At 41.7% G+C, this 252,538-nt stretch overlaps 8 protein-coding genes and 1 long non-coding RNA gene across 28 annotated transcripts; 3 read left to right on the top strand and 6 right to left on the bottom strand.

Annotated features, from left to right (window-relative positions):
* The first annotated feature begins 9,819 nt into the window (after positions 1 to 9,819).
* On the top strand, positions 9,820 to 10,844 carry il19l (interleukin 19 like). The gene is made up of 5 exons (XM_061832263.1): positions 9,820 to 9,981; positions 10,077 to 10,139; positions 10,246 to 10,398; positions 10,480 to 10,542; positions 10,740 to 10,844. Exons 1-5 carry the CDS (start codon positions 9,820 to 9,822, stop codon positions 10,842 to 10,844), a joined length of 546 nt encoding a protein of 181 aa, XP_061688247.1.
* Positions 10,845 to 24,380: 13,536 nt separating this feature from the next.
* Positions 24,381 to 26,652, top strand: il10 (interleukin 10). Its single transcript, XM_061832480.1, has 5 exons — positions 24,381 to 24,548; positions 24,655 to 24,714; positions 24,828 to 24,992; positions 26,401 to 26,463; positions 26,542 to 26,652. Exons 1-5 carry the CDS (start codon positions 24,381 to 24,383, stop codon positions 26,650 to 26,652), a joined length of 567 nt encoding a protein of 188 aa, XP_061688464.1.
* A 16,807-nt stretch (positions 26,653 to 43,459) lies between these two features.
* On the bottom strand, positions 43,460 to 66,600 carry mapkapk2a (MAPK activated protein kinase 2a). Its single transcript, XM_061833326.1, has 10 exons — positions 65,748 to 66,600; positions 51,868 to 52,007; positions 48,527 to 48,591; positions 46,661 to 46,740; positions 46,456 to 46,582; positions 46,269 to 46,344; positions 46,076 to 46,200; positions 44,494 to 44,579; positions 44,323 to 44,403; positions 43,460 to 44,243 (listed from the first exon to the last, which is right to left on the bottom strand). Exons 1-10 carry the CDS (start codon positions 65,988 to 65,990, stop codon positions 44,094 to 44,096), a joined length of 1,173 nt encoding a protein of 390 aa, XP_061689310.1. The 5' UTR covers positions 65,991 to 66,600; the 3' UTR covers positions 43,460 to 44,093.
* Positions 66,601 to 85,963: 19,363 nt separating this feature from the next.
* dyrk3 (dual specificity tyrosine phosphorylation regulated kinase 3) lies at positions 85,964 to 105,851 on the bottom strand. 2 transcript variants are annotated; one of them, XM_061833063.1, is made up of 6 exons: positions 105,683 to 105,851; positions 100,251 to 100,360; positions 91,249 to 91,457; positions 90,851 to 91,154; positions 89,903 to 90,319; positions 85,964 to 89,826 (listed from the first exon to the last, which is right to left on the bottom strand). In XM_061833063.1, exons 2-6 carry the CDS (start codon positions 100,326 to 100,328, stop codon positions 89,089 to 89,091), a joined length of 1,746 nt encoding a protein of 581 aa, XP_061689047.1. In that variant the 5' UTR covers positions 100,329 to 100,360; positions 105,683 to 105,851; the 3' UTR covers positions 85,964 to 89,088. The 2 variants fall into 2 exon arrangements, with proteins under 2 accessions (XP_061689047.1, XP_061689046.1); XM_061833062.1 differs by lacking the exon at positions 105,683 to 105,851 and adding an exon at positions 102,991 to 103,882.
* Positions 105,852 to 108,112: 2,261 nt separating this feature from the next.
* rassf5 (Ras association domain family member 5) lies at positions 108,113 to 141,816 on the bottom strand. 4 transcript variants are annotated; one of them, XM_061831666.1, is made up of 6 exons: positions 134,016 to 134,589; positions 121,318 to 121,439; positions 113,512 to 113,625; positions 112,060 to 112,360; positions 111,866 to 111,981; positions 108,113 to 110,706 (listed from the first exon to the last, which is right to left on the bottom strand). In XM_061831666.1, the coding sequence occupies exons 1-6, from the start codon at positions 134,338 to 134,340 to the stop codon at positions 110,563 to 110,565; spliced, it is 1,122 nt and encodes a 373-aa protein (XP_061687650.1). In that variant the 5' UTR covers positions 134,341 to 134,589; the 3' UTR covers positions 108,113 to 110,562. The 4 variants fall into 4 exon arrangements, with proteins under 4 accessions (XP_061687650.1, XP_061687648.1, XP_061687651.1 ...); XM_061831664.1 differs by lacking the exon at positions 134,016 to 134,589 and adding an exon at positions 140,772 to 141,746 and having other exon boundaries at positions 108,115 to 110,706; XM_061831667.1 differs by lacking the exons at positions 121,318 to 121,439; positions 134,016 to 134,589 and adding exons at positions 118,818 to 119,023; positions 119,113 to 119,435 and having other exon boundaries at positions 108,116 to 110,706.
* A 1,640-nt stretch (positions 141,817 to 143,456) lies between these two features.
* Positions 143,457 to 152,032, bottom strand: ikbke (inhibitor of nuclear factor kappa B kinase subunit epsilon). Of its 11 annotated transcripts, none has more exons than XM_061831657.1 (21): positions 151,831 to 152,032; positions 151,344 to 151,435; positions 151,064 to 151,201; positions 150,772 to 150,901; positions 150,239 to 150,420; positions 149,613 to 149,773; positions 149,424 to 149,534; positions 148,447 to 148,626; positions 148,125 to 148,321; positions 147,886 to 147,944; positions 147,695 to 147,786; positions 147,101 to 147,202; positions 146,950 to 147,007; positions 146,547 to 146,659; positions 146,392 to 146,468; positions 146,281 to 146,320; positions 146,095 to 146,196; positions 144,896 to 144,992; positions 144,415 to 144,617; positions 144,270 to 144,341; positions 143,457 to 144,174 (listed from the first exon to the last, which is right to left on the bottom strand). In XM_061831657.1, the coding sequence occupies exons 2-21, from the start codon at positions 151,431 to 151,433 to the stop codon at positions 144,111 to 144,113; spliced, it is 2,268 nt and encodes a 755-aa protein (XP_061687641.1). In that variant the 5' UTR covers positions 151,434 to 151,435; positions 151,831 to 152,032; the 3' UTR covers positions 143,457 to 144,110. The 11 variants fall into 11 exon arrangements, 8 of the variants coding, with proteins under 8 accessions (XP_061687641.1, XP_061687640.1, XP_061687639.1 ...); XM_061831656.1 differs by having other exon boundaries at positions 143,457 to 144,177; positions 151,344 to 151,439; positions 151,831 to 152,031; XM_061831655.1 differs by having other exon boundaries at positions 143,457 to 144,177; positions 151,831 to 152,031.
* A 216-nt stretch (positions 152,033 to 152,248) lies between these two features.
* On the bottom strand, positions 152,249 to 158,441 carry LOC133507074 (uncharacterized). 4 transcript variants are annotated; one of them, XR_009796739.1, is made up of 5 exons: positions 158,305 to 158,441; positions 157,920 to 157,996; positions 157,114 to 157,848; positions 156,642 to 156,919; positions 152,249 to 154,616 (listed from the first exon to the last, which is right to left on the bottom strand). It is a non-coding gene; the product is annotated as an uncharacterized LOC133507074 (long non-coding RNA). The 4 variants fall into 4 exon arrangements; XR_009796737.1 differs by having other exon boundaries at positions 157,114 to 157,829; XR_009796740.1 differs by having other exon boundaries at positions 156,642 to 156,915; positions 157,114 to 157,829.
* Positions 158,442 to 161,725: 3,284 nt separating this feature from the next.
* On the bottom strand, positions 161,726 to 230,101 carry srgap2 (SLIT-ROBO Rho GTPase activating protein 2). 2 transcript variants are annotated; one of them, XM_061831913.1, is made up of 23 exons: positions 229,961 to 230,101; positions 194,362 to 194,554; positions 182,368 to 182,530; positions 178,109 to 178,171; positions 176,492 to 176,707; positions 176,188 to 176,316; positions 174,785 to 175,006; positions 174,365 to 174,466; positions 174,063 to 174,260; positions 173,874 to 173,958; positions 173,573 to 173,600; positions 173,118 to 173,148; positions 172,069 to 172,129; positions 171,791 to 171,868; positions 171,565 to 171,699; positions 171,360 to 171,465; positions 169,333 to 169,557; positions 167,781 to 167,860; positions 167,279 to 167,477; positions 166,535 to 166,672; positions 165,432 to 165,645; positions 165,240 to 165,350; positions 161,726 to 164,407 (listed from the first exon to the last, which is right to left on the bottom strand). In XM_061831913.1, the coding sequence occupies exons 1-23, from the start codon at positions 230,025 to 230,027 to the stop codon at positions 163,847 to 163,849; spliced, it is 3,405 nt and encodes a 1,134-aa protein (XP_061687897.1). In that variant the 5' UTR covers positions 230,028 to 230,101; the 3' UTR covers positions 161,726 to 163,846. The 2 variants fall into 2 exon arrangements, with proteins under 2 accessions (XP_061687897.1, XP_061687898.1); XM_061831914.1 differs by having other exon boundaries at positions 167,279 to 167,459.
* A 336-nt stretch (positions 230,102 to 230,437) lies between these two features.
* On the top strand, positions 230,438 to 236,674 carry fam72a (family with sequence similarity 72 member A). Of its 2 annotated transcripts, none has more exons than XM_061831915.1 (5): positions 230,438 to 230,549; positions 231,603 to 231,792; positions 232,014 to 232,091; positions 232,708 to 232,832; positions 234,301 to 236,674. In XM_061831915.1, exons 2-5 carry the CDS (start codon positions 231,641 to 231,643, stop codon positions 234,393 to 234,395), a joined length of 450 nt encoding a protein of 149 aa, XP_061687899.1. In that variant the 5' UTR covers positions 230,438 to 230,549; positions 231,603 to 231,640; the 3' UTR covers positions 234,396 to 236,674. The 2 variants fall into 2 exon arrangements, with proteins under 2 accessions (XP_061687899.1, XP_061687900.1); XM_061831916.1 differs by lacking the exon at positions 230,438 to 230,549 and adding an exon at positions 231,270 to 231,311.
* The last annotated feature ends 15,864 nt before the right edge of the window (positions 236,675 to 252,538 follow it).

Below are 252,538 nucleotides of genomic sequence, written 5' to 3'. Positions count from 1 at the left end.
TTTTTTTTTGGGGGGGGTGATGGGCAGGAAAAAAAATCCTTATCAGAAAATTGCAAAGGACAAAAATAGCGATCTGAATGCCTACACATGGTTGGTTCGGAGAGCATGGACCATCATTTTTGACTATCTTTCACGATATTAATGATGCCATTTTATCAGCTTTGCTGTCATGGTCTGAGCCCTGCAGTTCCTCTTTTGGAGCTTGGTTGGCTCTTTGCGCCGTCCCTTTCTCCCTCCGCTGCAATTGGCATCACATTGGCTGAGAAGCTGTCTCATTGCTGGCATATAAACCTGCCAGATCGAAGATTCCACCAGCAGAATTGTGTGCTATTTCAGTGCCCCCCACCTCGCTATCCTCTCCAGCTCCAGCAATCTCAGCCACCTGCTCAGGGTACCCGCTTCCTGCACATTCTTGTCCCGAGAGTCCACCATCGAGCCTTGCAGACACCTACCCTGAACTGGATTATTAATAAACCATTCTCCATGGCTTTCTTCACCTCCATCTGCTTCTATGTCTTGTCAACATTGATACGAGCATATTGTGAGATTTGCTAGATAAATTGTGTTGGAAATACCCAGAATGTCCTTTTTCAAGCTATTGTAGTTGTTATTTTACATCTGGCAGTTGAAGCAGGCGGCTTTCTCATGAATATCCCACCTATAAAAAAAATCTGTTCTGACTGATCTCCACAAATTTAATTATCGGGGGGAAAAAATATTTTTATTGGTGAATATCACGGCATCCAGTATCGTCCAGAAACATTAGGCCGCCAAGGATTCATAGCGACCTTGCGACCGTCAATGTCTTAGTGTCACTGTGGGGGCCCATCATGGACTCCGTCATCCCCAGGCAACTGTTACCTTGGATTGGCCATGTCGTGTGTGTACGTGTGTGCATGCATGTGTGTGTGTGAGTGTGACTTCTCATTGAGGGATTCTCATATTCAAAGCCTAATTCCAAGGCTTCTCTCACCTGGCCTTCATGAGGCTCAACTTCAACCATCTGAGTGACAAAGGCGTCCCCAGGGATGTGTTCAACATCTCCAGCTTGCTGGACCTGCAGCTGGCCCACAATCAGCTGTCCCCCATTCCTCTCTTCAGTTCTCACCTGGAGCACCTGCACCTCAATCACAACACCATCGAGAGGAAGTCGAAGTCAGCTCACTGGAAAGTGCAGTGCATGTTTAGTCTTCAACTTTTACCTTTTTTCAAATATGCTACAATGCTTTCTGCCACATCAGACAAGACAAGGCCTGTGTAATCAGGAAAGTACCGTAGGAAATACTTGCCATGGATTGAAGACAGCTTTATTGAGTTCAGTATCAACTTACAACATGGAGATCACGACATAGTGAAGTATTGCTATATAATCAAAACAAAAACATATTTCAACATTTCAAGCGTGACTATTTTCCTTTTCACATTATGGCAGTTTTATAATCACACTTGTTATGTAATCCAAACATCCATCAATTTTCAACACCCTTTACCCTGGCTAGGGTTACAGAGCACTGGAGACTAACCCAGCTGACTTCGGGCGGAAGCCAGACTACACACTGAACTGGTTGCCGGTAAGTCGCAGGGCACATATATAACACGGAAAGCAAAGACACCGCACTTCGACGTTAAGATGTCAAGAAGTCTCGTTTATGTTGCTGCAGGTATCTGCGTTTGGATGGAAATCAACTCAGTCCCCCAACCCCGCTGGATGTCATCACGTGCTTCCGACATCTCCACTCCATTGTTATTTATGGAAACTCTGCCTTGGAGCAAGGAGGTGTGCGCTCACACACCCACGCCCTCACACCGTGTGCTCAGCGAGGCCACAGGCGGTCGGTCTCCTGTGCACTCGGAAAAACTCTCCCTGGGCGATACTAAGCTTCCGAAGTTTCACTAATTTCACAGGTAGCACAATTACGTCTATTTGAGGAGTGGCAAAATGATCATGTAATACATTTTACTGTGTATAGAAATGTATCAGTAAATGGGCTGTCGTTGTTGTTTACTGGAATTTCAGACGAAGAATGCTTGAAAAACCTGAAAACACGGGCATGTTGGCAGACACACAACACATATATGTAGTTAGTATGTACACAAGTAGAATGGAAGAATTTTAACTACTACGATGCTTTGAACAAATAATAATTAAGTGAATAAACAATGTCTTGTCCTGTCTTTTTCTCAAATTTTTAGATTTATTGATAGATGCATTTCAACCTGCAGCTTGCTAGTGTGGGGCCAGGGGGAGCATTTAAGGAAGTGTTTTGGTAACTCTCACAACATTGGCGCTAAAAGAGGAACTCATGAAAAGTACAAGCACAGTTTATATTTTCTTCAAATAAGAAGGTTGAAATATGATGTACATGGTGGGAGAAAAGTGAACAGATAGCGAGAGTGGACAACTTCAAATTCTTGGGGTCAACAATACAGAGCAATGGTGAGTGTGGTAAGGAAGTGAAGAAACGGGTCCAAGCCGGGTGGAACAGTTGGCGGAAGGTGTCTGGTGAGCTGTGTGACAGAAGAGTATCCGCTAGGATGAAGGGCAAAGTTTATAAAACAGTGGTGAGGCCGCCCATGATGTACGGACTAGAGACGGTGGCACTGAAGAAACAACAGGGAGCTGAACTTGAGGTAGGAGAAATGAAGATGTTGAGGTTCTCGCTCGGAGTGAGCAGGTTGGATAGGATTAGAAATGAGCTCATAAGAGGGACAGCCAAAGTTGGATGTTTTGGAGACAAGGTTAGAGAGACCGGACTTTGATGGCTTGGACATGTCCATAGGGAGGGAGGACATGAAGACTCTAGGTGTTAGAGAGGAAGATGCACGAGTTGGGCTTAGATGGAAAAAGATGACACGCTGTGGCGACCCATAATCAGGACAAGCCGAAAGGAAAAGATGAAAAGAAGAAAAATCAATTACACGACAGACTGCCTTTTATTCTTTGTGCCAGTGAAAGTGAGTTTTTGCAAAACAGGTATGACAGGGCAGAAAGTGCAGCGTGGGAAATGATCACTTTACTTGCGGCACAACAAAAGCGGCTACAATTACGGATAATGGCTAATAACAATAATTTAACACCATTGTTTACGTGAGCAAAAAAAAAAAAAAAGCAATTGTTGGGTAATTTGAATGATGGTGTCGTCTTAATAAAGGCTTATTTTTAAATAATCCTTCACCCCTGAAACTGTAATGGTTCCTTGGAAATGTTCGTTTTCGAGATGCTAATGCTCACTTGCAGACCTCAGACTTGTCGTGGTCAACAAGCTAGGCGTCACCCACACAAGTCAAATAGAACCAAATACATCTGTCAATCTTACCAGCAATTACGTGAGCACATTGTCAAGGAATTTTGGAGGAACTTGATAATTGCATGGAGCCAAATAAAAATCAAGTAGAATTTTATAAAGATGAAATATATATCAATATATTTTTCAATAACCTACAAAAAAAAACAAGGTGACAAAATTCATCACATTTGAATGAAATGTAAACATTTTACATGCAAAGCATCCGCCCATCCATTTTCTGTGCAGCTTGTGCTGTTTCAGGTAGTTTCACTTCACATTGACCAAGAAAAAATATTTCTACATAAAAAGCAGTGTTTTGCTGTTTTGTGATAACATTACAGTGATTTAATCTTTCATCAGACATACAAAAATCAATAACTTGGATACTTCAACATAGAACACACATCCCTTGAGCTTTGGTCGAAGTGACAGATACACTTTTAAATATTGGGCTGACAATATCTAGAAAAGCTTTCCTATTTTTTTTTATATTTTTTATTCTGAGAAGACTTATTGTAAAGGTTAATCCTGCCTTTTTTGCTTTTCCTTACCAGTGGAGGGATGAGTCACTGCGGTTAAACTTTCGATCAAAGTAGCCACTCTCCAAAATTAAACCCATTGTTTGTTTCACTGTATGACTACATAAACATCTCATGTTATTGGAAGAGATTTGTAACTAATAACAATAATCTATTTATAAATGAAGGGTGGTGATACATAATTACACGCCAAATTAGTTCAAACGTGCCATGTTCTATTTTTGGACTGAAGCATTTGCACTTGGTTTAAACATCCAAGAAACTATTGATCAAATTATATAGTTACATAATAATAGAAATCAAAAGTATTTTGCCTGGAGCACCACAACAAGATACCTCCCTTTAGGATCAGCGTATTTTCAGCAAATTTCCTCTGACTCACGCACCACATGAATGCCAAGGAAAGACCTTTTTTAGGCACATAACACCCACACTGTTTTCCACCGTAAGTTCTTTTCCCGTCGTTGCAAAAAGATGCAGAAAAACAAGTCCATGTCACATTGAAGATCGATTAGTGGAACTCTCCAGCCGGTCCACAATGCTGCTGCACGTGTCCTGACTGGAACAGGGAAGTGATATTTCTGACAAGGAAGACTATTCAATTGAGGACCTGGATACAATAAATGATAACTGTTCGTAATCGTCCATAAACAGGATGTTGCATGCTAAATAATAAGCAGTTGGTAAAAAGGACACAAATATGAAGTGATGTGACTATTTTCATTTTAGTCAAGAGTTCAACCATGGTGGGAGTCTGTGCTGAGACACTGACGTCAGTTGTGGTCATTATCTATCTGTCCAACTAATGGTGGCCTCAGATTTTAGCACAGAGGTCACATGTGTTCAAGACATTAGTAAGTTTCAAGTCGTACCGGTAACTTTCAATTTTCAAGCAACGGCAAAAACCAAGGTGGTTCGCCAGGACACTCTGCGGAGGAAACTCGTTTCGGCTGTTTGCATCTGGGATTTTGTTCTTTCGATCATGATCCACAGCTCGTGACCCAAAAAAAAAAGCAAGGGTAGGAACATAGATTGACTGGTAAATAGAGAGCTTCATCTTTTGGCTTAGCTCCTTCTTTATCACATAAGACCAATACAAAGTCCACATTACTGGAGACGCTACACCGATTCGCCTGTCGATCTCTCGTTCCATTCTTCCCTCATTCATGAACAAGAACACAAGATATTTGAATTCCTCCACTTGGGGAAGGAGCTCATCCCTGACTCCACCCTTTTCAACCCCGGACTAGGGTCTCAGATTTAGAGGTGCTGATTCTCACCCCAGCCGCTTCACACTCGGCTGTGAACTGCTCCAGTTAGAATTGGAGGTCATGGCTTGTTGAAGCCAAGAGAACGACTTAATCTACAAAGAGCAGAGATGCAACACTGACGTCGTCAAACCAGACTCCCTCTATGCCTCGGTTGCATCTAGAAATTGTCTATATACGTTATGAACAGAAGCGGTGTCAAAGCCTGCTTTACACTGAGTCCAACCCTGACCAGAAAAGAGGGCAACTTACTGCCAGTGATGCGGACCAAACACTGACACCTGTTGTACAGGGACCGAAGAGCCCCTATGTAGGGGTTCGACATCCCCATACAACCGAAGGACGCCCCAAAGGACTCCCCACGGTCGAACACCTTCTCCAAATCCACAAAACACATGTAAACTAGCTGGGTGAACTCCCATGCACCCGGGGAGGATACTGCTGAGGATGAAGAGCTGGTTCACTGTTCCACAGCCAGGGCAAAAATCACATTGCTCCTGCAGATTCGACGTTGCGACAGACACTCCACTCCAGCACCCATGAAAAGACTATACCAGGGAGGCTGAGGAGTGTGACCCGTCACCCCCCTGTAGTTGGAACACACCCTCCACTCCCCCTTCTGAAAAAAGGGGGATCATCACCCCAGTGTGCCAATCCATAGGCAATGTTCCTGATGTCCAGGTGATGTTGTAGAGGCGTGTCAACCAGGACAGCCCTACAACACCCTGACCTTTCGAATATCCAAGAGAATCTCATCCTCCCGGAGTCCCGAGTCGAAGTCGGCAACACCCCGTCCCACCATACACAGTGTTGATGGTGCGCTGCTTCCCCCTTCTGAAATGCTGGATTGCAGACCAGGATTTCCTTGAAGCCACCTAGAAGTCATTCTCTATGGCCTCACTGAACTCCTCTCGCACCGACTACCTTACGGCCACAGCTCTGGTAGGCCACCGCGGCAATAGAGGCACAGAACATGGTCCACTCAGATTCCCCGCACCCTTCAGAATATGGGTGAACTTCTGCCGGAAGGTGGGAGTTGAAACTCGTTCTGAGAGGGAATTCTGCCAGACATTCACTAGCAGGCCCTCACAATATGTTGAAGCCTTTGAGGTCAGACCGGCATCTTCCCCACCATCGGAGCCAACTCACCACCAGCTGGTGATCAGTAGACAGCTCTGCTCCTCTCTTCACCCGAGTGTCCAAGACATGCGGCCGCAAGTCCGATGACACAATAACAAAGTCAATCATCGAACGACGACCCAGGGTGTCCTGGTGCCAAGTGTGACACCCTTATGCTTGAAAATGGTGTTTGCTATGGACAACCTATGATGAGCACAGAAATCCAAGAACAGAATATCACTCGGGTTGTGATTCGATAGGCCGTTACTCACAATGAGGACCTTCCAAGTCTCACTGGCATTGCCCACGTGAACATTGAAGTCCCCCAGCAGAATGATGGAGTCCCCAGCAGGACCATTCTCCAGGACCCCCTCCAAGGACTCCAAAAATTGTGGGTACTACTGTTTGGTGCATAGGCACAAACAACAGTCAAGACCCATCCCTCCACCCAAAGGCAGAGGGAGGCTACCCTTTAGTCCATTGGGATGAACCCCAGCGTACAGGTGCCAGACCGGGGGACAATAAGTATACCCACACCTGCCCAACACCTCTCACCATGGGCACCTTCAGGATGGAAAAATGTCCAACCCCTCTCAAGAGGACTGGTACCGGACCCCAAGCCATGTGTGGAGTTGAGCCCAACTATATCTAGTTAGAACTTCCCGACCTCACACACCAGCTCAGGCTCCTTCCCTGCCAGAGAGGTCACATTCCAGGTCCCTTGAGCCAGTTTCTCTACCCAAGGAACGGACCACCAAGGTCCCCACCTTCGGGCACCACCCAGCTCACACTGCCCTTGACTCCTACTGTCCCTCCCACAGGTGGTGAGCACATGGCAAGTGCTGAATTTAAAAAAATAAAAGACAAAAATAAATGTGTTTGTACAAATATAATACCAATAGATGAACCTTTTTATTGTTTTCTGTTCCTCCATCAATAAAAGAACTGTTTAATATTAATTCATTTCATTCATTATCCAAGCCACTTATCCCTACAAGTGTTGCAAAAGCGCTGGAGCCTATCCCAGCTATCTTCAGACCGGAGGCGGGGTACACCCTGATTCAGTTGCCAGACAATCACAGGGCACATAGACACAAACGACCGTTTGCCCTCACAATGACACTCACAGGCAATTTTTCAATAGTTCAAGTATCCAGTGAATGCATGTTTTGGGAATGTGGGAGGAAACCGGAGTGCCCGGAGAAAACCCACGCAGGCTGTTGAGTTCACTTGAATGTCTCGGTGTTTGTTGCAGTGTGACTGGTTCCTTGACTGGACTTCCCACTGTACTTTCATTTTTAAATCTTATTTTTCACTTGAAGTACTTTAAACTGTAAACTGCCACAAAGCATAGTAATTGGTAACGAACTTTGTTTAGAACTTTTGAAATACTGATGAAATAGAATTCTCAACAAGAACAAATCTGCTTCAATCTGAAGGTGCTTCACAAAAATATGGACATTATCTTCTCGGAATTATACTCATTGCATGAAGAGCGGTGTGGGCTTGACCTCATTTTCCAGGGGCTCAAAAGGAGATGGTTTTAATAAATGATCATACTAAATTCTACCAACCAGATCAATTTAAATGTTTTGGGGAAACCAGGTGCCTTGTCTACAAACGGCTACGTGGAATATCTAATTTTGTCTCTTCTTTTCTCTCTTCTTCTGCCTACATGTGGCGTCCCCCTCTGCTGGACACGAGAAATAATGCAGCTTTTTTTAGACTCTTCATTTAGCTGTGGCTTCACTTTCCAAAACAGAATGCTACATCCATATCACTTCTATGAGGACATGAATTACAATAAATATGTGAAGCCCTTGTTGTGTTGTGTAATAACATTGTCTGGCATGAGTCAGGAATTCCAGACATTAGGAAGTACACTTGAGCATAATTGCAGCCTCTTTCTTGGTCACAATGCGTCATGATGCAAACAATTTGTTGTGGTTTGCTGAATTGATTAGATGCAGAGAAAGAAAACTATGAAGCTGGCAAAGGACAGCAACTATTAGGGTTCTACCTGGCATCAGCGTCACAGATCCTTTGTGTAATTCAAATGTGACAAAAATCCTCAACGGCATTTTACTTCTGGCCCGAGCTGTCAACAGCTGTCGGTTCAATAGCTGCATTTTTTGTTCTCCCTGCCTGGTGGATTGGTAGCATTGCATGACGTGGAATTTTCTCATTCTCAGAAATAGCAAACACACTTGAATAACGATCCAATGCCAGCTGAGCAAAAGAGGAGGAACAACAAATCGAGACAGGTGAAAAATGAAACCCGGTACTGTAGGCTCAGTCCCCGTTCCATCCGGCTTGTCTTGTGTGGGTTGCAGGGAGCCAGACCGTATCGGAGCTTAATTTGGCCGAGACACGTGGGGCTTGTCTAGGTCAGCATGACAAAAATACAATGAGTTTGCTCGTGTGACTCCTTCCTGCACGAGTGAATTTTTGAAAATTTCATCCTGTGGAATTAGCAGCTAAGCAAGTTGACTGGGTGTTTCCAATCCAAACTTGCCTGACTACAGTAAAGTCCCCAGGCTGCTCATCCTCGAAAGAAAAATACTGAATTTACAATGAATCCCACACCTATTACAAAATAGTGAGGGGGGGGTGTACCGTGGCCATCTTGAGGTATACGTATATATATATATATATATATATATATATATATATATATATATATATATATAGAAGGAATTCTATTTAAGAATTGTTATCCTCGAATCAATACAAGACAGTGTTATCTAATATACTGGATGCGCTATGTTGCCGAACCAGAACCGGGGTGATTGGCGCAGAAGAATGATGTCACTGCTATGAATGAGTCATTAAATAATTGTGTAGGATATTGTGATATCAGCCCGAGGCAGGAGGAAAACTTGAATTAATTTTGCTTTTACCTGTTTCAACACTTCCTCCTATTCTGACTTTTTGGACTCTTTGGAAACCACAAGTGTTGCTAAAATCCCCCTGGCTGCACTATAAGAGGAGACAGCATGGAGGCACACAGACACAGCCAGCCTTGGATCCTTCTCCAGAATACAGGTGAGTGAATACACCATGATGGGGGTGGGTCACTGCTGAGCATGACTAACATCAGGATGATGAAGAGAAACCTTCCTTCTGCGCTGAAAAAGAGATTTGTCTTTTTGGAAGTCTTATGAGAGCAAGGGTATGATGTATGATATTGCTCCCACCCAATGATCAACAGGTCACTTGATCGATGCATGCTACAAACCGGCGACGGGAAAAAAATAATATTTCACGTCGCGAGAAATATATAAATCAGTTTAGCGGTCAAACATTTGCGGATTGCTTCTGCACTACATCTGGTGCCTGCAGATGTCCAACAATGAAGTTGTATTCCTCATGAGCAGAGAAAATCAGCAAACAATGAACAAAGCTAACCCATCAGTTCAAAGTCAAAGTGAATAATCGGAACAAATAAATACATCTCATTGCATCAACGAGAAAATCGTTGAAAGTATATTGAAAAAAAGAAGAACGTCAACAAATAATAAAATGGATGTAAAAATGATTCACTGGACATTCAAAATCAATGGCTAACCTGTGATAACCAATCAGTTGGTGGTGTCTCTTCTCCAGATGACAACAATGATGACGAGTTTGCTCTGCTTGTCGCTCTGCCTCCTGCTCGGCCTCGTGACCAAGCCTGCACTCACCTTGATGCTACAGGTCAACAGCTGCAGCATCAGCGTCCACTTGCCAGAATTGCGTGGACATTATTCCGTAATACGACCAAAAGCGGTGAGTTGGCCATGAGTGCTCCCGGCAAAAGCTGCTGACGACCCCTTGTCCTGGGTGTAGACATTTCACCTCCTGCCGTTTTGGTTTTATGCCAGGTTAAAGACGACACCGAGATTGGCGTGAGGATTCTGAGCCAAACAGCAATGATAAATGTTCAGGTGAGTTTAGTTCTAGATCCGATTGTCGCTTAAAAGTGAGCTCCGAAAGTAATACACAAGGCTGTTGTACGAGTGTGCAGTGATGTAACCACTTGGACTTTCGTAGGATGATCAGGCATGCTGTTTCCTGCGCCTGCTCCTGCGCTTCTATGTGGAGAGAGTGTTCCGCAACTTCGCCTCCGATCAGCCACAGGAGCAACGTAGCTCCAGCGCCTTGGCCAATGCTTTCGTCACCATGAGACGGAATATAAACGGATGCGTAAGTCTATCGCCAAAACACGGACGGTTTGCCAGGGATGTCCCCTCACCAGGAAGTAATGGCGTCATTTTCTCCCCTCAGCACTGTCTCTGCAACGAGGACACACACAAAACGCTCGACTTTCTACAGATGGAATTTGACAAGGTACAACTCCTTTCACATGGTTGATAACTGAATGATCCCTGATCCTCACTACCGAGTCTGTCTAAAGAGAAATATTTGTTAATTGCCTCATTTCAATACACAATCGTCATATCGCAATATATCATGCTTTACTGGTCTAAATGTGACTGTAGTTAATTGATGTCCTTTCTCCCCGCCTTTGTGGGTACCCGACACAGCTGTCTACTGACAAGGCAGCAACGAAGGCTGTCGCGGAGTTGGATGTGCTCCTGAATTGGATGGATGAAGTGAACCAGGGATCAGCAATGGAAACGCCCCTATGATCATGACTGCAAAGACCAACACAACTGTGGCATTGGACATTTCTTACCTCACTACTTGAATTATCTTCATTTTTGTACTTTTTTTAAAAAAAAAAAAAACTTTATTTGATAAATTCATAGGTAACATATATATTTACTTCAAGGCCTTGATGCATTCTTATGCTTCACACACTCATGCATCAACTCCATCCGCACAGCAGAGGGTGCTACTGAAAAAAATGCTTTTGAAAGTATTTAGAATATTGGATTATCAGAGGCAGTGTTGCTAAAGTTAATTTTCTATGCAAACTAGTTCAAAATTTTGTTTTACGCTCCATAAATTCAAAAGTGGAGTACATAGTGTGTAATTCCAAATTGTGAACTAATTTCACCAATCCAAAAAATAACTAGTTCATAGTTCTATTTTCATCCATCCATTTCCTGATCCGGTTATCCTCACAAGGGTCGCAGAAGTGCCGGAGCCTATCCCAGCTGTCAACGGGCATGAGGCGGGGTACACCCTGAACTCGTTGCCAGCCATTCGCAGGGCAAATGGGAGGCGGACAACAGTCGCACTCACAATCACACCGAGGGGCAATTTAGAGTCTCCAATTAATGTTGCCTGTTTTTGGGACGTGGGAGGAAACCAGAGTGCCCGGAGAAAACCCACAGAGGCACGGGCGAACATGAAAACTCCACACAGCCGGGGCTGTGATTTGAACCCCAGTCCTCAGAACTGTGAGGCCAACAATTTACAGCCGTGCCTCCAAGTTCTATTTTGATTTAGTTTTTTTCCAATATGTTGTTGACCGGGCGGCACAGTAGCTGATTGGTTAGCTGCCTCACAGTTCTGAGGACCCAAGCCTGGCCTCGCCTGTTGTCGAATTTGAAAGTTTTTTCATGAACTTTCATTCATTGAACTCGTTCAGGTGCAAGACTGCTCAGAGGTTAATATTTCAATGATGTTCATTATTGTGGTTGAAGTTTGCAGCTGTGAAGAATTGCATTGCATCATACCAGCAACAAGCCAGATGTCCCTTTTTTTCTTCAACTGCAGATCCCACTGCTCCAATCTGCTCTCTGTCCATTTTCTAGACCACTAATCCTCATTAGAATCATGGATAAATTCAGCCTATGTCCCAGTGAACCTCTGGCGAGTGGTCGGGTACACGTTGTGGGGTGCAAAGGTGGAGACAACCAATGATTCACACTCATATTCACACATTTTGACAATTTAGATTCTTCACTTTGCCTAAAATGCATTCCTTTGGACTGTGGGAACAAACCCACACAAAGTCAGAAGATGTGTTCGGGGGGGGGGGGGGTTATCTCAGTGGCAGCTCAAACCTAATGAAACTGATTACAGCCACGTGCTCTTAAAACCTCGAACAGACAACAGGATTTTTGCCACGATATTGGCCCAATTTGCTATTGCGGCGAAATTCCCAGATAGGATCTGACATACAGTACATATTTTAGCAAGAACCAGAAAAATTTCCTCTTGTGTGACAGAATACACGACCAGAGATTTGGGCCAATGATTGTCCTACGACGCCAAATTAAAAAAACCTCCCATTTGTTTTCTTGGATATCTTCCATGTACTGTAACAATGCACCTTGACATGGACCAAAAGCATTGCGTATCATGACCGGCACTTCACCTCTTGGGCTTTTCATTGTCAACATTTATTCACATGCACAAACCAATGTTTACCAAGGCTTCAGAGCATGATTTGACAGAACACCCGCATGTTTGAATCCCAACACTAGAGCTAGCACTAGCTTGCTCGCCCTAACATAGTTTTGTTCCCTGATTGTGAGCTGTATCATATTACAAATAAGGAAACATATCTCAAGCTATCCTTGAATGGACAGTCCAAACAACTTGGTACTTTTTCTTCCCCTCGTTTTGTTCTTTCTGGCCCAGCAGTGTCGTGGCAGTTCAATCTTTGACAAAAACCTGTTGTTGTCATGGTAATGGTTGTGTCCTGTTGCGGTGAAAGGTGACACATATTCTGGTCGGGCCTCCCCGATAGTGTTTAAAAGATATAGCCCACTGATCCAAAAGGGGACATACACTGGTATCTTAGACAACGCAGTGCTTTTATTTGGGAGTGCTGGCCTGCAAAGTGAGCTCTCACGCTGGAAGGATGGCTGAGTGCCTTTGTAGAATGGGCTCAAAAACCTTGAGCCCCCATGTTTTAGCCATGATCCACGAGGGACATCTGGGTGCTATGAGGATGTAACAGTGCTGCAGAGACCTGGGCTTTTGGCCCCGCATCATCAGAGATATGGAACCCAATGTCAAAGACTGTACAGCTTGCACCTCCAGTGGCAAAACCGCCAAACAACCACCTACTCCTCTACACCCGCCATCGTATTCAATCACCTCCCTGCATTCTCCTTTAGGTGGACATGATATCTTCTTCAGCTGGCCTGAGGTGCTGCTAGGCTTAGTTTGCCATGGTGTACTTGATATACCTCAGTTCTTCTTGGCTGACATTGGGACATTTGTCAAGTATAGGGGGATTTTAGAAATTCAAACCTGTCTTTCATCACCAACAAGCCAACTGTAGAGGAGGGAACGATTCGACCAAACTCCATTTCGGCTCTTAGTACACCTGGAAGACAGCCGTCCCGTCTCTGCTGATCACCACTGTCACAACAGGTACCTCTACAGTTATGTTGGGTAAAATAGCCTTCAGTCACAGTGTCAGATTGGTTTGTATTTGACAACCAACCCATGTACATAAACTGAACTCTTGGAAGACTCCAATGCAGGTTATCAGCCAACTAGTACCAGCCAGTTTTGGTCCTGGTGACGGATGATGTTGTCATGGCAGCCTCCGAAGGAAACTAACGTTACCACCTCTCTCGGAAAGAAGGGCTGCAGACTGGGGCCTAAGATTTTCCTGATCTTGGGGATCTGCAAGAAACATTTCATTGCTGGGTAAAATGTCTCATGTCCACGGCTTCACGCAGAAATCTCAGCAATCAATACAAAACATAAAAGACCTAATACTGAAAAATAGGTGTTAGAGGAGCTGACAGGCTCACTCAGTTATTGCATCATCTCCTCTAGAAGTGGCTTACGCCAAAATCATTATTTTTTAAATAAAAACAGAAAGTTACTGATTGGAGTACTGATTGCATTTCTTGAATCTACTAAAACCTTGCAATAAAGTGAACGTATTATGTTTTCATAATTGTAAGAATGTGTCCTCCCTCATTGGTAAAGCCAAGCTCAGCGACTTCTTGTTGCACTGTTAAACTGAACTATTTCCTTGGGTGAAGTTCCCAGGGTAGCTCCTGTATTTCTTTGGTTACTAAAATTATTCCAAACCAATTGTATGTGCACGTGCTGCCACACTGGTCTGATCTGCAACTACAGGAAACGTTTATTTGAGCTTACCGTTGCCAAAGGAGGCTCAACCAGTTATTAAATGTTATTGTTCTTATGCACGCTTTTTCCTTCCGGCACTCTCACGTTTTCATCTCGTGTTCAGTAAAATCACAGAAACATAATAGCTTGTGTGGTATGTGATAAAGAAAATGTGTTTTGCCTACTTTTGTCACTTCAATTAGTATCCAATCACATTTTTATGACCAATTTATGCAGAAATCTAGAAAATTCCAAGGGTTTTTTTGGGGGGGGAGAACTGTAAATATTTTTTTCATTTGAATTTTCAAACAATAGATAAAAGATAGTTAAAGACTCATTTAAGGTTGTATAGTTAGTTGTTGCTACACCCACTCAACAATAAATCTGAATTATGACAGATAGAGGATTTTCATTTTCTTGTGCACAGATTATGTGGGGGGGGGGGACACAGAACCTCATCACTCCTCTTTATTGAATTAATTGGCCAGCTTTTCATATCATGCTGTTTAAGTCTTTATCCTTATGTACTTTTGCCTTTCCCGTTATGCAACAAGTGTAACCACCACTCTGTCAAAGGGTTCTGTCACCAAAGTTGTGTCAGAATTGAAGTCGCAATAAAATTGACGGAGAACTGACACATTCCAAAGGATAGGTGTTGTTCTACCAATGAATTTGGAGTTTGCATAGCTAAGGTACACAATTATGAAGTTACATAGTTACGTACAGTAATTATACTCCATAGACTACACATGTATATACATACACATCTACATGCTTTCTGAGCTGCTTATCCTCACAGGGGTCACAGGAGAGCCGGAGCCGATTTCAGCTGTCATTGGACGAGAGGCAAGTTACACCCTGAACTGGTTGCCAGCCAATCACAGGGCACATGGAGACAGACAACAGTCGCACTCACAATCACACCTAGTGGCAATTTATACATTGCAATGAATGCATGTTTTTGGAATGTGGGAGGAAACCGGACTGCCTGGAGAAAACACACGCAGGCACAGGGAGAACATGCAACCTCCACACAGGCAGGGCTGGGAATTGAACCCTGGTCCTTAGAACTGTGAGGCCAACGTTCTAACCAGTGTTTCCACATTCACACACACATGCGCACACACACATTTATATATACATCCATCCATTTTCTGAGCCACTTATCCTCACAATGGTTGGGGGAGTGCGGGAGCATATCCCAGCTGTCAACGGGCAGGAGGCAGGGTACACCCTGAATTGGTTGCCACCCAATCACAGACAACAGTCGCACTCACAATCACACCTAGGGGCAATTTAGAGTATCTAATTAATGTTGCATGTTTTTGGGATGTGGGAGGAAACTGGAGTGCCCGGCAGGCCGGTCCAGGGTTCAACCTGGGACCTCAATGCCGCCATATATATATATATAATATATATATATATATATATATGGAGAGAGAGAGAGAGAGAGAGAGAGAGAGAGAGAGAGAGAGAGAGAGGGGAGTGCCCCAAAAAATAGTATGTTTACATCATATGCAAAAGCAAAACAAACTGTCGAGGATTTTATCTTGAGTTTCCTGACTTGCATATACCATGACTCACTTTTTATTGCTGCAGTATTTTATCAGAATGCATTCCTGACAATGACAGCATGATCACAACACGGACATCCTTTGAAATCGAAAAAAAACTGTTTCCAAACTGCCCCTGACGCATTGTTGGACCTCATAACGTAGAGCGTCAATGTTCCTAAAATTGCTATTTGTAGAACGTGTACATATGATGTAATTTGTGACTCATTTTCTCAGTATTCATGACAAAAGTCGAGGATTTTTTTTAAACATGAGAACTCATGACAATGTGAAAAAAATGAATCATAACTGTTGATACAGCGACATTCAACACAAATTAGCAAATAAATATGGTAAACACCAATAACAGAGGAAATGGAGATAATGGAATCGAAAAGGAAAGAGTAGACAAAAAATGAAAAAAGAAAAGCAAAGAAACGGAAAGAGAAAAAGAATGACATAATGCGCCATCTGTCACAATTCTGAATTTTGAACAGATAAAACCTTCTTTTCCGAGAAGGATAGCAGCTCAGAAGGCAGAACTCCTCTGCGTTTCAAGTTTTAAAATTCACTTGCTCAATTTTGCTTGCTTTCTGAGGAAGTCTCACTTATGAACTTTTTATTTTCTGATCATGTATTTAAGCATTACTTTGTATATTTAATTATCCTCTTCCTGCATCTGTTTCTTCATTGAAAGTGAAACCAGGCAGGGGCCCCTGAGAGGTGCCATAAATTGCAGTACAGGGGTCATTTTGATATAATTTGATGGATAACAGTAAAGACATGGGCCACTGCCTTTGTTTTTGAAAATCATTGAATTTTACCGATATGACGGTACTATTTGTCTGAGCCATTAGGTGTCTGAAATGAAGTCTCATTATTCGCACCATGCTTTTTGTTGATGCTAATTACATTTTTGGATTCGAGGGAATTTCTCTCCTATTGCTTATTATGCTATGATTGGCTAACACAAATGCATCATAATGTCTCCAGATTTCTTTGTATTTGATTTTGTTTTTTTACAAACAGCCCTTCTTTGCCACTCAGGCTGTCATTCCCCTTGATGCGTGCCTCATTATTTCGCTGCACTACACCTTCGGGATGTGTGATGTGAAGTCCAAGGACGACACAAACATTATACATTCACACAACAGCAGGTAACAAAGTGTTATTTTTGAGATGATGATTTTGTGAAAGTGTCTTTACCACCGTTTGCTCTGTCAATGAGGAGTGCCTTGAGGATGAATGCCTAAAATTCTAAATCATCAATAGCGAAGCATGGCTGTTGCAACACAAGAGACGTTTACCGATATAAAACCAAGCCGCCATATAAAAAAAAAAAAACTCCTTAACAAGAAATTTATCTTATGAATGGCTTTTCCGTTATTGATCAAAAGAAAATGAAAATAGCCTGTAGAAGAAACAGACATTCTTCTCTATGACACAAAATGAAATAAAAATGTAATCAAAGAAACGTTCTTCATCCTCTGTCTTTTTTTATTTCAATTGTTTTAAATAACAGTCTGCTGATGTAGATGGTGACTGACGAGGCTTTACTGTAATTGATTCATGATTCAAGTAAAGATGGCTGCTTCTTTGCTAGTGCTCAGCCAATGGTGGTCACGGAACCTGAGCTCTGAGTGCATAGTACACAAAGAGGGAAACAGCAGCGCCGAGTCAATTTTTCTTTTTTAACTGTTGTTTCACACGTTTGTTGTCCGCACACTGTGCAGAGACTCGTAAAGGCAGTAAATATGACGCATGATGTGGTGGGAACCATGCAAAGCAAATCCTTGCAAAAAGTCACGCGTGAAACACTTGCGAGATGAAAGCCCGTGACCGCAATCTTTGAAACGTGTGGTGACGCATTGAAAACTGTTCAAATTCATTTGCTGCTTTACATGCACGTGACTTACAGATTCTCAGCAGGTTCAGCGGGATGGCAAGTAGGCGCTGTACTGCATCAGATTGCCACTAATTATTTTTATTTCAATAAATAAATGCCCCAGTAATTGCACAGGTCTGTCAAGACCTACATTTCCAATATTTAAGTGAACATTTAAGTGAGAAGTGAGAAGTGAAAGCAAGTTAGACCGAATGTAAATTATCATTCATGTATTTGATAGATGTAATTTTATTTCATATTCATACAGATATTTCTTAAAGCATTCTTTTTTATTTACTTAATTTTATCATTTTTATAAATATGAAGAATTCCGGCGGCACTGTGTCACAACTGGTTACAGCGTTGGCCTCAAAGTTCTGAGGTCTGGGGTTCAATCCCGGACCCGCCTAAGTTTGCACGTTCTCTCTGTGCCTGAGTGGGTTTTCTCCGGGCACTTCGGTTTCCTCCCACATCCCAAAAACATGCAACATTAATTGGACACTAAATTGCCCCTAGGTGTGATTATGAGTGCGACCGTTGTCTCTCTCCATGTGCCCTGCGATTGGCTGGCAACAACTTCAGGCTGTACCCCTTTCTTTTGCCCACCTGCGATAGGTTCCAGCAATCCCGCAACCCTTGTAAGGATAAGCGGCTAGGAAAGTGGATGGATGGATGGATAAAGAATTCAAGCAGCAACAGTGCATAGCGCCGCTTACTGTACAGCTTTATATTTCCTCCCTTTGTACCAGGATAGCAGCTTCCTGCAGCGCATAAGGACCAGCACTGTGATTTCTTTCCTCTTCTGTCCACAACGAAGCCTAATTTATTCACGTTGTATTCTGTGTTACGGTTTAAATGGAGGATTTTCACAAAGTGGTTCGTATTGCCGTGACTCCTTACCTTTTCTCTCAAAAAACGTCACAAACAGCGTCTTGACCGTTTGGAGCTGACACAGTTCCACACATGACTCCTTCCAACGCTCAGCCTCGTGCCATTATCCAGTCAGACTGAAACTGAGTGGCTGACTGAGCAGTGTGGTGTGCCTCTGCGCTTAGACATCAAGGGATTAACCAAGGAGACAAAACCTCGGTGGTTCAGTTACCTGCCACTGCGTTTGCATTAATCATATTCTTCACATTACCACTCTGATGATTGAAATATGAAAAGTATTGACATTTCAATTTGAGAGACTATTTTAGAGCATGAAACTCGAGGTAGCAAGGGAGGTATCGATATGTAGTGGGTATAGATCTGCACATCACGATTACCGGTAAACATCTCAGCTTCATCTCATGTTCTGCATGCCTTTCTTTGGACAGATGAAAGACCAAAAACCGAGATCAACTTGCATGGCCATATAAGTGAAATTTTGCTCGAAGTTGAATCTTCAATCGCATTTATATTCCACAAGCCATCCATTTTGATACAAACTGTCCAATTTAGGTTCACGGTGAGGTGGAGACCATCCAAGATAACTTTGGGTAAGAGGTGGGCTAGACCATGGACTGGTCTCCAGTCACTTGCAGGGCAAATATAGGCAAACAATATTCACAGTCACCTTTACACCTATGGACAATTTACAGTCTTCTCTAAGCCCAAGAAGACGTTTTGGGGAATTTCAGAGGAAGCTGGAGTAAACCCAGGCTACCATGGGATAAGAACGAGCAAAGTCCACACAGGTCCACATTGGACCCTCCAAACTCTGACCTGGCCTAACCCCATCTCGATTGTTTCATTTCAAATTCACTGTGGCGCTTCAAAAAGGCAAGACCATTAAAAAAAAAAAAACTCTTTCAATATGTTAATACCTCTGGAGCAAATGTTTTGTAGTAGAACAGTCCTTGAACAATGCCTTAAAAACAACGAATGCAGATCATTTGGATATTTAAAATCAAAGTGTAACTAAAGTGAAAATAAGTCTTTGACATGCCATGGAGAAGAGTATTGTTAATAAGCATGGCAAATTTTAATAAATGGAAAAAAAGGAGTTTTGTAAAATGAGGCTCCAAAATGGTGAAAAATAGAGGTGTTCTGATGCTAGCTGTTGGACCGTGAGGGCCTGTCCACTGAATCCACACAAAACACGCCCTGCTTGATTTTCAGCTGTCACTCAAATACATTTACATATCTAGCATATGCCTTCACATCCCGGACGCACATATTTGAATCACGAAACACGGGTGTCAAACACATTTTTGTCACGGGCCACGCTGTAGTTATGGACTCCCTTAACGGGCCGTTTTGGCTGTGGAACTATAAATATAAACTGTAACCTTCATCCAAAATCCTCTTTTCTTTTTTGGTTCAGGGAGTCAAAATTTGGAATCAGTTCCCAATTGGAATCAAAAGTAATATCAAAGTGCAAGCTCAATTGACAAATCAAGAACCGGTCATTGGAAATTACCAATAGCTACAAGTGCTGTACATTAGAATTTTGTTCATTAAATGGGGATGCTCTTGCATCTGTCCCTATAAAAATGAACCCGAAACGACAAAAAGGAAATGAAAGGGTTCACACTCAGTGTCGGGAATGGGTATGTGCAAAGTGTGCTGTGGCGCAGGGTGGCGTGGCTGGGAGGGTATCAATGTGCCCACTGCCCACAATGAAATGAAATATCGCATACCTGGAAAATATGTTTGGAACTGAGAAACATTCTAGGAATAGGAACAAAAGGGAAATTCAAAAATGCATAAAGAGTGCAACCACAACATGCAAGTGTCGGCAACAACCGCAAAGGGGCCCCTCTCGCTAGCGGCGCTGTTTGGTGGACCCCACCAGCACATAATTAACCTACCATAAACCATAAGAATGCACAAGTGCAATCAAGGATTTCCACACAAAAAGCATCAAAATAATTTTAAGAGGTTTCATTTTTAAGTTTAGGGTATTGTTGAAAGTATTTACAGATGCTCTATCTGTGATACCCAAAATGACGCTTCAGTTATTTGAAGAATACTTTCACTGTACAAAAAAAAGAGAAAAAAAATAACAACAGCAACGAAAATGGTAAGGCAACATACCAATTGATCTTGAAGAGGACAGCACCCGATTGTTGCCCGTGTGGTCCGAAAGCAAAAGGTTGGCGGTCTGAGTCAAGCATTCACACTTCACCCCACAGTGGTTTGCTTCTTCAGCATTTTGAGCAACCCCTGCATTGTTTGACAATGACAAAACATGAATTGTATCAGTCTGTGATATTATGATGGTTGCTATATGCCAGAAATTGATGTGTGTGTGTTTTTTTAATCATTATTGTACTTCTAGAATAGTGTAGTCAATCAAAAGTTATATAGTCAGTGTCAAACTGGGGGGTGCAGTGCTGGAATGTGAAAAAAAACGTCAGTGACTGCTCATGTGACACTGGTGGGCCTTCATTAAGAATTAAAAAAAGGGACTTTTTGATTGAAGGAGCTTCATTAAGATCGATGGATTGAACAGTTATGATTATACAAATGACAACATACAGCAATATCTTAATACATTAAAATGGTCTTGAAAACTCAATTTAATTCAGTACTTTAACATTACACAGATTCATTTAACATTTGGAAAAATACTTGCCTGAGGATAATTTCGATATTAAAAAAAAAATTTTGACTTACACAATATCCTTATTTCTAGGGATGGTGAATTTTGGTTTAGTTTATTTTAAGAACCATCCATTCATTTTCTGAGCCACTTATCCTCACGAGGGTTGCAAGAGTGCTTGAGCCAATCCAAGCTGTCATCAAGCAGGAAGCAGAGTAACCCCCTGAACTGGTTGCCAGCCAACCGCAGGGAGCATGGAGACATACAACAGTCACTCTCACAGTCACACCTAGGGCCAATTTAGAGTGTCCAATTAATGTTGCATGTTTTTGGGATGTGAGAGGAAACCAGAGTGCCCCGGAGAAAGCCTACATAGGCAAGGGGAGAACATCTGAACTCCACATCGGTAGGGCCGGGATTTGAACCTCCATTGTCAAAAACGTGAGGCCAACACACGGTGGATCAGCTGGGATAGGCTCCAGCACTCCCGCGACCCTCGTGAGGATAAGCGACTAAGAAAATGGATGGGTGGATTTATTGTATATAATTTAAAATGCATGAACTTCCCTCTGACTGTGTGGAGAGCTTCCCTTTAATATGAATTTCAAATTTTTAAATGGAGCTACCTAAATAGTGTGCCAGATGTACCTGTAAATGCAACACCAACGACAATAATTGTGTTCATATAAAACTTCTGAAGGTTCATTTCACCAAAATGTAAGGTAACCATAACCAAAACTGTTGCTATTGTTACACTACAAGGGAAAATTGAAAGCCGAACACTATTGAGTTAGCTACCTGCTGCAACCACGAACTGTCTGCATGCTTACATTACTCAGTTATACCTTGCTAGGAAGAGCAATTATTAATTTTGTAGGTGCCATTTAATGTACGTACACATGCACCAGGTGAATCTTTGACCCCGCATGTTCAAATGACAAATATGGTGAGTAAAGGAAATCAAGGACTGAAATGTAACTATCTACCCACTGCACGTGGCTGTCAGCATAAATGGAGTTGGACCTTCTGTCTTATTCATTGTACAAAAGCATCAATATTTGTTAGTTGATGGACTAAAAGCCTCACATTTTCTCCAGAGTCCATGGCTCTACGTAGCATGCGTGCCCAGGTAGGTAGTGATCGAAGGTCGTCTAGTTAGTCTTAATCGATGACGTGATTCTGGTAAAACTGGAATTAAGCATAGCTCGGTTAAGAATTGAGACCGAGGAGAAAATAAAACTGAGAGAGAGCAGAAATCAGAATCGAGAGCAAAGAGAACAAAAGTGAGTGTGGAAATCAGAAAGTGAGAGGTGCTTTTGCAAAAGCGAGCGAGCATTTCAATCGTGTGCGCCCCCTGTTTTTTTTTTTAATCAAATATGCCCATGAAAACCAATCAATCATTTTATTGATAGTGACCTGATGAGACCCTCTCTGAGTTCACGTGCACCAGGAAATGGACCAGTCCTATGAGACCAAACCCTCTTGGAAGAGCTGTGTGGGTATCCCAAAAAAAAAGATGGTGATATTAATACTGTAGAAATATTTAGCCCAAGTATTTAAAAAGTTATAGCATTGACTGCACCGTTTCACTCTCCTCTTCAAGTGCGCCAAATTCTTCGCTCGTCTTTGAAGAGGCACTGGTCCCGCAGGACTGCTCTCTGATCCCCCTAGTGGCATTTCTATCATCCAGTTGTTTCTGACTTTGTGTGTTTTCAAATGTTTGCGGCATTTTTCTCTTTCAGTGTTTTTGTGTTGCATTTGTCGTGCGTTTCCGTGTTTGCATCATTGCTGCGTTTTCAGTGTTTGGTTGTTTGCACCGGTCACCTACTGTACTTTTGGCATTAGTGTTGCAAAACGAGGCGGCACTGTGCCTCAGCTGGAAAGCGTTGGTCTCACAGTTCTGACGTCCGGGGTTCAATCCCAGCCCCGCCTCTGTGGAGTTTGCATGTTCTCCCTGTGCCTGCGTGGGTTTTCTCCAGGCACTCCAGTTTCCTCCCACATCCCAAAAACATGCAACATTAATTGGACACTCTAAATAGCCCTGAGGTGTGACTGTGAGTACAACTGTTTGCCTCTATGTGCCCTGCGATTGGCTGGCAACCAATTCAGGGTGTACCCCGCCTCCTGCCTGATGACAGCTGGGACAGGCTCCAGCACTCCCATGACCCTTGTGAGGATAAATGGCTAAGAAAATGGATGGATGGATGTTGCAAACCGGGCCACATTAGTCCATGACAAAAAGCCACTGAGTTTATGATGGGTTGCTAAACCGACGTCTTGTGGGGCACTGGGGAACAAGAGATGTAAAAAAATATGAGATAGAAGGAAGCAAAGGGGAAGAAAACGCAGTATTGGTATGCATGTGGGCTTGGGTAGATACTTTCTAGGGAGTGTTAAACCCCCCCCTCCCCCCCCCCCCCACACACACACACAACTTTATAAGTACAGAAAACCGTCATTTCACTCTTGGCTAACAGTCGCAAATGGAAGTTACTTAGTCATAAAATCTTGACCCATTTCGTGCAGTTAGTATAGTTCAAGTGTTACGGCACATGCAGTGTATGAAGGACAAGCAGGTCATTCACAGCATATTTCGCAGACACACCCACATAACCCCACAGCTGGAAGGTAGGCTTTATTTTATATTTTTGGGTGACTGGGTTATTTATTCAAATTTAGAAAACTTGATCACAATAATGCTCTCTTTGCCGTGTCAAATTTACGAGAAAGCCAAACATTAAATTTGGAAATCCACAGCTTCCTCAAATTTTGCCCATATTGAATTCAGAATTGCTTCTGCCAAGTGGACAGTAACGCAAATATTAAATAGTGTAATTTACTGAAAACTCCATGGTTATCACCGAGGTCAAATCTGTTTAAAATATTTGTACAAAGAAACAACTTTTCTAACCCCAAAAAAAAAACTTGCAATGTTGAAATGTAGGGACACCCCAGATTTCCCCCCATGACATATAAAGAGCCAATCTATGTAATGGGAGGAGTAGCCATGTGTCACTATCACATATGACTGGAAAAAAAAGAAAGAAAGCAAAAAAACTTTCCCATATGTATTAAGGATGTTTAACATTTTTTCCCCCCACTCAGCCTAAATTCACCTATATAACAAGACTAGAGATTGCTCCAGAAATAAGCAGTCGCTTGTCTCTTGAGCCAGTGAGAAGCCGACAAGAAGAACCCACCAAACGTCATGAGCACCAAATGCCTCGCCGTCCTGCTCTTCCTGGTCGTCCAGTCTATCCTGAGCAAGGTGTGCTGCAGTACGATGTGCAACAACCCATGTTGTCGCTTCGTGGAAACTTTCCCCGGCAGGCTCAGGAGGCTGCGACAAGATTACGTGCAGATCAGGGACTTTTACGTGAGTACGAAGCCTGCGTGCACGTACACTGTACGTGAAGACATCATTGTGCCGACTTACCTCTTGACTCTCACGCGTCTTTTTTTTTTTTTTTAAACTCATTTAGGAAGCAAATGATGACCTGGACACTGCGCTACTTGACCAAACTGTAGAGGACTCTTTCAGAGTGAGTAACTTTTCTACTGCATGCATGCTTACGAATATACTGCAGAATTTTTTTAAACAGCAATACAAAAAAAAAAAAAAAAAAATGCCCATCATTTTCTGTTTCCCAATCAGACGCCGTTCGCCTGCCACGCCATGAACAGCATATTGGAGTTTTACCTGGGGATGGTTCTGCCCGCTGCGCTCAGCGAGATGTCAGAGGAAACGCGGGAGTTGAAACCATACGTGGAGTCCATCCAGCTGATATTCGACGAGCTGAAGAGAAATGTCGCCAAATGTGTGAGTACAGCAGTTCGCACCCACAGATGGAAATGGGCGTCCAGCGTGCACTATTTCTGGTGGTGGTCAGAGGTGGCAAAAATGTTAACAAGTACAAATATTGGTGTCCCTGATAAAAGGAGATCTGTTGATTAGATGGCACCACTAAAAGTAAATAAGTACAGACTCTGAAATGTACTTAAGTAGCCTGCCAAAATAATAATAATAATTAAAAAAAAACATACCTTACCTGGTGTTACCTTTTCAGATTCTCAGATTTTTTTAGGCACAAGATGAAATGCATGTGAAGGAATCTGAACTGAGGCATCCAAAATGCTCTTTTAAAAAAAAAAAATGGAGGCATGGATGGGGAATAGCTTGCTTTCCCCAATCGGTTGTCTCATTACTGTCCCTGCTTTTTTTTTTTCTTTTCATCTGATAATATCCCAAGATCTCATTCACAAATACTCTATCTCAAGCGCAGTTGACTTTACCCAAGTAGTTACATCCTTTTTTATGACGTGTATTTCATTATCTGCAAAGGCTGAAAAAAAACTAAGCCTATTTGGTTTTTTTTTTCAAATGCATGAAATAAAAGTAAGAAGTCAAAAATAAATACTCTACTCATGTAAAGTACAAATAGATTGGACTTCATGACTTCTGATCACTGCTCTTGATTGTCCAACATGGAAAATAAAAAAGATAAATCCCATTTATAGCTGAATCAGGGGATAGATGGATAGATAATATTGGTTGCCCATATGTATTATCTATAATATTTATTGCATTCATAGGGATGGTGAGTTAGTTTAAAATCTGTTTATCAAAATGTATAGTTCACCGTGGGAGTTTTAGAGTATTTTAGACTAAAAAAACACTTGAAATGGAGTTATTGATAAATGATAGAAGGTAATAATGATGTTCCACTTGTATACATAGGCGGAGTCGGATCAAGACAATCAGGCACGCCTGGGAAAAATTGTCTGTTGTAAATGACTCCCATATCATGTACATTTCAATTGAATTATGTTTTTATGGCCATTTGTTGTCCTGTGAAGACCCCACCATGTGCACGTATATGTCCTGATCCCACTGACACAAAGTTTGTGTTTGCAAAGTTCTATTCCATAAAAATGTTTTTGGCTGACTCTCTCAAGCATAGTATTAAAACTCCCCTCCTGGTTCTAGGATAAATCCCCAACGTTCCCTAAAATGGGGCACATGTGCGAGCATGACGGGGGGGAAAAAAGGAAGAGGTCACTCATGTGGCTCGCTAGAAGAGTTGTGACGCATTGAAAAAAAAATGCAGCGTATTATGTGCATCATCCCAAGCTTACGAAAGAGGAAGTGGAGGACACGTTGTGCAGTCTGCAGCCTTGAGCTCTGGTTGAACTCATGTTGAATAACAATTTCTGTGTTGTACATGTAGAGGAAATACTTCGCCTGCCAGAAGCAGTTTGACATCATGAAATTGAATACGACGTATAACCAAGTGAGTTTTCATGCAATGCTGGAATTGCTTGCATGAAGTTGTCATTTTTCTAAAGCCAGTCTGCTTATTTGTCCACAGTTGGAGAACAAAGGTGTGTACAAGGCTATGGGCGAGCTGGACGTACTCTTTAACTACATCGAGATATACCTGGCTTCTAAACGCCATAGGAACCACGCCGTGTCCTTGTAAAACCCTCCCTGACCTTCATCAATGTGAATTTGCTCATCTTGGGAAGAATGAATAGTTGTGTACATTTAAATGTTTTTTTTTTTCTTACCACCTGTGTGAGGATTAAGACGCTGCTGGACTGCTGGACAGCACTGTATGTGCCTCTTGAAAGTCTGCTCTGGAATCATATTGAGTCCAATGTATCAGGTGGAATATTTATTGTTTTAATGTACTTTTCTATTTATATCCCTTGTGTACTGAATAAAAGATTTCTTAGCTTTTCTAGCTTGACTTGATATTTTGTGTCTGTATTGGGTTTGTGTGATTAAGTACATCACACCCTGCAGTAGTCTGTACATTAAGTGTAAGCACAATGTGATGACTAACCTCAAACGTGACCTATATCTTCCTCTTACCAGCAGCACCACCGACACCTTTATCTAATTTTACCGTAACTGGAACTATATCAAACTTGAATATGCAATACCACTGACACAGGGTTAAAAAAAAAAAAAAAAAAAAAGCAGAACACAATTTGCCCTGCCGAATGGCGTGATGACTGAACTCAAAGTGGCATACAAGGTTTTAAGGGTTGAAGGTAACCAAAATGTCAAACTATGATGCCACTGCAAATCACACCTATAATAATGAAAATATTGTTCGTGGAATTCAAGTATTATGACTGCCATTGATTGATGCATTAAACCAGACCGTTTTGACCCAAATCCTGCTTATATTTAAGTACTGTTTGAAGTGTTTCCTCCAACTGACCACTTGACTCAGGCGTGTTACATCACCCCTTACCACGTTATGATGTGGGCTATGGAGTGGCAGTATGCTTGTCAGACTATGTTACAATGAAAAAGATTTACAGTATATTGCTCCAAGAGTTAACTGTTAAATGACGGAAATTCCACTTTTTGGTGTAACTGTCTATCTTCTCGATTGGCAACCATTGGCACCTACTACCTCATTCTTGTTAGAGCTCACACTGCTGATTGGAGAAACTGCTACTTGCCACATTATGGTCATGCATGCGAGGACAAATAGGAAGCTCCATCCATTTGAATGAACTGCGGCTATGAATTAACATACAAGCTTTCCACTCAAGTCTCTGTAAAGTTCCTGGTCTGACTCAGAGCTGTGCAGTGAAACCATTTCGGTGCATTTCTTCAGACATGCAAGTCATAATACGCCCAGCCGCGTTGTACAGTACTAGCCGTGAGAGCACATCCAGTACCTTCAGTAAAGATGTCATTCAAAACAAATGTGCAGTAAAGAACGGGTGCTTCGTTAATTAGGATCACTAGCATCCAAATGCCCCAAGACATAACATGCTGCCGCAGTTTAAGCTCATGTCCACAGTTGTGCAATGCTCAGATTCTTTAGTTGCTGTTGTGGGTAGGCAGGCGGAGATAATATTCTCCTAGTCATAGTAATATTAGTGTGACTTTCTAACAAACCTGAAACGGTGAGCGCCATGAATGGAGGGCTCTCTGTGGCTCTGTAGTGTGCCTTTTGCCTGCAGTCAGTTGGAATAAGCGCCAGCTTCACGGGACACTGAACAAGTAAAGCAGTACAGAAAATGGATGAATGGATAAACTGAAAACCACAAAATGGATTTGGATCAGTCCTTTTGTGTCACATTCACTGCAGGTGGTGCTATGTACAGGCTTCTTGTTTCTATTTTCTTTACTCAAAGAACCTTGTAAGTTCTTCTGTAAGCCGCCAGCAGAAGTGCACAACCTCGTATCAGAATGATTATTTTGTCATCTGGTACCAAAATGAATCACGAAGAACGGTTTCAAACTCAAGCTTCTGATGAAATCCAGTCACATTAACACTCATAACACGTCATATCAGTTATAAACTAACTAAGTACATGTCTCACATCCAATACATGGAATTAGTTTGAATATTAAAAGGCTACACAGCGCTTATCAAATCCAGGTGGTGTGACATAAAAGAGACTGAGATCATTTCAAAAAATTTTGTGCCAATAATGTGACCAGTACAACACAATTGTATTACCGGAATATATATACATATACACATATTTTTTTTATCTTTTTGAGGCGGTAAGTTAAAACAAACAACTGAAATTATGTGGTTGTAGAAATGTGCACACTCTTTTGTAAATGGGAGACAGTTCTGTTCAGAATCAAGCAATCATACTGAAACTTTTTTTTTTTTTTTGATACTTGCAAATGTCCCCTTTTACAAAAACATGCCACAGTGTGGTCTCACCTGACTGACAATGGTTAAAGTATTGGTTAAAGTTGTCATCATGAATTGGCAAGCCAAGTCTTTCTCGTGCGCTGGAGTTTGACAGTCAGCTTAGTTTGTGTTGAATACGGGTGTGACTACCAGAGTGAAGCCATGTATGTGTCAAGCAGACCAGGAGAACCTCATCCATGCTTTTATCTCAAGTACACTTGACTATCGTAGAGGTTTTGTGACCGGGCTCCCCAAAAAGAGCTTTGAACAGCTTCAGCTCGGGTTGTGACCAGAACAAAGCAGTCAAAGCATGGAACATCAATTCTAATCACTTTACACCAGTTTCCAGTCAGTTCTAGAAACAATTTTAAAGTTCTGCCACTGTTCTTTAAATCAGTAAATGGTTTTGGTCCTGAATAGATGAAAGAAATGCGAAAGGAATACAAACACAGTACGGCTCTGGGATCAACTGACTCAGGTCTAATACCTGGAATGGAGTGCAGAATCCAAAGCAAACATGGTGAAGGAGGATTTAGTTAGCTTTTCCCTGCAAAAAAACAGGAATGCTTCCAACAGAGCTAGCATCAGCTCCAAGTGTGTGTTTCAAAATCCAGATGAAAAACGTGTTGGAATGTTTTTTGCACATTGAGTTACCGTGTGTATGAAATGCACTTCAAATACATTTGTTCGGCTTTTAAGCTGTGAAAGTGGTTTCTGAGATGAGACTGAGTGCAGCAGTTGATGGATGCATGACAAAACTTCCCTGTGCGGTTTCTTGAGAAATGATTTGCCACTTGCCTTTCCTGGTTGTGCTCAAGCACAAACGGATGATGCACATGCCATTCCCGTTTTGCATTGTAAACGTTGTTCAAACATGAAGTGGCCACTCTAGAGAGTGAACTGCAAAAAAAAAAAAAAAAAAAAGGGAACTATGGAAAAAATATGGAACTATGTGTTTGTCTTTGTATGTTTCCGCAAACAGCAGCATGCGCTCTGGGAAGACTGACAGTATTGTAGGTGCTCCATTTTTGCAGACTGCGGAGCGCAAATGATGATTGCAAGCACAAGGCTCACTCCACGTGTTCCGAATTTGGCAGACTGGTCTGCGCCAAAATGGCCGTATCGACACAATGAGGGTGTGTCCTTTAACATCTGCCAGGCACGTGTGACAATTTGATGACTGAAAGTCAGTCAAAACACCTGGCTCAGACTATGTCTAACCAGTGGTGCTGCTCGTTAAACGAGTTCGGTGAATTTGATCGAGGTGCAGGGAGACAAATAGTTGAGCTCTACGTGTGGCGGATCAGACATTTAACAGTGAACATCAGACCCTCTGAATCATTGGAGAAAGTCATAAATTGAAACCCATATTTACTATGGTCAATTGTTATCTTTATTTTTTAAAATATTACCACTGGCGAGCACACAGCTATTAGGATGCAGAAATGAAACAATCGTTAGAGGCCACATGAGGTGTCAGGACTTGTGTTTAAGTGTGTGTTTAAGTCATAATCGTAATAACTGCTAAACTGTAATGCTCCAGTCACGCATGGATTGACGAGTCCTTTTTTGCATATACTGTAGATAAGTCTCCACGCAAGACTACTATGCCACTTTTGAAGGGAATAAAAGAAGATGTTCTGATTGAAGTCTGTGGTAGAAACTCCCATACCGGAACAGACTAGCGGTGTCCACTTTAGTCACATGATTTGTATTTTAGTTTGATCTGACTCGGGAATTTGATGACATGATACTCGACTTGACAAAATATGAGTCATGACTCCCCTCGGACTTTAGACCATAGACTTGAAACGTCAAATGTTTTTTTCATAATGATAATACACAGAAATCCACATACACCTGCCACTATTTCAATTTCACATTCACTGGGCCCAACAGAAACATTATTTGCATTACATAGTGAAATGACTTCATGAAGAAGCTCTTTTCTGACCAGACTTGATGCCAGTGTGAGACACAGAGAGAGAGAGAGAGAGAGAGAGAGAGAGAGAGAGAGAGAGAGAGAGAGAGAAAGAGAGAGAGAGAGAGAGAGAGTGGTGGACAAGAAGAGTAGGTGAGAGAACTACCGCAGACAATCTAGATCAGGGGTCTCAAAATCAATTTACCTCGGGGCCAATGGATACCCATTCTGGCTGAGGCCGCAGCCTCGTCGCACGAGCGCATGTGTGCATTTTCCATCCATCTTCTATCGCTTTTCCAGTTCGGATCACGGGGGCAGTAGCTCCAGCAAGGATGCCCAGGCTTCCCTTTCGCCAGCTACTTCATCCATCTCTTCCAAGGGGGAAGTGTCACAAAAATAGAGCCCTAGATGGCTGACCCAAATTGGGAAGCCACACACACAATCCCAAACAGGCAAGTCACAGTCTTATCATTAAAACACAACATATCTTAAACAATATGTCTGATGACATACCCTCTGGTGCACACAGGATGACAATATGAATGAGCTCTTCCACCCATTCCTGTTTAATGTTACATACAGTACTTTGTGAAAATATTCGGCCCCCTTGAACTTTTCAACCTTTTGCCACATTTCAGGCTTCAAACATATATATATATATATATATATATATATATAATATATTGTCAAGAATCAACAACAAGTGGGACACAATCGTGAAGTGGAACGAAATTTATTGGCTATTTTATACTTTTTTAACAAATAAAAACGTGAAAAGTGGGGCGTGCAATATTATTCGGCCACTTTACTTTCAGTGCACCAAACTCACTCCAGAAGTTCAGTGAGGATGTCTGAATGATCCCATGTTGACTGATGATGATAAATAGAATCAACCTGTGTGTAGTCAAGTCTCCATATAAATGCACCTGCTCTGTGATAGGCTCAGGGTTCTGTTTAAAGATGAAGACCAAGGAACACACCCGGCAGGTCCGAGATATTGTTGTGGAGAAGTTTAAAGCCGGATTTGGATACAAAAAGATTTCCCAAGCTTTAAACATCGCAAGGAGCACTGTGCAAGCAATCATATTGAAATGGAAGGAGTATCAGACCACTGCAAATCTACCAAGACCCGGCGGTCCCTCTAAATTTTCACCTGGGACAAGGAGAAGACTGATCAGAGATGCAGCCAAGAGGCCGATGATCAATCTAGATAAACTGCAGAGATCTACAGCTGAGGTGGGAGAGTCTGTCCATAGGACAACAATCAGTCATACACTGCACAAATCTGGCCTTTATGGAAGACTGGCAAGAAGAAAGCCACTTCTCAAAGATGTCCATAAAAAGTCTCGTTTAAAGATTGCCCCAAGCCACCTGGGAGACACACCAAACATGTGAAAGAAGGTGCTCTGGTCAGATGAAACCAAAATCCAACTTTTTGGCCACAATGCAAAATGGTATGTTTGTCAAACATGGTGGTGGCAGCCTCATGGTTTGGACCTGCTTTTCTTCAGCAGGGACAAGGAAGATGGTTCAAATTGATGGGAAGATGAATGGAGCCAAATACAGGACCATTCTGGAAGAAAACTTGTTGGAGTCTGCAAAAGACCTGAGACAGGGATGGAGATTTATCTTCCATCAGGACAATGATCCAAAACACAAAGCCAAATCTACAATGGAATGATTCATAAATAAACATATCCAGGTGTTAGAATGGCCAAGTCAAAGTCCAGACCTGAATCCAATCGAGAATCTGTAGGCACAGCTGAAGAGTGCTGTTCACAAAAGCTCTCCATCCAACATGTGCGAAACTGATAGAGACATACCCCAAGCGCAACAAAGTATTAATCCAACGGAGCCGAATAATATTGCACTCCCCACTTTTCAGGTTTTTATTGGTTAAAAAAATGTAAAATATCCAATAAAATTTGTTTCACTTCACGATTGTGTCCTATTTGTTGTTGATTGTTGACCAAAAAAAAATATTTTTTTATTCTTATGTTTGAAACCTGAAATGTGGCAAAAGGTTGAAAAGTTCAAGGGGGGCCGAATACTTTCACGAGGCACTGTAATTCTTCTAATTGCCGACTATTGAAATGCAAAAATAAAATAACAAATCAATAAACACACAACAACAGCAATCAGGATAATACATTTCAACCCTTGGTGGAGGTAAAGAATAGATGACATCTAATACATCTGCACAGGAAAAATGACCAAGCCACGAAGAATCTTAATTTTTCAGTGTAATAATAATGACCCCATGACTCACGTTTGTTTGCGAACTCATCATTGTCTGACTAACCAGAGGCTCCATGACTTAAAGGGCCACTGTCATGAAATGCATGATTTTTAGTATGTTATTCATGAAAAAACAGCAGCTGACATGGACCCATGTGATTTTTCGCCACAAAACATGATTTTGATGGATACAGCTTTTTATAACTCCCGCCATGAAAATCCTCTCGAGGGATTTGTTTTCGAGAAGAAGCAGGAAGTGACGTACATGGCAGGACCGCACTCAAGTGGACTCATTTGTTTCTATTAGATTTACGTCTGGGAAGGAAGCTCATTGTTCCTTCGTGTTATTCAAAATGCCGGCTCGTTGCATTGCTGGAAGTTGCTTGAACACTCGGGAGGATGGATTTACCTTTCATAAGTTTGGAAGAGACCCGGTTCGTCATGAAAAATGGATTGCGCGGGTGCAAAGGACGAGAGCTTCGTAGGTTCCAAATAACAGGTAGGTGTGTATACAGCTACTAAAAAAATAATAGTTTGGGGGCGGACCATGTAATCCGTCTCTCATAATGTAACAAAAGATCCATGTACGTATGACAGGAGTGCTAAATGTGTCGATGTGCGCATCGGATGGCTTCCGCGTCGGGCTCGCACGCGAAGGCTGCCGTGTCGGCTCGCCCGCGAAGGCTCATCTTCGCGCCAGAAGTGGGGGAGGCGGTTTGACCATGATCGCATATCATCTGAATATGGCTCGAAACAATAGGATAATATTGCCCCGGTCTCTTCATTCAGTTGTGTGATGCTCTCTTCTTTGAAAAGAGCTTCCATGTCAGAAGGCGCGTGTTCGTCTCCCATAGTAGGTTCCACCGCGTGTTTTCAATGGCGAATGTCCGAGGTGACGTCACGGACAGGGGATAGAGCCAATATGGCGACCACTTGGATGTCGTTGAATGACACTTCCGCAACTTTGCACATGGATGACGTGCTCTCTGCTCATATTTATTTTTTCGTATAGACATTGAAGTGAATAATGTTATATGTATTGTTCATTTCACTATCTATTTTAGAATGTTGTAGGATTGACACTTGACCTTTAAGTTATAAAATTAAAATAAAGTGCGTTAAAGGTTGTTGCTTTCTTTAATTTTACAAGTAAAAGTGTTAAAGTGTCTGATACTTGCTGTTGTAGTTAGAGACGTGCTTGTTTGCAAAAGTTTGAGGATCAGGCGACACTGACGTCTGTTGGTCTCAAGCAGCCTGAGTGACAGGAAAAAAAAGAGGCACCTTATCTTACCTTACCTTACCTTACCTGTCTCAATTTGAAACCCTCCTCCTACCCATATATGTCACATCAATACATTTAGGACTATTTTTCCATTTTGTGATCTGCCCTTCAGTTTTTTTGTTTGTTTGTTTGTTTTTTTGTAGTGTTAACACGCGATCACAAGATTACCGGAAATGTTTCAGAGTAAAAATATATATTCATTTAATTGAAGGAATTCAGCGGTGAAATAAAATTGAAAGTTGCCCAAAAAATAAATAGTGCAGAAATTTCAAGTTGCAGTGCTCTACAGTATGAAAGTATTTGTACTCTGTGTACGCACGCGTTGCTGAGTATAACGTTCAAATTTGACTCAAGGCCTTGTTTCATAAAATTGGTCAGGGTTAGCAAAAAGATGTGTCACTACTTGGCCTACTTTGTCAGACGTGGGTCACACTACTTCCTGCATGAGTAGATGTTAATCAGCGGATGAGAAGTGGGATGGGACACCACTTCAAACAACAAGGTGTGAAACACTACCTCACTGGCCACATGAAACGGTTAGCGTTTTCATGGGGATCATCCAAACACTCCTTTTAGAGCCTGACATAAGTCATGACAATGGGTTTAAGAAGAGGCATTTTTAACATCATCCTTTGAAAATGGTCATTTATGAAAACAGAAGGGATGCATGTTAACCATTCATGTGGGTGTTTCAGATCGTGTTCCTTGATTTTTCTTTTTTTTTTCATTATTATTATTTTCACTGCTATCCAAGTGTATGCGTTTATTGAAACATGTTAAAATCCAGACCTCAATCTGTCCATTCTGCTCTACTGAGTGCCTTGCTCGTTGCACTGCAAGAAATAGCAGCTTTTATAAACACTTACATATGCCGATTAAGTTTAAGTTGTGCAGGCAAAGAAGAAACTTCTCAGCGGTAAGTGGGTTTCAGTTTAACCTTCATAATTAATTATTATAATTACGAATGTGATCATTACAGTGCAGATTAACGTGTATGGAGTATTAGATCTAGGTGTGTAAGAGGCTTCTATCACTGCTAATATATTTCAGTATCGCAGGCATATATCGCAAGCTGATCACAATTCTTGAATATCACAGTCACTGATATGTATTTCAGAATCACAGTTTATCACTATTATTATGTATCGCAGGTTGTACACTGTTGAATATAAATATTACAAACGTGTCTCCATATGTGTATAAATGAAAGGAAGTGTACACTAAAGGTTACATTTCAAATTCATAGAGAATAATCTCTATTAAAGTGTATCAACGGAATATGTGTTGTTGCGAGTGTTGTGACGGCGGGCTCGGTGCAGGTGGGCGTGTGTATGGTGGAGGTGAGACAGACTACGCATGCGTGTTGTGTGCTAAGAGTCAATAAAGCGACTATAAGAGTGAATCGATGCTCCGTGTTATTACTACTCCTGCTATTGTGCTTTGGAGGTGCGACGCGAGAAGGGAATTAACCCCGAGGAGGACAACCTCGGCCCAGGAGAAGACATCTCTCGGACCACGGTCAGGCGACCGGAGCAGGAACAGTTAAACAGCATGTATATGAAAAGTTCAGACACAAAAGCAGATATATCCATTTTTGTTGTTTCTATTATATAAATCTAATAATCTACAGAAACAACAAAAATGGATATATCTCCTTTTGCGTCGGAACTCTTTATATGTGTGTGGAATTTATTGATAATGTTTCCAAGATTGTTCATCCTCTTGAACAAAAAGTGTCCGAAAAATTACTTGTAATTTGTGGAATATATCAATTGAAATTTTTTTTTTTTTTTTTTTTACAGTCCTGATTTTAAAAACTTAATGTCAGGTAAATGTACCCTTCCTTGAACTCCTCTACTCGAAAGAGCAAACGGTCAGTTGACAGGAGGACAAATATAGGGATGAAATTAGCAAAGGGCTACTTGTCTTGAGGGGATTTCACTTGAAGCCTAATGACGGATGCGATGTATTTGAACATTGAACGGAACAGGGAAGCCAATGTCCCAACTGACTCACTTCAGTCACATTTGCATTATGACACAAATGTGTATATTCCTTGAGAGACTCATGTATAAAGACACATTTGTCACGAGTTGAATCGAAGTGTCGCATGTCACAGCCCAAAAAATTCCAAAGCACAAAATTGATGACATCATATACCGAGTCACATGTTTAATTTTTTTTTTGCCCTTTACTCTTTTAAGACAATGTTACCCAACGTATATGGAGCACCCATTTAATATGAGAGAAATTTCTCGGCAAGCCCCCCCCCAAAAAAAAAAAAAATTCACAGGAAGCCATGACTTATTTTGTTGCATGAATGACAATATTTGGATACGCAGCTTTATCGTATTTGCTGGAATCAAATGAAAGAGCATCTAATTTCAATGGCCTTTCCGTATATGTCAGTGGCATATTGATTTCTTGGGGTTTTGAGGCTACCTCACGATCTGTAACGTAATGCCGTGTTGTTTACTGGGTGACTGCATGCTTCAGTTGAGTTGCCCATGCAGCACAAAAACAATGCTTATAAAGGCCAAGATCATGTTAATATTTTCCCAATTTCTAATTGCGACAGTGGTGTTGAAGACCAAATGAATGTTAACATAATGTATAATTCACCAATTATTAAAAAAAAAAAATACATGAATCCTGCCTTGTATAGGTGAGTTCAAGGTCCTCAGTGTAACATAAGCTATTAATTGTAAAGCAAAACTTGTCACAAAATAAGAATGTTCATTTATTTTCAATGCTGAATGTATGATTTGCTAATACAATTTACAGTGCCACAAGAAAGTGTTCACAGCTTCAGAGTAAAAGAAAAAAAAAGTAAAATTTATGTAAAATGTAAATATTAGCTGCATAAGTATTCGCACCCTTTGCTTAATATTTTGTTAACGCATTCTCAGCCTGAAGTCTTCTCGGGTATTTCTCTACAAGCTTGGCAAACATGTTTTGGGGCATTTTCTCCCATTCTTCTCTGCAGATCTGGACTCTGCAGCATGTTCTCATAGAACTTTTCAAAATTTGCCAGTTGTCATCTGGACTAGTCGCCCAATTCCTGCAGCGGAAAAACACCCCCACAGCATGATGCTGTAACCACCATGTTTCATATTCGGGATTGCGTTAGCCAGATGATGAGCAGTGCCTCTTCCTCTCTAGATGTGACACTTGCAACTCAAGCCAAAATGTTGTACTTTGGTTTCATCAGACCAAAGAATTTTATATATGCAGGTCTGAGAATTCTTTAAGGTACCTTTTGTCAAACTTGAAGTAGGCTGCTATGTATCTTTTAGTGAGAAGTTGGTTTCGTCCGTCGGAGGCTTGATTGGTGGAGTGTATTAGCAATAGTTGACCTTCTAGAATCTAGAAGGTTCTCTTAAGTTCGAGAGAATACTGGCGCTCCACCTTAGGGACCATCGGGTTTTTGTTCACCTTTCTGACCAAGGCACTTCTTCCCCGGTTAGTCACGTCAGCTCAGTAGGACTGCAAGATCCAAATAATCAAGACCACGGTGTTTTTCCAGGACATTCAATGCTGCAGAAATTCTTTTGTATCCATCCCAAGATTTGTGCCTTAACAAAATTTGGTCTAGGAGGTATGCAGACAATTCCTTTGACTTGATTGCTAGGTTTCTCTTCTGAAATACACCACCAATTATGAAACCTTATGCAGAAATGTGTCTGTCATTCCAAATGACGGTCAATCTACTGTATTGATCACAATTGATAACACATTCAAGTTGCAGTAGCATCACAAGCATGGACAGTGGTGGATGGTCAGGACGGATGATCACATTGAGTGGTTTTATATTTTTTTATAAATTTACATGTCTGAAAATCTGTTTTTACTTTGTCAATATTAGGAATTTAGTTGATTTTTTTTTTAAGACAAAACAACTTAAATTCGCTTTAGAATAAGTCTGTCAGATACCAAAATGTGGAAAATGTGGTGTGAATCCTTTCTGGTGGCCCTGTAATTATATCTATGCATTAAGAAACATTTATATACTGTCCTATATGAAAAACATGAAGTAATGAAAAAAAAATACTAATAATTGACTCTCTGGCAAAACGCTTGTAGCAGATATATATGCACCAATATGTGCATCACAAGGTAAATACATATTGCTTGATGATTTAAGTGTAATACCCAATCATAATGTAATTAAACCAGAATTTTATAAAAACCATCAACATTTCTGAGTGTGAATATGCGCCAACCTTTGTAATTAACTTGTGGTGTATTAAAATTTATGTAATTTCCCTCCAACTTGCAACATGAGTGAATATAATCTTAGAAGCCAAATTAAGAAAGTCATTTCCTGATGGTAATAATGTGACAATAACAATAAACAATCACATGCAGACGTGGACAGATCAGAGGAGTTTGGCAATCAAAGCAGTTTAGTGTCTTAATGTGACTGTATTTCATTTAAATGTTTTGATATTTCTCATGACCGACCTATTTACACAAATAGACAAAATATCCTGGATGAATTCATATTTTATTTACTTTAGTGCATACTGTACATTCATATTTACTTTTGAGTTTCTTTTTCTTCTTTAGGTAGTACAATTGGGAGTTCAGAAAAAAAAAAAGCTTTAAATGTCAAATGTGTGTGAGATGTCATGAAATCTTGTCAGGCTTCAGCTGTGTGAGAAAACTAGGTTTGAAAGGCTCTCCTGTTATGTGTCTGACATGCCAAATTAATTGAGCGGCTACCGTAAGAGTCGACTCAGAATAAACGCTAACTGATTATCAGCAGTACATAAAATTCTATACAATCGTTGTTGCATGGATTAGCTGGTCTCTCTGATTGCGGCAGGAAGAAGCCAAAAACTGAGCCTGCATTGACATGCAAGGCAATTTAAACTAACAGTTCCTCTTCTCTTGCCGATGGCCACGTTCCAGGAGGCAAAGACGCTGTCAATCTAAGCACGGCATTGATGAATGCTTAAATGTACGTTCTCTTTAAACACATTCCTCACACATTACTTCCTGTCCATGTTTAATGTGTTGGTGTGAGAAGGAGGAGACATTTTTCCCCCCTTTAGCGTGACACCAAACCAATGTTAATATTTGGTACAGTAGCCTTTGTTTGCAATTACAGAGGTCAAACATTTCCTGTTGTTGTTCACCAGGTTTGCACACACTGCAGGAGGGACTTTGACCCACTCCTCCACACAGATCTTCTCTCGATCAGACAGGTTTCTGGGCTGTCACTGAGAAATACAGAGATAAGCTCCCTCCAAAGATTTTCTATTGGGTTTAGATCTGAAGACTGGCTAGGCCAAAGCAGAACCTTGATATGCTTCTTACGGAGCCACTCCTTGGGTTTCCTGGGTAGGTGCTTCGGGTCATTGTCATGTTGAAAGACCCAGCCACGACCAATCTTCAATGCACTGACTGAGGGAAAGAGGTTGTTCCCCAAAATCTCACAATACATGGCCGCAGTCATCCTCTCCTTAATACAGTGCAGTCGTCCTGTCCATTTGTGCAGAAAAACACCCCTAAAGCATGATGCTACCACCCCCATGCTTCACAGTAGGGATGGTGATCTTGGGATGGAACTCATTATTCATCTTCCTCCAAACACTGCTAGTGGAATTACGAAAAAAAAGTTAAATTTTGGCCTCACCTGACCACAAACCTCTCTCCCATGACTCCTCTGTGTCATTCAAATGGTCATTGGCAAACTTAAGACGGGCCTTGACATGTGCTGGTTTAACCAGGGGAACCTTCCGTGCCATGCATGATTTCAAACCATGACATCTTAGTGTATTACCAACAGTCACCTTGGAAACGGTGGTCCCAGCTCTTTTCAGGTCATTGACCAAGTCCTGTCGTGTAGTCCTGGGCTGATTCCTCACCTTTCTAAGGCTCATTGAGAATCCACGAGGTGAAATCTTACATGGGGCTCCACTCCAATTGAGATTGACCGTCATGTTTAGCTTCTTCCATTTTCTAATGATTGCTCCCACCGTGGACCTTTTTCAACCAAGCTGCTTGGCAATTTCTCCATAGGCCTTTCCAGCTGTGTGGAGTTGTAGAATTTTGTCTCTGGTGTCTTTGGACAGCTCTTTGTTCTTGGCCATGTTACGAGTTTGTGTCTTACTGATTGTGTGGGGTGGACAGGTGTCTTTATACAGCTAACGACCTCACACAGGTGCATCTTATTCAAGATAATACCTGGAGTGGAGGTGGAGTTTTAAAGGTGGACTCACGGGTCTTTGAGGGTCAGAATTCTAGCGGATAGACGGATGTTCAAAAACATATTTGCAGCTGTATCACACAAATAAGTCATAAAAAAAAATCATACATTGTGAATTCTGGATTTTTCTTTTTCGATTATCTCTCTCACAGTGGAGATGCACCTACGATAGAAATTTCAGACCCCTCCATGATTTCTAAGTGGGAGAACTTGCAATATAGCAGGGTGTTCAAATACTTATTTTCTTCACTGAAGCTTTATAGTCAGAAAAAAAACATTTCACAACTTGGAATAAAATGCCAATCTTTAAAGAAGTACCTTAATGAATCATTGTGATATTAACAAAGATAGACCTTGACAAAGAGCATCAAAAGGAGGAAAACATTTTTTGCTTCTGAAAATAATTTATTCTTGAAGGATTACAAAATTAGTTGTAAATAGATCCTTTGCATACCCAGAAAAGATAGTGTTAAATGTTAGTTTTTGTATATGCTGTGGACCATTAAAAATGGTAGCCAATCCACAAATGGATCTTGGTCCATAGTTTGGTCTGGTCTAAACTGTTTTCACAGCTTTTGACTACGCCAGTTGAGAATGTGACATTCAAGTTAACTGTCAAAAAAGATCCTGTTATCCAAATTGGTACTCATCGGGACGATGTGTCCACAAGAAATGTATTCAGAAATATAAATTCGTATTATGAATCAACATGACATGAGGGCATAACCTGGATGTTTGGATCCTTAATTTAGGCTGACTCGATGACGTCAGTGGGCTTTTTCATCAAATAAGTTGCCATTTGATTCATTTTGTTGTCAAATTGTGGAAGGCTGCCAAAGAAGAAGTGCCATCTATGCCAAAAGGCACGTTTTGTGACAATTACTGCAGTAAAAGGGGAAAGGACAGTGCAGGAATTCAACTTATGAATACCAAAAGTACCGGTAGGTGCTGTTTTCAAAGCCAGAGGAACAACATTTCTGTGTTTCCCACACGGACTGACAGTTCATGACCCTTTAATCACTACCTGTCTGCTGCCAGGTCAGATGTGGGATTTGCAAATTAGGCCTTTTCCGGTACAAGAGCTGGTTCTGTTCAATATGTTCACAGCAGATTGTCGAACACAGAGTTGGGGTATTCCGGGAAGCATGTTACGTGAAAATGAAGTTAACACCGAGATAAGGACAGGACTGAACATAAACATCATGGCCAGGGTAACCAACCTTTGAAACTTCGAGCTACCCTTTGGGTACTGATTAATGGGAAGAGCCACCAGTTTGATACACACTTCAGAAAATGTGTGTGCTCAATTACCTTCAATTGTATGTTTTAATCAAGGAAGCGGTTCAAATGCCCAAGGCGAAGTAAATTAAAAGGACCTGCGGCCAGACATGCATTTCACAGTTCACACTTTTCCATCCATTGTGGCCCATCTTAATCCATTTTGCAAAGAAAAAATAAATAAAATCAGAGTTGAGGCATGAGTAGCAGGTTGAGACGTGCCCATAAAGGCTTGTAGCTGTAACTGCAGTGAATTGTGCCACAATACATTGACTCTGGGTGTCTGAACACAAATATATTTAAAATTATAATTTTGAAAAGTATCATTTCCATTACAATTATGTTACTTCATGTTGGTCAGTCACATAACGTCATAAAAACATTGTTTTTGGTTGCAAGGGGGCAAAATGTGAACTGCTCAAGGAGTATGAATACCGTTTGAAGACTGTACATTATTACAAACACCAATACGTGTCGCATTCAATTTACCAGTCTGACTAAATTGGGTCGATTAAATGTTTATTTTGTATTAATTTTTCTCTGTAATTAGCGGGTACCAAAATTAAAACTAAGCACATTTTAATAATCGGTTATAGGGATGGGTGAAAATATCAATTCATCAAAGCACTCTAATTCATTTTGCATTTGTTTGTTGGGTGTTGAGCCATAACACGGGGAAAAAAACAGAAGGGTTTCAGAAGAAAAAAAATATAATACTGCTCTTGAGTCCCCCAAAGTCCTGACCTCAAAAACATTTGATATGCTGTGGCATTATCTCAAGTACTACTCACAGCAGACATCTAAGGAATCTTGAACTGCAACAGATGGCAAACGGACCAAACTTTATCATGTGGTACTGCCGGTAGTTTAAACAGACTATTTATTCATGTAATTCAGGCAATCATGCTCCATTTTATGACCAATTTATCCAGAAATTGAACAAATTTCAATGTGTGCACATATTTGATAAAAATAAATCTGGGACTGGTTCATATGTTGTTTTTTTAATTAAAAGCAGGCAGAACAAAATATGACAGTTGCAGCTGACTGAACAAAAAAAATACAGACTGCCTGCTACTAAAATTTGGAGGAGACAAAAAAAAAAAAAGAAAAAAACGGATTAACATTTTTACAGTGCTATATTATTTGTTGGTGTCACAGACTGTTGGTGTACTTTCAACAAGGAACAAATAACACACCCAAGTGAGCTGGGCCTGGGTCCTGAATGAAGAGAACACTGAAGAGAAACCATCAATTATACCTTGCGATTTTGACAATAGCTTGCTGGTGGTGCGTCACATGGCGCTCTTTGAAGAGGAGACGCTCTCTTGTACTTTTTGGCAGGAAGTTTATAGGTGCAGTTGTTAAATGAAATTGAAGGATCAGTAGCTGGTAACCACATGTTCTGTTACAAAAAGCTTCCACATGAGGGTTTTCCCGCCTACAGGAAAATGCACTCCCCACTTTTCAAATACACGAAGCAAACAAAACCCAACACCGACAAAAGGTCCAAGCAGTGCTTTAAGATGACACACTATCTGCATAGCATTAACCTGAAATCTTGAAATCTGGCAACTGAACATGACGTTGCTAAATACCACAAACAAAATAATCAGTTAAGCATGTGCTTAAAATGTCTGTAGAAATCTGTGAAAAAATACTTTTTTTTTCCCCCCTCTTTTTTTTTTTTTTATTTTTTATTTTAAAGCTACGTGCAGGTGACTTTACCTTCTCTGCCCAGAGACTGGACCTGTAAAAGTCTTAAGGCAGGTGAGGAAAAAAGGGTTGGGGGAGGCTACAGGTCATAATGGCACAGAACAGTCCTGGTGAAAGAGAACATTCACAAAGATGAAAAAAAAACCCTGCTCATTCCAATCAGGATAATCCTTACAATCCACTAGTCAGTTCAAGACATTTTACATTGTGTATGAGTAAAGGGAATCCTTTCTTGACTTGTTTTGGGGATTTAGCTATTTCATTTAACATTCAATATTTTGGACCGGACAGTGCTAACAGTGTTACTTCACGTACTTGAGTTCTGAGCACAAAAGTTAATTGTTTGAGGCAGGAGAGAAATACCATAGTGCTTCTCCTCACCTTTTATAATTCATAATCTCTTCCCTGATGTAAAACCACAGATCAAGAACCTCTCTGCAACAGTGGAGGGGGGGGGGGTGATTATAATGCTTAAAATAAAAAAATAGCACTCTCCAAAACGGGCTTGATATTGAAATTAAAACACAGAAAATTCATGCAATGCGACTCACGTCGACAACTTATTGCTTCCTTTTTACAATAGGTTTGTGCATAATTCAGTGGGCAGCAGACTGAGTGTCCGCCATGGCATTACTGGCTTTCTTCCTCCGCTTCGTTAGCAGTGGATTGGTTGAGTCCTCAATGGTCTTTATCTTTATTTGCTCGTAGTCAACCCTCATGGTTGCCAAGGCACTGGTCATTTCCTCCTGAAAGGTGAGCACAGGAAGCACATTAGTACAAATCAGCAGGAGCATGGACAAAAAAACAGGCAAACAAGTGGCAAACCTTGACATCCTCCCATGCGTCCTTCTCTTCCTTTAACACCCGGCTAGTGTGCAATGGCGTCTGAGGAACCTCCATCGATTGCTGCAGAGATATGGGCAACAATCTGGCATCCATGGACAATTTCAGCAAGAATTGAACTGATATATAGCAAAGAAGTGGGTTTGTGTTTACATTAATCCAGGGGTGATTCATAAACTCTGTGATGGTCATCCTTTGGGTGGGCTCCGTCTTAAGGAGGGTCCTAATGAGTTGTTTAGCTGCAATGGATTTTAAAGTTGGTAAACTGTTTTTAACACTGTACCTGCATGAGAGGCATGTGAAATAAAGCAAATCGTGCTGTGATTGTACGTTCCACTCAACTTTATTCAAAATAATGAACTGATTTTTAGATCTTGCCAGCATTTATTTATGATACTACAGTGGAACCTCCAAAGTCAAATAAGACAAAAGTTGTACAATTTAGTTACCCAAAATTTTCTAGAAACACCCTAAAGTTCAACCCATCATATGTTCTTACAATCTTTTAAGAGACTAGCTCAGTGAGCATCTAGATAATGGCCACGATGTTTACTTTTTATTTAAAACTTTTTTCTGAGAGAGTTGGAGACCGAAAGTGCGGGCAAGAGAACACTAACTGACAGTCAATTCTCAAATGTTTGATTGTTCAAAGATTTTATAGCTTCTGCATTTTTATTTTGACCACCATTTAACTCCCTCAGGTTTACATACTAGTAATCCCAGTTTAACCTCTGAGGTAAACAAATCGCTCAAAGGCAAACCGTAAGAGTCCTGATTTTTAGAACCATCAATAGATTTTTTTTTCACCCAGCCCACAGCGCACATTTTTATCTGTCTATGATAAATATGAGCTCTCTGTTAAAGGGTGATCCCACTTTTTTTTTAAACAAGTATTCCAAAGTGTGTGCCCTGTAACACATGGATCACTCTCTCCTTTCATGCAAGATTGCCATTGCACTGCACTCAAAGGAAATGAAACAATTAAACGTTTTGATTGGTGGTGAAGAAAGCAATGTATCCACCCACAGGTGCAGACAGCCCCGTTCAGTAGGTTAAAAACACTGCTGCAATTGTCTATGAAAAGACTACAACCACGTCCAACCCATCCCCTCACTAGATTTGCACCAATCACGAATTCAATAAACTTATTACACGATGTCAAATCTAAATTGCCAATAGGTGTTAATGTGTGTGCAAAAGGTGGTTTGTTTCTGTGTTCCTTGCGATTGGCTGGCGACCAGTTCAGGGTGTATCCCACCTCTCGCATGAATATAGGTGGGATAAGCTCCAGCACATCCACAGCCCAGTCACTGCTTTAAGTACAATGTTGCACTTAAACAGTATGAAAAATCTTATACAATTTTTCAAAATGGCCATGCAAACCCTGTTGTAACGAGTACAAATCAGAATTCAATCAGTATCAGTGAATGGAGGGCGAATGGATTGTGTTCAACTTGGAAGGTTCCACTGCATGTAACAAGTTTTTCTTCCCTTCAAAAGCCACCGAGTGAAAGTTACAAAATTAACAACTTCATTGCTTAATTTGAGATTAACTAATGAGGTGAAATCATACAAATCACAACACGGTTTTTCTCAGGATATTTTAAAACTGTCCGTGTTTGACGTGTAGTATTGAACTTATTGACTTGTAGAGTAAAACGGTCTAATTTCACTCATGTTTTGTGTTGGCAAGCAAAGCAAAAATTGTCATGCATAGTTTTGCTATTATCATCACCTTCCTCTGATACGTCAGACCACTCAGGATTGGGAAACTCATACTGTCCCATCCTAATCCTCTTCTTCATCCCGGGAGAAATGGCAAGACCGTGGTTCGAATAAAAAGGCGGGTACCCACACAACCTGGAGAAGAAAGCTACGTTGGACCAACCAAATAATCCCATGTGATGCAACATTAAAAATTTACTTACAGAATATACATAATGACACCCAAAGACCACATGTCACAAGATTTGTCATATTTCTCTGGGCCAAGAACCTCTGGAGCTGTAGAGAGTGAAGGGAATAGATGAGGTTCTAAAACTTCCGGACTGTGGGTTAATGAACAGATCGTGAAAAAAATTGATACAACTAGGAGATACAGAAAAAAATTCTTACCAACATAGTAAGGTGTGTAACAGGGAGTAGCAAGAGAATTGTGAGAGGTGGTTTCCTTGGCAAAGCCAAAATCAGTGAGTTTGAGCAACGCGTTGGGCCTCTTGGTTGTGTAAAGTAAATTCTCCGGCTGCAGGGAGTTTCACATTAATTATTCTCAGTTAGACTGTACCAAACAGACATGGGGATAGAAAAAGGTGAGACCAACCTTAACATCTCGATGAGCAATGTTAACAGCATGGAGGTACTGGATCGCCTCACCTATACTTTTCATGATGTCAGATGCCTCTGGCATAAAGAAAAAACAGGTATGATCAAGTATAAAGCCCAACTAGGAGATGAGATGACCACTGTCTGAATATGTGACCGTTGTTACATTACAGTGGGTATGGAAAGTTTTTACACACCCTTAAATTTTTCAGTTCAGGTCTCTTAAGAGCTGCTCAATTGGGTTTAACTGAGGGCTCTGGCTGGGGCATTCAAGACCAGTCAGAGGGTTGTTCATTCTGTTATTTTAGCTGTGCGTGTCTGGTCATTACCTCGTTGGAAGGTGAACCTTTGGGTCAGTCTTAAGTCCTGAGCCTTCTGGAGAAGGTTTTTGTCTAGGATACCCTTGTATTTGGCCGTATTCATCTTTCCTTTGACTGTAACCAGTCGTCCTGTCCCTGCAGCTGAAAAACACCCCAACAGCATTTTGCTGCCACCACCATGCTTCATTCACTGTTGAGACTGTATTGGACGGGTCTGTCTCTTTCTTCCACTTATCTGCGATCACATCGCAGGGGTGGTAGCTTCAGCAGTGAAGCCTAGACTTATACTGTATCTCCCCAGCCACTCCGTACGGCTCTTCCGGGGGAATCCCAAGGCATTCCCAGGCCAGCCGGCAGATGTCTCTCCAGCGTGACCAGGTTTGTACCAAGGTCTGCTCCCAATGGGACATATACAGAACACAGGCATCCAGGAAAAATCCTACTCAGACACCTGAGGGATGTGTGGAGCAAATCAGCACCAGACCGCTTAAAATTAAAATTGCATTTTATGTTCAATTGGGTTTTTTTCTCTTACTATGGAGCTCTGTGTGTACATTAATGAGGAAAAAATGAACTTACGGTCAATGGTTTTAACAAATGGCTGCAATATGACAATTTAAAATGCCACTGTCATGAAATGGATAATTTATAGTATATATATAGTACGTGTTAGCCAAAATGCCGACTCGTTGCATTGCTGGACATTGCTCGAACACTCGGGAGGATGGATTTACCCTTCATAAGTTTCCGAGAGACCCGGTTTGTCGTGAAAAATTGATTGCACAAGTGAAAAGGACAAGAGCTTTGTGTGTTCCAATTGACAGGTAGGTGTGCATAGAGAGACTTAAAAAAAAAAAAAAAAAAAAAAAAAACAATATTTAGGGGGAAGGACGTAATCCTTTCAGAACGTAAAAAAAGATTTGCGTCCATAAAATCAGAGGTGCTAAATGTGTTGATGTGCCCGTCGGCGCCGTGTCCGCCGATCAGAGCTTAGTAGTAGGTGGGCAGACGAGCCGTCGCCGAAGCCGTCCCTCGCGGGCAAGCAAGTCTTCGGCCGGGCTGGCTCATATATACAGTCTGGGAGTCTGTTGTTATTTAGAAATGATCTGCATATCATTTAAATATGGCTCGAAACGATACAGTAATATTGGCCTGGTCACCTCACTCGGTAGTGAGATGTTCTCTTCTTCAAAAAGAGCTTCCGTGTCAGTAGGGGCGTGTTCATCTCCCATAGTTGGGGCGACAGCGTGTTTTCAATGCCGAATGTCCGGGGTGACATCACGGGCAGTAAACGCAGCCAATATGACGGCCACTTGGATGTCGAATGACACTTCCGCAACTTTGCGCGTGGATGACGCGCTCTACGCTCGTATTTATTTTTTCCATATACATTGAAGTGAATAATGTTATATGTATTTTTCATTTCAATATCTATTTTAGAATGTTTATAGGGATGACACTTGGGCTTTAAGGGCGTCTAAATACTTTCCATACACACTGTATATTGCAGGAGTAGTTTAGGAAACAGTTTTTTTTTTTAATACCTCTCTCTGTAAAGGCTTGGTCTCCTCTGTCCTGAATTCGACTGAAGAGTTCACCGCCATCCATGCTACAAGAACAAATGCATTCATTTTAAATGAACATTACAATTTCATCAGGAATTACAATATACAATTATATGAGTGTCCATGGTATTCTCAAATTTTATTTCACAAGAATGGACAGTTTTTTATGATCATTATACAAATACTATTGTATTTATTGAACACACGACTTTGCTGTCACACTGATACATTTTAGCCACAGACATTTCTCCGGCAGCTGTGAACATTAGTGAGCGGTAAAACGTAATGATACAGTGCGTGAGAATATGCAAATTAGTTGGATTCCTCTGAGTCATTTAATCTTTGTGTTCTTTATGACTAAGTTTCAGATGCAATATCCATGTCCTTATTTGGGGTTTGTGTGTGTGGCCAAAGATGCATTGTGAACAAATTATCGCATCAATATGCATGAAAAGGTGTGGACAGTTTTTGAGTGAGAGAGAGTCAAACCACAACAGACTTCAAGTTTCTCGAAACCTGTCACTATTTGTTTGCTGAGAAACGCAAGTTCGGTAATCACCGTATGAGAAATGTATATTACAGCTTGCATTTTTGGCTTTTTGATAAACAGTATTACCAGAGGTTAAGGCACTCCTCTTCATGTCCATTTTCTTCAAATGGTACAGCAGTCTTTCAAACATTCACTCATTCATTTTCTGTGCTGCTTACCCCCACTAAGGTTGTTTAAGACATACACAGTACATTTATTTTTTGTGAGCCACCACAAATTAATTTTGGACAGCACTAGATTTTGTCTTTAGCTGCACGTAGATTGAGCTGCTCTGGTCCTTGCATGCATCTGCTAATCGATACCACTACTTTCCTTCTTGGTACGATACTGCAAATACAGTACCTCAAATAACTGAAGTATCAAAACCATTACAGATCAGGCTTCGACCCTGAAAAAAATCCATATAAAAAAATGCCTCGGTGTTTGACCAAATTCTCGTAGTCTGAACACTCAAGCAAAGCTGAATCCTTTGATTGATTCCACAGTGGATTTAAGGACAGAGATAATCGCAAAATATGAAAATGGGGTACGTGCTTGATACGGCTCTTGCTAACTAGCATCATATGGTTAACTATTTTGACTATCCTAAACAATAAAATTCAATAAATGGCAGCTAGTTTTGCCAAAAGAGTGACTAGCATTACAAAGCCAAGGCCACAGGTAATAGAAGAAATGGAGAAGCTACTGGACAAATTACCCAAGTCAACTCATGGAGGGTGACTTTGGCATAACACTTCCCTCTCACCACACCATGACCAAAAATGTCAATGATACAGCATTTCAGTTGCTTTAAATGTATGCATTTTTTATTTTATTTTTTAAATACAAAGGGTGTTTTTACATAAATGGGAATTTACTATTTGGAGGTTGGGAAGAGATGAAACTCATTTACATTATTTCCTATGAAAAAAATTTTTGAAGTTGAACAAATCTGACTTTGAACACTTCAAAAGAAGTTCAAACTTTGAGGTTCCACTGTATTTAAATTTAAGAATCGGTCTTCTGAGATCACAAGCATCCAGATTTCAGATAGTGTTGCTCCCAACCCAACTCCAGCATGCATAATAGCCATTTTGTCTGAAAAACTGGGTGGTCTTTTTTTGTGTGTGTGTGTATTTTATGCTTTAGTAATTATTTTGATGTTTTTTTGTAACGGAAAATCACTGAACGCTGACTTTTTACGGCTGTGAGACCCAATTCTTTCAGATCTTGGGTAGAAAAAAAAAAAAGGGCCAATCAGCCGACATTACCGGTGTGACGGTCTGAGCGCTCGCTCGTGCTGAAAAGTCTCCTTGTGATTAATGCGCATGAGTTACTAACAGCGGAACTCTGGGTACATAGGACACACTTACTGGGAAACCGCCTGGTCTCATAGTTCCCCTTCTTCTACATAGAGGGAGCTAAAATACGTTATAACCTAACCCTAACACCAAAGTTAATAAAAAGATATACACATATATGTACGCATGTAGCAAACATGAAAACTCGGCGACAAGTTGTCGAATGGCCCATGTTGAAGCATGAATGGGGATGTTTCAGACTAGCCGGAAGTTTACGAAATATACACACACGCGCATTAATCATAAGGAAACTTTTCAGCACCAGGAATGCTCAGACCGTCACACCTACTACGGCTATGTCTGGCTACCGTGACAAAAAGGGAGGGAAAAAAAAAGGCTTCTTGGGGGTACAATCATATACTACTACATTTCATACATAGCTACTGTAAGCCAATTACATAACATCACATCATGCGTGGTCATAATATACCCTGCTGCCCCCCAAAAAACAAAGGTGAGGAAAAAAAAAATTAGGGCGATCAACAGAGTTCGTACTACCAGTGAATAAGTTAGTGTTGCACTTTTAAGTGTTTTGCTTTTGCTGGGAATGCAAAGGCGTGATGACTTATCAGAGATGAGAATGGTTCCACAAAATGCACATATCTGACACCATCTCGCCATTAACGTTTCTGTACTGCTTTTGTATTTTACATTTTCGGTTTTCATTTACATTTTTTCAACGAGCAGAATGAAGAGTCCGCATCAAAATGGAAAGGAACAATTATGAGAGGATGCAGTCAGACAATTTAGAATAAGTCTGTTTTAGTCATAGGTGTTGAGTTGTACATACAAATTAGAGATTCAGTAAGCTTTAGTGCGTATGTTCATAAAGTTTTAAAATAAGTCTTTTTTTTTTTTTTTTTTAATTACATGAGGTGGCATCTGTGGTCTTTCCATAATTGTATCATATGAGCTGCATACCGTGAGAATATCCATCCATCCGTTTTCTTAGCCGCTTATTCTCATAAGGGTCGCGGGAGTGCTGTAGCCTATCCCAGCAGTCAACGGGCAGGAGGCAAGGTACACCCTGAACTGGTTGCCAGCCAATCGCAGGGCACATGGAGACAAACTTACGCACTCACAATCACACCGAGGGGCAATTTAGAGTGTCCAATTAATTATTAATAAATTTACATGCAAAAAACACTTCTACTTATGAAGAATTCACATTATGAAACAAATGAATTTCATGAGTAGAGGTAGATTAGGTGTCCAAGGTGAACCCCACCTCAACCTCAAAGTCAGCTGCTATTGGCTCTACCTCACCTGCCACCCTAATTAGGATAAAGAAAATGGTAATGGATGAACAGACGGACGGACACAAATTTAAGATGGATAAAACAGGCAGAAAACCAGCAAACATGCAGAGCACACTCGAAGAAAGGTGTTTTTCCCGTTGTTTGTGAGCGCGTGCAAAATTGTCAACTTACCACTCCATGACAATGAGCAGGCATTTCCTGCTTTGATACAGGTTTTCATAGACATCAATAATCCGTACTATGTTGGCACAAGGTGACGCCCTCCAGTGTAGCTCCACTTCTCTACGTGCTTTTGAGCAATCCTGAAGCATCTAAACAGGGAAAAAATAAAAACTGTTGAGAAGACAATGATTGTGCTAAAGTCAATCACATCAGTTTGGCGGAGGAAACCAGATTTAAAAAAAAACATCCCAGTGCTGCCATTATCTAGTTAAATACTGACCATATATTTGCAGAGCTGTCTTATGCACTTATGGCGCCCTCTTTCGGTAGAACTTTGTCAATGCATATTTTAAGACTAATTTTTGTGTTGTCACTTTTTTAGTCTCAACTAAGTTTAAATCCATGAACTTGAAAAAATCCCTCCCATTTGTTTTTTAAAAAAAATTCTTATGTCTGACTGAAATTTCCACTGAATATAAAGAACCACAGTGGTAGCTTAAAAAATTATTGAAGTGAAGGTCGATTTCTTTGACGAATGTATGTATACTGAAGACATCTGGGTTTTAGACCAAAAGATGAATATGACAAAAGTTCAGAATTCCAGATTTATTTCATGGTACTTGGATTGACATGTGTTGAACAACTCAGAAAAGAGCACCTTTTGTTTGAAACCAGCCATCTTTCAAGTGAGCAAAAGTATTGGAACTTGTGAGTGATGGGCGTTTTCTAGTTGCTCAGGTGTTGGCTTTTAAATTGACTGCTTTAATAGCTTGTGCATGTTTTTGGGCTTTTGGTTTCACCTGTAAAAACTGCATTCTATGCTAAGGAAACGAAAACCAGAGACTGTCTATGGGAGAAAACAAACCATTTTGAAGCTGAGGGAAGAGGGAAAATCGATGACAGCAATTGCAAAAACATTGGGCACAGCCAGTACAACAAAATTGAATGTCCTGAAAAAGAAAAACTATCGGTGTACTGAGCAACAGACATCGAACAAGTAGGCCAAAGATATCAACAACAGAGCTGTGAAGAAACACCCAAAGGCTTCGTGACATCACTGCCAACCTTCACCTATTACAATCCACTATTTGAAGAAGGCAGAAAAGAAATAGCCAGGCCATAGCACAAGATGCAAACCACTCATCACCAAAAAGAATCGGAAGGCCACATTTTATTTAATTAAGTAGTATGGGAATGAGACACAAAAGTTCAGGAAGACGGTTTTATGGACTGATGAGAACAAGATGAGTCTCGACCAAGGTGATGGTAAGGCAACAGCCTAGAGAAAGCAGTATTTCAATTTCTTACCAGTCATTGTAAGCGCAGCTAAATCAAAACAGTGTTGAGTGGATGAATCAATATTTTTAGGTCATAAGTATAGCAACTTGGCAGTCTGGTGTTATCTTAGATAAAATTAACTGATTTTGTGGAGAATCACTGAACCAAATCGTGACTTACAACCACACTAATTAACAGAGTTGTACTGTATTATACTTTACCTATGCCAACTAGAAATGTAAGTGTAATAAATAAGAACCTGGCATCAGTTATACTGGCTTGAGAAAAACAAAAACGTGTTATGAGCAGCTGTTGATCCTTAGTCTCTTGGCATGGTTTTATATCATATCGACATCAACAATGTTCAAGGAACACAAGAACTTTTTCTTCCAGACCAAACTTATCATTGCTCATTTGTGGATGACATACACTGTGATTGATTAACTCCCTTTAATATCTGCATTTGCTTATTGTTAAGTGATACTGATAATTACAATGACATCCACTGGAGAGAGGGAAGTTCTAAACCAATGTATTGTAAATAATCTAACTAAAACTTATTCACTCAGCCTCCCTCCCCCAATTTCAATTCCCTTGAACAGTTTCCATTGAATAAGATTAGCTAGTAAATGCAGCATTGCATATTGAGTGTAGCCAAAATACCAAATAATTGCAAGTGGAAGAAAAAAAAATAAGGCAGACATAGCATTGGACATGATTTGATTAATAATAGAAATGAAAGTGGACTTTTGTGAAAATTCCTGAAAATATGAATGAAATTTTGGAAAAAAATGGATGGCTGTGGTAGATTCAAAATTCAGACAAAAATTGAAAGTAAAATTTCTAAATCCTAACCAAAAAAAAAAGTGGCCAGAAGTTCGCCAAGGGCCAAGCCCAGATTTTTTTTGCCCCCCATCCCTCTATCACTGGATAGCACAAAATCACATTTGTCATCAAACTATGCTTAAAATATGCCATCTTATCGCAAGACAAATGAATTAAGTGAATTATTTGGTAAAAAGACATCTAAAATTGTCCTTTTCCCCACATTGTACATATTATAGTATAGATATAGAATATACACGAAAATATATCCTAGAATTTCTACACTGTACAGCAAAACATGTTAAAGAAGTTGATCTGTAGTAATTACTATTAACGTTTAAGTCTCAAATTTATGTTGGCGTTGTACTGATACTCTCGACCACATTGCTCACTATCTTAGATCTATATATATATATATATATATATATATATATATATATATATATATATACACACACACACACACCACACACACACATACATACACACACACACACACACAGTCACTCACATTTGAAAAATGTACAGGTGTAGTCAGTCATGGTTGCAGATAAAGTTGCAGGTGTGATTCGGGATGGCCTTAAAATAACTTACTGGATTAATATAACAACTGTAAATTAAAAATAAAAAAACAAATACAAATAGAAAACTAAAATGTAAAACTCAGAAATGATCATTTCCAATTTCAACTGATATTAATAGCACAGGATATAAAATGGTATTTCAAACTTTTCATCAATAAAAATTCTTGATCTGACAAACTATCTGAAGAAAAGTTAAATGTACTGGCCTGTCAAGGAATAAACACGAACGGTCTATACTCGTAATGTTTTGAAAATGCTGAAAGTTTAGTACAACATAATCGGCGTTCGTGGCAACAAGCTAGCAATACATTCAAACATTCCTGTTGGCAATCGTGACGTAATGTTGGGGGGGGGGCACGTACCACGGGGCTGTTGTAAATTGGAGGTCGGCTTGCTAGAACGTGCCTTGATGTGCACGCGCTCGACGTATTGGCCACACTTGAATCAAGCGACGAGGTTGATGAAACTTAACTTCCATTTCCTGTTTCCTGGCGAAAAACGATTGTTTTGGAGCAGGCTTGTTTAGTTAACAACATTTATAAAATAAACACGTAAATTAATGTCAAGACCACACAAAACAAGCGACGTCTTGAGAGAATGCGAGGGGAGGGGCGTTACTATTACTAGTGTTAGTGCCTCAACAAGGCTACGCCCGTGAAAGCCAAACAACAAACTCAAAGGCATGTTCGTTCAATGTTGTAAACTAATATCCGGATTAATTTTAGGCAATTTTTCCTCAATTTTCCGGAGCAATTTTCATGAAAATTTAAAAATCTGGAATTCTGGGAAAATCAGGAGGACTTTCATCACCGTTAATAATTTCAATGGATTAGTATAAAAAAAAAAGTTAGCTTTCACATTTCATCGTTGATTGCAATCAGAATCAGTAAACCAAGAAATATGACAAAACCTTCGTCTAGTCTACTAATTTATTGGAACGCTGAAGGTCAATTCCTGATGATTGTATGTATATTGAAGATATTTGGGTTTTAGACAAAAAGATGAATATGACACATGTGATACATAATTGCAGTGTCTTGACGTAACAGAGGCATAATGTATGACAGTTAGCTTCAACCATACCAGTTTACCAAGTAACCTAATGAAGTCATGCTGATTACAAAAACAAAAGATGCATGGAGGGATGACTTCAACCTGCAGGGGATGCCATCAATTGAAGCCTTAACAGGTTATGACGTTTTAAAAAGGACAAATTTGGTACTGGTTCAGTTTTGAGGCTCCGTCTGTGTCAACTTCCATTCCACTGAACTTCCACCTAACTGGGAATTCAGCTATTTGCGTTTTTGAAAGCGATTTTAAAAACGCTGCGCAAATTGTGTTAATTTTGTTGTGTAGATATTTATTATTTAATGACTTTTGAATAACAAGGAAAGCAGTTTCTAAATAAGAGGATGGAAGGGAGTTTTTGCAGTAGTTCTAAGAGGCACTGACAGCAGCTGCCGAGAACAAGCCCACGGAGAAAGCCATCAATATTTGGCTCCTCCCAGGCCGCCTGAGGATGAAGAGATGTTTCTCTGCTTTGTTTGTTGTCAGACTGTACATCTAATCCAAGCACATCTTGATCATTATTAAAATTTCTCCCAATTACAGGAGTTAAAAAAACACTTGTCATGTGCTTACATTGTATTGAATGTACTTGACTGTAAGCCACTTAAATTTGTAAAGTGTAAAGTGTAGCAATGTTGTGGGACATTTGTAAAAATGATATTCACGTCTTTTGTGATCATAGTTTGTGGTCAAATTACGGTTTTAAAAAATAGGTAAAAAACCGTCCTGGAGGGTTATCAATTATTCATGGATTTATTTGTTATTTGCAGTAACGGTTGGTGAAAGTTTCATCAATTGGGGATGTGTTGTGAAAAAAATGCTCAGATTTTTTTTTTTCTTTGGAAATTATGGTAACTCCAGTGTAATTTATTTATTGATTTATTTATACATACCATCTATAATTTATTTTTTTTAGCTCAGTTGATGAATTTTAAATGGAGGCACATCTTAACCCATATCAAATAATTTCCAATATGTCAAAAGCTTGTAAGTGGAGAAGACAGGGCTATGAACTAAAACAGCAAAAGCTAACAAATGCCCACGACCCACCCAAAAACCCACTGATTTTTTTCATTATATTACACACACGCACACACAGACCCTCCTTACACTTACACTGTTTGGTCAATAACTGCTCACCCCCACTCCCACCCTCCCCTAAAATCTGTTCTGGCCCTCTTGAGACTTAACCCTGATGCCTGCTGAGAAGGCGGGCGCAGATGGGCAAACAATACACTTCCTAAAGCAAACACAAAGGCTCCGGAGGTCGTGGCAGGACACTGCAGGGTGGGGTGAGGGGGAAAATGCAGCAATCTCCACCTGCCACCTGAGCCACAGCCAGGACAGATCGAGAAAAATCACACTGAAGGGATGATAATGCAGTGAATTTGGTTGGAGAGGAGACATCACACTGACCTAGACAAACTTGAATCAGCCATAAAATCCTTTTGGGCTTAAACAACAATTTACAAGTGGATACCTTTCGGTACATGTTTGACAGCAAACGTTTATGTTTCAACAGAACAATCTGATTACAGATATCTTAAATTTTATATGCTTGATATACTAGATAACATTTGTGCTGTATGAACATCCACTTGTAGTCTTTATCTCGGTGGGCTGTAAATGCTTTAATGCCTTTTACTTGGAAATAAGGAGTTTATACATTTGGTTAAAAATTCTAAATACACGTGAATACATGATTTTTCTGAAATGCTTTTTTTCCCAAACAGAATACTGCAGGGAAGGAACATAAGGAAAAATAAAGGGGGGATATGAAGGCAAAAAATAATGATGTATAAACGGGATAAATTTCCATTCTATTCGGCCAGTAATGCCAACACATTACTCAGCTCGATGGCTATGATGGCAGCTAGCAATGACATAATGAATTAATGCATTAGTGTCCTGCCACGTTAGTGTCGTGGCAGAACACATTCATAAAACAGAAAGCCAGACCCTGCGGAGGAAGTGAAAGTAAAAAAGAAAAAAAACAAAATTAACTGTACACAAAAAACATTGCCACTTCCACTAAATGACCAGAACACAGTGATTTGTAGATAGCCTAAATTATATAAATCAAGCACCTAAACAAAATACTTTTCAGTTCAATTAAAGATAACCAGAAATATTTTGAATCTATGTATCAATCCTCAGTTTTAATTCCCACCAAAAGGTTGAGCCCACCCGGGAAAGGAGGTCGGAGGGAGGGAGCAAAATGTCTTTTTATAGTATATAGTATATAGACTCAAAAATACTGGTACAACTGAGGATAATCAATAAGCATTTTGTCAAGTTTCTGGAACCACGTGAAAATAGATCATTTTGACATTGTCACCGCCGCAAGAGCACACCTATTTTACTATCAGTAAACCGTATAAAATGTTTCAAAAAAAAAAAATAATCAAGGTTGTGCTATTACAAGACAAGTTTATTTCTATCATAAAATTAATAAATATATTCGTGTGCCTTGAGACAGGTTTTGCCTGCACTTATTGATTATGTCATAAACGGTACATTATTGAATATTAACTTACCCTAAGATTCTCACTTAGATTTTAGCAGCAAAGATTTTATTATTGTAAAAAAATAAGTGTAAAAGCTAGGCATGTGAAAGAGAGCACCAATAAAGACTCTCTTCCTTCCTTATGGCCTCCCTCCTATTCCTTCCTCTCTTTACATGTCATTGCAGGAAAATCGCTGAGCACTTCCTCTATAACTGTATTAACCTTTAATTACACTGGAACTTTGGATCCTGAACTCAGCTGAGACAGATTTTTTTTGCCCCTCGAAAGAGCTTGTTATTCCAAGTCTGGATACTTCTGAACACTGTTCTCAAAGTCGACATTGTTAAAAGGTGCCACAAAAAGTGGCCAACACCAGTCGTTAACCAACATTCACAGGTGAGCTTGCAGCAACTCCCGGTAGGCCTCTCACCAATTCAAATAGATGGCACCCAGTCACTCCAATTTTAGCATCACTTCATTAGCTTCCAGTCTATTAGAATTGATCTTAAGATTGTACTGATCATTTTAAAAACACAGATGGCCAAACTTCCGAGCTACATAACTGAACTTATAAATATGAATGGGACATCCCACAGCCTCAGATCATCAGGTGAGGGCTTTCTGGTTGTTTCAAAGTTGAAGCTGCAAAGTAAAGATGACTGAGCATTTTCCATTAGGCTTCCTAGACTTTGGAACGACCAACCAAAGATGACAGAAAATCTATCTTATTTTTTAAATCACTTCATAAACTCACATTTTTCGATATGGAATCCTCTTCTCAGTTTATATTTCCATCCATCCATTCATTCATCCATCCATCTTCCACCATTTTTCTGGGTAAGGTGGCAGGGACAGTAGGTTTACCAGGGATGTCCAGACTTCCCTGTCCCCACCGACTTCATCCAGCTCCTACGGAGGAATCCTGAAGCGTTCCCAGGACAGCCATGAGTCGTAATCTCTCTAGCGTGTCCTGGGTCGTCCTCGGGGTCTCTTTCCGGTAGGATGTGCCCGGAACACCTCACCAGGGAGGCATCCAGATGGCATCCTGATCAGATGCCCCAGCCACCTCATCTGGCTTCTGTCACTGTGGAGAAGCAGCGGCTTGACACTGAGCCCCTCCCGGATGACCGAGCTTGTCACCCTATCTCTAAAAGGAGAGGGGGGACACCGTGCAAAGGAAACTCATTTTGGTCGCTTGCATCCAGGATCTTGTTCTTTTGGTCACGACCCACAGATTGTGACCATAGGTGAGGGTAGGAATGTAGATTGGTAAATTGGGAGGTTTGCCTTTCGACTTAGCTCCCTCTTTACCACAAAGGACCGATACAAAGTCAGCATCACTGCAGAGGCAACCACCTGTCGATCTCTCCCTCCATTCTTCCCTCACTCGTGAACAAGACTCAAAGATACTTGAACTCCTCCACTTGGGGCAGGATGTCATCCCTGCCCTGGAAAGGCCGCCCGACCCTTTCCCGAATGAGGACTATGGTCTCAGATTTGGAGGTGCTAATTCTCATCCCAGCCACTTCACATGCAAACCTCTGAAGTGAGCGTTGGAGATCACGGCTTGATGAAGCCAACAGAACCACATCATCTGCAAATAGCAGAGATCTATTGCTAAGCGCACCAAACCAGAACCAGTCTACACATTTTCTGGGTTCCTGCATTGCTTAGGGGTCCTTTGTGGTTGTTGTTGTCACAGTTGTTTTTAAGCAATTAAATCACTGGTATTTTACAGTTTCTTTTTTTTTTATCTCAGTATCAAAGCACTGTGTGTAAAGCTCCCAAACAATTTATTATTATTATTACTACATGTCCAGGAAACCCAGCTTTAACACCTTGGCACCTAGTTGGGGTTTTTTATTAGTCAACTAGCCTCACTGTTGCACTACTAGTACCACTAGCACTAGGGATTTTTATGAACGCCGACAGCGCCGTAAAGGGCAGTCAAATTGCAATCCATTGTGTGTGTGTGTGTGGGGGGGGGGGATTCATCCAGGAATTTTCAAGCAATTTATTTTTCAAGCCCCACATAATGTGTACTATGAAAATCTAAACACCAAAACCACCAAAAGAAAGCAGACACTCTTCTTTTATCAGAAAAACAGGTTTGTCTTTAGCTTCTTAAGTTCTCAGCAGTAAAATATACTACTGTCAGCCAAATACAATTCGCTGTCTGGAATTCAAATTGCTACAATTCACTGTCTGAAATTCAACCAGCTACAATTCGCTGTCTGAAATTCATCGTCTGTGCCACCAGGCAGGGTTACTTCAAGTCAGAACTGAACACCCAGCCAATTGCAGTGGCTAAGAAAGTGTTACTGCAATTGGCTGGGTGTTTGGTTCTGACCTGACGTAACCCTGCCTGGTGGTACAGATGGAGAATTTCAGACAGCGTATTGTAGCCAGTTGAATTGTTGACATTGAAAAGTTACACTGAAATACAACTATTGAAAATGTGATCACAAAACATTTCAAATTCAAATCCTGTTTTCTGTGGCATTTCAAATTCATATCCTGGTGGCATACATTTACTTCCATATTTCTGGAGCAAAAAAAAAAAAAAAAAAAATCACTAAGAATATAGCACTTTTGCAAAAGCAGAGATTAAGCAGAACAATGACTTTGACATCAATATGGTTTCCCTTTTTTGAAAATTTCAAACATCCGAATGTAAAGCAACACTCAGTATATTTTACATTAAAATAATTTATTTACAAGGATAACTATGTACGGAATTTACATTGGACAAAAATACATGAACAAACAATTTTTTTCCCTCCAAATTTTTCTCTGCTGTTTGCTAAATCATCCAGGGTTTTATAACCTTGCACATAAAATCTAGTAAAGTTTTATCCACATCTGGATTTTATTCTTGGATAGCAGTGCATGGGATCTTATGTGGTTCTCATTGTCCTTGAAACCAGTCCCTATTTCTTCTCAAAGCACAACCTGTGCAGTTTAGACACAAAACTATAAATAAAAAATACATTGTTGAAATTGCTGTGATTAAATATTGAGAGTGGAAAAAAAGCTTCCAGTTACGTGTGTGCAGTCTGTACCCGAATGGAAAATGAATGTTTGGTGGATGTATAAACTGTAATTAAAAAAAAAATACATCCTATTAATCGAGAATACTTTTTATTGATGACATGTTTTGGAAGGGATTTAAGAAAAAAAAAAAAAACTACTTCATCTCAATCTTAAAAGATGTCCCATTCGTGGGTGTTGCATTCCTGCAAGATGGACAAAATGGAAAATTCACATCAGTACTGCCAACAGATGTTACATTGTACTGTGAACTACTGGGACAAAATTGTGTTTTTATGTAACAAGGATTGAAAGCGAGTGCTCACTTAATGCGGCGAGAGCTAGCTGAAAACAAGTTACCTTTGTTTCCATTAGCATCTCGAGGATCTCAGCTGGCGATCCAGTCAGAGTTCACGATCTGATGATTCCAGATCCCATTTACTCAAATCCTGGTCGGCAGACAATCAATTGACAAGCGGCCCAGAGCATGTCGCCATATGTATGGCCCAGCATTTTGGGCAAAACCTTTGCACTAAAGTGATCAGCTTTAAGAGTCATCCTTTATTCTAGACTTTATAACGACCTGACTAGGATTATTGGTATCGGACGATATTTAGGATTTTATGCTGATCGGTTTTAACATCATAATCCGCCAAGCAAATCAACGCAGAACATCGATCAGCTCCCAAAAAATATTTTGGCGGTATCACCATCTTGCACAGTATATTTGAATCCAAAAGCTGTTTTACTATTAGCCTTGTCACGTGTCTTTTGCCTACATGCAAACCATTTTGACCTCAAAATATGACATTTTCATGGATTGTACAGACCCGATGAGTTTGTCTGAAAAGAGTGAGGGAGAGGACCATCACCATAGACTGTTTTGTACTCCCTCAGAGCCGGTAGCTAGATCATTTCGAAACATCGACATACAGATGTATTTGTGAATATTACTCCGTGGCAGACTAATATGTTGCCACATCGCTTTCGTCTATGTGCTCAGGACCAATTTTGGATAAATCATAAGAGTTGATGAGACCAGAAAAAAAAACATCCGCTGCTTCAGCAAAAAAAAGTAGAACCCAAAAGAATAGCACTTTTGACTGTACAGAATATTTGAATCAGCGATCTAAAAACGATTTAATCATCAGATTCGTTCACCAAATCGTTCAGTTTTTTTTCACAAAATCATTTAATGATAATGTTAATCCATCCCTGAAGTTCATATTCACTGAGCACATTCACTGAAGGATTATGAGTTATGTAAACTAGAAAAGACAGTAAATGTGTTAAAAATAACAACCAGCTAAATTATCTCCTACCTCTCCTCACGCTCTCAGTAAGCTCTCGAGCATTCAGCTTCATTTACGACTTGTGCCGGCAAGGCAAAAAATAAAACTAGTTTTTGGTTTCAAATACACTCTGCAAAATGTTTTTTGCAGAGCCGATCATCATTGAACCTGTTATAGCAGTTATATCGGCGAATTGTGACAAAGCTGATCAGCCAATTAGCATAAAATGCAAGATATTAACCAATACCAATCAGCCTGATCAAATCGGTGTAAAGACTATAATTTACGTTTGTTTTAAATATGTGTGCTCGTTTTCATGTGTTTGACTGGCTCAACATTAACTGTTAGCTTGAAGAAACAGCTGCTAGTGAAAGGTATTCCCCCGAAGACATCAGGACATCTGATTAAAATCACACGAATACGTTCACTGCGTAGTACGTTGTTCCTTGTGCAACCGAATCACTCATCGAGGTCGTACACCGTTCCTCAACGGGTAAACAAATTCAATGATTCCTGGATTGTGACTTACAAGTTCAACAAACGAATGATTCTACAGTTCATCGTTTCATGTGAACACCAGTTCACTGAACAAATCACTCTTCAGTACACCAGTTAACTTCCCCTAAACGAATCACTCTTCAATTCTTCGGTACAGCAGTTCACTGAACAAGTCACTCTTCAGTACAATACAGTGCCCTCCGTAGTTATTGGCACCCCTGGTTAAGATGTGTTATTTTTCTAAATAATATGGGACCTCAACATAAAAAAAGAAAAATCCAACCTTCAATACAAGTGCATTTATTCAGTGGGGAAAAAAAAATCCCACATAAAAAAATAATTTGACATCAAATAATGTGTGTCACAATTATTAGCACCCCTGGTGTTAATACTTTGTACAACCCCCTTTTGCCAACAAAACAGCACCTAATCTTCTATAATGTTTCACAACATGGGAAAAGACAGAAAGAGGGATCTTCAGCCATTCCTCTTTGCAGAATCTCTCTAAATCATCCAGAGACCTGAGTCCTCTCCTCTTCAGCTCACCCCACAGGTTTTCAATGGGGTTGAGTTCTGGGGACTGAGATGGCCATGGGAGGAGCTTGATTTTGTGTTTGGTGAACCATTTCTGTATAGATTTGGCCATATGTTTAGGGTCATTGTCTTGCTGAAAGACCAAGTGACGACCTATCTTCAGCTTTCGGGCAGAGGGCAACAGATTTTGATTTAAAATGTCCTGGTATTTCAAAGCATTCATGATGCCTTGCACCCTAACAAGGTTCCCAGGGCCTTTGGAAGCGAAACAGCCCCACAGCATCACTGACCCACCCCCATAGTTCACAGTGGGTATGAGGTGCTTTTCAGCATGCGCATCTTTCGTGGCTCGCCAGACCCACTTAAGAGTGTCTGTTGCCAAAAAGCTCAATATTGGTCTCATATGACCAAAGCACACGGTCCCAGTTGAAGCCCCAATACCGCTCGGCGAACTCCAGACGTTTGCGTTTATGATTGTGAGTGAGGAAAGGTTTTCTCCGTGCATGCCTCCCAAACAGCTTGTTGGCGTGTAGACAGCGCCTGATGGTTGATTTTAAGACTTTGTGACTCCAGGATGCTACCATTTGTTGTAATTCTGTAACCGTGAGCTTTGGAGATCTTTTGATTTCTCTTACCATCCTCCTCACTGTGCATGGTAGCAAAAGAAAAAATTGGGTCCTCGTCCAGGCTTGTTTACCACTGTTCCACTTGTTTTGAATTTCTTAATTATTCCTCTCACAGTGGATATGGGCAGCTGGAGTTGAGTTCTTGTAGACTCTGCCTGACCTGTGAAGGTCGACGCACATCTGCCTCTCTTGTATGCTGTGTTCCTTTGTCTTTCCCATGTTTAAGAGTGGATATGAGAAATGGCCTCTGTGTCATATTATATCTATACCCCAGGGAAACAGGAAGTGATGAATTACTAATTAAATGTTCCTACATACTCTGGTAAACTTTGTAAACCACAGTAGAAATGACAGAAATGCTTCAATTATATTTATTTCCTGGGAATTGTTAAGGGTGCCAATAATTGTGGAACAGGTGAGTTAATGAAAAATTATTTTTTAGTCAGGGATTTTTTTTATTTTCTTACAATTCATTGGAGTTGAAGGTAACATTTTCCTAAATTTTTCAGTGTGACAGTATTCTTCTGCAATAAACACTGAATTTATTTAAGGCTTTTAACACATCTTAACCGGGGGTGCTAATAATTATGGAGGGCACTGTACATAGGTTCATCCATCCATTTTGTTAGCCGCTCATCCTCAGGGGGGTCGGGGGAAGTGCTGGAGCCAATCCCAACTGTCAACGTGCAGGAGGCAGGGCACACCCTGAACTGGTTGCCAGCCAATCGCACTTCCTCAAAAAGAATGACTCTTCAGTTCTTCAGTACACATAAATTACTCAGTTCACTTGAATTTGTCCCCCACCTGCAGAGTGCTGCCTGGCACTGGCTGCTGATTGGTTATATGCAATGCCAATGCCTTAGAATTTCCATTTCCACTCTGAGGCCACTCGTGGCAGGCAAGCTAAAGCAACAAACCATTTCATAAACTGATTCAGTTCAGTTTGTTTGCTAAAAAGATTTGTTCTTTTGAACAAAACTTTTGTGAGCACTATTTAAGACCATCTTGAGATGAAATAGTCGACAGACAATACCTTAAACCTTGACAGTGACAGAATGTATCAATCATTGACAAACCACAGCATGAGTTCCTGAAAATGAAGTGTCACATAAATGGGATGATAGATTATAGGGAACAACCCCACCTGTCAAATATTGCACCATCAGAACACTTCACAATTATTTTATCATGTATTATTAATTATAGCAGTGACAGGTTGCTGTGAAAATACGCCTCAGAGAATAGAAAAACATCAATTTTTTTTCCGAAACCAAGATCAGGACTAAACAAAATAAAGCCACCTAGGTCAACTATAACTTCTTTATATTTGTAAACAAGTATTTTCCTCCCTACGTTAATCATCAAATAGTTATTTAAAAAAATACTAAGGAGTGAAAAACACAAAAATAGTACTTAACTTGAGAGTCTTAATCAGTGAAAGGCAAAGAACTTGGTGCGTAATGCATATTATTCCAAAGTGGAATTTATATTGAACTGTGGCTGTCATAAATAACATTTTGATTTTCTTTTGGCAATTTGTGACAATTCAAACAGGAGGGGGAAAAGTAAACTTTTTTTCACGTTAGTTCAACGGGATCCGCTTCGATTGAGTGCACACATCCGTTGTGTCATTGAAGTAACTCTTACCTTGAGTGCATATTTTTCCCCGGTTTTCCTCTGGAAGATTTCGAGCACCTTGCCATTGATACCAAGCCCCAGCACCTGACTGGTCACTTTATAATCGTCTGTAATGGCGTTCTTCTTTATTTGTAAGGTGGGTCTGCTTAGGAAGGGGAGAAACTGGCCTGTGGGGTTCTGCTGCTGCCCGGCGGGATTCTGTTGCCCGGTCGGGTTGGGAAAGAGCGGCTGGTTCTGTGCGTTGGACAGCATTGTTTGTCTGGGGGTAGAGCAACAACCTCCCAACAATAATGCTCCGGCCTGTTTTAAGAGCCCTTCCGAGGCAGGGGCTTCTTCCTGGATTGGTTTCCTTTTGACAAACTATTCGCGGTGTCGCAACCAGGCCCGAGGAAGCGAGCAGCAGCCAGTTTACGTTGCTCGTTGAGGGCTAACAAAGTCACTCGGTTAGCCGACAGATTGCTAAACTAGCTCGCCGTTAGCATGCCCACTCTCTTCTATTCTTGACCTTTGACTTTTCGGCTAACTAGTCAGCAATCGGTTAGCTTATCCATCATTGGCACTGGCCGCCACACACCGGTTCCACCAAAGAACACTCAATGAACTTTTCTCCCCGCATAAAACATCTCCGGAAAGGGTTTTTCGGAGCCGTGTCGCGAAGGTTGCCGTCGTCAAACAAAAAGAAGAAGACGACTCCAAGAAAGGAGAACCAAATAGTTAGGACACTTAGGTTAGCAATAAGTAGCAAGGCAAACAGTTGACTTTTCTGAGGGCCGAGTCGGGCACTCAGACACCCAGCCAGAGCAGGTTTTACAGCTGACGTCATAGTCTCCTTTTCGCCGCTTAAAGGACCAGCAGACACGTTCAATGGCGCTCAGAAATGATGGAGGACAAGGTGGCGTTTCCCATAAACCTTCGCAGTATTTCCACGGAAAGTGTTTTCTTTGTCTCCGTTTCAATAGGCGCACATGGCACGTGTCGATGTGGTGGTGGTTTTTTTTTTTTTTTTTTAACACCATAACAAGGCGGCTCAAAAGAAAGTGAACCCACGGCAGAGTTTCAGTCCAGAGCCACTTGTACTGTTTTGAGAGTAAAAGCTGGAAAGATAAAAATAGAGCTGGTAATCTCGACAACCAGCCAGCCACACGTCCACCTCAAGGTCGCAAAGTTGGAAATGTGAATGGCAGTGTAGTTGCCCCGACTTCCAAATGCATCATGGAATTGACTTTTTTTTTTCATATTTATTATTTAAAGTGTCAATTTTGATAAAGGGAAAGCCATTCAAGCATGTATTTGATATCCTTGATATCCGGGTTAAGGTCCATATACTAGTATGTTTGTAACGTACATTTGTTACATAAAACAACTCGGGCCCTCTAGTGAAATGACTCTTTACTACTGTATGTTGTGTTTTTACTAGTTCTACACTTGACGTGTCCATCTATTTTCTGAGCCGCTTATCCTCACAAGGGTTGCAGGTGTGCTGGAGCCTATCCCAGCTGTCAAGGGGTAGGAGGCGGGGTACACCCTGAACTGGTTGCCAGCCAATCGCAGAGCACAAAGAGACAAACAGCCGCACTCACAATCACACCTGGGAGAAATTTAGAGTCTCCAATGAATGCATGTTTTTGGGATGTGGGAGGAAACCGGAGTGCCCGGCGAAAACCCATGCAGGCACAGGGAGAACATGCAAACTCCAAACAGGAGGGGCCCGGATCGAACCCGAGTCCTCAGAACTGTGAGGCCAACGCTCTATAGATGCGCCACCGTGCCACCCGTTGACCTACTAAAATGCAATTAAACCTTACAATTAAACTACTTGCACCACGGTAAATTGATTGGTTAGCACGTCTATCTCACTGTTGTGCAGTGGAGGGCTCAAATCTCAGCTTTGTTTGTGGAGGTAGTCCACATTCTGAAGACACTCACAATCACACCAACCTAGGGGTCATTTAGAGTGTCCAATTCATGCTGCATGTTTTTGGGATGTGGCTAGGAAACCGGAGTGACTGGAGAAAACCCACGCAGGCACGCGGAGAACATGCAAAGTCCACACAATGGGGGCCGGGATCAAACCCGGGATCTCAGAACTGTGAGACCAACACTTTACACCTGCCTCACCGTGCAACTGCAATGGTTCCATTAAGTGGTTGTTTCATCGAAGCAAAGACTGTTTAAAATGTAAGGAAGCGTATTGCTGTCACACACATAAAAAAAATGTTTTTCTGTTCCGTAAAAAGTGTGTAAAGCACTGCTACAGTATAAAAGGCTTCATTCGGTGAGGTTTTTAACACGATCTGATGAAATCTCGTTCAAGTTGGCGGTTGATCCGGCCGCCGGCACAACTGCAGTTGTCCCGATCGCCGCTAGATGTCAGACCTGACATAACATTGGATTTAAGCTACAAGCATGACGCAGGGATGACGTTCAACTCGTAATAAGAAACAATGCGTAGACTTTTTAAAGGTTCTGCGGCGTATTTTCAAACTCTAGAGCAAACCAACATCATTGCATACATGAAAAGATATCTTCATCTTAAACGCTGCTGTTTAAACTGTCCGCAGTTTTCATTAATACAGATCCAACTCCATCATACCCGCAACCCTAGTGAGGATAAGCAGTGTAGAGAATGGAAGGAATGTATTGACTTCCTAACTGTGGGATGTGTCCCTGGTAGTGTTGTTGTTTGCACACCATCATAGTAATGATATGGCTCAGTTTAAGGTTGTTATTTATTGTTATGTAAGAAACACGTCTCATGTCCCCTTGCCCCTGGTCACGGATGCCATACACACCTTTTAAACACTCTCACACATGACTATTGTGAGAGATATATGAAATCTGAGCGGGTTGGCTCTGCTCCCACCGCATTGTGCTGATGGATTAACACCAGCCTTGGAGCTGTGATGAGACTGAGATAGCCTCAGGTGGACTCATTGGTCAGGACACCTTGTTGATCAAAATGTTTCTCCCCTCAGGCAAATCCAGTATTTATTCAACCAAACCAGACAACTTACAAAATCACTCCTGTGCTTTGCTGCTGGACTGTTTGTCCTCTGAAGGATCAGGAATGTGCGGCCTGTGCACAGAGCTGCAGGATTTTGGAATGCTGACAGTTTCGGGTTTTTTTTCCTTGCCTGAGTCGTCCCCGGGCCCGTTCAGAGGGCGGGAGAAGAGCATACGCTGATCCATCATCTCTCTATACCTTCCACTCTTCATTAGCTGAAGCCAATTTAGAGCAGTTATTCCAGGCGATTTCTCAGAATAATCCTCCATCACCGCATGGGTTGAAACCCAACCCAGCTCTTGATATAGACCCATGGTCAGCGTTGGCTCGGCCGGAGGATTCTAGCACCTGAACACTTGCAAGCCCCCTGGCCAACATGGGACCCTATGAACCGCCTCACCCCTCTGATGCACGTAGGCACACATATCCCCTCATGATCCCCCAGCTATGATTTCGCGTTCCCTCTTTGTCCCGCCATCGCTCTCTAATTGCTATGTAGAACACCAAAAATCTATATTTACATGTGTGCTCATTTAAAGCTGTCTTCGTCTTCAGCCTTCAGCCGCTGAAATGTATTTGTATACACAACACGACCTTAGACAGAAGTAGAATAAACTGTCAGTCGGCATGGCTGTTTATGTGTTGGTTTATTTACGTCCTTTTTGGGCACTTAGTTCACCTCAGTAGCTTCCAGCGGTTCTTCAAGACAGCCGCTAACGAAACTCCACCTCTAATCTCTTTTCTCGCCCGAGTTCTCATTTTACACACCTACTCAAGGTTAAAGCACTTTCAACGCAATGTTTCCACAAGAATTTTGTAGGAAATGCAGCCCTATGGGGGCACAAGCCAATGCAATCTCTAGGCCAGTCCCAAGCCCGAATAAATGCAGAGGGTTGCGTCAGGAAGGGCATCCGACGTAAAACTGTGCCAAACAAATAACAAACAAAAAAGCGTTCATTTAAAAGTACCACAGATGCATTATTTGCCTTGAGGATGCTAGTGGAGAAGTACAGAGGAGGCCAGAAGGAGCTACATTGTGTCTTTGTGGATCTAGAGAAAGCCTATGACAGGGTACCAAGAGAGGAACTGTGGTACTGCGTGCGTAAGTCTGGTGTGTTGGAGAAATATGTTAGAATAATAGAGGACGTATGATGGCATCAGAGCAGTGGTGGGGTGTGCCGTAGGCGTAACAGAAGAATTCATGGTGGAGGTGGGACTGCATCAGGGATCATCTCTGAGCACCTTCCTGTTTGCAGTGGTAATGGAAAGGCTGACAGATGAGGTTAGAATGGAATCCCCTTGGACCATGATGTTCACAGATGATATTGTGATATGCAGTAAAAACAGGGAGCAGGCGGAGGAACAAAGATGGAGGCATGCAGTGGAAAGGAGATAAATGAGCATTAGCCAAAGTAAAACAGAATATGTGTGTGTGAATGAAAGGGGTGGATGGTGGAGAGTGAGGCTCCAGGGAGAAGAGATAGCGAGGGTGGATGACTTCAAATTCTTGCGGTCAACGATACAGAGCAATGGTGAGTGTGGTAAGGAAGTGAAGAAACGGCTCCAAGCGGGTTGGAACAGCTGGCGGAAGGTGTCTGGTGTTCTATGTGACAGAAGAGTCTCTGCTAGTATCAAAGGTAAAGTTTATAAAGCTGGTGAGGCCGACCATGATGTACGGATAAGAGACGGTGGCGCTGAAGAAATAACAGGAAGCAGAACTGGAGGTAGCAGAAAGGAAGATGCTGAGGTTCTCGCTTGGAGTGAACAGGTTGGATAGGATTTGAAATGAGCTAACAGCCAAAGTTGGATGCTTTGGAGACAAGGTTCGCGAGAGCAGACTTCGATGGTTTGGACATGTCCAGAGGGGAAAGAGTGAGTACATTGGAGGAAGGTTGATGGATGTTGTGAGGGAAGACACGAGTGCAGGTGGTTTTAGAGAGGAAGATGCAGGAGATAGGAAAAGAAGAAGAAGGTACAAAAAGTTAACTACAATTTTCCAACAACGTTAGCTGCTGCGCGGTCTGCGTTGTGGCTATTCTTCCCATTATCAGGAAGTTTGCAAAGTTAGCACGCAGAGGTTCCCACAACTGCAGTGACATTCACCCCCCCCCTCCCCAAAAGAAAATGTGACTCCTCCCATAAAATACTCCACAAACACACACAGTAATTCCAGTCAAACCACATCGAAAATACTTTATTCTGTCCAAGTTTCAAAGTAGTCATTTGGTGTTAGGCCATATTATTTTCGGAATATGAATTAATTGGGTGGAATGTTGGAAGTGAGTTAGAACATCTGTCTCACATTTCTGAGGACCCAGGTTCAAATCTGGCCTTGCTTATGTGGAGTTTCCATGTTCTCCTCATGCCTTCGTGGGTTTTTATCCGGGAACTCTGGTTTCCTCTCACATCCCCAAAACATGGACGGTAGGTTAATCGAAACCTCTAAATAGCCTCGAGGTGTGAATATGAGCGCAGAAGGTTGCTTGTTTACATCTGCCCTCTGATTGGCTGTTGGCTAATTCAGGGTGTATCCCACCTCTCGCCCTGGGGTCAGTTGGGGTAGGATCCCCCCCCCCCCCCGTGACGCTAGTGAGAATAAGCGGCGTGGAAAATGTGTAGCTGAATTAATTGAAGCACATTACTAAATGAAACGTTGCCTACTCCACTTGTATTGCACTTTTCACCAACAATGATCACAAAACTGCTTTTTAAAACTTTCTAACAGTTGAAATCAAAATGCTTACAAGGTAAGCAGCACAAAAGGAAATAAAAGACCTAAAACTTAGACTTAATACACTGCTCAGAAAGTTGAGTAGGACTGCATTAAGTACCGTAATTTCTCGAAAATAATGCACAAATTTTTCCATTAATATTTTCAAAAACTTCATCGAGCACATTATATTTAGGTATGGATGAAAACTAAAAAATATAATCACATTGTATAGTTGTATACAGGTACATAGAGTGGTAAAAAATGTATACATATACATTTCGATATAATATTCGATGTCTTATCTTACACATTAATAAGTAATGTGCACCCCCAACCTGAGCTCTCAGACCTCCTTTGGGAGCTTGTATTTTACAATCGTTAGGATAGCATGTTTGTTGCTCCTGCACCAAAGATCAGAAACGACTCCCCGTGAGTTTGCTTTAATTTAAACTAATTTTTAAAAATGTCGACTACAGCTGCTTTTAAAAGAAATGTGTCATCACTTGTGCCGATGACGCCGCCAAGCCGGAAGTAGCACGGTTGTCTGAAACAATGATAGGTCAATGACTTCAGGTGGGCATCGAAACAATGTGAGGTCAAACTACGTAGTACTAGCATCGTGCGCACGTAAAAAAAAAAAAAAAAAAAAACGGGAGAACACACACAATTAAAATGCTTGTTTTTTTTTTTTTTTTTTTGTTAAATGTGCCCACGACGCTCGTTTCTACGTAGTTTGAGCTCACGTTGTTTTGAAACGTGACAGCGACTGCTCACACATATGCTAACAAAGTGTTGCCCCACTGACCTGAAAACAAATATCGCTGGGATGAGGGAAAACGATGGTCAACTTTTAGAGACGTTGAAAGATGCTACGGATTGAAGGGGGAGAGGGTGTGCTGCTCAACCAAAACTCTTGGGATTCAAAACATATTTCCTCATAAACGCCATGGATGGCACAGAGGATGACATGCTGTGGGAGCAAGATGGGATGTTCATGAGGCATTGCGAGAGGCACCGGAACTGGACCAAGTCAATCCACAGCGATGCACCAAAGGTAGCTACAATGGATCTTTTTCAGATTGGAGATGAGTCAAAGGCTTCTTGATGTCCTGTCCAAGGATGTGCAATGCAGTGGATGAACTCCACTATGCACAAATGTTTTATGCACAAATATTTAATTAAGTTGAACAGTGTTGAATAGTTTATATTTTTAAGACTGTAATATGTTATCAACAGTATTAATAAAATGTTATGCCATCATTGATCATTTATTTTAGTTGGGTGAGGGATTCTGTTCTGACAATTACAGGGACCAGGACAAGCGTGTCCTGTGGCCTGTCCCGAGATTATATTACCACTACATCAGCAGCAAATTGGTGCGCGTTGTGCATTGGTAGAAGGGTTTTCCTGATTTTTTTTTGGTCAACTTTGTGTTTGCGCATGATACTTCAGAACGGATTATACTCGAGAAAATACGGTATCTTTCTTCAACGTCCAAATGGGAAAACAAATGGATCAAAGACTTAGAACTGCTATAAAACTTCGTCCAAATAATTTACCATGTGACTTTATAGTGGGGTTAGCCTCCGGGTGTCTGTATCCATTCTCTGCGGCACCTGGGCATGCTCCAGATGAGTTGATAGACAGGCAAGTCAATTTGAAAGGCTCTGGCCTCCTGTTGCTCCATAAAGAGCAGAAAAGACTCCTGGTGCTCACACATACATTGACACCATCCCAGAACTGAACTTCTGAATTGTGGGGTGGATATGCAAAAACAGATTCTGGATCTCGTCTAAAAGCCATGGGGAGTGAGGAAAAGCATTTTATCTCTCTCACAAAGACGCAAGTACCTGCACAAGCCAAACAAACAAGGCCAGCACAGTTCACCTTTGACAGAAATAGTGCACAATGCAACGAACTCAGCACGTGTGCACACAAAGTACACCATGTAAGGCTTGCCATGAACAGAGCGCCCTGCCATATAGCCACGCGACAAGAATGTGACTGCCACCAAAGTCCCTCATTCATCTACGAACGGGGGCTGACACACGCATCTGTGCACAGACATGGGGGCCGGTGACGCCTAATGTCAAGTGTCACCTACAAAAATTGCAGCGTGACGACAAAAACACGACACAGAAGTTTCTAAAAGTTGACCATCGTTTTCCCTCATCCCAGCGATATTTGTTTTCAGGTCAGTGGGGCAACACTTTGTTAGCATATGTGTGAGCAACCGCTGTCACGTTTTAGTCACATGGGCATTCCTGTAGGCCCGATTGCCCTCAACGACACAAGAGGGCTTTTGATAACAAGAGACAATTATTTAGCCTACTTCTGTTGCCAGCCATCTTTTGTTCCACTCAGCTGACAAGAATGCCCTCATTTCATGCTGTTAGCAAACACTGTAAACACACCGATGGTCCACGCCTATTCCACTTCTCATTCACTTGTAGCCTCGTTTTCTCACATTTCAGCACACATAACATACTTTGGATTTTGCTGACCATGCTCCAATTGTCCTGCACAGAGGGAGTTCTCTGTAGTTATCGTTATTTTGGCTCACGACGACTTTTGTCACAGACGCAACAAGAGGCCTTTTTTTTCTCGGTTGATTCAATGTGGGCCACCGACCTACTAATCTTAGGGAGAGGGCACACGCTCATAAACTGACAGATTCAAGTGTGTGTTTATCCCTTCGGACAGCTGACACAAACACAAAAGCTCTCAGGCCGCAGGCCTCGGTGATGGCCAATGACCAACATTGACACTTGGACTGAGCGTGGATTTATACTATGTATATAACAGCAGCTGTTTTTCCTCAGGTCACGCTGAATGCTGAGTTGATTTTTCATACGGTCCTGACAATCAATAACACCATTCAGCTTCATCCTTGATGGGGTTTTCAATCATATTAGCGCCCAGAGGGGAAAAAAATATGCAAGCATGAACTGAACACTTTATGTACCTAATGAGATCCAACACTACTGTGCTGTAAAAAAAAAACAGTCAGACGTTTGGAATCACCCCACGACTACTACAAGGGAGACAAGTTATTACAGGCCACTCTCAGCATGATTGCACACCACAAAACAAAAACAAAAAATAGTTTTTCTCACTTGCTAAAAGACATTTCTTCAAATCAGCACCCATTTTCTCAGTATCTTAAACACAAATGCAACAATTCAAGCTTAAAGTCACAAAACCCCTGAACACTTCCAGCAAAACCAAACTATTGCCTCTGAACAGACCTTTCAAAAATGAAAAACCTCACAGAACCGTTTTTACCCGCAGCATAGAAAAACAAAAACAATTCCTATTTTTTCAAAATAGCAAACATACCAAAAATACATATCTATTCATTTTTTGTAGTGGTTTATCCTCACTACGGTCACGGGTGCGCTTGAGCCTTTCTCAGGTGACTCTGGGCGAAAGCCGGGGCACACCCTGAACTGGTCATCAGCCAATCACACTGCACATGAACAAACAACCATTTACATTCACGCATAAATGCATGAATACTTATAATTTAGAATCTTCAATCAACCTAGATCGCACACAGACAACAGGAGAACACATACAGCATATATACAATAAGTGACATAAATCAATCAACAGATAGCTTAGATATAAATAATTTGAATTATTTCAACTGCATATATTCTATCCTGTTAAAACTGATTCTGGCTGCACGGTGGATCAGCTGGTAAAGCGTTGGCCTCACAGTTCTGAGGACCCGGGTTCAATCCCGGGCCCTCCTGTGTGGAGTTTGCATGTTCTCCCCGTGCCTGCGTGGGTTTCTTCCGGGCACTCCGGTTTCCTCCCACATTCCAAAAACATGCAACATTAATTGGACACTCTAAATTGCCCCTAGGTGTGATTGTGAGTGCGGCTGTTTGTCTCCATGTGCCCTGCGATTGGCCGGAAACCAGTTCAGGGTGTACCCTGCGTCCTGCCTGTTGACAGCTGGGATAGGCTCCAGCACTCCCCGCGACCCTCGTGAGGACAAGCGGCAAAGAAAATGGATGGATGGCTAAAACTGATTCTTCCTGTAATCTTGTGAGTTTAGGTTTCAGATCTTCTTTTCTTGTCTGTCTCTATCTCTCTCCCCTGGGGAGAACCTTGTAATCCAATAATCCATCTTAATCCAAACAGAAGAGAAAGAGCCACTTTGTACATGAGATTATCCTCCAGTTTAAATCACTCTTACAGTTTGTCAGTATTGCACGTGCATGTATTTTGTTGCTAGTATTTGCTGTGAGTTGTTTTTTTTTTTATAGCTATATTTTATTTGGGGGGGGGGGCACATTGCACTGACTCGTCTTACTGAGCAGCTGTTCTGCTCTGAGCAGCCTCCCCTTGGTTCTTCATCCCTTCTCTCTGCTGTGTGCATTAGTCTAGGCCAGTCGTGCGCTCTTTAATCCCAAGAGTCTGATCCCCATCACGTTTCACCTTCCACAGTCAACCTACTGCCCCACTGCCCCGGCGTGCCAAGCCGGCATCCTCCCCGCAGTATGTTTCATTTACTGGCCGAGTGACACCTGGAAGACGGCCCTCCCTGTCATATCTGTGACGCTGTAAAACGGCAGACTTCTTGCAAAATCCCATCAAAGCTCAGACGCTGTGAGGCAACTGTGTTTAATCATCCTCCTCCGTAGGCTCGTCACTCATCACTTGGCCCAGTGAAATCCGCGCTGTTCTTGGATTCCCGTGCAGTTGCAATCCCGTACTCTGCACTATTTTTAAGATTTCCAACTGGCACTACCACCGCCCCCGCCACTGCCACAGTTGCACACACCCTCACAGACATGTGTGAAGGGTTGGTATGAAGGCTCTCTGCCTTGACTATGTCCTTGTACGGACATGTGACCCACACACCAGCAGGCCCCTCTGGTGTGGCTTTCCATTCCCGGAGGCTGGTCCACATACTGTATTGCCCTCAAGTCAAGATCATGACCTGCTGCACGTTAAGATCACTAGTTGTTATTGTATGTAAATATAAATTTGGCATGCATACGGTCTGTATACAGTTTGTGCGTATAGCACATGTGCTAATGCAAAAGGCATGATCATTTTCATGAAAGACATAAATAGACGTAATTTTCAGTCCTTAGTGTATACTGCTCTTAGTGTATGTGCACTTGAATAGAATACACTGCACGCATCACGTTTCCAGTGTGCTTTTCACTACAGACAGAATTAGCGTTGAACTCTCGAACCCGAGTCTCGGTGTAGTCAGAAAATATACTGAATATATTCTATTACTGATCAGTCAAAGAGTGAATTTCGCGCTCTCTTTCTATCAAGAAGCAACACCCTAAATGTGCAACAAATGTATGCAATAGATTTTTTTTTTTTTTTTAAATCGAGCCCATTGAATGAATGAATTAGATTACGCATTTGTATTTTATGTATTTTGTTTGTTTTCTGCAAGAGCTAAAGCAAATGGAATGGAACCTTAAATAATGTACTTACAAATGCCCAACATCCTGTGATTTATTGTTCGACCAAGTAAAAACATTTATGGAAATGTTATTAAAACAACAAGACTAGTGTAGACTTTTGCATGCCATTATATTTTTATGACCTTACTTGGCTTCACCAGAGGCCTTTGCTCATTGGTGCAAATGTTGTGTCTGTCTAAATTAAGTCTTGACTGTGCGCCATCAGCTAAATTGCAGCTTTGGGCAAAACATGTGCCTACCAATTCTCAAAGTAAAAAAAAAAAAAAAAAAAATCACAACAACACATTTGCTATTATTTGCGTAAAGTTATCGCAAGTAAATCTCTGAGGTCTTTTTGTGGGGTACCACAAAGGATCTTATTATGCCCTAACACCATTAATGTACTCCGAATAGCACTGATGTTCTATGTTCATGCAGCAGTAAAACACAAGCATGAACACAGAGCAGAATGACTGAAATATTGATGCCGCGTTGATGGCCTGTATTCAAACGTCCCCCCCTCGGTGTGCCGCGTGGGTGTGTGCTCTTCCGGGAGGGTCGCGATGTAAAATACAACGTTCGTTTTGGCTCTCTCCTGAGTAGGTCAGCGTGTTTCCTGTCACGTGCAGATGGAAAGTGGCCCTCTAAAGTCTGACATGGAAAAAGCTCTCAGCACAACAATTCACCCACCAGCTGCTCCAAAGGAGACAGGGGTGAGAGAACCAAAACGAGACACCGGCTAGAACGAGGCCAATGAGACATGCAAATATACTCTCTCTGTCTGGACAAAGCATTAAGTGCACCAGTACAGTCTAATGAACGGCAATCGGAACGCTGCTTTTACAAATACCAGTGACAATCCATATTAATAAATATAGGTTTATGAAGGATAATATGGAATGACGCATGTAGCCGTAGATACCAATCTTTCAAATGATGGAGATTGTTTCGGAATGGAAAAAGAAGACCAAATGAAGTTATTGACACAAAATTACTTGTAAAGAGAAAATTCATTTAGATCCCTTATGCTCTTTATCTGCTGCTCGTCATTTAGAGCCGATTACTTTGGGAACCTACGAGTGCATAGTTTCCAAAAGGAAGGTATTTCACAAGCAAGTTTTCTTCCACCAAGAAATTTAACTTTTGAAAAACAGGCATTTGCAATAGTGAGAATTGCTTTTGGAGCGATTGGTAAAGAACTAATTGCTCTGGGAAGAGGGAACCAGGTCTTGATGTGACATCATTGGCAAAACTGGTGACCGCTTGGCTGTATAAGGAATATACTGTACAATGAAGTAGCAGTATTTACTCAGTATTGAACAGATGAAGAAAGGGAGGTTCAAGAGGGCGTGGAAAGCCAAGACAACAGCTAAAGTCTATCAATAATAAAACAACAATTTAGCCCCTTGTCCGTGCAAATAAATATCAGCTCGTTCAGTCCTAAATGCCTACAAAAAGGTCTCATTTGCAAGGTGAGGCAACACTTATCTCATAACGGATAAGAGCAAAGAGCTGTCTCAAGACCATTGCAAACTAATTGTTGCAAAACGTAGTCTAAGTTTCAGAATGTTCCAGTAACCGTAGTTGGGGCCATAATACCTGAGTGGAAAGCCAATCAATTTGCTTCAATCAGATAGTCTTTGCAAGATTTCTGACAGTGGAGTCAAAAGAATAAACAGAGACCTGGAATTAGCAGAAACTGCTGTCACAAGGAAAACAGTAAGTAATGTACTCCGCCGCTATGGCCGGTGTGCACCTTCACCACGCAAGACCCCATTGCTGCAACAAAAAGTATATTCAAGTGACGTGAAAGTATGCTGAACAACGTTTGGATGAGCCAGTTAAATATTGGGAAAATACAGGTTGGTCAGATGAGAGGAAACTTGATCTTTTTGGATGACATAATGCACACCATGTTTGGAGGAGAAATGGTCGTGCACATCAACCTAAAAACGTCATACCAACAGTGAAGTTCAGAGGTGGAAATGTGATAGTGTGGGGCTGCTTTTCAACAAATGGTACTGGTGAACATCACGTTACTGAAGGAAGGATGAATGGGCAAATGTATAGAAACATTCTTGACAAAAATCTGCTGCACTCTTTGAGGATGATAAATGAGACGTCATTTGAGCAGGATAATGATCCAAAACATACTGCCAATGAAACTCTGAACTGGTTTCAAAGAAAAAAATTAAGCTGCAAGAATGGCCCAGGAAATCACCTATATAGAGAACTGAAACTCGAGGTCCATAAGAGAATCCCACAGAACCTTCAAGAGTTTCAGATTGCTTGTGTGGAGGAGTGGGCCAGAATAACACCAGACCAATGAATGTGACTAGTTTCTCCATACAGGAGGCATTTGACGCAAACAAAGGATTTTGTACAAAGTACTGAAATAAATACCAGTTGGCATGTTTAATACTTTTTCTCAATGTCATTTTACAATATTACACACCACTTGTTTCCTGATCTCATTTGTTCCACTTTCTTTGCTTGTAAGATCTATTTTGGATGTTCTTTACATCTGGTGAAATTTTCATGTCAATAGCATCCATCCATCCATCCATCCATCAATCCATCCATCCGTCCATCTTCTTAGCCGCTTATCCTCACAAGGGTCGCGGGGAGTGCTGGAGCCTATCCCAGCTGTCAACGGGCAAGTGGCGGGGTACACCCTGAACTGGTTTCCGGCCAATAGCAGGGCACATGGAGACAAACAGCCGCACTCACAATCACACCTCGGGGCAATTTAGAGTGTCCAATTAATGTTGCATGTATTTGGGGATGTGGGAGGAAACCGGAGTGCCCGGAAGAAACCCACGCAGGCACGGGGAGAACATACAAACTCCACACAGGAGGGCCCGGGATTGAACCCGGGTCCTCAGAACTGTGAGGCCAACGCTTCACCAGCCTCCTATATCAATAGCAGTTTTGGAAATATGTTTAATTAAAAAAATAGCAGAGTGTTAAATACTGATTTCAGCCACATATGAGTCTGTTTTTGGATTTTTGCAGACTTCTAGAACTCTGGAGTAAGTGCCAACGTTCACTGTATGACTTTTGTCAACATTTTTTTTTTTTGTAATAATTGAAAAAAATGGTATCTCTCTAGGCGGTACGGTGAATCAGCTGGTAAAGCATTGGCCTCACAGTACTGAGGACAGAGGTTCAAATCCCATGCCCCCCACTTGTGTGGAGTTTGCATGTTCTTCCTATGGGTTTTCTCCAGGCACTCTGGTTTCCTCCCATATCCCGAAAACATGCAACATTAATTGGACACTCTAAATTTCCCCTAGGTGTGATTGTGAATGCGACTGCTTGTGTCGATGTTCCCTGTGATTGGCTGGCAACCAGTTCAAGGTGTACCCTGCCTGTTGACAGGTGAGATAGGCTCCAGCATTCCCCGCAACCCTTGTGAGGATAAGCGTCAAAGAAAATGGATGGATGGATGGTATCTCTCTTGTATTATTATATTTAGCCATTGAGTTTCTCTGGAAAATAGTGTTCATAAACCACTGGTGCCTCCCAGTCCCCAGTAAAACAATAGTGACCAGTTATTACCATATTAAATGGTGTTCAATGTGTTGGGCTGCATTTCAATGGAGCATCTGTCTTTTATGAGAAGCCTAGCAATGCCACTGTATCTCTTCAAATGAAATATACTTTAGCCAGCTTTAAGGTTCTAAAAAGTGCAAGTCTAGCGCAACGGTACTGTTGCGAAGTGTGCAAAATGAGCCGAGCCGATAACAGGGATGACCGACACCGGGACGACATTCAATTTTACGGAATTCCTAGTTTGTGTTGACATAATAGTGACTTCAACTGAAGTAGTTAGAAGAAAATACAGCGAAAACAACATGTCACGGAAATCCTCGTCTGTTGCGAGAACACACACAGGACAAGAGTTGTTTTGAAAACATAGAGGGGGGGGTTCTCTGAACTAGTGACGAACAGAGACGTTCATAGTGATAGCTTGGGGGGGGGGATCATGGAAAAAAACAGCACCAAAAATATATTTCCTGTTCTTGAAGCCATGGCGCACCATTACATGACATTTTCATTGTCTTCCCCCAACTGCGAGAAAACAGAAAAATGGCAATGAAAACTCTTTGGTGTTGGTACTAAAACCAATAAACAATCTGGATCACAATAAAGACGTTTGTTAAGTTTGAGAAATGATGTCGCAACATGATATTCGTTAGACTGTGTTCCCATGGCGACATTCCATCTCGGGTCTATAAGAAGGATTGATAACACACATATACTTTATATTGAGTTATATCGAAATAGACGTATACTGTATATTGAGTTATATATAGTAAAGCAGGCAGACGGTCGGATTCATCCGTGAAGATGGAGGATGAGTCACCTTCTATTCCAGTCTTAACTGTGGCCCAGCCGGGTCATGTAAACACGGCCGGGGGGAAGTCAACCTAAATACACGCCTACGAATACAATTGTTGAACAAAGAGGCGGCCATGTTTTCCGCCAGCTGTAAATTGTGTCTCCTCCTCTCCAACTCGCACATGTCCACAGCTCCTCCCCAAACCTGCGTGCTGCGAGGAATGCGGAATGCCGGTGGGTTGGGTGGGTGGTCACGTCGTCCCACGACAGCCCAAAGCGTCTAACGGGTTTAACTTGTAGGGACGTGCTCAGCTGTCATTTTGTGATACACGACGATGGAGTTGGCTGCAATCTGCTGCGGAGCATGTGGGGACGTGTCTGGAACTTATTGTAAGCGTGCACGGGCCCGCGTGCGTTCAACTTCCTAGCTTTGTCCCAGATGGGCATGGTAACAAAAGATCTGCACGGGTGGGGTGACAGCCCCCTCAAAACAGGCTAAGTTTCTAAGGCTTTCAGTAAATGATGGTGTGTAAAGTGTCCTGTAATTTTTGGTCTTTGGGGTATTTTGATAAAAGCATGCGTGACAGACACGGCATCTGGCAACGGCTAAAAATGCAGGGAAAAATGAATAAATAAATCTATTTAACATTATATTTTTCATGACAATGTCACTTGGAGCCTAATTAATTTAACTATAATCTTTGGGGGTAAATTCAATCAGAATTTGGAAGTTCAACCGGTGTCACGGCATGGATGCTACTTGCTGCTTGTTGTTTCAATTCCCCTTCAAAAACAGCGACAGTTGCGCTTAATCCTGCTCGTAGGCCTACATTTTGTTTGTGTGTCACCTACCGAGGCAGTCGTGGGATTAGAGCACAAGTCAGTAAGGCAAACGGCCACAGGTGAGCTTTGTAACATATGGTCCAAAAGGTGACGGGTTTGCGTGTAATTGGATTGAGCTAATCTTCTTTTACATGATAAAGGAAGTCCTGCATCGAGAGGGAATGAAACAGTATTTTTGCCAGAATAAAATATATTAATAATCTGGAAGCAGCGACATAAATCAATGTTCTTTTCCATTTAGGTTTTAGACAGGCTGTTATTTTAACTGCAATTTAACAATGTTGCCAGAAGGGGTTTTTTTTCCTTTAAATGAGTGTAAATTTGGATGATTGTTGACTTTGTTATGCGCAGTCTGAAGAATCAACTTGAGATACAGTTCACATTTTGATTGGATCTAATTTGATGTATGTGAGGATAGATATGATTAAATTCCTTTTACTGCACATTCCGAGACAACACAAGGATGAAAGTTAGGCATGGATGGTATGAAATTTAGATGGTATGATAACCTTGGGCAAAAATATCCTGTGATCACAGTACAGTTACTGTATTTTTCGCACTATAAGGCACACCGCATTATAAGAAGCACCTTCAATGACTGGCCCATTTTAAAACTCTTTTCATACACAAGGCGCACCGCATTATCAGGTGCATAGAATAGATGCTACAATAGAGGCTGGGGTTATGTTATGCATCTATTAGATGGGCTGCGCTAAAGGCTCAAGATCGAACCATATGTAAGGCGTACCTGATTATAAGGCGCACCGTCAGAAAATTAAAGGCTCTTATGTGTGCCTAATAGTCTGGAAAATACAGTATTTAAATTCCAGATTAAATGTACACAATCCATTTTACTTATAACAATATAAAATATTTGATAGACTAATAAACACGTTGCATTAAGTTTAAATTAAAAAAAAAAAACTTACGCTGAGTAAATGATAATCTTCCACCAGTGAGCTTTTTTTGGGAATGGACTTGCTGGCCACTCGTGCTTCTTGGGGCTACCTGGTGGCAAACCTGCACGGTAAATATAATAACACATACTTATGTACGCTGAGAGATGAAATCAAAACTTGCCCAGAGTTTGTATGGCAAGTAACGGTTCAGAGTCAGATAAACACTGTTCTAAACAGTTGACATTATTCACACTGTCAGTGTTAATAAACAACTTAGACCCTGTAAAATACAAACGCCATATGGAATGAGTTAACAATATTAACATGATGACAAATCAAAAATCATAAAAATCTCCACAATTTTGGGGTTGTTTATTAAAACCATAAAATGTATTTTTAAAAAATGGACTACTACAAGTTTGCATTTAAATAAAGGGAAAATTGATATTGAGTATGGTATAATTTTACTATTCCAGCCAGCCCACATGTCATCAAATGAGGGTGCATATGTGCCCCCTGAGTTTGGTCTACATTGTAAGTATTTATGTTTGTTTGTCTGTGCTCTGCGATTGACCCTTAATGACCCCGCCACTTGTCTCATGTCAGCTGGGAGAAAATCCAGATCAACTGTGACCCAAATGAGGACAAGCGCTATCGAAAATGGATTACATTCTTCATGAATTCTTGATGCACTACTTGTGCAAGTTCACCAGTTGAAATGGGTATCTGAGTGTAAAATAATGTGTGTAAAAATCAATCTTTGATTATCACACTAATTTGAATGAAAGGGGCAATGCAAATTGCGTCAAAGAAAAATCCCGATTGCAGTGACTACCGACATGAGCGGAGATGTTGCGATGACGTGATGGAGGTGACATGCTCCACTGCTTTTCACACGTATGGCAATTTGTTTCCTCCCCTGAGGCCCAAAAACCTTTCATGTAAATACAGGGGACTTCAACCGTTAAGGGGAAGCGGCGTGTAACCTGAGTGCGCTTTTGCTCATAGGTAGATTCCAAAGTCATTCGCAAAACCTGTTTGACAAGTCGCAACTGTGCGACCACAGGTACAAATTAAGGCTGATAGGCGCTGTCGACGCTAAGTCATCAATCAGCTCACAGCAAACAAACACATCTTGAATTCTATTTCGGTGGTGGGAAGTCAAAAACTGCAAATTCTTTGTTACTGGACTTGAGTAGATTTTTCAGGTGGCTGTACACTACTTGAGTATTTGTTTTGCTGAAGGCTTTTTTCCCCCCTCAACATTGGGAAAGCGATCTGCTGATCACTTGTAAACATTATTCCTTGGGAATAAACAAAAACACGAACAAGAGCTGGGTGTAACATAATAATGACAAGTGCTCATGGTAGTTACTGGTAGGCTCCCTCCCCCAAGTTTGAAAACCACTGTCATTGACAAAAGTAAAATTAACAGCAGTTGAACTCTTGATTGTTTGAGATCTTAGGGTATTAGAAAACTGCTAAATTTGAGTACAGCCCAAAGGAACGTAAACATCGGAACACTGACTACGATGTGACAGATTCGGAGAAGCAACCCCACCCCCCGTGGCCTCTTTGTTTGGGGTCGCTGGTGATGGGAAGGATTCATGGTAAACATGTCCTATCTTTTCCCAGCCTGTAAACCAAGACATCTGAGGTTAAAAAAATTCTCAGTGATTTTCTTCATTGGGCTGTTTCAAAACTGGTGTTGTGGATGATCGATTTTTACCTTGTACTTAAAATTAATTTAACAGGACTTGAATCAATACTTCTTTTACCAGTTGCTTTTTACAGATATTTGTACTGGTACTCTTCATTATGTGAGTACCTTTGACACGTCTGTTCTACCCTCAGAAATCTACTTTTGGAAACATAATAGTTCCCACTTTTAACAGACACTGTCAGAGAGGTATTTATTTCACGATGTTGCTTATTTGGGTCGGAGCTGGACGTCATAAGGCTTACTCACTAATTAAATGTCTAATGATTGTGCCTATAGACGCTGTAATAATTTGAGCAAGAGATTTGAAAAAAGAAAAAGTGTTGTGACCTTAGGCACAGACATTTTCTGCGCTCGTGTACTTTTGTGTACACATTTGTTGGCGTGGGGTTGAGTGTAGTCTGCACTCTCCGGCCACATCATTACGTACATTGCACAATAATAAAGGGTGTGGTTTTACATTGCTGAAAATATAATTTATATTAGGAGCTGTAATTATGACCTTTTTCCATTTGATTGTTGAGTGTATGAATTTATAGCCCTCTCCATTAAAATCCCATGACTGGGGAGTAGAAAAATGTATGATTGGTATTGTAAAAAGTCAAGGGCGCTGATTGTGTAACATTATCTTTGGCCAAGAGCTAATAACAGTATTTCGTGAGGATGATTGGAAACATTATTTCATAACCAAGGTGTCAAATGACAAACATAATTTCATAAACCAGAGGGAAACTAAGACTCATTGAGCCAGCGTGTGGTCTTACAACGGGTCTTATCTCACTACCATAGAGCACAAGCGGTACCTCTGGCAAGCTTGGGTAGGTCTGTGCCGCCCTCCACCAGTTAATTCTCCCGGGATTTTCCCCAACTAACACGCAGTCAATGTCCTAGATGCAGAAAATTCTTCAGACGCTTGCTGCGAACCCGGGTTGTGAGCACGGGCCCCACTTGTAGATGTCGGGGCCTCATGCTATTGCTGTTTCTGACAGTTTGGGGATAAACACTTGATAAGTGGCCCAGTAGAGATCAAGTGGTAGAAAAGGAGCAGGTATGGGTCTTACTGCAAGATCAAAGAACCCCCCACCCCCCTCAACCCCTCTTTTGTACAACATCATGTGAAATAAATCTAGAAAATGATTATTGCTTAACTGCAAAGGTGTGATTGTTATGACTTAAGTCTTACCTGCTACCCATGGTGAAGTTTTTTTTAATAAAATATTTTGTCACCTGTATTGAAATCACTCAATGAGCACTCAGTTAATAACTGTTTTTCTTTTATTTTCCTTAGAAAAAAAAAAAACTATCACAACTTCATTTGGTTACTTTACATTTCTTTTCTGGTCGTCACTCAGCAGTAACTTATCAAGCTTGTGATCTCATGCCGGAACACCACACATCCCGCTACTATACCGCACACCACGAGTATACAACATGACAGCATACAACTTCTTTTTGTCTTCTTATTCCATATTTGCATTATAAACTTTTGATATTGAAACTCTTATTTTGGGAGTGACTCAAAATAGAAACCACTTCTATTTAAAAAAAAAAAAAAAAAAAGTAGAAATCCCTGACAGTTTTACTTTGAAAACAGGGGATGAAATAGAAGTCTTTGAGCAGTGTGGTCCATACAACATGCACCTGACAACGTTTTGTTTAAGTATGTGAGCTTGTGTGTACGTGCGTGACAGGACAGCACCATTAATTCAACACATACAGTATATTAATGGGTTGATGAGGTTCCCTGGCCTACATGACGCAGTGTGAGAAAAAAGGAGGGGGCTGGGGGGTGGATTTAGGTCAGATTGTGGAGCATGCAGCCCGGACACCGTTTGCGGTTCCCCTGCGTCACAGAAACACGACTGAACTTTATGCAAGCGCGAGCCATTATAGCAGCCGGTCCCCAACCTTTTTTTTCCCTCTTTTTTTTTTTTTTAACATGAATGTAGTTGTTGCAATTATTGGGAGCGCAGCACGTGTCTTTTACTACTGAGACGTTGCACAGAAGTGGTTTGGTGGGTTTGAGTCAACAAGCAAAAAACCCATACCTTAGGTCAGACTGCCGATATTGGACATCATTATCTCATCATCTAACCGTGTGTATGCACAAATCTCATTAGACACACACACAAACCTCGGATTGATTTATCAATATGCTTGGACTGTGCGAACAAATGTAGAATATCCTCAGACAATGCATATGGAGGATCAGCCATCAAAAACACATCAGACACACATCTTTAACCCAAGACGCAAAACATATTGCAACAGCAGTCACTCATAAAAGCAATAACAACTCAAACCAGGAATTTGCCAATGGGTTGAGTGTTCCAAATAACCAAAAGGGCACTTCTCATCATTTACCCGTCAAGCGCTTGTACAGTGGAATATGTGCATTTTATGTGGCCGATGCTGACATTCAAGGAAATGCTATTAAACCACTCGCATTTTCTAGTTTTTTAAGGCTTAGGTATTCTTTCCAATTCCTACGATAATCTCAATTACCCGTTGGGATGTCATATGTTCTTATACTAATTTAACAAAATTCACCAACTGTGCTATATTTATTCCCTATTGTATATTTTAATAATGTACAAAGTGTTTGGTCATTCTCGGGTCTCAAATTGGTTTTGTATAGATATGTCCCACATTCTAATTTGACCTCAGAATATATTAAGCAATTTGCATAATTAGTGGACAAAGTTTTGTTGGTTTCTTTGTTTAGCAAGCCCTCAAATGATAACAACGCTTTGAATGTGAGATAAAGTTATGATTAATGTTTTGGATCAACCATCTCTTGCGAAATCAACCTCCGCGCATTGACTCAGATATGACAGCTGGACGTTCCTTTTATAGGGGGATAGAGTTGCAATTTATGTATTTATATTAAGTATTTATGTAGTAATTTAACCCCCACCACCCCAAAAGAGAATTTCTGATTCATTAACATAAGATGAGCAGAAAACAGGCTGGCATGCATGCGTCATGAATTTAACAGAATTTTTGCATGTGTGCTCAAATTGTGCCAAGAGTGAGGAGTGAGAACATTTCAATGTATTTACTACTAAATGAGGCCCATTGACTTTTTTTAATCATTTCTTTCGTTGATAGCTCTCCCCTATTTGGCCAGTTCACCTTTTTGAAGACGAACTCCAAACTTTTTAATTATTTGAACTGATTTTTTTTATATCTTCTGGACCTACTTCTTATGTGACCAAGATGAAGATATTGAAAGGGGCACAGGCGGGCGCAACTGATTTTCAAACCATCTACTACTGTCTGATGATTAATAATCTTTTGTTCAGTCTCTCTCTGCGACCGGGTAGCAATCCACAGCCGAGTGGTTGGCGACCCTAATATATACAGGATATTGCTATATAACATTAAGGGATGTATCAAGTATGTCTCCCTGAGAAACATGCCTTCAAATGAGTACCGCAGGGGGCACCCTGGAAAGGGAATTTTTGCTACTGGCTCACATTTAGCACATTTTCCAACATATTAGTGTTTCTTTATTCTTTTTATTATATTCTACCATCCCTTGTTGAACATATGAACCCACATGACACTGTTAGAACCACGGGAATTCTAGTGAGCCACACACAAGATTGTACGACTACGGGGAGGCTAGGTTGAGGTGAAATGTTCCCAAGAACTGAGGAAGTGAAGTGCGGCCGTGACACTTTGGTGACAAGTAGAGCTGGTGTCGTCCTCCCCCTTCTGGACGAGGAGGCTTTAAATAGATCGCTCTTCATGTCTACCACAGTAGCACCACCAAGCCAACGTGCTCATGCACACATGTACTTTTTGTCACATTTTGAGCTGACATGCTAGCACCAGGCTTTAACTATAGAGGCCAATTAGAAGAGGTAAAAACTTATTGCGGAAACTACATGACGCTGTCTGCAAAATGTATGAGTTATTGGCCGATTGTGTCAGTGTGTTCTTTTACACAACTGTTGACTTGAGTAAATCTTTGTCTGCTAGCGGTGAGCTAAGGAGGGAGTTGTAGCCCTTTTAACTTCTCAGAGTGCTCAATAATAAAGAGTGAGGCATTCGAGTATGACCGACTAAAGACACTCACACATTTGTACCAAGCATGAGCTAAATTAACGACCGTGTATAGAAACTTCACAGCCGCTCAAGGAAATCCTCTGTATAAAAACTTTGTAAAAGTTTTGCATGTGTCCTTCTCGCCTTTGCTCAGCTAATATCAAAAGGTCAGAACTGGGGGTGTCGACACCGCTCAGTAGAAATCAAATACAAAGAACGACAAAACATTTTAAAACCTAGACTCCTGCACTCTGACTACTCCTGAGAAGTGCAGAGGAGGAGGAAGAAGGAAGAGGAGGAGGGAGAGAGGTGATGACTGGCGCTCTCTTGTCTCTAAGTGACAAGTTTGGGTAGGACCGTGCGAATAGGTATGGCCTCTGCTGAATCGCCCAACATGTTGCTCCTCAGTTTGTTGTTGGTAGCTGTGGTAGACCCAAGGCCAGATCCCCCCTTGGCCGTGATGGAAGGGAAGGAGGTGCGATGGTGCTCGGGGACCCGTTTCACGGGAGCCCCTTGGCTCCTCTCGGCTCCAGGTAGTGGTTTGGGGAGCCGACGATAGAGCCAAGGGTGTCTGAGGGCCTGGCTAGGCGTCAGACGAGATGAGGGATCCCAGTCCAAACACTTCTTTATGAAGTCAATAAAGGTGGCGTCCTCACAACCTTTGAGTGCAGCGATCCACTCTTTGCTGGCCGGGGGGCCTCTCAACTTACCGCCACGGCGAGAGTGAGACGCTGTCAGCACGGTGGCCCCCGTAGGTAGGGTGTTGGTTCCACAGTAGCGGGGCTGGCCCTTGGAGTTGATAAAGTTCTTTACTCTTTTGGCCTGCTCCAGAACTTTCTGAGGAGGCATGCCCAGCAGCTCCATGACACAGGCCAATTGGTCCGCCTCATCCCCTCCGGGGAAAAGCGGGTAACCCGTCAACAGCTCGGCCAGGATGCAGCCGAAGCTCCACATGTCGATAGGAAGGCCATAGCGCGCGCCAAAAATTACCTCGGGTGCTCGATAGAAGCGAGACTGGATGTATGTGTACACGCGCTGGTGCTCGAAGCAGCTGGATCCAAAGTCTATCACCTGGTGGAAGAAGAGACATGACAGTGAGGGTGAGACGGATATTTGAAGGCCACATGCCGCAGAAGTGCTTGAATACCTTGATGCCGCTGCGTCCCTGCTGTTTGAGCAAAATGTTCTCAGGCTTGAGGTCGCAGTGGATGATTCGGAGCCTGGTCAGGGCTTCCAGGCACTGCAGGATAGAGTGAGCAAACTTCCTGACCAGAGGCAAGCTGAAGCCCTGAAACTTGTTGCGCTTGATCAGCTCGTAGAGGTTCATGCTGAGCAGCTCGAAGGTCATACATATGTGGTTGCGGAAGGTGAAGTGTTCCAGCATGTGCACCACATTCATGGTGCCGTTGCGGTCCTGCTTTCGCAGGTGTTCCAGGATGCGGATCTCCTCCTGCGCCTGTCGATGGAAACGCTTCTCGTTGCGCACCATCTTGAGAGCCAGATGCTGCTGCAGTTTGTGGTCGTACACTTTGGCCACCTGACCAAAGCTGCCTTTGCCAATAATCTGAGGACAGACAGAGGGAGGCTAGATGTAATAGTACAAAAAACATTTTTTGGTAGATTTTCTTGGTTATAGCAATGCTTCTTGCTTGGTGCTAGGGTTACCAACACAACCATGTAGGCTGACTTGCACCGGAATGAAATCTCACAGCAGTGTGTGGCCAGGTTGGTGACCGCATTGTGTTCCACAAGCTATTGATGCTCCTCACTGTTTGTTCAAATATTACATTGTCTAAATTGCCCGGTCATTGCAACAGATTGTACTTCAGTCATCTGACTCCACAAAAAAAAAAAAAAAAAAAAAAAAAAACAGAACTCTACAACAACAGCAAGAAAGCTGTTTGGCAAAGTCTGTCAAGGCCTGGCATATTTAATTGCATGGGGCCGAAGCAAATTATGCAAGTCATCTATTCTTTTTTTCTCTGTATTTTTCTTAGTCACTTTGGCATAAACAGTGCTTCATAAAGTTGCAACCAAGCTAATTTATGATGAGACATTGGAGTTCAATGGCCTTTGAGCATATTCTTTACCTTACCTTGAGAAACTCATAGCGATAAGCCAAGTGGTCATGGGGGACGTTGATGTAACCGCCGTGCTCGTCGTCATAGCCGCAATTGTTGCTCCCACCGGTGACGGCAGGCCTCTTCTTGGCGTTGGGTCCCACAAAGTAGATATCTGGGTAGGAGTGGATCTCTGTCTGCTCAAGACTGGTCAGTTGAGTTCGGTACAGTCTCACGGCCAGTTCTGGTGTGAGGGGGCCACACAGCTTGGTACTGTTCCCTCCATTGGCGATCCCATGAGAGCCAGAGGTGTCATTGGAGTCTTTACTGGATTCAGAGCTGTGATAAAACAGAGCAGATGCCAGGTTGTGAGCAAATACCTTCCTCTTTAAGTCTAAATGTTTCACTCTTTGTCTTTTTAGATCTTTCCCACCTGTCAACACTGTGATCCTTGGACAGGGTGGTTACTGGTGCCAGTTTACTGGGCGTCTGATCGCTGGTCCCGCTGTTCTGAGGTGGGGCCGTGGGAATGGCACTGATCTTGCGACTGTTAGCGGAGTCCTCATACAGATACTTGACCTTCAGCTGGCCACCGCGTATGGTGGTTATCTGATCCCTCATCACACCCTTATTAGTGACTGCCTGAAAAGGAAGACGAGGCAATTTGAGTGGGTTTTAGACAATGACTGCGCTACAGACCAGTGTTGCAACAAGTATCGACGGTACCAGTACCTAACTTGGATTTTTCAACATAATTAATTAAATTGTACCAGTTTTTAGTATCTGGATGAAAAAAACATATGTGACAGCTCTTGTACTCCGTCTTAAAGGTTGAAGGTACATGGCCGACAAGTAGGGAATGTCTAAATAATAAATAATAAAATATGTGCCTTGACTCCATAAAGGTTGGAAGTCACTGATCCAACATTACAACATGACCGAAATAATGGGGGATAACTTACTGTAGTTAATTAATTTGTAGAACAGCAGTATGGTTATGCACAACCATTAGTGCTAGCACAAGCTTACTAGGCTATGTAACATTTTGTGGCTTGCTTGCGAGCTGTATCTTATTAAAAGTACATGAACATACCTCAAGCAAGCCTTACACAAACTTTGAACTCAAGATAAGCAGTAGCTCAGTTTAAAAGACTTAAGATTGAATGAACAAGGACTGATTACTGGATTACTTCAAAGTACTGAAGAGTTAACCACGAGCAAAGCACTCCCGTTTGGGAAGAAACAAACTTGTGCAGCTCATTCAGGAATGAATAAAGACTGAAATCGTGTTTTTCTACACACTGGCCTGAACTTTACAACCAAAGTGAGAATCACTGTCAGCCAATAAAGCAGGGCAAACCAGAAAAACTACATAGCTCAAGATCCAGTCTGGTAGGCAACACCAGAATCCCCCTCACGTTGTCAAAAACTATAAACAAAAAAAGGTCTTTTATGTCACTCTGAAGTATCAACCCAGTTTATTCCCTAATCACCGAGCTATTATTTCATCTGAACCGGCCATGTAAAAATGGGAACGATCCATTCAAATTTTATGATTCTTAAGATTTTTAGTGACATTAATGTAAGTTCTGTGTACTCATTTTTAGAACATTAAATTAATTTGATGAACATTTGCCTCCATCAGCTGAGAGGTCTTTTTTTTTTCAATTTAATTTTATGGAGATCTCAGTGAAGCACAGAAGTGATACACATATGGCTTAAAACAATCAATATTTTTTGGTGCTGATGACGGATTGGCGATTAAAAAAAAAAAAAACATTGATCCAATCACAAGATGGATTAATGAGACTATTTAATTGACCTGTTTATTTACTGTATATACTTGTGTAATTAATTGCTCAAAAATATATTTACAATAAATAATGTATCTTTGTTAATCTATTTATGCCAGTGAGAAGTAAAAATTTGTTAATAGTCTTCTATTTGATGGCAGTGTGTACTGCAATCAATGTACCTACTTTTTGTAACATTTTTGGTTGTTGGTGTACCGTGACATATTTCAATTGTAAAGAATGTATGTGGTTTGGTTTAAAAAATGTTGGCATTCGCTCCTCTCGTCAAAACAACAGCAACATGTTTACACACAACAAGTCTCTCTTTCTCTCTCTCGCTCTCTCTCTCTCTCGCTCTCTCTCTCTAGTCAGATTATGTATTCTAATCAGTAAAGTCAAACCAATATCACAAGACAAAAATAATGAGACCTAACTTACTGTAATTAAATTACTTTATTGAATTATTATTATTTTATTATTATTATTATTATTGTATTATTATTATTATTATTATTAAATTACCTCTCACAAAAACTTTAGAGCATGATTCAACATAACGGCAGCATGTTTCTAGTACACACAACCAATAGCGGTAGCACTAGCTTGCTAGGCTATTTAACTTTTTGTTGCTGCTTGTGAGCCGGATTGAATCAAAAGTATGTGAACATACCTTAAGAAAGATTTACATGAAGTTGCGCACTGGTGACCATCAACATATGTTTTCCACGTTTTCGTCTTATAATACAGTCACTGGGATCCACTCGTGTTGTCATCCCAACGGTAACAATTGTAGTGGGCCCCATTTGAGTTGACAAGATAACGTCCAACGATCGTTTAAAAAAAAAAAAAAAAAAACGGGATGCGGAGGTATCGTAAAACAAGATTTTATTGGAGTAGTCTGACAAACGTGAAAGAGCACATTTGTCTTGCAGTCAGATCTGTGCATTACGTCTTGTCTCTCAAGCGCCAACTTTTGTTTTAATAAATTTATTGGCTGTCAGATATTTACAGCATTATGTCAAAAGATGTGAAAAAAAAGTATGAGTACTACTATATAAAAATAAACTAGCTTTTGGATGATCATAGTGACGTGGAGTAAATATATTTTGCAGAGCAGATCAATGATAGGCCAATTATGACAAAATCGATCAGCAAAAAAATGCCAATTCTCGGTCAATTCTGACCAAGTCGATAAACACAGTGCAAAGTTTAATGTAACTTAACTTAAAATGGCGACGGCCGTGACAACACAGAACAGGCAGCACTGCAGCGCTTGTCAGAATAAAGAAAGAAATATTTTATTGTTTGACCAGTTTTGATACGAATGTGAAAATTCTGTTTCAAGATTTGTTTTTTCAATGGGATTCACGAGTCAACCCAAATCATCACTAAAATGTTTATTCGAAAAGGAAACAAGGCTTTCTAACAAATCTGTTGCCGTGAAGTCATTTGACTTGGCCAAAGTATATTAATTTACTTGTGAAGCTTTTTACGTGAGCATTTATCATGGGAGTGGATGAATTATTCCTATTCTTACTGTGCACATGGCTGGAAATCAACGGGGGTGGGTTAACTACAGCCTCTGGGCCATATATCACTCCCATGAATTTGATCTGGGCTGCCATCCAAATCTAAAAACAAAAAGGACTTCACAGGATGCCAGAAATAGTCATAATATAAAGTATAAATATATGAATCATATCATATTATTCAAACATTTACTTTGGACTGAGAAGACTTAAACTGAAGTACCTCTTGGTCAAAAAAAGGTCCCCCACCGCTGGCATTATAAGACAAACAAGGACACCACCAGCAAATGTGGATAAAATGAGGTGGTGACAAATTTGTATTGTAATTAAGCTGAAGGCATGAAGATAACATGGTTATGCTGCATTTCAGCACAACGACAGAACGCAAATCAGTTTTGAGTCATGGCACGCAACCCAAATGGGTAACTGTCTGCAGCAACAGTCCCACTATTACTGACTGAGACCTTTAACCCAGACAATCATGTATACTGTACATAAAATTCAAACAGTAGGTCACACACCAACAGTGATAGCTTATTGATCTGAGGGGCCGCAGGCGACCAATGATGAAAAGCATCACTAAAAGTGGCAGAGGTTAATGTTAAACATGGGTGACAACGGACTTCCTTGTGCTAAAAGAAGCACGGTGCAACAGATGGAGAGGAGCTAATCTCTTTGCTATCAGAGAAACGCCTTAGCGCACTTGGCAGTGGCACAACTCTTCACGTGCAGTAAACACAAACATTGTCACAATGCAAGCCGGCTCAAGCTAAACAAAACAAAAGCAAAGTTTCGTGACAGCCTTCAGCACTACCATCCTCAACGAGTACATTTCCTCTCGAGTTTGTTTATGGATTTTAGAATGATCAGCAATGACAAATGTGGTTTTGAGTTCCACTGAGGAGCTCTGAGCGCTCCAACAAACGGAACTGGGGCGCGTTACTGTCAGTTACATTCAATTGAGGCGAGCGTGACAGGAAATACAAAAGAAGACCGGCCAAGGGAGAGCGAATGTAGCCTTACCTCTGTGCAAGCCCACCGAGGGCGGATTACAACGCACAGTACGAGGGTGAGTCGGGGGAAGGGGGAATGTTGATTAGTGATTTTGTTTGTTTGTGGGTCACATTTTCAGGTCCAATAAGTCTTCAGATATTATACCAAACCATTTTGCCCCCTTTGGCATGAAAGGCTTTCGACATTCATTGTATGCACATTTGCTGCCAAAGGGGCCGTTCAGACTGCATCCCAAGCTAAGAAGTAGCCCACTTGTAACTTCAGGCATTACTGATTGTTCAGGGATAATGCTAAACATAAAAATCGATAAAAATCTATTATTCGATCACCTAATAACACAATTGCTTGGCCAGACACAAATATTTCAAGCGCATATATTTTCTCTAAAACTATCACAAATGATAATCTTCTTTTCCTTTCGGCTTGTCTCGTAAGGGGTCGCCACAGCGAGTCATCTTAAATGAACGCATATTTGTTTGGCACAGTTTTACGCCGGATGCCCTTCCTGACACAAACCCTCTTCATTTAGCCGGGGAGAGAAGTTTACAGCGCCTGGTATTCCCAAGTGGTGTCCCATCCAAGTACTAACCAGGGCCAAACCCGCCTAGCTTCCGAGATCGGGCGTTCTCAGAGTAGCATGGCCGTAAGCTATCACAAACGATAATAATTCTTTTAATACCACTGAAATGATAGTAAATCAGGCCTCCCATAACTATTTTTTGTTCTTAAATTGCCACTGTTGTTATTATTATTGTTATGGCCACTTTTCAGTCTTCCTTCCCTAAATTTAATGAAGTTGTTATGTGTTAAATAAAAACTGATTGGCAAATCATGTTAAACCAATATTCAATTGAATACAATACAAAGACAAGATATTTAATATCCAAACTTATTAACATTATTTTTTAGAGCAAATCACTTGAAATTTGATGTTGAAAAAAAAGATTGAGAAAGTTGACGAATGCTCATCAAACACCTGCTTAAAACATCACACAGGGTGAAGAAGCTAATTAAGAACAGGTGGGTTCCATGATTGCAATTTTTTGGGGGGGCACGCATCACTTTTGGGAGATGAATTCTCTCCAACAGCGTGGGGGCGGTGAGAACATTGAAAATTGCAGAAGCTGTGGCAAGTGATGAAAAGGTTAAGGGGGAGGTTGAAATATGTCAAGCATGCATGAGGGGCTGAAACAATCCCCCCCATCAATATGCCGCGGCCCCGCCCCTGCCCCCCCCCCCCCATTTTGAAAACCACTGGTGTAAAGGATATCACCACATGGGTTTAGGAACACTAGAAAATCAATGCCGGTAAAGGTCAGCTTAACATGCCTAAGCGCAACTTAAAACTCTACCATGCAAAGCAAAAACCATTTATCAACAACACCTAGAAAGACTGCTGGCTTCTAAGAGGAAGGGGAAGGGGAAAAGTGTTGTGATCCAATGAGTCCACATTTCAAATTGTGTTTGGAAATTGTGGACTTTGTGTCCACTGGGCCAAAGAGGAAAAGAACCATCCAGAGTGTTATGGATACAAATTTCAAAAGCCAGCATTGGTGATGGTATGGGGCTGTGGGTAGTGCCAATGGCACAGGTAACTTACATATTTGAGAAGGCACCATTGATGCTGAAAGGGACAACGAAGTTCTGTTGAAACATATGCTGCCATCAAAGAAACGTCTTTTTCCACGGACACCCCTGCTTATTGCTTATGTCAGCGAGACAGTACCAAACCACATTCTGCATGTATTACAAAAGTGTGGCGTGTGGCTCGGGGATTGGTTCAGGAGGAAGGAGGGTGCAATGGATCCCTGCAGACCAATCTCCCTTTGAAAATGTGTGGTGCATTATGAAGTGTAAAATACAACAACAGAGACCTCAGACTGTTGGACAACTGAATCTGTGCATCAAGCAAGATTGTTAAAGAATCCTACCCACAAAGCATCAATAATTAATGTCCTCAGTCCCCAAACGTTTATTTAATGTTAAAACAAAACGTGATTCAACACAATGGTATACGTATGATCCCGCTTAAGCTTTTTTGGAACGAGCTGCAGCCAGATATTTACAAGTTAATGATTACTTGCTAAAACAATAAAGTTCATCAGTTTGAACATTAAATATCTTGTCTTTGTAGTGCATTCCATTAAATATAGGTTGTACATGATTTGAAAATCATTGTGTTCTGTCTTTATTTGCTTAAGACTGTCCCATACATAATTGGAATTGAGTTCCTATTAAATGTTTTTCTTTTCTTTCTCGGTATTACTCGGTAATAATAAACCCACTGGGTAAAAAAAAAAAAGAAAAAAAGAAAAAAAAGAGCTTCAAAACTAACCTGGTTTATATGGACCCTTCTAGTCCGATTATAATTGGTTTAGCGCCCAACAAAATGAATGAATTAAATTTAATTTGGTTTTACAGGAATGCTTGATTTCCATGTAAGTGCATGATGATGCCATTGCTGACGCATTGCAGAAATATGGCAGCTCCTGACAGAGAGCTTGTATGTGACAGTTTTTTTTTAACTACTTCCAAGTTGTTTTTATAGTTTGTTTTTTTTTTTCAATAAACTGTTCCAACTATTGTGGTAAATACACGATGGACCTCCATCTTGATAAAAGATGTGGTCAAAGAGGACGTGCAACTGTTCCGATTAAATGTAGTGCACATTATGTGTACACCTGATCATATTGGATCACATTATATGCAAACAGTCCTTCACCTGTCAATTAACTATAAGCCTACGTTTACTGTTCCCAACTATTGGCTGAATAACGTGTGCCAGAGATTATGCTTAACAAATGGGTGATATTCTTGTGTATATGTTAAGTGGAGACACACAACAACAGAGTGAAGCGCTGAGGTTTTAAACACTGCCGCAGTGGAGGCAGCTGTTTAGTTTAAATCGCTAGCTTGTTAGCTTGCAAGGTAGTTTGCAACAATACATGCAGTTGCTCTCCCTTAAGTGTCTGTTATGCGAATCTACACGTTACATACTGTATGGAGCAAGCTTGTTGAGTGTGGAGTATTGGACAATGCCAACACTGGCAAGTGTACCGTTCCTCCATAGTTCCATGAGTCTGCAAGTGGCTAATGACACAGCTGTCCAACCTTCTCAGCTCACTGTGTGGTCCACATGGCGGACCACAACAGTGATACTGTATTAAATCCGGAAAAACTATTGTGTCTATTTTATTGATTAAATGATAAGGCGATATAGTAATTAACGTGACAGGCCTAGTTATTGCCATCATTTTGGGATAGATATTAAAAAAAAACTTGCAGTAATTAGTCTAGTTTGACTCAACATTTGTAGCGTATCATGACCTGGATAACTGATAATCTACACAAGCATAAAGAAGAAAGACCATTTTAGTAAGGTAGTTAGTTTATATCGATACTGTAAAAAAAAAAAAACAAGGTTAAACAGCTTCTTTAAATTATGCTTTTAGGATACTGAAATGTTGGACTCAAAACCTGCTTAAAATTAACAATGTATAATTACCATAAATTCAAAAGAACCAGCACATCTCAAGTACAGTAGATTCAATTCAAGGAACAAGGTAGTTAGGTGCAATTAATGCTATAACGGCAATTTTAACATCCAGAATGTCAAAATATTGTATCCTAAGTACTTCAGTGAAGAACAGACATTGACACTATCCAGTTGAATGTCACATAAGAACACAAGCTTCCATACATGACATTAGTTGTGGGCAAAAAATGTGTTATTTTTGTTTTAATCACTACTTAACTTCTGTTTACATGTCCAAGCTTTTCAAGAAGGTTAATAGGTGTGTGTGCGTGCGTGAGACGGCCCCGTCGGCAGCAAAGGTGCACACGCAAATGTGAGGCACATCTTTAACGTTGTTTTTTCCTTATGCTTTCCAAGCAGTGGTTAACTTATTTTTACACTAGTATGCAATTAAGAATTCTCCACCACTGTTGCTACAGTAATTACTTTTGATGGTGACAGTTTGAATGAGTTAAGTCAATAAAATTACTTGACACATTGTACACAAATTTGAAGATGTAAGGCACAATACAATAAAACACTCTCAGCTCTCAATCATGCAGTAATTCCCAACAACCAATGGGTCAGGCGGCAAAAGTGAAGAAATTACATGCATTCTTATTTTGATTTTCCTACTAAGTTCTGACATGAAACATATTCAGTATAGGACGTGTAGCTGCCTCGTGGTAAAGGTTACCAAAAATAAAGAAAATCTTTTGTTTAAAAATAGCCACTAACATCAACATCATTAAAATAATTTCCAAATAAAGAGAAAATTATATTTTCAAAACCTTTTTCTCATTGGTTTGATGTAGCCTATTGCCATAAGTGGGCCACAACTTTGCAACAAAAATGGCGAAAGCATCGTCACGGAGACATCACTGTGAAGTAGTGGAGACGTCTGCGTGACGTCTCCTTACTCTTGTTGGTCCCAAACATGTCTGGGAACTGTCCAACAGACGTCACGGAGAAATCTTCCCTGTCGTAGACAGAATTACTTTCCGCAATGTTTCTCGAATGTCTCGTAGACTTTTTGGCGACTTGAAAAAGTCCCCAAAAGGACTCCAATGAAATTGAACGTTTGATTTCAGCGCAATTCCTTGGCAACATGGGTAATCTCCAGGACACCTCATGGAGACATCGCCACAACCAGTGTAGACTCAAGTCGCTATTATGTCGCCAACAAGTCTCGAGGCCAGTGGGATAAGGGTCTTGAGAATTGTTTTTAAAAAATCTGAATGAAGGATGGGAACAGACTGCGTTTGACCTGAAAAGGTTTTACTGAAATTGCTTAACCAGAATTGTCTTTTAAGAAGTTATTCTGCCTAGCATCTAGTTAATCCTCAAACAAAAGGATTAAGGAGTGGCAAAGGTAAATTAGACAAGTGGAAGTAGAGCTAACCTTGCTGCCATGCAAAAAAAAAAAAAAGTCTAAATAGAGTAAAGTTAATGGGATGCCATGAAACGAACAAGGTGGGGGATGGGGTTGTGTCTCTCTGAGGAACAGGATGTCTGGAGACAGACAGCCCGCTGCAGCACAGGAAATAGGGCTTTGTTGGTTTTGGGTGTTTGTATGTTTACTTACTGTATGCCTGGGCATGGGGGGGAGACCAGAAGGACTGGTTGTGTCTGCGTCCTCTTTGAGGATGTGGTCCGTCCTCATGTATGAGTCGTATAGTCCATCACCGTGACGTGCTAAAAGAATAACGAGGAAAGAAACATACCGGTGTGATCAAGGGAAATGATTGAATCAATCATACGGTCAAGGACAAATGAAAAGTACAATCTAATCTTCTTAGGAAAAAGTCTGTAGCTAAATCCCATTGATTATCTTGTCAATTAACGACCATGTTGTGAAATCAAATTGAAGAAATCCAATTTCCAGGGAAAAATCTACCCGACATATGAATCACGAGCCGTACATTGTAGCCAAGAGCATAGCGGCGACCTGACCAGCTTAGGTAGGGTTTAGGGTCCCAGATTGCTAGCGCTGCAAGTGGTATTATTGGCCTAATGGCGGCAACAGATGCCAGTGTGACGACAGCATCTTTCCGTCTACCCCATCTGTCCATTCAAGCGTGCTCGTGGGCTGCCTGGACCAGGTCAGGTGTGCTCCCAAATAGAGCTCACATGGCATCAGCCCGCTGTGCATGTGTGCTTGTGAATGTGTGTGTGCGTGTGGGGGGGATTCACATCCCTGGAACGAAGCCAAACACTTCATCTGAGATGATACAGGCTTGAGAGTATGAATGAGTGGAGCTTGTAGGTGGTCTCTCAGATGACAAAGCCCATCAGCAAGCTGTTCATCTCCACAGTTGATAAGCAGGTTTCTAGTTCGCCAATGCTCAAGTGTGGCTGCAAGTGGCCGGTGAACATCTACATTAGTGACATGTTTGGTTAACTGAAAGAAAAACAACTAGTTTTCCCTCTGACTGGCCCTTGAGAGTGTTCTAAGAATGGGCAGGTGCGTCACAGCCTGTCTCCCTAGTCAACAGACCTGCACCAGAACAGATTAGACCTGCTGCCTGGATAGCCACGCATTAGACCTGCACAGCACAGCGCAGCAAACACAGGGTTTAGGTCTCCACGCATGGTATTAGGCAAGCGCAGACCCCATTAGCCCACTACAATATCCTAATCACTCAGTGGGGGCTCAGCACTTTCAGATAGAATCTGCTTGCTTCGTGGGCTACCCTCTAAAAGGGAAAACAAGAAAACAAAAAAAATCCTCAAATACTGGCATGAATATGATAACACTTTCTCGGTTTGTGTGTAATCACTAAACAAGCACAACACAAACCTTATCCAAAAAAAGGACCTAAAAGCTTAAACCCAACACATAATAGATGCAGTAGCATCAACAGTCAGGTGCATTGCCCACTGAGGAAAGAAAATGCCTTGCCTTAAGTAAACAGCATGTACAACCACAAGATGAGAATAGTCATCTTGCTACCCATCCATCTTCTCTACATCTTATCCTCACTAGCACCGCGGGTTTGCTGGAGCCTATCCTCGCTGTCTTCGGGCAAGAGGCGGGATACACCCGGAACTGGTCGCTAGCCAACTGCAGGGTACATGTAAACAAACAACCATGCACACTCACGGGCAATTTAGAGTCACCAATTAACCAACCATGCATGTTTTCAAAATGTGGGGGGAAACCGAAGTACCCAGAGAAAACCCAAGCAGGCAGGGGGAGTATCTGCAAACCCTAACCCTCGTCCGCCGTGCCAACTCTTGGTACCTAATTCAAATTAAAAAATCTGAAACAGACGAACTAATATCTTATAAACAAAAATAATTGAGGCTCTGCATCTGTCAGGTGTGCCGCCCACTTGAATAATTGGATACCTCGCCTACAATAAACAATGAGTACCAATACAATCTTGATTTTCATACGCATACTTATGATACTGGTAAATGACAATATACTTATATAAAACTGTAACTCACTATAAAATATGCTGCTGCTGTCTCACAAAAATCATGTACCACCAACTTCGGCGACCTTTTTGTTTACGTCTTGAAAAAAACAGCAAAAATATAGTAAGTTTTGAATTTAAAAAATAACTCAAGATTAAGTTATGAGTTTTCGACAGCAATAATGCAAGATTATTGTTACACACTAAAATGTGTGCAATAAAGTAAATGCAGAAATAGATGAAGTGCTAAATAAATAAAGTAAATCTATTCCTACTGGAATGAATACCTTTTTCCAAACAGAGACATTTACCTCTGAAGTTTAATATATATATTTATTTATATTTATATATATATGTTTTTTTTTTTAACTATTTGAAGAAAACGGGACATTGAAAGTTTGGACAGAAGCAAAAATGCAATATGCATACAATTAAGTTATAAAGTTGAAGTACATCATCAGCCAAAACGTGATGGGAGTCAAATCTGACTCACGTTTCTCGTAATGATACGATCTAATCTCAAGCAGGGGGAAAAATAATAGCACGCAGGTAAATAAAAACATCTTTTCCCGGAACGTGTGCCAAAACAATGAGACGTGAGTCTCGTGGCTTCTACGGTTCGAGTTTACATTGTAAAAAAGGACTATGGATTGATTTAAACACCCATCAGCTGTTTGTCCGCAAAGTGCCACGACGTGGCATTTGAAACCGAGGAAAATAAAATAAATGAACATTCACGGCAATTTCGGCCACAAGATGTTTATGTAAATGAAAAAAAGAGTTGCTCGGAAGAGAAACTTCCAAAACGACGGCTTGCTAAGTGTGTCAACATTGGTCGGACGTGGAAACCAACATGGACAAAAACAAAAGCACAACAAAGGGAGATATCGACGTTGCGGTTACCTGTTGCTATTGGGGCCTCCGGCTTTCTGCTTATGATCATCATGGTCGAAATGAGTTGGTGATGCCAGCATCCGAAGTGAAGAAAAGAGGCCGACAAACGTAAAAAAAAAAAAAAAATCAAGATAAAAATAAAACAATAAAATAAACTACATGGCCAACTGAGCTGATGGCACTTTTAACAAAGCTTTCATTTGGCGCAGTGTCCAAAAACTACCCTGAGTTGTGTTTTCGACTTGTTTCCTGGACTATCGCCGAAAGTTGGTCGGCAATCCGTTTTGCTCACGCTGAGTTGCTAACATTAGCCGAGGTGGCAGGAGGGAGACGCCGGAGAGGGGGAGTCGTGTCGTTTCCCTCAAGCTAGTCACAAAACAAACGTCCGTCGGGGAGCCGCTCCCTCTCTCCAAAACCAAGCCAAGTCCAAACGGAACACTTCGGCGGTGCGGTCCGTGGCGCCAACTCGCCTTTCTGTCTGCGAAGCGACTCGAAACTCGGCAGCATTCCCGTGTTTATTCCCCGCTAGCTGACTTCGCGCTTGGCGAACGGCGAAACTACCAACTCCGGTGCAGCCTTCGAGTCCTGCGTCGAGAGTCTCGAGGGCTTCGGGGCGGCTATCCGAAACGTGCTAGCGAACGCTGCTCTCGCCCCATGCTAACGGCACGGATGACCGAGGCGTGCCCTCCCCACTGAGTCTGTAGTCTGGAACTCGGACTCGGCGCGGTGTTTAATCCGTCCTCGCGATTGAACGAGTATCTTATTCGGCGCAACGTTATGGTGTTGCTATGGGCGTCTCCAGTGTGTCCGGGTGAGCCAGCGAGTGAGCGAGCACCGAGCAAGGCAGACCGAGGGAGGGGCGAGAAGGAGTTGGGCGGGCAGGGGGCCTTGGCGTTCTGGCCAAGGCAGAAAAGGATGAAGGCGCCCCCCGGTGGCCCCGAAATGTGCACCGTCTCAAAACAACGCACTTCCAAGCCAGTTTTTCTCACCTTTGTTTGAGTCAAGGCACTTTGAAATTAGAACAATCTCATCATGGAAAAAAAGATGAGACAGTAAAGACATAAATAATAACAATTTAACCCTTTCCAGGCAGGGGTTGAAAATTTGCAAGATGTTTAATATAATCAACAATTTTAAGTCCAGAGTATCATTTTCTGAAAGTATCAAATTTTTCTCTCTGCAAAATTTTTATTGGTCCAGACAGGTTTAAATCACTCACAAATTGATGGAAAGCCGCACAAGCATTTTTTATATATTATTTTTTTGATGAATGAGTTTTGTCAGAGAAGTTTCAGGGATGATGTCACAAAAACAAATCCAGTGCTGCACTTGGACTAACACTGCAAGGAGGTGACCTAGACCAGGTTTTGGTAATCTTGTGGACCGGCAAACGTGCCGAAAAGTCTCCTTGTGATGAATGCGCATGCGTTACGAACAGGGGAACTCTGGGTATATATCAGACCCTTTCTGGGAAATCCCCCGGTCTCATAGTTACCCTTCTTCTACATAGAAGGAGCTAACGTACGCTAACCTTAAAACAAAAGTTGATTAAAAAAAAAAGATATACACATATATGTATGTTTGCTGTATTCGTCTTTCTGACATGTCCATAATGAACATGAAAACTCGGCGACAAGTTGTCAGATGGCACATGTTGACGCATGGATGGGGAAGTTTTCAGACTGGCTGGAAGTTTACAAAATATACGCGCATGCGCATTAATGTATGCACATCCACATTAATCACAAAGAGACTTTTCAGCATCGGGGGCGCTCAGACTATCACACCGGTTTTGGAAACTATCTGAGAGCGAGAGATCGGTAGGTGATTGTTTAGTTTGTTTTTGGTTTTTTTTTTTTTTCCATTGACCCACCTTCCATAGTTTAAAATATGTGACAACGTGTCGGTCAACGTGTTGAGTGAACGTGAACCTCTGGGATGGTTCATTAACTAAAGGAAGAAGCACCTGAATGATATTGTCAAACAGAACTGGATGATTCAGTGAATAAATCATTAGAAGGAAATGTTTAAAATAACTGATTGTAATGATTCAGTACACTGCTGTTGAAGATCTACCGTGCCCATCACTAGTTTGCACCGTTCTAGCCGTGTTCACAATTCTGGCCAATCAAAGTGGCTTCTCTCATTCCCTTTAAAAGCAGCACAATAGTCTCGCATGATGATTTCTCTATGTACAGAAGAGAATGTCACCAACACGACAGATACCATTAGAAACAGTTCTCAGTATGATGCAGTTTAGCTCTACACCTACAGCGAATGTCAACCACAAGTATGCCATCCATCTATTTTCTTAGCCACTTATCCCCCAAGGGTCATGGGAGTGCTGGAGTCTATCTCAGCCATCATCAGGGAGGAGGCGGGATACACCCTGAACTGGTTGTCATCCAATCGCAGGTCACACGGAGAAAGACAAAAGTCACACTCACAATCACACTTTGGGGAAATTTAGAGTCTCCAATTACTGTGTGTTTTTGGGATGTGAGAGGAAACCGGAGTGCCCAGAGAAAAACCACGCAGCCACGGGGAGAACATGCAAACTCCACACAGGTGGGGCCAGGATTTGAACCCCAGTCCTCAGAACTGTGAGGCCAACGCTCTAACCAGAGGCATCACCGTGCCATCACAAGTATGCATGTATTAAAAAAAAAAGAAAAAAAAAAAACGCAGATTTCGGTATCACCTGTGTAGTCAGTTTCCAGTCCTTGTCAGCTCTGCTGTTAGTCCGTTGCCTGCCTGTTCTTGTTTTGTATCTATTTGTCTATTATTATTATTATTTATCTATTTACTTGGACTGAATTTCATCTATGAGATGGAGTCTTTTTCTTCAGCTCTCCCTTGCTTCTCATTTCACTTCATTTTCTCTCCCGAAATGAAAGCATCCCTCTGTCCTTGCCTCTGTCTGGTGGTCTGCAATGACTTTCGGTCTGGTATGGCAAAGATCACAGGACACATCATCATTGAGTGGCTTTGTTACACAACTGGTGACATAATTTGAAGTGATAAATACAAAGAAATGATGGGTTGATTAATCACGAGCCAGTTGAGCAGATGGGCAGTGCCATGTAGGGCAAAGTGGAACAGCTCAACGTGTGTATGTTTTCACTGTGTGACTTCTTCTATAAACTGGGGAGGCTACGGAGAGGTAAAGAGGCCTGGATATGGTGAGTGGCGGCACAGAGGACAGGCAGTGACATCAGACCGGTGTGAAAAGGGCTCGGAGCTAAGTTAAGATGGTGATAGATGCTGGACAGGCGCCGATGCTAAACTAAGCTCTTTCTTGGAGGTGAGAAAAAGGGCGTGCCAATATACACTGCCATAAATAAGCATATTGACGCACTTTCGCGATGCTGTCCAGCCACCCTGAAGCTCATGTGCCTTATTCATGGCCTATGGACAATGCCTGATAATTGATACAGATGTGTGATCATCTTCCAAGAGGTCAAGGTGTAAGCGTGAGGATCGAGCACCATTGTGACTCTTTCCACTTTCCTGAGTCCTCGGCATTTTACGACTACGCTGCCAAAAGATGGGACCAGGTGCAGTGAGGTGTGTGTGTGTCGGGGGCATGAAAGGCCCGGGCTGAATTTGGTGTTGCCGTCTGTGGCCGACTCAGACACCTGTTCATTTGAATGGCCTTCAAGATAAGAATGGGGCCTTGAAATCACAACTTGTAGATTTGCATACATTTGCGCCTAGCTCACACTGTGATGTCACCACCTCATGTTGCTGCTGATAAAAACACTTTGCCTTCTTGGGAATTCAACAGACCCCACCACTCACTGAGGCCACCACATAACCTTCCTTGAAGATAAAAATACACAAAGTACAGAAATTGATCATGAAATAAAAATATTAGTCTCAATATGTGATTATTTATTTTTCAACAAGCAGAGTAACTACAGTGTAAGTTTCTGATAAGTAAAGTTGTTTTGTTCATCTGTGTTAACAGATTTTGTGATGGCTTTTTGAGCCGTGGCACTCAAATCCTTTACCTGTTGATTCTTGCTCAAAGTTCAATGCACCAAGATGAGATGCAACATTCGGACGCTGTGGGCCGGCCGACGTCACATCCGACTGTCACTGCTTGGTGTCCATGCATGCTGCACTCCAATGTTGTTTGTTGGCATGTCAACTTTACGTCTCGTTTTTGCAATTTTGAAGGTAATAATGCAAACATTGGTTGCTCACTTATGATCAATCTGACTTGGCGTGGTGGTGCACAAAATGAATACTCGTTCGCACTATCCATAGGTACACAGTTAAATCTCACCCCTGCCTATAAAGTGTGGTGCTGGACAGCATATAGTCATGAGTGTAGCCCTTAACAATATTTTGTTTTTTTTTTCCTGACAACTTTTCCTTGCAAAATCACTCCAAAAGAGATTGAGAGGACAGCTCATCTGCACAAGCCTCTTTGGCGACTTCACACATTTAAAATCTGGTCTTTGTATGTCATTATCTTCTGGTAACGCCTTTCTTTTGAGGATGTGGGTGTATGCTCGAGGTTCTTGTGCTGAAGAGTGAAATTCCTCTTCAGCTTTCTAGCTTTCATTGGAATGTTGTGTTGGCAAAACTCACTTGTGTCTTCCGTGTAGCTTGACCAAAGGCCAATTTTCTACTGAACAAAAGCAAACACAAAAGTATGATTCTGAATAGCACAGTGCTTAAAAGATCAACCTTGGAAAAGAAAATTACACTGTACATCTAAATAAAGTTGAAAATGTATGTTGTATCCTCTAAAGCTAACACATAATTTTAACACACAAGTAGTGTCTTTAAGGAAGCAAGTGGAAATAATGCAATGTAAATGTGTCGTTATGGTGTTGTTTATCTATACACCCTAAATTTAGAATTCATTCCCCTTCAATATATTCAGTCTTTTTTTTTGCAACCTTCCGGGAAGACTGTGTGTGGAAGGAATGTTGTGAAACATAATCCTACCCAAGTTATATTTTTGTGAGTATCAATATAGATCTGTGTTGTACAAGTAAACTTGAAACATGAGGCAGAGGAAGTGACATAACATAGTCTAACTCTGGTGTGCAAAAATCACACCGCAAACAAAGAAAACAAAAATATCAGGATGATTTCCCAATAGGGATAATCTTTTTATTTTATTTTATTTCAGTCAGATAGTCTGTACATCTCTATTCATATGGTCATCACCCATCTTCAAGTCAAACAAAATAAGTTGCAAAAAAGCATAACATCTCCAACCTTGGGCATATAATTACATAAATAACAGTCTCACACACACGCACACGGTTTGTTGGAATGACAAATGAGTGTAAGGTGAGTGTGTCACCACCTTAAAGAAAAAAATATTTGAACACATACAAATAACGAGGCACCTGTGTACCGCGACACACCGTCCATGCATTAGGTACATGTCGCGATATCACTGGACACAGGAAACAAAAGGCACTGCCTGTGGGATCAGCTCAGGTTTCACACCAAGTGTTAACTGAGAAGCATATCGTTAAGCTCATACAATAGTCTCCTAATTTTTTTTTTTATTGTTATCACTAATTACTATCACAGTTTCAATAAGGAAAATACCAATGCGCTTGCACAAAAAAAAAATTTAAACGTTTTTTTTTTTGCTTGTGTGGATTGTCAGTGATCCAGGTCATGCTAATTTGCAAAAGTTGAACTGAGGCCCTTTGCGCCCTTCTTGTTTGTTGAATTGTTTTCCAAAAATTGTTTGAGTATGACGAACACAACTCTGCTCTTAAGCTAAACTAAGTGCTAATGGACAAGTGGCCTCATCAATCATATTTATTTGAAAACGGTGAAACAGCATTGTGTGACTGTGTATTCAATTGTTTGGTCCAAATTGATTAAAAACATAAAATCATTTATCATCCATGCAACTCAATCTGAGGATGTAAATAAATTACACAATGCTCATTTTGGTAAGTGGGGCCGCATGAGTTTGTGTCAAAGTCACTACAACAAAAGAGGACAGTTTTCACATCAACTCCACACATGCACAATGATGCCAAAAGAATGATATTCATTCTAACAACAAACTGTCATTTTCCAGTGTATACTTATTGTATCACATACTGTATGCATCACAAACCCATCATTGGTACATAACCTTTATGATTTTTGCTTTCCTTTTAATTTACATAGAAGTTACTTGCATGTTCGCTTTTAAGCAATTTGCCCCATTTGCCATGCAAAGTAAGTGCTGTACCTCTATGGCTCTACTCTCTAGTACTGATAGCTTTCCTCTCTTGCAAATTGTACTTGGACAGCCCCAGCACATTCTAGGATGCATACAACCACAGGCTAATTCGATCTTGCTTCATTATGCCTCAGTTCCGGACCCCGCAGTACTATACGAGACTCAGCGGTCTACTTTTCTGCGGTGGTTCATTTCCCTGCTGCCCACAGGATCCTCTTGAATTGAATTTATAAATACGGGAGACAATCAATATCTGATATGATGTTGTTTTTGTTTGTGTTTTTCCAGTCCCAAAAGCAAGGTGTGCAGTCTCACTGAACTGGTACTGTTGAGTGGAAAAAACAGCAGTTACGGTATTTTCACAACCACTTGTGATTCAATAATTACGTGTCATTGGACTCTGATTATGAGGCCGCATGCTGCAGAACAACCACACTAGAAACCACTGTTAAATAAACCGCTCTCTGACAGTGTCAATCCATTTTGATAAAGCTCTTAAATGGACCACTGCACCTCATGTTGCGGCTGCTCGGTGTGTGTGTGCCGTTCTCAAATTGAAAGAGCATCCTAATGTATTTGCCAGATTTTCAAATCACCATGCTGGATGTGTTGCTCCGAGTTTGGGGGCAAACATCAAAACCGTGTTTCCGAGTCACAAAATGGCTTCATTTGCATGCGAAGCTCAGACATTTGTCCCACGGAAGGATGCTGTTTCTCGTTCATCACCTTATCGACTTGCTGAAGTAGGAATACCGAATGCTAGGATGGAGTATTGGATTCTTTTTAAAGCTGTGTTCTTTATTCAACAAGATAACCCAAACACCATCCTCATAAGTCCACGTCATGGATTCAAGCGACAAAACGACCACCTGAATCTTGTAAATCAGAGCCAACATTTCAAGAAAACAAACGTTTGTTATGATTGTCCTTTTATTCCGAAGAGATGCTGAAAAGGGAACCATGCGTTCTATTTTATCATTCTACATGGGTGGTCAGCAGTGCTGTAAGTATGTGTGGGGATGAGCTGAGAGAGACACATGCATAAGTAACACTTTGCAGTAGCAGCAGTGGCAGAAGGAGAGAAGGTCATTTTAAATGCAATTAAACACTGCCATCCCAGCTGTGTTTTTGCAGAAGTTCCAACACCCCTTAAAGTCTCCTGGAGCTCCTCAAAGATGGCGGAAGAGGAGTACAATGTGTCCTGAGAAAGGCTTTGTTTGTTTGTGTATGTGGAGACGAGCTCGGCTCCATCTCAGAGCTCTCTGATTGGATCGCGGGGCCTTGGAGGGGGGACGAGGGTGGGCCTTCAGTGTTGAAAGGGTCAAATCTCTCCCTGCTTTGAGGTCACACGGCACCAAGTGAGGAGGTCAGGGGTCGTGTTGTTGTAGAGCTTGCTGTAGCTTGCGTCTGTACATTGTATATTTTGACTCCACTGCTCGCACACGCTCTGCCTCTTCTTTATCCAGAATCACCAGGAAGTTTTGGAGCTCCGGGACGGAGAAGGCGTGCCACTGTTGACAACACATTATTATTAGTTTTCTGTAAGTCATAAGGATGTAACCATTCATTCTATCTACGGGTTTTAATTCCAAACAAGACCTCCCCGCAGGTTTTGTACAGTCCTCCAAATTGATGAATAGGATACAAGTAAAAATGTTTCAATGCAAAATATGCTTTAACCTTCAAAGGATTCAGGGTTCCAATGTCAAATTGGTGCAAGGTTTGCATATTCTCCCTACATCTGTCTTATTCCTGTACTGTTATTTTTTTGACTTTGTCAAAAGGATTGAAAGGACCGATGGAGTCATAGCCTTGGCTAACAGGAGAGTAGTAATTGGTGTCAAGGATGTATGTTGAGTGATACATCTCAACTATTTTAAGATCATTGTCTGGGATGAGTAACGTTTTCCACGTGTTTTTGCTCTGCTGATCTCATTTTGGTTAACATACTTGCATATCTGTGGTCCATTTTTTTCCTTTTTTTTTGCAATTTATCTGTAAACCATCGCTTTTTTTAGGGGTAATTGATGTAAGCTCAGTTTGAAATAATATTAGAGTGTTTTGAGATCATAGTTTGTTGCACATTTATACCCATTACTATTACTATTAATCATTAATTGATCACTTTTTTTCGCCATTGGTGGTAAGGCTCGGTCCTGATACCCAGCGAATAGCAGATATTTAATCTATTGTATATCCCATGGCATGATCAGTGTGTGGGTTGTCACTAAAATACCGCCACAAATTATGTAAAAGCTTCAGAAAGACAAATCAATACAGGCAACGGTCACAATTGATGTGGAGAAACAAGGCCGAACTGCTAATAACGAAAATCTGCAGATACAGTAACTTGACGGTCATGATCATTGCATTGGGGATGAACAAAAAACATGGACAGTATATATATATATATATATATTTTTTTTTTAATCCACGGAATTTTCAATCAAGCAGGGATAATGTGGCAATAGGGGTTGGTTCCTCCCACTAAAAGAAAAAAAAACCAAAAAAACCCCTTTTAGAAAAAATGAAGAAAAAAAAAAAATCCACAGAACGTGCCAAACCATGATGATGCGGGAGTCCACTGTACAACAAAAAGGCAAAATATTAACTTCCTTGTGTGAAAAGCGCCAAATAATTGCAAACAATTGTGTTTCTGTGCTTTGTTACCTCAACTTCTCCAGTCTCGTTTTCCTTGAGGACAAAACTGAGCTGCTCGGGGTCAGGCCCTGCAATCAGTCTCAGAAGAAGAGGACGCTCACACAGAGGAAGTTTCTGGAACAAATCTGACAAAGACAAAAGCTAAATGAGTGTTCAATCATCTTTGTGTGAACGATTAGAGGCGCCAGTCCTTCGTCGCTCACCTTGTCCATCACGATGTGTCTGTTTGTACAAGGCAAACTTGCAAGGGTTGTCCAACACCATGAACTTCAGCAAGCCCTGGATCACCTCTCTGGTGGTTGTCGTAGAGCTGATGTGCAGCTGCTTGACGCAGTCACATGGGAGGTAGGAGGAGGTTCTGTCCTCACCCTGCCCACGGTCTTGACCCTGTGACTGTGATCCACCGGGGCCTCTGGGGACCTGCACCTCGACAGCGGGAACTGTGACGGGTCGACTGAGCCTCAGATGGACTTCGATGAAACCTGTGTAAGAGCCGTCAGAAGCCTGCGGCAGAGTGACACAAAGAAGGCTGGGCCTTTAGGCACAGGGACACCGCAAAGGAGTTGAAAATGAACCCAGCGTGTAAGTATTTGAACCCCTTTATATCAGCTAGAATTCTGACCCTCAAAGACCTCAGTCCAACTTTAACATTAACATTGGTTTTCTCAGGTGTTCGAATACTTATTTGCAGCTGTATCACACAAATAAATTATTTAAAAAATCACATTGTGATTTCTGGATTTTTTTTAATTATCTCTCTCACAGTAGACATGCACGATGCATGATGAAAATTTCAGACCCCTCCATGATTTCTAAGTGGGAGAACTTGCAATATAGCTGGGTGTTCAAATACCTATTTTCTTCTCTGTATATCTAACCCCAAATAAGGTTCAGTTATATCCACTTATATATTGCTGCTGTCAGGCGGAAAACCCCTGTGTCCAAATACGATCAGTTCCAAATTCTTTCAGAAATCGACACTAATGATCCCCCCCACGTCATCTGTCATTTTTAAACATTATTGACTAACTTCAAGATGAAACTAGCTTGAGGAAAAATCTTTTAACTGTTAGATACATTTGAGGAGGCCTACTTTGTTGAAAAAAATGAATCGTATAAAGCAAGCGTATCAGCCGTGAAGTTTGCATCCAATTGTTGTCTACTGATTATTCTAAAGAAAGCTAATCATTTTGTTATAGCATCACTTATGGCTATTCAGTTCTTTTGGAACCCTACTACATTTTATTTTATTCTGTAATTATTTATATGTATTTGCTGTATTACCTAAGTAGTTCCCACCAATGGAGAAACATTCATTATGTGATTTAACATTCTTGACCAATAAAGATGATTCTGATATCTGTAAACTTCACTAGCATAACCAAGTTTTAAACTGAATGTTATTGTACTGAAATGTCTATAATTTATGTATATTTATTTTAATTTAATTGATCTTGTCTATTCTCATTAAATTTGAAGATTTCCGTAGTTTTCAATGGGTTTCATATATGACAATGAAATAAATTCCCTGACATTTTGTGAAAATGATTCTTAAACTCTGAAATAATGCCCCACCACCACACCCGCCACTCCTTTTCTGAGTTCTCAAAAACTGTATTTTCAAAATAATATGATCACCACCACTGACAACTCACCAGTTTCATGCCATTCTCTGATACCCGTGAGTTGTATTCTTCTATCCTTTTGGACACCTCTTCATCTGGAAGGTCTTTTACACCTCCTGCCTCTTCCGCCTTTGCCTCACTCTTCTGTTGTCAGACAGAAAAAAAAAAAAAAAATCATACAATGTTCATTTTAGCCACAAGGTGGTGTTGCTTCCATTAGGATTGTATCAGTCTCATCTGAATAAGATCATTGCGGCTGTGAATGAAGGGTCCATGCTTGGCTAAACACAATCAAAGCATCCTCATCTTGTACCAGCATCCATCCATCCATTCATTTTCTTTGACGCTTATCCTCACAAGGGTTGTGAGAGTGCTGGAGCCTTTCCCAGCTGTCAACGGGCAGGAGGCAGGGTACACCCTGAACTGGATACCAGCCAATCATTGGGCACATAGACACAGACAGCCACACTCACAATCACACCTAGGGGCAATTTAGAGTGTCCAATTAATGTTGCATGTTTTTGGAATGTGGAAGGAAACCACAGTGGCCAGAGAAAACCCACGCAGGCACGGGGGGAACATGCAAACTCCACACAGGCGAGGCCGGGATCGAACCTGGGTCCTCAGAACTGTGAGGCCAACACTTTACCAGCTGAGGCACCGTGCCACTGCCTACCTGCATTCAGTTGTGGCCAATTAATGAAATCACTGTCCCCCATGTTTGCTAAACTCAGCAATGTTCTATTCAGACTGTAACGAATTAGGATGCATAGCAGAAAGGTAACAGGAAATGTTGCGAATGGAGTGATCCAATGACTCAGTCGGCATCACTGCACCCAAATATTGACGGTGTGCCATGACGAATAAGAGGATGAGGATGAGGGTGAGGGCAATGGAAGCAGCAATGACAGGAGGGCGTGAGGTGGAGGTGGGGAGGGAGCGCAAGAGAGGAGTGTAGAGAGAGAGAGAGTATAGGGAAAGGAATGATGAAAGAGAAGCTGCTGAGCCAGCCTTAGCAACACAGAGTTTTACTGGGTTATTTATAGTACACCAGGAAGCATCCTCTTTATCTTATAATATATATATATATATATTTTTTTTCTTCCTCTGTTCATTTGCATTATCTGGGGCAGAGAGAGAGAAAGAACGAGACGACGTATGAATGAGAGCGAGAGAAATGCAGGTCAGGAATTACTTCCAAAGGGAAGTCCTCAGATTGTGTGCTGGAATCTCTGTTTCATGTCTATAGAGAAGATGTGAAATGAGTGTGCCTCTGTGTGTATTAATATAGAGAAGTTTGGGTATCAAACAACACAAAGCTCATAAACAATATACTGTATAGCTCATCTTGGCTAGAGGTCTGCAAGATAAAAACATTACAACCATATATACTGTATGCAGTATAATGTAATGAATTGCAAATGTCGAATATGAGACCAAAACTTTATTACGCATGATATCTTTCAAGCATTTCTGGTGAATGTTCAACAAATCTTTTTTAGGATTTAGGATGGCTGTTACAGAAGAAAAAAAATCATCTTATCATTTTCAAGACAATGTTTTGTTGCTTTTGTTGCTCCTGTGGAATGACAGGATTTCCAGCTAGAAGAAAAAAAAAAACTTTCTGCGCTTGCCACTGGGACAGCCAGGTAACAACTGAACAACTCAGCTAAACGGGAAACCCTGTAATTATTCTGAGCTCAACACAGCACTGGATTCTGTATGGTGGGAATTTGGGGTGTTTGCAAATAATCACAAACAAATTGCAACATACTTCCTGGTAACCTTCTGCTCTGATAATGTGGCCAAAAATGTTCAAAACCAGCTTGAGCCTGAATATTTATATTGTAAAGAGGACCTTTATATTAACTCGATACCTTAACACGACTACACTATACTACACTTACAAAATAGGTAATAATAATAATAAGTAAGATAAAATAGATACAATGGGACTTTAAAGGTTTAATGTCAGACACTTACGCAACAGTGTGAACAGAACAATTGAGGCTCAGAAAAGCATTTTAGGAATATGCATGATATGCATCTAAAGTTCCTCCCACGTCAAAAGCAAGCGCATTGAAAAGAACCTCGCAGGAATTCCTGCGTTTGTGTTAGCCTCTAAATGCATCACAGCCAGTGCGCGGCCTCTCTACATACCAACGACTGTGACTACAAAACAATAACTTCTGACTTTGTGGGACCCTCCCACTGCACTTTCTTCCTTTTATATCATTTCCAGTTGTACAGTATAGTTAATATTATTTTTCATTATTATCATTGGATTAATTTCTTTCTAAGGTCATATTAATTGCAACAAATACTTTATGGCATCTATTACTGAAATCGTCAATATAATACATCAATAATTGATGAGAGAACTGATTTCACAATGCTGCTTTTATTGGGAGGCCGATTTCTACGCTGTCGATTTATGGGACGTGGCACTGAGAGATTTATGACTGCCTAAATGTGCAAAACACCCAGTGCTGTTCCACAGGGACAGACAGACAGACATACACACACTCATGCCCACACCAGGGTGACGAAAGGATGTGTTTATGCTCTCATTTTGATGAGAGCAGACAAGAGAGGTCACACAACTGCTTGAAAAATTACTTTCAAGGTTCTTTCAATATGTTACTCTGTATTTCTGTCTGTGTGTGCTTTAATAATGTATCTAATATTAAGATCAAATACAAAGACCAGATGTACTAACCACAACACATGCACTACAGCTCACAAATTCACAACTCATACATCAGAAAAACAACACAACTCTGAAAGTGCACAAGCTGAACGAGGTTGCACTGTTATGACCAATCCAATCAAAACCATGTATCGTACCTGGATATGTGCTTTCCATTGGAAAGTGATGAAAACTAAAATGCTGTTTGCCGTCAAACCACACACAAACATTAACGTTAATGGCCTGTTAACTCTCCGTGCAAAATAAAAACTGGTGCTTAATGTGAGAATGTAAAATGACCAATCTGTACCATTTTATTATTCTGGGGAAGGGTACCTAAATAGAAGGCAAAAAGAGAAAATCATTTCTCAACCTACATTGAATGTTTGAATTAATTAACTTAGCATTATTATTCCTATTGTCAAAAAATGAAAGCCTAAGTACGGTTAAAATGGTGTTATGGAGTGAAAGATAATTTTCACTCATTTTATCTTCACATTTAATCAGTCGAATTGAAGTCAATCCCTCAATGTAACTCGCTGCATCAAAAACGCAGTGACAGAGAACAATGCAAACAACAGCCACAACTTTACAGGAAACAGCACTCATACACCAAAGCTAACGGGTTTATGTGAGGAGATAGACCGGAAATAGTTTAGAATGCAAAGTGGATCTGAACCCCCAGCCCCCTTCACCGTTTTGATGAATGTACAGTACAGTATATGTTTTGTAGTGCGTATGGACCGAACACAATTACTGCCTTTCACACTGAGCACCTCCATTCACAGCACCACTCATATTTGTTTGCATAATCTCCTTTTCATATTCAAACCCATGGAAAAGAGGACGTGCAGCCACTCCATCATCACTTGATGTACAGTAGAGCATAAACATTCCCTCCAATGGTGCTGCAACCATAACGTCATTCACAACCAGCTTCCTGGGGCTATCACAGATAACACGCTTTAGCAGCCGACAACACAGATGCTGACAGCACAGTCAGGCCAAGTCCTCGCAGCATCACGTCTCGCATCACGTCTCGAGCCAATGGCAAAGCTAACAACACAAGCTGACTGCACAGCTGGTCAATTATTTAGGGATTGTATTTTTGCATAATTCGACACAAAAGGCATCGCCTGGTAAGACGGAGTCGGGGGGTAACCAGTTGAGCTGTTAATTGTCACTTGTCTTGTGGAACTGTACACGGAGAAACCTGGAGTGCACCGGTGTCAAAATTAAGGCCAGTGGGTCAGATGCGGCCTGCCAACTCAGTGTATGCGGACTCAGTGTATGCGGCCCACTAATGGACTTGGTTTCCTGCTAAATACATTTTTTTTTCCACTTTGCCAAAAGTCTGGATCAAAATGTAGTTAGAAATTTCAACAAGTACTTTCCAGGCAAAAACTGAACAATAGGGATTTATATATTTGGATGTCACTAAAGATACGAGTCATAAAAAAATAAACTGTTAATGTGACTAATAACCTGCAAAACTGAAATCTTCTGGGGACGTGAAGTAAAACTAAACAAATGGCAACATATGGTTGCACAAGTGACCACACCCTCTCATGTTTGGGATGTGGCTGTCTTCACATTCAAGAAACCAATCACGTTGAAACTTATGTTGAATTAGAGTCAGCACACACCTGTCAACATTTCAAGTGCCTCGAGTCTGATTAACACCATATAAGGTTCAGTTGTTCAAGTAGGCTTTTTTCTTGCATTGTTTAGCCTTCAAGCAGAACCTTGAAAATTTTGTGCTAATACTGAGTGCTACTTCAAGTTGTTCATAATTTCCTCCACCTTGTCCAACCTACCTAAGATTATCTCAAAAGATTACTTTCACTAAAAAAAAAAAAACAAATGTGCAAAAAGTGTTTTAAAGCATCTGTTTTTGCCTTAAAGTATTCCAATCAGAATCAGCTCGACTGATATAGCTCCTATATCTGTGTCGTAGTATTAGAGCACAAAACTAAAATGGAATGTATGAGTTGGTGATGAAGTAAGTTCTGTTCTCCGCCAATAAGATGCACAGTATTGCCACAAGGAAATGTCACACATAAAGTATGTGTGTACAGGCTGATAAGGGGGGAAAAAAAAGTTTCCATGGTAACTCGAGAAAAAAAAAATTGCTACAGTTGAGAAGTGGCCAACGCAGGCATACACACAGACAGACAGACACACACACACACCACACACACACACACACACACACACACACACACACACACACAACACACACACACACAGTCAAGTGCTCGAGTATCAGCTTCGTTTCTACGGAAACCTCTCCCACACACTGAGGAGGTTGACATCATTAACTCAGTTAAAAATACATGTCGTGGCCTTCACACCTCATACATGCTACAATGTTAGATGCATGGGTGCCTCACATATGATGGATGCGGGGGTTATATGAGGCACTGAGGTTGATGGACAAGGCTGAATTGATCAATACTGCTAAATGATGTATGACTTCCCATACCTACATGCAGCAAGAGGCTGCCTACAGTGTCCTAACCACTTCCTCCTCAAACTTCTGCTTTCCTTGCCTTCATGTTTCTCACCGAAATAGTCATTTAAAAAAAAATAAATAAAACAGCGACTCGTTTGCTCAGGCACCAACGATATCCACAAAGTTCTGTACCTTAACGGCATGCTTGGGTTTACGGAAGAATGACGTCTTGGCTGTGAAGAAAGTGAAATCTTCGCTTTCATCGTCCAGGCTGCAGTACCCGCTGCTCATGCTGTTACTGCCAGTCATGGAGGGAGTCGGCTCCGTGTTGACAGTCATGGAGAGGTCCCGGCAGAGTCGGATCTAACTAGACTCCCTTTGAGTCCTTTATATCCCACCTGTAGCAGCAATTTCAGGGGGTGACCAGGAAATCCGAGAATATATATATAGACAACATACGCTATCTAAATGCTCAGAATGAGATTACCTTGCCCTGGGTGTCCTGGAGTCACTTTACAGCTGGGTGTCAAGTTAACCCACCTGGCAGCTACTTGCTACACTTGCAAACTAACAGTCACCAATGTGGGTACGCGACACCACATCCTGTCATCTTCTTACGAAGCATCCAAGTGATGCTGATGTTTATATGAACGGATAGCGTGTCCGGCTCCGAGAGCGACAGATCTACAATATGCACCAACGAAGCATTGGGCAGAGCCGCTGCCTCCATATACCTTCGCGTCTTCGATGTGTCGCTTTGTCAATCCAAAACAAGAGACTGATGCCTCCCTCTCCTCTCTCTCTCACTCTCTCTCTACACCCGCTTTCCTCACTCTCTTGTGCAGCCTCTCGCTCGACCATCTGTGGTTATCAGCCTACCCTCCCCCTTCTCTCTCACCGTCTTGTTCTCTCTGCAGTGCAACACCACTTCCTCTAACTGAGAACAACCTCTAACAAGAGAGGGAAATGTCGATGAGTGATCTGTTTTACATACTGTCCGTACAACAACTGAACTCCAGTGACAAGAAGACGCATATACAGCGAGACCACGGGGGAAGATGACTGTCACACATCTAGTATTGTGCTGCTGCATGTAAAATGCTAACCAAAGCAAAACAAATTTATTTGTATAACGCATTTCACACCCAAGGTAACTCAATGCGCTTTACACGATTAATCGCATTCAAATCAATAAACATCAGTTGAAAAAGTACACTTAAAACAGCTATAGTCCAAGAAATATCAATGAAAAGTGGAAGTACTCTAAAACGCATGAAAGAAAAGAGTTTTTAATCTGGATTTGACAACACTCACACTTGAAGCTGACATCACCTCTGAAACTTATTCCATTTTTTTTGCAGCGTAATAGCAAAATGCTGCTTCACCACGTTTGCTTTGGACTGCACTCCACTATTTGACCTGAGTCAGTCAATCTCAGAGCCCTGCTGGGCTCAAACAAAGGAAAACACAAACAATAGGAAAATAATGTTTATGTGAATATGTGAAATTTTATTATTGTACTGCAAAATGGGAAGTATCTGGTATGACAGACTTCCCTGCTTTTTTCTAATACATCAAAGCTACAATGCCATTTGACAGCAAACATAGCAACGTAAATAAAGTAAACAAATGGTTAAAACATAGTGCACAAAATCTTGAAAACGGCTAGATTGTATAGGTGTGCCAAAATAATGGGTGAATATAACCTATAAATCCATGTTCACCATTGCGTGGTGAATGAAAGTTGATTTTGTGGTACTAAAAATGAGATTACCATATAGTGAATGATTACTCAGCATGGAGATTAAACTGACCTCTAACCTCACCGACCTTTTAATCTGCCCTCAAATTGCCAGCGGGCCTCTGCTCCCAAAGGCACCAATTCCTGAAACCCGCACACAGATTGAGCTATAAAGGAGACCAAATGATAGCGAGAGAGTGAAGAAGACTGCAGGGAAATAAATTGCCTTCTTTCTACCTACTCTGCAGTACCAGTGAGCTGTATTCAGGTCAGAAAATCCGATCATTAAACAGTGGTTCCACTCATCCAACTATAGATTCCATAATTGTTATGACATTTGGTAAAGAAAAAAAAATGGTCATCACTTTGTCACTTAATCCCTCAAACATTTTTTAGGTCAATGTGATAATAGGAATGGGTTTGTTCACGCTCTCTGGAAGTGGAGTACTACCTGGCTCACTACCAGGGTTCTAATTTTGTCTCATCTGCCCACTGACTGCTGACATTATGCTGCAGGTCCGTGAGTTTGTGTGACTCACATGTAAGTGAACCGTTTGTGCGTGTGTGTGTTAAACCACAACTGTGTGGGTGATTGCAGCTGGGATGCCGAGAGCACTTTGCATGCCTGGCACACAACAGATGATAAAAGCACGTGGATAAGTGACATGAAGCTATACCTAACAACTCTTGATCTGCAAATTACGACAGTAATGGAGGTCTGGTTCATGTTTAGAAGCGCTTCCATTTATTGGTGACGGGGGGTCTTGAAAGAAGTGCGGGCTTAGAGAGATGTTGAAGCACTGTGCAATTAAGCGACACACACACACACACACACACACACACACACACACACACACACACACACACACACATACACACAGGTTGCCAGTACCTCTAAAATGCCACGATATTAGAACTATTCCACATGTATTTTCTATTCAAAATGGTTACCTTGTGTTCTCCTGTGGAGCGGTGGGGTCTGGGAAAAAGAGTTTCTTCAGGCACATTGTCCCTCTGGTTGCAGTCCAGCTGGACCTGTCTTTCACACTCCAGATGGCAGGTGTACGTGCAGTCTGATGAATGCAAAAACACAAAAGTTAGACTAAATTCACAATACAGATAATATTATGCTAGTAATCAAACACGGTGTTGGAAAATATCTTCAGATGACAGATGCTATGTCATGAAAAAGTTAATTTGGTTTTACTTCCTCGAGAGATAAGTGACAGTTCTTTTGTTGTTGTTGTTTGTTTTCTGTTTTAGCCCATTGCTGATGTTGAGAGTTTTGAGACAGTAAAACAAAATCCAGCAGTGATGATATTTTTTTATTTTAAACAAGCCCTTTAAAATGAAATTAAAAATGCCTTTAAGTACAGTACTCGAAACCCTGTAAGATCCATAATTTAAGTGGGAATGTTGGAATGAGAATAACATGGCATTTTTTTAACTCAAATTTTAAATGAATGTTCTGACGATGTTTTTAATTATCAGTTTATATTCAAATGTATGTGCACCAACAACCACAAAAATAATAGCAATAACATCCAACAAACAATTTAAGATTAAATGTGGAAAAATGTTGGGCTGCGTGTAATTTAGTATTCATAAAATCCATATTTTCAAAAGAAAATGTAAACAAGGGACAATTGGGAATATATTAAAATAGGGACAACAGCGCTCCCTAGTGGTCAAATCCAAACTCAGCTAAATTTATGACAGAGACGATGCATCTGGGTACCATTGATATCATTTTAGTGGTAGTAGTGCTATATAAAAGCCCGGTAATATGACGTGTTTTTATTTTGTATTTATTTTTTGCAGAGAACAAATACCGCTGAGTAAATAAATAAAGCCGGTGGTTCAAACTGAGCATATTATCCAAAGACACACAAAGCAAAGGAAATTTAGATGTATAGCACATTTCATACACAAGGGAACTCAATGTGCTTTACATTTAATATGCTTTACATACGAGCAACCATTTAAATACAAAGAAACAGAAGAGAATAAAAATAAAAGTACAATTAATATTGATTGAGTACACTAGAACATCGACAGTCTGCTTAAATACACAAGTTACCGAAATAGCAGCACTGGCATAGTTAACTATCTTTTACTGCTAGGCTAGAAAGGAACAGATTTACATTCTGCTCCTAAAATGTCTCCAAAATAAATTTGTTGTGGCCAGAGGCTTTGTATAAACGCTCAGTCTCACATCTCTCGACTTTGCCGTCGGTAACAAAGTCAATGCAAAAGAAAAAAGGAGATTTTAAAAGCACGCAGGCAAAGATAGGACTCCAGCTTGGAGGTGGCACTGATTCATAATCTTTTCATTCTTCAAACAGGGGTAAATAAACTGCGGGCTAGAGATGCACTTATGGCTCATTTAGTGTGAGTTCAGTTGAAAAATAACTAGACTTTATGTCGGCCTGAACGGATCGGACGATAATTGCCTTTTTTTTTTTTTTTTTTTTTTTTTTGCTGATCTGCTGATCGGTTTTGATTTCATAATTCGCCGATCCAAAATTTGAAAAGCATGCGGGCAAAGATAGGACTGCAGCTTGGAGGTGACACGGATTCATAATCGTTTCATTTATTTTTTTTTTTTAAACAGGAGACTCAGTAAATAAACTGCAGGCTAGAGATGCACTTACGGATCATTCAGAAAATGCTTCTTAGAACAACTTTCATGATGCAACAGTGTAAAGTTCTGGCATAGCTAGATAAAAGACAGAAAGACGAGTACTGCATATGCACTGTAACCTTGGCAACAAGCTACTTTGTGACCATATCGTACGGGGGTATTTTCTCAAATAGAGGCCATCCCTTGTGGTACAGTTAGTTGATGACTCAGTGATACTGTATATAAAGCAGAAAAAAATACTGTACAGTAACATCAAAACCTCCCTCAAACAGATCCATCCATCCATTTCCCACAGCGCTTGTCCTCACTAAGGTCACCACGGCTGTGCTGGAGCCTGTCTCAACTGAGTCTGGACGAGAGCTAGGGTACACCCTGGAGCGGTCGCCAGCCAACCGCAGGGCACGTATAAAGAAAACCATTCGCACTCACACACCTACAGGCAGTTTTCATTTAACCTACCATGCATGTTTTGGGAATGTGGGAGGAAACCGGAGTGCTCGGAGAAAACGTACACGGACGCAGGAAGGACATGCAAACTCCACACAGGTGGGGCCGGGATTTGAACCCCGGTCCTCAGAACATTGAGGCCAAAGCTCTACAGCTGCACCACCAGGCTTTTAAAATCTAGTTTTACTTGACGTAAATTAAATATAATACAGTATACTGGTCACATTGTTTCCCCAGATTGAAAAAAATGTGATACATACAATTTATATTTTCCATTTTGTCCAGAAATGTCTCTTTCTCCCGATTTGTAGAAATGCTTGGGCGTTGTACTGTAATGTGTGACAAGAGGATGCAAGTGATGGAGAACAGGGAGTGATGGCTCAGGGATGCGGCGTCTTGCTGACAGCAGGGAAGTGCCGGGGAAAGGCCAGAGCTCAGATAAGCGATTGTGCTGTGCTCACCTCTATTTGGAGGTCCCCGCAAAAAGACGGCAGAGAAAGGAAACAGAGAGGAGAGGAAGCCAGAAACTCCTTTCCTGCCTCAGTTTAGTCATTTTCATTTAGCATGAGCTCATTTGAAATATTACTACACTTTACGCCAACCTGACCGGATTGGCTGATAATTGGCATTTTTTGCTGATCGGTTATGATGTCATAATTCGCTGATCCTATCAATGACATCATAGATCGGTTCCTAGAAACACATTTACTCCATGTTGCCGTCATGCACAGTATACAATATCTGAATCCAAAATCTTATTTTTACAGTCATATTTATATATTTTTTTCGTGACTTTTGGTGTAGTAATGTAAATATCTGATGGCCATATCAGATATTTTCTACTGCAATAAGATCTTGCAATCTGATGCCACAGCAACAACAAAAGATCTTCTTCTTCTTCTTTTCCTTTCGGCTTGTCCCGTTAGGGGTCGCCACAGCGTGTCATCTTTTGCCATCTTAGCCTATCTCCTGCATCTTCCTCTCTAACCCCAACTGCCCTCATGTCTTCCCTCACCACATCCATAAACCTTCTCTTTGGTCTTCCTCTCGCTCTTTTGCCTGGGAGCTCCATCCTCAGCATCCTTCTACCAATATACTCACTCTCTCGCCTCTGAACATGTCCAAACCATCGAAGTCTGCTCTCTCGAATCTTGTCTCCAAAACATCCAGCTTTGGCTGTCCCTCGAATGAGCTCATTTCTAATCCTATCCAACCTGGTCACTCCGAGCGAGAACCTCAACATCTTCATTTCTGCCACCTCCAGTTCAGATTCCTGTTGTTTCTTCAGTGCCACCGTCTCTAATCCGTACATCATGGCCGGCCTCACCACTGTTTTGTAAACTTTGCCCTTCATCCTAGCAGAGACTCTTCTGTCACATAACACACCAGACACCTTCCGCCAGCTGTTCCAACCTGCTTGGACCCGTTTCTTCACTTCCTGACCATACTCTCCATTGCTCTGTATTGTTGACCCCAAGTATTTGAAGTCGTCCACCCTCGCTATCTCTTCTCCCTGTAGCCTCACTCTTCCCCCTCTACTTTTCTCATTCACGCACATATATTCTGTTTTACTTTGGCTAATCTTCATTCCTCTCCTTTCCAGTGCATGTCTCCATCTTTCCAATTGTTCCTCTGCATGCTCCCTGCTTTCACTGCATATGACAATATCATCTGCGAACATCATGGTCCAAGGGGATTCCAGTCTAACCTCATCTGTCAGCCTATCCATTACCACTGCAAACAGGAAGGGGCTCAGAGCTGATCCCTGATGCAGTCCCACCTCCACCTTAAATTCCTCTGTCACCTCACCATTGTTCTGCTGCCATCATACATGTCCTGTACTATTTTAACATACTTCTCTGCCACACCAGACTTACGCATGCAGTACCACAGTTCCTCTCTTGGTACTCTGTCATAGGCTTTCTCTAGATCCACAAAGACACAATGTAGCTCCTTCTGACCTTCTCTGTACTTTTCCACGAGCATCCTCAAGGCAAATAATGCATCTGTGGTACTCTTTCTAGGCATGAAACCATACTGTTGCTCGCAGATACTTACTTCTGTCCTGAGTCTAGCCTCCACTACTCTTTCCCATAACTTCATTGTGTGGCTCATCAACTTTATTCCTCTATAGTTCCCACAGCTCTGAACATCCCCTTTGTTCTTAAAAATGGGAACTAGAACACTTTTCCTCCATTCTTCAGGCATCTTTTCGCCCGCTAGTATTCTGTTGAATAAGTTGGTCAAAAACTCCACAGCCATCTCTCCAAATTGCTTCCATACCTCTACCGGTATGTCATCAGGACCAACTGCCTTCCCATTTTTCATCCTTTGTAATGCCTTTCTGACTTCCCCCTTAGTAATCATTTCCACTTCCTGGTCCTTCATTCTTGCCTCTTCAACTCTTCCTTCTCTCTCATATTCTTCATTCATCAACTTCTCAAAGTATTCTTTCCATCTATTTAGCACACTACTGGCACCAGTCAACACATTTCCATCTCTATCCTTAATCACCCTAACCTTCTGCACATCCTTCCCATCTCTATCCCTCTGTCTGGCCAACCTGTAGAGATCCTTTTCTCCTTCTTTCGTGTCCAACCTGGTGTACATGTCTTCATATGCCTCTTGTTTAGCCTTTGCCACCTCTACCTTTGCCCTACGTCGCATCTCGATGTACTCCTTTCGCCTCTCCTCAGTCCTCTCAGTATCCCACTTCTTCTTCGCTAATCTCTTTCCTTGTATGACTCCCTGTATTTTGGGGTTCCACCACCAAGTCTCCTTCTCCCCTTTCCTACCAGATGACACACCAAGTACTCTCCTGCCTGTCTCTCTGATCACCTTGGCTGTCGTCGTCCAGTCTTCCGGGAGCTTCGGTTGTCCATCGAGAGCCTGTCTCACCTCTTTCCGGAAGGCCGCACAACATTCTTCCTTTCTCAGCTTCCACCACATGGTTCTCTGCTCTACCTTTGTCTTCTTAATCTTCCTACCCACCACCAGAATCATCCTACATACTACCATCCTATGCTGTCGAGCTACACTCTCCCCTACCACTACTTTACAGTCAGTAACCTCCTTCAGATTACATCGTCTGCACAAAATATAATCTACCTGCGTGGTTCTACCTCCGCTCTTGTAGGTCACTATATGCTCCTCCCTCTTCTGGAAATAAGTGTTCACTACAGCCATCTCCATCCTTTTTGCAAAGTCCACCACCATCTGCCCTTCAAAGTTCCTTTCCTGGATGCCGTACTTACCCATCACTTCTTCATCGCCCCTGTTTCCTTTACCAATATGTCCATTACAATCTGCACCAATCACAACTCTCTCGCTGTCTGGGATGCTCAGAACTACTTCATCTAGTTCCTTCCAGAATTTCTCTTTCAACTCTAGGTCACATCCTACCTGTGGTGCATAGCCGCTAACCACATTGTACATAACACCCTCAATTTCAAATTTTAGTCTCATCACTCGATCTGATACTCTTTTCACCTCCAAGACATTCTTAGCCAGCTCTTCCTTTAAAATAACCCCTACTCCATTTCTCTTCCCATCTACTCCGTGGTAGAATAATTTAAACCCTGCTCCCAAACTTCTAGCCTTACTACCTTTCCACCTGCTCTCTTGGATGCACAGAATATCAACCTTTCTCCTAATCATCATGTCAACCAACTCCTGAGCTTTTCCTGTCATAGTCCCAACATTCAAAGTCCCTACACTCAGTTGTAGGCTCTGTGCATTCCTCTTTTTCTTCTGACGCTGGATCCGGTTTCCTCCTCTTCTTTGTCTTCGACCCACAGTAGCTGAATTTCCACCGACGCCCTGCAGGTTAGCAGTGCCGGGGGCGGGCGTTGTTAACCCGGGCCACGACCGATCCGGTATGGGGTTCTTTAGATGAACGCTCATATTTGTTTGGCACAGTTTTTACGCCGGATGCCCTTCCTGACGCAACCCTCTGCATTTATCCGGGCTTGGGACCGGCCTACAGATTGCACGGGTTTGTGCCCCCATAGGGCTGCATTCAACAACAAAAGATACTTTATTTTAAATTTATGTTTTTGAAAAATCAAGTACATTACACAAGTATAGTATATACAGTAAACGAATATGTCATGGCGGCATGGTGGCTCAGATGGTAAAAGCTTTGGCCTCACATTTCTGAGGTCCCGGGTACAATCCCGGACCCGCCTGTGTGCCTGTATGTTCTCCCCGTGCCTGCGTGGATTTTCTCCGGCCACTCTGGTTTCCTTCCACATTCCAAAAACATGCAACATTGATTGGACACTCTAAATTGCCCCCAGGTGTGATTGTGAGTGCGGCTGTTTGTCTCTATGTGCCCTGTGATTGGCAGGCAAGCAGTTCAGGGTGTACCCTGCCTCCTGCCCGTTGACAGCTGGGATGGGCTCCAGCGCTCCCCGCGACCCTTGTGAGGATAAGTGGCAAAATAGATCGATGGATGGATGAATAGGTCATGTTAGACTCATAGCTCGATTGGATCGGTGTTCGCTTACTGTTTTTTTTAAACTCGCTGATTGGTGATCGGCCTAAAAAATCCTGATCATGTCAAGCCTAAAAATAACACAGCTCATCCTGAAGGAGTTGTACATTTGGTACCACTCAGAATTGTTCAAACGAGACGGAACATGTTAAACCATATCCTCGACGTAACCCAAATTTGTATATCAGAACGTGTCAAAAGTTTAACGTTAGCGTCTTCTACTTTCGTCTTGTCCCGTTAGGGGTCGCCACAGCGTATAATCTCAGGTGAACGCTCATATTTGTTTGGCACAGTTTTTACGTTGGATGCCCTTCCTGATGCAACCCCTCTAGGGGGGTGGGGGCGCCACTGAGAAACGAACTCACAATCTGCATCCATCTATTTTCTACGTTGATAATCCTCATCGGGGTCACGGGTGAGCTGTAACGTATCCTAGGTGACGTTGGGTGAGAGGCACGGTACATAATGGGATTGTTCGCTTTCCAATCGCAGGCTAAATATAGACAAAAAAAAGCATTTATTCACACACACACACACACACACACACACACCTATGGATGAATTAACACTAATATGGATTGGGTTTTTTTTGGGGGGGGGGAGAAAATCTGAGTAACTAGAGCGAATAAAGGCTGAGATTCAAACCCTGAACCTCCGACTGTGAGGCTGATCAGTAGTCCACCTTTCTGCCAAAATCCATCCATTCATCCATTTTCTGAGCCACTTATCCTCAAGAGGGTCATAGGAGCGCTTGAGGCAATCCCAGCTGTCAACAGGCAGGAGGCAGGGTACACCCCGAACTGTTTGCCAGCCAATTGCAGGCTGTCAAAATATAAAACAATAAATTCAGTGGTAATTGAGCGCAGTTTCTTTTTGACTTCCAAATATCTTTCTGGTTTAAACTGAGGAACCCTTTTTTTCAGACCACTCCCTGCGGCCCCACGTGGCACACACCAACTAAAGCAAACTCAGAAATCACTGCAGTACACTAGACTTTACGGTTATTGTTGGCTGGCTCAGCGACAACGTTGGGAGGAGTGTTGAACTGCCTTACTGTTGAGTGAAAAGTGAGGAAAATGCCAGAAACAATCAGAGGTGGATATTTTCTTTGTGGGATGATAATGCCTCGAACAACCACATTATTCCCACGCCGATGAAATTAAGCCACAGAAGTCAAGGATTTACATTACGTTAAACAATAAAACTTAAACTGAGTCCAGATATATTTGAGGGTTAACAACTTTAATCTTTATCTTGTAATTGGCAAAAGATTTCAGAAAAACCTGAGCTACATTTTCTTTTGCATCCAAGGGAAAACTGCAGGAAGACAAAATAACAACAACACTGACATGAAATTAAATGAAGACATAGCCCAGAGCCAAGCTACAGTAGATGGGACAAACTTTGTTAAATCAAAATTTGGTTTGGTAAAGGTCACAACAATTCATGCATTCTGATTCAGCTAAGCCGAAGAAATCATACAAAAAAAATTGACTCACTCCAATTTACAACTGTTAAAAATATTAACGACTTTTGTTATGTCGGTCATGTGTAGGAGATCAGTAGGTGAATTATCACAAAAAAACAGTCGGGGTGCCAATATTTATGAGCATTGCTGTGTTGTCTGCATTCCTAATGCTATGTTCTGTTGATGAATGTCCTTTATAACGTCCATTATAAAAATAAATGTTAATGTTATCTAATAAGCAAATGTAAAATTCAACAACAATGACAATAAAAGAAATCAAGAAAATAAGAGGTACAAGTTTCTGTGGCTACGAGACCTGTCGCATTGTCGCGTATGCATTTTAAATGGATCCACTTTGCCGCTTGCATCTAATTCTGGCTTTGTGAATGTTACTGGACCCACGTCTGGAAAGGTCAGTGAGGAGTGTTGAGAATTTTGTTTGTTCCAAGTGTGACACATCATTGACAATGTGTTGTGGGCATTTAAGCCGCAGTGTGAGAACTCTGAGGGGTTTCTGGGGAAAGTACTGTTATTACACAAACACAGAAACCTGACTGGAGATCAAGTTTCAGTTTCATGTCCACTTTTTTTCCCTACTGAGTCTTTATGGTGTCACTGATTGTTTCAGTGTGTATCGTCAATTTTCCCTTGCAATCATGTTGACAGGATTGAACCCGGATTGATTTTATTAGAGCAGAAGCTTCAAGGTGTACATCTTGAAACAAGCTGCCTCATAAAACTCTTGATCAAAACCAACAACTGTCACTTTTTATTTGCCTTGTTTTTTTATCATTGGCAACATGTTTGTCTGTTGCTATATTACACGGACCTCAGCTGCTCTTCCATCGCAGGAAATGCAACCAACCACTACCACACTTTAACTTGGCACTCATTCCATCATTCCAGTCAGACCACTTCTAAACTGACACTGCCACCAAACTGAGAGAAGTGAGGAGGTCGGTTGAGAATGGAACTAAAACAAAAGCAATGAGATGAGGGCGTTTTAGAACCACAATAATACCCACAGATTATATGAGATCCCAAACAAGAGCTATAATAACACACGCAGTAATAATGTGCTGAAGTTACTAGACTTTATGGCAATTTTATTGGCCTGATCGGAACTGGATGATAGTTGGCATTTCATGCTGATTGGCAGATCGGTTTTAATGTCATAATTCGCTGATCCCATCAATGACATCACTGATCAGCTTCACAAAAGATCATTTACTCTACTTTGAACTCATGCACAGTATATCTGAATCCAAAAGCTAGATTTCTTATATTGTAGTGTGTGTTGATACATATATATATTGTACTGTACTAATTGTGCAAATTTATTGAGAAGCATTGCACTGTTATCATTTGCAAGCTGTGGGTGAACAAGGATTTGATTTACAGTAAACAAATGAGAACTGGAAATTGTTGAAAAGGTGGAAATGCAACATAGTTGGATGTCATTCATGTAGCAAATAAAGATGATTCACAGATTTGGAAATTACAAAGAATATTGACAACGGGACGACAGTAGATTATGAACAAATGAAGACCTAGAATGCAACCTTGAGGAACACCAGTGTAAGTGAAATTGTTGTCTGAAAAACAATGTGCCTCATACATTGTATGTTTTGGTGCTGTCAATCCTTAGAACTGATCTTATGTCTGCTGACCTCTTGACCAGTTCACCCTTGTGAAAAGTGATCCTGATCTCAATGGGTTTTATATGGTTGGATAAAGGTGCATTTCAATTTAAAATACACTCAGTGTTTGTGTGTGTGCGCACGCGAACTGCTCTCAGTTTGTGTCTGTGGAAACCTGCTAAGTGGAACATTTCAAGACATATCTCTGGTTTCACAAACTCTCCGCTCTCATAGTTCTTTGGAGGCCTGATGAGTCGGAATGTTTTCCCATCGGCCAAATCTTCCGTAATGTGAGACGACGTGTTTCAGAAGCAGGGACGGAAAGACTGGGGATAACTTTTTTTTTTTTTTTAAAGTAGGTGTGGCACAGAGACACGAGGGGAAAGATGGAGATTAGCCTGGTTTTTGGGGTCACGGAGGATGTCTGTATGGCACCAGATAGTGACATGATGGGGCCACAATGTTTTTTCACCATATCTGTGTAGGGAAGGAGGGGTAAATCCAAGGTTAGGCAACTCTAAATCAGGAATGATGCTATTAACATGGTCACTAATGAACCCAAAAGGGGTCTTAGGGAGGGATTAAGAGCAGCTTTTAGCCGTCTGATCCCAGCATCCTATCATAGCTCATTTGGAAGCGCTATCCATATTCTCGACACAGATAATGCATCACATCCTTCACTCTACCAAAACGAATTAAACTGATGCACTTACACATTGTTGCTGGCTGTCTTAACAGGCACTCATCTACATTTTACCAAGCGTGAGGTAACCATCTGTGTGGCTGTAACATCATATATTTAGCCGACAATTTTCAGCTCCATGACTGCATCATCTTCCTCTCTGTCAACGCCACCATATGTCTGGCAACAGACGCAGACTTCACCAAACAAACAATGGGAGAATTTAATAGTTTCTGTTTGGAAAGGGATTTTTGCTGCCTGAGCTTCAAATGTATCCAGCTGAAGGCTCCAAGTGGCGCTTTCACAGCGGCAGCAATCGCACCATTTCTGTTGTAGTTAGTTTCAGTGTAACTTTTGACTATAATGAAAAGCTTTGTGATGAGTAAGTTGATAGTAGTGCATTCCTAAAGTAAATTTAGATAGATAAGATGTAATATTTAGCAGCACAAACACAAAACCATCATGGCCATTTACTTTTGTTGTGACGTGTGAAGCACTCACCCACACTGAACACTTGAAATGATCCCAACGCTCTTTTCCTCTTTCAGAGCTACTGTACTTTCAGATTTCTGTTTTAATCCTCTGAATGTTGCCAAAACAGCAAGGTTTTCATCTGTTGTCAGTCAGAAAGAGCAAATGGCTCCTAAAAGTACAGAAACCTGGGAGTACCAGTGGAAGTAATGCTTGCTGAAAAAATTAACTTCTAACCTCACCTTTCAACCATTCATTCAGTCTCTGGACTCGAACACCCTTGAAAAATAACATTTAACTCTAGGATACAAAATCCTCGTTTCTACCAATTGGTTCTGTTCAGTCACAAATATAAGTAGTTTGGATCTTTAACCCTCATCTGGACTGTTTGCACTGCAGGGTGTCCTATAGGTGGACTGGTGATAGCTTTTAGTGTGACATCACTGACAAAGTAAACTATAAGGTAAAGGTTAAAGATAAAATGCGAAGTGAGCGCATCCCTAAAGATAAACCAAAGATCAAACCCTGATCCCTTTGCAATTCATGGAAATAAAGGAGTTTGAATTGCTCTTAGCTCTCCGAGGGCTAGAGACTCAATCCTTTCAACCAGTTATCTGTGTTACAGATGTTAGGTCTATGGGGAAAAGTCATGTAGGCCAGTACAGCATGGAGCGACATCATCCTTATAATTACACGGGTTGGCAACTATGTCGCGTTAGCTTCAAAGCCTCCCGGTCTGCCTTTAACCATGTTTTATTTTAGCTCCGGCAACTCTTTTTTTTTTTTTCAGACCAATTTATTAAACTCAGTTCATATGATGGTGACCAAGCCATCAACACAGCATCTCACCAGACAATTCTGCCAAGTTAGAATGTCTAACCACTAGTCACCAACATCAATCATAACAGTTTCGAGAATTTCCCTAAAGTAGGACCAAACAAGAGTGTGTGCATGTGTGTGACAGGAGATAATTATAGGATAGCAAAGAAGGAGGGACGGAGGATAGACTGGGTTTCCTTACTGGGAGCGCCATCTAAAAATATCCATTATCTTTCTGCGGTAGCCTGTGCTATTGATCCCCTTTCTAAAGCCTTTTGTGGATGCAGCGCGACATCACTTAGGTAAGGCCCGTTTGTTTTGAGATGTTATAGGGTTTGTACAGGAGCCTCGCTCAAAAACACAGACGTGTGCCGCAACATGATTTTTTTTATTTCAGTTGTCGGTCTCCTGCTGTGGGAGACAATCAATAAAACTGCTGCAGCCAGCAATTTTTTCACACTGGTCATAGTTTGTGGTAGAGATACATGAGGGATTTATCAATCTGCTGTTCCAAACTACATTAGTTGAGATGGATTTGGAAACATGGGAAAAGACCGATGCGATGCAAGCTTCCAGCTACAAATATGAAATTAAATATTTTAATCGGATTTTTTCGCATGCTTTCTCTTTCCATGTTGATTGCAGATCAGTCTGCATTCATTTGTTCTGTTTACTGCAAAATTCTGCTGATTCCAGCACATCTGTACTCTTTGTGCAGGCCGTTCACACATGATGGTGCACAGAAAGTGAACAGAGAAAGACAAAACAGTACCAATGTTCACAGTCCACAGAAAGACCTGTACACACACAATACCCCAATGTTTTGGCCCACAGCCTGCCTTTGAGCCACACAAATCAAAAGTGTCCACTCATCATTTCCCCCACTTATGGGAACTAAACACCGATCAGTCTTTATCACAACCACATTGACAGCTGCTTGATACATAACTTTAACTCTTGGTTTTCGGCTGGTTGTGCCGTACCTGAGGTGGGGAGCAGCGACCCGTTGGAGGGTGACCTCCGAAGGATCCGCAGGCCGTCACTCCAGGATCGAGACTTGGGAAGCCTCTTCAAAAGTCGGCCCAGGCGGCGCGACACCTGCCCGAAGCAGGCGCTGCTGACCTCCGCCTCCGAGTCCCCCCTCACCTCCTCCAGACGAAGAGACACCTGACCAAGGAATGTTCTGCTCACAGTGACACCTCCAACATTCCTGGACCTGCTGTCCACCCCTGTCTCCCTGCCCCCTCCGTCTTGGCCAGGTGTTATCTGTGCCATGGGTGGAGCATGGGGGCACCATCTGGAGGGCATTGTCCCGTAACCTTCGCTGGCCCTTCTCTGCTGCCCCCGCCTGCCTCTGTCCCCCAGAGGACTGCCCCAACGCCAGCCCACCCATGGCCCCCCTCTGCCATCCCAGCCCAGCCACTCTGCCACCGGTGCCACACTTCGGATAAGGAGCCCCTTCTCCGCTCGCTCTGCCACCCCTCCGCCGGTACTCCTTACCCCTCTAATACCCTGTTGGCCTCTCACTTTGCTGGGGCCTCCGAGCGCCGAGGTGCTTTTTCCTCCATGGTCTGACTCCTGTGATATCAACGCTTCGCTCACCCTCTCTCAGTCTGTACTGCAGCACCCACATGCTGCAGTGCTGTGCGGCTGGCTTAAAGAGACAGAGACCCCACATGCAATATCAGCGTCATTGTACCAGCTCCAACCTTCCAGCAGGAGCTTTCACCTACTTGCTTCCTCCTTCTTTTATTTGAATATGTAACATGAATGAGACTCATCTCCTCTTTAAAATGAAATCCACTTTCACACGTCCAATTACCACATAAGATGAATCATCACAAGTGTACATCTGGCTGATTTTTAGGGTGCCTCTTGTTTTTAGCAAGCAAGCCCTACTAAGTAATAGTACAAGCCTAAACTATGCAGCATCCATTTACGTCCTTTAAGACCATCCATTATCTATCCTTATTATGTGCATGGGTGAGCTGGAGCCTATCCCAGCTGACTTTCGTGAGAGGCAGGGTACACCCTGTACTGTCCCCAGCCAATGACTGGGCAAATATAGACAAACAACAATTCACATCCATATTCATAACCACTGTATGTGCAATTTTGGTCACGTGCTTGAAAGTGTTTTGTTTGGGGGGAAGGGGAGAAAAACTACACAAGCATGGGGAAATGTGAAAACCATCTTAAGCCCTTAACATCAGAACTTTGAGGTAGCTGTGCTAACCACTAATCCACCTTGCCACCCCTCTGCCACTTAATTAATATTACTCCACAATGAAACCTCATCCAATTGGAATGTATGACCAACATTTTCAAGGAAAGATTCCCTTAAAATTTTGGTCACGATTGTACATATGACAATGAAGATGTCCCTCAAAACTAAATATTTACAGTAAGGTTTAGCGCAGTGGTTTTCATCCTTTATTGTGTAATGCTATTTCCACTACAAAAATCTCATGGCTTACGCCGCATGAAATCTGGGTTTATTAAGATAAACACACAGCTGATCAACTTTCAGGAATTAAAGAAAGACACATGGATACTCTTTGGTCATATTAAGTGAAATAGTAATAATGATTTTCCACAGCACACCTGGTGTCTCTCACAGTAGTTGGGAATTACGGCTTTAAAGGTTCCACGGTGCGTTGGTTTCACCTGTAGGATAAGGTAAGACTTTCTGAGGAGTGTCTTTTCCTTGTCCTTCCACAGTTCCACTATGCGACTTACCAAGGACAATCTAAATATAGAATCCCTGAACGTCTTGCGTGTTGTGCAGGGCATGGTGGGAGCAAGGTTTTCGTGCTTACAACATATCCCTCATCTTCTAACCTCAACTTGTCACTACCTCTCCCGATCTACTGTTTCATGTTAGGAAAAAGAACTGACAGTGAACACATGAATCATAAAAGATGTCTAATGAAGTCAGTTGAAGGACGATGGTTGTTTCTTCAACATTCGGTAGTTTCCTTCCTCCTGAAGACTCTTCACAGCTCAGGCGGATTTTTTTTTAAAAAACGACATACTTCACAGACCTGGCAGGGCTGCATCGGGACAAGAAGTTTGCGAGCCACTGAACACGATCTTCTTTTGTTGGGTTTCTTCCACAGTGAATGGAGCATTGTGAAGATCCAATGTGGAACAGATGAGAGGCTTGGTCCAGACAAGGCCTGTACTGTGTAGGCCAGGAGAAACCAAGGAAGAGCTGGACTGAAACATTAAAACAACCTCAAACTTGGTTGAGGTGGTCCGTAAAGAATATCCTGTCAGAAATGTAAAAACCATTTGACACATGTAGGGCTAATTTACGGCCCCCATGGGGATTTTTAGCACATTTTATTTGACTGTTTGTCACTGGTACAATCACATGTAACTGTTTTAAGAAAAGACAACAGTGGAAGCTGAATGCCACAAATGCCGTACCATTTAGAAATCCAACTATCCTCGGGGGGAACAATTTGTCTCTACAACTACAGTTGCACAAATATCAAACAACCCTCATGCATCACATCTACCAAAATATCGGCAAAGTTGCAACCTCAGTTAAGTCCAGTCGAAGCCACAGTTATGTATGTGAATTCAAGAAATTGTAAATTCAAACCATCAAGATTCCTGTGTCACCACACTTAATAGTATTCACTAACAAATTGACGGTTGGGTTTTATATTTTCATATTTTGATCACAACTATGTGTTGAACTTGGGCAGCTTGTCAACATTTAAAACTTGCAGTCAACTAATCGCTGATCAAATGTATTTGGAATCTCGTCTTCCAATTGGCCAATTTACACCTCGCCTGTCTGCTGCAGTTACCAGATTGTAACGATCCATGTTCCAAGTGTTCGCCCAACAAAACAAAACACCCTAGACACATCTTAGCGGGTCAAACAAAATGAAATTCAACTGCTGGTGGATGAGAACAGCAGTTAGCTATTCCGACATAGCTACTCTCAAAAGATTCATACAAGTGGTACCTCAGGACTAGTGGCAAAATAGTGTCTTTGAAAACGAGAATGTATTCATACCACAACACGCACCAACATCACAACACGTTTGTTGCTTTACCACATGCTGTCGTTAAAACAACTGTCGCAGTACAGCATTCGGCCATACCGTGATAAAAGTGCGTAAAATTTTTTTACCCAAAATAAGATCAGTAGCGCACAAAATATGCAAAGTCCATTCAAAACCAAAAGAAAAAACATGTGCAATATGAACATTGAAATTATGTTTGGGGAGCCTGGCTACAACATGCTACGGAACACAATATTAGACTGGCTGGTTTCTTGAAGAGAAATGTCCCACTTACCATAAATACATTCAGTGTAATGGTGAGTTATAGTTTTAATCATTTGTTTTGATGCTGGTGTGTTGAAATGTCTGTATGTCTTTTGGTGAAACTGGTCAGTGGCAAAAAATATATATATATTGGGGGACAATTGTGCTGAAAAACACCAATGACATCAATTAATCAACTATAAAAAAAATCTTTAGTTGGGCAATCCGTAGTGACAAGTAGATCTATCGAACAGATGTGTGAGGTACTGCACAACATGAGAAACACTTTTGCATTACTGTTTTCCTATTGTCAATCAAGGATATTTTTATTAATGTAGTTAACATAGTTTTACACTTGTATGACGAAGAGCATTACTAAAAACTTCGTCTTTGAAGCTAACTTTCAGAAAAATTATTATGGTGGGAGTTTAACCTTGTGACAGATTATTTCTGTTTCCATTAATGTTTGTTCAAATTGGTTCAAAAACTGAGGTTGGAGGTTCCGCTGCGTCTAAGCCAAGCTAAGTGCTGCGAGCCAATGTATCTCTGCTGGTACAACGATGGGGTATGTTTTTGTGCAAAAGAAGTACCGTAATTCCCGGCCTACAGAGCGCACCTGGTTATAAGCCTCACCCAGTATATTTGTAAAGGAAATACCATTTGGTACACACAGAGGCCACAGCCGTGTAAAGTGCACAAATTGAAACAGACATTGAAACACGAGATACTTACAAAGAAAGACGGTTACACAGAGAGTTTAACACTAGTGCCGCCGCGTTAATGGTAACGCTAATGCTAGCGCCACGCTAACAGTGCTAGTTTAAAAAAACATACTAGTAAAAATCACTGAGACACGGCAGTAAGACTAGCAGAGCGCTAAAAGGGCCGGACGGGTAAAAGTCACTTCCTCGGCACATATATTCCACCGTTCTCACCCTTACCTTTTCCGCAAGAGTGCCCCCATGCAGCCGTTGGAAAAAAATGGACAAATTAGCCCCATCACCGCATAAACCACAGGGTTGAAAGTGTGTGAAAAAACTCACGGTTTATAGGATGAAAATTACGGTAATCAGACAAAAGATTAAACACATGATGATACTGGATAGTATTTGATTACTCTGTCCACACCACATTATGTGATCTGGTGAATGACAACCAACAAATACAGGCCACAGGTCACTGTTCCTTTTAACAGGCAGCTCAATGTACTCACCAGGACATTCACCTTGGGGGCCAGTGGGTCGTACAGTATGGAACAACTAAAAGGCTTGGCGACGGTAGTGCAATTGGATTTTGGATAATTAAATCATTGCAGGGATGGATTTATCTGGATAAAAAAAAACATCCTGAGAAAACATTTAAATCCTGACTGTTTTCTAGAAAATGCATATGATGCTGCACAAAATACAGTATGACTACCGGTACTGCTACTGTATACAAACTCCTAAGTAACTTACAGGTGCTAAATGCTGCCACAACAGCACGGTCGCCCTCAAAGCCTTAATTAAATACAAATGTGACATCTGACTTATCTGCCATGCCTGTAATCCCAGCCACTCCATCCATCAGACATAATCCCAGGCAGGGATTATACAGGCTGCCAATCCCCCTCCCTCCCTGCCTGTTCAGATACAGTTAAAAACAAGCTATTGACTGCAGTGTGTGAGAGACCAGATACAACATGGACAGACGGAGTTAAACGGCAAACCAAATGAAGGATACGACAAAACAAAGGCTTGTGCACATCCAAGAATTCCCAACTCGATCCCTGTTATTTCATGGGTGTAGTTGAAAGTGGATCATGTGTTCACAAACGGGCAGTCTCTATTTTGGTTCTTTCAAACCACAAAAATACCCAGAAATGCCTGCATTTATGTTGCCCCATATGGTTGCACATCCACCTCTGATGTTTAGTGAGAAAACTGTGCAGAGTCGACTGTTTTATTCTTAGGGTCAGCAGCTGGGATTTAAAATATAACCCTCAAAAAATACTCGAGAACTTTTTGTGATCCAGAGAAACTCATGACCAACAGTAATCTCTGCTCTCGCTTCACTGGGCGGCCTCTCGCTGGTAGAACATTAAATGTGACAGCCCTGCAGTGCTGCGAAGCCGCTTTGCCCGCCTTCTACATTGCATCACTTCTGACTCGCATCTCGCACATTCTCTCTTCAGATCTCTCTCTCAACGTCTACAATTATCTATTTGTCTTCTGAACACAGATCTGTAAAGGTGCCTGTCTACATAGGGACAAAAAATAAATAAATCTCAAGCGACATCTGTTCACCAGACCATAGAATCAGTGACATGAACGCACAAACTTTGCTCTCCCCTGAGTTACTGTTAATGTGACCCAATTGGCTCGAGTGGGGCAGCACAGGTGTTAGTGAAGTCAGCAGAAACGTCAGCAGTAAACATGTGACACCAACCGGAAGACGTGCATCAATGTGGATCAGACTAGAAATAACTACAGCCAATTCAAATTGTTGTTTTTGGAATGCAAAAGACAACAAGTGACAAAAACCCAAAAAATTATTTTCTCTTTCTCGTCAAACAAGCGCCGTAAATCCCCGTGCAAGAAGAAGGAGTCAAAGTTGGAAGGACAAGATAATGAACTTTCCATGGGTAAATGTTGGCAGCATCTGTGGAGCAAAATGTCAGCCACCTCCACGACAACGGACTACTTGTGTGTTGCCTCCTTGAAGTTGTGAGCTTCGGCTGCACATACTGGAGTACAATACACACACATTGAATATCAATGACCGGAACAACATTCGAGAGCATTCAAATGCATGAAGTGAGGTCTCAGAGTCGGAAGGTCATGAGGTTCGTGCCGCTTTTGTGGCCGAGTAGTACAGTATATAAAAAGCAATTAGAGCATTTATTAGTTATCCTTAATATTCATGTCAAAGTTCCTGCGCTAGTACACTCTTTGTCATTTGGTACAACAATGGGCACGTAAGTACAGCGACCTATCTCGTTTTTCCATAACTAGAAAATATGAAGCCGTCTGACCATGTACAGTACTCGGATGCTGCTTGTCCTGAAATTGTAAGACAATTCAGTCCACTTGTAGAACAAACAGGGCCTGCAAGTAAAACCACTTTGTCCTAATACAGTATTGACTTTTCCCCCCCACTACGAGCGACACTTTTGGTCTCCCATATGGAAACCATCCATGATATCCTGCTTAAGGTCTATATACTAGTGTACTCTTTGTCCTAACCAGTTGTAGAAATCAACACGTTACTCAAATAAAAAAGCTCGCACTACTTGAGTGGCTGTCTCGTTTGAAGTTAGAGTCATTTTCTCTGATCTCAATTTGAAGGTCATTGTACAAGAAAGCGCTTTGTCCTCACGAGTAGGCCTAGTTTTACATACTAGTAGCACAATTGCATCTTACTAGTGAATCAAAATTACATACATAGAGAGAGAACGTTTGCACTTGTACTCACTTTGACACTCGAGGGCCTGTGCGGTGATCTGGCGACTGCAGGCGTCACACCAGTCCTGGGTAAGCGCCTTGGCTTCGAAGCGGTGTCCCGCACCCTTGTCTGCCGAGCCCCGCGGAAAGATGGCCCAGGCCTCCCTGCGGGGAGGCTCGGTGCGGGCCAGTCTCACCACTCCGGTCCTGCCTTGCGTCAGACGTTCCAGAGGGAGACCCCCGTTCTCAGCAGGGGCGCAGGTTGAGCTCTGGTGTCCAACATATTTGTTGCGAAAGTCGCACCCGCCGTGCAGAAACCGTTGCCGGTGGCGTGTAGAGGCGGCGGCGAGCGGCGTGCTGCCCCTGACATCGGCGGGGGAACTCGGGAGCGCAGCCCCCGCGTCGCAGCCGGCGACCGCGAACCCGGCGTGGGGCTCTCTCGTGCCCGGGCAGCGCCAGTCGGAGTGCTCGCCGCCTCGATGGTGTCTGGCCGGGTCCGGGCTACGTGGCGACGCGGGGGCAGACGAGGCTCCACGACACGTCCCGGTTTCATCCGCCGGTCCAGCAGCCGAGTGGCACGTCCCGGCATGGTTCGGGGCGGTGACGGAGACGCATCTCCTCAACATCATTTTCTCCCACGAAGACTTCCTCGACAGAGTGATTTTCTTCCTCCCGGCAGCCGGTTTAAAGAAACGGAGCAAGGGTTCCGAGTCGAGCCTGTGCTGGTCCGGGTGCTGGCCCACCACACTCACAGAAGCCATCGCCTTTTCAGTTGAGCCTGATCGAACGAACGTGTCTGCCGCGCGTGTTGTGCTCGGTCCGTGCCTTGAATGTCAACGCGACTCGCGCCTGACACCAGCGTGTTGCCGTGACGTCGCCAGCCAGAGACTCCCCCACCCGGTAAGGCGCGCTCCCATCAAAGAGGCGTGAACGAGCAGACTCTCAACGCCATCAAAGTGGAACTTTTGGTCGTGACGTCACTGAGGGTCCTCTTTGCTCGGATAGCGCTTTATTAGTCAAGGAACTCCGAAGTTTACTTGTTCAGTCAGTGTATTTACTTTCACCAGTCTTGTGATTACTTTTGTCACCTGTCAGTAATAGAATCTCAGCAACTAATTCAAAAATAATGATTACGCAGTAGTCCTTCAGATATTCAAAAATTCATTGAAAAATGCAACAGTTTTTACATTTGAAATTAATTTTGACAATTTAAATCCACCAAAAAATTAAATTTGTACTGTACAAGAAACACTAGTGCTATTCGAAACCACCCCAAGATGCCACAAGATGCTGAAAAACCTATATAGTATACTGTCAAATAGTGGAAAGGAAGTACGCTGAATTGAGACAGGTTCTGCATGCTGGGGAACTAAATTATGCCCGGGATGCTAGTGAACAGGCGGAATGGTGGATCAGCTCGTAAAAGCGTTGGCCTCACAGTTCTGAGGTTCCAGGTTCAATCCCGGACCGGCCTGCGTGGAGTTTGCATGTTCTCCCTGTGCCTGCGTGGGTTTCCTCCCACATTCCCAAAACATGCAACAATAATTGGACACTCTAAATTGCTCCAAGGTGTGATTGTGAGCATGACTGTTTGTCTCTATGTGCCCTGCGATTGGCTGGCAACCAGTACAGGGTGCAGCCCGCCTCCTGCCTGTTCACAACTGGGATAGGCTCCAGAACTCCACGTGACCCTTGTGAGGATAAGGGGCTAAGAAAATGGATGGATGGATGGATGGATGTTAGTGAACATTCCAGAGAGCATTCACTTCAGTGTTTTTTATGGACGTAGCTTAGTCCCACCAGGATTTGAATTTGAAATGAAAAATGATCACATTTTCAGTCATTGTATTTCAGTGTAACTTTATAATGTTATCAATTTAACTGGCTACAATTCACCGTCTGTGCCACCAGGCAGAACACCCAGCCAATCGCAGTGAGGCTTTCTTAGTCACGTGACGTTACATTCTAAGAAAGCGTAGCTAGGTTGGCTGGATGTTCGATTCTGATAGGAAAACCCTGCCTGGTGGCACAGACGGTGAATTTTAGACAATAAATTGTAGCCGGTTGAATTTCAGACAGCGAATTGTAGCCACTTGAATTGTTGAAATTGAAAAGTTACACTGAAATACAACTATTGAAAATGGGATCACTTTACATTTCAAATTCAAATCCTGGTGGCACTCATCTACTTCCATAGTTTTTTTTCCTTCAAATCAATGTGGGCACCAATTACTTTATAATCAATCATGTACAGTAAACATTCAGTCAAGTACAAAAATAAGTACCTGTATGTGAAGCAAATCAAACTCCTAAAAGAGCCGACGTGGTTGCTATCCAATCATTTTCCCCACATACAAAGTGACATGAACTCAGAAACAAACGTGTCCAATAGTAAGTTGGACACATTGAATAAGTGCAGGCTAAAGTGTGACACTTGTGACATTTTGCTTTCTGCGCTGCATAACACAGAGGCAGATGAACACCCCCCACCCCCACAGGCTTAACATTTCAGAATATAGTGAGTTATCTTCAGAGAGGCATTGTTCCGGGAAACTCGATGGACATTATTACCTTCATTTTTCTTATTACATTATACACTGTCCACAATGAAACAGAAACCTTCATACATAACAAATGTGAAAATAATTGCTCTAAAATTGAAGGAGCTGAAAGTGTGCATTCATGTCTGACAACAAAAACAAATTGGAATTCCCCCTCTTGAATCAGTATTTTAATTGTGTGGTGTGTCTTGGGCAAATGATTTCAAAACATACAAAGCACTACTCACGAAATGGAAGGAAAACAACAACACGGGAACAGACTAGAAAAAGTACTTTAAAAGAACATCTGATAGAGAGGGCTTTGATTGATTTAATCAGTGTCAGAAGTAAATAAAATGTCATTGGAGACACTGGAGGGGTGATTACAAAATAAAGAACAGAGGAGGTGAAAAGAAAGACTTTAGCCTTTTCAGTGAGATCACCCAAATTGTAAACAGTTTCTCCCACACATCACTGCATGAGTTAAAAATTTAACAACACTAAAATGTATTGTGTTTTGTGAAACAATAGCGGTCTGCCTTTCGACGGATTTCAGCTAGGATAAATTTTCACTTCCCCGTGACCTTGAATGGGCTAAGCGGTATAGAAAATAAATGGATGAAATGTATTACCGAGGTGTGCACTGAAGTTCTTGCTGGAAAAACCCACACAAAAATCCCTCTGTGGTGTTCCGTCTCCAACTGTGAATCTTATCTCTTAATTGCTTGGCAATCTGTTCTCTTCAGCTTCCTCTTGTAGCAGGCACTCTTTGATAGCATCACAGCAGTCGTCCAGCAAGTGTTCACTAGGTAATTAAAATGAGACGCCTGTCACAGCGTGGCGGGCCGGGCCAAGCTCGGCCGCACGGCCACTGCAGAGTTCACTGCTTCTAGACTGCTGAACAATAACAACAAACAGAATCATGAAATGAATCTGTTCATTTCGTGTTGTGCCATGACTATGAACAACAGCTTCTCTACTGTACAGACCTCTCAATAATGGTGTTGTTACACTGCAGTTCCCGGACCAGAATTTCCATTTCTTCCTTTAGATGGTACATCCTGGAACAAAGAAAGACGTGATTAGATCCCATCTGTCTTTTTTTTTTTTTTTCTTCCCCATTTGCAGACTCACACGAACCTGGACACCATTTGTTCCTTGTCCCTGAGTGGTATTTCTTGCTGCTGCTGCTCTCCTGCTCTGCATGGCTGTAGTGTGAGGAAGATTTTGTCCAGAATCTTGGGTCGAGAGATGAGGTTGAATTTAGGATTTGGAATCTCTAGCATAAAGCAGATTCCAAACACATCTCTCCGCCGCCCCCGCAGTCGATGGCAGACCTGACGTTGTATTCAATGTTTACAACTAATGAGGGAATGTTACTTTGCCCGTTTGGTTTTCAAAGTAATGTGAACCATTCACTGTCAGAATATACACATTTTTTTCTCCAAATAGTACAACTAAAGAATACATGTTCTTCAAGTTTGTATCTTTTCGGCGTGACTCAAATACGTTTCATACAAACACTGACAGCGGATCCAACAGCCAAAAGTCATGAAAACAGTTAATTCACGCATAAGGAATTCATTTTCATTTACAGCCACTGCCTCCAGCTCACTTTGTTTTGGTGCTGTTCTGTTATCTCAAGGTCAGCCAACAAGCCTGTGGAGAAGGAACTGAAGTCTTGTAGATGGTTCTGCATTTCCAGTAAAATTCTGCAGATACATCGAGGCCAAATTTAATTATTTTTGCAGGTTCCCTAATTGTGCATTCATTTAAAAGGTTTGGTCTGAGGTACAGTAAATGTGGGCCAAAGTAAAGAGTTAACTTATTGTGGTTTAAAGCTCAAGTGTCATCCCTATAACATTCTAAAATAGATAATGTAGTAATACTAATGAAAATGACATAACATTATTCACTTCAATGTCCATACGAAAAATAAATATGAGCGGAGAGCGCATCATCCATGTGCAAAGTTGCGGAAGTGTCATCTGACATTCAAGTGGTCGCCATATTGGCTGCATCTCCTGTCCGTGACGTCACCTCGGACATTCGCCATTGAAAACACACTGTGGGCCCTACTGTGGGAGACGAACACGCCCCTTCTGACACGGAACCTCTTTTCGAAGAACATCTCACAACCGAGTGAAGTTACCGGGGCAATATTACACTATTGTTTCGAGGCATATTTATATGATATGCGACTCACGGCCAAACCACCTCCCAGCCCACAAGGCCTGCGGAGGCCGTCCTTCAGCGGCTGCTGCACGGAACGTTTCGATGTGCACATCAATACATTTAGCACCCCTGACTAATGGATTACGCTCCCACCCCCAACTACAGTTTTTTTTGTTTTTTTTTCTTTAAGTAGCTGTATAAACACCTACCTGTCATTTGGAACCCACGCAGCTCTCGTCCTTTGCACCTGTGCATTCCATTTTCACAATGAACCGGATCTTTTGGAAAAGTATGAAGAGCAAATCCATCCTCCCGAGTGTTCGAGCAATATCCAGCAATACAACAAGCCGGCGTTTTGGCTAACATGAAGGAACAACGAGCTACCTTCCAGCAGCTAAAACTAGTATTAACAGATGAGACCACTTGAGGGCGCTACTGCCCTGCACGTCACTTCCTGCTTCTTTTCGAAAAAAATCCCTTGAGGGGATTTTCATGGCGGGAGTTATAAAAAGCTGTATCCATCAAAATCATGTTTTGTGGCGAAAAATCACATTGGTCCATGTCGGCTGCTGTTTTTTCATGAATAACATACTAAAAATCATGGATTTCATGACAGTGGATCTTTAAAGATGCTCTGACCTGCTCCATGTCCTAGTGGTGTCCAACAGATCCTTGTATCTTAGCGCACAGTTTTCTCTAATAAGAGATTTCACCCGCTTGATGTGCGAGGACAGGTGGATTCTAACAAAGATGAAGAATACACAGATTATGGCATAACATTTTCAGGCTGAGGGGGGAAGTCCAGCAGGTAAGTGTGATACATACTTTTCAAACTTGTGGATTTGCTCATCATTATATAACAATTCTGTGTAGAATATCAGAAGTTAGGGAGGGAAACAGAACCAGGAATGTGAAGCTAGAGGGAGACATGCATACTGCCTGAGAGTCTGTCCTTCCGGTAAAGTTGATGAATCGCCACAATCTTTTGAAGGAGCATCTGCATTTTCTGACAGCTGGAGGAGACAAGAGGCCAAAAATAATAATAATAAAAAAAGCAGACCTCCATGAACTGGGGTCTTCCTGCTTTGTACCTTCTGTCATTATTCAGGGTCTCTGCTAGCCGGGCCTGCTCTATCTGCAAGTGGTCCAGGCGATTCTGAAATTCCTGAATGCCTGCAGCGTACCCAGGCAGGTGCTCATTGACCTGCATTGACGACAGCAGCAAACCGCACACTGTGGTACATCATTTATTGTACACACCATCACTAGCAAGAGGACCAAAAGAAGGACGCCCCACATTTTGTTGCTTTAAATAATGTATTCCTTTCAGCCAAAGCAAAATGGGTGACAATTTAAGACGAATTTCCACTTCTTTAATTTGACAGTAGTTTGAATGTTTCCAATGACCCAATTAAAGGATAGCCAGAATTTCACTGTTCTGTGTTTCCACTGCAACAAAGGTAACGCAAGGCTAAGCCTCCTGGTATCACTTACCTGCTGCAACCTATCGTTCTTATCAACTGCACCCGGGTTTTCTGAAGCATGGTGACCTCTTTGTAATGTGAAAGACATGGGAAGACAAATATAAGACAGGAGCATTTTTTTAAATCCCCTTATTTTGAAGTATGTGTGCAAGCTGACTCACAGAGTGAATATCCTGTGTTGTATGCCCAAGCAGGACTTGAGTCTAATACTTATCTGCGCAATACTGTGCATAGCTTCCTCACACTCCCTCCGCAACCTCATCCTGGAAAACAGTAGTGACGTTTTTAACTAGTAAAAATGCCATTGTAATCACTTGAAACGAGGCTAGAAGATGAGATCCTTTTTAATCACAATTTATATATTGTATGTAAATTAATAGCCACCATGCCTCAATTATCGCTGCCTGCAGAAAAGACCTGGCATCAGTAAATTGATTATTTAGGTGGAGTTCAGCGACTCTCGTCTAACAGCTATTTATTACAATATATTTGTTTTGTTTGTGTTTAATTCACCAGTTTTGTCTGATGTAAACTTGTAGTTTACAGTAACATATTTTCCGAATATCATATCTCTCGAGTCACGATAAATCAAAACTATGGTATGCCATGGTTATGCTGTACCGCTTCCAAAAAAATGGACGAATCATATGCTGGTGCAACCAACATTTTCAGTTAGTCTCACCAGTTCTTCATTTTGGAGGTGAAATGTTCCATTGTGAAGTGAGTGAAAGCAAGAACGCAAGTGTGCTCCTCACATGTAACTGTAATATCCTTCCAGTAGCAGCTCTCTGTGCGAGTGCAGCAGTTGTACTATTCTCAGATACTGGTGGACCACTCCCACTATTAACTGCAGTGACATTAAAAAGGGAAAGGTAACAAGAACACGATGAGGCTTTTTTCCCCCTATTTTATGTGGCAAGAATGCAATAAATCACAGCTGTGCTACCTTGGTAAAGTTGTAGTCTGCCATGACATCAAACTTGGCTGGGATGATTGGAGTCTCTGCTACAAATTGGATATGCACATAAAAGCGAACAAAGAATGATAAGTGATAAGATAAGATATTCAAGGCAATTATACAATATTGTGATTTGTGCTGTATACTGTATATCAATTTCATGTATGCAGTAGACAATATATGACACTGTCCATTTTGTACTGTAAAACAAAGCCTGCGAGTGTTACGTTCTCTGAAGGGTAGGCTGCTGCTTGCTTCTGGCCCATGACTCAGCAAGATGAGAGGTCTTTCAACTGTCGTGTGAGGGAGATTGACCACCTTCATGCTGCCCTCTAGTGGGAGTACATGGCCCAAGTAGAGTAGCTGTTGGTGCTGGGCATCAATTCCAGTGTGCATCGCTACTTCCTCAAAAAAGGCAGACACCCTTCAGATGGACAAAACAAAGTACAGTTATGGCTATATAATACAACACAAACAGGACAAAATGTCTACAGAAACAATCATTGAACTGCTTTATGTTGGAAAAACTCTTAAAATGTTCAGGCTCACGTGTTGTGATGATGAATGTAGACGCAGTGTGCTACGGCCTGCTGGAGAGCAAACAGGTGCACGGGCTGCCGCTGCAGGATGTCTGTTGTGGCGGTGAAAAACTGGTCAAAGCTCCAACACCTCTCCTGATCCACCTCGAGAATACCAGCAAGGACTGGAACTAGGTGCATCTTGAGACCCCTATGAGACAGTCAAAAGTGACATGGGTGAGCGTGAAAAGCATGGCAACCACATGCATTAACCTGAGCATTTTCCACCTATATACCCATCAAAAATAATTGAAAAGAACAATCGAACAATCAAATTCCAATCATCGAGTGTTCTGTTTTAAAGGAGCCATCTAATGCTGCGAACATTGGCACTCATTCAAGGGTTCAGGACTTAAAGATGTTGTCTGCGGACGCCTGCGATGGTACTTGTCACCTATGAAAGTCTTGAATTTTTTTAAAGACAACAATGAGTGAAAATAACAGGGTTGGAAACATTCGATGATACTGTAATGCTTCATTGCAGAAAAAGAGGCACGATGAGCCACAGGGGAAGTGCCTTTAGATTAATTTCCACTCGCTTTAGTTAGCTCACCTTTATAATTATATAATCTTTCATGGATCAATGGCCTTTCAAAAATAGTTTGGGAAGATGATGAAACACAGGTGCTTGTAACGTTAAAGGATTTTTTTTAAGGCGTATGGGATTGTGGGAGTGAGGAGGACTTTGATGGGCAGGGCTGTCAACATGGCATATATCAGGCAGCACAACAGCATGTTTGTAAATTTTAAATCAATGACAGCGTAATAAATTACCAATTCAACATAATTTTAGGGTGCTCCTGTGCTTGATGTAAGTGTAACAGTAAATAATGCAGGCAATGAGGATAAATGGAGGTCGGCACCTTTGATGTGATTCTGCTACAGTTTATGTTATGGTAATGTTATGATATGGATCAGCACAAACACACACACTCTTTTCGAACATACTCCGATAGTTGGCAGCTGTCCGGCAGGTATGAGCTCCACTCTATTGGTCCATTATCGACCCGCTGAAATCCAGAAATGGCCCCTTTTGGTTTCTCTGTGGTGATTTTGTACCTGCACATCAAAAACAGGTTAATAACATCAAGAATTATGTATTTACTGTGCCATTTAAAAGCAAAGTTCAAGACTTACATGGTTTGCTTGTCCCTGCGGGGTCCTCTGAATGGCAAAAAGGGGAGAGACCCTGTGGCAGTGTGGTAAAATGTCACCCCAATGCTCCACAGGTCCACACTCACTCCATACGTCTTCTGGTGATGGTTACGAAGCACCACACGCTCATACATGTCTGGGTGCTGTACACAAACACACGTACACAAATCTGCAGTGACACCTCAGAAGTGGACAATTTCTTGAAAGTTAAGTTCCAAAAGTTTAACTTTACAAGTGCTCAGACAGGTTGACCAAATACACTAATCAGTGTATTTCATCCTGGTTGGCAAAATGTTTATGATCCCAGTGACACCTCTCGACACAGAAATGAGCTTTGATTGTCTTGAGGAGTTAAGTTTAGCTTGGATTGTTAGTGGAAAGTAATTTTACACTAATTGTGGATTGTGTTCACTTTTTAAGGATAATGCTGGATAATTAAGGAATGATTGAAATAAAGTAACATAATCACACACCAACATCCCACACATGGATTTGCATGACCACTTCCACTGGCCAAAAATGGATCAAATATGGTTTGAACGTCTGAGTGATGGTATGGCCTACACACTTATGTCACACAATTGGTCCCTTTAATCATGATTTCTTACCAGATATTCTTCAGTTCCATAGACGGACACAAACTTCTCGCCTTCCTCCAGTTCTCTTGCCGCGCCAAAGTCAGTCAGCTTATAGACAGACCTCCCGTCCTCGCCCGTCTGCCGCATTATGTTGCCTGGTTTAATGTCCCTGTGCACCACGCCGTTCTCTCGTAGATGGTTCATTCCCTGCACTAAAATAGAACAGAAGGTGGAAGTATATTCACCGTAATTGCACTTAATAGACATCTTGGGAATTTACATGCGTGTGTGTGTGTGTGTGTGTATGCTTAATGACCCAGAAAAAATGGAAAATAAAATAATCTCACTAATTTTAGACTTTTTGAACAACTAGGCCAAGGTCACCAAATAGTCTCCAGGCCAGTGAGACAGGTCCCTTCATGATCATTAAAAACATTAACTTGAGGTGATTAACATGACGGAGGGAACACTTTGACTCAGATTTTGTATTCATTTGATTTCCATTTTTCCCCGCTGGGACAAAAAGTGGAAACAACTGCGCTGTTCATTAAACTTCCACGTACCAACACATTGCAATACAGTGAGAAACTCGGTCTCGGCCAGGCCAAAAGCATTTTCTGGCTCTTCAAGCAGGTTGAGCAAACTTCCTCCTGAGCAAAATTCCATAACTAGAACTTTCTGTTTGGATGGGAGCTGCAAGAAACAAAGCGTAGGTTCGGCATATGTAGTAACATTTATATTTTAATTTAACAGGGTGACTAGGTAAATGTTTCTTTAAATCCCCCAGTAAATACAGGAGGAGTAGGTGTATAAAGTCGACTGTGCATTCCCCTGCATGAAAAGTAGCCTAATTACCTCCTCCACTGTATAAAGCTTGACAATGTTTTTGTGGTTGAGCTTTCTCAGCATCTCAAACTCCCTCATCTGGACCTCGTGTGTGCGGTTGTAGCTCGCAGAGTTGAACACTTTGACTGCTACTAACTCACCCGTCCTCTAAACAAACATTATACACAGTTACATACAATTACAACAAAACAGGAGAGGTCAGCAGTTTGGATTAGTGTCAAGGAAATATGACTAGTAGAGACATGTGGAGAAGAGACAACAGAAGGACAACAAAATACTAAGAGGTGACCTTATTTCGAGCCTTGTAGACACAGGCAGTTGCCCCTTGACCCAGGACATCCTGTAAGGACCACAAGTAGCTGGGGGTGCTTGCTGTCATCTCTGACTTCGTCGTAGCAAAAAGTCAATTAAAAAATGGACACAAATCATTGTTTGTTGCCGTTAAGCGAAATGTCAAAGTATCGGTTTGTAAAACTCTTTAGCACAATTTTTAAAAAGTGCTCCATACTGGGTATACATAAAACTGTTGCTTTACAGGAGTTGAATGGCTTTACTGAGGTAGCGTGTCACACTTTACAGTCAACCAGAACACTAAAAAAAAAATAAAAACACAAAACTGTATAAATAACTTCTACAGATGTTTTAGCAATAGTTAGCAGATAGCACGGCTCAGTTGTGTGGCAGCAGTACTGTAGTCAGTAACCCGTAAACTAATAGACTTCCGCGTAAAAGTAAAAATTCCGTAGCACGATGAAGAAGAAAAAAAAGTACAACACCTGACGTGACCGCTGCCGTAAACAGTTTCCTTTCCCTCGCTATATGGAGCTAAAAAGGTTGTTGTACTGCACTTTTGTCTCAAAGCAGGGTCGATCACCACATTTGCAAGTTTGGACTCGCGCAGGAAGTTGTCTGCGGGGAGGAAGTTATCTGACTTTGACTCTGACTCTGACTCTGACTCTGACTCTGGCTCTGATGAGTAAATCCACAAGTTAAAAAAAAATGTATGTATCACACTTACCTGCTGGACTTCCCCCCTCAACTTGAAAATGTTACGGCATAATCTGTTTATCTCATCATCTTTCTTAGAATCCACCTGTCCTCGCACATCAAGCGGGTGAAGTCTCTTATTGGAGAAAACTGTGCGCTAAGATACAAGGATGTGTTGGACACCACTAGGACATGGAGCAGGTCAGAGCATCTTTAAAAGTCCACTGTCATGAAATGCATGATTTTTAATATGTTATTCATGAAAAAACGGCAGCTGGTATGGACGCAGCCGTTTTTTCACCCCAAACGTTTTTGATGTATATGGCTTTTTGTAACTCCCGCCATGAAAATCCTATTGAGGGATTTGTTTTCGAGAAGAAGCAGGAAGTAAACTGTAGTTTTAAAGTTGTGAAAATAAACGAGGGCGGACTCGTGTACGTACTTAAATTCCGCGTTACACAATAGTTTAGTATGTCAGTAACAAATCGATACAATACAATAACAAAATTAAACTGCCGTAACAGAAAAGAAAAGAGAAAAAGGAAAAAAAAGAGTGTGAGTCTCTGTGTAAACGATTGCGTGAGAGACAGGATCTCAAGTGACAGCTCGTTTAGAAGCACAGGTAAGATTTCTCCGCCCTGCTGGGTCGAAGCTTGAGAAATACTAAGCGAGAATATTTCACAGTCACACTGTCTAATACAAAAGCCGACCTTAGTACACGATAGGTGTAGTGTGTTGGCTCCAAATTCTCAAAATGGGGAATAGTAGCAGTAAACAAAAGGGAAGAAATAAATCCACTTGCATGGATTGGAAACTCGTCGAGGCACAAACCCTAGATAAGCTAAAATATTAAGATAAATGAATTAGCTTAATGATTAATTAGATGAATTAGAAAGATACAACTTTACTGACCACCCTAATTCGGAAAATAAATATATATAAATGAGCAAATAACTAAAAGAAAAAAAACATATAATAATAATAATAATAATAATCCTGTTGAGAGACGATAAATTGTAGAAATAAAAGGTGACCTTAATAAAATGGCCAAAGATGGGTATGATGATACCCAATGGTGATTACAAAAGGAAAAGAAAGAAAGAGAGAGAGAGATTTAAAAGTAGTATTGTATGTGGTTCACTGTGCTCCTGAATTTAGCAAATGGATTCAAAGGGTTCCCTAACACGTAATGTGTTAAAGGGATAAAATTCGATGGGGGAAAAGAAAATTGATCATTTGACTTGGAAGAAAAGTGTCCAGGGCAGAGAGAATATTAGTGAAATGTAAATGACAAAAAGCTCTCAGCATGTGGGGCAGGCGCTGCTGTCCTCGCAAACGCTTCTTTTGACCTCAGTAGAGACTTGAGTTATGGAGCAGTACAGAACAGTTGATAACAAAATGTTCAGAAGGAGTCAGAAAAAGAAAGATAAAGAAAGTGGAGAGGAAGATCTGTTGTTCCATAGAAAGGAAGATGATGAAAGGACACGAGACACAAAAAGACAAGAGGTAGTAGAGAAAAATAAAAGGAAAAAAAAAACAACAAAAAACACTGATTTACTACTACCTTCACATTATGAGACAACACCACACAGAATGACTAAATCAGACGGGACTGACTTGAAAAGGCGCCGACTCGACTATTTTAGTGTATAGGACTTGAACCAAAAATTATGTTAAAAATGGTGTGGAAGTTATTACTTCACACAAAGCTGACAAAAATCAATCTGCAGTAAATTTGAAAATTCAGAGAGCAACCAAGCATTTTAGACATAGTTGCTCTATGTCTAAAATGCTTATGGTGGGTTCATCAGAGCTTGTCACTTTGATAGATATTTTGCTGTGCCAATTTGAAGCTCCCTGATTCTTATGTGGATTTGACCAATAATCACCATCAACAGAAGTGACATAATTCGATTAAGACAACCATTTTTCATCATCTGCATCATGGGCACTCATTAGATAAAACCAATAATCTTGCCACTGACTCATTTTAGTTACTTCAGTATATTGCTCTTCTAAATCTGCACCCAAATAGTCAGGAACCGCTAAGATTTTGCTAAACCTTGTCTGGCGGGACTGTAATTGGTCCAGCGGGATGGTAATGGAAAGTTCTTGAGAAAGGGAAGTTACATTAATCATCGTCCCCGTTCTGTCCATCAGGAGCCGTAGGTTTCCCAGAGTGGACGTAGATAACAGTCTACGACTAGGCAACTGTTCCGTGTTGGTGCTTTCCTTGCCGTGAGGTTGTGCACCACCTGCCATCAGGCACAGCCCTGCAAGAAAGTAAACAGCATATATGGTTGACAGGACTGCGGTCAGGCTCTGGCCGGTGGTCCGCTCCATCTTCCCGAGAACCCTCTCTTCAACTGTGGTCTTTCGTCGGTACACTGATGTGTACGCTCGGCCCATCAGCAGAGAATCGGAGGAGCTTGCACTGCGACTGGTGGATCCAGCCGTCACGTCCCTGGACCTTTACAGCCGTAGGAGTCACTGCAATCACCTGGTGGGGGCCGTCCCAGCGAGGTCGTCTCAGCACTTTGAGGAAGACATGGTCTCCCATGTGGAGGTGATCTGTCTGTGGAGCAGAAAAGAAAAGTGTGTAAACCCATGTGTGTGATATTATTGTTGTGTCAATGCCACCATCCCCCCTGTTGACACATGACTCAACCCATGTGTCAATCTTGCTGCCCATCCAAACAATTATTTTGGCAGCCAGGGTTTTCCATCGGCCAATTTGCTAACTCCGTCGTTGTCAATTTTAGCACCTTTGTTCTCCCAATGTGTGCGTTCAGTGAGTGGTGTTTTTTTCTGACGTGAAATCAAAATGTCATGTTGATTTACTGCGTGTGTTTTTGTTACCTCTTTCACTAGCGCTGTGTCAACCATGGGGATTCCCTGGGCTGCAGCCTTGGGTGCTTGATCAGCTAGTCTGTTACCACTTGTGATTGGGTCATTTCCTGCTCAGTGAGCTTCACATTTACAAATGGCTACTTTGTCCAGCAGCTGTACTGATTCCTGCTGGAGAAGTGCCTTGTGAACAACCTCTTTACCTGTTGTGGTAATAAAGCCCCGGTTTGACCATTGTCGGCAAAACACATGAACGGAGTCCCAGCCATATTGGCTGTCAGTCCAGATTGTAACATGTTTCTTGGAAACCATCTTACAAGCCTGGATCAGCGCAGACAATTCTGCTGCTAGTGCTGAACACACAGAGTTAAGTGTTGCCTGAAACAAGACCTTAGTTTGTGTTGTAAGAGCAAATCCCACCCTGTTGCGGCCGTCTTCCCCTTTGCTTGCTGATCCGTCAACAAAAACAACCTCTCCAGTCGGGAGGGGAGGGGAGTGTCCATGAGGTCAGGTCGCGGTTTGGTGGAAATTTGGATGCGGCTTCCACAGTCGTGTGGAGTGCCTTCTGCTGGTGTGAATTCAGTCCCCCGCATCTTATAATTGTGATGTGTCCCTGTGATAACAATGTCACGGTGCAATGTAAGTGTCGTGCTGGTGACAAAAATGTCATCTTTGTTTCCAGCAGAAGGACTGAAGCTGCGTGTGGCACTTTCAGTGTTAACTGGTGGAACAAGACAACTTCCGCAGATGCCTCAGCAGCCAGAGCAGCAGCCAGCACTGCCTGAACGCACTCTGGAGTGGCTCGTGCTACGGAATCCAATTGTTGCAAATAGTATGCAACTGGTCTCATTTTCCTCTGTGTTTATGCAGCAACACTGAGGTCATGAACCCGTTATGTGCAGTCACTGTCTGCTCAAATGGCCTGTCATAATTTGGTAGTGCTAGCACAGCTGAATCAATGAGTTCTCTCTTGACAAGCTCAACAGCTTTGTCGGCTTCTGCGCCCATGCAATTTGGTCTTGTAATGTCATTGGCTCATCATAAATTATGTTCAGCAATGGTCGTGTCATTTCTGAGTAATTTGTAATCCAGGTGCGACAGTAATTGCAAAGACCCAAAAATGACATCATGTGCTTTTTTTGTTACAGGTTGTGAAGCCTTGGCCATGGCTTGTTTCTGTTTGTCACCAACAATGTGTCCTCGGTCTGTCATGGTCCTGCCGGTCCCCGCCCTGGCTGTGCAGGTCCCCTACACACCTGCGCCTCATCAGTGATAATGAAGCCCAGTACATATAGGACCCACCTGACGACGCCATCCATGCCTCGTTCCAGCACTTCCTTGTTCCTGATCCTGGTGTATCGACCGCTGCCTGTCCTCCGACCAACCCAGTAAGCTTAACGTCCTTCATACTGCTGCTCTCTCTGACTGACCTCCCAGCTTGCAACCTTGGAATGAATAAAGACCTTCTTTTAACTGCCTCTGCGTCTCCGGAATACTGCGCACTGCCTGTGTGTCATTGCGACCCGCGCACCACCTCATATTTTGTTGAACTCTGATTTTGAGGAAGACTTACATTTATATGACTGACTGCCTGACAGTGATTCGGATATTGACTGTGAATTTCCTCTCCCTATCTTCATTCCCAGTCAATTTGTTTCACCTCCCTATGTTTCCAGCTCCCGAGTGCCTTCACCTAGTAGGTCCAAGTCCTAATCCTCTAATCATTTTTTTGGGAACCCGCTTGGCCATCTACCTGGGTCCTCTGCGTGGCGGCCAGATGAGACGCCCAAGCAGAGTGCCCCCTTGTGGCTCTCGCTGCGCGGCGACCAAGACACAGCCATTGTTCATCCACTCCTCACCAGCAATGACCAAGCCAGCAGACCCGGAGCTGATGGCGAAACTTCCATCCCATACGGAGCAGGGGTCCGCAAATCCCGAGGTGCAGCGGAAATAGGGCGGCAGACTGGCGAACCTGCGGTCCTCACGGCCCAGGTTCAGTGGGGATTAGTGTTAGGTTTATCACCTAACTTGCTGGAATAATTGCACAAATAACAGACAAGAAGTTGTCTTTCTTCTGATCAGGAGGATGTGAGAAACAGCTCAGTCTCCAAACGCGTTCTGAACCAGCTTCTCACGTACTTTTTTTTTTTTTTTTTTTTTTTTTTTTTTTAAAGAAAACACACTGTCAAAAAGGAGGGGTGAGCAGATGAAATGAACAAAGGTACCGTTTTTGGTGATGTGACATTCTTTGGTTATGATGGAGTTGTCCTTGGCCACTTCTAGGAAGATACTGTTGCAACTGTGTGTAGGAGCTCGTCCTGTGAACAAGACTCTTCGAAGCAAGGATGATACTTTGGCTTTGTTGCAAGTCCATAATAAATATATTAACCAAAACTCTAACATTTCCCTCCTGTTTATGTATTTGCACAATTCAAAGCTTTACATCGTGTAGCAACTTCTAATATGAAAACAAATGCACCCAGATAGAAAATCATTGTCGTCACTGTCATTCTTCACCATTAAGGGATATGTCTCCGCCACCTGTTCGTTTGTGGGTGACGTAACCGTTTTAAGTTTCACAATGAGAGCACGCAGACAAGGAATCCAACAACATCCACACAAGGTCAAAATTGCTGGAAATACTGCAATTAATGCCAAATTTGAGGGCAGTGTATCTTCCAAAGGCATTCGTCCAGGTGTCTCACACGGAGGTGTCAATACCGGGATGAGCCGTTCAGGGTTCGAAGCCCCTCGGTGGCATGACTCCGTAGCTGTGTGTTGGCCTTCACTGCGCAACATTGTCTCCAAACATAGCACAGATTCCTCCTCTCTCACCCAACCTGTCAACAGCAACTCCGCTCCGGAATGCCATAAGTGAGCAGATAACTGTCCACGCACAGTTACAAACGCTCTCTGTGTCCAATTGTCCAATTCATGTACGCTGGAATGAATGGAAATGTCTACGTTTTTGTTGGTTGTACGCTAAGGACTCAAATCCTGCTCCGAAATTGATCAGTCAATTTATACTCACTTGGAACATCAGTGGCGTCGATGTATGTTAAAACACTCGTCGTTCCCATACTGCTTCTCTTTCGACCAAGGGTAAAACTGCATGTACAGTAGATGTTAATTAATAAACAGACAAATGGCAATAATCAAGTTATTGAAGCACAGTAACCGGTTTCCTTTTTTCCCCCCCAATTTATACCTCCGCATCACCATCAGATGTCTGTATGTGCCAATGACTTGAATTATCAATCACAAAAATGGTTTTGCACATCAATGCTGATACATTTCTTAATTTGTTTGCCGTTCCAATAAATTTGATGTGCATCATTAGAAAACAGAATCCCTTTTTCTTCTTCTTCATTTCAGGTACCGTTCCTCTTATAAATTGAATTTTCTCAGCCACTTACCCCCATAAGGGTCGCGAGAGAGTCGGAGCCAATCCCAGCTGTCATCGGGCACGAGGGAGGGTACACCCTGAACTGGGCGCCAGCCAATCGCGGGGCACATCGAGATAGACGACAGTCACACTTACAATCACACTGAGGGACACTCCAAAGTGTCCAATCACTGTTGCACGCTCCTGGGATGGGGGAGGGAACTGAAGCGCTTGAAGGAAACCTCCACAGGAATTGGGGGAACATGCAATTCTATACAGGAGGAGCTGGGACTAAACCTCAGTCCTTAGAACTGTGAGGCCAAAGCCTTACAGCTGCGTCAGTGTGACACCTTTTTTCTACCATGAGAACCCAATTATTATTTTGAAATGCCAGTTGCAATTTTTAACCAATTTTCTACATCTAATTGAGTGTTTAAATAAGCAGTCACTCCCTTTTAACCTCGAAAGTGTAACAAAGGAAGGAATTTGGAAGACACATAAACCCTAGCTCCAGTCACAGTTACACATTTTGCAAATCTCATGGCATAATTATTGTCACAAGAATGTGGTTATACATTTACAGATCTACCATGTTATTTTAATGAATTCGATTTTTTTTTTTCTATGCAGTTATCCAATTTGTTTTCTAGGACCTTGGATGGTTCCCACAGGTACCACTCGAGGAGAAAAAATAAAATCCAACAACCAACAGCAAAATTTAGCTGTTTAGTTGCCATTATGATAGCAGACTCACTCCCCTAAATGCCTCAGTCGGGGTGTTTTCTTCACCGGAGTGAGACGGAAGGGTTCTAAATACCACTACCCCCTTTGTCACCAGACTACAGCGGCCTTGGCAATGGGAATGAGAATGGCTATCTTACAAATAGCCAATAAAACACATTAGTATTAACAATGGTTTTAAAATCCATAACCTTCTTACAATGTGACAAATTAACTCAAGTACTACTCTCTGCTATTTCTAAAGCATGTTTGGTTGGAAAAAGTTTTATCCTTTTTGAAAAGGCATCTATAATGACCAAACCCCCATTTTTTTTCTTTTTTCCTGATCCTTGCTGTAGTTTTTAAATGGATATTGCGGTGTAGGGAACCGTCCTCTACATTGGCTCAAATTATCTTGTGGATTATGTACAATTTTTTTAAGAATAAAAATTGAAGCCATAAATTGTATAATGTTGATTGTATAGACTCATATCCCTCCTGTTTGAGATATGTGACAAAATCATAGCTCAAAATGGCCACCTATTTATTGGATAGGCTTGTTGTTTGGTCACACATAGCTGTCTTGTTCTAATGTTGCACTTCTTCTTTTCCTTTCAGCTTGTCCCATTAGGTGTTGCCACAGCGTGTCATCTTTTTCCATCTAAGCCTATCTCGTGCATCCTCCTCTCTAACACCCACTGCTCTCATGTCCTCCCTCACAATATCCATCAACCTTTTCTTTGGTCTTCCTCTTGCTCCTCCTCCTGCTTCAACGGCGACCGGCCCGCGGCTGCCAGAATTAACTTTACTAATCCAGGGAAAACCAACTGTTTTCCTAGTTGATACGGGCACTGATGTGACCGTTTTAGGAAAATGGGACCCCGCGACAGTTAAACGAAGCCGAAAAAAGGTTTCCATGCGCGGAGGTCATGGTTTAGTTCAGCCCTTAGTTTTGTCCCATACTATCGAGTTGCGCAGGCACGATGAATAAAATGTGCGAATGCGGAAGCAGTTCTACAGCCAAGGTGGCCGCTCAATTTATTAGGTCGCGACGCATTGACACAATTAGAGATTAGCATCACAATTAATAAACAGGGGCGAATGGAAGCATTTTGTAATTCAAGGGAAAAAAGAGAGAAAAATGGACAAATAGGGAAAAATGTTTCATATTGACTTAAAACATCCTTGCACTTATCTACAAACAGATTAAAAAGTGTATGGAGGAAACAGACTGTGAACAAAGTTTAGATGTTGTCAAATGCTACATCAACATTCTGACTATTTCAGGCCTAAAAAAAAAAAAAAATGCATGAAAAATTGTTTAGAAGGCCAGTATAAAACTAATGATGATTTGAATTTAGCTGATTATATGAGGAAAAAAATGTTGAAAGAAGTTTGACACACACAAGCGTCTTCCAGGCTCTCAGCAGGAGGCCAAATTAGTGGAGCTGGGAGGCTGGGTGCTCGTGAGAGGTGTGAAGACGGAGCGTTGGTGCTCTCCCAAGTTACCGACCGACCGTGCCAACAGCCTAAAAAATAAATAAATAAAATAGAAAACTAAATTTAGGTTAATTTGACACATTGTAAAAAAGTCATTTCAATCTAGGATCCATTTGGTTAGTTGAGCGGAAAGCTGACTTGAGGCTGGGTGTAGACTTACAGTGTCAAAAAATGGGCAAAAGTCAGAGAAGACATGAAAAGACACCTAACCTATTAGGGCCACCGATATGAAATGCCTACTTTAAATGTGGTTAAGTCCCAAATTAGGAGGCTGTGGCGTGGTTGCAATCATGATAACATTCTTATTGCTTATGACACATCTGCGGAGCGTCGGAATGTTGTCCTACTATGAAAAACCTTTGACACTCCAAATCACCGTAAATAGTAACCAGGAAGTGTTGTGTGCTCAGAGCCAACAAAGCGAGTGTAACAGCGAGTCAATGATGCGCCGTGCTATTACTACTCCCGCCATTGAGCAAACAAAACAACAATGTCCAATGTTCAGGCGTTTGATGAATGCACACAGGCGAAAGTCTATGTGTCAGGAGGAGCGCGGTGTTGACGATAACAATAACAGTCCCATTATATGGACAGCGGAGATTTGATGCTTTTGTGAGGAGTTGGTTTCAATGTAGAGATTATAAAAGCAGGCGTGGCCAGACTTTTTTTTTTTTTCCTTCCCCAAATTGTACTTTACAAGTTTGAGTCTTACTGATTGTATGGGGTGGACAGGTGTTTTTATGCAGCTGACAACCTCACATAGGTGCATCTGATTCAGGACAATACACGGAGTGGAGGCGAACTTTTAAAGGCGGACTATCAGGTCCTTGACGGTCAGAATTCTAGCTGATAGACAGGTGTTCAAATACTTATTTGCAGCTGTATCACACTAATTGTTAAAAAATAAAATCATACATTGTGATTTCTGCATTTTTCTCTTTAGATTATCTCTCTTCACAGTGGACGTGCACCTACGATGAAAATTTCAGACCACTCCATGATTTCTAAGTGGGAGCAATACAGCAAGGTGTTCAAATACTTATTTTCTTCACCGTAGATTGAGCTGTAAATGAATATACAAAGATGGTTGTAGGATAATGGTGTATGAGCTTTAATCAACTTGTATTATGTAGAAATGAAACACGTTCCTTAAATATGTGCTTTCGTCGTGACGTACGTGCTTTGATATCCAAAAATGAACGGCTGTTAGGGCAGAAAGATGAAACATGAAGTGAAAAATAATAGCAAGCAATGTTTATTAAAAAAAAAAATCTACACAGAACTACACAGAATTATATAAGGCCTATTTGATTAAACCACTATCGATATTACTGTACAATATTGTACCAAAAAGAAGTGTACCTCTGTAATGTACAACATTGTATATACAAAGTACATCTGAACACAGGATTCTCCAGTAATACAAAGACAACTATAAATAAATTTGACAGTCTTTTTTTCTTCTTCTTTAGTTGTTTCCAGATACACAAATGCATATTGAACAAATCTGGTAACTCACCCACCCAGTTAGTTCACCGCAAAGCCAACTTTGTTCAGGTGTAAGGTGATTGATGTGAGATCAGACAAACGCACCAACCACCAGACATCCACATTTTCCTGTGTGCGCACAAGCACGCACTCACAGTTCCTCCAGTTGTCGTGATGAGGTAAGAGCAACAAAAAATACACAGTAATATACAATCATGATAGCGATAAGTAAAAAAAAAAAAAAAAAAACTCAAAAATGTACAAGTATTATTCACTACATGACCGTGTGATGCAGTGTCTGATATAATACACAACTGGGCGAAATATTTTAGGCCTTTAATGAATTTATATCCTGATGTAATTTCCCTGTAGAAGCAGAGATTTATTTGAACATTAAGTGTAGATGCTGTACTCACTACAATAAATGGGTTGTTCTTATGTCACCTTTGTGAGGGATTTGCGGCTGCGTTTCACAAAAGGTTTCGTGGCATTGTTATTGCAAAATCCTGTGAATAAAAAGACGACACATTTGCCTTATCGCTTTGTCATCCCCTTCAAATGGATTCATCCATCCATCCAAGCACGCTCACATAGCAGCGCACAACCGTATGGCAACACATTTAACCATAAAACTGTGAAAAAGTCAGAATAAAAGGGCGCTTAAAAATTGGATGAGGTGATTGGTTGTGCTCGAAACACGCTTCAACAACCCTCAGCACCATGCTTCCAGTTACCCTAATGATTAATAAACATCATAAACAGCATTAGAATAATTATTTTTTGTACTGCAAAGTGTTTAGTATAATTACACGAGCAAGCTGTATATATATATATATATATTTTAAGTTAACCCTCTCACTGGTATTGCAGATACATAAAATGTCATCAGCCATCTAGTCATCGTAAGCTGCTGTCGAACAGCCACAGCATGCAACCTGAATGGTGTTTAGCTGCCACAAAACAGCACACGCACGTGTGTGGAGAACGTGTGCATGTACAGTCCAACATTGAGAAGAAAAAATGCTGGCTTTCAGTGGTCCCCTACACATAGAAGAGCTGCAGGAAAAAAAAAAAAAAACAGCATGATCCCTCAAACTACCAGCGTTCTATTTTTCTTATTGCTTTATTTAGGGCTGAGGAACTTTTTTTACTATCAGTGGACATCATACATTTATGAAACTATAAGATGCAACAGTCAAACTAATGTTCATTATTCTATACTGTTCTTAGAGGTTGTATCTGTTTTTTTGCCAGATCAAATGCTCTCAGTTCACCAATAATCATAAATTTAGAATTTGTTTTAGATACATTTTAGAGGACCAAGATCTCAAACAGTAATTTAAAAAAAAAAAAAAAAAGACTGGAAGGAGAAATAAAGCTCACAATCACTCAAAGATATTTCGCCCCGTCTTTAAATACAGAGGTTCATCTAGTCTTCCATGTGTGAAGCAGAAAGATAAGTGATTCATTTCAAAAGAGCTTCAAAATTTTCACAGTCTTTGCTTAGGAATTAAACAACCCATCCTGATCATGAGAGGGTCTTAAAATGATTCAAGGGGGGGGAAAAAAAAAAACAAAAAAATCAAACAGTGGTTGTGTTCTTCCTCATGAAAATGTGTCAGCACGTCTGACCTGTTCCCTTGTGAAAGACGTGAAAATCTTTCCCATGCTACGATCATTGAAAAGGTGCCCTTGGTGCAACCTTGTGACACTCTAAAATGGATTTTGATGTCTGAATGCTACAGTGTGTAGTAGGTTAGTGATTATATACTGTATGTACGACAAACTAAGTGCTTCCAACAATAGAAGAGCTGCTGGTTTAAGCATTAGCATCAGATTTGATCTCGGCTAGGAGAGCGCAGGTGCTAAGCCGGGCACGATTTGTCATTTGCCTGGGAGGAAGGTGGCGGAGGAGGGGCGTGAGGAAGCGAATGCGTGTGCCCTGGTGGCGGAGGAGGAGGTGTTGGGGGCACAATGGATGTCGGGGAGCCCATGGCCGGACTGCCACTCCCTCCGCCACTCTTGGGGAACACCACTGGCTTTGGCCTCGTTGCCGGGGGACGTAGCTCTCTGAAGGAAGGAACCGACGAGGATAGAGAGGAAGTGGACAGGGAAGGCGACGTGGTGGAGGGAAGGGGGCTCCTCGGCTGGCTCCTGGTAGCTCGGAAGGAGGAGGGCACGTCGCTGGCTGAAGAGGCGCTGCGCTGAAGTGGGTGGGCGTGTGAGGAGCCCCCCTCGCTGTCCCGCAGCAGGCGGGAATGGAGCGGGCTGGAAGGTTCCGAGGCCCCTCCTCCGCCGCTGCCGCCACTCACACCTTTCAGCTGCTCCAGTGTGTCTAGGACCACATCAGGGGTGTGCTTGGAGGTGCTCTGTCGTTCCAACTCCCTCAGCTCATTCAGCGCGCAGCTCATTGCTGTCTCAATGTCCTGCAACACAAAGAGCATTCTTGGTATACATTTTTTTAATTTGAAATGAATAATAATTGTCTGACCAGTTAAGTCAATTTGTAATTTCCCACAACAAAGCACAGTGGGTGAGGGATCACGGAACAAAGTTCAAATTTAACTGTGAATGTCATAGAATTCATAGAAAATAATAACATCACCAAAACCAAGGAATGAGATACTATGTTTGGCTCATGACCCAAATGCAGCAACAAAGACACAATTTCAAGGTGTTGCCAATAAAAACACGACATAATATATAGTGCATACTATAAATGATATTTTTCAATTAATCAATGGCTAATAACGTTGGTAATACAACAAATCCAGAATATACATTTTAGCATTTTATACAAACTGCTGTGCATCCATCCATCCACTTTCTTCAACGCTTATCCTCACGAGGGTCACGGGGAGTGCTGGCGCCGATCCCAGCTGTCATCGGGCAGGAGGCAGGGTACACCCTGAACTGGTTGCCAGCCAATCACAGGGCACATTGACACAAACAGCCACACTCACAATCACACCTAGGGGCAATTTAGAGTGTCCAATTAATGGTCCATGTTTTTGGGATGTGTAAGGAAACCGGAGTGCCCGGAGAAAACCCACACAGGCACGGGGAGAAAATGCAAACTCCACACAGGCGGGTCCAGGATTGAACCTGGGACCTCAGAACTGTGAGGCCAACACTTTACCAGCTGATCCACCATGCTGCCAACTGCTGTGCATTTAATGTAAAATATGTATTAAGACTAGAAAGAAAGCAGACTTGAAGGGGCACTGTCATGAATGTCAATACAGGAGGTGGCAGTACCTGTGAGCTGTGATCTACTTGGGCTATGACCTCTGGCTCCAGAGGTCTATGGTTGCTGAAGCTCTTGGAGCGTCCTGCCGGAGTTGACTTGCGCAGCTGAGGGCTTTCCACCTGATTATTCATTCACGCAATTTTAAGTTAACATCATTATCTGGAGAAATTTGAATCTCAAAAGCTTAAAAGCCACAGTACCTTGGTCTTGAGCGAGGAGTGGCGTGTGATGGAATTGAGAATGCTGTGAGCACTAACTGGTCGCTTGTCTGCGGACTCCTTCACCAGAGCGCCTCCTACAGGAAGAGATGCAGTCCTCACCCCTCCCACGCCGCCTCCACTGGCCCCTGGACTATCACTCTCTGAGCTTCGGAATGTTCTTCTGATGCTCCCGGACTCTGGTCGCTTCCTCATCCTGAATGAGAGTATTACTGACTAGCGTGTGTTCATATTTGCTGAGAGTGGTTGAAACAAAATTTATCACGATTGCTCTGGCAGTGCTGTTTGTTTGTTCAGGTGCAATCATACAAATGCTGGTGCTCACCAAACCGAGCGTCCGGGGCTAACGGAGCTGCCGGAGGGCCTGAGCCCCGGACGCCAAATCTAGGTTAAAGGCCTCTGCCACTTGAAAGCTCGGCTCGCGGCCTGCTGCCAAGCTCGCTCGTCAGACTTTGCATCATTCCGCCCGAAGAACCATCGGAATATTCAACATTAATCACAGCCACAGGTTCAAATCTGTATGGAAGTATTCCTCCGTCTTCCGGATCAACCGATACTGCTATTTCTCTATCAGATGAGGATAAATCCGAGAAATCAGCGCTGGGCATAATGGTGTCCCATGTAATCCAGCGTTTGGAACGGCACGGTACACGTCACATACGCGCACATAGATCATGTGTCTCGCGAAAATGGCAGCGCCCCTGAAAATTCATCATTGTCAATAAAAATCTTCTCAAAACACTATTAAATGAGAGAGGATTTAACATCACATTGTCAAAATAGGGTACATATTACATGACCTATTGATACACTGTTCATGCAAAGCACTGGATTTCCCCTTTAAGATAGAGACAAGGGTTAAAAAAGGGGAGCAAAACGCATCAAACAGATTGTGTTTTTTTATTTTTTTACCTGGCAAATTTTGATCAGACCAAATGTGTGCACCAGGAATCTTTTTTTAATTCCGCTTCACCCCACTCAGAAGTGTGCCCAAAGCGTTGTTTCAGTGTAATTGGCCTGTGCGAGCGAACAAAAACGTGTGATTGTTCTGTACTCCTGCTGTACAGTCTGCACGCGACACTCACTTGTTCAGGTTGGCCAGGTAGATGTCGGCCACATGCGTGCCTGTGGGAGACGCAGCACTGCCTCGAGTGGAAACCCTCTCCTCCAGCTGGTCCCTGGTGTCCACGTCAGATTTTGGGCTTCCACGACCGCCATCACTCCTAAAATAATCAAATCATAGATCTGGTGTTCTCTCGTGTCAACTCAATGACAATGAGTTACCGTATACATTGCTTCTACAAGACAACACTTTCCCATTTCACATAAATTACTGACCGTTACATTTTTTTTTTTTTTCTACAGATGAAAAACACTTGCGATAGATTCAACTTCCCATTTGAATGAGATTCAGCTTGCTATAAAAGAGGTGCGAAAAGAATTTTTTAACTATGATTGCTAAAAATTGGCTTTCTGTACATTAAGGCTGACTCAAATATCCCCTCAGACCTCAATGGGCTCTAAACTGCAAAGCATCTTGAGAGGAATTAGCCACAACTGGAATCCCCCTCAAAGGCCGGGTGTCAACACATTACATCTCATACATCTACTCTACATTCAGGTGAACTTTCAAAACTGTACACAGATATAAACATACCACGACGGCAACAAAAATAGATCAGGTAAGCAAGATGTTAAATGTAATGAGCTTTTCTTGGCTGACAGAGCAATGGGGGTTTCCATTCGGGGTTGACAAACACCGTGATGTTCTTTGCGGGAAAAAGAAAATTGTCTAATTGCATCGAGCATAGCGAGTGTACACATCTTACATGTCTTGGACCACAATATACTGATGTGGCACTAGTCCATCAACTCCATTGTGTCGCCCCTCCCACCAGTCATCAGATGCTCGCTGGTACAGAAGCAACGAAGCACCCTTCTTGAATGACAGCTCACGACTGGTCCGGCCGGAATAGTCGAACCGAGCGATGGCTTCAACTGGATCAGACTCTGAAACAGCCAAGGTGCCTGATGTTGAGAGGAAGGTGGAGAGAGACAGGAAGCGACAGAGTGCACAACAAGAGAAAGACAAGAGTGGGAAGCAAGAGCGATGCAGCGTAGGTTAGTGCTGTTGTGTTTGGTGAGGGCCAACAGTGAAAACATTAAAAATAAATACACAAGGTGTGAACAAGCAGGATAAACAGGCAGCAGGATGTGAGCTGGCGGAAAAGCTTTCAGCTGCACAGTGCTAGAGGAGATCTCATGAGCTAGTGCCAGAAGCAATTTCACCTCACGAGGCTTCTCACAGTATCAAACATGTTTGTTACGCACCATCTTCGCTGTTGTGGCTGACGGAAACCGTGTCGGGCGCCGGCTCTTGCACGACTGGGGGATCGCAGTGCGGACTGTCACTAGAATGGACAAAGAGAGCAGATGAGGACGCATCAGACTGTTGGTATGTGTTTGACAACTTGCAGTCTGAAATACATTTTGTGCCTCAGTCACATTAAGTCACATGTAGGATCAACATAGAACATGGTGGCTGAAAGGAAGCACGATTTTTTTTGTGGAGTGGAACCTCCAAGGTTGAATACAATCAGGAAATAAGGTAAAAATTGTCCTTTCATAATACCTCTCAAACAGCGGAGGGAATTTTAAAGTAACATTCAGTAAAATATAAAAAAACTAAAAATGAACAAGTGTTTTTTTTCCCCAACAGAAATAATTTAACTGCTGTAAAACAATAAAACACGACCTTAATTTTGATACGAAGTAACTGCGCACAGTGATGCATGACTGAACTTATTTTATGTAACTTTCAGTGGATAGTCTTTGCCATAGTCCTGTCGTACATAATTTTTGTCTGAAAGCTATTAGTTGAGTCACAGACAGAAAAAAAATAATCAGTCTCATGCAGTTAAACGTTTGATGCTCACTGAACTAAGGAGTCTTGAGATATGCCAAAATAACTTTGAACATGTACCACATAATTGCTGGTTAATACAGTAGATCCCATTCTATCATAGGATAAGATCCTATATATTGTGCATACTGTATGCATAGGTCAAGACTCTTGAACCAAATGGACAACGAGGATCTATTATGATCTTCCAGTGATGCCTGGACATGTTTGTAACTCTTATCACTTCTGCGTATGTGATGGTGTCATGAGCCCAGACACTCGCAGAAAAAAGTCCAATATTACAGAACTAACACATTCGGAAAGCACAACAAGCGTAACTTATCTGTCCTCAACCAATTGCACATTTTGTACTTTGGCGCTTTCATCTGTTGATATGGTGATGCTATTATGCACCCATTAACACTTTTTGCACGCAGCATTCTTATTGAAGATTAGTGTGAATGTGTGTCTGAGAAATTTCTTTTCTGAATTTATAAGTCAACAACCAAACACTTTTGATTACACTTACACAAAAAAAACACAAATTTACAAACTGTGGTGCAATTTGAGTTCGGGGTAGAAGTCAAATCTGAACTTGAGAATTACTTCCCAGTCACTTAGCAACTAAACTGACACATTCACACCTGTTAATGTGGTTTGTTAGTACGGTAAAAATACAAGTTGATCGCTCTGTGTATTTGTATCTGTCTGTCTATATGTGTGTATGTGAATTGATGTGGGGGTAAACTGATCCTCACAGCCCCCTGACTCAGAACCAGGAAGAAAAGCTGAGCCATCCCGTTAATTATCCTTCAGCAGCTCTGTAATCTAACAACTGCCTCTTTCTGGCCGCACTGTTATACAAAAAACAAAACAAAAACAACAACAAAAAAAAAACTTCCTCTTGTTATTGAACAGATGCAGTAGCTTTTTAACAACTTGAGTTTGAACCCGCTTGCCCTTCCTTCTCCGGGGCCTTACCAGAAGTCATCACCAGCTCCAGGGATGATGTAGATGGGGCCCTGCAAATCCTGGAGTCTCGGGAAAATGGTGTCATGGTGGATGATGATCGTTTTAATGAGTTCGTTCACATGGGCCTGGCAAGAGACCTGGTCGTGGCCCTCCGGTACAGACATCAGAGTGGGGCCGAAGCAGATGGCAAGATTGTAAGGGTCCATCATGTTGTCCTCACTGTACTGGGACAAACTGGGTGGAGAGGGAAGAAGACAATTTCAATGAATAATAGTCTCTTATGCATACTGACTGTATGGTGCAATATCCATCCATCTGTTTTCTACATCGCTTGGCCTCCATACACTCGCTGACACTGGGTGAGAGGCCAGGTCCAGACAGGACAGGTTGCATACAAATCGCAGATAGTCTTTAATATAATAAAAGCACATATTGTTGCATTTCATCACGTGAGATACCTCTGATGACACGCGCGTGGCTGTGTGTGTGTCAAATTGCAGTAAACTCTTCCAATGCTGGGATGAATGCCTCGCTTCATTTACAAGCAATGGTGTTGAGAAGAAGCAGGCTCTCTAGGGTGGTTGTAAATCAAACAGGTCAGAGATGAAGCTCCTCTTCTGTCTCCACAAGACTGTCTGGACTCTGTTTACTCAGGAGTCTCACATTGCAGGTAACCATTTAGGTTTCACTCCCTTTGCAATCAAATGTGATCAACTTGAAACCCGGGTATTTGTTTGTTTTGCACTCTCTCTTTGATGTCAAATACGGCATCAACAAGCATATTTATGGCTCCTAACAAACCCGAGCTGAGAAAAGGGGACATTCAGAGAGTTTCGCTTTGCAGGGAATGTAAGTCTGCATAGCTCATCAAGACATTGGATATGATAGAAGGCTATAAATCATCTTAAGGAAGGGGCGGGGGGAGTAAAAATCTCTTTTCAAGAACTGAATGGAAATAAAACCTCCTATGAGGTCCTTGTTTGGCCATTTCAGGATGTTTGCCTCATCCCAGAAATCAAGGCAATTTTGCATTTTTTTTTATTGCTGTATTTCGCATTTTAAAAATGTGTGCAAGCAGAATGTGCTTGAGGAAAAAATACCAATGTCAGGCCCAGATGCCCTTTGGGATTTAGTGCCAGTAACAAACAAAACAAAAACCATTGTGTGACAGTATTCAGGTGAAAGAAAAAAATGTAGCAGCACAATCTACCATACCGTACTCTACTGAGCAGTAAAAAATTGCGCTATTGCCATAGTCCTTCAACATGTTTGTTGTAACTATTAAGATTCTATATCTGCGCTGTATTAAATTTATTAACTGATGCTTATCAAATTAGTGTTTTGAATACCGCTTGTAAATTTATTGTAATTTCTGGCCTCCAGAGCGCATCTGGTTATAAGCCTCAGCCAGTACATTTGTAAAGGAAATACCATTTGATACATACATACGCCGCAGCTGTGTAAAAGCCGCAAGTGCCCATATTGAAATGCACATTGAAACACGAGATATTTACGAAGACTGTACACAGAGAGTTTAATGCTAGCTCCGCTACGGTAACGCTAGCGCCGCAACGCTAACGCCGTGGTAACAGGGCTGGTTTAAAAAAAAAAAAAAAAAAAAAACATACCGGTAAAAATCACTGAGACACGGCAGTAACACGCTAGTGCAGCACTAATCGGGCGATACAGGTAAAAGTCACTTAGTCGGCACATATATTCCACCGTACAGACTCTTACATTTCTGCTCGAGTGCCCCCTTGCGGCCGTTAGAAAAAATGCACAAATTAGCCACATCACCGCATAAACCGCAGGGTTCAATAGAAGCCGGAAATTACGATAAATAAGAAAACCAAAATATTTGGAAAACCTCTCAGCATGACGTAGCCAGTACAAACAGCCAGGAAAAACAACAATATAAATAATGTATGTTAAGTCTCGAGCTCTCTGAAAGTCAAAACTGTAGTGATGTGGGCATTTTCTTCCAGGATATCGTATCAGATCTCAGAAAGTGTGTGTGTGTACGTCCTGCTACTCACTGGTTTAGGAAGGCAAACAGGTATCTCATGATGATGAGGGTTTTGTTTGGCAAAGACTGCAGCACTTTCATAATGTGGACAGCGCGCTCCTGGAGGCTCTCCATGGCTGAAAAGTAACAGTGACGACACCCGGGAGATGAGTCACACAATACCAAGTTGTAAAAACAAACCAAGTACAAAAGAGATTGGCGGATGTGACTCTTACAGACACAAGATATGAGGTCATGGAACACTTCCTTTGGGAAAAGGGCATGGTCCAGTCCTCTGAAGTAGAGCTTGAGGACACCGGCAATGGAGTCCATGTCGTGGTCATTCTGGTCTCCTGCTAGTGGGTCTTCGCCTGTGACCACACAAGTTAAAGAGAAACAAAGCTGAAAGGAAAAAGCTGTGGCTGCAAAAAGGCTGATATTTTGAGTGAATTGTAGCGCTACCTCGCTCAAATGCATTCTTGATGTCATTGACCTCCACCTGGGAACCTGACACTCTGAAAATGCCCTCATGCTGCATACCTTCAACAAAGAGAGCCACACAGTGCCTTCATCACATCCATTTTTCATTCTCAGGATTAGAATGCTGGATATTGGATTTGTAGTTTGTTCAATCGAAGACTGCTCGGGTCAGAAGCGGTCACATGACCCAACAATGCAACCAATCGGTGCGCAGTAAAGGCTTGCGCAACACCTATCATTTGATGGAAGAATCTTCTCACCATGGCGACTGATGAAACGGATGCAGCTCTCCATCATAAGGGGTATGGCTTCACCTGTGTCCTGAAATTGGAGGAGAACCGTTACATTTATAATTATACCAAACATGAGATGATAAATAGGAAGCTGCCAAAGAAATAAAACATCAGCCACCGTGTTATCAGAAGGAATACCTCACACGTCTGCTGCACATGCATCAGAGCACACATTTAGGAGGAAGGGGAGCCAGACATGGGGAGGGCTGAGGCTGCTGTTGCTAGGAGACTGTACCTCTCCCTTTTGTTTGGTGTTGTCCTGAAAACTAACGCTGGGGGTTGCGGGAATTCATTTTTTTTAAATTGATTGATAATTGAATTTATTTAAAAATAATCAATTTAATGTACAGTACTGCAGTACTTCCCAACCTTTAAGCTACAGCACCAATTTTACAAGAGAAATATCTCACGGCATACCATCAAAAAAAATGATATGACAATCTCATCTCAGTTCACTCAAACTGCCGTACTTGTTCCATAGAACACAAAACTGCGATACTTGCAGGCAGCCATGAATTATTCTTTAATTACAAATGGATAGGTTTATTGTAGACTGATCATTTGATTGTTTTGCCCGTCACTATTCGTCACTAGCAGATATAGTATTAATAATGATTAATTTGTACCGAAGTTAATAAATGATCATTTTCAGAGAAAGTACCACTAAGTGAAATTTCCCACATTACCCCTGGTGATCCCTTAAGGCACGCTAGTATGTCATGGCACCCCATATTTGGAATCACAGAAAAACTGTACAGTAGTCTATGACAATGAGACTGTAATTACCACAAGGGGGCGCCTCAAACAAGAGGTCCTGTTTCTGTTCCCCTTTTGTCTACTGCACTTGTGAGATCATTAGATTACACTAATTCCATAGTAGATAAACATCTGTGCAGACGCGCACTCTTCCAAATATGCCCTTGCATCTAAAGGGTGTCAACGATGGCAAAATGTCTTAAAAACAGAGCTGCATGTACATACACAACCACGCACACAAACACACAACAGATAATTACCTGTTTCCTTACTGCAGAGTTTCTCCGTCCACTGCTCACACACACAGAGAGAGAGAGAGATAGAGAGAGAGAGAGAGAGAGAGAGAGAGAGAGAGAGAGAGAGAGAGAGAGAGAGAAGAGAGAGAGAGAGAGAGAGAGAGAGAGAGAGAGCGAGAGAGAGAGCGAGAGAGAGAGAGAGAGAGGAGAGAGAGAGAGAGAGAGAGAGAGAGAGAAGAGAGAGAGAGAGAGAGAAACAGGACTCTGTCATTAAATCAACAGAGTGCTTATTTATATGCGCCCAACTCTGGTAACGCTCTATTTGTGCACATAGACACATATGTTGAGAATATTTTTCAATGGTGATGTGGGTAATCATACCCCTGAATGCCAAGAAGGTAAGAGAACCCTACTTTAGCATATGTGTCCGAGATAGTGTGCGTGCGTGTTTATGTACTTCCTTCCTTCACCACATGTACCTGGCAAGGCAACAGTCGGTCTTCTGACCTAAAGGGGGAAGAAACAGGACAAGGGATTGCCGTCAGAGAGTAAAACACACATAGTAGAATAGAAGTGGGACACACAGGAGGAAGAAGACAGCGTAAACACACAAAAGCTTTCCTGCTCGGTTGCGGAAATGCTGACATTTCCTGAGGAAGAATACCAACCATCCCCCCTCCACCTCCCCACCTTTCCTGTGAACATCTGTGTTCACATATGGTCGCAGTCACTGTGACCTCCACATACACTAAAAGTCTAAAAGGTATGAAGGACACTTACTCTCTCCTATGGTCTTCTGGATGAGGTCATGCTTAGCCTCTAGCTTGGTGATCAGGTTCCTGCCTTCAAGAAACTCCTTCAGCTTCTACACAAGACAGTATTAGCGTTAACGTTCACGCAGAATTGCAGTTAATCACAGCGGTCTTTGACTCCACATGCTATCATTGATTATTCAAACATGCCACTGACCGTAAAGTAGAACTGTTCTGTCTCCTGTTGGTTGGCCCGCCGCTTAGCGAGGCTGGGCTTGCTGAGATAGGATTCACTGAACGTCGACTTGACAGACTCCATGCTGTTGCTGTGGTGGAAGCACTCGGACACGTCATAGTCCTCCACTGTCACCATGTCCTGGATGGTGGACAGAGTGGCCTCCATGGTCTTCTTCACCTGATGAGCAGAAGAGTAAAAGACAAAAAATAATAAGAATTGAGATCATTTAAAGACATGTATTACATTTATTAAAAGGAAGAAAATACTCAATCTCTTATAACCTCTTCATTCTCTATCTTGAGCGTGGAGAGTCGGGACTGAAGCTGCTGACACCTCTGGAGAAGCTCACCTTCCAGTGGCTGCTGTGCACACATAAATCCCATCTACACACACACACACACACACACACACACACACACACACACACCACACACACACACCACACACACACACACACACACGCACACACACGCACACACACACGCACACACACACGCACACGCACACGCACACGCACACACACACGCACACACACACGCACACGCACACACGCACACACGCAGGTTATAGTGCGAAGTGGTGCACGTCATTATATTGAGAGGTTTAAAATTTTGGTTAAAATATTTAGCTACATAAGAGGAGCACATTAACAAAAAACATATTTGTGGCCACTGATATTCAAATACTGTGCAGCATTATACCGTGTCTCCCATGTGCGACTGGAAGTCAAAGCGAGCTGGGGGGCAGAAGACGTTGTTGTAGGTCTCCATCAGCTTCTGTTTATCTCCATTGGGCTCAAGACTTTCCGCAGCACCCTCCAATGTCTCCAGTCCAGTGTGCTTGGACACCTCTACATTCTGTTCTGCTGACAAGTAGGTCCTCAGGGCACGGTGGAGGCTGGCATGGTAGCCAAGATCACAGCACTGCGCACACAAAAATGTGAATTGGAAACGATTTTTGGTGAAAGTAACTCGAGAGGTGCGCAATCTCAGATTTGAGTGCTTCTCTTGTTAGCAACCAAGCAGTCCTTTTAATTTTGCTGCAAGACATGATTAATTTTTCCCCCATTTGCTGAAATTCTGAATCAGTTCCTGTGCTTATTCTTAACGTGAACTTGTTCTAAATTAATGTGTTCACACAAAATGTATTTGTAAAGGACACACGACTCCATATCAAGTAAAACACGATTTCAGTAAGCCGCCAAACTTGCTGTCCACTGAGGTGATTAGTGTAACTTCTTGTGTATAATTTCAAAATAAGAGCAAGCAAATACAGGGACTCCTCGATCTACGGCTGAGATCTGTTACTACGGTAGCGACTTAACTCGAATTTTGACTTAAGTCGGATTCCCCCATTAAAGTCAGAATTTACATCAAAATACTTCTGATAAAAAACAAATACATTGAAGTAAACAAGATGATGTACTTAGCATTACTGCTGAGAGGTGGATGGAGAAGAAGGGGAGGCTGTGCTTAGCTACTGCAAAGGAACCTGGTCCTCAATCCTCTCCATCTCGACAAGTGTCAAAGAACCTTGTTTTGGGATCACTGTATCCGACATAGCAACAGAACCCTTCACATGTGCTAAAATACGGGCTTTGTCTTGAATAATTGTCACCATGGTCGACCGACTGAATCATTGGTGGTGTTGGTGTCACTCCTTTCTCCAATCTCTTAATGATCTTGAGCCTTATTTCCATGGTAATAGATTTTTTTGTGGCTGCAGAAGCATTGCTAAAAGACACAGTTTTCTTCTTTGGGGCGAGAATGTTTAAAATGGAGGGCGAAAAATGCGAAGATAGGTGTACAAGGTGCACAAACACGGACAAGTATTGGCAGATGTTTTGTTCAATTTAACTGATGCCAAGCATGTGGCAATTGGATGTATGGTCCAATCCTGTGTATCACGTTTAAAACTTGGGAAAGTACACCAGGAAAAAAAAAGAAAAAAAAAAAAATCTACACTCCAGTATGCATATATGGCAGGCGCAATCGTCGGTGAACCCAATTAATAGATGAGCTTCCAATATTTTTGTAAGTGCAGTCAAGTTTGCGCACGTTTTTGAACGTGCAAACCTTTGTTAAACCAGTCCCCAAGTACTCACGTCAATGATGTCAGAGAGGTCATGGATGTAATACTTGAAGACGCAGCCGTTGGTGGCCTCAAGAGCAAGAAGGTACTCATTCCTGGCCTTGATGGCCTTCAGCTTGTTCTCTGTATACTTGGCTTGTCTCTGAGAGGAACAGGTGGTAATGAACAAGAGAAGAACGGTGTACTGATGAAAAAGGTGAACACAGAGCTAGTTCTTTTTTTTTTTTTTAAGTATTTCACAAGAAACATCAAGTTGGTACGACAACATGTGGAGCCCTCCATCGTCTCTAATATCACTGCCTAGTGTGCCCACTCACCTTCTCCTTCATCTTTTCTATTTTTTTGACACTGGAACGACGAATGGGTTTGTCGTCAGCCTTGATGCTAGCAAGGGTGTCTGGCGAGCGCGGCGTCTGGCGGTCGTCTTGGCGACTGGAGCGTCCCATCTGTTTTTCCTCCTGCTTCTCTGCCTCCTTCAGCTTGGACTCCGCGTTGATGCTGTCGGTGTTGTACATGTGGTATGTCTTCATCACCTGGGAACAGCCGGAAAACATGACATTTCTGGCACAATGATTTTCCACTCTGTGGCTTTGGGAAAATGACGGGGCATTCAACAGTTTTGTAGCAAAGGAATCGCATACTTATTCCACTCTGTAGTGGTCAAACACATTAAAGTGTTGCATCAAGCTCAGTCAGCCCTATTTGGGTGACCAGCACACCACCGTTCTGATTCAAACTCCCCAGACATTCACTGCTGTGTTTATGAGTATGCATGTGCACGTCATTTAAACCAGTTTTATTTAGAACTCTTTGCAAACTATAATTGGCGGGTTGAGCCAGAGCTAAATATCGGTTGCACACACAAACAGACAAGGACATCAGTGATTTGGCCGGGCTACGGAGATGAGTAACCAATGTTGTGTTGCTCCTGACAGCATGTGACCACTAACAGCAATGATTGTCAAAATTTACTTGTTGGAGTGCAGTGGTGACTCTGCATCATGGTCAGGTTTTGTAGCCTTCTGCAGCAATACATTTTATGTGTAAAGTTGCCATTACTGGTTCACTTTTCAATTGTGCTACAGGACAAAAATTTTGCCAACTAACGAGTGAGTGCAAAAGAAAGAAATGCAATATGACCATGAAAACAAAACTGAACAATTCTGTCGTTCTACGTTTCTGCATCAAAATTTTGAGTGAAACATTATAATTAATCACAATTTATTAATTTGCTCTAAATGTTGTATCGTTAGAGGTTCCATATTTTAGCCATTTAGACCTCCCAAGAGTGACTGTCGAACAAGGACTTAGTTATACACTTATAAAATTCTCAATTTTATTAAAAAAAAAAAAAAAAATCATACAAGTGTCTAGACAAGCCCTCCCCGAGAGCTACTTCTGTTTGACCCAGTTTTGCATATGTTTTGTCCATATTTGGTGAAGACCGACCACTTTCCTCTGATTGGTTGCCTCCGTGTAGAAGACCCACTTATCAGCGCACGTTTGTTGTGTTGACAGCGCTGGCTTGAGAGCAAAGAACTAGGCGGACATCTTAGCTAGTGATGTAGATAAGCTTGAGAAAATCAAATAACCTGATTTCAGCCCTCTCTGCAGAAAAATATCTGGAACTCAGGAATATGTGGATGTCTTTAATTCATATTTCATATGGTTACTAAGGCACCACAGAATCAATATTACATTACAGTTGGTTTGGTAAAATATGGCACCTTTAATTAAAGATTGTGTCCTAGTTTCGAGTAGCTGGTTTCCTACCATATCGTCTTTCAAATATGAAACACTAGTGTAGAAATCTGCACTTACTTGCTGCCTTCCGTTACATCTCTTTTATTGAGGCTATACTGTATATGAATCCTGTGAAAATCCATCACTGGGGATTTAGAAACGTGAAAGTTGCCAAAAGCGATTTGTCTTACCGAATAAAGCTCATTCAGAACCTTCATCAAGTCCTCTTGCAGCTGCACGCCAACCTCCTTGCTCTAGAGAGACAAGACAGATTAAAGGTAATTAATCACTGTGGACAAGGATCTCATTAACAATTATCTCAGTGTCATTAGCAAAATTGGTCTCAGTAATCGTGTAGTGTGTTTACGGTTAACTTGCAAACCAACTCAGTCGCGATGTTAAGGAACATAGTCATTAATCTAGATGAGACGATGTGGTCGCAATATTGTACTATATATACACAATACACAAGTTTGGTCACGGTGGACTAAATGAATGTGGTTTAAAAAGTTTTTCATTGTAGAAGTTGCAGTGGTGGAGCGAGTCAGCTTACTGGTATTGTTTTTGATAATATTTTCGGTTCCTTATTTAGCTACATAAGGCAATAAGTAAATTCCAGTTTGATGCTGTGCAGTTCCACAAAAGAGCAAACCACAAAAAACATTAATAAAATCTGTTACTGGACATATAAATACAGTCAGAGCTCAGAGACAGCAGAACAGAGAGGCCAAGCAAATGTGGAAAGAAACAGATGGATGGAGCAATGCTGAATGTTTGTTACAGATAGGATAGATTACAGCATGGATCAAGTAACTATTTTGATTTTTTTGCTCTCAGGTGGCACTATTTGGATATGCATCATGACAGCGTAAAAGGGAAAACACAAAACATTCAATTGCTGTCTCTTCAGATTAGAATCAAGCCTTTATATACGTCACTTGAAATATCCATGGAAATAGACTTAGGTATCGGCATTATATCCGAATTGGCTACTTGTAATATCAATGTAAATCCAGTCTTAGTAAAAACAAATGAAGGCAAGAAGTTGAATCCCAGACACTTAAAAGGTCAAGATGAGAGGGATGAATGTGCGTGGAATGGAGAAAAAGTGAAAGTGAGAAGATTTAGGGTTCTGTAGCAGACAAATGAGGTAACTGTTAGGTGAGGTTGCCCTGCCCTCCAGGGTTACTCTAACTGTAAAATTTTAGAACTCAAGAAGCCTTTTGGATTAAAGGTGAAACATCAACAGACAAGAAGAGTCCAGTTGCCTTGATTGAGGCTTTGAAGAACTCTCGTTGTGAAGAAATGATGGGCTACAATCGAGCAATTTAAACGCAACCAGCCATGGCTGAGCTGTCCTGTCCGTCAACTGTCAATCTTGACCTTTGAACCGCTCCTCTGTCTGGTTGAGCAAGAGCACAACAAAAACACACTAAGACAACTTGTGTCCTGAGATAAAGCTTTTTCAGCCGCTGGGACTAATAAGTCCTTTCTCGCATAGATGTACCACACTCAAAGTGTCTTTTAGTTGAACATGTCACACAATACAACTGATACAGAGAAATTCTCTCAATAGTTGTATGTACCCGTCTAGTGCTGCTGATGTGAACCAAAAGATGTAAACAAATTGAGACACCAGTTTTGTGGGTTTTGATAACTCAGAAATTCCAAATTACAGTGGAACCTCTAAAGCGGAGTGTAATTCAAAGTTCAACCCTAATTGCTGGGTAGAAATACTCCATTGTAGTCTCAGGCTTATAGACTGTGGTCATGCAGTTATCATATCATAATTTCGGCGCACGTGTCATTTTACTGCCGGTAAGTGTCTTTGTTCAGCGCAGCAGCATTTAAAACTTTAGATAAAATGCACTGGCCCACAAAACTTCATTTCGTCAAGCCATCTTGGGCCAAGTATGAACTCAGCCTTCATTAAGTGTTGAGAAATTTTTACATCACATCGTGATGTGCACACAGACATTGGGTATATAAATTAGTGTCGTAGAGGTTCACGTTTTCATATCTGATCATGACTGCAATGCTTAACACTCCATAGACACTGACCTCACTTACAAGTGAAGCCTTCCTACGGAAGGACATTCTTTTGCTAAGCCCAGTCCTTAAACGCTGCTCCAACCCAAATTCTCAACCCCTTCATAATATAGTGGCTTTTTATTTTCAAGTTGAAACTCTTTGGAGCTGATTTTAAAAGTGCAATTTGAATTGGTTCACTAAATCTGCAACACAAGGAAAATGACTTTCAACAATTGCATCCAAACATCACTTCAAGGTAAATGGCATGTCTAAAATGAAACATATACAAGTGTGACATGAGAACACAGCAGAGCTCATGAACAGAATGTGAACCTTCTTTTCAGAAAATCTACATAGAAGTAACTTCCTTTTTTTTTTTCTCTCCAGAAACATCAACGTGAAAAGTACACGGAACTCAAGTGGGTGACAGCTGACTGAAAAGCATATATTTGAGAAATATCTTTGAAGTCCAAAACTGGATTGTAACATGTGAGTGATTAGTTAAGATTGTGTATTTAGGATAAACTGTCCATACTGGGGGACTTGGAATGTGGTTGATAAGGTCTTATGAATGGCTCCATCAGGACTCAAATGACATTAAGTCAAGACAGATAGGACGCCAATATTTGCCTTCTCAGGAAAAAGAAAAGAAAGAAAAAGTAAGATTCTGACAGAAATGACGAAAAGTCAAAATAAATTACTGTATCTGCATTTTAAAATCAGTGTCTACTAATGTGGTCTTCTTCTAAAGAGAGACCGGCTATATAGTTTTTGTCTAATTTTGCTATGTTACAAGCCGAACCACCCTGAAAAGGACAATCAAAACAATACCTTACAACTTTTATCTCTCCCAAGGAAGTTTACGTGTTCATCTCCATTATCATAACAGACATAACCCATAGAGCTCGTGCACCTACGTCATCAAATCACGTCACTGGCCGGAAGTGTCGGTCAAACAAACCATTCTTCCATGCTAAGTTGGTTGGAGACTAGACGAAAATACGTCTCCCAGAGTTTTGTCTGATACGTTAAACATTTAGAAGGTGGTACTAAACGAAAGTACGGGGAAAAATGAGAGACATGGCATAGGGGACCCATATTTAATGCCGAAGTTGATGTTTTCACCGATAAGAAATTGGACTATTAACCTGCTTCCGCTTGTTTTGGACAACTGGATATACACATGGACCTGGGGAGTAAGTCGTTGAGATTTACACAAAAAAGTTTGAAAGCATAGAAAAGTCTGGATGCATACAAATATTTCATTGCTGGATCTGTTCTCAATCAAGAATAGATCCCACGTAGTGATGGAGCCACTCAGATTTTGTCAATACAAATACCAATATTTAAATAAATGACCCTTGGTTTTACACAAACTCGCATTCTTTATGATTGGGGAAAAAAAAGACAGCAAGTCAGCTCCTCCTACACTGAAGCGCGTTGCGGCCACACTTTAACTTACGGATACCTCTGTGTGACCGACAGTTTATTTTCTTTTTTTAAATACACATTGGACAAATTGGAGAACAATGCATATTAAAAAAAAAAAAAAAAAAAAAAAAAAAGTCTGTTGGGGAGAGCTTTACCAAAGATTAATGTGTGGACGCAACCCACTTCGTGTACGTTGGAAACGACTCCCTGTCGTTTTTTTTTTTTTTTTTTTTAAATGCATTGTTCTCAAATGAGCCAACTTGGCATTATAAATACTTCTTGGGAATTTGAGATTTACAAGAATAATTCGTACCTGAAATGAAGTGATTGTTACACAAGCGTGTGCGTATTCTGGTAGGGCACCATCCATCGCGTTTAATTGCCGAAATCCATCAATATTTTCTGGTCTTTTCAGATGGTATTCTATAGAAGGACGTTTTTGAATATCTGTCTTGTCTGTTGTAACAACCTACAGCACTACAAGTCTCGTGCATTGTAAATATTCTTCCCCGGTTCAATGTCCCCCACACTGTCGGGCAGCTCTTTTTGATCGGCAATATGGCGCCGTGAAAATGGTGATGTCACGTGCATGACCTCTATATTTACATGATATTGTGGAGAGGGGTAGCCAAGATAGAAATGTTCACTCCTGAATGCATAATATTGAAAAGAGATTACATTTTGTGCTGAGCCAGGACAATGACTTGATATAAACGACAAATTTTAGGTATAAGCAGAAAGTAGGGATGTATGAAAGTGTTACACTTGACGATGAATCAAGCCAGTGTTAAGAGGACATTTGTGCCATTGTGGCTTTACATACTTGAAAAAAAAAAACACAGATTGCCTTTTTAAAATGCTTCATATGAAGTGGCAATGATTGAATCGGGACAAATATGACTGTGGAAAGAATTACAAGGAGCAGATGGAATGTGCGTGTTTATGGCCTAAAGCAATATAACGTGTGCGTTATGCGAGTGAGCGTTGCCTTCTTGAAGAGGCGTCCGGAGTCCTCGCTGATCTGCGCAAAGCGAGGAATGACGTTGTTGAGGTAGAGGTCGGAGAGAGTGGCGTGGTCGCGGCTCTCCCTCTTCACCTGAAGGAGCAACAGGTTCCAGCAGTTCACTGGCGATAAGATGCTCTGCTCCTTCCTGCAAAGGATGACAAGGACGGAGAAGTCTTAACATAAAAACAAAGGCCACCTTGAAGTATAATTTGTACGAGGAAGCATTAAGTGTCTTTCATCTTCTTTTAAATTCCTCTTTTCATCCTGTTCATATGTGCATGTATGAACCCAGTGCTTGTTAAAGGTAGAAACAAGTTCATTGTATGGCACGCTGTTTTTCATCAAGATCAAACAAGCACTCGAATAACAGGCTTGGAGGGAGAGAACGCCCAGACAGATTTATACAGAAAACAGCCACCCTGTATCTCTCCCACACAGTCACGCACACACACGCGCGGAGCAGGTCAGTGAGCCAACCCAAACAGGGGATTCAGCCAGGGTACAAAACCCAGCAGGAAGTGGTAAGACTCCCCAAAAGGCACAGCTGTTACAGAGAAGAAAGAAATCCAAAAAAAAAGAGGGAGATGAGGGAAAAAGAGTCAAAAGTCATTGCATTTGTATAAACGTAAAAATACAAAATGTGCTGCTTTGTACATAAATTAAACATTGATCCGTCGATGAGCAAGTCCATCATGTAGATCAACAACAACAAAAAATGAGGAGGAGGATGTGATGTTTAGCTATGCACTAACACATTTTGTGAAGAACACTAACTGTAAATAAGTAAAAAACGGTCACGTCTTAGTCACGGATTACAGTTGGAAGCAAGGAAAACTAGGCATTTGACCTAACTTTCTTGCTTGATGAGGAAAATACATTTTTCACATGTTCTGAATTCCTGTTTCGATGGCAATGTGTTAGCAAACAAGTTGTGCACTTCATTTTGCCTAAATTGCGTCAAGAGAATATTAAATATTAATTCCATTCAATCCCCAAAATTCGTGGAGCAATCAATTAGAATTCTCATCGCTGGTAGTAGGCATAGTCAACCTGATGTATGAAAATAAATTCACAATTGAATAGATTATTTTTTCTTTTCTCTAATTTGAATCGGTGTGATAAAAAGAAAAATGTCCCCTTCGCTATACTTTCTGCTTCAGTGAAAACAAAGTCAACTTTAGCGAACATTCAATCGTGGTTACATTATTTCATTGTTGCCCCTTTTCAGGTGTTTCAATAATATTAAATAACACTTGTGCAGCTGCATAAAAGTGGACTTTTTCCAGCAAGTAACTGCATATGAGAGGGAATCAAAATTATAACATTCATCACCTTTCTCCGGGCCCCAATTTTGAACTTGAAGTCAAGACTGGAGATGCCATAAAATTGGCCTTAAAAAAAAGAATGACACAGATATGATATTGTAATTAAGTAACAATATTGTACTTATTGTTGACAGTACTGTCGTGGATATTGCACCACAGTACATCACAAGAACGACGTGCACTACTTTGTCAATACAATATTTCACTAAAACCACGGGACAACCAGTATTTAGCTGGCAACAGGCAGAGACCTCACATCTCCAAAACCATCACTTTTTAGGAACACAAAAAAACAAAAACAAAAACAGCTTGTTTGTTGAGCCATTAACATCACAACATCAAAGAGGGCAAACCATTCTTTCCACTTTATATTGGTCAATAACTCGTAACATTTAGTCACTTGGGGACTGACTAAAAGTATTGTGTTAAATAATAATAATGAAACCACATTAGGACATATCAGGTTTGAGCTGAACACCAGTTATTTCCAGGTTTTCTTTGATATATGAATAGTTTTGTCGAAATTTACGAGCATGCACATCTCACAGTTTTTTTTTTTTTTTCATATTGTGCGCATTAAATCATTCTTAAAGGCCCATCTCCAAAAGCGCATGTGTGTGATTATCTTTGTCCAGAGTGGGTTATGGATGATCCATGGATAATGTAGAAGATAAAATGGATTATGAGTTTAAGTGGCCGACAGAAAGTCTTTTGTGTTTTAAGAGGATCGTTAGATGACTTGAAGCCAACAGTGGACACACTGATGGACAGAAGGGGGTCAAAGCAAGCGCCGGGTCACACAGACAAACAAAGTCTTTGACAGAGGGCCATTGAGTGGGAATGTTGTCACTGGGTTAAGTTTGAGTCAGAAACAATGCGGTAATATGCTGATACCGGTCAGATGACCTAACACATGTCATCACGTGATCTGGGGGGGAATCATCGAGAAACTGTCATGTCAAAACACATCCAAATATTTTTAATTCGGATTTGCCGGGAAGACAACTTGTATCTTCAAAACAATCAATGAGAAGGAGTCCTATTGGCCCTTTTGGCTTGTGGGACTCCCGAGGTGGGTAATGGCTTTTTAGGAAACCAAAAAACAGTACCCACGTTGTATCACTAACATCGATAAAGAGGGCAAGACATTTTTAACACTTTGGATTACCGGTAGTCAATAACAGACCAACGTGAAAAGCGATAAACATTGTATATCTGTGAAAAAATATGAAATTGACCAAATTTGACTATAGGTTTTGGCACAACCAGGTATATACAATAACCCAATCATGTTTTTGTTATATTAGAATAATTTTGATCTTTTTTTCCAAGCGTTACATTTTATTTTAGATGAGCACATGGCCACATTTGAAATTTTACAGATTTTTTGGTTAGGAAGTAATACTGTAACTAGACTTCAGGGTGATTTGATCGGTGAGATTGGTATTGACCATTCACGAGCATTTTATGCTCATTATCAGTTGATTGGCTTTATTGTCATAATTAGCCAATCTGATCATCCACATCGCCATCGTACCCTCCATATTTGAAAGAAACACAATTTTTTTTTAGAATTTGTTTTTAGGATTCTCAAGGGTCTATTGAGGTAGAACGAAATAACTGATGGCTGCAAGGGAGAGACAAGACAGCTGAGAGACAACACGTATTGCCCGAGCGGGTCAGACTACAAGACAAATTTGCTCTTTCACCATTGCACGTTGTCAGACTTCTCCAATAAAATTTTGTATTCTGATACCAGAATACGACCGAATCCTGTTTTTACAATCATTGGGCTACATTTTGCCATCCACGTATGCACATACTTTACAATTGAAAATTCTCATATCACACGAACAAACAAAAATGTCACAAAAAGTAGATAAATTAATGCGGTTTGTACTAACTGCCATCTAATAGAAGACCATTACCGTAATTCCCGGCCTACAGAGCACACCTGGTTATAAGCCTCACCGACTACATTTGTAAAGGAAACACCATTTGGTACATACATAAACCGCAGCTATGTAAAAGCCGCAACTGCGCACTTTAAAACCCACATTCAAACATGAGATATTTACAAAGAAAGAAGGTACACAGAAAAAGTTTAACACTCGCACACTGCTAGTGTGGCGCTAACGCTAGCACAAATGCTAACAGGGCCAGTAAAAATTAAACAAACAAATATTAATGAGACACGCCAGTAACACAGCAGCAACACACTAGCACAGCGCTAAAGCAGCGCTAACAGGGCACATATATTCCACCGGTCTCATTCTCACCTTTTCCGCTCGTGCTCCCTTGCGGCCGTTAGAAAAAAATGCACAAATTAGCCGCATCACTGCATAAACCGCAGGGTTGAAAGAGTGTGAAAAAAGTCGGGACTTGTAGGCCGGAAATGACGGTAATTTATTCTGTCAATGTTCCTCATTGGCATAGATGAACAAAGATATATTATTATAAATATATATATTTTGAGCAATTAAGTATATACAGTATGATCAGCTTCCCCCAAACCCCCACTCACTCTGATCGGTGATCGGCCCCAAAAATCCTGATCGTGTAAAGCTTAACTGTAACTGTTGTTGTGGCGAAAACAGGGAAAGACTTTATGGGCATACAGTATTCTGGATATTACACAAAGATTCACAAATAACGAAGTTATTTGGGGAAAATACCTGCTAGTTTCATTTGTTATTTCACATGTTAAAAAATGACTCATATTGCTGATCTTAGATAATTTTGAGGAACACCATTTTGCGCTATTACAAGGGATCATGGTAACCTGTCAGGATGTGTGGGTTCCAACTAAAATATAGGTCATTTATTTTGGCATTAACTGTAACTCTATAGAATATATATTCAATTCCAGAGTTGGTCTAATGATAAACACACTTGATCACAGCAACTCTCCTGTCTGCCCACTTTCCGGTGCTGCAGACTTCCCTGATTTCGTAACATTTTCAGCCACAAAAACAAGTTCCACTATTTGCTCAATCAACGGGCCACGCCACTCCATGTGACGTGTGGCACTGTGAGTCAAAACCTGATCACCATGGCACTGCAGCAGTAGTGGTGCAATAACAGCTACTTCTCCCCGGCTCCGGGTTAGCACAATGTAAACACGAAAATGTCATTGGCCTCTCTCGAATGTCACATGGTGCACTTTGTGGAACAGAGCGACTTTTCGGGTCAGGTGATGGGAGTGAGTCACATGAGAAGGAAATGCTAATTTTCATCATTTACAATCAGGATCAAAGCACATAGCATTAGATTGAGCATTTCTGCCAGCACTTTTTTTTAATGACTTCCACCAAACGACTCTTACGTGACTAGCCATGCTCACAAAAAACAAGTGATAAATAATAACTGCATTAAATGTAAAACAATACTACTTCCACAAACAGGATTGTATGGGGTGGCTCTAGATTTAACACACATCTTAAGATGAAATAAAACTTGAAGAATAAGCTGCTTTTAAAAACAGTCTGACTGACAAGGTCATTTTAATTGCTTTGAGGCTTCAATTTTCCCAACATAGTTCTAAAAACTGTACAGTATGGCACCTTTCCAAACAGAAAATGACCATGAATCTTTCAGTTTTAAAAAAGTCAGGTTACACTTGGACAGTGAAATGTGATGTATGACTGGAAGAGTCCCATGATGCTATCTAAACAGGACATGATGCCCACACCCAATGCATATCATAATCTTACAATTCCAGTTTTTCCTGATTCATAAAGAATCATACGGGTGTTCACTAAAAGTAGGAACGCAGCACCTGCTTAGTGGGACCATATGAATAGTGTGTTATATTCAATTGTCAACAAACAATCAATAGTTCTTGCTTGGTAGCTTTATGTTCATGTTGGCAGATTACTCGGAAATTAAATATGGTCGGTGATAAACCCAATGAGGTTTGAAATTTCATTGTAACGTTATAATGCCAACTTCAAATAGACTGTTTAAAGAGATGCAGTTAAGTCGGCATTTTTGGCAAGGAACACCACGAGGAAGAAATTTCAGTCTGACAAGGCTCAGTCACTTATCCAAATCAATTGGCAGAAATCACAACCACAGTTTGCAACAGGGATATATATACTGTGCAAACTGAAGAATAGAAACTGAAATCAGTACACTATATGAGTTTTAAACAAAATCCTGTTCACCATTATTTCATCACTCATATAGACATTTCCACAGAAACACTGGATTCCTGTCACAAAGATCCTGTTAGAGGAAGTGGTTATTACCCAAAAACTCACACATGACACATTCTGCCGCTTCCATCATGAGCTACATCATCAATAAAGACTTGTGAGCCCATTCAGAAGCAGCCATGCAAGGCCAAGCCATGGCATTACCTCTGGCATGCTTAACAGATGAACTTGTATGTTTTGGATCATAAGCACATCCTCTCTTACTCCATACTTTGGCCTTTCCATCAATTTTGGTAAAGGCTAATCTTGGTCTCATCAGTCCATAACACTTCGTTCGAAAACTCCCAAACCTATTTGAGGTTTCTTGCTCAATACACCACAAGTTTTTCTTTTTCCCAGGACATTCTAAATTGTTGCATTGGCTATGCCCAAACTTTGTGAAATAGCTCTGACTGAAAATAGTTTGCTTTTCTACTATAGACAGCGCTCTTGTCTTCATGTTTGCTTAACAGGAAATGCAGTTTTCACAGGTGAAACCCAAAGCCAAAGACGATCACTGTCTAATGTTTGAACAGTCAATCTAAAAAGCAACACCTCAGCAACTACAAACACCCAGTCATACGTTCCAATACTTAAACTCACTTGACAAATGGGTGAGTTCAAACAAAAGGTGCGATCTCCTTGGTTGTTTCACACATCTGGATGTAAAAAATGTGAAATAAAACTTGGAATTCTGAACTTTTGTCTCTCTACTTCAATTCCAGTGTAGCATCGAATTGATCAGAATAATGATGCCCAGAATAATTGTACATTAGCAAAAGTCAAACTTGTTGATACTCAATGGCTTTTGTATTAGATCTTATCAGATTGGATATAAACATTTTTCTAAATCAGTGTTCCATTTGCTGGGTGCTCTATTATAATAAAATGGCTTTAATGATGCTGAACGATTTGCAGATCAGAAATTTTATTCTACTGAGTGAGAGAGTGAGTGAGTGTGAGTGAGTGAGATCCAGAAAACTGGCATTTTTTTTAAATTCTCTGACTCTAAGGCCAAAAAGCATCAGCGTTCAAACATTCACGAGCTCCATACACTGGAGATAGTTCCATAGTAGCTTACAGCAAAATACTTTTAACTTGTGAAAAATAACCCTACAAAGCTTGAACCATGATGCTGAATCCGTCCATTTGTGTGGCCCAGTGTGAGAAGGGATTTTCAGCGTGACATTGGATCAAGAATCCAAGGGAGAGAATAGTAGACAATAGTGAGCAAGGAAAAGGCGGTGTAGAGTAGAAGCAAGCAAAATCGACAAAGCAAGGTGCCTCCCTGAAAAGGCTCGACTCTCGCAGATGTAGTTCGGAGGAAGGTAGAGCACAGCCTAGCTAACCCCAACTGACATAAATTTCATCCATCCATCCATTTTCTTAGCCACTTATCATCACAATGGTCACGGGGAGTGCTGGAGCCTATCCTAGCTGTCAACGAGCAGGAGGCGGGGTACACTCTGGACTGGTTGCCAGCCAATTGCAGGGTACATGGAGACAGACAAAAGTCACACCCACAATCACACCTAGGGGCAATTTAGAGAGGCCAATTATTGTTGCATGTTTTTGGGATGTGGGAGGAAACCAGAGTGCCCAGAGGAAACCCACACAGGCACGGGGAGAACATGCAAACTCCACACAGGCAGGTCCAGGGTTGAACCCGGGACCTCAGAACTGTGAGGCTAATGCTTTACCAGCTGATGCACCGTGCCGCCTACATAAATTTCAACTAATTCCCAATTAAATATAACAAAGTAAATGTTTATTATGAAAAAAAAAAAAAAACACATCCATCTGGGCACAAAATAGATTGTGCTTCTAATGTAGCTAAATGGTCGTTTAGGGCTTCTTAGAAGACAGTAAGCATTCATAGATGTGTGTGCGCGCCCGTTATTTACTACAGAGTACTTCTAGACAGGTGTGTGATACACATGTTGTAGTAATCCGCTACGTTTAATCCATTACATTTACTCAAGTAACAGTTTCCATCAACTGTACTTGTCAGAGTACTTTAAATGCACCATATTTGAACTTTTACTTGAATATTTATGTGACTAAGGATCAATACTTTTACTCCATTACAATGACTGACATGCCGTTGGCGATCTTTATTCATTCTTGGGTATCCATCCATTCATCCATCCATCCATGCATCCATTATCTATCGCTTTTCCAGGTGGGGTCGCGGGGAAGTAGCTTCAGCAGGGATACCCAGACTTCCCTTTCCCCAGCCACTTTTTCCAGCTCTTTAGGAGGGATCCCGAGGCGTTCCCAAGCCAGGCGGGAACATAGTCTTTCCAGCATGTCCTGGATCGTCCTCGGGGTCTTTTTCCAGTGGGACATGCCTGGAACACCTCACCAGAGAGCCGTCCAGAAGGCATCCGAATCAGATGCCCCAGCCACCTCATCTGGCTCCTCTCAATGCGGAGAAGTAGCGGCTCGACACTGACCCCCTCCCGGATGACCGAGCTTCTCACCCTATCTCTAAGGGAGAGCCCGGACACCCTGCGGAGGAAACTCATTTTGGCTGCTTGTATCCGGGATGTGGTTCTTTCGGTCACGACCCACAGTTCATGCCCATAGGTGAGGGTAGGAACGTAGATTGACTGGTAAATTGAGAGCTTCGCCTTTCAACTTAGCTCCGTCTTTACCACAACGGACTGATACAAATTCCGCATCACTACATTTGCTGTACCGATCCGTCTGTCGATCTCTCGCTCCATTCTTCCCTCACTCATGAACAAGACCCCAAGATACTTGAACTCCTCCATTTGGGGAAGGATGTCATACGCCACCCTTTTCCGACTGAGGACCATAGTCTCGGATTTCGAGGTGCTGATTCTCATGCCAGTCGCTTCACACTCGGCTGCGAATCCCTCCAGTGAGAGCTGGAGATCATGGCTTGATGAAGCCAACAGAACTACATCATCTGCAAAGAGCAGAGATGGGATGCTGAGGCCACCAAACCGGACACTCTCTACGCCTCGGCTGCGCCTAGAAATTCTGCCCATAAAAGTTATGAACAAAATCGGTGACAAAGGGCAGCCTTGGCGGAGTCCAACGCTCAACAGAAACGAGTCCGACTTATTGCCGGCAATGCAGACCAAATTCTTGACAGCGGTCATACAGGGACCGAACAGCTCGTATCAGGGGATTCGGTACCCCATACTCCCGAAGAACTCCCCATAGGACTCCCTGAGGGACACGGTTGAATGCCTTCTCCGAGTCCACAAAACACATGTAGACTGGTTGGGCGAATTCCCATGCACCCTCGAGGATGCTGCTGAGGGTGCAGAGCTGGTGCACTGTTCCACGGCCAGCACGAAATCCACATTGCTCCTTCTGAATCCGAGACTCGACTTCCCGACGGACCCTCCTCTCCAGTACCCCTGAGTAGATCTTACCAGGGAGGCTGTGTGAGTGTGATCCCTCTATAGTTGGAACACACCCTCCGGTCACCCTTATTGAAAAGGGGGACCACCACCCCAGTCTGCCAATCCAGAGGCACTGTCCCCGACGTCCACGCGATGTTGCAGAGGCGTGTCAACCAGGACATGGCTACAACATCAAGAGCCTTTTGGAACTCCAGGCGAATCTCATCCATCCCCGGGGCCCTGCCACCAAGGAGCTTTTTAACCACCTCGGTGACCTCAACCCCAGACATAGAAGAGCCCGCCTCAGAGGACCCAGACTCAGCTTCCTCGTTGGAAGGTGTGTTGGTGGAATTGAGGAGGTTTTCGAAGTATTCTCCCCACCGACTCACAACATCCCGAGCTGAAGTCAGCAGTGCCCCGTCCCCACTATACACAGTGTTGACGGTGCACTGCTTACCACCCCCGAGACGTCGCATGGGGAACCAGAATTTCTTCGAAGCCGTCCTGAAGTCGTTCTCATGGCCTCACCAAACTCCTCCCACGCCCTGATTTTTGCCTCAGCAACCACTGAAGCTGGATTCTGCTTGGCCAACCGATACCTATCAGCTGCCTTGGGAGTCCCATAGGCCAGAAATGCCCGATAGGACTCCTTCTTCAGATTGACAGCATCCCTCACTGTTGGTGTCCACCAACGTGTTCATGGGTTGCTGCCACAGCTCCGGTCTGCTGCCTCAGCAATGGAGTCGCGGAACATTGTCCACTCGGATACCATGTCCCCGGGGTCCTCCGGGACAATGAGCAAAATTCTTTCAGAGGTGGGAGTTGAAATTCCTTCTGACGGGGGAATCTGGCAGCCGTTCCCAGCAGACCCTCACAAAACGTTGGGGCCTGCCACGTCGGACCGGTATCTTCCCCTACCATCAGAGCCAACTCACCACCAGGTGGTGATCAGTTGACAACTCCACCCCTCTCTTCACCCGAGTGTCCAAGACATGCGGTCACAAGTCCGATGACACGACCACAAAGTTGATCATCGTACTGCAACCTAGGGTGTCCTGGTGCCAAGTGGACATGTGAACACCCTTATGCCTGAACATTGTGTTTATTATGGACAATCCGTGATGAGCACAGATGTCCAGTAACACAACACCACTCGAGTTCTGATCGGGGGGACTGTTCTTCCCAATCACGCCCTTCCAGGTCTCACTGTCTTTGCTCACGTGGGCATTGAAGTCCCCTAGCAGAATGATGGAGTCGATAGAGGGGGCCCACTCCAGCACTCCCTCTAAGGACTCCAAAAAGGGTGGGTACTCTGCACTGCTGTTTGGTACATAAGCACAAACAACAGTCAAGACCCGGCCTCCTATCTGCAGGGGGAGGGAGGCTACCCTCTCATCCACTGGGGTAAACCCCAACGTACAGGCCTCGAGCCGGGGGGCAATAAGTATACCCAGACCTGCTCGGCGTCTCTCCCCGTGGGCAACTCCAGAGTGGAAGAGAGTCCAACCCCTTTCAAGAGGAGTGGTGTCAGAGCCAAAGTGGTGCGTAGAGGCGAGTCCCGACTATATCTAGTCAGAACTTCTCGACCTCACACACCAACTTGGGGTCCTTCCCTGCCAAAGAGGTGACATTCCATGTCCCTAGAGCTAGTTTCTGTAGCCGGGGATCAGATCGCCAAGGTCCCTGGCTTTGGCCACCGCCCAGCTCATATTGCACCCGACCCCTATGGCCCCTCTCACAGGTGGTGAGCCCATGGGAAGGGGGACCCGTGTAACCCTTTTGGGCTGTGCCCGGCCGAGCCCCATGGGTGCAGGCCCGGCCACCAGGCGCTCGCCTTCGAGCCCCACCTCTAGGCCTGGATCCAGAGGGGGGCCCCGGTGACCCGCGTCGAGGCAAGGAAAACCAAGATCCAATTTTTGTAGTCATTGTAGGGGGTTTTGGAGTAGTACTTTGTCTGGTCCCTCACCTAGGACCTGTTTGCCACGGTTGACCCTACCAGAGGTATGAAGCCCCAGACAACTTAACTAGGATCATCGGGACACACAAACCCCTCCATCACAATAAGGTGACAGCTCGAGTAGGGGCATTCTTGGGTATGCGATTCCATTTTCTGACTCCATATTCGACTTCTGCACAGGGCCGGCATTGTGTCAATCAAACAGGATTACTAACGTAATTTGATTCCAATTCACCAATCAGATGACACAAGGCAGTCACATGACCACACAAATAGCCTTGATGGGCCGATCACAATGACTAATTTTGGGCGGGGGGAAACTGCCACGCAACTGTTTAAACTGTTGAAAACAACTTCATCATGCATCTCTTATATTATGACTACTCAAACCTGGATATTACAGCTCACTTCAAACTTGAGAAAACACCTTGTGGGTAAGTTGCAGATGTTTCCATTTCTATATTCTATAAAACACACGATTCATTTTTTTATCTCACTGTCTGATGTCAAATCAGACTAAACATCTCCTGGTTCAGATCAGTCAGGATGACCAAAATTATTTACATTTGTTTCATGCCAAATAATGAGAGAGAATTTCTGAGGTTAAGCACTGAGGTTATGCTTAATAGTTAACATTCCTGCGTTTCTGTTAATTAAGGACAAACAACAACGCAGAACCAAGTCCTAATGTTGTTAACGACATCGCGGCTGTGGAGTGAGCAGTTTAACTCAACTAGAGCTTGTTAGATCGCAGGCTAGCTTGTTAGTCTTCCATGAACCTACGCGCTGGCGAAAGTCTCCAGAGTGTGGACTGTTGGACGGAACCAACACCGACAAGAACGACACAAAGAGCGCATCATACCGCCGGGTTTCCATGAGCCCGCTAGCGGCTAATGACTCAGCCGTACAACTTGGTCAGCTCATTGTTCCGCATGGTAGCTCACCACGACAATGACAATTTATCAAGCCCAGAAAAATGAGTGAATCGCTAAATCGAAAAAAGTAGTTATCGTGACAGGCCTACTTCCTTGTGTTGCCCTAGTTTTGGGCATATTTCATCTGTGTTATTTAAAACGAACAGAGAATGACTTTAAGCCAAGTGTGTGTCTGCTTCATACTTCAGCAGATGGTCCTTGGTACTGCGTGTCTTGGTGAGAAAACGCTCGGCCAGCTTTTCCATGTTGCGGCTGTAGTCCATCTCAATCTCCGCCTTCTTCCTGAAGAAATCTTGGAGGTCCTGGAGCAGCTGCACCCGCAGCTCACACTGCTGGTCCAAACACTTCAGCTGCTCCACCAGCTGGGCACGAATCTCTAGCAACGTTGGGAGAGACAAGTTTGTTGACATTATTAAGATGATCTGAAAGCAAGACAATATATATTGAACAGTGGAACCCTGAAATTGAAATGTCCCTGAACGCTTCCATTCTGAATTTTTGATCACACAGAACTTGTTTGTGTTGTCTGGCAAACTAACGTAATGCGTCAGACCGCTATTTAGAAGCAGTTAATTCTTGGCGTGTTTGAGTTTTTTTGTTTTTTTTTGTTTGGGGGGGGGGGGCTCTTTCTAGCTAGATAATTAATCTAAGTGAAGTAAAGCTTCAACAAAGGGTGGTAAAAGAAACTAATTACATAGTCAAGTAAATCGTACTTGTACTGACATTCGAGGGAGTATGACATCCTGATCCCCATAGTATTTGTTTCCCCAAAATGAAGTTGTTTTATAAACAGTAAAATTTACAAGACAAGTAAATGTGTTAAAAGTTAAGACCCATTATTATTTTGAATGACAAACTCATCATGTGATGTTTTACAATGTTCCTTAAAAAATAAAACCTGCCGTTTTAGTACGGATAATTTTTCTTTTATCTCGATAAGGACAAACTGACTGGCTGGCAACTAGTTCAGGGTGTACTCCGCGGAAGATACCTGGGATAGGCTCAGACACTGCCACCACCCTTGTGAGGATAACCGGCTGAGATAATGGATGGATGTTTTAACACTTGTCATGGGTTATACTATACCAATGCAAATAAACTATCAAAAGTGTTAAAGGGCCTGCCCCAACTGTTTTGTTAAATACTATGAGTGCAAGGTTATGAACATGTATCGGAAGCCACCTGAAGAGACTAGACTATTTTCTGTAAGGGGGGGAGGGCACGTTAGATATGGATATTTATTAATTTTCATGCACCTTATGATACACACATACATAACAGTACATTTAGTACATAAAGCTATTATACCGTTATGTATCTTTATATAACCCTACTGTTTTTTTTTTTTACACGTACAGATTTCTAGAGGTGACTGCTTATCATAGCTTATCTTTTTCCATTTCCTCCTCTGCCTCCCACCCATCTTCTCTTCAATGCTGCCCCCAGTCTGGTCTTTAATTAATAGACTGAACTCAGTTGATATATTTAATCACCAAGAAAAACTGCTCTGGAATGAGTGTAAGGCAGCTTTGTTACAGGAGGCAAGTTGCCACATGCACACGCTCACGTGCACAGACACGCTCCCTCTCTCACCTACCCCCCCCCCCCCCCACACACACACACATTAATGATAAATGGATCAGTGCTGACAGCTGACAGATTAATGCTATGCTCTCGAAGTTGCCTGCCAACAGTGTGTGTGCATGCTGCACGTGCATCCTTGTAGAGACCGGAGAAACAAAAACCAAATACGCGCAAGCTGGGCTGTTCAGTCATGGCTAGGGGTACCACAGCTGCCCTACCTCTATAATGTTGGGTGTGGAGTGAGCAAAGTGTTCTGCCCTCCATCCTGGCTTCTGTTCAGCATGAAGTTCCCTGACACACAAGGACAGACTGAAGCACACATTTGCAGGCAGTTCTGGCAGAGACCCTCGTCAGCTGAGCCAAGAGCCTCTTTGATGCTGCCTTTGTGCTTTAGAGCTGAGACTGCAGTTCCTTATTACCACAGAGAGAAACAGACTCTCAAAAGGTGTCTGAGCAGACACACCTCATCTACAGTCCCTCTCTCACACTGTCCTGAACCCACCCAAATACTGTCCGACCAACCCGTGCAACACAAACAAACACACACAAAGTCAGCATCTAAGTCAATGACCTGTAGTGGGTATTTATTTTGACAACATGCGTTACAGTCCTGTGTGTGTGCCAATTTGTGAGTAATTTGCACACTGCAAAGCGCCTTCAAAGACTGGGATGGAGTCTACGTCTTGCCTCTTGTGACTGCAACCACAAAACCACAAGGTGACAGCCTTGTAATTAAATGTCGCAGGACGCATACCACACGGCACAATGATCACAACTGAAAAGCAGCACTCTTATGAACAGACCGCGGTCATGTGGTCATCGGTGAGGGACAGGTTAAGGAGGGACAAGAAACATTATGACCACTTCTACAGTAAAATTTACAGTATTACTGTACTGTTTTGCTTTTATAGGGTTATTATAGAATGTTACAATGTTACTTCAAAGGTTCCTGTGTCTTTATTAAATGGTTTCAATGGCAACAGTTTGACCCAGACTCTTTACAATATTTCTTTTGGGATATTTTGTTTTGAAATTAGAACAACTTCAGTTCAACCAGCATCACGGGTACAGCTTTTCTTTGACTTCAGAGGTTCGAGTGCAAATGCAGACCAGTGAAGGTCTCCCACAGGGCTCCCAGGTTTTTATAAAGCAAGTTTGAAGGGGCTGAATTTCATCCAAGGCCAGAAACACATTTCTAAAAGCAGAATATTTCCAAACTCTATGGCTTTATGACTCAACCACTGGGAACCGTGAGCTCTGTACACTACCCGCTGTGGATGATGGCTGTTAAGATTAATTTTCTTGCGCGTTAAAAAGGCAGTCTTTTCATCTTTGTCCACGTAGAGCCGTGTTACAAAAGAGTTGAGTTGAGACCCTCACAGTTCAGGTTGATGCCGTCCCCCTGTAATGGTCATCATCCCCTCAGCCAGAAAGAAGTGGGATGTGAAGTGGAATGCAGTGCCTCCACCCCCTCCAAAAAGCCGTCACATTTTCCAGGCAGATGAGAGCAGGTCTTGCAAACTGGATCTGAGATTCTACTTTGTAGATGCTCTTCTTGTCCACCAGTATTGTGAACAGCACAGGGTAGAATATTTGGAATAATCGAGCAAGGTCTACTAAAGACCATATTACTGGAAGTCTGCAAAGAAGATTGTATAGTGCAGTCCTTTTGACTGTCAAAAACTTTACCCAACAAACCAGTTGATGGTACATTATTTATGAGTTTATTACGGGCCACTAAAAGGGTTATGAAAATAAAACTAGATTTTTGTTGCAGCATTAGCTTGAGCATGGTTCTAGAGTCCAAAAACTATATACAATCAATTTTTTTTCATTCATTTCTAAAGGGATAGAATGCTGACTTTATGGGACTTGAACATTAACGTTGAGCTGAATGATGGTCTATTGTCTTTGGCAAAGATTTAACTAGTTCCTAAAGTCTGAGACTTAACGCTGCTGCCTCAAATCAATCAGACATGCCTCATGCTAGCGTGTGGTTACAAAATTTGAGGCAAATAAAGTCCCTGCCAAAGGGCCTGTCACATGAACACGCTGGGTGTAGCCCAGAATGGATGTCATTCTCTTCCTAACACGGCACTGAGAAAAAGGATTCCCTTCTCTGATAAGCAATCTGTCAACTGTAGTGCATCAAGCTCAAGGCTTTCACCAAATAGTATTAATTCATGGACTCATTTCCGAGGTACCTTCACAACTTGTTAGTTTAGAAATACAATAAATAAGTGAACTGAACCAAAATGCCCTATATAGAGTACACGCCTGTTTTTAGGAAATAGAAAGTTATTTTGCATTAGCATAGAAGTGATGGCTGCATTGAAGTGGCTAAAAAAATAAACAAAAAAAAAAAAAAAAAGACATTTGCTGCCTCAAGCATTCCTTATACTAGAAGGCACCCTGGACTTGAACCCAACACACACATTCTGATAGCAATGCGACACTAAGCCAATTTGGACCCTGTGTGAGTGGATTTTAAAACACAAATTTCCTGCTTCCAGAAGTTATATATGTTTTCCATCTGATGTCTCAAAAGTGTGGCACATTCAGTGTTCACAAGCATGATGTAAATGTAAGATAAAAATGGACTTCTAGCTGTTACGTATGTCCTCTCACTCACAGACAGTGCTAAGAAAGCTTTAGTAGGCTTGTTCCACTGTTGTGACAATACATTTTAAGAGATTAAGTCCTGCAAACCCCTATCTAATATTGTAGTAACCTCACTCAGGACTGTGAGCATCTTTGCAAACATCCATCTTGAGTGACAATGTAGTTCATTCCAAGTGATGTTGCCCTACATCTTCCACCACAGATCATGTGGCGCAACAGATCAAGTCACGGGCACCAATAAATTTCACGTACACGTTTCGATTGAACAGTCAATGCTGTGTCATACTGTGAAAATCATTCATGTGTGGAAGAGATGCCTGAAGGGGACTGTCGTTCAAATTCCAATTGTTGATGTGATATTACAGTTCTTTACAAAGGAATAAATTTGAGCTCATTCTTAAATAACCATCGTAGGGCACATATAAACAGACGTTCGCACTCACATTCCCACCAACAGGGAATTAAGACTCTTTAGTAAACCAACTACACATCTTTTGCATGTGGGAGGACATTGGAGTACCTGGCGAAAACACAAAGTTTGCATGTTCTCTCAGTGTCTGTGTGGGTTTTCTCTGGATAATCCCATAAATAATGTCAACTATCATCCCCTCAGTATGCTTGATTTGTTTTGGGGCATCCATTGGACATGCCCACCTCAATTGAGAGCTGAGAGGTGACCCATATTATTCAACCTTTGAAACCTGATTTATATACTTATAAATACTTACCCTGGATTCGCCATCTTGCCCAACGTCATACCAACATGTGCTATTTTCCTCTAGCAAATTAAAGAATTAAGGAGAAAGAGTGACAGCGAAATATATGTTAACCGAGTCTTCATTGCGCAGGAAGAGCGGACAGAAAGACAGGAAGTCCGTGGGAGCAGTTCATTGCCCACAGGGAACACATGGGAGGGTTATATTAAAACAACTACAGGAAGCATGTGTACAGAGGACAAGGTTGTCCAAGTATGTGGGTCCAATTGATAAGACGTAAAGAAAAGCTGACAGAAGTGGTGTCAGTCACTAATCAGGGAGGGAAAATATAAAATTTTGGATTTGCCGGTTGAAGGGGGAATGTATACTGTGTGTACATGTACTTTATGAATCCAGGGTAAAGGCCTCTTTATACTCCTGTGTCCCCATTGCATCACATTACCATTACATTACAATTGTGGCCCTTATGCGGCACTTGATGTGCATATGGCACATATTGACATCGTGATATGTGATAATGTTGTCAGCTTTCCCCTTGGTTCCTCAATACCTTCATCTTTAAAATGCAAAACACGTACGCCACCACCTTCTTGATCAATTTTCCAATATAATAAAACCCATCATATCAGCAAAGTAAATTTGTTTTACCAGGGAATCTTTCACGGTAGCCACTGTTGTGGCTTTGTTCGCTGTTTCGGAGAGTAAAAACAGCTATCGGACCTCGCCATAAAATGTAGAGAAAACTGCAACCTGTGGTGTCCTAGCCAACACCAGCCATAGCTACACCCCTGAATTGGAGAACTGCAGCATTTTCCTAAACAGCCCAGGTGGGTTTCCCCTCAATGGACCCTTCTGACATGTTAATCACTCGTACAATAACAGCCAATCAGATAGCCGCGTTGTCTTAACCCCTGGCTTGTCCCGCCCCTCCTGCAGCCATGTCCCACAAACAACACTGTTTGTCAGTAGCGTGCGTTTTGAAAAGTTAATGTTAATGTTAATGTAAAAATGGTCCTCAGTTGTGCTTGGGGAACATGCATTTCTGACAAAAGATATCCTGCTAGGTTACAAGGGGCCCAGTTCAAACCTATTACGTTCAGTCGCTATTTTGGAAGATTGTGGGGCATGGCAACAGTAGCTAAGGGGGGCGGAGCTGAAGATTGCTAGTTGGAAAGGTCCATTATATAAGCAAACTGCATGCAGGATAGCCACAGTGACATGAGCGCGGTCGCTGCCCATGCGAGTATAAAAAAAAAATCCTTTCACCTTTTGGATGTGATTTCAAGGCAGCTGAATGGGACGGTAGCCTAAGGTTGCAGGTAGTGTTTCGTAAAAGGATTCTTCAGTAGGGTGGAATCTATTCGTTTCAGACAAGCATTACTTATACTACTTCGCATTAGTTTATGAGTGGACGGCACCCACAAACACACACCGACACACACCACACACACACACACACACCACACACACACACACCACACACACACACACACACACAACACACACACACACACACACACACACACACACACACAAACGCCAGTATGTGAGGAGGGGGAGTGTAGGAGAAGATAGAATTACAGTACAGTATGTGTTGGAGAGGAAAGTATTGTTGGAATGGAAAGATTCTAGCCAATGTCTTTTTCTTGGGTCTACTTATTTCCTCTGGGAACATGCACGCACGCACGCACGCACAACGGTTAAAAGGAATGTACCGTGTCGCCCAAATCCCACTAACTTTAGGAAACACAGTGTTGGCTTAGTTATCAAGTTAACAAGTGTGGTGACTTCTAGACATGGAAAACTTGCCAAAGTGTCCAAACCAAAACAGACCTAAGAACTATATGAGAAGCAAAGAGCAGGACAATGGAGAAGTGGGAATTTTTGTGTGTGCTACGACCAAGAAAAACAAGAAAAAGGGGAATTTCAGATGTTACAATCTGTATTTTTTGGTGCTTTTGTTAATTACGCCTTTTTGTAATGGAGAACTGAGAACAAAGGGAATACTTTCACTCGACACGGAAACAAAGGATTAATTTTTCAGAACCACAAACACTCCTCATGCACAATTACATTGCACCACTGATGACCGAGGGAACGTTAAATGGATGGTGGGAACATAATTTCAGAAACTGCCTCTCAGCATCGTTTCCAAATAGTGATTAATTTGCAAGATCTTGATCCTCAAATTTGAACTATACATTGCTGTAAACCTTGAGTAAAAGTTTCAAAACACAGAATGAGGAGGCTGGGTGAGATGACAAAGAGTGAGTAAGAGTAAGAGAGAGAAGCGGGTGTGCGATCAGCAGGAATAAATTCCGCTGTGTTTCTTTTCACCTTGGTGACCAATCCAGGAAGTGATTAACCCTTTCAAAGGTGGCAGGAGTCATTCAGCAGTGGAAGATGAGATGTTTGCACTAAGATATGGGTTGATGCTTCCATGGGCCAGGCTTGAAACCATCTGGGCTCCTTGTCAGGGTTCCTTCCCAGAGATCTTACTACAGGTCAGGGGGTCAAGAGGTCACAGTGCTACTAGGAAGAGGTCAGTCTCTCGTGTCAACCAACTGGTATAAAACACCAAGAACAAAATAACCTAGTTTCAGATCAATTTCAGCCCAGGCAGGACTATTGCAGCTGCCTGAATGTACAGTACGCCTTAAAAAAAAAAAAAGCACCACATGACACTGGCCACTCTCCTGTGCCATTGCATGCTCTGATTCCTCTCTTACACTAGCGAAGAGGGGTTTTGGGTTGGGGATAGGGGGTTTGCTATGCATAATGAAAAGGGCTCCTTATCAAAAGTTAACTTGCTGCTCACCCACTTACAATGCCTGGCTGCTCCACTAACCCACTATGCTGAGGTGGCGTATGGGGGGAGGGCTTTCTTTAATACATATACAACCTTTAAATAACATTGGACCTCACAGTATTATGTTCACTATCCCACACTTTGTTGGCCAATTTTCTGTGTAAATAGGAATGGGCAAATGAAAGATTGTTAAAAGTTGTCCATTTAACAGAATAATGGGCACCTATTAACACTACACTTTGGAGATCTAAAATTTTAAATTTAAAAATTGGTCTCAAAGTGGAACATTTTAAAACAGTTTAATTCATCCAAGAATGGTAGAAAACAGACCTGTTATGCAGTTGCCACTCAATATAGCGGCTTGACACATCTGAAGCGTGTACATTTTCTGTGAGCAGTGGTAAAAAATTTCTCAGATAACACAGATTCTATACTCAAATACAAGTCATTTTCACTGAGTAGCATACAGAACACACTTTTGGATAAGACCAGGAGCACAAACAGCTGCTCACGCATGTGTTGGACTGGTAGAGCATGCAAATTATGATGCCTTTGGCCATTTTTGCAACTATGGGAACGGTTTTGACAACACTACCACCTATAAATTGAACTAGAAAAAAACTTTTCAACTCATTCACTGCCATCCGTTTTAAGAGCAGTTCATGATATTAATAGCTGTTTGGCAGCATTTTGACTGATCTTTTAAAACCCATGGAATATTGTGTTCTGTGACAATAAGCACAGAACCTAGCAAAAAATAAGAGTATAGTGTTTTTTCACCATAAAAGGTTTGCTTCTAGCTTTTCCAACTTTAACTAATCAGTCGTACAACATGGGTTAGTTTTACCAAATACACTGATTTCTAACCAAAACGTGGGAAAAAATGAGCTCTTTGTGAAAAGAAAAATGTCAAGCTAGACAGTGACTTTGCTTTTGTGACACCTCAAATTATAGAAAGACAAAAACGAGACTGAGAAAGGGCTTTTTCATGGAAAAATAATTAATTTACATGTACTGTATAGTGGAACCTAGATTTGACAGACCGAGAAACAATAGACGGGATGGATAGAATGGTAGTGTCTGGTTGCAACTCAAAACGCCCCCAACTTCAATAAGTTCCAGAATTGACCGCTGTTGTGCACAGGTATTGTTGGATGTGGATCTGACACATAGGTGGGTGGTTGAGTGAGTGAGTGAGTGAGTGAGTGAGTGAATGAGTGAGTATACATCTTGCTGAGATGTGTTGTTTAGAGCGAGATCATGTGTGATGTGTGTGTGCCTGTTTTTGGTAGAGCTATAGAGGCGACCAGGGAAAATTTAGTAACCAAGCTATAGTCACTGAATATAATGTGCAGTAGAGCCACTATTGCCCCATTCCCACAGTGTATTTGTGCCACTGTGCTTACTGCTGCCTGCCTAATCACGGAAAGCATATTGAATTACCTTGTGAATAAAATGCAGTATATAAATTTGCTTTTCTTGGTAAAATGTCCATCCCACAGTTTAACGGGTGGATAATTATTGAAAAAATGAGAACCCAAACGATGTTCCATTTTGTTCACATGACCATCCACCTGGTGTCACCTCTGTTTCCTGGCCCTGATGGACAAAGCCATCTGGGCTTCAATTGCTTCCAACAGGCTCTTTCTCTGTCACGCTCACACACACATACACAGACACACGTTGCGAATGGGATGCAAACCAAACAGTGATTAGTGCAATGATCTGTTTAGAAAGGTTAGAAGTATGGAATCCTGGTCAAACCTGCCCACAATCTCATACAGTATATAGCTTATGCTATCCTGTATCGGCAGGGGAGACAATACTAAACCGAGCTATGTGTGAGCACACGTGTATGTGTATATGCATGTACTCTTTCCAATGTTTCCAAATGGCCAGTGCATAACACCCTCCTTAATCAGCTTAGCAGCTAGTCAGGGGATTTGACTAATCCACAACACAAGCATGGGAAGAGGCCCGGTGAGTGTGTCTGCGTGTCTCACTGTGTGTATATGTGCGTGTGTGTGCGTCCATCCGTGTCAGCCTCAACCTTCTCTGCATCAAGCATCCCAGTGATCATCTATTAGAGATGCGACTAAATGAAAGTAGTGATGGGAGCAGACGCCATTCAAGTGCAGACTCATCGGTTTGCGGGCAAAGGGTCAGTCCTATCTCCACTTAGCAGTTTTACATTTATCATCTTTCCACTGAATGAGTGAAAGCCTCTCTCTGTAGATTAAATAGTAATTTTCCATGTTTACTCCCCACTGTATTTTACTTCCTGCGGAAATTGATTAGTCAGCAACAAGATGATTGAGGAAATTATCATCTGTCTGAATATAACACTATACAAGTAAACATCTCCATCTATAAGCCGACAGTTTGAAGAACAGGATCGTTCAGACGGAAGACTGCACGCACATGAATGTGCATGTGATAACACAAATAGTGTGTACCCATATGGGGGAAAACTCTTATCACAGCGGTGAGGGACATGAGGTTGGAAAGGACGACAGAGGATAGAGTGAGAGGCAGCGAGACCCACAGGGCCTTATCTGCCGATGGCTGTCAAGAGGTGATCCTTATCTGCATGCCATGGGAAGACAATGAGTGAAGGGAATACCAGTACATTTTTTTTTCCTGACACTTAACATGTCTTTTGCTGTTTTTCAGCTAAAAATTCCTTTACAGGCATTGGACTGTGCATGTGCGTATATACAAAGAAAATAGTTGTTCCTCCTGTTTTAAGGAAAAGTCCAACATACAGTTTACCTAATCCCCAAGGTGCTAACAATGAATCACCAACAACTGTAGAGATACAACAGCAACCTACAAGAACTAAATGGATAAGATGTGTTGAAAAAATGTAACATATACGTATGTAAAACATAACATGAGATATGTATAAATTTTTTTTTAAATAAGTGTACAATTCCGTACAAGTCATAAAACGGGAGTTGTCATGCCACCTATCCAATACAATACCATCCTATTGTCTACCAGTAACAGTTTTTTATGTCAGTCCTTTTAGATTAGCTTGCAAGATACAGATATGACAAGCATATGAGAAAATACCAGCCCTACCTTATGTACTGTATGTTGAATTGAAAATGTTATGTTGTGGACGACAATGACAGACCTGGGTAGTTTGTGGCTAGAGCTAAACGTTCAAATGCACCACCACTATAAAACAAAAATGCTCTGATGATTATCAGATTCAGCATTTGAGTGAAAATTCTCCTCAAATCCCCCGCTCCATGCAGATCCCACCGAGCAACCAAGCATATTTGGAAGTGGTGCAATTAAAAGCGGGGAAGGGGAAAGTGCGCCAAGCTGCATGAAAAGGCTCGAAGGAAAGACTAGAACTCAGCACCTCAGCACGGATACAAAAAAAAACAAAACAAAACAAAACAGCAGTAAAGCATTGGCCTCACAGTTCTGAGGACCAGGGTTCAATCTCTGCCCTTCCTGTGTGGAGTTTGCATATTCTCCTTGTGCCTGCGTGGGTTTTCTCCAGGCACTCCAGTTTCCTCCCACATCACAAAAACATGCAACATTAATTGGACACTCTAAATAGCCCCTAGGTGTGATTGGGAGTGTGACTCTTGTCTTTCTCCATGTGCCCTGAGATTGGCTGGCAACCATTCAGAGTGCACCCTGCCTCCTGCCCGTTGACAGCTGGGATAGGTTCCAGCACTGAAGTGACCCTTGTGAAGATAAGCGGCAAAGAAAAAAGATGGATAGATGAAAAACAAATCTAAATATCAACCAAAGTAAAGATTGCGTTTTCACACAGGGCAAGATGACTTAATATTTCTACCCCCTTAATAAATAAAATCATTGAAAATGTGCATTTAATATTTACTTTTACTTATTTATATTTATTTTCAGAATTTTATATGTTTAATGTATTACTGTTGTGCAGTAAAATTTCTTACAAATGACAACCATGTTATTAGAATGCAACCATTTGCAAGAGAACATGGTTTTATACACCATCAGAGATGGTCTTCACCAAGAAATTGGTCAAGGGCGTAGATTTAAGATAAAGTTCATCCTATTTAAACTGACAATTACAAGTACCAAATTTACATGACGGCTGGTGTAAGACAAGGAGCTCACTCCCCACAATACATCGCTTCAATTAATATATCATTTCTCATGTTTCCACAATCCACAAGACTCGAGTTTGCCTTGAGCAACATCTCCCCTTGCTCCCCCTCTCCGCAATGCTAATGAGGCGGGAGAAATAAACACTCCTTCAGTTTGTAAACTGATGCAGGGTGACTAACACTCACCTCAGGTGATTCTCAGAATGACCTTGCACGGTGAAAACAGCCTTTGCCCTGCTAAAGCTTACAAACACATACATGCCATTGTTTTGACTCCTCTTGCATAACAACCATTCCCCCTTTGCAGTCCTGACATACCACCCGCATGATTGTCCCGGCATCTTAAATGTCATCATTCCTTGGGTAACAACATGCATGTTCTTACAACAATTGGCAACATATCTTCTACAGTTCAATAAAAATGTCATCTTAAAGCCAGTCGTTTGATGCATATCCAAATACACAAAAGTTTAAAGACACCTAACCATTCCACATACTGAACTGAAAATGGAAAACAACCCCTGGCCTTTGGAAATACAGTACATTTTTGTCCATTCTTCCAGAATAACATTTGCATTGTAAGAAGGTTGAAGTCGGGCCTTTCAGTTCTTCCACACGAAATACATCCGGGCATACCTTGAGAGACCTTGCTTTGTGCACTAAGGTACATCACGTTAGAACAGAAAATGCATGTCCAAGTTAGAAGTTGAGGATTGTCTGAAGATGAAGAGTAAATGTTCCGGCAGAATTTAAGGGTTGAGACAAACTGATGATGCAGTGATTAATAAAGAGGCATAATAAAACATAACTTGGAACATAATAACCATTTTTCATCAAATAAATCTAACCTGCTTGGCAACCTTTCATTCTGACTTCTTTTAAGTATAACAACTCAGGGATGTGGCATCCAAACTGGATCCTGCATTATATTTCACCCTGTGACAGATGCAGTAATTAGCAACACGCCCACTACTATTCATTTTAACTGCTGCACTCACTCTGGGAAAAGTCTCCCTGATTCAATGAACTGTCAACTCAGTGAAAAGTCTGTGTGAACCAGAAGCTGCATTAAGAGTCAGCTCCCTACTAAATAATCCACTTTGACCTAAGGATGAGTGTTGCTGGTAATCTGCTTCAGGAAAAATTCCAGATTAAAAAACAATACAAAACAAAACATGGTATTCCTCCTGACGCCATGGAAGGCTAGCGCATCATGTGCCTTGACCACTAACAAAGCTATCGGCACCTGGTGATGGACGGTTTGATACCAAAAAAAAAAAAAAAAAAAAAGCACCATTTAGCTGAAGACCAAGTGGAACAACAGCAAGTCGGAGGCTCCACACATCATGTGTGTGTCCTGTATCAGCGACAGGACATGTCTCAATTGGTGCAACACAATAGGGCACTCTACCGTAGGCGGGCACGCCCTTTCCTCCCAGCTCCAGATCCACAGCCCTTCTACATGACCCTGAAAAGACTTAAAAAGAAAGCGGGGCTGAAAGGGAGTGGACACACCAGGAATGAAATCCCTATAAAAACATAAAGTAAGTCTTGGGAATACAGGAAGTGCAAGGAGGGCTGAAAGGTGCAACAGATTCTGGACAGACAGCTGTAATAGCAGACAAGACAATGGGAAAGACCTACAAAGAAGAATGAAGGGAAAAAGTAGTCCTGCCGCTTTTTATTCTGCAATATGGAACTGAATTATTAATGCTGGATCAGTGTAAGTGAGTAAAGAAGGAATGCTTTCACATGCTTGGTGTAATCACAGCATCACAAAAATGCATATACACATACACTGAGCTGCCTGGTGCTGACAAACATGATCGCTGCTCTGGATTTAAGAGGAGATGGAAGGTCAACAGACACTGCTCGTGTTAGGAATCGTATATTACAAGGTATGCTGTTATGGGCTGCACAGTACAGTTTTGGCTCTGCTCTCTTAGCCTCAGTTTGGGGCAGTTTTCGTTTTCAAATTACTACTGTGGAAAACGCTGAAAACCACGCCACATCGAACACATCAGTCAGAACAAGACACAGCAAAGACAATAGTATAGAAAGAGGTCTCTTGGTGATTATTTTTTTTGGGCCATGCACAAGACAAATTTTATTCATAATGAGACAGTAGAGTCAGAAAAGAGACCTGCAGCATTGGCGAAAAGGTAGCCGTTACAATCCAGTGAATTAGCAGAGTTTGGATTTCAATCAACATATAACTCCCGAGCTAGTGCACCCTAAGCCTTGTTGCATGAACTGATAAAGCCTGCTTGGATGAGAGTTAAAAGTTCTAAGACAAACAGGACAGTCCTGTTGCGATCTATTAAATGCCCTGAGGATATTACTCTAGACTCAAACAAATACCAAGACATTGAACCACCATCAAGTGCGCATAATGGCAAACAGCAAAATGATAGCAACCACAATTAGAAAAGACATTGTTGTAATAGAGGTTGAGTGACATGTGGTTGACAAAAAATTGACGAGAATAAAAGAAATGTTTTTACACTGGTAGATTTCATTTTACACTGGAATGACAGTTAAGAAATGCTCTAATTTTGCTTAAAATGTTACTTTTACAATTCATGTTTTATGAGTGTAACTGTTTAGTGCAGGGTTGTCAAACTAATTTTTGTCGAGGGCTACACTAGTTTTGGTTTCCCTCAGAGGGCCATTATGACTGTGAAACCCTAAAAATATTTAATCGCTTCATCATATTTACATCAATTTATGAAGTATTTTTGGAATCAGAAATTAAGGGTAGTGAGTTTTTCAACTATTTTTCATGTTTTGTAATTCAAATAGGCTCGTTATATCACCTTATCATTTATGGAATATGACAATTTGAAATTTTGCTCCAGATTTTCCCGAGAACCATGGAAGTTGACAAACTGGATTTGCTTTTGCGGGTCACATAAATTCATGTGGCGGGCCGGATATGGCCCCTGGGCCTAGAGTTTGACATGAGTGGTTTCATGGAACAAATTATCTCAATTTAATTTTAAAACTTTTCTTGGCCAATGCCTCAAATACAACCATTGATGGTTCCAAAACTGGAAAAGGTAATTGGTTGTACCAGTAAAACAAAACAACAAACAAACAAAAAAACTAAATAAAAAGAAAAATGTGGCAAACAAATCATACAGGTGACTCGGTATGGCAAACCTTGGCGCAACAAGCTAAAAGTCGTACATTTTCATTATTTCACTAGGGAAGAATTATTTCTAAGTCCAAAGAAATCTCACAGTTAATTCCAGGTACCCAAAAAGAAATTGTGTTTGACTTGAGAGGTTATACTACACTGGTCTGGAAAGCTATGGTGTCATTTTATGTGGCAGTCAGATACTACTTATTGCTAAATAATCATGAATATGAAAGTGTCAAAACGGGAAGTAGCATTTTGATGTGTACGTACAAAATCTTGGTTCAAAATATGAACACCTTTTACAAAATGAGTCTCTGACCCAATAACAAAATCTGTGCTTGTTTTGAAGAGAGGAAGTACAGTACAAGGTTAGTATCGTTGTCTCTGAGTGGTGTGAATGTAATTTTTCCCGTAAGGAATTGTGTGTTTGTAATGGGATGCTGTAAAGAGTTCATTTAGAAGGCAGTGTGTCACACTTAATAATTGAGTATGTGGCATGTTTCTGGCCGCAGTCGACGTCTGTTCGTGGTCATGATTAGAAAAGGTCAAAGGTCATAGCAAACTGGAAGGGAGAGTTTTGGCCAACACCTGTTCAAAGATACTTCACAGCCACATAAATAGGAGACAAAAACAAGGTAAAGTAGACCGGTGAGTCAGTTATTAGTAGAGTTTATTGTTCGAATGAGAAACTACAAAAGGCTTTCATGTTTTTTTTTTTTTTTTTGCTTTATCTCTCGCAGCCAGTGTTTTTCTCCGTCGGTCGAGCCTTCTTTCTTATCCAAAGAGGAAGCCTCTTTGATCTGGGAGACTCCCGCTGTTCCGACTCTCCAAGCTCACAGACATCAGGCGTACACTCCTCGCTTGTTCACTTCAGGCAATAGCTAGCTGCCCCCACCCCCACACTACCCTCAATACCCCTTCAGCAAAGAAAACCCACATAAAAAAATTCATCTGTTGTCTTTCTTTTGCTCTCTGCCTCTGCTAGAAATCAGACACATTCTCCCTTTAGTACCAAAGACAAGACAAGAATTCATGACCTCAAAATGGCCTCTGTGCCATAGAAGTTGGGCTGAGGCCAGCCAGCTATGCGGCGTGCATATGGACCATGTAGTGTGTGTGAGCTATGGCACCAGGGGGACAGTAGACATCATTGTCTTCCACAGCGAAAGCACGACACAATGGAGAGGGATACAGGCAGGGACATGACTCACACATACTGTAAGCCCTCCTGACCATTATGGCTGACAAAGACGCTGGAAAAACAATGGGCAGTAAGTGTCAGCGTGTTGTACGGCGAAACAATAGCAGCGTTACGCATGCCAACTTGGGCCCCAAGCCACAGTGCAGAAAACAGCATTAATGTTCAATTTGTTTCTCATTTACTTTAAACAAAAGCTTTTTGGCATGCCTCAGCTCATTAACTGCAAAATATTCATTTAGGAATAATATGGATCATTCATGTCTGAAAAGTAGATTGCAGAAAATAAGTAATACATTATTGGACACTGAAATTGGGAAAAACATCAGCACTGTGGTATTTATATTTTGGCATTTCTTCCCAATCTAGTGGCGTACATTTCCTGTCGATTCAGAATTCGGGCTCACAACCATTTGACTTGGTATTGAAAAGTGTTGTTCAAGTAAGCCTGCTGTTGATGATCAGAAAATTAAAAAAAAATATATGCTAAATGATCAAATTTAGAAAAGAAATAAAATGTTTTCTTCAATACTGTCCTCTGCTCTAATTAAAACTTTCAATTAATCTTTGTGAACAAGTCATGTCTGGTACTCCTAACAGTTGAGCAAATAAACTTTATCATCATTCGTACATTACTACCGTATTTTGATAAAATATAGCAAAATGTTTAGATTTTTCAAATATTTTCAATCAATAGAATCTAATTAATTTCACAACATACTATCTTATTTGAAAGGCAAGCATTTTGGAGGATGTAGCTTCATCTTGTTTATCCAGTTTATTTGACATGCATTCATGCTCACCATTATTGGCACCTTGAATTTTTGAATCACCTGTAAACCTTCACAAATAAATGGAAATATACCAAATCAAGACCTTTTAATTAGAGGTCCAAAATCATTTAACAAAGAACACTGTAGTCCTAATTTAGATGTTGAAATTTCAAAAAAGAAGATAGAAAACAGCATGTGCTTCAATGTTGGCACCCCTCTTTAATACGTAGTGGGTTGCACACCCTTTGGCAGTGATGAGACCTTCCAAACATTTCATGTCAGTTCGTGTAAGGTTTTCACACTTCTCTGGTGGTATTTTCTCCCACTCTTTCTTTGCAACGTGTTCATGATCTCTATCATTCTCAGAGTTCTTTTCCCCAATGGCAGATTTCACCTCCCCTCAAAGACTTTCCGTTGGATTGAGATCAGGACCCCACACTGGCCATTTTGAAACCGTTAATCTAGTTCAATCACAGCCATTTTTGTGTGCTTTAAGTTCTTTTCGAGGTGGGGGGCAATGATCTTCACAATTTAAAACAGTTCCTCCGCATTAAGCATCCAGGTCTGTGGCACGTTTGTTAAAATACCCTAAGGATCAAGAATCATGACATAGCTCCTACCTTGGTGAAATTTAATTTTGTTTTCCGCCCCGTCGCTTGCAGTGTGCCACTCTTTATCCCACCTCACATACTTCAACTGCATTGAAATCACCGGAAAAATCTATTAAGTGTGTCAACAGTGCGTTCAGCAGACCTCTGCACAAGGTCACCGATGGCTAATTTAACCATCCCCCTTCCCTGCACAGTATAAACACACACAAAAAAAAATTGATTTTAACAAAGGTAAAGGCAGTTTTAAGTGCATTTCAGTCAACATGTAGTCACCTAATTGTAAAAATCTTTGATGCAACCTCATCTAATCGCACAATCATGGGTAAAAATAGCTGCTTTGTCATGTGGTTCTGGCTGTATTACACCGAGATTACAATCAATTAAATAGCTAGACTGCAGCAGTGGGGAAAGTCTCGCCACCACATTCCTAAGTGGGAAGACCACTACAGCATGACAAGGGTCGCACACACAAACACACACATTCAGTCTGCTGACACCCACTGCAACCTTTGAACACAGAACGTGGCTGTGTGCATACATCTGTGTGTTAGAGATGGCTACCTACCACACCAAACACTGTCCTCTCTGAGAAAGAGATTGAAGACAGAGAGGGAGTGGGATCAGAATGATTCGGGGAAAATGAGTGATTAAGGGGGAGGTCCAGGAAAACACTCCTGCCTCTTGACTATGCCGTCATCCATGATATGAGGTGATTGACGGGAAAGTTCTTTGTGCCAAAGGGCAGTGCCCATCCAACATTGCGTTCTTCACCATCATCCCAATTGTCAAGTTACCTCTGAAAAGGACTCCACTTGAGGCATGCACCTGTACACGGGGGTGGGTGTATTCTTCATTTAAGTACTCAATTTTCCTGTACTTCCATTGTCTTTAACTCCCATTTAAATGTATCTGATGATGGGAAAGATTTATGTCAGACAAACATGCCAAAAACAAAATAAAAATAGAAATCGGGAAGGGGGAAAATACATTCACATCACTGTATATTTGGGAACTGGAATTGCAGCAGTCCACCTAGTATTGTGGTTGATGAGATATACATCAAATACTGTATGTCACCTTCAGCTCAAACAACTCCTGCCACACGTATGCCACTGCACAGCAGGAATGAGTATGTGTTTGCATGTAGAAAGGGGAGGGATGTCCCAATTTTCACTCGGTTTGAAACACACGAACTGAGGCGGAATGTTGAAGGGGTAGAAGGGGGCGGTCGGTACCAGAGGGAGAGTGATCGGAGAGGCGAAGGCCATAATCTGAGAGGAGAGTCCCACAGCACAGGCAGGGACATGGTCCCTACCTTCCACTGTGGTGGGGTTGGTGAAACGTGGATGGAGGGGGGGAGAAAGAGAGAGGGGCGGGGGTGGATTCAGTCTGCTCTGCTGCATAATAATGATGTATTGGTATCATGTGGTCCAGTTATTGAGAAACAAAGCATAATTACTCATGTAAACAACAAAAGGGATGATGGAATAAGATACAAATTGTAATTGTTCATTAATGTTATGCATGTATGCAGTTTTTTGCGGAGGCAAAACACGACAGATTATCGCGTGCAAGGACTGAAAAAAAAACCAACCATGTGCTTCCATTTTTCCTCTCTTGGAATGTTTCTATTTTCTATTGTTTTGCACAACTAATAATCATAAGTTCAAACAAATCAGCCTGTGCATAGCTACGACAGACCTCCCAATGGCACGTGTGATAAAACCGCTGGAATGAAAATGGCTTTGTACAAAACGATTGAAGTTTTTCATTCATATCAGTAAGGCTATTATTTAGACAAAGAGACTGCCCCCATGATTCAAAATAGACTACACTGGACTATTGTAGATGGAGTTTTATCCAAGTAGTACATTTGGTATTTTGTGGGGAGTAAACAATTTATTTAACTTTGTGATAAACAACTTCCACAAATGCAAAACTCAGCAGTGGCAAACAAGAGTGTCAGACCAAATCACACTGCACTGTTTACCAACATAAAATAACTCTGGGGTAAAGAACATGAATTATGCATACTTTATGATGGAAGCAAAGATAAAAGACTGAGGGTGTCAGAGAGAAAGAGTTTGAAATCTAGTTCACTGAAGACCATGAGCCAAACCTTAGTTGGTAGTGGTATTATGGACACAGAGGAACTCAATCAGAAGCAATTTAAATGTTTGCTATCTATAGTTTCAACAAAGTACACAAAATTGAGTATCATTATTTCTCAAAATAATGAGATTCAGTAGTAAATCTGTATAGGTTTTCTAAAGTTTTTTTGGGGGTATTAACAGTCACTGATATGACGGGCGCGTATCTGCCCGTGCGTCATCGCACTCGCAAATCTACAGTCGAGCACGAAAAATCACGCGCGTAAATTTTGGGGTATTAACAGTCACTCTGATATGATGGGCACGTATCTGCCCGTGCGCCATCGCACTCCCAAATCTACAGTCGAGCACGAAAAATCACACGCGTAAAATTTGTTACGAGTAGTAATACATAGATATTGAAAGATGTCGCTTATTTTGTGTAGTCTTGCAATGTTCCCTCTAAGCTGCACCACTGCGCAACTGTGCACACTCTTAGCACACGTGAAAACTGATGCAGTGCAGTAAACCACAGCTTGACGGGTTTTTTTGGGTGTTTGTTTTTAACACGAAAGCACACGGTCTCTAACAATGAGCTGGTGCTCAGCATACCTGCACTTCTTAGTTTACCTGGCACTGCCCCCCCTCCGCTCTTAAAGGGGTACACTCATAATTACAAACAGAACACGCACCCGCAACTTTATATCTGTGGGCATGACTGGGGGATCATAAACGTAACTTTAGATCTGCGGGCATGACTGACCACACCCGTACATTTTTCAAATGTGAGTGACTGTATTAATGAAATATACACAGCTTTTCTAGTGCATCTCAGTTGTGCAAATGCACCTATTATACTGGTTGGTTAGCTAAAGATTCTCATAGGCCTACTTTTAAAGTCAAAATTATGCAAAGTATGATTGAGTGCAGCACTAAGCGAAAACTGTTCAGATTTAAAATGGAAGTTTGCAACTTAAATAAATAAATAGATTCGTGCCATATTAGTTGAAACTGTCAATCTGACCTGATAGTTGTAGATCAATGAAATCACCCTCTCTGGCCTCATTTAGTACCTATAATTTGATTTACGCTTAGCTGGTTTGGTCTTCAGCAGCGTTGCTGACACTTTGCCTGAAAAACTCCCTTTGGAAAAGAATAAACTGACCATCCATCACCGCTACCAAATGCACTGACAGATAGAACCGCAGCAAGGTACTTCAGACAGCTGAAGATTCAGAGGCGACTGGGATCAAGCACAATTTATAATTGACAGCTAAATTGAGAGCCTATCTTTGATTTTAGTTAATTGTAGACTCAAAGAAATAAAACAACAAACCGATAGCATTTAGTGTTATAGAAACACTATTACAAGTAAGTCATGCTACCAATGTAGCAGCAGTGGCCAACGTCATTTTAACGTTGTCTCCCTTTCAAATGAAGACACACAGTCAAGGAAATGTAGTGCAATGTCCATCGATAGCAACAACACTAATGTACCACACCTAGATTAATGAAAGCAACAGACAATCAGCGATAGGCCTACAACAGCATTTGTGCTGTATGTCTATATGTGCGTGAGTGCGTGTGTCTGTGTGTGTGTCCATGCGTGTCGTCAGTATCAATTGACCACGTTGTCAGAGGTGCCACGAGATTGGTGAATAAGGCGAATCACAATACATACAGGAAGGTCCAGATAAATAATTTGATGGGACATTTTTCAGTGCCTTAAGCCGCACTTAAACATGCATGAAAGAGGAACAGCACTTTTCAGTATCGTTTCAGTTCTCCTTCACACATACAGGAAACAAGCACACCATTGCCTCTCTGGAGATGTCTGCAGGAAGCTGAATAAGACCGAGGGAACACTAACAGGAACCGGCAAATTCAGAGATAAATATCGTGCCACAGGTATGTGCTACAAGTTCCTTAATGGGCCAACTGGCACCTGCAGCGACGTGTCACTCCAACACACAAACAAATACTCAAGTCAAACATGCTGCTTACCACACCCACATGCAAACATGAGTCTCAGGATGAGTGTGCACAAGAAATGCTTCTTCTGAAGGCATGTTTGACCACATTCATGAAAAACGGCCGTGTTGACGTGTAGCCGTCATCGCTTAGACTATTACCAAAAATGACACTACTTAACATTTAAATATTTCAGAACTTTAGACTGAGTGGGGTCTAGTTCAGTTTGTAGTCCGACTTTCATCCAAAGTCATCTTGGATAGATTCCAGCATGCCTACGACCGTAGTGAGAATAGGCGGTTCCGGAAATGGATGGATATTATTAGTAGACTTTACACCGATCTGACCACCTGATAGGTTATTTGTTGATATTAGCATTTCATGCTGATTGCCTGATCGGTTTTAATGTCATAAGTCGCTGATTCGATCAGTGCTGATATCGATAGGGTCTGCAAAAGACACTTGCGCCGCACTCCCATCATGTCCAGAATATTTGAATCCAAAACCTAACAGTAGTATTTTTTAGTCTTGTCGCATCTCTTTTGGTGTACAACTGTGAATAGCTGACCAATAAAGTTATTTTATTTAAAGTTATTTACAAAAAAGAAGAAAAAAACTCGGCAGTGCGGGACAGACAACATGTAATGCCCGGATCAGACGAGACAAATTTGATCTTTCGTGATTACACTGACTACTGCAATAAAATGTTGTATTCCGACACCACCGCATCCATTTTTTTTACTGAGCTTCATCTTGTCAACTCAAACACGGCCGGATACCCTCATTACCATGGTGACGAACAAAGAAACAACAAAGAAGAACAAAATGGGGAAAAAACATGTGTTCATTTTAGACTTGTTTAAGGTATACTTACTTAGATTTAATATGATACTCCTCGTAAGCAGGCAACAAAGCATTATTTATTCTAGCAAGCTAGTGCTAGCACTTATGGTTGTAAGCGAACATGCAGGAGTTCTGTCCATTCATGCGCTAAAGTTTTGGTGTGTGTGTGAGGTAATTTAATTGCAAAAAAGGAATTAATTATAGTAAGTTAGCACTCATTACTTTTGTCATGTTGTAATGTTGGTTTGACCTGACGGATCACGTAAAGCCTAATTGTTAGGTTGTGTTTCAGTCATATACATTGTATCTTCTTTTTACGTGTTTATCAAGGGCTACGAGACCTTGTGTAAAACTACCCATGAACTCTTCATCCATTAACACAGCCATCATAATTCAGGTTTAAGATGCAAGCCATCAATTGACTTTTGTGCTTTTGAGTTGTAGATTTTTATTTTCGAGCTAATTAACACTCAAGCCAAGTCTACAAACCCAATTCCAATGCAGTTGGAACATTGAGTTAAAAAAAAAACAAAAAACAAAAAAAACAGAATACAATGATTTTCAAATCATGTTCAACCTACATTTAATTGAATACACTACAAAGAGAAGCTCAAAGACAAGATATTTAATGTTAAAACTGATGATCTTTTGTGTTTTTAGCAAATAATCTAACGGAATTTTATAGTTCCAACACGATCCAAAAACGATGGGACTGGTGGAAGTGGGGGTGTGGGGGTGGGGGGGCAGACAAATGCTCATTAAATACCTGTTTGGAACAGGTGAACAGACTCATTGGGAAGAGTTGGGTGCCAGGATTGAACAATTCAGGGAAGTTCCTTTTACTCCCAGCCATTCAAAAGCAAAGATGCGGTTAGGTTCAACAGTTTGTGGACATGTTCACGAGAAAAATACTTGAACAGTTTAAGGACAATGTTGCTCAATATACACTTGCAAGGAATTTATGGATTTTCTCATCTACGGTCCATAACATCATCCAAAGGTTCAGAGAATCTGGAGAAATCACTGCACGAAAGGCTCGAGATCACCGGCTACAAACCCAACATCCTGTTGGGCGGCTACCCGCCTCCAGTAGCCAAATCTGAAAGACAACTCCCGTGGCCTGTGCGATCGATGCTATCGCAACTCCGTTTGGGCTGGTGTCACAAGCTTAACAAATATCACCATCAACTCGACAACAACATCGTTGCTCCCCCACGATACGCATCATCTCTTTAAGTGTCCTCAAAAACAGACCACCCTGACGGTGGAACACCTGTGGAGCGCCCCGGCAATGTGGCACACTTTCTGCACTTTGATACGGAATAACGACCGTCGTACTAGGCTACAACAACAACAACCGAAAGGCCAAAAACACATTGAATGGCCGTGACCTTTGATCCCTCAGGCGGCTCGGCATCAAAAACCCACATCAATATGTAAAGGATACCACATGGACAGGTGGCTGAAGAAACACTTCAGAAAACCCGTGTCAGGAAAATCCCGTTTGGCGCTACATTCTTAAGTACAACTTAAAACACAAAAAGCAAAGCAAAAGTGATTTATCAACACCCAGAAACACCGCTGGCTTCTCTGAGCCCAAGCTCATCTAAGCTGGACTGATGCAAAGTGTAAAAGTGTTTTGTCCCAAATTGTTTTTGGAAATTACGGATGTCGTGTCCTCCAGGTCAAAGAAAAGCATTTGTGATGGTATGGGGCTGTGTTAGTGCCAATAGCATGGGTAACTTACACATTTGTGAAGTCACCATTACTGCTGAGAGGTGCATACAGGTTTTGGAGAAACATGATGCATGGACACCCCTGCTTATCTGGCAATTTGTAATCAGTCTACATTGAGTTTGCTTCTTTTACCAAGTCCAACAATGTCGTTCTGACACTGAATAGGGCAATCTAAATGGGTATAATGCTCATTAATTGTTTTCTATTGACCCATTTCAATGACTAGATTCTGTCAACCAATCGATAGATTGTCTACTTACACCCGATAGTAACATATCCTACCATTTACTGTCACCAGCACTCCCTACAAATGGGGTCAATCCAATGATGTTTTAGGTCCCATTCAAATGACAACGCAAACACACAAGCCAGATTGCTGTTTTAAACTATTTTAAACTATACTGCTTGATGCTTTGTTAGTGTATGGGAGTTGAGTATGTGTGCGTGTGTGTGTCTGCGTGTGTCCGTGTGTGTTTGTCTTTTATGCCTGTGGGAAAGAAAACTATGTGATGCTCACATTCTGAGCAGGTTAGCAGCAAATCTTGGGTCTCAACACTTAAAACAAGCCTGCGTGTGTGTGGCAACAAACACCAGGAGAAGAGGGGAAGACTCATTCTCCCTCTAAAGTAGCGTGGAAGCTGGGAACAGCAGAAATGGTACATCCGCATGGCAACCAGGGGGAAGAACACTGTGTCCTCACTTTATGCAGAAGAAAAGAGGGGAGAAAGTACAAGGCTGTGTGTGTGCAATGCAGATTCAACTGAGATGAGCTGATGAATGGCTTCATTAAAACAGCATTAGAAGAGGTGAAGTGAATTGCAGGGTGCAGTGCAGTGATTTGCTTACTTTTAAAGTGTATAAAAAAGCCACAATACAGAAATTATCTTTAATAACTGCAGTATCTAGTCCACCTCTATCTATTCATAAAACATCCTGACACACCACCTCAGAAAGATGACTAAATAGCAATGACATCATGGAAAAACAAAGCAATGAAGAGCATAGGAAGAACCCTAATCTAAACGGTTCAAACTGGAGTTCTGCATCCATGCGTTTGCGTGTGTGTGTGTGTGTGTGTGTGTGTGTGTGTGTGTGGTAACCTGATTAGTTGGAAAAGCTACAGGGAAGACAAATCTACATTATTTTTTTTTCTCATTTTTCTCCAGCTCAATGCAAACCCAAAATGGGGGCAATTCGGTAACCCTAGCAACCAAGTGTGCCTACGTGCATAGACAAGCTGGTGATGGAGAAAAAAAGATGGGGGACGAGAAGGCTAAAACAAATGCATACACAATAGAGAAGGGTTTGCACTGGGGGGGAGCGCACGTGATTTTTTTTGATTATTGAAATCACCATTAATAAACATGATTATTTATTGATTTCAAAAAGTCATTTTTAACTTCCAAAACTCCAATTTTTAATATGGCTTGAGAACAATCAGAAAATAACTTATGATCCTAAATAATATATTAAAACAATTGAAATAAATATATTGGCACACCTAAGGTGACTGTACTATCTGTATATACTTTTTGCCCCAAGATCTACTTTTCAAGTAGCCAACCTCCCAAGACCTAGCTTTTTTTTTTTTTTTTTTTTGGGGGGGGGGGGGGTTGTGACCATGTCTGTTACGATGAGAATTACTAGTGAATATCGAGATATGAAATAGTGTCTCTATGATCCAGTTCTACTCCCGAGGACTGGTGACCAATAACAGGTTTTTCCCCATTTTGTCTTTATCATACGGTTGGCACGATCCACTCGTCGTCGCCAAGGTGAGTGTATTCACTTCTATTTGAGTTGACAGGATAATGCCCAATGATCGTAAAAAACGGGATGTGGTGCTATCGGAATACAACCTTTAATCGCGGCAGTCTGCCAATTGTGAAAGAGCAAATTTGTCTTGAAGTCTGATCCAGGCATTACCTGTTGTCTGTCTCAGACATGATGTCTATTCCATGGCACCGACATGTTTTTTCTAATATAACTTTATTGGCAGTGGCACGGTGGATCGGCTGGTAAAGCATTGGCCTCACAGTTCTGAGGTCCCGGGTTCAATCCCAGCCCCGCCTGTGTGGAGTTTGCATGTTCTCCCAGTGCCTGCGAGGGTTTTCTCCGGGCACTCCGGTTTCCTCCCACGTCTCCAAATACATGCAACATTAATTGGACACTCTAAATTGCCCCGAGTTGTGATTGTGAGTGCAACGGTTTGTCTCTATGTGCCCCGCGATTGGCTGGCAACCAGTTCAGGGTGTAACCCACCTCCTCCCCGTTGACAGCTGGGATAGGCTCCAACACTCCCTTGTGAGGATAAGCGGCTAAGAAAAAACTATTGCCCATCAGATATTTACAGTACTACGTCAAAAGACATGAACTAGATAAATACTACTATATAAAAATGAACTGGGTTTTTGGATTGATATATAATTTGGATACTGTTGTGTACTTTTGTGCTTTACTGAGTCGTTTTTAGAGGGAAAAAGAGAAACGTGTCCTTCCCCCACCCACATTAAATGTGTGTTACCTGTACTCTTTAACATCACACTATATGACGCAAGGTTTCACAAAATCACAATGTCACTTTTTTACAGCTCTAGTTAGAACACAAGCATTTTGACATCGACTGAGTAAAGCCGCCTGGCATTATATCTGAACTTGTGCTTCTTTAATGGTAACGCTTGCACAATTTGGTCAATCGTGGAAAGTTGTCCTTGTTTTAAGTCTTTGCTGCATTTGCAAAGAATCACAGACACTTTCATTTTCACGGGAATAAATTTGTGCTCTTCTGCCCCATTGAAAGTTCTAGACGACAATTTGTTGTGTCTTAAAGCCAACTCTGTACAAGACCTAATGTGCATGTGCATAAAATAAGTTAAGGTATACAGTTTGGACTTCATTCTGTCCCTTGAATGTTTAATTCAAGTCTCTCTTTGTGTCACCTCATTTTATTTTCCAAGTTTTGCCTCCCTCTCTCCCCGTTCCTCCTTGGTCCGGCACCTTCTAAACTCCCACTTTTTTTCTTGGGCCAAGTATGAGAGCTGTTCAAATAAAACCTGTAACCTCTGGCATCCTGCAGGAACATTTCATACAACTTATTTTTTCTCACGTCCCTCGCTCGGCCTCTTTCCTCTTTATTTACGGTGGTCTTCTCCAGTATTGATACACAGGATATGAGGAGTCTTTGTCCTTGCCCTCCCTGCCTTTATATAGACACATCTGCTTTTAAAGATGCTCTCATCAACTACACAAACAACCGCAAACCTTTGTGTGTCAGCATTGTGTTTCGCACATGTCGAGACCAGGGAGACTCAACGGCCGGTTTGAAGCGCAACAGGAGGCCTTGTGTATCACACGTCATTGCCAGTGTCAAACATGATAAGTGGAAAAGAGGGAGACAGAGTGACAGAAAGGGGGAGGGAGAGCAGGGAGGAGTGAGAAAAACAAAAGTATGAGTAGTGAACCAGTGGTTCTTTTCACAGTGCTCCAATTGTTCACTGGATGTGGGCCGAGAGAAAGAAAAAGATTGAAGTTGAGAGAGCGGGAGGAAGGGATCGACAGCTTTTCACATTTTTGCACTCCCTGACTGGTTGTTGTGGCTAAAGTGGTCATTTTTTTATTCCATGATCTTGTGTATTAAAAATGATAACTATTTTGACAAAGTAATCCTCCTACAGAAACTGATGGCATTTCCTCCCTCTTTGTTTTATTTGTTGGGAGGACTACCGAGTTGCCAGGATGAAAATCTCTGGATTGGTTTTTATGTTAGTATTTTTATTTCATCATTTCATTAAGACAATAAATGAACACTGTAAAATTATTATTTTTTTTGTTTGTTTTTCCTTAAACAACCATTCCCACCTACGGGCAGTATGGAGTCTTCAATTAATCTACTATGAATTTTTTTAGGTGATGTGGGAGGAAACTGGAATACCCATGAAAAAGCCACACAGGCAGCAAACCCCACAGGGGGGAGGCCAGATTTGAACACGGGTCATTAGAAATGTGAGGGAGATGTGCTAACCAGTCATCCACTGTGCTGCTAACCATACAAAATAAAAAACTGAAAAATCTCCCAGGTAACAATGTTGAAATGTCACCCAAAAATCTGTCCAAAGGGAGCAATAATCCTTGATAATTCCATCCATATTTTATGGTTTCTTCAAGTTATTTTTGAGATCTCAGTGAATAACTTTATACTGAGGGAAAATTACAACATAGCATCAAACAGAATACGTCATGCTAAATGTTAAGTCAGAGGTCAGAAGTTTTCAGATTTTCCCGTTTTCTGGAACAAAGCATTAGCATATAAATCTCTCAACGTGTTCGGAAGGTCATCCTAATGAGGACACCGTTATAAGGTCAGTGGCACTTCCATCCCCAGAATGCATGGGGATGCTGCCTTTCAGCAGGGTTCTCAAGTTGGCGAATCAAAAGAATGAGGACATAGGAGAGGAACCTTCACTAGACAGGAACTAATGATAAAAGGGTAGACTATCAACTAAAGACGGGCGTATCATTTCAGCATTTTTTTTTTTAAATTGCTGTCACTGAGCTTTACTAGCATGGAGTACCAGAAAGGAAATTTGTTTAAAAAGTCTCCTTTTAAATTGATAAGCACAACAACAGAAAAAATCATCTCTGTGAACATCATGGAAAAGTGAAAAACAGAAGCTCACTCGACTTTACAGAGTGATTTGTTACTGCCTTCAATTCTCATACTTTTGAAAGCAAAACAGGAACACCTGAAACTGAGGGAGGGAAGAATTCAGTCAGCCAACCAAGGCAGGCTGAACATCTGTTGCCCAATCAGACCATGTGGAACATCTGGCATGAATGAACAGCAGTCATCTTGCTGCTGAACTCTGAACTTACCCGCCTAGTGCGGCTGTGTGCATTTTTCTTCTTGCCATGTTTATTTCTCTCTCGTTTCAACGCAGTCCTTCTGATGTATTGCTACGTCTCTTGCTGACATTAATCAGGCAACCGTGTGCAGCATCTGATATGCCAGATGTTGTCGTTCACCTGTACCGTTTCATCGACAGTGTGGAGTACAGTATCACCCTGATAGCTGACATTCCTGATTTTATCGCTCATCTTTCAACATCATGCAGGAGGACAGAGCGCCAGCATTTAGATTAGACTATAGTTGTCTGTCCATACTGTAGTGTAGATAATCTGGGAGACCAATTTAGCGCATGTAAGAGATGGTAAACCTGAAAAGAATGAGGAAGTAGTAGACTGGTAAGGAGAAAAACTTTTTTTTTTTTTTTTTTTTTTTTCCAGCCACGTCAAGTTCATTGCCGACTTAGCATACTGCAACTCAGCCTGAATCAAAGCTGGGGCAAATGGTTCTGTTGTTATTTATTAAAGGAACAGATAGAATGGAGTCATTGAAAGAAAAAAATCCTAAGAACAGTTTTGGTGCTGCTGAACAAATGTCCCAAGCACATTGTCTCTATGTGTGTGTGTGTGTGTGTGTGTGCGTGCGTGCGTGCGTGCGTGTACGCATGTGTACTGACAGGAAGCTTCCCAGCACAATCAGTCTGTATTCAAGCCCAACTCCATACACTGAGTTTCAAACTAACATCCTTCCCAACTGATTATTTTAAGCTCTGTCAGCAAATCCTTAATTCAGCCTGACGCGCGCGCGCGCGCGCACACACACACACACACACACCACACACACACACACACACACACACACACACAGTCTCGCCGACAAGCATCTACAACTTTGCAACCAACGTAACGCACACAGATAGCATATTCTAAGTACTGACATGACCAGGGTGAAGATATTCTGAAGTCTCTTTATAGCATTTGCACATCTATGGGAAACAAATCTATATTATCTCCTTATGTGAGCCAATTTAATTGTTTATTTTAGCTGTTGCCTTTACAAAGCTGATAATGTTCAGTTTCAATGATCACAATTGTGGCTATACCTGACAATCGTGTAGCAGTTGTACATCGTCATATAGAGTTGTCTCTAATACCGCATTTACTTTGTTTAGCTGAATGACAGAATCAATATTTTAGCCACAGCTCTCTGAAGGATGAAGTAAAAAGCTACATCACTGCAGACAAGCATAACAATAAATATTGTATTGGATTAATACTTCTCCTATAATGTCGATCAATATTCTGCATGATCACCCATGTAAGGGCAAGTGAGATCTCTTTTGTTTAAAAGGTGTGATTTACTTCTTGTTGTTATTAAATTCCACCAACTGGTATGGTCTCAGAATAACAGGCATATGCTGAATATTAAATAAACATTCCTGGAAAAAGTGCCACTAATTAAACCACTCCCTTCATTTCCACAGCCACAATGAAGAGAAGTCAGTGTTGCAGTAACGATCAATGCTGTAACCACCATGCCTCTATGATACCAACTCTGCATTATTGCAGGTAATTAAGCACTTTAGAAAGCTGTCATCCCACTGCATTCTATTGGTCCTCTTAGTACACAACACATCAATCAAACACAACAGAAGTAACAAGTCCAGACACAGTCTTGTATCTGCACATAACACACGAGGCTGTTTGCAGACAAATCCACTCCCGCGTCGACACCTTTCCTATTGTGAGCTCGAGAAGGCAGCTTTTCCTCCTAAATTATGTTTCAGTGGCTGCCGAGCAAACGTGCCAGAGGAACGCGCATGTAGGCAAGCGGACACCATTATAGTTGATGGCTTGAGGCGTGCGGGCACACACGTCCCCTTTCAGGGTGAAAGATCATCATATCTGCTGCTGTGAAATAACAGATGCTGCTCCCAAATGCCTCTTTGGACCATCTGCGTGTTGCTGAGGGTAAAACGATCAATGAGAGTTATTCAAGCACACCATCAGACTGGACGACCGCTATACATATTGCGATGAGTTTCTCAGACAGACCACAAAAAGACCAAGATCAATACGGTTTAACAAAGGTGGTAGTGCGAATGTGGGTCACGGAGGCAGACTGTTGTTAGCGGCTGTGTGGAACACCAACAGAATGCGGTGCCAAAGTAGCCTTGAATAGTTTAAAGTGTGTCAAATATTCTGAAGGGCTTTCATATGTACTAAAGCCCTTCCTGTTCTTTTCTTTTTAATACTAAAGCAAGCTGGCTGATTGGTAAACCAGGAGCTGAATAAATGCAGTCACATGGAGACTGTGACTGTGCCAAAACACTCAGCGCACCACAGCCTCTCTGAAAAGCACAGTCGACCTCTGGATTCAATTCCAAGTAAGTGCTCCATGCACTCCTAACGTGAAATGATAAGCTCATTCCTTAACTCCGTGTATAACCATTAGCATCTGTGTTGGAACATTCCTGCCACGTCCAGCCTCCAAAAGGCTTACTCGTCTTTCCCCTTCTTTTCATCCAATAGTCTATACCATTTTCAGTTACTGTGTGTGTGCTGTATGATTTAGAACAAAAGTATTTGGAGACTCTGCAATTACTTCAAAGATAGTAAAATGAAATCTTTTTTTTTTTTTGGGGGGGGGGGGCTATTATGTTGCGGAGGCTCATCAAGTTAAGCCATGTGGAGGATTTACATTTATTTACCTTCCCTGCTGCAGTGTGGAAAAGATTATTCTTGTTCCGAGATTAAAGCACAGACATAATTTGGACAATCCCAGATTTGGATAGTATGGCAGATACTTTATTGCCTATTAATTTTTTTTTTTTAAAGACCGTTACATACTTTGTATTAGCAGCTTGGAAATTAATGACAGACAGTGTCTGTCTGTGTCTATCTGTCTGTCAATGGAAATAGCCTGGGAAAGTTGCACCTTCTGCACACACCCAAACATGTATTTCCAGGTTAGATCTGGGAAAAACCACCACCGCTGTTGACATAGGAAGCCTGAAGTACTTGACAGGCCAGGTCAATGGACAAACGAAGTCTACAGGAGGTAGTGCTCACAAAGCAGCCTTGACAGAGATCCTTCACAAATGTAGGCAGCTCAACCTGGTGCTTTCCTCCATGGAATCAAATATCATTGTGGTGACACTCCAAATAGTTAAACAGATATGGCATGTTAGAAGGAGCTGGAATGAGTTCCTGGGGATGATTCAATCTGCTGGGAGACAAGCAAGATGCATCCTATGGCCTCGTTTGGTTTGCTCCCTCTCATTTAAAGTAACACCCAAATACATTGAGAGGGTAAGAGGTGCATTTTGTAAGACCAAGAATAACCAGGTCCCTTGTTCCGAAAGGGAACGCGAGAAGCCAGGGTGACAGAGATGGTGGTGACCCATCTTATCTGCTGATCTAGGCCAATTGTAGCAGTAGTCAATATCCACTCTTCCACAAGCATCTCATCCTCTTCCATTACATACCTCTGCCTGCCTTCCACTAGGACAGTACAGTCCAGTTTGAAATGCATTATTTTTTTTCCATTTTCATCGGTTTTATGCTCACCAAAAGAACTAATCCAGGCCATATTTCCAACCAATGGTACAGTACCTAAAGAAAGGAGCTGGACAAACTGTAGCCTTGGTACATGTCACGGCCTAAAACGTATCCTAAATGAGAGCACAAATAGCAACGTTGTGGTGGCATCAGATGATTGAACAATAGAAGTTAGGCTGACTGGTTTTACATCATGACATGCTTGACAAGTCCATCGTTGTTAACGCTGAAGTCATAAATCACCTTTTTTTTTGCAAATAATTGTCTTTCTAAACTAAAAAAAAAATACACTTTCTCAAAATAGAGCAAAAACAGTTCCGTTGCTTTTCAGTTTACCAACATGACTCATAGCCAATGTAGAACAAATTGGATGTGTTCTGACCACTACAAATGTGAAACAGAATGAGTAAATTTGCTATCTTGAAAAAAAAAAAAAATACAGCAGAATACGACAGGGAGAGGATTTAACGCCCATTGTGTCTCCTGGTTGTAAATGTCAGCTCATGTCAGTCTCAGTCTCTCTCACTCTGATTTGCTGAGTTAATTGTCAGGTATGTTGCACTGATGGGATGTCACAATGGTTACATTGATGAACTGCTACAGTACAAGCATTTCTTCACACCCTCCAATAAATAGAAATAAATCACATTTTACCCTTGTAAACCAAGGCTGTAAAATCTGACAAGATCCCATACTAAGAGCAGTATCACAAACGGGTTTATTTTTCACAGTTTGGAGTTTGCAATGCAATCGAGACCTGGGGTGTGGAATCTATACCATGTACAGATAACAGGTGTTTGATCCAGCCTGGCATCCAATTCTAAAAACAAAAACAACCACACACACACACACACACACACACACACACACACATTAAACATTGTCTATACCTCTTTTCCCTTTTAAAATGGAGCCTGTCCCAGGTAAATTCCCCAGGTCAGATTTCGACAAAGAAGCATTCACGCTCACATTCACAGCTATTTACAATTTACTATTCAACAAGACTAGGATATATGTTTTGTAATGTAAGAGGAAATCGGAATACCCAAAGAAACCCCACGCAAACAGGAAGAATATCCAAACTCCACACACAGCTAAGACTTGAACCTGACTGATTTATCAGGCTCAGCACTATAGAGCTCGTGCACGTGACATCACCATTTTCACGGCGCCATATTGTCGGTCAAACAGAGCTGCTCGACATTGTGGGTGACATTGAACTGAAGGAGAATATTTACAATAGAGACCTCTTGTTCTGTTGGTTGTCACAATAGACGAGACAGATACTCAAAGAGATCATTCTATGGAATTCCAGCCAAAAAGACCAAAAAATATTGATGGATTTCGGCAATTAGACATGATGGATGGTGCCCAACCAAAATAAACACATGCCTGTGTAGTGATCACTTCATTTCAGGTAGAAATTATTCTTCTCAATTTCAAATTACCAAAAAGTATTTATAATGGCAAGTTGGCTCATTTGAGAACAATCCGTGTTAAAAAAAAAAAAAAAAAAAACTGTCACAGAGGTTTATGGAGGTTAAGTGTGACTGCAATCGCTTCCATGTATGTTCCATGGAGATGACTCCATCCTCATTTTTTTGTTTCCTAATCATAATCAATGGGAATTTGTGTAAAACTGGGGGTCATTAATCTAAATATTATTATTTGTATTGAATACTAGCTGAAAAGATCGATGGATTCCAGCAAAGGTTAACGTGTCGCCGAACACACTTCCGCGTTCACAAAACGTCAAAACCGCCACTAGGTGGGATTTATTCCGGCGAACAGATCCAGCAACAAAGTATTTGTATGCGTCCAGACTTTTATACGCTTTCAAACTTTTCCGTGTAAATCTCGACGACTTACTCAGCAGATCCAAGTGTATATCCAGTTGTCCGAGACAAACGGAAGCGAACTAACAGTCCAATTTCTTATCGGCAAAAACATGGATTTCGCCATTAAAGACAGGTCCTCTATGCCGAGTTTATCTAATTTTTCCACGTACTGTCATTTATTTTCACCTTCTAAATGTCTGACGGTATCGGACAAGACTCTGACCGTCATGCTCCAAGACATATTTCCATGTCGTCTCCAACCGACTTAGCATTGAGCAATGCTTAGCTTGACTGGCAATATGGCGAGGTAAACAAAAGTCACGTGATTTTATGATGCATGTCCACGAGCTTTAAAGCGCTGAACTATAAAAACAAAGATATTTACAAACCCTAAACAGAAATACCAGATTGGAAAATGGCTCTAGCGAAGAGAGGATCTTTACAACACTTGTACATCACAAAGGTATGAATATTGAATCCTCGGTTTCAGTGCACAGGGTAATTAAGTTCAGATATTCGTATTGTTGAATAAGGTACCAGAAATATTCAAACAGCTATGAGTTCTTCCCCATGACAAACTGCATGAATTATATATATTGCTACATATGACAGTGTCAATGATGATTATCTCCGAAAAGGCAGACTCCAGCGCTTGAATTGACCGGCAGCAGATTGTGGTGCAGGTATACCTAATAAAGTGGGCGGTGAGTGGAGCCACCACCAGTGTGCCTGCCTGACGACAGAAGCATCCACAAAAGCAACCAATCAGGCCTTTTCTCACTTCAGTACACCGAATGAAAAAAAAAACGCATTAATAACAATAATAATAAACTGTAGCGGACGTTCAAGAACAATCACCATTTAGTTTCTACGTGTGCGGGTGGGCGAACGTGCTCGGGCGGTATGCGGAGCTCAGCAGCCTGCAGCAAGGCATGCGGGAGACGGGAGGGAAGGAGAAAACGCCCTGCCTTGTTTCATGTCGAAACAGCAAGCCTTCTGCTTGTCGTACATAGCGAACACACAACACAACCAGTCAGCTTTAACACATCAAACAAGCTGCTGCTGGGCAACGACGTCGACACACGGTTGTTTTTTCCCCCTACTTTCGGTCTTTGTTGGAGATTTGCGCGTAAGCGCAGGAGGCGGGCGAACACATGAGCACACGCTGGATCGGAGTATGAATATCATCAATAATTACATCATATGGTGAGAAGGCAATTAACCAACGTGCAAACAGGAGACTGTGGTACCGAAACATACGACCAACACGGCAAAAAAAAAAAAAAAAAAAATCAGCTCTTGAGAATTACGAGAGGCATTAAAAAAGTTTTACCTTTAACTTGAGTTTCATATTCGGCCACGATCTCCTTGTCTTTTCGGAATTTGGCCGGGGACGTCATGGCTGGAGTTTGCAGGTCAAACCACTTGTCCAGGCTGTAAAGTCAATTTGCTCTCAATCGGACAATCAAAAAACAAGATTGAAGAAGGAGGTGGGGGGCGATATCCACGCTGCGGTTATGGTTTAAGGGGGAATGAGGTGGGGGGATCCGGATGAGAAAATGTGGCTCCCGCGGGTTCGTATTGTCTCCCTGCGTGTGTTCACTCAGGGCGCATTGGGAGTTTGGCTCTGCCTCTTTTGCTGGTGCACAATTTTCATGCGCGCACCGGCCGTGCTGCAAACCCTTTCGAGTCAAAGGGGGGATGCATCCCCCTTTCAAATGGGCAATACCGTCAGTACGAGCTCAGGAAACGTCCGCTTGCTTCTTAGGTCCCGCCTGAAGTGATCTGCTCACTCTCCCGTGAAGAAGTGCGAGAGAGAGGAGGAACTGGCGGAGGGGCTGGCTGTTTGTCGGTCGACCCCACTGCATAGGACACACGTGTGGACGGTGATCTCGCTTCTAGACATTTAAAGGAGCACAAAAGTACACTTATCTTGTACTAATGTTTTAGAGTGTTCATTGTTAGTTTAAGCGGAAAATTTAAGCGGACATGTCGAGTTGTCATGCTGAATGCAACGCGGATTTAAATGTTCTTATTTCATGACTGTCATCTGTCAGTACCACATGTAGACATCGTGTAAAAAATGAATTTGAATCGGAGCCATGTGATAGTTGGTGGGCGACGACCGAATATATATTACTGGGTTGCATTAAAACGAAAATTTGAAACGTTTATTGACAGCTAGCTAAAACCGGAAGTAGTTATAACTTCACAAAGTTATAACTGTGTCCCCAAATGAAAACGACTGTTTGGACATTTGCCTTGTGCCACTAATTGGTTTTACCTTTGATGACAACTTTAAAACAGTATTATCTGAAGCGTGAACTGTGACGTTTCCTCCTTCCGATCAGGGCAAAACTTTTTTCACCGAGAATTTGTCAACCCCGCCTAATTTTATAGAGCACGAACGACGGTTTCGATACTGCGATTGGCTCTCGACAGCCTCAATGACTTGAAATAAACCAATCATTGTGGGAAACAGCCGAAAAAGGGCTCGACCAAGTGGAACGCTATATCCAATGAAAGTCAAGTTTTGAGATAGACCGGGCCAATCCTGTGAGTCACCGCGATGTCTCTCCAATCAGAGCTAAGCCTGGGCTCTTTCAAAGATTGTTTCAGGAAGTGGTTTTAAATACCAGGAAGTTGTAAACAAAGCTTGACAGCTATTCTGTTAGCTGTTGACGGTACGGAGCCCGAACCGCTCGTGTAAACAATCGCGTTACTCGCCGTTTCGAGGTGTCTTTTCAATTATTTCACCGCCCGTGTTCTTCGCGTGACGTTAAGATACTAATGCGGAATTATTTTTGAGCCCATCGTATCGTGTTGGAAATGATACACTTGGCTCGAGGACGTAAACCAGGCTCACCGTCGTTGTAAAGTGCTTTTTAAAGGCACCCCCGTCATCCGTGTAAACGCAGAGACATCGGAGGACGTCACTTTTGAGATTTTTCCTTCTGTTGTGTTTGCAACATAAGGCGAACGCCAAAGATCCCCACATCAAAGCGCGAGGACCATGTCGACGTCAAACGCTAATTTCAAGAACAAGTGTGTCGCCCAAGTTAACTGCATCTTTTGTGACAGCCTGCTCTGTACGAGAGGCATGAAAGCGGTGCTTCTTGCAGACACCGAGGTTGAGCTGTTTTCCACGGATATACCTCCAAATAGGTAAGTGCTGATGAAGTTAGCACTGCTGCTAGCCTTTGTTTACATCCCGTTGCCAAAACAATTTCTCCCAGACAATAGCTACATGCTATTCACGACAATAATAGTAATAATAGACTTAATAATAAACTTAAACTTAAATATATAAATAAAGTTAATAGACTTTTGTCTGGAATATTTTATGGGTGCCTCGCCCATCAACTATGTTTGTTTACTCGACCCAGAACTGTTGACTTTGTGGCCGGCTGCTACTCAACTGAAAGCTGCAAGTGCAAATTGAGAGACATTGCGTGTCTCAAGTGGTAAGTATAGCTTTTTACTTTTCTAAAAAAAATTGATCTTAAAGCTTTTATTTAAATGCAGCAAAGAAAGGAGGAAATACAGTACAGCTGTTTGCTGGTCCTTTAAATGTTGTCTTGTTTTAATGACTGTTTTTTAATTATTTTTAAAGTAAAAACAGTCGGCACCACAGTTTGAGGGAATTAAGAATTCTAATCTGACATAGTTTTGGGTGGGGGTTGGAGGACTGTCTCCATAATATGTCATACTAACATAGTTTTGGGTAGGGTTTGGGGGACAGCCTCCATAATATGTCATACTAACAAAGTGAAATAAGATCACCAAAATAAAAATAGAAACACTGCAGGTTCTACATCTAGTAATTAAATATGAAGAAGAAATTAGCGATTGTATTGCATCTAATTGGCTGGTGAAGGTTTTAAATCTGTTTACTGAGAGTTGAACTGACTGTAGAGTTAAAAGACAAAACACGTGTTGCCTTTTGTGCGCCATTCCTTTGTTACTTTTGCATGAAGGTCCCAAACAAACATGTTTTGCGACTGATTGTTGAGTTAGCACTTTTCACCTGTGCACATTGTAGAGTGCTGACTCATGCTTCTGCTTTGTTTTCCATGACAGCGGCAATGTAGTGGGCTATCATGTTGTGGCCCCCTGTAAGCCTTGCCTGCTGTCCTGTAACAACGGACACTTCTGGATGTTCAACAGTGACACTGTTTCCACTCTCAATAGACTGGATGCAACAGGTTTGTCTCAACCATAAATTGGAGTACATTGTCAATGTAGAAAAGTTGTGATGCATCATACAAAGGGCAATTCTTAGTATTTGAAATAAAGGACATACTTTTTTCTTCTCCATTCAAGAAAGTTCAGTTTTCTCAAGAGCATTCTGGACAAGCTTTTGTCAAAATATGTCTCAACAAGAATTATATACAACTCTACAACTTTTGTTGTGTTGCTATAATTTGTCTTAAAAACTGAGCCAGGCCTCACAGCACACGTTTTACTGTTAAGCAAGTGACAGCACATTATTTTCCTGATGATAAAAACTTGGCATCCTACAGATGAGGGGAAATACAGCATAGTTTGCATATTTCCATTCATCTACCCATCTATTTTCCATAGACCTCTTCAACATGATGTCATGTACTTTTGAGTGACAAAACTTTAATTTTCATTTATTTTTTTAAACATTTACCTGTACTTCTGCTTAGTTCCAACCACTGTAATTTCCGGCCTATAAACCACGACTTTTTTCACGCGCTTTCAACCCTGCGGCTTATGCGGTGATGCGGCTAATTTGTGCGTTTTTTTTCTAACGGGTCCAAGGGGACACTCGAGCGGAAAAGGCAAGAGTGAGACCGGTGAAAAATATGTGCCAAGGAAGTGACTTTTACCGATATGTTTTTTTTTTTTTTTTTAACTGGCTCTGTTAGCTAGCGCTGCGCTTGTGTTGCTGCTGTGTCTCCGTGATTTTTACCAGTATGTTTTTTTTTTTTTAACCGGTCCTTTTAGCACCGCATTAGCGTCACGCTAGCGTGTTGCTGTTGTGTTACTGCCACGTCTCAGTGATTTAGGTATGTTTTTTTTTTTTTAACCAGTCCTGTTAGCGCTGTGCTAGTGTTAGTGCTGCGCTAGTGTTAGCGCCGCACCAGTGTGTTGCTGCTGTGTGTCTGATTTTTACCTGTGTGTTTTTTCTTAACCGGCCTTGTTAGCGTCGCGCCAGCATGTTGCTGCTGTGTTACTGGCGCGTCTCAGTGATTTAGGTATGTTTTTTTTTTCTTTTTTTTTTTACCGGCCCTGTTAGTGCTCTATTACCATGTTGCTATTACTACTTTTTTTTTTTTTTTACCGGTATGGTGATTTTTTTTTATTTTTTTTAATTTTTTCCACCAGCCTCGTTCTTGCTACCACGTTGTTGGTATGTTAAGCTAAGATAAGGCATTAAAACTTTGAAAACTCTTTCTGTGTACTGTCTTTGTAAATATCTTGTGTTTCAATGTGGGCACTGGCGGCTTTTACACAGGTGCATCTTATATATGTACCAATTGGTATTTCCTTTACAAATATACTGTGTGAGGGTTAAAACCAGGTGCGCTCTGGAGGCTGGAAATTACGGTACCCTGAGTACTACTGCCTCCTTTATGTATCAAGAGTTCCCACATGTTGGAAACAGTGGTTTGTAGTACCTTTTTGACTCCTCCATGTGTGCAGGTCTCAATCTGCTCCTCTGGGGAGATCTGCCCGAGCTGGACGACAGTGAGAACGAGGAATCAGAAAGCTCATCAGAGGAAGAGTGCATGAGGTAAAAATGGTCATGGATGACTGGGGAGGCTTTGCAGCAGCCAACAATTGGGAGGTGGACTGCAGGAGTCGGAGACAGGGGAGACCTTTAAGTGTAATTTAACTCTTAATCTCATAAGCATTAAAAAAAAAATGCTGCTTTGTTCAGGCTCAAAGAGGCCAGTGGGGGCCTCAGGCCACGCCCGAATCAGTGATGTCAGAGCAGGTGTTTGGCCTTAGACTGCTGGTGGAACACCTGGTCTGACACACGGGTGATTAGTTGGGCCCGAAGGACGGCACAGTCCAAAGGTTAAATCCACAGAATACAGCACATTGGTTGTGCCTTCTTATGTAAGACACACACACCCCCTTTTAGAAAAAAAAGGTTAAATTCCAGCTGCACCAGTGAATTACCTCTTATGAGTACTGTTCATCTCGCTTCCTGCGGGTGGCAGTAATCAGCATTTGACTTGAAGCATTTGATACAAATGGTTCACTCTTTAACCCTTGGCCATTCCTATCATATGACCCGAAATGTTTAACGAAAACAGACATTGTCCCCCCTGAGGAAAAGAACTTGTGCTGTGTTAATCGAGATAATGAGTAAACGGATGAAATGAAGAACTTTCCTGCTAGAGGTGCACTTGGAATAATTTCAACCGCTCATTACATTTTATATGGTGCTTAGATTAAGGTTGACTTTCCGACATGATAACACCAAACCTGGTGTAGTGATGATCTACTTTTAACACGTCAAGTGTGGCATTGCGACTGAACCAGTGTATTAAAATAAAATATCACAGGACATTTAAAGGACATTGGGATGCTTGGGTTATAGAAAATGATGCTGTAAAGTATGTGCGATGCATTCATATACTGTATATGCAAGCACATGTATGCCCCAAGTGTTACTTGATGCGTAATGCTGTGACAGTCTGAAATGTTTAGCACATAATGAAGCAGGCCTAATGTTTGTGTGACTTTGTGTTGTGTGTAGCAGCATCACCGTAGCGCCTCAAAAATGGGAAATTAACACCCCAAAAAAAAATATGCAAGGGAAAAAAGCAAAATATTGAATGAATTGGTTTCCATCTATCAATGTACTTTGGCGATCATAAAGCAGTGGACTTTCAAGGTTAAATGCCAAGAAGATGGATTTCAAAACAGGATTTCTCATAGGAAATTTTGAGGGAAATATTCTGTTCCAGTGTTAAACAGTCGCCATCTTATTAACTGTACAGGCAAGTAGGATTTGAACATTCTTAACAATCATGCAAGCTTATTACGGTTAACACTGGAAACAAATTATCACCATTGACTTTACAGAACGTTATATGTAACATTTTCACATTTTTATTGTGTAAAAAGTTAATACCATGCCATTATATTAAACCAATAAATTAACAAAATAATGAATAAAGGGGTGTAGTAAATTTGCCCCATAAATCTTTTTAACATGAGTGTATAAAGAATTTACTGCTAATATAATTTGAATGTGTTGAAATAGTGAAACACTTTACTTTTGAAGAGAAGTGACGTAACAAGCTAGCCAGTTGTCAGCTGGACATTTGGATCATTTTTATCTCTGAGAAATTAGTTCCATTACCTAATTGTACGACCACTGTGGTGTTTACATTTTGAGGTTTTGTTATAACCATGGCATACACTTGGGGTTCGGTAGGTCTACGCTGTAGTTTCAGCAGCATTGGACACTTTTTAACATAATTGGAGCTGCTGTTTTCCCTGCTACCATGCTAACATGCTAAAGTTAGCATTCTTTGTGTTCTTTGCCTGTATCGAAGCAAACAAGATTTGGGTATAGTCTGCAGCGTGTCTTTGTGTGAGCGTGCAGGGTGGCAAGGCAACCTCATCCTTAAAACTGACAGTCTACACTCTCCACAACAAATAATCTAATTTGTAGTAAAACTGCCACAATTATTAAGTATTAAGTCCTCAGGCCAAATACTTGCAACCATACGCTTTCATTTTGTTTACGATTGTTTACGAATGCATTGGTTTGTAATGTGCTTCTTAATGTATTTTGTATTTCATTTCTGATGTTTTTATTTTGATGGGGTTGGATGTATGTTTAGTTTTACCTCAGAACAGTATCACTTATGAGCTTCCTCTTGCTGGGACAATAGTCACATGATAATCACGAAAAAAAAAATGTAAAACTATTTAAATGTTTATGAAGTGAAGAATTTCACTTGCCCTGCTGAAAATGTATATTTTGGAATTGCACTGAAACTGCCATGGTAGTTTGGAAAAATGTTTTGTATGCTTGTTAAATTAATAAACCTTTTTTTTTTAAATACCTCTACCATCTCTTGTATTTAATACATTTGAAATTATGGCACTGTAGACATTACAGTGGAGGAAATAATTTGTTCACTCTCTGATTTTGTAAGTTCACCCAATGACAGACATGAGCAGTCTATTGTTTTAATGTGAAGAAGTCTTGACTATTGATTGGCATAAATTTACATTCTATAGCAGGGGTCACCGACGTGGTGCCTGCAGTGGCATTGGTGCATGGCATCGAAGACCACTTAAGGTGCCTGCGAGGTATGTTCTAAAAATACCCCAGGTCATAATATTAATTGGACCCTAATTTTTTAATATGACTTGCTTATATTAATGACATTTGAAAAATAATGTCTTATAAAGTATTTATATCTTTGTGAAGTATAAGGAGTTTTGTTATTTTAGATTTTGGAAGTTTGCTGCAAAAAGGTCATGTAGCCCTTGATACAATCGGTGCTCACGAAGTAGCCCTCAGTCTCAAAAAGGTTGGTGACCCCTGTTTTCATTTCGTGTCTTGGTATCTGTGTTTTAAGAAATGCTCTACTACCATCTTGTGGATGAAATATAGAATTACATACACAAGCGGCATTCCGATTTCCATCGCCAACCTCAAAATAAAATTATAAACGAAAACTATAAATAATAATAATGTTTTTTTTTAAATCTTAATAAAACTATTTTAAAATCACTTTATGTTTACCACTCAGGAATTGCTAATCAAATTTTGATATATTTTCTGAAATAAAGTCCAAACAATTCATAGGCGTCTGTTTTGTGACAATTATATGACGTGCCACCCATAAGTTAACAGCCCGTAGTAACTGCTCAAATAATAGTTACAAGAAGTAAAGTGTAAATGTATTTTTGTGTACGTTTCATCTTGTCCCCCCCCCCCCCATCATTCATCCTCTGCTGAAGTCAATCTATATCAATCTTCTTTTCCTTTCGGCTTGTCCCGTTCGTGGTCCCCACAGAGTGTCATCTTTTTCCATCTAAGCCTATCTCGTGCATCTCCCTCTCTAACACCCACTGTCCTCTTGTCTATATTAATACATAATATTTAAATATATCGTGTTTTAATATATGGGTTATTCTTGACTATAGATGATTTTATTGTGATAACGTTCAGTGGAAAGAAAATACAAGATGTTTTTTTATTTTTTATTTTTTTTTTTACATTGTCCGATTGATGACATGTTTAAGCTTCAGAAACCTGTATTGGTAGAGGGTAATCACACACACACACAAAAACAATAACTGTAATAGAATCTAATTTCTATAATGGAATTTGTACCCCGCAAACTATATGCTACCTCAAAAAAGTGGTATTAAAAAAAATGTCTTGACGTTTCACTGAAAGATGTGGATTCACTGGAAATTAATTTTATTTATTTTTATCCAAATTAGCAAGGTGAAATGCAAAATTGGGGGCACTACGTGTGTGCGTGTGTGTCTATATATAAATTATTAATTAAATGTTAACTAATAATGCTTAATTTAAAGGGACATTGGGCCATCCTGCAAAGTACTTTAAAGGCATTTTGTGTTCATGCAGGTAGACCACTCTCTATAAAATGTTTGCCTGCTGAGCATTTTATTTACATTGAGTAAAATAACAAAAGTTTTTGTTCAAGAGGATGAAAAAGGCACCAATAGCTACGAAGTATATATAGAGTTATGACTAAAAATACTGTACCTGTTTTAGCTACAAAACAATGACGCTAGATGGCGCAGTTGTACCATGAATGTGAAGCAACTGCGGCTTTGCACGAATGAAGGGAGATCCAGATTATAAACCCGTCTGTAAAATTGTAAAATCAACATTTTAATAACTGTAAATGGAACATCTATCATTTTAACAACATTTAAATGAGTATTACATATTTAATACTTCTATTTAATATGTTCCCGAAAAAATAAATAAATAAACATGTCAAGTTTATTGTTACTTTGACTGTATTTTTGTCAGTATCGATATTATAAATGTAATTATGAACTACTTCCTTCATGGCAGATAACGCGGATGGCCATCAAATTGAAGGTCACCTTGACCATCATAGAGAAGTGGAATATTTCATACAAGAAACACAAGGGGGTTCATAAAAACTAGGTAGTCTGTCATGGCCATCTCCTGATAATAGACCTAAAGGGGCTAATGTCTTCCATTGCCTGATTATGCATATTAATGACACCTCAAGAATTCATCACAAAAATCTTTTTACAATGGGTGAGGAGGGCAAATGGTAATAAATGGCTGGATTTTATTCCCTATAGGGACATACTTCATCAGGGAGACATGTTTTAAATAATGTATCCAAATGATTTTCATGTGAATTAGGAACACTTTCAACGAAATGGAGGCGGAAACCCAATCGCGCAGGTGTCGCACCGCGCAGGTTCCGTGCCTACTCGTCCGTAAAGAACTCCACTGTGAGACCAGCTGCACTGGGCTTTTGTTGCTCAAGTACTCAAGATCACACAAAAGAAAAACTTCAAACACGCTTCCTCTTTTTTTTTTTTTTTTTTTTATTGTGTTCTGTTCTTGTGGGCAAGCTGATTACAGCAAGGGATAAAAGTTGTTCCTATACAGTAAACTAATGTGGAGAATCAGAGTGCTCTAATTAAGTCATGGGGGAACCAGAGGGAGCCGACATGGATGTGTTCCCCAAAGCCCAGACCGACGGAAGAGGGAGGAGGGGATTGGTTCAGTAGGAACTTCACAGGCCAACAGTAGTCGGCATCAAACGTGGTTGTTGTCAGCTGAAGGTCCAGCTGAGGTCTGAACTGTTGCATGCGTACACACACAAGGGAGCAGTTCCAATGAGATTGTCTTACCCCCCCCAACCCCCCAACCTAAAAAGCCTTTATAGTTACTCCAGATGCAAACACTCGCCTTTCACTCGAGTTATTTAATGTCAACACAGAGAATTTAAATTATTTTAGTTTTTGAATTATTTTTTTTCAAAATTAAATTTCGGTTTACAAAAATTATTCATATATTTTTATATCGTTAATTACACCAAGCTGTAAGTACTTTTGTGAGAAAACCTTGACTTTATGTTCTAAATCAATATTTTCTGTAGCGTACTATGCTCCAAATTGCCCCCTCAAATGAGGACAACTGATTGCAAATGAGATCCATTCTTGTCTTTTAATCTTGCAATGGGGGGTGGGGGGGGTGGGGCAGTGCAAAGCAATGAAAGTCTAGCCTAGTCAAAAATTATATGACATTTTAAAAAAATAATTTCACAAGAATTAAACACAAGTCTAAGAATCCAAATTCTGAGAATTCTTCATGCTTATTTGCTTATTACTAGAGTTAGAGTCCTGGTATTAAATATCATTAGACTGTCTTACTTCATGTCAGTGTATTTCTGCAGCCATACATAATGTGCCTACTTTTGATGTCCTATTACCCAATGTCTACTGCTTATCATCAGCAGGGTCACAGGCGTGCTGGAGCCTAACCCAGAAATCTTCGGGTGAGAGGTGGAGTACACACTCAACTGCTGGCCAGCCAATCGCAGGCTTGGGTTTTATTTATTTGAAAAACAATTGTCATGATGTCATTTGATGCAATGACCATTTCCTCAATCCAGCTCTGATGAAATCTGCCATATTTAAATTGTTGTCCATATAAATGCGAATTATATGGAAAATGAAAGAGCAGATGGGAGATTAAAAGTAATTATACATTTCTTTATTAAGTAACAGATTATTTAGAACAGTCCCTCACTTTGCAGCCACCTGCAAATGACAAGTTAGTAGTCAAGCTAATGTTTTGTGTTCCAGTCCATTCTTTGCATGTGTTTGCATGCTTTTAAGTGTGTGTGCATTTGTGCTTTTGCATGTGTGTGCGTGTGCGCATGTATACGTACAGGGGGGGAGGTCGAGAGAGTCTGGTAGAGAACCTCTAATCCGGGTGCTGTCAGGCCCAAACCCGGCTTGATGTCCCATTGATGTGGAACAGAACAAAACACTGTGGGCCCCTTACTAAGCTCTCTCTCTCTCTCTCTCTCTCTCTCTCTCTCTCTCTCTCTCTCTCTCTCTCTCTCTCTCTCTCTCTCTCTCTCACTCTCTCTCTCTCACACACACACACACACACGTTCACATGCACCAACAAACACACAAACTCACACACACTTACACGCACACACACACCACTGTGAAGCCCCCGGCCTAGGCCCCCCGCTTTCTAAACGGGAGGGGCATTCCTGTGCCTGTACACACTCGTGTGCATTCACAACAACTGACTCGAAGTGAAATCTTTAACTTTTTGAGTCACGTGTTTTTGAGTCCATTCAATTCCACATGTAATGCAAAATCCCATCACATTTCGGACAGCGTCCATTTGGATGTGTGGAACGCAACTGACTTTCATTCATTTTCTGGTGATTTACTGCTAAGGTAATGATGGGCTACACTTAACAGAAGCCAGATGCATGATTGTACTTTGGCAATAATAAAAGTGTGTACTGTATCTGTGGTGACAACTAAGGTATTATTTCCCCGCTGTTTGGATTGCTCTTTGCCCGCAGCTTCTGTGTTTACTATCAAGGCTTAAAGAAAGCGAAGACGGAGAGCAGAGCCACAGGAAGTGAGAGGCATGTTTGTTTGGCGTGAAATATGAATTATAAAATACCTTGTACAGTATTTGAATACATATGGTGTTGTTCACTAGTGACCCAGCAGGTGGTGATGTGGCCAGTCGGCAGTCGTGGAGCAGGGCCCTTGAATTGACCCAAGCTTGCCCCCAAATGTGAAGCGGCGGACTTCCTGTCTGTTCCACTGGAGCTGAAATAAATCTGTGGTCCTGAGTGCTTTGGTTTTAGCTCTGAGGTGGCTGCCTCAAGGTTTCACCCGGGATCTTGTCCAAACACTTAAAATAACTGCCATGCTATTGGAAAGCAATACGCCCAAGCTATGGAAAACATCCTTACCTGTGTCTACACACCCAGTCGTACTCATAGGGTCAGACTGTGCCCCCCCATCCCCGCTTCGCCTCCTCACTGACTAAACTCACCCCTTGGTTTCCTCCATTGAATCATGCTGATCTTTATTCCAATGCTGGACAGTCGTCCAAGTGAGGCCTGAGCGGGCCCAAACAAAATGTTTTTTATTGACGGCCGAAAGCAGCCGAGCCGACAGCGGCGATTGGCTGTAATTGGTAGGCGAGTTGGCAATGTGTTTGAACGACGCCACGTAAAGTGGCAGCCTTTAAAATGTGCACACACATACTGCACCCACCCTTGTCTCTCCCCTCTGCTCTCCTTAAGAGAAGCCAGATGGGCCACGGGGAAGCAATCACCCCTCTATTTGTCTTGGTACCGCTCGGGTTAGTGAAGTGTTTTCAGGCCCTGTGCTGCCTGTTGGCTCTGTCGCTCACAGCAGCTCCTGCACAACTGGTGACTCAATGGGATGTTGAAACTGAACCAGCTCGGTTGACACTCAGTGAAGCGGAGACCTCCATCAAGGCCGAGCATTTGGAACAGCATCAAACTAGACACCTTTGTAAATAAGCAAGGCTGCCTATGATTGATTGTCCTTGTTTGGATTCATCCATTAGGCAGCATCTTGAAATAGTCATCAGCATTTTTTTTACCGTGGCTTTGTGGGTTTTCTCTGGATGCTCGAGCTTCCTCCCACCTGTGACCTTGATGAGGTCAGTGGCTGCAGAAAATGGATGGATCGATGAATTCCTGCATTAGTCACGAGAACAAATTAAAGGCATTGTCAAAAGAATGCAATGCAACAATGAATTTGGTTTAACATTTACAGTGAGGAAAATTAGTATTTCAACACCCTGCTATATAGCCAGTTCTCCCACTTAGAAATCATGGAGGGGTCTGAAATCTTCATCGTAGGTGCATGTCCACTGTGAGAGAGATAATCTTAAAAGAAAAATCCAGAAATCACAATGTATGATTTTTTTAAATGATTTATTTGTGTGATACAGCTGCAAATAAGTATTAGAACACCTGAGAAAACCATTGTTAATATTTGGTACAGTAGCCGTTGTTTGCAATTACAGAGGTCAAACGTTTCCTGTAGTTGTTCACCAGGTTTGCACACAGTGCAGGAGGGATTTTGGCCCACTTCTCCACACATATCTTCTCTGGATCAGACAGGTTTCTGGGCTGTCGCTGAGAAACACAGAGTTTCAGATCCCTCCGAAGATTTTCTATTGGGTTTAGGTCTGGAGACTGACTAGGCCACGCCAGAACCGTGATATGCTTCTTACGGAGCCACTCCTTGGTTTTTCTGGCTGTGTGCTTCGGGTCATTGTCATGTTGAAAGACTCAGCCACAACCCATCTTCAATGCTCTCACTGAGGGAAAGAGGTTGTTCCCCAAAATCTCAAAATACAAGGCCGCGGTCATCCTCTCCTTAATACAGTGCAGTCGTCCTGTCCCACATGCAGAAAAACACCCCCCAAAACATGATGCTACCAACCCCATGCTTCACAGTAGCGATGGTGTTCTTGGGATGGAACTCATCATTTGTCTTCCTCCAAACAGGGTTAGTGGAATTATGACCAAAAAGTTCAATTTTGGTCTCATTTGACCACAAAACCTCTCATGACTCCTCCATATCATCCAAATGGTCTTTAGCAAACTTAAGCGGGCCTTGACATATGCTGGTTTAAGCAGGGAAACTTTCCGTGCCATGCATGATTTGAAACCATGACGTCTTAGTGCCTTCCCAACAGTCACCTTGGAAAGGGTGGTCCCAGCTCTTTTCAGGTCATTGACCAAGTCCTGTCTTGTAGTCCTGGGCTGATACCTCACCTTTCTAAGGATCATTGAGACCCCACGACATGATATCTCTATGGGGCTCCACCCTGACTTAGATTGACCCTCATGTTTACCTTCTTCCGTTTTCTAATGATTGCTCCAAGAGTGGACCTTTTTTCACCAAACTGCTTGGCAATTTCTCCGTAGTCCTTTCCAGACATGTGGAGTTGTACAATTCTGTCTCTGGTGTCTTTGGACAGCGCTTTGGTCTCGGCCACGTTACAAGTTTGAGTTTTAATGATTGTATGGGGTGGAGAGGTGTCTTAAAGCAGTTAACGACCTCACACAGGTGCATTTGATTCAGGACAATACATGGAGTGGAGGTGAACCTTTAAAGGCAGACTATCAGGTCCTTGACGGTCAGAATTCTAGCTGATACACAGATGTTCAAATACTTATTTGCAGCTGTATCACACAAATAAATCGTTAAAAAAAAATCATACATTGTGATTTCTGGATTTTTCTCTTTAGATTATCTCTCTCACTATGGACATGCACCTACGATGAAAATTTCAGACCCTTCCATGATTTCTAAGTGGGAGAACTTTCAATATAGCAGGGTGTTCAAATACTCATTTTCTTCACTGTATATTTGTCATAGTCTTGGGTAAACTAGTGTTGATACGAGCTGACTTGGGGGGGCACCATTGATGGGTTGTATCACTTACCGTACAGTATGTCTTTAAGCAGACTTTATTGTTACTCTACGACAGAACCCAAGATACAAATGGTTGCTGTTTAAAAATGAGAAAATATTTTATTCTCACCATTTATACAAATGAATTGCAGTTTTTAATGTTTTGAACTATGGAAAAAAGTTGTTGGACATAAAAAAAGTTGTACACAAGCTCATGGAAAAGCTGCAAATCAACACTAATTTGAACCCACAATCTTCTTTCTATGAGGCAACCTGTGTTTGTCTTTGGGCCATCAATACCGATAAACAAAAAATGTTACCCCTTCACCATTTTTTTTCAGACGCCCTACTTCTTCTTTGGCTCATGCCATCTATGTTGATTTGTTGAAATCGGCTTTGGTCTTTTAATGCAATCCTTCTAACAGACAACCTAATAATGAAAACATAACCTCCTTGGTGGCGGAGAACACCCATTTAACATCAGCACTCTACAGGCCTAAGAAGCGGTCTGAGATCATATGTGGGATTAATATGAAGGTCATTGAGGAAGCTGGTCGCTCAGATCCTTCACTTGCTGATATGGACACCGGCATTTGGAGGTCAATTGATGGGGCGCGAGGAGCCGGCATTTTGTGTGTGTGTGTGTGCGTGCGTGTATGCGCGGGGATGTGCATACGTGTGTGTGTGAGATTCCACATGCACGTGCAGATGGTTTGGTTTAGTGCAATGAAATCTGTACCAGACACAGAGCAGTGACAGTAAGTATGAGTCTCTCTGCATACACACATGCATACACACACGGTCACACACTCCCACACGCACGCACACACGCACAGGGATCCTGGTTGCATAGGTTAATAGGGTGATGCAATCCAGAAGGAATTTTACCAAAGGACTGAAGCAAGAAGCGAGAACTTCAACGTTGCCTCTAAACTTCCCTTAGAGCATTCCTGAGTTTTCAAAAGCATCTTGAACATGTGGGGTGACAGATGTGTGAACACTAAATAAATGCCACAAATAAAATGAACAAATAAATAAACAAATGGCATTTCCACGACGCTTATGAGGATAAGCGTCTTGGAAAATGGATGAAAGGCACACTCACATTAGAGAATGTCACAGAGACTTCTGAAGCCCGGTCCCTCCTAGATATGCTCACTCCCTGATTGGCCGGCCTTGCTGTGAACCTTGACCCGTGACCTTGTCTAGGACTTGTGACCTTGAGTGCAGCGCAAAGAAGAAAGGTGCGACTCCACCCTCCGGGCGCCCTCTGCTCGGCCTTTTCCCCTCGAATCATTCGTCTCCATCGGGAGCAGGTCGGCGGGGAAGGCGATGGAGAGCAGAAATGTCAGCGAGACATTAAACAGGACGCGCCTGTGTGTGCTCTCCTCGTCTAACCTGTCTGATTGCCCTCAGCCCTCTTCCTCCTCCTCCCATCAAGCTGAGATACTCTTCACCACGGAGCAATAAATTCATCCTCTCTTCTCCGAATCTCTTTGTCTTTCTTTTGTATCAACACCCCTGTCACCTTTTCTGCACATCCTCTCTTTAGCCTCATATGCTTAATGTCAAGGCCACTACCACCTGTAATTCAAATCAAATGGTTGTATTTAAGTCCCATCTCCTCTCCGAGGGAAGCTTGTCCTCCCAGGGGAAACAAAAGGTTGTCATTAAATCACCCTAAGCTTCCTCATACACACTCACTAGTCAAAATATTAAGCACATTTACACCCTCTTGAGCCAATGCAAGCGCTGTATGAAAAATGGCTTTAGAGTCCCCCCCCCCCGCTCCCTTTGAAAAAGAAAAGATCCAGAAGAAGTCATATTTCTTTCAAGACAATGTAATTCTCTCTCTTCTGTATATTTGTGAAATGGAATTGTGTATGCAGGATTGTGGTATAGTGGTGGTTAGAACATCAGCCTCACTGTCAAAAGGTCTTGACCCTCCTGTGTGGATTTTGAGGGTTTTCCCAATGCTTGAGTGGATTTTCTCCAGGTACTGTAGCTAGCTTACATTTCAAAAAACATGCACTGGGTAATCGTAAACTATAGATTTGAATATGAGTCTAAATGGTTGTTTGTTTGGTTGGTTGGTCGATGTCGTGTGATTGCCTGGTGACCATTCCAGAGTGCACCCTGCCTCGCATCCAAAATCAGCTGGGATAGGCTCTTGCTCACCTGTGACCCTAATGAGGACATGCGCTATAGAAAATGGATGGATTGAGGCTATAGGTCATACAAATTTTCTAAAAAAAGTTCCTAAATGATTCATCATGGCGTCATCTTTCCCCAAAAGAAAAACCTATTTTAACAGGAGTGTGTTCACTTCGACTCAAAGTTAAATGTAGTCTGTTTATGTATTCCACTTCTAAAAGTTACTGACCGCAATGAGATCAACTCATGGGACCACTGTTTGTGTACTGCGTACAACCACACAACCTGCTTTTTTGTGTGTGTTCCGTTTTAACACAACAGTCCAGAACAGCAGCCTGATTTTGTTTTAAGCTCCTGTTATTATTGTAACCGTGACGACCAAGCCTCAGTGTTTCTTTTTTTCTTTTTTTTTTTTTCCCCTGACCCTAACCAAGCGTGTTTATTTTTTGGGAACCTAAACTCAATCAAGAATACACAGCCACGGGTGACGTCAGAAACCCTCATCCAAATGCCGTTATTGGAATATCAATAAAATGTGTTGAACCATTGACACCTGCGAGTGCGCGCGTGCGCATGGCGGCCCAATACAGGGGGAGGGGTGTTTATTTTATTAAATGTTTATTTTGCCGTGTAAAACATGCCACTCAGGGACTTTTGTGCGGCGATGTGCTCCAAACCCACTCTCCCTCCTCCTTCATTGGTGTAAACAGTGTGTATATATGGGAGCGTTCCCCTTACTAGTCTGTGTACTTGTGTAATCCATCCAGTCACACATTGTAAACAACATCTCTAGATGTTTATAAATGCTGCCCAACCACTCTAATGAATTTATGGTAATGCCTTGTTCAACTGCTGCTTCTCTGTGTGTGTGTGTGTGCATGTGTGCCTATGCTTATAAGACTATCGCTGCAGTACACAGTACAACGGATTTTCCTGGTTTTTGATGTGTAAGGAAGGCTTTTTACATCTAGTCGGTGGTTTAACGTGAAAAGCTGGTGACAGCAGCCAGCCGTGACTGACTGTTGTGAATCTACGGGCTTCAATATGAAGGCCATTAGCGAACCTGCTCACTTATTCCTTTCTCCGCTGTTCGGCTACACTCAGCAAGATACAAACTCATAATAATGAAGTTAATGTGATATATTCTTGGAAACATTTGGTGCGTGGGTGATTTTTTTAACACAATAGAATCTTTTCCCACAGTTCTTTTAACTCACACTGTCAGAGAAGTAGTCATGTACTGCAATTCTCCAGAATGACAAGGAAAAAAGATATTGGAATTGTCTTAACTTAATTCAAACTTAATTTCACTTACTTTATTTCCAGACTCCCCCCACAAACACACTCACGTTGATGAGCAATATAACCAATATAAACGCTGCTGATTATGTGTGCATATCCACAAGTAGTAAAGGTTTTGATGCTAGTTTGGGGGCAGCACGGTGTATCAGGTGGTAAAACATTGGCTTCACAGTTCTGAGGTCACGGGTTCAATCCCGGACCCACCTGTGTGGAGTTTGCATGTTCTCGCTCCGCCTGCGTGGGTTTCCTCCGGGCATTACGGTTTCCTCACACATTCCAAAAACATACAACATTAATTGGACACTCTAAATTGCCCCTAGGTGTAATTGTGAGTGCAGCTGTTTGTCTCAATGTGGCCTGCGATTGGCTGGCAACCAGTTCAGGGTTGACAGCTGTGATAGGCTCCAGTACTCCCCGCGCACCTTGTGAGGATAAGCGGTGAAGAAAATGGATGGATGGATTTAGTTTGGCAATGTCGTATGACCTCAGCTCAGTGACCATCTGATAGATGAACACCACAACTGTGTTTTGCCTATTCATTTTTTTTAAATGTTCTATTTAATTTTTGAGGGGACACCACCAAAGAAGGGTATCAGTCATGGCTAACATTGTGATTATAATCATACACTAAAATACAAATGGTGCTGATTAAAATCTCTCGAAATCTCGCATGATGAACCATGTTTTCACAACAACGAAGACCGGTATTTGCCAAGTGGTGCTGAAGGGAATGGATGCTTAAAGGGTCAAGATAAAAGGCTGAAAATACTTCTTGCTTTGTCGAGCTATACATGCTTGATTTTATTTATGTGATTTTGGTGAATTTGATTAGGTGACTGGCAGACAGAAACTGTGCTTTGCAGACATACAAAGAGTCCCCAGCGGTTATCATCAGCTCATTCTTGATATGTGCTTATCACGTCCCATCGGAACGGGAGTAGGACCCAAATGCAGGACTCGGACGATGCAAGGTAGTTCGGGGAGAAACGTTTATTATTTCGTGGTCGGGGATCGGGCAGGCAGTCAGGTGCAGCAGCGGTAGTTGGGACGTCGGGCGAAGAGAGCAGGTGAGTGGGCAGGCAGGAGTCGGTACACGGGAGAACGATCAAAGCAGGCAGAAGTGTCAAAGGAGTCAGGCTTACGGGGTTGGTCGGAGAACAGGCGAAGGTCGGTACAGACGGGTTGTTGATCAGGGATACTGGAGTACTCGAACGGGACATGAAGCTCAACGAACTGGCCGGGACCAGTCGTCATCGGTGTCATATAAATACACAGGATAATCAGCCCGCATGAGGCGCAGATGTGCGCCTCCCAATCAGCGCAACCGCGCGGGCACCCGCACCGCCCGGGCTGGAGCGGCAGGATCATGACAGTGCTCACATTATGTGTCTCCAAACCACGGCTAGAAATATTTCAATGCTCCATTCAGGCATGCGTTGCAAGGATTATACACCACTTCCCGACAGCGATGTCCAATTTAAAGGGAATGAGAGGAACCACTTTGATTGGCTGTGAGTGCATTTGGCAGTACATACTCCTGCAGTGGCCCAGCCTGCCCACTTTCAGATCTGCCGGACTCTGGCGATCTATAAAATTACACTGGATATATGCCATTCAAAAAATAGGGCCTCAGTGTGTTTTCCTGAGAGTAAATTGTTTCTAATTATTGATTCATATTTAAATAAGATGAGCACAAATCACATGCGCCGTTTGTGCAGATGAAGAGTTTGGGCAAATTTTCTTTTGTGTTTCCCATGTCACATGATCCGTGTGTTTTGTTGATTTGATAATTTTGTGCATGCAGGTGTGATGTGAGAGGGCACACGTGGATCTGGGACTAAGCCATCATGGGCAGCCGTCATCAGCTCTGACAGGTGTTATTACATTCAAATGAGGGCAGTGATGTATGCATCTGTAATGTGGACCGGGCCTCTTCTGCTTGATGGAACCTGACGCTTCTCATTATCGTGACATATTTAAAAAAAAAAAAAAAAAAAAAACAACAAAGTACTAACACTTTTCTCTGATTGCGGCCCATCAAGCCTAAAGAAGAATTGTACGCACATTTCATGAAGATGTGACTAAAAGTGACACTTTGCTTTTAAAAATTATTTGGAAATCCTCACAAAAGCATTTGTTGCCTCTAAAGCAATGAAGGTGCTACTGCAATCAAACGTTTAATGTCCTCCTTCAACTTTAAACAAATTTTGCTCCTCGCTAGCTTGCTCGGTTGTTTGACCTGTTGTGGATGCTCTCACATATATTTTATATTTATCTGCTGAAGGCTGAACATTTCTATATCCTCAACATTAATTTCAAACATGACTTTCACTTTTATAAGCACCATTTTCAATTACTAGGAAAGACGTGGTCTCTGAAGTAGTGGTGAAAACTTTGACCTTAGCCAACTGACAGAATGTACTCAAGTATAAGGTTCAACAAGTTTTCTCTTCAGGAATGCAATAGCTCTAATTTGACATCCATTTTCTTAGCCGCTTATCCTCACGAGGGGCGCGAGAGTGCTGGAGCCTATCCCAGCTGTCAACGGGCAGGAGGCGGGGTACACCCTGAACTGGTTGCCAGCCAATCGCAGGGCACATAGAGACAAACAGCCGCACTCACAATCACACCTAGGGGCAATTTAGAGTTTCCAATTAATGTTGCATGTTTTTGGGATGTGGGAGGAAACCGGAGTGCCCGGAGAAAACCCATACAGGCACGGGGAGTTGTATGCTGTTTGAATGTGTTTCTAACCACCCTTCTCTGTTATACAGATAGAAAAACTCGAACACTGACACTTTGTCTGAAGCAACAAAAAAAAAAAGAAAAAAAGAAAAACAAACAAACACACAAATAAAAAAACGTCAGCAACGACTCTATAATTTACACCCAAACAGTAGGAGTAGTATTTTGCCAGGAAGGTGTTGTGGCTCCACTCTTGGTGAAAAGCAAGATAATGCTAACTTCTCTTATCGAGATTGGTGTGACTGAAACTCTATAGTAAAACAGTATGTATATTCTTTTGTCAATTTTTGTTCCAGCACTCACCTAAAGACACAAGGTTAGTTTGATACCTGAATGCTTCATATGCTCTTGATTTCTTTTGCTTGGGAAATGAATGACATGAGAGACACGTGCTAGTTAGATGGTTAGTTAACTCTAATTATCCCAGGCAGAAGAAAGAAAGTTAAAAAAACGTTGCATTTTGCCTGAATGAATGAACGCAAGTCAATGCAGCCAAGGTGATGTGTGCGGCATTGTATTAGCCACTTTCTTATCACTAGCCTTGATTACTGATTTGTGAAATGAATGCATTAATTGTTGGGAGTTAATGAGGCTTTTATATGGTTCTGTCTCATCCAGTGCGGGGATGTGCCACAGAGACCACTGTGATCACACACAATAAACTGTGATATTATAACAGACAAAGATAAATGCATGCCTTTTGTTCGTAGGAACAAAAAGTTGCTAATATAAACAAAATGCAGCATCTTAACAAAACGACGCTTGCTTGTATGAGGTAAAATGAATCATTTCCCTCCTCACCAGTGTTGATTTTAGTCAGCCAGTTAAAAAAAAATCTCCATGTGTAAATTAATTTATATGTTGCAAAGTACGTTCCATTTCAATAAAGCCCTACTGTGTAACAGGAAGAACATAAGGTTGTTCTAGGAGTCCTATATTGCCTGCCTCAGTTCTGCATTTACTCTATTGGTAGTGTCTAGAAAGTATAATATAATACATTTCGGTTGTTCAAATGAATGTTTGTGTATTTACAGGATGAACATGCAGCATACCTTCATCTCACAAGGGAACAATGCAATCTTTAAGACAACAAGAACATAGAGTAAGTGTTCCGCTGCAAAATATGAACATCTATTCTGTATTGCGGTCTGAACAGTGATACTTTGATTGTATCTTTTGTGCCATGTAGATACTGTAGACTATAGGAGGGTTTGCTTTTGGTCTTAGCCTCTGTTGGTTTCTTTTCAAGCAGCTGGTTACAAACCTCATTTGACCTTTCTTCAAACATTCACGAAGAAGCTTACTGAATTTGAATGAAATTCATCATAAATCTGAGATGTCATATAGTCAAACACAATATGACAAAATTATTGATAGCATTGCGTTGAAGCCGAACTAAATCTGAGATGTCAAAACTTGGGCACATTTTAAATGTGCATACCAGTATCATCTTCCTCAGCTCCTTTTTACTGACAACCTAAAAAAAAAAATCAACAAAAAAAAATTAAATGAAACATTGCTTGTACTTACTTGTGGGTGCAGCCACTTTTTGGGTCCTTTCGCTCTTGCAAGAGTGCGAATTTGTGAGATTTTGACGTATGTTCATCAATTCCTGTCCACTTTATTTTCTAAGAAAACCACACAGTTAGTAAGACAGTATTCAGCAACAGCAAGCTCCATGTTTGAGGTTTTAACATATACATTATTCCACAAATGTAGTATTAATCAAGATACCGTGTTTTTGGCACATACAAACTATTAATGTATTATAAAGTACGACCCAGTCAAAGTCAGTCAGGGCCTAGTTCTCAAATCCATCTGAAAGATTATCTTGACTAATTATCCTGTGAGGTGGCATGGTAGATGACGGATAGCATGGCTCCCTCACAGTTCAAAGGTCATGGGTTTGTATCTGGATTCTGGCCTTTCTGTGTAGCGTATGCATGTTTTCCACATGGTTGCGTTTCCAAAAAACACAGATGGTGGCTTCATTAAAGACTGGTCCTTCGGTTGAAGAAACAACAAGAAGCAGAACTTGAGGTAGCAGAAATGAAGATGCTGAGGTTCTCGATTGGCGTGAACAGGTTGGATAGGATTAGAAATGAGCTCATTAGAAGGACAGCCAAAGTTGGATGATTTGGAGACAAGGTTAGAGAGAGCAGACTTGGATGGTTTGGACATGTTCAGAGACGAGAGAGTGAATATGTTGGTAGAAGGGTGCTGAGGATGG

The sequence above is a fragment of the Syngnathoides biaculeatus genome, chromosome 10 (assembly GCF_019802595.1).
Source record: "Syngnathoides biaculeatus isolate LvHL_M chromosome 10, ASM1980259v1, whole genome shotgun sequence".
Taxonomy (NCBI): Eukaryota; Metazoa; Chordata; class Actinopteri; order Syngnathiformes; family Syngnathidae; genus Syngnathoides; species Syngnathoides biaculeatus.
The sequence above is the reverse complement of the archived record's forward strand: the minus strand, read 5'-3'. Positions and strand labels throughout refer to the sequence as shown.

Excerpts from the sequence above, each read along its gene's own strand:
- il19l (XM_061832263.1), top strand. The coding sequence starts at position 9,820 with ATGACAACAATGATGACGAGTTTGCTCTGCTTGTCGCTCTGCCTCCTG. Across the intron at positions 10,399-10,479 it reads GACGGAATATAAACGGATGC|CACTGTCTCTGCAACGAGGA; the intron begins GTAAGTCTATCG and ends TTCTCCCCTCAG. Across the intron at positions 10,543-10,739 it reads TACAGATGGAATTTGACAAG|CTGTCTACTGACAAGGCAGC; the intron begins GTACAACTCCTT and ends TACCCGACACAG.
- il10 (XM_061832480.1), top strand. The coding sequence starts at position 24,381 with ATGAGCACCAAATGCCTCGCCGTCCTGCTCTTCCTGGTCGTCCAGTCT. Across the intron at positions 24,715-24,827 it reads CTGTAGAGGACTCTTTCAGA|ACGCCGTTCGCCTGCCACGC; the intron begins GTGAGTAACTTT and ends TTTCCCAATCAG. Across the intron at positions 24,993-26,400 it reads AGAGAAATGTCGCCAAATGT|AGGAAATACTTCGCCTGCCA; the intron begins GTGAGTACAGCA and ends TTGTACATGTAG.
- mapkapk2a (XM_061833326.1), bottom strand. The coding sequence starts at position 65,990 with ATGCTGTCCAACGCACAGAACCAGCCGCTCTTTCCCAACCCGACCGGG. Across the intron at positions 46,345-46,455 it reads TTACACACCTTACTATGTTG|CTCCAGAGGTTCTTGGCCCA; the intron begins GTAAGAATTTTT and ends CACTCTCTACAG. Across the intron at positions 44,404-44,493 it reads TGAATCACCCCTGGATTAAT|CAATCGATGGAGGTTCCTCA; the intron begins GTAAACACAAAC and ends ATATCTCTGCAG.
- dyrk3 (XM_061833062.1), bottom strand. The coding sequence starts at position 103,033 with ATGATGATCATAAGCAGAAAGCCGGAGGCCCCAATAGCAACAG. Across the intron at positions 100,361-102,990 it reads GGAGGCCCCAATAGCAACAG|CACGTCACGGTGATGGACTA; the intron begins GTAACCGCAACG and ends TTATTCTTTTAG. Across the intron at positions 91,155-91,248 it reads AAGGATCACAGTGTTGACAG|CTCTGAATCCAGTAAAGACT; the intron begins GTGGGAAAGATC and ends GTTTTATCACAG.
- rassf5 (XM_061831664.1), bottom strand. The coding sequence starts at position 141,501 with ATGGCTTCTGTGAGTGTGGTGGGCCAGCACCCGGACCAGCACAGGCTC. Across the intron at positions 111,982-112,059 it reads GACACATCGTGATGGACAAG|ATTTGTTCCAGAAACTTCCT; the intron begins GTGAGCGACGAA and ends TGTCTTTGTCAG. Across the intron at positions 110,707-111,865 it reads ACGAGACTGGAGAAGTTGAG|TGGCACGCCTTCTCCGTCCC; the intron begins GTAACAAAGCAC and ends TGTTGTCAACAG.
- ikbke (XM_061831656.1), bottom strand. The coding sequence starts at position 151,433 with ATGACAGCAAGCACCCCCAGCTACTTGTGGTCCTTACAGGATGTCCTG. Across the intron at positions 149,774-150,238 it reads ATGGAACTGAAGAATATCTG|CACCCAGACATGTATGAGCG; the intron begins GTAAGAAATCAT and ends GTTTGTGTACAG. Across the intron at positions 148,627-149,423 it reads GACAGCTGCCAACTATCGGA|GGGTCTCAAGATGCACCTAG; the intron begins GTATGTTCGAAA and ends ACTGTCTCATAG.
- srgap2 (XM_061831913.1), bottom strand. The coding sequence starts at position 230,027 with ATGACGTCCCCGGCCAAATTCCGAAAAGACAAGGAGATCGTGGCCGAA. Across the intron at positions 194,555-229,960 it reads ATATGAAACTCAAGTTAAAG|AGATTCGTGCCCAGCTGGTG; the intron begins GTAAAACTTTTT and ends CAACGTTGCTAG. Across the intron at positions 171,869-172,068 it reads CCGTTTCATCAGTCGCCATG|GTATGCAGCATGAGGGCATT; the intron begins GTGAGAAGATTC and ends TCTTTGTTGAAG.
- fam72a (XM_061831915.1), top strand. The coding sequence starts at position 231,641 with ATGTCGACGTCAAACGCTAATTTCAAGAACAAGTGTGTCGCCCAAGTT. Across the intron at positions 231,793-232,013 it reads ACGGATATACCTCCAAATAG|AACTGTTGACTTTGTGGCCG; the intron begins GTAAGTGCTGAT and ends TACTCGACCCAG. Across the intron at positions 232,092-232,707 it reads GACATTGCGTGTCTCAAGTG|CGGCAATGTAGTGGGCTATC; the intron begins GTAAGTATAGCT and ends TTTCCATGACAG.